Source organism: Microtus oregoni, unplaced genomic scaffold, assembly GCF_018167655.1.
Source record: "Microtus oregoni isolate MIOR12 unplaced genomic scaffold, Mior012 000015F_ref0000493, whole genome shotgun sequence".
NCBI lineage: Eukaryota > Metazoa > Chordata > Mammalia > Rodentia > Cricetidae > Microtus > Microtus oregoni.
In genome coordinates this window covers 43,094,708-43,379,135 of record NW_024543074.1, presented here as the reverse complement: position 1 = coordinate 43,379,135, position 284,428 = coordinate 43,094,708, and the positions used below count along the sequence as shown (strand labels likewise).

Sequence of the window (284,428 nt, the reverse complement as noted above, 5' to 3'; positions counted from 1 at the left end):
AAACAAACAATCGTCAATGAAAGAAAGAAAGGAGGAAGGGAGGGAGGAAGAGAGAAAGAGAGAGGGAGAGGGGGGAAAGAAAGAAGGAAGGAAAGAAAGAAATAAGGAAAAAAAGAACACAAAACACTAATCTAAGCCAAGTACGGTGGCTCATTATCTGTAAATCCAGCACTCAGGAGGGGGAGGCAGGAGAATTAACTCTTCCAAAAGACCTGGGTTCAATCCCCAGCACCCACATGACATCATACAATTCCAGGTGATCTGACACCCTCACACAGACATACATGCAGGCAAAACATCAATGCACATTAAGATAAAAAACATTAAAAACAAAATAAAATAGAAAATCTGCCTTAGATATAGGGCTGGGGAGATGGCTCAGGGATTAAAATCGTGGTTCAGCAAGGGTCAGGACCTGAATTTGGATCCCCAGAACCCCCCAAAATACAGGGTAGATGCACACTTCCAGCCTCGAAAGGCAGAGACAGAGGATACCCAAAGCAACTGGCTCTCAAGGCTACATACTCATACTGGAGAACTCTGGGGTCTGTTGAGAGACCCTGCCTCAATAAAGAAGGTAGAAGGGCAATAGAAGTATCCATACATGCACGCATGCACTCACAAGTACACACATGAAATGGAAAAAATATTTAAGATTTACTTATGAGCATTTTAGATTTAGGATTTTTATTTTTTTATGCTTCGTCTGTACTTTAAGACAATCACAGGAAAGGAACAGACTTGCTATAGGAGAACAGGGACGAAACAACATTGTGGGGATGGCTTTGAAATTGAGAAATGTGCACAGAAAGGATTTTTCTTTCCTTTTTTCTTTCTTTCTCCCTTTTTGTGTGTTTTTTTCTAGTCAGGGCTTTTCTGTGTAACAGTCTTGGCTGTCCTGGAACTCACTCTGTAGACCAGGCTGGGTCTTGAACTCACAGAGATCCATCTGTCTCTGCCTCCTGAGTGCTGGGATTAAAGGTGTGCACCACCACCTAGCCAGAAAGAATTTTTCTAAAGTGCTTGACAGTAAGAGCTGATTGCCTTGCAGAGACTGTTGAAAGGAATATGTTGTTTGTTTTTTTGATTTTTTTCAAGACAGGGTTTCTCTGTAGCTTTGGAGCTTGTCCTGGAACTAGCTATTGTAGACCAGGCTGGCCTCAAACTCACAGAGATCCGCCTGCCTCTGCCTCCCCAGTGCTGGGATTAAATGCGCCACCCACCACCTGGCCAGGAATATGGCTCTTAAAGGTACCACAGTAGACTGTGTTTAGCACATAGTGGGTCCTGGGCTCATTTCTCAGCACTACAAAATAAAAAAATAAATTAAGTGAAAAGAGACAGACAGGCAGGCAGACAGGCGCACACACACACACACACACACACACACACACACACGACTAGGTGTCTAGGTACACACCTGTAGTCCCAGCATCTTAGGAAGTAGAGCAAGGAAATCACTTGATCCCAAAGATCATATTAAGACCACAGTCTCAAACCAAACAGTAATCTCAGTAATTATATGTCGTCCCTAAGGGACTGGGGGTATCCATTAACACAAAAACAACACCACTAGTTTAAGACCATTATCCTCATAAAAAGAAAATGGGAGCTGGAGAGATGGCTCTGAGGTTAAAATCATAGGCTGCTCTTTCAGAGGACCCAGGTTCTTCCCATCACCCACATGGCAGCTGACAACCACCTTTAGCTTCAGTTCCAGGGACTCTAACGCCCTCTTCTGGCCTCTGTGGGTACCAGGTATGCACATGATACACGGACATTCAGAAACACCACCCATTCAAAGAAAATACTTTTAAAAAGAAAATGCTATCTTTATTATTACAAAGCTATTGAGACCAATATTACATTGGAGCTAATAAAATAATTACATTTTTATTTATTATTTATGCAGTATTGGGCATGGAACCCAGGACCTTGACCATGCTAAGGGTTCTACTACTGAATACAGCCACATCCCTACTAAAAAACTTTTCAGATGAAAAAGTAGCTGAGTGTAGTGGCTCACACCTGTAATCCCAGCACTTGGCAAGCAGACTGCTGAGTTGGAAGCCAGCTGGGGGCTACACAGAAAGTCTGAGGCCAGACCCTCCTAATTCCCAATTAAACTTCAGGTCTCTGCCTATGGTTTCTTGTGATTTCATTTCTTTCCTTTTTAAATTTTGAGACAAGACATACATTGTCTGGGATAGCCATGAACAAGAGGTTCAGCAATGCAGCCACTCCCTCTCTAGAGATTTCTGAATTCCTCTAGGTAAGTTAAATCCTAGTTTCAGCCTCACAAAACAAGCTGTGTTTTTAGTCTGAAGAACTTCCTTCGATTTTATTGTGTATAATTTTCTTACTACTGGTTTCTTTATGAAGGCAAGGGCGGTCAGTTTACGATCATCACCCTCCTCCACTCACCATCTCTCACCCCCCTCACTCACTGTCCCTCCTGGCTGTCACTCTCCACTCAGCGCCCCTCGGGGTCCCCCTCCTCCGCTCAGAGCCGATCGGGGTGGTCACCCTCCTCACTCACTCTCCCTCGGGGCCGTCTCCCTTCCCTCCCACTGCTCTCATGGTCGTCACCCTCTTCCACTGACTCCTCCACTCTGCGTCCCTTCGGGTCGCCTCCCTCCCCTGCCGAGGGTCCTGATCTTCAGCCTCCCTGTCCCTCCTCCCCAGCCCTGTCACCTTGGCGGGCTGACCCATGGCTCCCCACGCCGCTGCCACCGCCTCTCAAGCCGCCCCCTCTCGGTAGCCAATCAGGGCTGGGGCGTGGCCAGAAACGCTCCGACATAGCAACCAATCAGAGCGTAGCTCCTCCTCCCTAGCCCGCCTTCTCCACAGGAAGAAGGTCAGGCGCTTGCTAAATAGATCCAATTATAAAATCGCGAGAAGTCGCAGAGCCAAATTACGAAAAGGAGAACGGAAGTAACCGGAAGCCATGTTTGTTAGAGTCAGAGTTCCTTCCACTTTGCTGCACGCTTGGTTATTAGTTAATGGGTGATCTTGGCACCTGCTCGTTTTTACCTTCCGTTTTAGGGCGTGGATCGTTTCTTAAAGTTCCTATAGTTTAACGTTTCCCAGCTGTGACTGTCTCCTTGGAAACGTGTGCAAACAAAAGCCAAGCCCTCACAAACACAGCCGCTACAAATCAGAACGCTGCCTCCTGAAAGTCCTGTTTATTTATACATTTGCTTAATTCCTCCCCCAGAAGGTGCCGCTGAGTTGCCTGCTCAAGTTCACACGCTTGATCCCAGAGACTTCTCGCCCTCTGCATTACCATTAGCCTCCTTATCTTACCCTGCTCTTTGGTTTTGCTGAGGTAGAAAATCATCTATTAAAAGCTTCACAGTCGTAACCATAAAACATTTATATACATTTTAACTTAGAATTTACAGGCATGCTTCCTTGTTTCTATTTCACAATCGTTTGCCTTCAACACTCCTGTAGCATTTGAGGTTACTTTTAGGTAAAATTGACAGGTGATTAAAAGATTTGGAAGCTGGGTGTGGTGGTACATCTTGTAAGCCCAGCGTTTGGGAGATAAAGTCAGGAGTATCAGCCTAGACTATAAGAAACTCTGTCTCAATCAAAAAGCTAAAGAGGGCCAGGCGGTGGTGGTGCATGTCTTTAATCCCAGCACTTGGGAGGCCAGCCTGATCTACAGATTGAGTTCCAGGACCGCCAGGACTAAACAGAGAAAAATCTGTCTTGAAAAACAAAACAAAATAAGAAAGTGTGGGTGAGTTTGGTTTGGCTTTGACACAGGGTCTCACTATAGAGCCCTGCCCTGTTTGAAGCTTGCTCTATAAATCAGGCTGGTCTCGAACTCACAGAGATCTGCCTGCCTCTGTCTCGGAGTTCTGGGATTAAAGCCATACACCATCACATTTGTAATTTTCCTCAGAAATGCCTTCTACTTTGTTTGAGACCTAGAAGCCACCAGTTAAGCTAGACTGATTGGCCTAGCCTTAAGGATCTTCTGTCTGTCAAGTTGGGAGCGTAGGCCCCAGCCCCTTACATCTATCCCAGCCCCCAGGCCTGGTCTGGACTCCAAATCCCAGCAGGCCCACTGGTCAGGACCACTCCCCAGGGTACTTAAGTGATCTCTCGAAAGAGGAACATGTGGTCTCCCTTTCTTCCTGTTTCCTGGTTCCCCCCTCTGGGCTACCAGAGAGCAAGAGCGCAGATCTCCTGTTAAACCTGGATATTTTTTAATTTGGCTTGTTTTGATTTGGCTTGATTGGGAATTTTGTGTTGACAGGGAGCTCACATTAATATTCCTAACACTGTCTCTGCCTGCCTGGTGCTAGGATCACAAATGTGTAACAGCTTGCCTAGCAAGTCATAATGAGAACAGCAAGATCATTGTCAACTTTTAAAAACTGTTATTGATGGCTAGAGAGCTGGCATAGAAGTTAAGAATGCAGGCTGCAAGGGCCTGAGAGATGGCTAAGCAGTTAAGAGTACTTAGTTCTCTTCCAGAGGACCCAGGGTTCAATTTCCAGTACCTGCAATGGCAGCTCACAACTGTTCCAGAGGATCTAACATGACACCCTTGCACAGACATATATGCAGGTCAGGCACCAATGTACATAATATAAGTTAAATTAAAAAAAAAAGTGTTGGCTGCTCTTCCAAAGAACCTGAGATCAATTCCCAACATCCATATGGCAGCTAACAATGATCTGTAACTCCAGTCCCAGGGGATCCAACACCCTCTTCTGGCCTCCAAGGACACCACATGCAAATAATGTAGATATATACATTCAGGCAAACACTTATACACATAAAAATAAATAAAAATCTCAAAAAACTGTTATGGAGGTACTAAAATTGCAGAAGAACATTTAATATAACCAATTATTAAATCAAGTGTAGTGGCTATTGACTTTTATTCAAGAAATAGTAAATTAGGTCATCTGTGACATTCAATTGTAGTGCCTTCTGGAGTAATCTTTTTTTTTTTTTTAATTACACTTCAGTACTGTCTTTGTTAGGATTTCTATTGCTGAGATGAAACACCATGACCAAAAAGTAAGTTGGGGAGGAAAGGGTGTATTTGGTTTACACTTCCTCATCACTGTTCATCACTGAGGGAAGTCAGGACAGGAACTCTTAACAGGGCAGGATCCTGGAGGCGGGAGCTGATGCAGATACAATGGAGGGGTGCTGCTTACTGGCTTGCTTCCCATGGCTTGTTCAGCCCACCTTCTTATAGAACCCAGGCCCAGCCCAGCAGCCCAGGGATGGCACCACCCACCATAGGCTGAAGCCTCCCCCCTGATCATGAGAAAATGCCTGCACTGGATCTCAAGGAGGCATCTACCTCCTCAGCTGAGGCTCCTTCCTCTAGCTTGTGTCAAGTTGACACACAAAACCACCCAGTACAAGTACTGTAGCACAGTTTCCTTTAAAAATATAGTTTTTGTAATAATTATTTCTGGCTAGAAAGTTAACCAAAAGCCCTCCTATGTTATTTGAAATAGCATGGTTCCTGTGGCTGGAGAGAAGGCTCAGTGCTTAATGGCACTTACTGATCATGCAGAGGACTGGGGCTGAGTGCCCAACATCTACACAGTGGCTCACAACCATCTGTAACTTCAGTTCTGGGAGATCCAGTGCCCTCTTGTGGTCTCCTACATACATGTGGTGCCCATAAAGTCATGTAAGCATACACACATAAATATAAATGGATAAAATTTTAAAAGAAAATATAGTTCTACAGTGCCCAACCAGACTGAGCTTTCTCCTGAACAAACATATTACAGTTCCTTCAGCTATTCCACAGAAGTGAAACGAGATGGCTCAGCACTCTTTACTGCTCTGGTTAACTGAACTGAAGAAACACCAGAATGTGAGTTCACGGAACCCTATGGCTGGCAGGATAATGTCACCCCCCACCCCCACGCTCCCCCCAAAAGGATGTGTGCACTCAGATGCCCAAAATTTCACATTGTCTTTGTTATGCCCAAATCCACAAAGTCCCCCAAAAGCCAACAAGGAGATCGAGTCCCATATGTAAAAGCAAAGAGCCTTTATTTTATGCAAGTTTGCAAACTCAGTCTCTCTGCATGTCCAACTTATTGGAATAAAAGAACCCCAAGCTCAGTTAGAGTTGGGTTTTTATAGTAGGAAAGGTGAAGGTGAGGGGTTTCTGAGGTTCAGGACCCTTGATTGGCTGACATTTGTCTAAGGGTGTCCTGGTGAGTGTGCTGGCAGGTGATCCTATCTACAGCGGTTGGAATGCTAGGCATTTCCTTTGGATGGTCTGTTCTTGGGTAGTGGTCGGGTAATCTCAGTTTGTGATTCTTCCTGCAACCAGGTATTGCTTCAGGGTAAACTACTAAGACTCTGGCCTCCATTATGGCTGAGTCCTACTCTGGCAGGTGATAATGGTTGAAAGTAAGAACTTCCTTTGGGTGGATCTGTTCATATTTAGCTTATTATGGCTGGCTCCTACAGTCTTACCTTGGAGAAATAAGGGTTTTTGGTAGAAGAACTAAATTAATATTCTGAGATGGGGATCTTTTGGATATGTGTGGTGTGTCTAATGGGTCATATTAAAAGTGGAAGAAGGAAACAGGGAGAGTTTGAAGATCCTCATCTGCTGTTTTGGAGAGGAATAAAGAGGCCACAAACGAAGGGAAGCGCATGGTCTCTGGAAGCTGGAAAAGACAAGGGAGTGGACTGCCCTCTAGAGCCTCCAGGAAGAATGCAGCCCAGCTGACTGGGACTTCTGCTCAGTGGAAACCAATTTGACTTAGGACACCCAGAGCGCTCCCATTCACCATCTAAGCCAGTATCTCTTACCTTGGCTTAGCCACCACATCTCCTCTCTCCTCACTTTCAAGGCCCTGTGCTTACACTGGGTTCACCCAGCTAAATCCAAGAGCCTACCCATTTCCGGGTCCTTAATTTATTTATTTATTTTGCTTTTCGAGACAGGGTTTCTCTGTAGCTTTGGAGCCTGTCCCGGCACTAACTCTTGTAGACCAGGCTGGCCTCGAACTCACAGAGATCCGCCTGCCTCTGCCTCCCGAGTGCTGGGATTAAAGGCGTGCGCCACCACCGCCCGGCCCGGGTCCTTAATTTAATCGCAGCTGCAAAATACCCTTTACCTATTGCCATAACACATTCATGGGATCCCTCTGGATCCCTGCTGGGACGTGGGCATATTCTGCTTACGTCATCCAGTTTGTGTGAAGTCAGTCAATAAGTTCAAAATGGAAGTAAACGGAGGAGGAGAAAGAGCCAGGACGTGCTCACACCGGTTCCTATTAGTCAAGATAAATAATTTGGATTGCATTCTTGGATAGAATGTTCTGGAATAACATCAGTAAGAGAGCGACATCACTGTTTACATTTTACAAACATCAGTGTGGTTGGGTGTGGAGGCAGGAAGGTCAAGAGTTCAAGGTCTTCCTCAGTTAAATGGCAACTTCAAGTTCCCCCTGGGTTACGTGAGACCCTGTCTCAACAAAACTACAACATAACTCAGCAGATGGCTCGGCTGGTAAAGTGCCTGCTACATAACATGAGGATTGAGTTCCAGGGCCCCAGAAGCAAACCCATTTACCTACACACTGGTCTTTCCTGGCTCTAACTGTCCATCTCTGTCAGTGACGGTTGGTGGCAGGTCGTCTTGCACTCATCCAGGCTCTGCAGCTGGCAGCTGTGAGTGTAAATTAAGTTGTGGTTACTTTATTTGCAAAGGGCTGGTTAGATATTTTCAGCTGTGAATCCTGTGGTCTCTGTCATCATTGATTTGGTTTGGTTTGGTTTGGTTTTTCGTGGCAGAGTTTCTCACTCTGTAGACCAGTCTGGCCTCGAACTCACAGAGATCTACCTGCCTCTGCCTCCTGAGTTCTGGGATTAAAGGTTTGCGCCACCACCACCCAGCCTCTGTCACTGTTGAACTGCACTGCCATAGTTAGGTAGCAGCCACAGAAGATGAATGATGAACACGCATGTCCTAATAATGAGTTTAAGCAGCATTTACAAACTATCACATATCTATAGTCTAATGTTTTTTTTTAAGTTCTAGAGTCCTATAGCAAAGTTTGGTGAATGTAGCTTACAAGAACCTATTTTCTGTCTAATGAAAGACGACAAGAAAAGAGTTCATAACCGCCAAGGCGATGTAAAGATAAAAGAATGTGGACTAATCTCTTTATAATCCGTATATACTATGTACACAATGTGAAAGATCAATTACTTCATAAATATGTACAACTTGTATATGTTAATTAAATTTTTAAAATGGTTTATTTTGTGTATATGGGTGTTTTACCTGCATGTATGCCTGTGTACCATATGTAGGAGGAGGCCAGACAAAGGGCATCAGATCCTCTGGAACTAGAGTTACAGATGGTTGTGAGCCGCCTTGTGGGTGCTGAAACTGATCTGGGTCCCCTTGAAGAGCAGTGTTTTGGGTTTTTTTTTTTTCTTTGCTTTTTTCTTTTTCTTTTTTTGTTTTTGTTTTTCGAGACAGGGTTTCTATGTAGCTATGGAGCCTTGTCCTGGAATTAGCTCTTGTAGACCAGGCTGGCCTCGAACTCACAGAGATCCGCCTGCCTCTTCCTCCCAAGTGCTGGGATTAAAGGCATGCACCACCACCACACCCAGCCCAGACAGTGTTCTTCACCCTTGAGCTATCTCTCCCATCCTAATGAATTTTATATTTAGGAAGTCAGCTTAAGGCATTGCACATATTTTGCCACTGTTCACTGTACATGAATCAACACTGTATTTAATAAATATGTAACATTAATGATTCAGGGGCTGGAGAGATGGCTGAGTGATTCTGAGTTGCACTTCTAAAGGACCTGAGTTCTGCTCCCAGCACCCACACTGGATGGCATCAAGTATACAGGCATCTGAGCCTTTGGCCTGTGATATGGGATTCCCCTCTGTATGCTGTGAATACCATTGGTTAATAAAGGAATGTCTTGGGCCTATGCAGGGAATAGAGGTAGAGGGGAGAGGGGAGGAAGCTAGGCTGAATGCTGGGAGAAAGGAGGCGGAGTCAGAGAGAAGCCATGGAGCCCCACCAGAGCCAGATGGAACTTTAGGCAGTAACCCACAGACACATGGAGGTACACAGATGAATAGAAATGGGTTAAATTAATATGTAAGAGTTAGCCAATAAGAAGATAGAGCTAATGGGCCAAGCAGTGATTTAATTAATACAGTTTCTGTGTGATTATTTTGGGGCTAAGCAGCCAGGAACCAACAAGGAGCCCCCTCCTTACAACAGGCCTGTATAGGCACCTGTATTCAATTACACATTCTCCCTTTCTCTCTCATATACCTTTCTCTCTCATAATTAAAAATAATAATAATAAAAAAAGATGGGCCTAGTGGTGCTTTTAATCCCAGCACTTGGAAGGTAGAGTCAGGCTGATCTCTGAGTTTGAGGCCAGCCTAGTCTTACAAAGTGAGTTCCAGAACAGTCAGGATTACACAGAGAAATCCTGTCTTGAAAAAAAAAATACAGGGCTGGAGAGATGGCTCAGAGGTTTAAGAGCACTGGCTGCTCTTCCAGAGGTCTTGAGTTCAATTCCCAACAACCACATGGTGGCTCCCAACCATCTGTAATGAGATCTGGTGCCCTTTTCTGGTGTGCGGCCATACATGGAGGCAGAATATTGTATACATAATAAATAAATCTTTTTTTTTTAAAAACTAATGCTTATGCATAGATATGATTTACCAGTGATTGTAAAGTACAAATAATGACTTTGATAGCAAAGAATGGGATACTCTGAGATTATCAGGAACCACTATCAATAATTTTGTCAAGCCAGGCATGCATTGCTGGCCTGCAATCCCAGCACTCTGAGGTGGATGCAGAAGGATCAGAAGTTTAAGGACATCCTTAGTTATATAGCAAGTTGGAGGCCAGTCTAGGCTATATAAGACACTGTCTCAATAATGGTGATAATAATTTTGACAAGACAGAGTAGTCAAATGTTATACATAGCAATTCGGGGGAAGAGTTACATTTTTCTTTTTAAATATATTTTATGTTTAATTATGTGTATAAATATGTATGTCTGTATGTGCATATATGCACATGTGATTGAAGATATCCTGCTAGGCCAGAGACTTCAGATTCCCCTGGAATTATAGGCAGTCATGATGCTTATGCTAGCCTCTGAGAGAACAATATGTGTTCTTAACTGCTGAGCCACCTCTTTAAGCCCCTAAAGATTTTTTCTTTTAATTTATAATTTTATTAATTTTTCTAATTTTTTTTGCATCAATTGACCTTTAATGTCCAAAAGAGGCATGGATACAGAGCATAGATGTGGCAGGGTCTCAGTCCCTGCACCAAAAATGTGAGATGAACAAAAACTAGACACTTCCAACTGACCAGTCTCGGAGGGTAGGGAGAACCACAGATCTGGACATTTGTAAGAAAAATAAAACCTAAAATAAAACATTCAATCTTGTACCCAATGAAAGGTCTGAACAGGGAACTTGGTCACCCTCCCCTGCCAGAATTAAAGAAAAAACAGCTCAATACACACTAAGGCATCAGGAGGAAGGGGCATTCTTCTGCCTTCCCTCACCCCCAAGAATGGGCTGGGGGGAGCTAGATTTTCCCCACCCTTACAGTGTCACCCCACTCAATGTTCTGAATGTGACTCATTAGCACCAGCAGTTCAATCGGCAATGACGACCCCCACCCACCCCAATCATGTCAACAGCAAGGTTTCCTTTGCACCCTCTCTGGAGGGTCCTCCCACTCAGTCCTTCACCTCCTGACTCCCAGAGCTTCATTACTGTACTTCAGACCTGTTCCAAGGAAGCCCCTAAAGATTCTTAGTTTTGTTTTTTCGAGACAGGGTTTCTCTGTGGCTTTGGAGCCTGTCCTGGAACTAGCTCTGTAGACCAGGCTGGTCTCGAACTCACAGAGATCCGCCTGCCTCTGCCTCCCGAGTGCTGGGATTAAGGCGTGCGTCACCACCGCCCGGCGACCCCTAAAGATTCTTAATATGGCCACTTGGAGATGGTCAGATAAGAGAACCAAGAACATGCCAGGCAGTGGTGGCACAGGCCTTTAATCCCAGCACTCAAGAGGCAGAGGCAGGCAGATCTCTGTGAGTTCGAGGCCAGCCTGGTCTACAAGAGCTAGTTCCAGGGCAAGCTCCAAAACTACAGAGGAACCCTGTCTCAAAAAACCAAAAGAGCCAAGAACCAAGGAGAGAATCTAGTGAGGTGTGGAAATTGAGAGTAATTGTGCAGAAGAAAACACCATCCAGAGGGGCAGTGGAGGGAAGATGTTGAAACAAGATAATGGTAGCAACGGTGGCAACCCGCGCCAAAAGATCTATATGACAACTGGTAGTGTCTACAAAATTTTGGGAATGGAGGTCCCGACAGGAAGGAAATGGACTCAACAAACCAAAGATGACAGAGTAAACACAATATGTAGAAAACACTTTTGAAGAGGAGCAAAGGGATAGAGGGGAAGAGGGTTGGAGGTGGGACCAAGGGCGGTTGGAGCATCTTTCCTGAAGCTAATTACTGCTAGGAAGACAGCCCCAGAGGCTCACAAACAACTGCCACCCAGGTAGGTCTCATCTCTGTAGATTTGGACTTAATTGATCTGGAGTGTGGCCAGAGATGTTGAAAGGGCCCCCAAGTGATTTTTAGTATGTAGTTAAGATTGAGAACCAGAGCCATATACAGCAACAAAACAAAACACCTGATGCAAGACTTTATACCTCTAGCCAAGACCTCAGCTAACGGAGGATTTAAATGACCAGGGGTAAGAGCATTTGCTGCTCTTGGAGAGAACCAGGTTTCAGTTCCTTTCACCCACATGACTCCCAACCACCTTAACTCCAGTTCCAGAGAATCCCAGACACCGGACGTGGAGACACTCTCATACATACTGGCAAAATACTCATATACATAAAATAAAATAAATCTTAAAAAAAAATCAAACGCTAAGGTATCTCAGACAGCAACCGTGACGAGCACCATTTTAGTTAGAAACAAGCTGTTCTGAGACAGGGTCTCAGGTAACCCAGGCTGGCCTCAAACCCACTCAGTATGTTGCACAGAATAAACTGAACTAACATCCTGCGGCTTCCATCTCTCTCTCGAACTCTGGGATTACGGATGTGCAGCAGCAGGCCCGGTTTTTAGGCACTGGGGATCAAACCTAGAACTCTGAGCGCGCTTGGCAAGCACTCCACCATACCGAGCCTCCTCCCGGTGCTGGCAAATCAGACTCTCCTGCAGAGGCGCAAAGAAGGGCGTCCGCCCATTTCACGCCCCTGCTCGCCGCAGTCGGGCGCGGGCGCCAGTGCGCATGCGCAAGACAGCCGGGCGCGAGCCGGCGGTCCCCGCGCGCTCCCGCGGTTCCTTTCCCCACCGTGGCCGCGGCGCGGGAAGGACAGCGAGCGGCTGCGATGGCTGACGAGATTGCCAAGGCTCAAGTGGCCCAGCCCGGCGGCGACACGATCTTCGGCAAAATCATCCGCAAAGAAATCCCCGCCAAGATCATCTTCGAGGACGACCGGGTAGGCTTGCGGCCGGGAGACACGCCGGCGTTCCCTGAGGAGCCGCGGGCCGGAGGCGACGCGCGGCCCGGCTGGCCTGGCCCTGCGCCCGCGTGGCCCTGCGGCGCGTGCCTGCGCTCGGGTTACGCGTTATCGGCCGCTCGGCCCGCCGCGTGTCGCGGCCCGGGGGAGGTGCGGCCGGTGGCCCCGGGTGGTAACGACCCGTAGGGTGACGCCCACCGGGGCCCGCGGCCGCCACCCACCTCGCCGGTGTCAATCTGGTCCGCGAGAAACCCGATCGTGCCCCCGGCGCAATCTCCGCGGTCTCCCGCGCGCCGCGGTCCCCGCACTGCCAGGTGACCGGGGATTCGCGGGCCTTCCGCTCCCCGTTCCCGCCGCAGACTTTGCCCCTGGAGAGCGGAATCAGCCCCTCAACCTTTTAAAAATACTGCTTTAGTTTTGTTGTTGTGCCTTTTTGTTTTGTTTTTAATAAATCGGCTTCAAGTACCCCAGGCTGACTCCGAACTCGCGAGTAACCAACTGGGGCTAACCTCTAACCGTTGAGCCTCCCCCCTTCCCCTCCACCTCCCAGTGCTGGGATTGTAGGCGGCCCACCACGCCCTCCTGAACGGGAAAACATTTATGGTGGGGCTCAAAGGGTTGGTTTTTTTTTCCCCCTCTAAGAAATATAAAATACGAGGACGCATTAACGCTACTGGTAATGTTCACATAAACTCGAAACATTTACCCCAAATTTAATTCGGTTCCTTGAGGTGAGTTTTATGTAAATTGCATTTGTTGTAGACTCTAGTGTAATCCCAGCATCCAGAAGGCTGAGCCAGGACTTCCAGGCCAGCCTGTCTTACAGAGTAACTCCCTGCCTCAAAAACAAAGCAAAACACTTAAAGAAAAAGCTGTAAACTCTAATTCCCGCAGTTGGGGATGTAGAGGCAAGAGAATCAGTTCAAACCCAACGTCGACTACATGGGGACACCATCTTTTAAAAACAAACCCAAACCAAACAAGCATAGTTTGCAGTTGTTTTGATACACTGATCTTTGAAATAATGACTGAACTTCAGTCTAACTGGCTGAAGCATTCTAAATGATACAGCATTTTTTAGCATAGATCAAGTAAAAGTACTCCCTAGCCAAATAAGTATGGCTGGGTTCTGTTAGGAAGGGAGCAAGAGATTTAAAAAAAAAAAAAAAACACAAAAAACAAAAAAAAACCCAATACCTGCAGAGTGAAAAAACAAAACAGGAAATTACACAATCATGACTCTGGAAAAGGTAGGAGGAGGAGGGGAATCAGGTTTGTTTCCCAAATACTAGATATGGAGGCAGAGGAGATAGTTCACTGGATAAGAGTGCTTGCTCTGAAGATAAGAGAACCCGAGTTCAAATCCCCAGCAGCCATGTAAAAAGCTGGGCATAGCCGCATGCATGTACCTGTGACTCCACAGTTCGGAGGCAGAGACTGGCAAAGTTCTGGAGCTGCCTGGCATCTGGCCAGCCAGCTTAGTCACAAACAAAGTTCAATAAGGGACCCTGTCTCTGCTCAGTAAGATGGAAAGCAATACAGGAGGGATGTGTGTAGGTTACACAGGCACATACACAAAAAAATGAAAGACATTACTAACATGCTAGGGAGGGGGTATTTGTAGGTTTTCAGGTTGAGGAATGTATAGCATTTTGTTGTTGTTGGTTTGTTTTTGTTTTTTGAGACAGGGTTTCTCTGTATAACAGTCCTGGCTGTCCTGGAACTAGCTCTTGTAGACCAGGCTGGCCTCAAACTCACTGAGATCCAGCTGCCTCTACCTCCCAAGTGCTGGGATTAAAGGCGTGCGCCACCACTGCCTGGTAATGTATAGCATTTTTAATTCAACGGTTAAGATTGGTTTGATTCCCAGTACCCACATCAGGTGGCTCAGAATTGTCCTACTCCAGTTCCAGGGGATCCAGCATCCTCTTCTGGCCTCCATGGGCAAGGCATGTACATGGTGCACTTCCACACAGGCAGGCAGGCAGAATCCTTATCTACATGAAAATAAATACATTTTTTCCCTTGTTTTTTGGTTGTTGTTGTTGTTGGTTTTTGTTTTGTTTTGAGATAGGGTTTCTCTGTGTAACGGCCCTAGCTGGCCTCGGAATCTTTTTTAAAAAGAGAGTACAGAGAGGATCATTGCAGGGGGAATAGCAGGCCCTGAAGATGAAGATAAAGAACTATGAACAGTGTGACTTGAACCATAGGACTTGAATGAGATCGGCCTGGCAAGGTTGATGGACTAAATTTTGTTCATTCATTGCCTTAATACTGTTCTATTACTGTGAAAAGACACCATGACCAAGGCAACTCTTACAAGAGAAAACATTCAATTGGGAGCTTGCTTACAGTTTCAGTGGTTTAGTCCATTATCACCCTGGTGGGAAGCATGGAGAGAGTTACCTGGGATCACTCCCAGATGGCTAAGCATTTGCATATATGAGCCTATGGGGGCTGCTAACTCAAACCACCACGTTCATCAAGTCACAGACTTGGTGCCACTGCCCCAGCATCACTGGTTGTCCTTGATCACTCAGTCTGAGTCCTATTTTCTTGTGGTCATCATCCCGCTCACCCTTTACTTTTTCATAACTTGTCTGACCTTTAATAGTTACATCTCTGCTTAGAGTTTGTCTTCTCTTAAAATTCTAAAATGTCATGAAAAGGATATGAACCCCCGTGCATTACGTTTACTTCTGTTTTCTTAGCATCTAATTCAGTGCCTCCCATTTGGTTAGTCCTTCATACTTGTCAGAGAGTATGTTTTAGTCTAGTGGAAGATATACTACAGCTTCTGTTTCTTTCCCGTAGTGTCTTGCATTTCATGACATTTCCCCTCAAGCGCCAACACATTTCCTGGTGATACCCAAGAAGCATATAGCCCAGATTTCTGTAGCTGAAGATGACGACGAAAGTGTAAGTAATTTCTAACACATTTTATATCACTGATTGTTGTTGTTGTTGTTGGGGGGGGGGTTGGTTTGGGTTTTTGTGTGTATGTTTTGTTGGGTTTTGTGTGTGTGTGGTTTTGTTTGTTTGTTTGTTTGTTTTGAGACAGGGTTTCTCTGTAGCTTTGATTGGTGCCTGTCCTGTAACTTACTCTGTAGACCAGGCTGGCCTAGAACTCAAAAAGATTCGCCTGCCTCTGTCTCCTGAGTGTTGGGATCAAAGGTGTGCCCAGCTTGACTGTTATTTAATGGAGAGAAGTGTACATTTCCTGTGTTTAAGAAACTTTTTGTTCTTTTCTAGCTTCTAGGACATTTAATGATTGTTGGCAAGAAATGTGCTGCGGACCTGGGCCTGAACCGGGGCTTTCGGATGGTGGTGAATGAAGGTGCAGACGGGGGACAGTCTGTCTACCATATTCATCTCCATGTTCTTGGGGGTCGGCAGATGAATTGGCCTCCTGGCTAAGCAGGTTGGGGCTAATTTTCCCTTCTCTAGGTAGTGAGTCAGTTGGCAAGCTCCAGTATGTTAAATGGCACACATAGTTTTGCCTGTGTATGGAGAAATTGAAGAGATCATTTAAAATCCTGTGTCTAATAAAAGACAATTGTTGCATGTCTCTGAGTGGATTTGTTATTCTGGAACTGCGTGTGGTGGAATGAGGAGCGTGGGTTTGTGATAGAGGATTTCATTGGTGTGTTGTTGGAGATCAGACTTGGGGCCTCAACAAGCAGAGCAAAGGACCTGCCAGATAGGCCTACAGCTTTAATCCCAGCACTCAGGAGACAGGCAGGCAGATCTCTGGAAGTTCTAGGCCAGCCTGGTCTACATAGTAAAGCCCTGTCTTCACTATAAAATTTCTTGGCCCATAACCCGAGTTTCTTGGTGTTTTCTTCCCAAAGAGGCCCTAGCATTTGAACACTGGTAGAGTACTTAACTCCTCCTTCTGCCTTCAGTTGTCCTGGGACAGACACCCACATTTCATGTAGCAGCCAGTCTGTAGGATAGCCCATGAGAATCATCTTCTGGTTTGGCCCATGAGACTAGCAGTTTGGCAGAAGGAAGGTCTGAGAACTGAGGTTAGGTCTTAAAGGGTAATCTGGCTTACACTGTAGTCTCTGGAATGGCTTTCTGCCCTAGGTACGCTTATGTCCAACAAACTCCTTACCTCTGCTATGATGCTGTAGGCAGGAGCGGCCTTCGTTAGGTGATTGAGAGATGACTGGATTCCGCCCTCAGGAAAGGCTTTGCATAGTTCCTTGCCAAGTGAGGATGAATAAGAAGACAGCATCTGTGAGCCAAGGAGTGGGCCCTATTGCCATTAGAAGCCACCCAGTTAATGGCATTTTACAGTATCTGGAACAGGCTGTGGCACTGGCTTTTTGGAGAAGCCAGTATCTATGGCTGAGGGACTTCAAGCAGCCTGCTAGAGAGGCCTGTGCTGAGAACAGACCTGCCAACAGCTAGTGGTAATGTCCCAGTGAGCAAACCACACTGGCGTTGGATCCCTCTAGTGCTGGAGTTACACGTGGGTGCTGGGAACCCAACTCTTACCCTCTGCAAGAGCAGCAAGCGCTCTTTCCCACTGAGCCATCTCTATCTTTGGCAGAGTGTTTTACTGCAGTAATAGGGAAGAATTTAACAGTTCTGTCACAAAAACAAGCTTGTACCTGAGTGTACCTCATGGAGCATCTGCCTAGAGCAGCATAAACGTAAGGGGCCCATGCAGGCTCTGAACACCCCTCCTGTTTGAGAGGCCTTGCCCTGCAAACCTGAACTGAAGAGACCAGCGAGAGTTGCTGCTCTCCGAGCTGGGATACAAGCCCTTGATTTAGGCTTTGCCAATCAGATGCACTTATCTGGGATTTTGAATCTGAAACTAATGACAGAAGAACAAGGACAGTGGACATTTCATTCTGGTGTCCGTGGCAGCGGCTTCAAGTTGGCAGGCACAATGATGTCTGTGTTGCCAACCCTTGGATCCAGTGTTGAATGCCAGGGAAGACAACAGTGCAAGCTGGTTCCTGTGTCCAGTGGCAGCAGGGTGTCCTGCACACTGGCTCCCTGACTCTGCTTTGCTGGTGGTTTTTCTGTATAACTTGTCTTTATTCCTGCTTATTCCCTGAGTCAACCTGTGGGCCATCCATTAAGCATTGTTTCAGGGAGGTCCTGTTCTGATCCTCACCGAACGGTGGGATGGACTGGTAAAGAGTGGAGACTGGCTAACTGGACTGGTTTGGGGTGAGGCAAGGAGAGGCCAGTGAACAGTGAGGGAGTGGAGTTTTCAGAGCCTGTGAAAAATACCAAAGAACTGGACTAACTCATTAGTCATGTGTACTGATGTGCCAATTAAAGGCATGGCGTAGGGCTTCCAAATGCGGTTATTATAGGAACATATGAAGGGTACAGCAAGATAAAGAACTGGGCAAGTCTTCTGACTGCTACTTCGTTTAATACAGAGTTTCGGGCTGGAGAGATGGCTCAGTGGTTAAGAGCACTGACTGCTTTGAAGGAGGACCCAGGTTCAATTCCCAGCACCCACCTGGTAGCTCACAACTGACTGTAACTCCAGTCCTAGGGGATCTGACACCCTCACACAGAATATATATAGGCAAAACGTGTAAATAAATCAATCTTTAAAAACAGCATCTCACTATGTAGCCTCTGTAGCAGTAAGCTTTGTTACTGGTCACCAGTTCACAAATAACAACACAAGATTGTTTATTAATTATGAAAGCTCAGCCTTGGGGATGGGAAGGATGGCTCAGAGGTTAAGAGCACTGGCTGCTCTTCTAGAGGTCCTGGGGTCAATTCCCAGGAACCAAAGGGTGGCTCACAGCCATCTGTGATGAGATCTGGTGCCCTCTTCTGGCCTGAAGGGATGCATGCAGGCAGAACACTATACATAATAAATAAATCTTAAAAAAAAAAAAAGGTCAGCCTTAGATTAGGCTGTCCCACTAACTCTTATAACTTAACACATTTTTATTAATCTGCGTTTTGCCTCATGGCTTTTACCTTTCATTCTGTATGTCTGACTCCCTCCATATCTTGTTGGCATCTCTGAAAACCTAGATTCATCTCCTGTTTCCTTTCTCTACCCGGAAGTCCCAACTAAACTTCCTGCCTAGCTATCCATTCAGCTCTTTATTAAACCAACCATAATACATATACATAATACATATTCACACAGTGTCAAATATCCCACAACAAGCCTAGGCTGCCCTGTGTAGGTAGACCAGGCTGGCCTCAAACTGGGCAATAATGACTGTGGATGCATGTTGAGTGCTGGGATTAAAGGCATACACAAGTGTGCCTGGCCTGACTGCTTTTTTGCTATTCGGGTTGTGTGTGCATATGTAGTTTATGTGTATGGGTGGGGGGCGGGTCAGGCACCTGTGCACATGCATGGAGGCCTGAGGAGGACAGGGTCTCTCTCTTTCTACTTAGAGCTATCTTAAGACAGAAAACTCCAGAGATCCTTGTGTCTCCCCATTCACTGCTCTGGTTGCAGACAAGCAGGAGAGGCCACAGCTGGTCTCCCGTGAATCCCAGGGATTTAAACCCAGTTGTCACGCTTATGTAACACGTGCTTTAATGCACCGAGCCATCTTGCCAGCCTCTTCATGTTTTCCCACGTTGTAACCCAGGCTAGCCTTGAACTCTAGATCCTGCCTGACTACAGAAAGTTGGGATTACTGGCATGCACCACCGTTCTCAGCCTTTATTATTGCTCCTAATGTTGCTGAAAGTGGGTTTTGTGACAGGGTCTCATGCAGTCCAGGCTGGTCACAAACTTGCTATGTACAAGGATGACTTTGAACTTCTGATCCTTCTGCCTCCACTTTCTAACTGCAGGGATTAGAAGCATGCACCATCACACCTAGGTTTTTTTTTGTTTTTGTTTTTTTTTTTTTTTGAGACAGCGTTTCTCTGTAGCTTTGGAGGCTGTCCTGGAACTTGCTCTTGTAGACCAGGCTGGCCTCGAACTCACAAAGATCCGCCTGCCTCTGCCTCCCGAGTGCTGGGATTAAAGGTGTGTGCCACCACTGCCCAGCCTTTTTTTTTTTTTTTTTTTTTTTTTTTTTGAGAGAGAAGATCTCATGTGGGATTGGCCTTCAACTCACTACACAACCGAGGATGACCTTAAACCTCTGGTCCTTCTGCCTTCACTGGGCTGGGATTACAGATGTGTGCCACCAAATCAAATTCATATTACTGAAATCTTCACAGTGACAAGATCAGAACTCTAAATAATTAGCTTAATTTATCAATGTAAAACCCAGGGACTCTGCTGTAAAACTCTGTAAGAAATTCTGCAAAACACACACTAGCAGTGGGAGAACTGAAATGGAGGTAAAAGTCAAACAATGCTTGACTCTCAGCACCCCCTTCTCAAAACTGCACTTTTCCACTGTACCCGTTCCCTAAACAGAGAAGAGCCTGGCTGGTGCCATCTTGCGCCATCTTCCTACCTGTGTCTCTTGCATCTCTCTTCTCCCCACTCACCATTATGTAACAGGGGGCCCCAGCCAGCCATTGTGTCCCATGCCTGTACATCTCTCAGCACTTTAGAGGCTGAGGCAGGAAGATTAAGAGTTCAAGGTCAGCCTGGACTCCACATGGAGATGCCCTCTCAGAGAAGAAGGGGAGAGGAGGGAAAGAATAAAAAGCACAGGGTGTGAAGAAGCAGTTCAGCTGTTAAGAGCCCTGGCTGCTCTTACAAGGACCCAGGTTCAGTTTCTAGCACCCACATGGCAGCCCACAACTGAAAGTAACTCCAGTTCCAGGGGACGGTGCCTTCTGGCCTCCATAGCACCAGGCATTCACAAGGTACACAGACACACATGCAAACAAAACGTACATGTACATATAGTAGACTAACAATTCAGAAATGTTTAAGAGACAACACAATTTTTAAAATGGTCAAATGGGGGTGCTGGAGAGATGACTCAGAGGTTAAGAGCACTCACTGGCTGCTCTTCCAGAAGTCCTGAGTTCAATTCCCAGCATCCACATAGTGGTTCACAACCATCTATAATGAGATCTGGTGCCCTCTTCTGGTGTGCATGCATACATGCAGGCAGAGCACTGTATACATAATTAATAAAAAAAATAAAAATAGACAAATGGCCAAAGTCTTTTAGAGCATTGAAAATACTCTGAAAATATTATGATGGATTCATTTAAGTACACATATATCACAATCCATGAAATGTACATGGGCTACTTTGAGACCCTGTCTCAAAACAATAGTAAGATTAAACATACAGTAACCATATGGCCAACTGACTAAACACATAAGCACATCCCTTTGTAAGCATACAATTAAGAGAAATGAAACAGGAGGGAAGCCTGACTGTGAAAATTGGGGGTGGAATGCTGTGTAGGGTGTTCGCTAGGGAAGTCTGTTCAGACATGGGTTTAAGTCAAGAGAAAGTCTTCATTAGCCGGCTGGCAACTACTAGGTATTCAGGATCCCAGTGCAGCACTGAGCCTTTTTCAGGTGAGCTTTTAAGCACAAAAACATGTTCCGGATTGACACACTTCAGTTAACATTGACAGTCAGCCAGAAGTGGAACAACAGAAGCTAACAAGCAAGGTTAGTGCACTTAGAGACTTGCCCAGGACTATGGACTTTAATGAATTAGGTTTTGGTTTTCATTTTGGCAGGTCGTGCTGTCTATGTGCTGAGTTTTACAGCCTGAATGGACTTCCATCATGGAGTAGTTGTGTCTGGGACCCTGTTGCATTCCCTGCTGGTCTTAATGAATGAGTCAAATCACGGACTCATCCTGTTTTAGTTTAAGATGCAGGGCCTCCTCCAATGCCACAGAGAAACAAAACAAAACAAAGAAAGATGCAGGGCGTCACTGTTAATCCAACAGAATGAGAATTAAAGGCCCAGCCATTACTGATAGCAAAGTAGTTAGCCAGGGGAACCAAGAGAACAGAGATTGGTATTTCCCACCCATGGCAAGATTTTCCCTATTTGCTCCTGGTCAGTTATCACAGAAACAATATATTTCTCCCAAAGCCATACATAGTTTCCTTTATCTGATTAGAAGTTTAAAACTCTCAAATCTTATAGGACCATTTCTGCAAGGGAATCTGTTGTTTTAATTCAGAATTGGAAACTTTCAATACCTCTAGGTTCTGGTCAACCTAACTACTTAGTTTAAAGCATCAGAAGAAGCATGTTTAGTCAAACCATTAATGCATGCCCACCAAGTAGTCTCAGAGGCCCAGTAATATTGTCATTAGCTATTAGCCCATTAGACAGAATAGCAGAATAAGGGGAAGTGCCTAGGTTAAAGGGTTTTTTTGTTGTTGTTTTTTTGTTGTTTTTTTGTTTTTCAAGACAGGGTTTCTCTGTAGCTTTGGGGCCTGTCCTGGAACTAGCTCTTGTAGACTAGGCTGGCCTTAAACTTCTAGAGATCCGCCTGTCTCTGTCCCCTGAGTGCTGGGGTTAAAGGTGTGTGCTACTACCATCCAGCCTTTTAAGTCCTCTTAACGTTAATTTGGGCGGCTCCCAGTCACAGTGAGTTTTGTCAGTCAATGAACTGACAGTCTGGTTAGTTTCTGTCCTTATGTATACAGGGACTGATTCACCAGGTTTTTTTCTGTTTTCCAAAGGCAGAATCTTTCAAAGAAGTTTTTGTTTTTTGTTTTTTGTTTTTTTTTTTTAGAAAGCCTCAGTTTTACAACCCTAATATTTATACAGAATTGTAAATTTTATGTCTATCTCAAAAGATAAATTCCTGTATCTTTCCTTTCTTTCTTTTTCTTTTCCATACAACCAGACATTTAAAGTAGGCATCAGCAGGGAAATGCCAAGATGGACTATGAGTTGCTGGTCTGTAGTCACACTAGTTAATATCTTCCCTGAGCTGTCTTCCTCAGTTTCCAGACCAGTCCTGAGGGTAGTGATAGTTGGACCATAACCCTGTATTTATACCAAAGACAAGTTTCAGGAGGGGGTAGAGGGGCAGAGAGTGGAAGGGCCCGGAGAGCCAATGAAACCTTAATTTCAATGGCTCCACAGTTCAGTAACGGTCTATTTGGCACAACTGTGATTTCCACTTTCTTGACCTGGGTGTGGTGGATCCAGGGTGTAATGTTAGCCACCTGTCACACCTATGGGAGTGGAGAGACTCACCATGCAGAGTCCTTTCCAAGTTGACTTTGGTTCCCCTGCCTTTTGGTTACCTGCCTGACCCAGACAGTGTTACTAGACTGGAACAAAGTGAAATGGTAGTGGACCCGGAAGTCGGCTAGATCTTGGATTGTCTGATGAACAGGACTGGAGCACCTGTAGTGATGAGTAAGAAACAAGTTATGTCAACTGCTGGACTCTGAGCCTGGGAAGCAGTGGGGGAGCTCTTGCAAATATAATTTCATAGGGAGATAAATTCCTCCCTATATGGAGTGCAGTGGCCCAAAACAAAGCAAAGGAAGGGGCCTAGCCATCCTTTGGTAGATTCTAATGAGAGTTTTGTTAAATATTTTTTTTAATATCCTGTTTATTCTTTTTACCTAGCCAGAACTCTGAGGTCTGTGTCCACAATAAAGTTTTTAATCTATGTCTAAAGCTTTAACTATTAATTGAGAGGTGTTAGCTATGGAAGCCAGACAATTGTTGGTCCCCCATTGCTACAGGGAAGCTAAATTAGGGGATCAGTTCGTGGAGGAGCTTTTTAGCTACTATTTGAGCAATCTCAATGCAGCTGGGGAACACTTCTACCCACCTGGAAAAGGTATCTATAAAAACTAGCAAGTACTTTTATCTCCCCAAACAGGCCTGATCTTGGTGAAGTCAGTTTGCCCAGAGTTTGTGGGGTGTTGTTCTCTCTTGTGGGCTCCTTACTGGATAAGCGCTCTCTGTTTTGGATTCACTTGAGCAGAAACCTGGCATCTGGCAAGACATCCCACGTATCTCAAAACACAAAAGCCCAGAATCACACAACTGATTAAATAACCATAGGAACAGGTCCACCCTGAACCATATACTTAAGAGGAGTGGGGACGTTATTATAACTTGATTGTGAGAGGATCTCACGACCTGGGGACTTGGTTGCAGACTGACGGACCTTTAAGAAGTGACAGGATGTCAATGGCCCTGACTTAGTAGATGGACTCACAATGGCACCATTGGGAAGTGCTGGAAAACAGGAGACCTAACTGGAGGAAGTGTCCATGGGGGCTCTTTCCTTGGTCTCCATTCCTGGCTGCCATCAGGTGTCCACGGCCACACTCTCCTGATGCCCTGATTCTCTGCCTCACCTTAAGCAACAAACCAAGAGAACCTTGCATCAAAGCCCTGAAATGGCAAGCAAAAACAGTCTTTCTTCCTTGAACTTGATTTTATGAAGTATTTATCACATGGCAAAAATCTAACTAGCACACACATGTCCCACAAAAACAACCTTTCCTGCAGTGTCCAGACCAACACTGGCCAGAAAAGCCAAGTGCACAAACAACTCACAAGTGCATTTAAACATTTTTAAAGATTTATCCTATTCGTGTGTGTGTGTGTGTGTACTCACATGGGTAGAGGAGTCTGCAGAGGCCAGAATAGGGTACTGGATATTCTGGAGCTGGAGTTACAAATGGTTGTGAGTTGCCAGATGTGGGTAATAAGAACTGAACTCAGGTCCCCTGGGAAAGCAGCAAGTGCTCTGAACCACTTAGCCATCTCTCCAGCCCCTCACAGTCTCACAAGTGCATTTAAGTGGTCGGTAAACCAAAGCTGGCACATCCCAACAATGGAATACTATTCAGCAATAAAAAGAACAAAGTTGCTATGACATTTGGATGCTAAACAGAGGAAGTCAGTCATAAAAGGTTGGATACATATTGTTTTATTACCTTAAATGTAAACACGCTTTACACGAACTGTCCAGAACATAAAGACATCCATAGATTTGTAGTTTCTGAGGGTTGAGTTTGGGGGAAGAGGGAATGACACTAATGGCTCCCATCTCACCTGACCCTAAGTACTTTAGCATGTGCCCCAAAGGAAAGGGCATTCTCCTGCTAGCCCACAACAGTTCCTCTTCTTTAAAGAGTTCTTTATATTGTTACATATTCTTTAAACCTTTAAAACAGTTTTTAGACTTATTTTAGTTTATGTGGATGATGTTTGCCTATGTGCATGTAAATGTACTACATGTATGCCCGGTGCCCACAGGGGCCAGAAGAGGCTTCAGATCCCCCGGGAACTAAAGTGCAGACGGTTGTGAGCAGCTGTGTGAGTGCTGAAAACCAAACTTAGGTCCTCTACAGTAGCAAACGTTCTTTAGAACCAAGCTAGCTCTCCAGTCCCTACATTGTTGCACATTTTAAAAAGATATTCTAGAGTCAGGCGGTGGTGGCGCACACCTTTAATCCCAGCACTTTAGAGGCAGAGGCAGGTGGATCTCTATGAGTTTGAGGCCAGCCTGGTCTACAAGAGCTTGTTCCAGAACAGGTACCAAAGCTACAAAGAGAAATCCTGTCTCAAAAAAAAAAAAAAAAAAAAGGTTTTAGGGGACTGGAGAGATGGATCAGCGGTTAAGAGCACTGGCTGCTTTTCAAGAAGTCCTGAGTTCAATTCCCAGCAACCACATGGTGCCTTACAACCATCTGTAATGAGATCTGGTGCCCTCGTTTTCCCTGCAGGCAGGGATACATGCATACAGAACACTGTATACATAATAAATAATAAATACATAAAAAAAGATATTTTAGCCAGGTGGTGGTGTCATATGCCTTTAATCCCAGCACTTGGGAGGCAGAGGCAGGCAGATCTCTGTGAGTTCAAGGCTGACCTGGTCTACAGAGTGAGTTTCAGGACAGCCAGAGATATACAGAGGAACCCTGTCTCAAAAACAAACAAACAAACAAACAAAAGATATTTTATTGGACTGGAGAGATGGCTCAGAGGTTAAGATCACTGACTGCTCTTCCAAAGGTCCTGAGTTCAATTCCCAGCAACCACATCATGGCTCACAACCATCTGTAATGAAATTTAGTGCTCTCTTCTGGCCTGCAGACATGCAGGCAAAAACACTTTACATAATAAATGAATCTTTAAAAAAGATATTTTATTACATTTATTTATTTAATTTATTTATATATATTACATACTATACTATACATGCTACATGGAGTCAGTTATCTTCCTCCACCATGTGTGTCCTGAGAATTGAACTCAGGTTATCAGGTTTAGCGGCAAGTGTCCTTCCCCACTAAGCTATCCAGCACAGTTTTCTATGCAGGCAAATTAACAGTTCGATGATATCACCTAATATATAGCTTACATCCTAAGGAACTGCTTGTGATGACTATTCTTGGTTGCCAACTTCACTTCATCTGGAATTAACTTAAATTCAATCAGTCGGAAACCCCTGTGAGGGATTTCTTCTTAATTAAATCATTTGAAGTGGGAAGACCCAGTTTTAATCCAGATCTTTTGAAGTGGGAACACCCACCTTTAATCTGGGCCACAGCTTCTGCGAGCAGCCTATGTGAAAGACATGGGAGAGGGAAGCTCGCTCTATTTGTCTGCTTGCTCTCGCTCTCACCAGAAAGTCTACTCCTTCACTGGCATTGGAGCCTACTTCTTTGGGATTCTGGTATACACTGAAGACCAACTGAGACATCCAGCCTCATGGGCTGAAAAACTGCTGGATTATTAAACCTTCTGTTGGTAGAGAGCCATTGTTGAACTAGCTGGACCATAGCCTATAAGCCATATTACATCATATATTATATATGGTATATATACTATATATAGTGTATATATATACATAGTGTATATGTGTGTGTGTGTAATCTGTAAATTCTCCTCTAGAGAACCCTGACTAATACACCAGCTAGATAGCTATAAAAAGGGAGTGAGGCAGAAATGCTGCAGCTTAAGACCAACCTAGGCTACATAGCAAGGTCAAGGTCAGCCAGGGTGTGACCCTTTCTCAAAAATGAAAACAACAACAAAAAAAACTAGAAAAAGAGCAAGAGGCAAAAAGTGAAAATCAACTGAATTTCATCAGCCAACATCAATATTTAGTCCACCACTTTTCATAGTTAGGAAATGTGGTGCCATCCGTAAGTAGTTTCTTCTTGGCATTATGCTGTAGACATCTATTCCACTGTAGTCCAATCTATTTGGCCAAATTCTCATTTGAGGCCTGGTTTGTTTTCAGTGCTGAGCAATATGACTGCTGGGTCATCACACAGATTTCATAAAGGTTTTTATCTTTATCCACAAGGAGGCAGCAAGCAACCATGCGAAGATTTTTTTAAAAAATTAATGGAAGTCCATGCATGTACCCAGCTTTACCCTAACCTTGCAGACGGGCATTAATAGGGTCATTGTTATTGGACATGGTGGTGCATGCTTTTAATCTCAGCAACTGAGAGGCAAAGGCAGGCTGATTTCTGTGAGTTTTGAGGTCAGCCTGGTCTGTACAGCGAGTTCCTGCCAGTCAGAGCTACACAGTGAGATGATGTCTCTCTCTCTCTCTCTCTCTCTCTCTCTCTCTCTCTCTCTCTCCCTCTCTCTCTCTAAATTAACATTATCTGCTTTATATGGGGAAGAAAACTGGAGGTGGCCAGAGTAAGCACTGGGTGTGGATTCCAGGACAGGATGTAATGCTGTCTGTCTTCTGACTCCTTCTCAGTGGCAAGTGCACAGCATTCTACCTACATTTAATGCAGTCCTAGGCACAGAACCAGAGATGTTATGGAGCATACAGAAATAAATAAGAGGATTCCTGTTCCCCCAGCAGTCGCTATCGGGTGTGAGGACAGATTATTTCATAAATAGACTAGTGGTTACACACCAGAATAAACAGAAGGACCTAGGAAGGCAGGAAATTCACACTGATAGTGACACTGGGCGTGGCTTTATCGGGAGGTCAGATAACAGAGTGAAGGGCTGGTGAGAGTCCCTCCTGCCTCTCCTGAAAACTCCCGTGGACAACAAGTATTACACTGTTTTATAGGGAAGAAAGCTGGTAGTCAGTATGGTTAAGAAACTGTTCCAAGGCTAGGGAGTGCGTGGCTAAAATGCTTCCTCCTCTTCCAGAGGTCCTGAGTTCAATTACCAGCATCCACATCCCATGGCTCAGCCTCCTAGAACCCCAGCTCTTGGAGATTCAACACCCATTTTTGCAGGCACCCACAGATATCACACACGCACAAATGCATGAGTAAAAATTAAAATATCAAGGGTCTGGAGAGGTGGTTCAGTGGTTAGAGCACTGGCTATCCTCCCCAAGGTCCTGAGTTCAATTCCCAGCACCCACATTGTGGCTCACAACCATCTATAATGAGATCTTGATGTGGGATTCCTCTCTGTATGCTGTGAATATGTGTATTACCATTGGTTATTAATAAACAAGCTACTTTGGCCTATGGCAGGGCAGAATAGAGATGGGGTGGGGTTGGGGAGAAGGCAGAGTCAGGGAGATGCCATGTAGCTGCCAAAGGAGAAAGACTCTGGAAACTTACTGGTAGGCTACAGCCTTGTGATGATACACAGATTAATAGAAATGGGTTAATTTAAGATGTAAGAACTAGCTAAGAATATGCCTAAGCTATTGGCCAAACAGTGTTATAATTAATATAGTTTCTGTGTGATTATTTGGGTCTGGGTAGCTGGAAATGAACGAGCAGTCTTCAATTACAAGATCTGATACCTTCTTTTGTCATGCAGACATACATGCAGAGAAAGCACTCACTGTATACATAAGAAATAAAACTTAAACCGGGCGATGCCTTTAATCCCAGTACTTGAATCTCTGTGAATTCAAGGCCAATCTGGTCTACAAGAGCTAGTTCCAGGACAGGTTCCAAAGCTACAGAGGAACCGGGTCTAAAAAAAAAAAAAAAAAAGAAAAAGAAAAAGAAAAAAGAAATAAAACTTAAAAAAAAAACAAATGAAAAAATTAAAATATTAAAAGAAAGAAACTTGCACTGCAAGGCCTATAACCCCAGCTAAGAGGCAAGCTAGGGCAAGAGGATTGAGGCAAAAGGAAGAAAATGATGATATTGTTGGGTGGTGAAGGGCTTACCTAGCATTCATGAGGCCTGAAGGAACAAAAGGAAGGGAGAAGGAAGAAGGAAGGGAGGGAGAGAAGTAGGGAAAGAGGGAGGGAAGCAGGGAGGGAAGAATAGAGGAAGGGAAAAAAGAGACAAAAGGAGAGGGCTGATGACTGACTAGGTGCTTGTGACAGAACACTAGAACCATTTTTTTTTCTTGAGATAGAAATTTTTCATGTATCCCAGGTTCGTTTTGAACTCACTGTATAGCCAAGGATGACCTTAAACTTCCAATCCTCTTGCCTCCACTTCCCAAGGAGGATTGCAGATGTGTGCTACCTCACTTGGATCATGTGCTGGGCTCCAACTTAGTGCATGCTGGGCAAGCATGGAACTGACTGTCCAGAGCTCACATTTTATCATGGATTTCCCAGGCCCATAAAGAGTGTGGCTGTGGACAGACAGAGCAAGGAGAGACTTCTAAGATGGAAAACGTGGGTAGAAAGCCTGGTAGACAGGTATACTGGGCCTGGGAAGGGGGTCTGTGTGCCTAGACAGGAGAGGCATCTGAAGGGACTGGGCACTGCTAGGCCTGGCCCAGGCAGAGCCTGGCAGGAGAAGAGCCGGGTGAACAAGAGGATTCTGCTGTATTTTGTTTGCAGCTAAAGCAAAGGATCTCACGGGTGCTGTAAAAGATTAATCTGGTGCATTGTGTAATGGAACAAGGACACTAGTTAGGGGGATGTTAAAATAATCCTAGCCAAAGATGACTTCAAAGGAATGAAAGCCAAAAGACGTTTCTGAGATAAAATTCCCCAGGGTCCCAATCTCATAAGACGGCAGGGAACACAGAAGAGATGGCTGTAACTAAGGTCTCTCTGCTAGGCAGCCAGGAGGATGCGAGATCCAGGGGCAGTGAACGGGTATGTGTGGGGAGAGCTACACAGAGGCAAGAGGGACACAAGCAGCTGGTAGTTTAGGCATGGTACCTGAACCACAGAAGAAATGACCCAGGGAGCTGGCCACGTAAAAATCTTAAGATTCAGCAGGGGAGCCAGGCAATGGTGGTGCACCCCTTTAGTCCCTGCAGAGGATGGCAGATCTCTGTGAGTTCAAGGCCAGCCTGGTCTACAAAGGGAGTTCCAGGACAGCCAGTATTGTTACACAGAGAAAACCTGTCTCAAAAAAAAACAAAATAAATGATTAAGATTCAGAAAGGATAACCAGGCACATACCTGTAATCCCAGCTCTTCAGACACAGGCATGCAGATCAAGAATTCAAGATCATCCTTGTTGGCTGGTGGTGGCGCACGCCTTTAACCCCAGCACTCAGGAGGCAGAGGCAGATGGATCTCTGTGAGTTTGAGGCCAGCCTGGTCTACAATAGCTAGTTCCAGGACAGCTAGGACTGTTACACAGAGAAACCCTGTCTTGATCTTGAAAAACAAAACAAAACAAAAATCATCCTCGCCAACACCACGAGTCCAAGGCTAGCTGTTTCATTTTGCATTTTGGTGGCATACATCTTTGGTTCCAGCACTCAGTAGGTAGAAGCAGGTAGACTTCCTTGAGTTCAAGGCCAGTCTGGTCTACTGACTTCCAAATTAGCCAAGAGCTATATGGTAAGACCCTGCCTCAAAAACAAAACAAAATAAAAGCAAAGCAGAACCACAAGGAAACAAACAAGTAGGTTCAGCAAAGAAAACCAGGCATGGTGGTACAGGCTTGGAATCCCAGCACTTGGGAGGCAGAGGCAGGAGGATGGCAAATTCACAGCCACCCTGTGCTTTATAGATCTCCTTTCAAACAAACCAATAAACAAAAAAACAAAAGAAACCAAAACAAGAAAAATAAAGTTATGTGCAGACCCTTGTGTTATTTGGCCATTGGGTTTCTAGCTTCAAGATACAAAATTTGTGGGCAGGCAAGATGGACAGGTCACCAGGTAAGGAGCCTCCAGCTAAGCCTGAGGATCTGAGTTCAATATGTGGTACCCACTTGGTGGAAGGTAAGAACTGACTTCTGCAAGTGGTTCTCTGCCCTCTACACAGATATGGCAAATGTGCACACACACACACACACACACACACACACACACACACACACCCCAAAAGGTAGTTTACCAAAAAAAAAAAAAATAAAAATAAAAAAAAGATGAGGTTTGATAGAAGGAAGAAAGAATGGAAGAGACAAAGAGACAGAAGCATATTCCAAGGCTCAAGATGGGCCAGTGTACATACATCACCAGAAGTTTCTGGAAGTGGGGGGAGGAGCTGGGAACCACAGCGCTTAGCATTGCTGCAGACACTGGCCAGCAGGACAGGACCCGGGAGAGGCTGGCTTTCAGCACCTTTTAATCATGGCCCAAAGTCCTATGTCCTTGGGAGGTTGCGTCTCACCACTCGCCCTGGAACTGGAGATGCTGTTTGTTCTGCTCTTTTCTGCAGTGGTAAATATCCTGATTTTCCATCCAGTTCTTGTGTTTGGACATGCCCTCCCTTTCCCAGAAACTCACTCCGCAGAATTTTCCTCTGTGGTTTCCCACTTCCTCCCATCCCACCATTTCAGCTCCAGTGAATCTGGCTGCCACTCCTTCCTGTATTCGGATCCTAGGTCCCCTTCTTTTCTTTTCCTTTTCTTCTTTGAAATAGGGTTTTACTATGCAACTCAAGTGATGCTCGCATTTACCTTCACCCTGCCTCAGCCTCCCGAGTCTCAGATTACAGGCCTGTGCCACCATGCCCGGCTCCAATTACTTTTTAAAGTCAATTGATTTTAAAAAGACTTTTTTTTTTCCTGTTTCCTGCTTTTTGGTTTGGTTTTGTTAGCTTGTCTTTCATGATAGCGGTGTCAACCCTGTGCCTTTAAGTTGGTGGGTACCTTGGGAGCCCTTTGCGATTTCTCAAAGGATGCCTAGGGTCGATCTGGCTAATTCTGACTGCTCAAGCAGAGGTACCAGGTCTGACATCAATCACAGTATCTCAGGGAACCCTCCAAGGACAGGAGCACAAGCATGGCAGTACTTGCATAGTGGTCTTCAAGACGCTGAGACGGTGGTTGAATGACCTAAGGTCACACAAAGGGTAAGGATATGCTGGGTGGCAATGCACTTTGTCCCCTGAGTGAGTTTGCTCTGAGTGATTAGCTATGGGGAGGAGTAAAGTGATGGGCTGGACCAGACAGGACTCAGGTGTGTAGGGCAGATGTTCAGCAAATGCTGTGTGTGTGTGTGTGTGTGTGTGTGTGTGTGTGCGCGCGCACGTCTGTATGCCTGTGTGCATGAACACACATTTGTGTCAGGTGTTTGAAGTTAGAGACAACCTCAGTGTTATTCTTCAGATGTTGCTTACCTTTTTCTTTTAAACATTTATGTTTTTTTTTTTTTTGGTGGGGGGTTGCCATGATACTGTGCAGAGATCAGAAGACCACTTTCAGGAATCAGTTCTCTCCTTTAACTGTGCAAGTCTCGGGACTGAAACTCAGGTCCTCAGATCAGGTCATAGCCCATTTTGCTTTTGAGGCACAGTCTGTCACGGGCTGGATGGAACTCTCTAAGTAGGTTAGGCATGGTCAGTGAGCCCTAGGGATCTGTCTGTCTCTGCCTCCCCAGTGCTGGGATTAGGGATCTGTCTGTCTCTGCCTCCCCAGTGCTGGGATTAGGGATCTGTCTGTCTCTACCTTCCCAGTGCTGGCATGTGGGCTACACAACCATCTTTTTAAAGATGTATTTATTTTTGTTATCTTGTGTGTATGCATGTGCACTCTGTAAGGAACCACCAACCACAGAAGAGGGTATTGGAACTTCTGGAACTGGAATTAGAGACAGCTGTGAGTTGCCCTGTGTGATCTGGGAACTGAACCTGGGTCCTCTGCAAGAACAGCAAGTGTCCTTAACTGCTGAGACATCTCTTCAAGCCCCCACACAGCCAGCTTTTTAAAACAAATAAACAGCCATCAGCTCTGGGGATTGAACTCAGGTCTTCAGGCTTGCAAGGCAAGCCTATCTCCTATCTCCCTGCCTGTCCCCATGTGCCTTATCATCATTTCAGCTGATGTCATCACAGGGCTCTAATGATGGGACTATTAGACTAAATAACCCTCAAGCGGCCACCCCTGACTCTCGAAGCCCTCCAGTCTTCTGAGAGGCCCTGAACCTGCTCCAAAGCCCCTATGGCCCAGGTCTTTGAGCGCCACAAGCTCCTAGCTGCTGGCCTTCCTAGTTTAGAAATTCTTGACTGGGAACCTCCTGTTCTCTCAGATTGCTCACACTGGGAGATAAAGTAAGTGGTGAAGGGGCCAATTTCCTGTGGTTTAACAAACAGGCTGTTAGGAGCCAGGAGCAGTCACGGGGCAGGAACCAGCAGGGGCAGGCCAGGAGGTCATGCTGCTTCTGGAGGTGGAAGCTCCTCATAAACACCCTCCTGCCTCTAGTGAGCCTCCTGGGATGGGACAGCTCTGGACACCAGGCCCTTGCTAGGGCAGAGCACCAAGAACCACACTTTCCCCTTCTTTTCTTTTCTTTTTTTTTTCTTTTTCTTTTTCTTTTTTTTTTTTTTTAAATTTTTCGAGACAGGGTTTCTCCGTAGCTTTTTGGTTCCTGTCCTGGAACTAGCTCTTGTAGAACAGGCTGGCCTCGAACTCACAGAGATCCTCCGGCCTCTGCCTCCCGAGTGCTGGGATTAAAGGCGTGTGTCACCACCGCCCGGCTTCCCCTTCTTTTCTTGGTGCTTACCTCTCCCGCCTCTCTCTGCTCTCCTATCCCACCCCCCTAAGCCCAACCCCATCTTCTCTAATGGACAAGGATACTTTTTCAGAGTAGCTGCACCTGGTAACTTTTAGTGGGCGATGGATCTTTCTGAGCTTTTCTTATTAGGAAAATGGGGGTAGTGATGGAGCTCCCCCATGTAGGCGAAATGCCTCATCTTGTACCAGCGTGCAGGGGATCATTGGGACATGTTTGTTCTCCTCTTAGCCTCTACCCCAACCCTCTCTCTAAGCAGATATCCTTTCCCACTCTCTCTGCCTGCTTCAACCCCACAACCCTGTCCTCATTGCCACTGTCATGTCAGCTGCTCTTGCTGCCTTGGGGAGGGACCAAGAAGCTAGGCTCCAGGACTTGATCATGATGGAGTCAGGCTGGCCTTGGCACTTTCCCACAAGGCATACCCTAGGCCTATTTGTTTTGTTTTTCAAGACAGGGTTTCTCTGTGTAGCTTTGGAGCCTGTCCTGGAACTTGCTTAGTAGACCAGGCTGGCCTTGAACTCATAGAGATCCACCTGCCTCTGCCTCTTGAGTGCTGGGATTAAAGGTATGCACCACCACTGCATGTCTGACTTTTATTTTGTGTGCCTCTCTGCTTTTAATAAATTGCCCCATAACATTTGGAGGGTAAGGTGGATGGAGGAAGGGTGTTGAACTGAAGAGCTCTGAGTACCGTACCTGTTGATATCTTCTGGTCTTTGCTCTTCCACTGCCTTAATGCCACGCAAATGGCAGGCAAGTCCCCTCCATTGTCCAAACTAGAAGCGGATAGGAAAAGCAGGCTAGAGGGGCAGGAGCCAGCTCCCCAGGATAGGACCCCATTCTACTTTCTCTTCTGTGGCTATGATGTAGCAGCTGAGGACTCCATCTTAGAGGTCTGAGACCAATCCTGTAAGCAATCTGTGGCTGTTAAGATAAACCAGAAAAAAAAAATTGACTTGGGATGTTCTCTGAGACCTGCCGAAGTACACGTCTGCAGGAACAGACTGTGGCCTTTGCCTTTAAAAGGCTGCAGTCCCAAGTGCAACCACGGAGACTATGGTCAGTTGCAGCGTAAATAAAATTCGACTACTTAAAACTCAACAGAGCTTGGGTGATCTTTCTCGGTGGTCTCAAACTCTGCAACAAAGACAAAGCACTCTAATCAAAAGCAAATTAAGGGAAGGAGCGGTTTATTTGGCTTATACTTCAGTTTATAATCCGAAACAGAGTGAAATCAGAGCAGGAACTCAAGCAGCAGCAATCAAGGAAGAATGCTGTTTGACCCCGAGACTCACGCTTAACTAGTTTTCTTATACAGCCCAGGACCAGCAGCCTAAGGATGGTGCTGCCCACAGTGGGCTGGGCTCTCCTGTATCAGTTGAAGATTAAGATGGTCCCCCACAGATGTGGCCACAGGCCAATCTGATCTGAAAAGCCCTTCAGTTGGGACTCTCTTCTCAGATCAATTGTCTCAGGCTGTGTCAACTTGACAGTAAAAGCTAACACTTCATTACTTAGCAGCCTCTCTGTGCCTCAGTTTCCTTAATTGTAAACCAGCACCCAGTATTTAGGAAGCAGAGGCAGGCAGAGCTCTGTGAGTTCCAGACCAGCACAGTCTACATAGTAAGCTCCAGGCTAGGTCACAAACAAACCCTGTCCCAAACAAACAAATGCTTCCAAACTCCCCAAAAACCCAGGGCTAGGGGGCTGGAGAGATAGCTCAGTGGTTAAGAGCATTGCCTGCTCTTCCAAAGGTCCTGAGTTCAATTTCCAGCAACCACATGGTGGCTCGCAACCATCTATAATGAGGTCTGGTGCCCTCTTCTGGCCTGCAGACATACACGCAGACAGAACACTGTATACATAATAAGTAAATAAATAAATATTAAAAAAAAAAACCCAGGGCTAGAGAGATGGCTCAGAAGTTAATATATTGGCTACTTTTTCAAAGGACCAGCACCCACATGGCATGGCTCAAAACTGTCTATTATTCCAGTTCCAGAGGGTCAGGTACCCACCGTTGGCCACTCTGCCCAGACATACACAAAGGCAAAACACACATGTTGAAAACAACAACCTAACAACAGCCTTGGGGGGAATACCTTAAATGTATATTCTTAGCACATCACTGGTTTCCATTAATCCAAGATAAGCATGATATCAAACAGCACCTGCAGCCTCTGGCAGAGATTCCCCTCCTCTTGGTAGCCTGCCTCCCTGCAGTCCTCTCTAGGGTGTTGGATAAAGCCTTGACTTATGACTTTCTTTGTTCTGTGACTAATGAACTCTAAGCCACTACTAAGGAAGAACATGCTCCTAAGGCAACTTGAATCCTGGCCATAGCCGTTTATACCGGCACAAGAATAAATTCTTGTTCTTTTCTGAGGTGTGAGTTGTTTTGTATCTCTTCATGGAAACCGTCATTGGCTTTATTTAGAGACAGGGTAATATGTAGCTCTGGCTAACGCCTCCAACTTGTTAAGTAGCAGGAATCACGGGCTTTGTGCATGTCAGGCAAGCATCCCACCAACTGAGCTACATTCCCAGCCCCACCCATGCACCATGACCAGTCATAACCACGGAATAAGGAGGGACTGGACTCCATGTCCAGAGTCAAATCCGTCCTTATATTAGTTCTCTCTCACTTGGACAAAATACCTGACAAACAGCTGTTTTAGTCTCTGTTCTACTGCTGTAAAGAGACACCATGACCAAGGCATCTCTTATGAAAGGAAGCATTTAATTGTAGGCTTGCTTTCTGTTTCAGAGAGCGAGTCCATTATCATCATGGCAGGAAGCATGGCAGCAGGCATGGTGCTGGAAAAGTAGCTGAGAGCTACATCCTGATCCGCAGGCAGAGAGAGAGAAAGACAGACAGACAGACAGACAGACAGATTGGGCCTATCATGGATTTTTGAAACTTCAAAGCCCACCTTCAAAGCCCACCCCCAGTGGCACACCTCCTCCTTCCCAACAGTCCACCAATATTATTCAAAAGCATGAGCCATGGGGGCCTTCAAACCACCCCAACAGCTCAAGGGAAGGAAGAAGGCACTATCTTAGCACCCTGTTTCAGAGGGTCAGTCCATGGTCACTGTGCTCTTGTGTACTTGGGCAGAGCATCATGGAGGTGGGACTGGGTTGCAGAGGGCAGGTGCTCACTTTGTGGCTGACCAGGAAGCAGAGAGTGAGACAGGAAGGAGCTCGGGGGAATAGACTCCAAGGCCACATCCACTTCACCCACTTTCCAGCACCGCGAGCTAGGGACCAAGTGCTCTGCTTGAGACCTTTGAGGATATTCCAAATTTGAACCATGGCAGTCCTTATGTATCATCTTGACCACTATAACCCCCCACCCCTTTTTACAGACAAGGGATGATGCTTTGCCCATGGGGAAACCACTAGACAGGAGAACCATGATTCTCAGAAGCCAGGGCCAGGGTTCCCATGCCCCACCTTGAGGCTTGAGTCATGCATGTCTAGCATAGATTTTGTATTTATATAATATATACAAGGGAAAGCTGATCCAGCAGGGAATAGCAATGGGTCATCCTGAACTCCCAGGTGTCTTCCCAACCTTGATTCACAAGCCACCATGAGAAAGACATGACCCTATGGAAAGGAGGTCCCAGGGTCTGGGGATTCTGCCTCTGGGCCATTTGCCCCCACTGTCTAGGCAGGAAGTAGCAACTTATCCAGGAGGCAGACAAGGAGGGCCAAAATCTCAGTGGTGAAGCTGTTGGCCCATGACTCTGACATGCCCAGACAGACCTTGATTTGTTTCTTTTCTTTTGACACAAGGGCTATCCTGGAACTAAGTTCTTGGCCTAGACTGGCCTTGAGATTGGTGGTCTTCCTCTCTCAGCCTCTAGAGTGCTGGGATTACAGGTACGTGCACTGTGCACTTGCATAGCAGAGGACCTTGATTTGGACAGAGGAACATGAAAAAGCAGAAAGGTGGTGGAAGGCACAGGGAAGGAGGCACCAAAAATAAATGATATAAGGTCATTGTTTTAGATGAGGTTCCTGCCCTGGGCCACAACAGAATGATATCTCAAACTGAAAAGAACTAAGAAGCCAAAATACAGGGGCTGGAGAGGAGGTTGAGAGCACTAGCTGCTCTCACACGAGACCAGGGTTCAGTTCCCAGCACCCACCTGGCAGCTCACAACCATCTGTCACTTCAGTTCCATGGGATCTGATACCCTCTTCCGGCCTCCATGGTCACACACAGCCCACTGACACACACACGTAGGCAAAACACTCATACACATAAAATAGTGTAAATTTTAAAAATATTTATTAGCTGGGTGATGGTGGTACGTGCCTTTGATCCCAGTACTTGGGAGGCAGAGGCAGGTGGACCCCCGTGTGAGACCAGCTTGGTCTTCAGAGTGAATTCTAGGCAGCCAGGGCTACACAGAGAAACCCTATCTTGAAAACCAAGACAAAACAATTGGTTTAGCCACATGGTGAGACCCTGTCTCAGAGAGAGAGAGAGAGAGAGAGAGAGAGAGAGAGAGAGAGAGAGAGAGAGATGAAAGATAGATAGATTGATAGACAGAACGAAATCTAGACAACTAGGTGCAGTGGCTCATGCCTGTGAGCCTAGCACTGGGTGAAGGAGCTGAGGCAGGAAGTTTGCTGGGGGTTTACCACTGGTCTGGGCTACATAGAGATTTCCTGGGTTCAGTTCAGCCTGGGCTATAGAGTGAGGCCCTATCTTCAAAAACTCAGAACTTTCCAATCAGGGGAGTTTCCGTCTGTGTGATAATGAAGATCCTTGCCTAATCCTCACAAACAGAACCAGCGCTAACCTGTCAACCCCTTACCAGCTCTGTCTCCACACAAGGAGAATCTCTTAACTTAAATCAGCCCACTTCTGGCCTCTGTTTCTGCTTTCTCAGCCTTTTCCTGGTTTGTAAAAACCAGCCCCTGCTGAGCTCATCGGAACACTTTATTTCATGGAATGAAATGTTGACTGATCCTAGAGTAGAAAATAAAACCAATTAAGATTGTGAGGCTAAATCATTATAATTTTGTCCTTTGACAAAATTTTCATTTGGATGAGTAAACTACTTTTATGGCTGATATGCATTTCTTTCCCCCTTTGGTTTTTCAAGACAGGGTTTCTCTGTGTAGCCCTGTCTGTTCTGGAACTCACTTGGTAGACCAGGCTGGCCTCGAACTCACTGAGATCTGCCTGCCAGGTGCTGGAATTAAAGGCATGCACCATCACCATCTGGCTACATTTATCTTTTTAAAAAAATATGAGCAGCAAAGACTGGGGAAGTAGAGGCAGAAGAGTGAGTAGTCCGAGACCAGCTTTGGCTGTACAGTCTGAGATACATGAAATCCCGTAGCCAGCAAACGTTCTAGAAGCACAGCAGGACACTGGTGCATACCTGTAACCAGATTGCCTCTAGCAAGAGAGTTAGGAGTTTGAGGTCAAGCCTGGGCTAGATAATCAGACCCTGTCACAAAATAGTTTTTTAAAGGGCTAGGAGCCAGGCATGGTGGCACATACTTTTTTAATCCCAGTACTCGAGATGCAGAAGCAGATGCAAGCAGATCTCTGTGAGCTGGAGCCAGTCTGGTCTACAGAGTGAGTTCTGAGTTCCAAGGACATCCAGAGATATAGAGAAAGACCCTGCCTCAAAACAAACAAGCAAACAACAACAACAACAACAAAACAAATAAATAAAAACGGCTGGGAGCCAAGTGCAGTGGTGCAGACTTGAAACCCTAGCATTTGAGAAGTGTAGGCAGGAGTTTAGGGTCATCCTTGGCTATAGAATGAGTTGGAGGCCAGCCTAGGCTTGTTTCAAACACACACACACACACACACACACACACACACACACACACACACGCATTGTGGGGGAGGGGTGCAGTATGATCCAGTGCCCAGTGGTAGATGTGTCTCAGTGCTAGAGCACCTGCCCTAGCACACGGGAGACCCTGGGACCAGTATTTAATCCTGAAAAAAAAAAATCACGGCATTTACTTAGCATAGTCTTCTTCAAGTGAGGGTGGGTACCATATTTGTCCTGTTCACTACCACATCCTCACTGCCCAGCCCAGGTCTTACAACAGCCGGTGCCCAGTAAATCTATGGAAAGTAAATGGAGACTGGAGGGGCCAGAGGCGCAGCATCACAGCCTAGGTCATCTGCATCATTAGCTCAGAGGCTCCTTAGCACACTAGGTCAGTTCACTGTGGCTCCCCAGCTTCGGTTCCCACAACTGTAAAATAAAACCTTGCTTAGCTTCTACTTCACAGGGCTTTAAAAGTATTTTGATTTGCGTGTGGTGGTATGACTTGTAAGCCCAGCATTTGGGAAGTGCAGACAGGAAGATCAGGAGTTCAAATTTATAGCCAGGTGGTGATGGCACACGCCTTTAATCCCAGCACTCGGGAGGCAGAGGCAGGTGGATCTCTGTGAGTTCAGAGTTCAAGGCCAGCTTGGTCTACAAAGTGAGTTCCAGGACAGGCTCCAAAGCTACAGGGAGACCCTGTCTTGAAAAACAAAAAACAATAAACAAAAAAAAAAACAAAAAACCAACCAAATTTATCTGTGACTGCATAGTGAATTCAAGGCAGTTTGGTCTATATGAGACCCTAACTCAAACAAAAAGAAGGAAGGAAGGAAGAAAAGATGATACATCATTTAATTAAGCATGGAATGTCAGCATGAGGATTGTATGTCTTGCTTTGGAGTGAGGCTGTGTTGAGCAATCTACTCCAGGAGCCTTGCTGAACCAGGGCCAGAGAAAGGCCAAAGATCAGAGGTGCGGCTCCAGAGTGAGACTAAACCTGAGACAGGGTAAGGCTTGGGATTCTGTCCAGAACTTTCTTAAGTAGACTTGCCCAGACCCGGAATCTAAGTTGGTGAGAGCATAAGAGGCATGTGATGTGGGCCTGGCCTGGTCATTTGTTGGCGGTGACCATGCTGAGAGGAAGGCAGGGGTATGTGGTGGCTCACCCACCGGGTAGTTCTCCCTCCGTCCTCACCGTGTGTGTATGCAGGTGCCCCAGAGGTCTTGGCTGTTTGTAAAGGCAGAACCCTAACCTAGAAAAGATACAGGGAAGGTGGAGGGTAGCTACTAGAGACGTGGGTTCTGGTGACATGGACAATCGGACATGAACAATCAGAAGACAGGAAGGGACATTTTGGCAGAAAGCTTGGAGCCTTATCCATCCTAGTTGTACAGTCCACAGATGACTGTATTTTCAGTAAGAACTGAAAAAATACTACCCAGATGAGAAGGATGAACAAGATTGTCATGAGGGACGCCTCCCTTGCCTCTTTATTGCGTATTACGTATTATTATTACATGTGTGGGTGTGTGTGGGTGTTTTTTGGTATGTGGGGGTGTATGTGTGCCACAGCATGTGTCGCGGAGGTCAGAGGACAACTTTTGGTAGTAGGTTCTCTCCCTCCATCTTTCTATGGGTTCTGAGGGTCGAACTTGCGTTGTTAGGCTTCGAGACAACTGCTTTCACCCCCTGAGCCATGTCTCCAGCCCCTCTTCCTTTCCCATCCCCTTCAAGCCCTGTGAGCTTTAGAGGGAGTGACCTCACTCCTACCATAGTCTGTTGAAATCTGAACTGCTCATAGGATGGTATTAGGAAGTGTGACTTTGGGAAGGTGCTTCAGTCATGAGGGTGGGGCCACCATGAAGGAGATCAGTGCCCCTATAAAACGGGCTTCACTCATCATCATTGGAGTTACCCCGAGAAGTCAGCCACCTCCGAGAGAGCAGGCCTCCCAGACACTGAGCCTTTGTCACCTTGACTTCAGCATCCAACCTCCAGGAGTCAGGGACAAAGGCTTCTGCTGACTCCGTGCCGCTTAGCTCATGTGGGATGCTTTGTTAGAGAAGTCTACAGTCTAATTAGACAAAGCCCTATTCGCTGGGCCAGTGCCTGGGAGAGCTAACACAGCAGGACGCAGTCTACTCTCCCTGGAAAAACACCTGCCTTGCATCTCCCTTTAGCTTGGGGAAACTTCTATCTGGAAAATCCTTCATCCTCAGAACGAATTAGCGTGGCGCAAATGCACAAACTACTGAGCTTATGCAGTCTATAGCATTGATATGTGTTTAGTGGAGGGTGCTTTCATATGAGCCCCTCCAAAAATCCTGGGGCACGGGGTCTCTAATGAGTTTCCCTGTGAAACAGCAGCTCAAGAGGTTGCTACATTTCTTCCCCAGAGGAACTGAACGGGTGACTCAGCTAGAAGAGATTTCCAGGGGCTTATTCTGTCTGGCTTCCTCTGGACCTTGTCCCAGGAGCGCTCTCTGGGAGCTGATTTTGCAAGTTTCCAATGGGATAAATCATGTCATATGCTAGGTTCTGCGGCTCCTTGGAGTAAAATCGGTGAACCAAGACACGGCCTTGGCCCCTATCAGGAGGTAAGGCTAGTCTTCCCAGAAGCCACCAGAACCCGAGGCCAATCTTTAACGAGTAAATAAGCCAGCTCTGGCCAATGTGAGTCACAATTTTAAAATTTGCTATAACCACTGGGAAATGCTTTCTTTCTGAAACATGGTCCTGCTACATAGCTCTGAGTGTTGGTACTCACTATGTAACTAACCCTGGCCGACCTGAAACTCATGGCAATCCTCCTGCTTCAGCCGCCCAAGCTCTGGGTTAGAGATGCATACCACTCCCCTGGGCAGCAGCTGTGTAGTGAAAAGGTCATTTTCTTTTCAGGACTTTGTGCTTACTCGCCAGATATCATCCTACTCCCAAATTACATCCCTACGTCTTTTTTTTTTTTTTGTTTTTTTGTTTTTGTTTTTTGAGACTGGGTTTCTCTGTGATTTTGGAGCCTGTCCTGGAACTAGCTCTTGTAGACCAGGCTGGTCTCGAACTCACAGAGATCCGCCTGCCTCTGCCTCCCGAGTGCTGGGATTAAAGGCGTGCGCCACCACCGCCCGGCCATCCCTACGTCTTTTATTGTTATTATTTATTATTATTATTATTATTATCTTAAGACAGGGCCGTGGTGGGCTGCCCAGGCTAACCCCAAACTTTGGGAAAATGGGATTATATAGATTGACATAATACTTGCAGGTGAAACTAAATTGTTTATTTAATTAAAAAAAATTTAAATTGATTAGTGTGTGTGTGTGAAGTGTAGGTGTGGATTAGTGCTTCACAGCACCCACGTGGAGGTCTGAGGACAACTCTATGGAGTCTGTGCTCAGCTTCCTTTTTTTTTTTTTTTTTTGGAGACAGGGTTTCTCTGCGTAGCCCTGGCTGTTCTGGAACTCACTCTGTAGACCAGACTGGCCTCAAACTCACAGAGATCTGCCTGCCTCTGCCTTTGGGATCTAACTAGGTTATCAAGTTTGTGCAGCGAGCACCTTTACCCGCTGAGCCCTCTCACTGGCCTGCTGTTGTTTTAAAATTAAAGATAATATTTATGTTTTATCGTGTGACTGATTATATGATGTATGTGCACACATGTGCTCATTCTCATAGATCAGAAGAGGGGCCAGATCCCCTGGAAATAGAGTTACAGACTATGTTGAGCCTCCATGTGGGTGTTGGGACTCGAACACATCCTCTGTAAGAGCAGCCAGTGCTCTTAACCCCTGAATGATCTCTTTAGCACAGGGCATAGCCCACTAACTTTCTGAGACATGTTGGGTCGTAATTCTAATTACAGGGGACTTGATGCCTCCTCTGTAGCCCTCTGTTGTTGTTTTGAGACAGGGTCTCATTCATGGCCTAGACCGTTTCAAATGTGGCAGTCCTCTTGTCTTAGCCTCAGAAGTGCCAGAATTAAAAGCATTGAGTCTCCATGCTTTGCAAAATTTGAAACGTATATTTATTCTTCAACTTGGCACATTAAAATGTTATTTCCACTCAGAAGGAAGAGGCAAGTAGTTCTCTGAGCTGGATGTCAGCCTGGTCTACAGAGTGAGTGCCAGGGCAGCTAGGTCTACACAGAGAAACCCTGTGTCAAAAACCAAAAAAGAAAATATTATTTCAACTTGTGATAATACAATTTTTGAGACAAGGGATTTATGTAGCCCAGGCTGACCTCAAACCAGATATATAGCCCAGGATGACCATGAACTCCTAACCCTCCTGCCTCTACCTCCCAAGAGCTGGGATTACCAGTGTGAGCAACCATGCTTGGTTTATACTGAACATTGAACATTTTGCTTTTTTTTTTTTCCTGTACTGGGGATTGAATCTAGGGCTTCATACATACTAAGTAAGCACTCCACCACCAAGCTATGACTAGCCATTTGCCTTTTTTTTTTTAGAACAATTCTTCAAAAACAGTGTGTACTTTATACTCTTGGCACTTATCAGTTTGGACTGGGTACATTCCAAGGTGCCCAGTGAGTTCACATGGTCAGTAGTCACTTTGTTGGGTGGCACAGGCCCAGAGGTTATTGGCAAGAACTTTGAAGACAATGTCTCTGGTTCAGATCCAGATCTGCCTCCTACCAAGTATGTGACTGTAAACAGTTACTTAATCTCCCTGCACATCTGTGTCATGTAGGGAATGGCAATGACGACACCACCTTTCTCATGAGGTACCAAGGCCTTTTCAAAAAGTTAGACTGGGGATGAGGGCGAAGCTCTCGGTTTGGTAGAGTGCTTGTCTAAGATACACAAACTCCCACGTTTTGTTCACAGCACCGCAGAAGCCAAGTCTAGTGATTCCAATACTAGACAGAAGAAGGCTGGAGAAGCAAAGTTCAAGGGTACCCTTAGCTACCTATCAAGTTCAAGGCCAGCCTGGGCTACAAAAAAAAGTGATAAATCAAAGTCAGCATCTGTATATATGTCACTATGTGACTGATGGTTGCTCGCTTAATCCTCACTTCTAGAGAGACATTGGCACACCCAGCTCCTTGTTCCACAGATGGCAAAAGGAAGGCTCAGGTTCCAGAAGGTGTTTATTCAGAAGCAGGCTCCAGCTCTTATTTCTGTGTGTGTGTGCATGCATACACGTGTGCAAGTGCCCACTTAAAGACTCAGATCCCCTCAAATTGGAGTTAGGGGTGGTTGTGAGCTGCCCAACATAGGTGCTGGGAACTGAAGTTGGGTCTTCTGCAAGGACAGTAAATGCTCTTAACCACTGAACAGCTCTCTGACCCTCACTCTTTATTTATTTATTTGTTTGTTTGTTTATTTATGCATTTATGTATTGATTGATTGATTATTTTTTGAGACAGAGTTTCTCTGTATAGCCCTGGCTGTCCTGGGACTCTCTCTGTAGACTAGGCTGGTCTCAAACTCACAGAGATCCGCCTGCCTCTACCTCCCAAGTGCTGGGATTAAAGTTGTGTGTCACCTCACTTGCTCTTGATTGATTGGCCCCCTGCCTGTGAGCTGACTCTGAGATTCCATCTGCCAATTATTCTGGAAACCAGAAACTCCAGGGCCCCACCTGAGTTTTGCAAACTCTTCTTGATTGTAAAACAGATTGCTGTTTGGCTCTAGCAGTGAACAATCGGGGTGCTCCCTTCTGCCACCCCTATCTAGGTTCATAAATTGGACTGGCTGACCCCTCACTGGCCTCCAGACCACTTACTCAGCAATGGGTGTCTTTCAGTGTTCTGGCTGTCATAGTCCTTTTTGTTCATTAACTCGTGGTCCTGTTTTCCTTGAGGACACAATGCATCAGCACTTAACAAAATCTCTTGTCACATCCTCTCTAGTCCTTGTTTACCAACCGAGCAGTGAGGCAGGGCCAATAAGATGTTTCAGCAAGTAGAAGCTCGGCTTGCCACCAAGCCTGGCAAGAGGAGTTTCATGTGGTAGCAGGAGAGAAGAAATAAATGTAATTCCCTGTGTTGCTCTGGCTATCCCGGAACTTACCATGTAGACCATGGTGGCCTTGAACTCCTGTAGAGATCTACCTGCCTCTGCCTCTGTAGTGCTGGGATGAAAGTGCGCACTATAATTCTTGGCAAGAAGATATTTTAAGTTCTGTTTTAATTTCCTGTATTTATTTGTGTGGATGGTATTTTGCCTGCATCTCTCTGTTCTGTGCACCACTTGGATGCCTGGTGCCTGCAGAAACCAGAAGAGGGCATCGGATTCCCTGGACCTGGAGTTATAAATGGTAACGAGCTGCCCTGTGGGTGCTGGGAACTAACCCCAATCCTGGAAGAACAGCCAGTACTCTTAACCAATGAGCCATCTCTCCAGACCCCTTAAATTGTTTTTTTTAAGGAGCCAACGGTACTGAGCACCCAGTTCTCTGGGACGAGATGAAGGAGATCATGTTCTCAGACAGGAAGTAAAACCTCTGAACACTTTCTCTAAGGCTCTGAAATGTCTGTTTCCTCTTCCCACACCCCACTGCAAGTCATCTCTCCCGAACAAGCCTCCTCAGGACAGCCCACATGCCTCCAGTCTCACATAGCATCAGATTAGTCTTGTGGGCTCAAATGGTTAACAAAGGCTGGCCTGCCATTCTGCTTGTTCTGGGTGCCAAAGTCTGCTTCATTTGGTAGTGTGTGACAGGTATTTACCGAGCTACTATGTATCAAGCCTCATCTGAACTGCTGCAAACGAAGACTTTGTAGACTTTATAATTCAGTGTATAAAATAAGCAGGACATGATGATGGGCTGGGTAGTTTAATCCCAGTACTAGGGAGGCAGAGGCAGGAAGATCTGTGAGTTGAAGGCCAGCCTGGTCTATAGTGAGTTCCAAGTCAGCCAGGGCTGACACCCTGTCTCAAAAACAAACAAACCAGACAGCAACAACAGCAAAAACAAACAGAGTGGATCTGAGCAGCTCTCAAGAAATGAGAGTCCTGAACTGGTAGAAGAAAACTAGCTAAAGTGGGGAGGTGGGGCGGGGCGGGACGGGCTGGGGGAGCAGATACTGCACGAAGAAACTCTGCATGTGAGGCTGAACTCCAGGCTGAGAACAGAGACTGTTCTATCCAGCTGAGGAAGGCAGAATCAGAAGAGCGCTTTGAAGACCAAATGGGTAAGTTCCAAGTCCCTAAAGGAATTTGAACTTTAGCCTGAGGGCAAATGGAAGCTGCTTGGTGGAGAACACCTCTCAGGAACAAACCTACCAGGTCTGCTTCAAAGGTCTTCCTCCCTCCCCTTCCCATCTCTCTTTCATTGGGGATCAAATCCAAGGCTTTGGCACTTACTAAGCAGGCACTCTATGACATGTTTTTCTTTCTGACAAGCTCTCCCTGTATACGAACGGGACTGTCCTGGATCTCCCTCTGCTTCAGCATCCCTGGTGCTGGAATTACAGAATGAGCCATCATATCTAATCCAGATGTTTACGCCTCTTCCTTCTCCTTCTCCTTTAGAGAGAGAGTCTTCCATGGCTCAGGCTGGTCTCAAGCACCCATTTATGTGGTGCTGAGGCTGGAACCCAGGGCTTCACATGGTGCAAACACTCTGCAAACTTTGTTATATCCCCCATTCCTTTTTTTTTTTTTATTTTTTTTTAAAACTTAAGACAGATGTTCACTAAGTTGCCCAAGCTGACTTTGAACTTGTGATCCCCCTCTTCTGGTACCCCAAGGAACAGGACCATGGGTTGTGCCACCAGCCTTCATGCTCATCTCTCTGTCGGTTGGTTTAGGGGAAGGCTTTTTTTGAGATAGCCTTTCACTTTGTAGCTCAGGCTATTAATTATTTGTGTGTGTGTGTTTGTGTGTGTGTGTGTGTGTGTGTATAATTTTTTTCTTTTTGTTTCTGAAACAGGGTCTCGTTGCATAGTGCAACCTGTCCTGGAACGTGCAACTCAGACTGGATTTGAACTTGCTATCCACCACCTCATCCTCCTTAGTTTCCTTAGCCACCCCAGAATCCCTGGGATTCATGCCTCCTCCGTGTAGACTGTAGAAAGCAGTTGCTTCCTGATACATGCAAGGACCACCTGCCCAGGGGTCGAACCACCCACAGTTGGTTGGGCCTATCAATCATCAGTCAAGAAAATGCCCTACAGACTTGCCCACAAGCCAGTCTGATGGAGGCAATCCTCAGCTGAGGCTCCCTTTTCCTTGACTCCAATTTAGGACAAGTTGACAAGAACGAAACAAAAACAAAGACAACAACCCAACCCAAGCAGCACGCTTAGTAAATGCCGTCACTGAAAACCCGAAGTGCGAGCATTGTAGTTCACTCCCAGACCATACAGAACAAAAGACAACAGAGCAACACCGACGAGAGACCGGTTTCCGGTACCTTCTTTGCCATGGATTTGCTGTGGGGATTTTCATAAAAGACTCCAGTGTTACTAGGCCTCAGGGACTTAAGGTTTTAGAACAGTGGCACTAATTGAGACCCTACTGTGTTAGCCACAGTCACATGCCTCCATGTGCTATAAGGTTTTTCTAGCTTCCAAGTTCTTTATACTTCAACACGATGAATTTATGACCTATATATTTGTTTGTTTGTTTATTATTGTGCTAGACGTCAGAGGGCAACTTTCAGAAATGGGTTCCTTCCTTCCACCCTCGGTTCTGTAGCTTAAACTCAAGTCATCAGGTTTGTAGAGCGAGGGCTTCTACCTCCTGAGACTTGTCACTGGCCCCACCGTGAGGTGTGAGGAAAGCTTTGTGAATGCAGAAAACACCCTCCAAATTCCATGTGTCACAGTCACTTCCGAATCACGGTAAAAGCATGGTACCGAGAGGTGTTTCTGGGCCAGAAAATTTCCAGAAGGCACCCAGTCCTAGGACTCACATGACCAAAACCGAGATCAGGTGTCTTAGAATCCCATCTGCACCTTGTCTGAAGGCAGAGGCTCAGCAGGCCTTGGAGACTCCAGCACAGTAGTTCTGATGTGCAGTCCTCGGGCTCTCTTCCCGACTGCAGGAATCTGTCAAGCTAACAGCTTCCCCCGCCCACTGTGGTAGCAAGGCAGGAAGCACCGATTCCCTCTTGTAGCCTGATGAAACCTGAAAGCTCCTATCTAGAGCTGCCTGGCCTGACCTTATATGAAAGCACAAATTTAATGATTGATTCAACAAATATTATACACCTGTTGTGTACCCTAAGGGTTAGGAACCAATTCCATCACGACAGTTAGGGAAACAGAGGCTCAGAGAGGGAAAATAATGAGTTTAGGACCACAGAGATGAACACATAGTTTTCAATGTGTAATTAAAAGGAGGGGGATAGGTTCCCATCCACCTGAATGGCTATCCATAACTTAACCAAAGAGAAGGCTGCATTCAAAATCCATCACACATTCCTCTCGTTTGCTAGGGATTGATGGACCCATGACCTCATACATGTCCTCCTTGATGTGTGTGGTCAAGTACTAAACCACTGAGCTACATCCTCCAGTTGCTCCCGGGTCCCACTCTGTAGCTAGGGTTGGTCTGGAACCTGTGCAATCCTCCTGCTTCAGCTTTTTGGATTCTGGGATTACAGGCACGTGCCTCTACACCTGGCTCACACATTGCTTTTTCTGCACTAAATGGGTCTGATGTTCTTTTAAGTTCTCCGTGCCCAGGGCAGGGTCCCTGATTTTTAGAGGCTGGGGAGAGAGCTGCATCCCGGGTGTTGTCTGGAGTCGTGGCCGCGCCCATCTCTAGTTCTTCCCTGGCAACCGACTCCCTTCTCTTCACTGTCACCCGGGCCTGGAGAGAGGGAGGAAAACGGGGCGGGAATGTCTCGTTCTTGAAATACCAGCCGCATTGCCATTGGCTAGGAAGACCCCGGCGTAGCTGCGGATTGGCTACCGATGAGGGCTTGAAAGGTGGCTGAGCGCCTCGGACACCTCAGACGGACGGTGGTCCTCCCGAGAGGCGTCCCAGCCCGCCATGGCTCTACTCCTTCGGGCATCGTGCCTTCTGTCCCTGCTCCTGGCCGGGTTCGTTCCGCCGGGCTGGGGACAAGAGAAGTCCAAGGTGAGTGAACCTCCAGGGCGCAAGACGAGTGCACTGCGCCCAGGTGTCCACCGCGCCGCAGAGACCACCGCTTCCCCAGAGGCACCAGGTGCCTCCACCTTGCCCTGCCGCGGCGACCCCGCTCTGTGACCCTCACTCTCTGCACCTTTCCATCAAACCCAGACCAGCGTGCTTCAGTGGGCAGAACGAACCCGGGAGGACAGTCTTGCCTGAGTTCATATGTTCTCCACTGTCATCTCCGTGTCGCCTCGCGCCACATTCAGTGGGTTTTGAAGAGGGTGTGGATTCCTGCCCCTCTCCCATACCCCGCAGGCAGGAAGAGAGTGCAATTGACGGCCATTCTGAAAAATTGCTGGGGGTAGAGAGGTGGGCTGAGAGCCTCTTCACTCATGCCAGGGCACTGGAGACAGATCTGCCACAGGAAGAGTTTTGGCTTGGAGGCACATCCCTTTCTGGGCCTCAGTTTCTCCATCAGCAGGGTATAGCTGGAGAGGAGAGACGATGATTGGGAGGCTATGGAACCTTCTAGTTGCCCTCCCTATTCACAGCTCACGGGTCAGTCACATAGCAAACACATTTGCTAGAAAAGCCAAGCCAGGCCAGGCAGTGTCTTCTGGAGCTCCAACTACGCTGGTCGAGGTGTGGCACCCTGAGTGGAAGTGGGGATGGGGAGGCTGAAGGCACACGACGTGGCATGTTTATTTTCTTGGTCAGGCCTGGGTGGGCTCTGCAGACCTCTCTCCTTCCCTAGGGTGAGGAGGCAGAAAGCAGTAGAGCCAGACCCAAGGAAAGAGAGAGATGTCTTCAATCTTTGTCTGTCTGTCTGTCTGTCTCGCTTCTGGATTTCTAAAATCCCCTGGGTCTTCATTCTAAGATCTTGTAAAGTCTACAATGCTGTTTCCAGATTCTGTCCACCTCGTTGGTTTGTTGTTTGTTTATTTATTTATTTATTTTTGGTTTTTCGAGACAGGGTTTCTCTGTAGCTTTGGAGCCTGTCCTGGAACTAGCTCTTGTAGACCAGGCTGGCCTCAAACTCACAGAGATCTGCCTTCCTCTGCCTCCCGAGTGCTGGGATTAAAGGTCTATGCCACCACTACCCAGCATCTGTCCACCCTTAGACAGTCCCAAGAGTGGTTCCTGTTTTTAAAGCCCTTTCTGACCTCAGCTCCTTAGTCTAAACAGAAGGGGTACTTGTAGAGCCTAAGTTTTTCTCTCCAGCCCCATTCCTGGGCACCAGCTCAGTAGTCATTTTCTAGGACAGAGACGGGACGGAGTTCAAGATTAGGGTATGGAGTACGGGTCGGGTGGACTGGGCCACAGCCCTGTGCCTCAGTGTGGGAATAGCTTGGGGTGGGTTGAAACCTGTCCTAAGGAGGCTGCAGGTAAGTACATGGGCCATGATACTCATCACAGCCTTTTGTTGTCTGTCCATGGAATCAGGGCGAGATGGGTGAGTTCAAATAGAAGAGAGAGAATGGTCTAGAAAAGTCTTAGGGTGAGGTGTGATCTTATCTCACAACTAGCTGAGCTTGTGGCTCATGACAGCCCAGGCATGCCTATCTGGCCTCCTAGGTCCTTAGAGTTAACATGCCACCGCTCTGGCTTCTGGGATGCAACCGCTTGCCTCGGCCCAACTTCAGGGAGGGACATGTGCGGACTCAAGGTGACGCAGCCATAGGAAGATGTCCTCTTGACTCAGGAGGGAGCGACAAGAGGGGATGCCCTCTGTCTGGTCCAGCTCACAGCTGCAAAAGGCTTTGCAGAGCTGTAGACCAACAGCTGCTGACGTGGGAGCCTAGTAACCGCTGGTTTCTAGGTGACTGCACGAGGCAGAGAGCATCATGGGACCATAGGCTGACGTCAAGGCTGAAGGGCCTTAAGTGGCCCTGAATCCCACTTCATCTATAGCGGACAGGCTGGAATCCTGAGAGGGGAGGGGCGTGGGCACACACCGCCAGGGGCACGCACAGCTGAGCCCAGAGCAGGTCTCCTGTGTCTCGGACCTGTCATATCCACAGCATCACACAGAGGGGTGTGAGAAGATGGAGGAGGGGAAGGCATGGAGCAGCAGTCCTGGGAAGCCAGGTGCCTGGCTCAGTGTCACCCTTCTGGTGTCCTCAGTACTCTTTTCTGGTCCCCCTGCTGGAGGAACAGGCTTTGGTGGGGACTGAGCTGGTGAGTGCTGTCTATGGCTCACTCACCACAGGCCATTCTCCAAGCCTGGGCTCCCTGCACTGAGCCCCATTCTCCCCCCCCCCCCCCCCCGCCATAGAGAGCACAGCAGTTGTCGCTCTTCATTTCTTAGGGCAGCTAGCAAACATCTAAGGCAGCTCATTACTATGACGGAGGAGCCTCACAGGCTCTTGGTCCTTGCTGCGGGCACCGCACCGTAAGCTCCATGCCCTGCTGACCCAAGCCTGTTCTGATCTGCTAACAGTTTTCTGAAAATCATTTCAAGTGTTGGGGGGATGGCTCAGTGAGTAAAATCATTGTCATGAAAGCAAGGACCTGAGTTCAAATCTCCAGCTCCCGTGTAAAGCCAGTCATGGCCATATGTGCCAACAATGGGGGGGCTGGTTGGGGGCAGGGACAGGCAGATGCAGGAGCTCACTGGCCAGCCTAGCCAAACAGTGAGCCAAGTTGGACAGGGCCAGCGACATAGCTTAGTGAGTGAGGAAGTCAAACTTGATGAGCTGAGTTTGATTCCTGGGAGTCACATGGTAGGAATGAACTGACTCTTGCAAGCTGGCCTTTGACCTCCACATGGATGCTATGGCTTCCTCCCCCAAAGAAGTGAATAGATGGAATGATATAATTTAACGGAGAAAGTCTCACAGTTCTCTCATTTGGCTTCTACATGCACCTGCACAGCCAAACAAAACAAAACAACAAAAACACACCTCGGGAGGCAGCTGGGATTATCCTCTTACACTGATGCCCAAAGAATTAAAGTAAATAAGTAAAAATAAATAAGTTAATTAAAAAAAATCAAGTGGCTTGCTCAGTGCCACACAAGCAGCGAAGACAACATCTAATTCAAGAGGATCCCCGTGTTCCTTCCACCCAAAGCTATCGGAGAAGCTGGACCACCTATCGTTTCAAAGCTCCATTATTCAGTCATCTCCTGGGATTTTCTCCTCACCACTGAGATGCAGCATTGGGGTGATGTGAGGGAAGAGGGACAACAGGCAGGGAGGCAGCAGGGGTCGTATTCTGCTCTGCTTGTATTGTGTTGTTCTTGCTGAGACAGGATGTCCCTGCGTAGTTCGGGTTGATCCTGAACTACCCGCATCCTGCTTCTGCTCCCGTGCTGGCACTACTGATGGCATCCCCAAGCCTGGGGCTGTTTGCCTCTTAGGGTGGAAGTGATCCCAGCTGGGGCTTCAGAAGCCTGGAGCAGGGCTCTCCAGATGAGCACTCGGTCCAAGACTCAGTCACGGGACTTGGAATATTAGACTCACGGAGAGCAGGGACGTCGAACCACAGCCCGGAGAGCTGTAGGCTGTCTGGGACCATCCGCAAAGGCAGCCAGATTCACCCAGTCAGTCAGGCCTGCAGTGACTTCATGACAGAGGCACTCGGTGGCATCCCATGAGCAACCGGTTCCCCACCCTGCTGCCTGGATAGCTCCTTCACCCATTCAGGCTGACGACCTTGCTTTTGCAGCAAGGGGAAGAGGGGGATGATCTTCCTTTCCTATGTGGCCCTCCCAGCTACTGAACCAATGACCTGTCCCACAACAAACCCTGTTGTCTGTGTTGGGGGTGAGGTGGGGTCAGGGTAACATCTTGTTGATCTGGGTTGAAAAGGGCTAGTTGAGGGCGAAGTGACGGTTGGGGATAGCACTGATCTGGTGGCAGGGCTCCTCCCCTCGTTTTCCTGGATGGGGCAGACTGGAGGGGCAGCTGCACAGACAGGAGGATGTATGGCTATCCATCATACCGCTCATCTCTGCAGACCGTTCTCCCTCACACTGTGGCCCTCGTGACAAACCTTTCCCTACCCCTGGATCCTGGTCTCAGGGCTCTGCTTTCTCACCTCATCCTTCCAGTCCTCCAGACTGGGAGCCTCTGACTCACTCCACCCTGACACATCCTTTCTGTCCAGCATCTCCTTCCCAGTTACCTAGCACAGGCCTCCTCCTATTTGCCTGGACTATTCCAGAAGCCACCCGACTCTGCCTCTTGTTCCAGCCCAACTGCCTGTGAAATATGGATGTTAAGTATTGCTAACCTCAGGGTTCCACAGCAGTCAAGAAGTGCCTAAGGCAAATACTGAGTGTTTATTAGTGAACAGGAGGCCTCAGTTTTAATCCAGGTCCAGGTTTTTATGGTCCTGGGTAAGTCATTCTCTTCCTGGTGCATATCATCTGTTTCTGGAAGGTGGAGAAATATCTGTTTCCTAACTGTCTGCACTCTAATTGTTCCCTGGTGTCCATCTTTTTCTCTTCCAGACAGACTGCCATAGAGGTGTGAGTGGTACCATCTACGAGTATGGGGCCCTCACCATCGACGGGGAAGAATACATCCCTTTTAAGCAATACGCAGGAAAATACGTCCTCTTTGTCAACGTTGCCAGTTACTGAGGTCTAACAGACCAGTACCTTGGTAAGAGCTCCCTCATGCCTTCACTCACTGCTTAATAGGGGGCTGATTCTGTCACTTAGGTACATTTATTTTTTAACGATTTATTTATTTTGTGTATGAGTGCCCTATCTGCATGTACAACTTTATGCCAGAAGAGGGCATCAGATCTCACTAGAGATGGTTGTGAGCCACCCTGTGGTTGCTGGGAATTTAACTCAGAACCTCTAGAATAGTAGCCAATGCTCTTAACTGCTGAGTCATCTATCCAGCCCCTTGGGTATACTTTAATCCCATGAGGTGGAAGGGGAAAGGGGTGATGGAGACTGAGAGGCCAAAGTCTATATCCCAACTCCACTACATTTCATATTTTCTGCAGATAATTATATAAGGCTGAGGCCTGATGGAGTATTCTAGAAAGCTTCCAGCTACCCGGGCTATGTACTTTCTTGCTTTCCTTGACTGGAGTAAGAAATGGTGGCTGCAGCTCATGCTGGTTGAGAATGCTTCTCTCCCTACAGTCTCATCCGTGTGGGCCCTTCTTTTAGCTCCGCTCTGGAGAATGGGCCCCATTAGTTTAGAGTTCTAGAAGTTGATAAGGAAGAGGTGTGCTGGCGGCAACCAATAGTCCATTTTTTGTTTTTTTGGTTTTTTTTTTTTTTGGTTTTTGGCTTGGTTTTTTTTTTTAAATATTTATTTATTTATTATGTATACAATATTCTGTCTGTGTGTATGCCTGCAGGCCAGAAGAGGGCACCATACCCCATTACAGATGGTTGTGAGCCACCATGTGGTTGCTGGGAATTGAACTCAGGACCTTTGGAAGAGCAGGCAATGCTCTCAACCTCTGAGCCATCTCTCCAGCCCTTGGCTTAATTTTTGAGACAGGATTTCTCTGGTTCTTTTGGAATTCAATCCGTAGACTAGACTGGTCTCCAACTGCTGGGAAAAAAGGCATGCACCACCACACCCGGTTCAACAGTTCATTCTTAAGCAAACCTTCAAAAAGTCTAGCTCAGCCCTTCTCTGAACTCAGTACACAGGAAAGGGCATCTAGGCTCAGCCTGTGTAAACAACTAGGGCCATAAGGCTGGCGATGGCTGAACTCAGTGTCTGACTGCAGGTCAGTCTCCTTAGGTCAGTTTCCTCTGTCCTTTCTTCTCAGTGAGGACAGGCAGAACCAAGGGAACAATCAGGCCAAAGCGCGATGGTTCTCGGGGCAATGTTTTGGAGTCAAGCAGAGCCTGGCTACCGGGCTTACACTTGCAGGAGAGTTCCTGGGTCTGCAGGCAGGGTGTGTGGTCCCACGGCTCTGTGCCCCATGCTTTTGTCCAGTCCTTGGACAGTGCAATGCTTCTCTGAAGAGATGGGCTAGGGCCTCTCTGGGCTCCTGAATTTCCCGATGGGAGGGATGTGAATCCTGACAGCACCGCCACCCTGAGCCAGCCCTCAGCCGAGTGGCTACTGATGTGAGGAAGCACATTCCTGACTCTCCCCCTAAACCTCACTGTCCCATCACTGGAGTCAGGACAGGACTCACTGGGTCCCCCTGGGGAAATCCTCCCTCCTTGGGTCTCAGAGGCTCCAGGGTCTGAAGGGTGGGTGGCAAGTGGGCGGTGAGGCGGGTTCTTCACCTGTTCTTGCTCTCTCCCTGGCCAAGAACTGAATGCACTACAAGAAGAACTTGGCCCGTTCGGTCTGGTCATTCTGGGCTTCCCCAGCAATCAATTTGGCAAACAGGAACCGGGCGAGAACTCAGAGATCCTACCCAGTCTCAAGTGAGTTCTTGTGGTTGGAGATGGTGGCCTCTATGGGCAGAGGAGTGGGAGGCTGCAGGGGTTGTTGACTGTCTCCATGCCAGCCACTCAGTCACTTGCTCCCCTATGCCCATCCCAGGATGGGGCTTAATGGCCTGAGGGTGAGGGGACAGGAAACAGAACTGCTTGGGAGTCCTAAGGTATGCTGGGTGGTGCAGAGAAGGGACTGAGATGGCAAATACACACTGGGCCTGTGGGTGTCCAAGTAAAGAGCTGCCACTGGATAAAAGGGACTCCCAGCTCTCCGTCCCCTCAGTCCCTTCGCCATGTGTGGCTCCTTTGGACCCACCAAAAACATTCCTCGCAGGTATGTCCGACCAGGTGGGGGCTTTGTCCCTAACTTCCAGCTCTTTGAGAAAGGAGATGTGAACGGGGAGAAAGAACAGAAGGTCTACACTTTCCTGAAGGTGAGCGTGGGTAATCTGGGGGGAACTCCCTCCAGCTATTCAGGCCGCACCCCATGCATCTCAGCCCCCAGGGATGTCCTGGCCCTGGTCTAGTACTCCCATAAGAGGGCTTGGCAGACTCTGTGGTCCCTCAGCCTACTGTGCAGCAAAGGCCCGCGGGGGGCATCTGAGGGGCCTTCAACCTTCCAGTCACTGCAGAGATGGGCAGTTGAGCATTCTTGCTCTCAAACTGGGGCCCTTCCTTAAGTTTTCTCCCAGGAAGGTTGAGGGGCAATCAGGAGGGGCCTCAATATAGGCTGACACCCCTCTCACCCTGCACTAGAACTCCTGCCCTCCTACTGCGGAGCTCCTGGGCTCACCTAGTCGCCTCTTTTGGGAACCCATGAAGATCCATGACATCCGCTGGAACTTTGAGAAGTTTCTGGTGGGGCCAGACGGCAAACCTATTATGCGCTGGTACCACCGGACTACAGTCAGCAACGTCAAGATGGATATCCTGTCCTACATGAGGCAGCAGGCAGCCCTGGGGGCCAGATGGAAGTAATTGATGCCCCCCCCCCCCGCCAACCTCTATCCCCTGTCCATCATGCAAGGGCTGGAGAGGGGCTCTTCAGGAAGGAACCCACTTTCCCAATCATTCTACACCTGCCCCAGGCCCCCTTTCTTATTACATAAAAGACAAACCTGGCACGACTATGTGTCTGTACTACTGTGCACACATGTGACAATTGTGCCCATGTGTGCATGGCTACACAGCCACCTGTCTGCCTGCCTGATACCCAGGCATGGACCAGCTGTGCTCACAGCTTGGTACTGGGGAACTATACCTTCATATTTTTTCCAGCTTTCTGTTCCAAATGAACCCAATGGAAACACCAGTTCTAGGTCCAACAGTCCTTCTCAAACCTGGACATCACCTTTGGGGCCAGCGTCTCCCACATGCCCACACTTAATTCCCCGTACACATCTGGGTTCACTACACTGCCAGCCTCTTTCATCTTTCCTGAAGGGCCCTCCCAAGTCCCCACCCCCACCCTATAGTGTTCCTGAGAACAGCAAAGGCAACTGTGAGTGTGATGGCCATGTACCCCAAGTCAGAGGTGGTATCTCCATGAAGGAGGGGCCCGAAGCCCTTCTGGGCGGGCCTCCCCTGAACCTGTTTGTGGGGCCAGCCCTTAGTGCATTCAGGCTTAGGCTCCCAGGCAGGGATCCTACCCCTGCTCCTCTGGAAGACATGCTGTTCTCTCACTTTGTCCACTGTTCTCTCACACTCCATCTGCCCAGTAAAGGCCTTTCTGCAGCAGCTCAGCTTACCTGTGGTGGCTTCCTGGCATGGGAGGTGGGGACTGGGGATGGAAACGGGGAGGGGGAGGAAGGAGAAAGAGAAATGAGGTGTGAAGAGCGTGCACTGGAGCCCGTGACTTGGCGTCTAGGCCCACACTGCAGCCCTTGTCCAACTACTGGAGTCTATAACCGAGTTCACATCAGCTCAGTCTCACCCACCTTCCTCAGGACATGGAGGGCTCAGAGGGTATCATTTCTGAAGGGCAGGAACTAAGGCTTGTCCCAGCCCCAAGTCCTCTGATCCCCTGCCCAGGATCTCCCCTCCCTCCACCCTTGGGTGCTCCTAAGATGTTAGCAACACTCTCAGGGGTATGTAGGAAAAGAATTCTGAAGGAGGAACCAGAACCAGCATTCCTGTTGGCCGTGAGGGCATGGAAAAACTACCAGTCACAAAATGTTGATCCTCAAGTTGGATTTATGTCCAAGATTTGTGCAAACAGCCGCCTAGCAACAGACAGCTACCTAAATACAGACCTCTGGCACCATGAACATCTAACTGGGGGGCTGAGGGCAGCTTCAGGCAGACATGATGGTGTGGCCTTCATCCCAGATGATGGTGGCTCTCAAGAGGCTGCCATGGCTGCAGTGGAGAGCATGCTGACACCAGAACATCCCATGGTTCTCTTCTGCAACAGAGCCCCCTTCCCACAATTCCTCTCGGAGGGGTATGGAGAGGGCATGGGGCAGGTCCAGCTACTGAGCTTGAAGCAAAAAGTACACACGCACATGAACTGGGCGTGGTCTCCGAAGAGCCTGGAACCAGTTCTTCGAGGTTCTGAGAGGAAGGGGTCTTCATTGCACCCCACTTGTAGGATGGATAGCCAGTAGCCTCAGCAAAAGAGGGCAGGTCAAAGCCAGGTGAGGCCCCCTCGTCTTGGCAAGAGGCAGGGTGTGTTGAGCTTTTCCTAGTTCCATCCAGACACACCTGGTAGAGGCCTTGCAAGTAGCCTCCCTGGTCTTGTAAACAGTTCAAGGTGGGGCTGGGGGTGTGGGTCACCTGTTCATCCCAGTCTCTGGCCACACAGAATATGACAAGGCCTCTAGTTTCTCGGCAATCTGAGGTCAGCTGGCTCTGCAAGATGAAGGTGGAGCCAAATGACCCAATGCAGTCTCAATGAGGCCCCTCACAGTCATGTTTTGCAGACTCTAAATAAACAAAAGTTTGGAAGCTTTAAGATCACGTGGCCTGCTCAGCCTCAGTCACACACAGATGCCAACTCAGGCTTCCTCACTAGGGTAAACAAGAGCTAGTTATTGGATGCTCCTGAATGTCAGGATGTCTCTAGGCGCTAATCACGCAATCTGCACCCAGCCCTGAGGTGCAGGTCATTTGTCACCCCTTCATGAGAGGAGGGAACTAGGACAAAGAGTTACAAAAGCTTGGCCCAAGACCTAGGTTTATAATGTGCTGGAGCTGGGATTTGAACTCAGTCCCTCCATCTCCAAATCCCAAAATTAAGTACTGGAAGAAGGGTCAGGCCTGCCTACCATGTCACCCTTTGCCGTTCATGAAGGCAGCCCCAAATGACTTCAAAGACCCTCTGGGGAAATAATCAGCCAGTCCAATCCCTTCTTTCAAGCACCAAGTTCTCCAGCCCTGCCTGAGTCATCTGTCTGTGACCTCTGCTTGCACTACCTCCTGACTTCTGCACAACAGTGACTTATTCTAGGAAGTACCTCTCCATGGACACGGCCTCCCTGTTGCATGCACCCACTTCTCAAATGGCCTTGCCGGAGCCCCACAGGTTCAGTGCTTCCTAAACTACACGCATGTCCCCTGACTAGCTTGTAGCTCCAGGCCCTTCAGCCTCTTTAATGACTTTAATAACTCTGTGGTCAGACGGAGCTTTCCAAAGTTCCAGTCTGGTCAGGTCACTATGCTATGCGATATCCAGGGACTCCACACTACACTCGGGATTCAGACCAGCCCTCCAGCCACACTCTGCAAAGTCCCTACACCTGGAGACCTCTGACATCGCTCACCCCACCTTGCCCGAGCTCTCACACCTCCTTATTCTTGGCTCCCTCAGATGCTGAAATCAACCACTTTCCTTCACTCCTATTAAAATGCCATGACTAGGATCTTAAATGTTTTCCAAAAGACATTTAAGAGTTTAGTCACCAGCTAGCCCATGATGCTATCAGGAAAGAACAGTTAGGAGGTAGGGCCCCATGGGGGAAATGAAAGTCACCAGACAAGCATCCTTGAAGGGGATACTGGGACTCCAGCACTTTCTTGTTTCCAGGTGAACATGCCTACTCTGCTATATACTCCTACTATGAGAGGCCAGCCACCAGAGGCCCAAAGTGACAGGGCCAAGTAACCATGGGATGAAACCTCAGAAATTCTAAATCAAAACTACATCTTTCCTTTGTGTAAGTAGATTATCTTGGGTGTTTGGGCCCAGGGATGGAAAGCTGAGTAACACTGAAAATTGCTGACCAAGCAAGCTGCCAACCAAGAAAATTGCTGACCAAGAGAGGGATCAATCACCAGGGAGTCTGATGCAGTTCAGAGCCCCAGAAAGTGCCTAGACAGCTGTAAGCAAAACTAAATGGGCAACTGTAGTGAGGATTCAGAAGAGCTCAATTCTGACTGGTGTGTGGGCAGTGAGGCCAGGCTCATTACATTTTGGGTAGACATGAAGATCCTACTGGAAATTGGGCCACTTGTATTATGCTCTATCAAGAACCCGTCTGTTTTGTCCATGCCTTGACACTTTTGTGAGGCGGAGCAAATGTCAAGGTCACACGGCCTCTGCTGACTACCCTCAGTCAGACTTACTGTAAGTACAGGAGCAAAGGCAGGGCAGACAGACTAAAAAATACTGGAGCTTGGCTAGAAAAGAAGCATCGAGTGTATGCCAAGGAGGACCCTTCAAAAGAAGCAATTTGGGGTGGAGAGATGGCTCTGTGGTTAAAAGCGTGTACTGAGAACCCACATCGAGTGGTTCATAGTCACCTACAGCCCCAGTTTGAGGGGGACCTGACACCTGACTTCCATAGGTGCCAGCACTCACACATACACACACCTACAATTAAAAATAATAAACCTTAACAAAAAAAAGCAGCAAAGGACTTTGCCAAGAAATAGTAAGAAAGATGTGTTGAGGGTATCTCCATAACAGGAAGACCCCAAGTGAAGTATGGTGACTTCCATCCATAATCCCAGCACTTGGGAAGCAAAGGCAGAAGGATCACTGCAGGTCTGAGTTCAACTGGTTTATTACAGAGTCCCAGGCCAGAGGATCTAGACATGTAAAGCCTCTGATTTGAGATGAGAGCACCATGTGTCTTCAGGGAGGCTTCCTAGAGAACTACTTCCAGAGGATTTCTCTGCCATGTTCAGCTCCAACATACTCACAGGCCCTTGACCACTGTAACTGTGACTCAAGCAGGCTCTGGCACAGTTCTAGTTCACAGTTATGCTGGCATTTGTCCACATGATGGTACTTGAGCAGGTATGCATGATGCCAAGTGTTATGGGGTCATGGCTTCCACCCAGATTTCAAAGGAAGGCCTGGGGGTGGGGTCAGGCAGTGTGTGGCAGGATCCACGTTCCGGTGGACAACCCAGACAGGGTAGCAGGTAAACTGTGATGACAGCTAAGCTGTACTTGAGACCCCAGGAATTTAAAGATGCCAGGAGTGTAGAATGTGGATCAGTGGGGAGCCATGGCAGCAAGCACAGCCAGCCACAGTGACAGCCCAGAGCTAGGAGCTCTTGTCTGCTTTTCTGGGTTTTAGTATAACTTTAGTTTGATTTTGTCTATGACACCCTCTCCCGTCTGAACAGGGTCAGTCACTCTATGATTTGCTCAACACTGTCTACTGTACTGGAAGCATGAAACTTTCTCTTTGGATTTTTGTTTTGAGATAGTCATAGCCCGGGTTAGCTTCAAACTTGCTACGAAATCAAGCATGACCTTCAACTCCTGCTCCTTTAGCCTCCACCTCCCAAGTGATGAGAACAGTGTATGTGTGCCACCATGCCTGTCTCTTTTTGTTTCTGTTAACTTCTCTGAGATAAGTCTGCATTGAGCCTTAGAGACTGGGCTTTTAAGCAATGCCATAAGAGTCAAGATCATGGGGACTCTGGGAGATCACCTGCATGCATTGTGAGATGGACGTAAGCCTCAGAGCTAGAGACAATTGGCCCCAAATGCCTCCGTCACCAGCCTTTGGGAGGGGTAGACCTTTAGGAAGTGGGGGGGAAGTTGGGTCATTACAAGCATGCCCCTGCACAATACAGGTTTCCTAGCTCCCCCCGCCCCCTCTCTGCCATCAGGAGATGAGGAGACCTCTGCTGTGTTCTCCTGCCATGATGCGTTAGACAGTCATTGGCTCAAACTGTTAGGGCCGAGCACCCAACGACTCAAATCTTTGAAACCTTGAGCCAAAACCCCAGTCTTTCCTTCTCAAAAGTTGATTGTCTCAGCCATTTTGTCTAGCTAGGATGTCACCGTCTCCACAAAACTTCCCTGACCCTGCTCCAGGTCAGGCCCTTTGACCTCTCTCACAAAACTTGCTCTCTGGGCACTCGAGTGGCACCCATCTGACTATGTGAGTACTAAAATCCACTTCTGCCCCCTCAGTAGGATAGGAACATGCCTGCTCCTAGCACAGTACTAGAAAGTGAATGTATGTTCCTACCAATCATTTCTAGTTCCAGTCAGCATCTTTCCTCTCTCAACACTACTTCAGGAAGCTGAGCCTCCATGTCACCAAGCTCACAAAACAACAGCATCTGTAAACTGGGTCAATGTTGGTTGGTGAAAGTCCTTTCCACCAGAGCACCCACACTCACCTGGTTCTGCAGGCCTGTCCGGGGGCGGGTCCATCACTTGGGAGGTCGGATTCTGAATCCCTGCACAGGGTGGACGCCAGGTGTACTCTGACTGCAACAAGATGGGTGCTTAAGAATTCACAACTGAGTCAGGGGTAGTGCACTCACCTTTAATCCCAGCACTGCAGAGGCAGGTGGAATTCTGAGTTCAAGGCTAGCCTGATCTACAAAGCGAGTTCCAGGACAGTGAAGGCTATAGAAAAAAACCCTGTCTCTCAGAAAACCAAAACCAAACTAAACCAAACCAAAAGACCAACACCCTCCCCCCAAACCCAGAAAGAATCCACAACCACATTCCAGAGCCAGAGCAGCAGTTACAGTCAGAACAGTCCTAAATGCACAGGAGCAAAGTACCAAACCCTAAGGGTCACATCACTCAGCTGAGAAAATGGCCAAGTGTAGCTTTTAGTTCATGCCTCTTTCCTTCTCTTGTTTTTTGAGGTAGAGTCTTACTCTGTAGCCCAGGGTGACCTATATCTCTCTATGTTGCCCAGGCTGGCCTCAAACTTGTGGGCAAGTTTCTTCCTTTAGGTGTGCTGGGATTACATGAGCCAATCTAGCTTGATCAGCCTTTTTTCTTTTTCCTTTTTTTTTTGTTTGTCTTTTGGTTTTTTTGAGACAGAGTTTCTCTGTGTAGTCCTGACTGTCCTGGAACTCACTCTAGACCAGGCAGGCCTCGAACTCAGAGAGATCTCCCTGCCTCTGCCTCTGAGTGCTGGGATTAAAGGCGCGCGCCACCACCACCTGGCTTTGACCAACCTCTTAAGCACAGCATTGTCACCAGTGTTTTAAATGTGCATAAGGGGAGAAGCACTGTACCTACCGAGGGGAGCTGGGCACACCTGAAGTAGGGCTGCTATAGAGACTGCAAAAGGAGGGGCAGGTGACAACAACTCTAGGGGGCAAGAGAAAGATGAGGGAAAAGGAGAGGAGCCAAAATATGAGGAGGAAAGGGAAGGAGGGAAAGGAGAGAGTAGAGAGAGGGAAAGAGGCAGAAGAAGGGGAGAAGCATGGTCAAGGTCAGACCTGACTCAACTGAAGGGATCTGATGGTGGTCCCTCCTACTCTGCATTCCTACTGGGCCTCCTCCCTTTGACACCACTGGTGCTGAGCAGCTAGGGCTGCAGAGTCTTAATTCCAAGGAAAGAAGCCCGGGGCCAGGCCTGGACACCTGCCTACAGCCATGCTGTCTCTGAGAAACCGCCTGGACAGCAGGTTCCCACCCCCTCACTTGACCTTCCTTTCTAGATGGAATCTGCAGGAAGGAGGGACACAGACTCACCAGATGGTAGAGGCGAGAGTTGGGGAGTGGGGGTGGGTGCTCCATGGGCATGGGGGGTGGAGGGTAGCGGATCTGGGACCAGTCCTTGTAGGTATGGTGAGGCACCATGGCTGGCATGGGTGGGTAGGCATAGGGATAGGCTCCGCAGAGGTGCTCTGGGTGGGGTTCCACGTGGTAGCGCTCTCCTGAGGCCTGCAAGAAAGGCTCATATCTGCTTCTGACCCGCCACCAGCCAGCGGCACCAACCTTGTTACCCTGTAGCTGGAATCTTAGCTCTTGGGACGTCAGGGAGGCTGGGACATAGGCAGAACTGGGGACCTGGTCACTGGTCACAGATGACTGGTAATGACAGTTACTGAGGACTGTTCTGTTGGCACTGAACTGGCAGAACGCCAGCCATCTTTCCCTTGAGACCCCACTCCCTGAAGGTGGGCAGACACTGCATGCTGCCCATTCCCTCCAGCTGCTCACCTTCGCTTTCCTCTTCTGCTGTTTGAGGGCTTCTCTGGCCTTCTCCTCATCTTTGAGTGCTTTGAGCTGGAGGAGGGAGAGAGGCCCGATAGTACAGATGGCTCATAGGCAGGTGTAGGCCCAAGGCCTCACACCCTGAGGGCAGATGGCTGAGGTCCAGGATGCTACTCAAGCTTGGGACGTTCCAGGAAGGGCACTAATGGGCACAGCAGAAGCTGGGCTGTTGGCTGTGGGGCCCCTGCTCTTCCTGGTGGCTGACACAGGTCAGGAGGGCACTCAAGTGCTTTCTTGCTAGCGTCTTTCATTCTGTCCTGTTCATTCTGCTCTCCTAGGCATCAACACTGACTTAGAGTCAGAGTCAGAGGACAAGGGACTGGCAGGTCATAGAGAGGAGTGGGAGTAGAGATGGAGTCTAGTAAGTCCCCAGGGCCCTCTAACCCCTTAAGGCCAGGGTGGTGCTCTTACCTGGACATTTGTCAGGGTGACCTGGGCCTGCAGCTTCTCCACCTGCTTCTTCAACTCTTCCTTCTCTTCATTCATTCGTTCACGGTCACTCCGTTCCCTCTGGAAGTCCTCCTCGAAGATCTTTACCTGGAGGGGACCGGTATGTGAGGGGTCAGGGCACCCTTCTGGAAGCCGCACTGCTCCGGCTCAGGGCCCATGCTTCTCACTGGGGGCACTGGAGATTGGAGTAGAGCACCGTGAGCCCCAGATCCAACTTCGCCAGAGTAATTCTGTGTTCTTCTGTCTTATACTGTGGACCTGAGACAGGACTTTATTTGAACAAAGAGATCGTTGGCTTAATATTAAGGAGTAGAAACATGATGGCCAGGCCCACAGAGATGGACAGCAGAGCTAGCATGGGGGAGGGTCGGCTGGCTCCCAGGGATGCACCAGCTCTCTGAGCCTCACCTGCTGTTTCAGTAGCTCATTCTGTGTCACTAGCTCCTGCTTCCTCAGGTGGCTCCCAGACCCTTCTGGGCTCCCATAACCTGGTGGTGGAGATGAAGAGGCCTGGATGCTGAGAGCCTCCTCCAGAGCCTGGGGTCAGGAGAGAAGAGACAGGATCAGTAGCAGGCCTCCCTGAAGTCAGATCACTCCTGGAGAGCCTCTTTCTGACAGGACAGTGACTATAACTATCACCCCCACAACAGTGGTCCTTAACCAGCTCTACCCATCAATGCTGTACCTGGGCCACTGTACTGAAGCCTCATCATCATCCCATGGCTAGGGCCTTACTCCCATTTTCCACATATGAAAGTTGAGACCCAGAGACCCACTGTGACTCGGTTGAGTGTCCTGTGTTGGTTTTTTGTCAATTTGAAACAAGCCAGAATCATCTGAGGACAGGAAACCTCAACTGTGAAAATGCCCCCATCAAACCAACCTATAGGCAAGCCTTTGAGGCATTGTCTTGATTAGCGATTGATACAGGAAGGTCCATCTCACTGTGGGTGGTGCCACCCCTGGGCTGGTTAGTCCTGGAGTATATACTAAAGCAGGCTAAGCAAGCCAGGAGGAGCAAGTCTGTAAGTGGTGTTCCTCTGTGGTCTCTGCCTCAGCTCCTGCATCCAAATTCCTGCCCTGCCCTAGCTCAATAACAGATTGGGATCTGAAATTTATAGATAAAACAAGCCCTTCCCTCCCAAGCTGCTCTGGGTCATGGTGGTTTATCAGAGCGACAGAAACCCTAAGGGAGACAGCTAAGGAGTGAGCACAAGGCTGTCCACCCAACCTGTGTGCCTTTAACCTGCAGGCTAACCTGAGGACTTCAGTACAAAGACCTCTGAACAGGCCTGGCTCAACTTTTCATACCCAAGACCTAGAAAGAAGCCTAGCTTTTCAAGAGAAGCTGCATTGTCTGATGGCATTTTCAGGATTCTTACTTAGCCCCAGCAACCTATCTTGTCTCAATTATATGAGCCTGGACTGCAATTTCTACTTGAGTTTCTATTTTACCAACCAACCGTGAAGACCAGACAAAGTTGGGGTAGGGAGTGGGTGGTGGGGGAAACTGGGTATGAGGGTGCACACCTTCACTCCCAGCACCTGGAAGTCAGAGGCAGGAGATCTCTGAGTTCAAAGCCAGCCTGGTCTACAGAATGAGTTCCAGGACAGTCAGGGATGCAGAGAGTAGCCCTGACTCGAAAAATGAAACCAACAAAGAAGGCAAAGTGCCCTTAGTCACCCACACCCTCTCACTACTTTCTTTCTTGTCCACAGAATGCTCCTTGGACGTTAGCCTCTAGGCAGCAGGAACTCTCAGTGACAGGTCTCTTACCCTGGCTTCAAGAAGTATGTGTGTGTGTATGCATTAACAGGACAATCATCAGTTGGGTGAGGAAACAGCTGTTGCTACCCTAGGACCATAAGATGGGGCCACCAAAAAGAAACCAGGGACAGTTTTGCTGAACAAGTGATGCTTATGCTTGGGTAGGCCAGACACTGTCAGGAGATAGTGGGCTCCTGAGAGGAAGCCACCATGTACAAAGGCCATATGGGAGAGAGGAGTGGGTCACCCAGGGTGTGTGGGGGCAGGGATGACAGGAATTGTGCCTTTAACCCACTGAAAAGGGTTCGCCTCTCCTGATTTATGGGTGCCAGCAGAAGAGTGGGTGGGCCTTGCAGCTGAGCTCACAGAAGCCTTCCCCCAAGGGGACGTGTCTTAGTGCCCACCTTATTGAGCCGCTGGATCTCCTTTTCCTGGTATTCGCGATGCCGGGTGAGTGGGCTCAGCTGATCCTGCAGGTACTTGACCTTCTGGCGCAACTCCTTGGCCTCTGCTGTCAGCTGTTCCTTGTCGGTCTGCAGGAGAGAAGGGTTGGTAAACAGGGACTCTCCAGGAGGCCTGGACTGCCTGACCCATGCCCTGGCTCTCCCTCCTTCAGGAAGCATCTCAGTGCTTTCTGCAGTAACCTGGGGAGAGGTTGGTGTCTTTGAGAGCCCATTTGTCCTGCTTTCAAGGAAGAGAAGCCTGGCAGAGTGAAAAAGGCCCCCAAGTCTGATGCTAGCTCCTTCACCATCTGGCAGAGACCCTGCCCCACACAGGCCCTCTTAAGTAAGCTAAGTCCTAGGGCTAATAGATCTTTAGCCAAAGCCACAGAGGGACCTCATGAGAGCTGTGAGTTCCAAAATGGAGTGTAAAATGTTGTTTGTGAAACTCTCTCAGGAGTAAAGCCCCTGTCTCCACCAGATTCACAAAGAATGAAGACAACCACAGCCCCTTAAGGACCTCGGGTTTCTAAGAATAGAAGAGACTCAAAGACATAAGCGGGACAGGAGGAGGCCCTCCAGAGAAGTGTACAGAATAAAAGGTCACCACAGCTGAGGGGTGGAAGCTTCCAGGCTTCTGCATCACACAGCCACAGCTGAAATGGTGTGTGTGTAGACACAGCTGGAATGGTGGCAGGGAATCAGGCCCCTTTGCTCAACGAGAAACTGTGTGTGTGTGTGTGTGTGTGTGTGTGTGTGTGTGTAGACACAGCTGGAATGGTGGCAGGGAATCAGGCCCCTTTGCTCAACGAGAAACTGTGTGTGTGTGTGTGTGTGTGTGTGTGTGTGTGTGTAGACACAGCTGGAATGGTGGCTGGGTATAAGGCTCCTTTGCTCAATGAGAAACTGTGTGTGTGTGTGTGTGTGTGTGTGTGTGTGTGTAGACACAGCTGGAATGGTGGCTGGGTATAAGGCTCCTTTGCTCAATGAGAAACTGTGTGTGTGTGTGTGTGTGTGTGTGTGTGTGTGTGTGTGTGTGTAGACACAGCTGGAACGGTGGCAGGGAATCAGGCCCCTTTGCTCAACGAGAAACTGTGTATATGTGTGTGTGTGTGTGTGTATGTGTGTGTGTAGACACAGCTGGAATGGTGGCTGGGTATAAGGCCCCTTTGCTTAATGAGAAACTCTGTGTGTGTTGACTGTCTGCAGACCACACAGGGAGTTGGGGCAGAATTCAAGGCCCTCATTTCTAGTCCACTCATATCAAAGGAAGAGTTTCTTTACTTTTTACATTTTTTATTGTCTGTATGTGTGGGTATGCCCGTGTGGAGGTCAGATGACAACTTGTGAGAGTCGGCAAGTACTTCACTCACTCACCCATCTCCCTGACCTAGATATACTGCCCTGACTGGGAATCAAACCGGCCGTAGTGGTGAAAGCACCGAATGCTATTCACCAGGCCAAGAAACGGATTATTTACTCTTCTAGGGGCTGAGTTTCATGCTTGCTAAGCAACTGTGAGCTATGGTTCCAACTCCCCAGCTCCTGACTTTTGTGATTTTTATATTCAAGACATGGCCTTACTAATTTGCTTAGGCAAGCTTTAACTCAGCCCAGGGAGGCTCTGAGCTTTGGTGATCCTCCTGCCTCAGCCTTCCGAGAAACTGGCATTGTAGGCCTGCACCAGAGTTTAAAACAGTGGTTGGGCTCAAAGTAGTGGCGGACACCTTTAATCCACACAATCTGGAGGCTGGGGCAGATGGATCTCTTAAGTACAAGTACAGTCTGAGGTACATAGCGAGTTTCAGACCTAGGCTACACAGCAAGAAGCCTGTTTCAAAAATAGATAAAAATTAAAACAGTGGATGGCAGTGCAGCATAAAGAGCAGTACGGCTAAAGCAAACTGTATTGTCAGCAGACATATCTGAAAAAAGGTCTGGGAGCTGGAGAGATGGCTTAGTGATTACAAGCACTCGTTCTTGCAGAGGACCTCAGTTCAATTCTTAGCACTCACATGGTGACTTCCAAACATCCGAAACTAATCCTTCTTCTACCCACATGAGATCAGGCACATAGGGGGTGCACATACATACATAAAGGCAAAATAACCTTATACATAAAATAAATAAATCTAAAAAAAATGTAACTATGGTTACCTCTCAGAGGACCAGGGTCTAGGGAGGGGGAGAGGGAAGTCTTCCGGGAAAGTGTTTAGCTCATCTGTATTGTGTCATGTGGATCAAGGGACAGACTGAGGTGGGTCAGTGCTCATTCCTTTCTGTGTGACTTTTAGTCAATATTTCACATATCGGTGGGTGAGTGGTTTCTAGTCAGAGGTGGCTCAGGGCAGCCTGGCCCGAGACACATGGGTGATGGCCTGGCTCCTGCTGAAGGCTCTAGGACAAAGCATGTCCTCAACCAGAGTTCTTGTCTTCAAGGCCAGGCTTACCCTGGAAAGGCCCTGCCCTCCTTCAGAAGACAGGATAGAAGGTCAGATTCCAGGGATCTGTTTCCCTTGTAGACATGAGTGAGGAAAAGAGACCACAGAGCCAGGACATCTGGCTTGGGTGCCATGCTGGTGCACTCAGAAGAAAGGCACAGTGTCTCTATCACCAATTCTCAAGGGAAAGAAGTAGTCACAGACACAGGCTGCGCTCAGATAAGGCCCGCGTGCCACGTGCTGCTGGAGGGCCTCTGAAATGCAATCTGTGTTGAAAGTATCCCTTTAAAGCTAGGCAAAGCGGCCCACGTGCAGCTCCCATAGAGAGAAAGAAGTGGCACTGTCACTAACCCTCCCGAGGGTCCGGGAGTCAGGTGGCTGGCACCAGTCACACATGGCAGAGCAGAGGCCATTTCTTCAGAATGCCGCTTCACAGCATAGCCCGAATCAGGCCCCTTCTGTCCAGCCACTGATCTCTGCCCTTTCTTTGTTGTAGAACTCAACACACTTTTAGTTATTAGCCTTTATCTGGTGACTCAGCATCTCTTCTCCAGCCAGGGCAGAGCTGACTACTTCCTCCGAGTCTATCTGGGACAGTGCCTGGGCAGGCTAACAAGATGACCGGATAAACAAATTCCTTCTTTCTTAGGCCCTGCTCTACTCTCAACAGCACCTCACCCCACCAAGACCTGCTTTTATCTGTTTCAGGAGACAGTATTTAATTTGATTTTGACAATCTCATGTAGCCCAGGCTGGCCTCACACTCACTATGCAGCCAAGGATGGCCCTGAACTTCTGTACTTCCTTCTGCACACTCCCATGCCTGGTTTATGTAGAAGTAAGGATTGAATTCAGGGCATCATGCCTACTAGGCAAGTGCTTTACCAACTGAGAGCCAGCTCCATCCCAAGACAGGCCCGTGGTATACAGCTTAGGCGGGCCTGTAACTCTTTACTCTCTTGCCTCAGCCTCCCGAGTGCTGGGATCACAGGTGTGAGCCTATCAGTCCCATTTTCATGTTTTCATATTATGTACTTCTTTGTATAATTCCTTGGGATCTTAAGATTTATGGAGAGATGGCTTAGTGGTTAAGGGGACTAGCTATTCTTTCAGAGGACCTGGGTTTGATTCCTAGCACCCGTATGGTGAGCTCATAATTGTAATCCCAGTTCCAAGAGATTTGGTGCCCTCTTCCGGCCTCTGCAGGCACAGGGCACACATATGGTACATGGACATAAATGTAGGCAAAACATCTATACACATAAAATAAAAGTAAATAATCCTAAAAAAAATTTCAATAGATCAAAAAACCTTTGCAAAATGCAAGCAGAAAAAACTGAAAAGAAATAGTTATCCCGACTTCTCAATTTTAGAAAGAAGACAGGCCCACCAGAGGTCTCAGAGCACCTGACTCTATCCCTGACTCACTGATCCCAGGGACTCTGGGAGGGGCCTGGAACCTCAGAGCCTGCAGGCCTGGTCACACTTGCCTCTTCTACCTCGATCTTTGACTTGGCCAGGAGGAGTTTCCGATCAAAGTCCCGCTGCTTCTGCTCACGCTCAGTCTCCAGCTCAGTCACCTGTTTCTGCAGGTCCACCAGCTTCTGGCGGAGCTCTGTGATCTGGAGGAGTGGCAGAGAGGGAGTGTGAGGGTGGGTGGGGGGAGCATGCACCAGCTGTCCCTCCACATCCCCGTTTCAGTCTGGATAAAAGCCCCTCATCCCTCCTCCTTGAGCCATCCTTGGCTCAGCTCCCAGGAACTCCATCACCTTCTGCTCATACTGCTGCTTCATGGACCGGAAGTGCTGGTCCCACTGCTTGTTCACTTCCAGCAGCTGTGGGCAAGCAGGTGCTGGGTTAAAAACACACAGGAGTGCCAGAAACCCACCCCAGGCGCCCAGAGCATACAGAGGGGAGGAGGGCCTCCTCTATCCCCCACTAAGCAAAAGCTCCCTGCTGCTCCACCTTTATCCCCCCTCTCCCCCCCAGCTCCATTTCAGCCTTACTAGGAAAGCCACAGGGAACACTGAGACTAGGAAACAGTTACTATGAGGCACAAACAGGACTCTTCAGAGGGCAATTTGAAAAGGATGTGACAATCTCAGGTTTTCACTGTCCTTAACACCAATTATTCCACTCTAACAAATTTAACTAATGGAAATACTAAAACCAAGGGCTGAGGTGAGACTCTAGGAGAGTGCTTGCTACAAGCACAAGGCCCGGAGTTCAATCCCTGGTACAGGAAGGAAAAAAGAAGGAAAGTAAAACACTTCAGCCATGTGTGCAAACATACTGAAAGACTAATTAGCCGGACACGGTAGCCACACCTTTGACCCCAGCACTCAAGCAGAGGTAAGAGGTCTCTGTGAGTTTGAGGCTAGCCTGATCTACATAGCCAAGGCTGCATAGAAAGATGTTATCTTAAAACAAAACCAAAACTAAAATGACACTCTCCTCTGTGTGTGTATGTGCACGCGCACCCACCCAGAGGTCACTTAGTGTAGGACACTGGTTAAATCACACATAAGCAGGTACTGCACGGCCATTGAGAAAATAAAGACACTTAATACATTCTCTCGGCTTTAAGATAATGCTAATGATAACATAGACTCTTGACAGAGCAAGTTCTTGGGAAAGAAAAACAACTCTGCAGCACTAAGAAAATAAAATGACAGACATGAGAAAGGATATTCCGATTTCAGATGTAATGCCAAAGACAAAAGTACCAAAAAATGAAGCAATTGGCTTATGCTGTAGAGCTGAACAAATATTCTGAGATAATTTTAAAAGAAAAAAAAATTAACCTGAAAAGTAATATGTGTCACTTCATTTTTTTTGCATTAAAAAAAACTGAACAAAGGGTGTGCACCTCTGTGTCCTTGGCTACTTAGGAGGACTATGAGTTCAAGGTTTGCCTAGGCAACTAGGTGGAGCCATAGGTCCAGTTCCTAGTACCATAAAAAAGTAAAACAAAACAACCCCAAGGGAATGCAGTGAGCTGAAATTAGCTGTAGTTATCTCTAGGGAGAGTTCTGATTCATTTTATAATGAGTGTTCTTTTAGTTCTGAGATCTGAGTAAAATAAGTCAGAGTATATTTGCAAGCAGGCTTTCGGGTGTATGTGAGGGCAAAAGGGGCAGGAGGGAGGAGGCTAGGAAAGGACCCAGCTATAAGGAGAGACCTAGAGAAAGAGGGACAGGCTACCGCCCTGGGCTGGAGGTGGGGAGGGGCTTGTGAGACAGAATGCTGAGGCCAAGAGCAGGGGAGCTTCCTTCACTGCTGGCCACTCCCACACTGCAGCGTGTGTCTCCCACGCTGATACTGGCCTGACTTACCGTGACCTGCCGGACCACTCAGTTTACTTTAGCCATCCTTCGCGCCCCCCTTTAACTTATATGTATACATGCACACGCTTGTATGTGGGTTTGTACACGTGAGTGTGGGTGAGACCAGAACAGGGGGTCAGACTCTCTGGAGGCAGTTACAGGCAGTTGTGAGCTGCCCTATGAGGGTCCTGGGAACTGAACCGCAGGTCCTCTGCAAGAGCAGTATGCACTCCTACTAAAGAGCCATCTCTCCAGCCCCCTAAGCTCCCCAAACAAGTTCAGGCTGCACCACAAGTACAGTATCCTCAGTGATCGCTGTGGTAGATCAAGAGAGACCTTTCCCATGGACAGACAGTCCAATGGTTTCCATTATAACTCTCTAAGATGACCTGGGACCAGTGGGAATCAGAGAGCCAAGCGGAGCCTTCATCCCTCTGGTCCCAAGAGGGCAGAAGGGTGCTCACTGACCACCCTGTCCAGCCACCTACCTCCATGCGTTGCTGTTCCAGTATCTTCACCTTCTTCTCGGCTGTACCCAAGACCCCCACCTCAGGGACTTTACCTGCCATCACACCGGCCTGAGGAGAACAGAGAAAGCCTTCTAATAGACCACAATCTAATAGAAACCCAAACCTATTCTGCAAAACAACTGGCAAGCAGAACTCAAAAGTGTCAAGGTCATGAAAACAAGGAACAGCTGAGCAATGTCACAGGCATGAAAAGACTATGGAGCTGTGACAACTGAAGGCCATGTGTGATCTGGATTCTGTTCTAGAACAAAGGAAGGACAAGGGTGAAGGATGTGTGGCATCTGAAGTGTTGGAAGGACAATGTAATTCCTGCTTTGGTAACTGAGCCATAGTTATGTAAGATTGTTGGTAAGGTGGTTCTGTGGTAACATAAGCTGGCCAGGGAAGCCAGAGGGAGTATGGGACCAGAACCCATTTCTGTATAAGTTTAAATTAGCGCAAAATAAAATATTTTGAAGTTAAACAACTAGTAAGTTTTGAGGTGACAAGCACAGACCAGGTGGAGTGCAGATGCAGCGACTGTGACCATGGCCCTCAGTGTGAGAGCAGACTACGGGGTCTGCACGAGCCCCATTGACTAGAGCCCGCCCAGTGAGGCCGATCTGCCCTGCAGTCATGCTGTCCCTACTCTCACATTCTGTTTCCTATCTATCACAGGCTGGGCAGAGTGGAAGCAGATTTTATGGGCCTCTAGTGCCCCCTACAGGCTATGCCCTGTAAGCATACCACAACACCTGGAAAGGAAAAGGTGTATTTGGTATGGCGGTCCCTGAGAAAGGGCAGAGATGCCTGCCCCCAGGAAGCCCACTGTCTCCTGGAGGGTGCTGGGCTCCCTTACCTTTGCAGATAGAGGCACTCCTGTTTCCAAATCTACTGTTAAAAGCAACAGCTAAAGGCTAGGTGATGTGGCATATATCTTTAATCCCAGCAGAGGCAAGAGGAGCTCTGTGAGCTGGTGGCCAGGCTAGTCTACAGGGTGAGTTCCAGACCAACCATGGCTACATAGTGTGATCATACTTTAAAAAATGAAAATGGGGGCACAGTGCTAGTAAGAGATGGGGGTGGAGAGGCTTTGCTGTTTAGCTGGCCAAACCCATGTTTGCTTGAGAGATGATGGAAGAATCTTTATTACATGATGGCACATGACCTTTCCAAGACTCCTGCCAGAGATGAGGCATCCTTTCAGGCAGAAGCGCCTGAATGAGCTTATGGCTTTGCAAGTCCTGGGGAAAGTACATCTCCATCCAGTGACGAGCAGTGAGTGACCGAGATAATTACTACCTTACACAGTATAAAGTTAGCATTAGGGCATATGCTGCAAGAGGGGGAGATGTTCTGTTAGAGAATGGGTGAGAGGAGATTGGGGGACTGGTGAAAGTGGAGCAAGGGACACTTGGGACTTTGCTGTGTGGCAAGACTGGGTCTGGAGGTGGGAGGTCAGTGCTGTGGCATCCTCAGACCATAACGATACTACCAGCATCTTCCTTTCCATGCAGAGGCTCAAAGGTACAATCTCACAAGCTTAACAAGAACTCCATAGGACCCTGCTCAGTCTGACATCTCAGTTCTCCTTGGAATGTCTGATATGCTACATTGACTTTTGGGAGGAGAGAGACAGGGAGACAGACAGAAAGAGAGAGACAGACAGACACACACACAGACCTTGACAAAATGCATTAAGGTGCTAGTACCCAGAATGAGCAAAACACTGAACCCCAACTCCCATGAGCAGCAGTTGGATAATCCGAGCTAGCAAGCAAGAGAAGCAGCCAGTGGAAGGGTCACAGAGCCACATGACGGCCAATAATTCTGAGCATGTGTCTTAGGGAATGGGACATTCCACAGGGAATGAAAGCAGAACAAAAGGCCAAGAAGTGGTCATACCACAGAGGCGGATGTTGAGCTAGGAAACATGGTTTATCAACTAGAACCTTCTGCCGCTGGAACTGTGTGTAGGAAGAGGAGAGCTCACTCTGACTGAGGAGGTAAGCAGATCCTGGGTCTGAGAAGCCTGGGATACAAGAACTTCCTGCCACGTACCTGCTGCTGTCCAGCTATGCCCTTCTTGCCAGCACCCTCTGTCTTTGGGGAGCTGGGCTGCATACAGAGGCCCTCTTTGCAGCTGCTGTTCATCAACAGCTTCTTAAGCTCCATGTTTTCCTCCCTGGATAAGAGAGAAGTGGAGAAGTCACAATGTCAGCTCTGGGTTAGGGGGCCTTCACAGCCAAGGACCTACTGTCACAGGCACCGCAGCAGTGTTCTGGGAAGTGTGATGAGACAAAAAGGGCACCCGTGAGCCCCCTGAGAGCGTGCAGTTTCCCTGCATGGACACACTCCCTCATCTTCTACTTAACTACAGGGATACATGGCGTCAAATGGCTTTTCTCCAGGTTATTCAACAAGGACTTGAATTCCTGCCTTCTTACCCATAAGCCCTTGGGAGAAGGCTTTTGCCTTCTCACTCACTCATCTGTCCTTCACCCTGGGCATCCTTGTCCTTGACATTATCCACGTCCTCCATGAGTAATGGAGTATGGCTCTAAAGCCCCAACCACTGGGCCATCCAAATGTAAACCAAGACTCAATGATGCAAAATGGCCCTGTGGCCACAGTGACCAAGAGGAAACACAGAGTAGCAAGTACTGGTTCTAATACAGAGTCACTCGTCCAGCAGTTACCCAGCACCGTTACCCAGAGCCACAGAGAGCAGGAACTGCTGCTAGTGAATGGTTAAGTCCTTGTAGTGAGACCCTTAGGAAGCCCGCCTCTCTCCAGGCCTGCTTCGCCTCACACAATGTGGGCTAGTCTGTACGATCTAAGGGCAAAGGCCCTTTGAAATCCAGCATTCACAAATTCCTGTTTCCCCAGGCCTCTTACATTGTGGTCACAGCAATCCTTGGTGATGGGCAGACCCTATGGTTCACCTAAGACATACCAACTCAGTCTTGTCAAAGCCAGAGAGGCTGGACACCCATGCTTTCCCACAGGCCTGAGTGCAGTGAGGGACTTCCAAAGATTCCAGAAAAATGGGAGCAGGGAATAATGACCACCAGGGGGCAGGACAGTCCTGAGCCAGATCCTACACTAATCTAAGCAGTTTTCCCCAGGGGAGGACAGCTCTCAAAGCTGTTTACATCCCCTCCCAAGGTAAACAAAACACAAGGGAAAAATCCCAGACCGCCAAGGAGAAGGGCCAAGAGATCTGCTGTCAGAACAGAGCTCTAAGAAGTGGCCTCGTTCCAGGAACCAGTGAGTCACATTATCTATTCCTCCTGCTCTATTCCTCCTGTTCCAGTCTCAAGGTGGCCTGCACTTACAGCAGTCTCTCAGCAGCCTGATCCCGCTGTTCCAACCCCTTGTCCAGCTTGGCCTTCAGGGCCTCATTCTCCTGGCGCAGCTGCTCACACAAGGTCTGTGGGACAGATTGGGAGACAGGGGGGGGGGGTTAAGAGGGTGCATATCCTGAGGCAGGCTCACACAAGGATCTGGAGCTGCAGCCAGCCCAGGCAGGACCAGATACTATATCCCTTTGATTGGCAGGATAGCTGGGAGCCAGGCCACTGGGCTTCTCTTTCACTGGAGCCAGCAGTGAGGATGCATTGGGGTCCTGGTCCTCATAGTGAAATTCCCTCTCTTCCCTGCATAGATCTCCCTGTCTAGACTGCTCGTCTTTGGCAACAGTCCCTGGCTCACTTCTCTGGTCTCTTTTTCGAACTAGGGTGGACATGGTATATCCACTAGAGCAGTGGTATGGAAAGAATGAATTCCTACTACAGAACACAAGAGAAGTTGTGCCACGTCACCCGTGTCACCAGGGAGACTTCAGAACTGCTGGCCCCTTTCTGACCAGCGTAAGACAGTCCTGGATGGGTGGAAGGGCAGCCTTGCACTGCAGGTGTTGGACACTGTGGGCTGAAGGTTGAGAAAACAGAAAGCTTGTTATTGGTTTCTTCAGTGCCGAACGGAGGGCCCTATGCCATATTTGATCTCAAAAAATATGTATGTCTTTTTCTTTTTTAGGCAAGGCCTCATCCTGTAATACGGCCGGGCCTGAAACTCACTACAACTTGGCACTGAACTCCCAGCAATCTTCTTGCCTCGGCCTCCTAAGTGCTGAGATTACAGGTGCAAGCCTGCAATGTTCGTTGAGTGAGCCAAGAAACAAATCAGAGAGAGAATGAGGAGGAACTGGATTCAGCTTCCTCCACCCAGAGTCCGAGAAACAGGGAGTTGCTATGTCCCTGGGTGGGGACTCCAGGGAACAGAATGTACTGCTCCTGTCTCTGAGGGAAGGCCACAATGACACCTCATTTGTTACACTGCCATTCCAGGACAGAGGGCTGTTTTTGGGGCCTCTAGGTAAATGCCCTGGGTACAAAGTCACCACCCTCCATCAGAGAGTCTACGAGCACACCTGTGAGCTTGTCCATTATTTGTTTTAAAGATTGATTTGCTTTTTAAAAAAATTATGTATATAGGTATTTTGCCTGCATGTATGCTGTGCACCATATGTGCACAGTGCCCACAGAGGCCAGAAGAGGGCGTCAGATCCCCTGAAACTGGAGCTAGAGATGTGAGATGGATGCAGCGTGGGTGCTGGTTACCAAACCAGGTCCTCTGCAAGAGCAGCCATTGCTCTAAACTGCTAAGTATCTCTCCAACTTTGTTTTTCGGTTTTTGTTTTTGAGACAGGATCTAGCTAAGTAGCCCAGAATGACCTTGAACTTGAGATTCTCCTGCCTCGGCCCCTAGAGCTGGCATTATGGGTGTGAGCTTCCACACCTGGCTTGCTCATTCTTTCACCAACTGTGGATGAAGTGCCAGGCACCAGGGTACCATGGTGAATATGCTGCCTTTGTGAAGACAACACTCAGCTGTGAGTACAGACTAAGCAAATCAACTATCTAAAAAGATAGAACTGTTGGTACTGTTAGAGCCAAGAAGAGAATAAGCAGGAGACCAATGTAAGAGGCTGGTGGGTATCAGGGGCCAGCACACATCCCCCATCTGAGTGCCAAAAGTTGATGCTCAGAATGATCTCAGCCCCCGTACTGTGTTAGGTTTTCTTTCACAGAGCTCAGCTTGGAAACTCCAAAGCCTTGGTGGCCTCTCAAAGAGGTTTCCTCGTGCCAGCCCAAACCCCAGGCCCTCCACCACACATTTCCATTGCTTCTCCAGTCTCCAATAAGAGGATATCCCTTGTCATAGAGCCAGCCGAGACCTCAGCTGCTCAAATACAGAGGGTAGATCCCCTCCTTTCATCGATGCCAACTGGCACAGAAGGTGGTGGTTTTACCCAGGAGAGGGGAGCCTTCAGGTGAGGGCTCTGCCCACAGGAAGGGGTGCTCAATCCCTGAGCAGGGCCTCCAGCAGCCTTATTTTTACCATCTTTGCAATGGTCACCAATTAATTGTTAAGTGGACCACAGTTACCTGAAAAGCCCTCCAAGTTAAGATGGCCTGTCCAGTGTGGGTAAGCGGACAGTGACCTCTCCTAGTACTGGGTTCTAGACCGCACAAGGGCCTCCTTTGATGTAATTGTCCCAGGAGGGGACACTGCTTAGCTCTTTCCTGGTAGGACAGAGATTAGGGACTTGTCCAAGACCATTCAGTAATGAAGAACCAAGGGCAACATAACTCCAGAGCCTGACCTGGCCGAGCAAAGCAATCTGACCACCCCTCACACACACACACACACACACACAGGAAGCCTTTTGAGAGCGATTTGAGAAAGAAGGTGAGGAGGGAGGGTGGGCTAAGGGTATGAGATTTAAAATATGACAGATTAAAGCTGGGTGGGGTGGCTCACATCTGGAATTCCCACACTTAAGTGGCAGAGGTAGGAGGATGCTGTGAGTCTGAGACCAGCCTGGGTTAGAGTGAGGTCCAGGCCAGCCTGGGCTAAGAGTGAGACTGCCAAAAAACAAAACAAAACAAAAAAACAACAACAAAAAAAAAACAACCAAAAGGCAAGAAAACAAAATAGAATATAAGAATTGAGGTTTTGAGGTTCTAAGATCACTCCATCATTTACCAGCTGGGTGACCTTGGGGTTTAAAAAAAAAACAAACATTTTTTGAGTGCTGTTTGCCTATCTGGGAAGGGGTTCTATGAACGGCTCTCACTGCAGGGGACAGAACATACAAAGAGTTTCAGTGACAGTAAAACAAGCCACAGTGTGAGTTCAGGTGGCAGAGGCAAGCAGATCTCTCAATTTAAGGCCAGACTGGTCTATACAGTAAATTCTAGGCCAGCTGGGGATATACAGTAAGACCCTGTCTCAAAACAAAAACCAAACCAAAACAACAACAAAAAAACCCAAAAGAAACAAGAACAAACCAGGCCATACCCAGCTGGCCAGGCCACACCTCTCAGGGCTCCCATTGTGAATCTGCAAGGCCCACCTCCTATTTCCTCATTTCCTTCTTTTTTCACACACTTTCCCACAACTTCCTTACTGCAGTCACCAGTGTGAATAAGGGGCCCAAGGAGGCCTAGAATCCAGCCCTCCAATGTCCCCATAGTTAATCTCCTACCCCCAAAGGGTGGGGGAGGGGCGCTGGCCTGCCTCACCTGCAGGATGGCCGTGCGCTGCTCATTCTTATGCACCTTGGAGGCCAATCTGTTGAACTCAAGGGCCATGCGGCCCAGGTGGGTGAAAAGCTGGCTGTGGTCAGGTTCCTCAGCACACACGCTCAGGGTGGTCTCCAGGCGCTGCAGGTGGAGCATGAGGTTGCTGTCTTCTGGGGGTGGGGGCCCCAGCTCCTGTGGGAGCAAGGGGATGATCTTTACCAGGTCAATTCTCCCACTGCTTCCCCATTCCTCATGACTCAGTTTCCCCTGTGGCCTCTGCTTAGCCCAGGGAAATTTTCCAGTTGCACAGGTTCCTTATCTGGAGCTGACTCACAGGGCAGGACCTAGAACTTCCAGGCCACTTACTGGCCTAACAGCACCAGAGCCATCTTCCTCCTACGCTTTGAGTCTTACTGAGTGAGTGCCTGAGGGTAGTTGGTTTACCCTCCCCCAGGCTGGGCATTGTCTCAGCAGTGTGTGGATATCACTTCCCTCCTTCATTGCACAGAGGGAGTCCCTCGCTGTACACACCCCATTTCCATGTGGTGGTGGTGGGGGGGTGAGGGTCTCCCTGGGAGTGGATGAAATACCATCTGACCCTAAGAATCACAGTTACAATATGCCAAAGAACCCCAACATAGTGCAGTATTTTAGGAGAGAGCAGCCCAGGCAGAACAGTTGAGTACGGCTCTCTCCACTCTCTCGAGAACATTCCTACTGAAATCACTACTCTGATTATGCCCAATCAGGCATAACCATTTCCTTCTTGCTGTATCAGTCCTGGCCTCCCAACCTTTTCCTGCCCAAGCCCCTGTGCCAGACCCCAGGGTTTTATAGGCCTCATTTCTATATATCCTGATCATCTATCTACCCCAAATGCTCTCACACTTCAGCTCCTCCAGACCCCCTCCCCACACATACTTCAGAGACTCACACAACAGACCTCCTGCAACACTTCAGGGAATCAGAGAGCAGAGCCACAGGGACCTTGGGGTTCAGGCTGGGAGAGTGAAGAACAGTGACAGAGAACTTGCTCACAACTACCCAGTCAGTCTGTGGCAGGGCCAGCCCTACAAACGGGGTTTTCTGACTGCAATGCAGGGCTCTGTGACTTGCTACTGAGCTCTGTGGCAACTGGATTGGATGCTCAGCCCACTCCTTGTCACCTTGTCAGCACCATGTTCTAAGAAAGGTGGTACCTCTCTCTAATTCTTCATCCCTTCCCCACCACGTCTTACCACAAAGGACCAAGGCTGTTCTCTGAAGGCTCAAAGTGCTCTTAAATTTCTCCAACTAGCCCACAAGCTACCAGCAGGAGCTGGTGTATTTCTGACGTGGCACAGGCAAGACAGACTGACTTACACAGGGACTTTTACCTCAAGAGATAAGTTACTGGCCCATGGTCACATGGTGAAACCTTTCTGAACAAGGGAATCTTGCCTCCTCAGTGTGTCTGAGTCCTCAGGGACAGAACAGGATGAGAGACATAAGGTCCCAGGAGATGAAACACGGAGGTCCTGCCTCACATTCAGCACTGGCTGACAGAATGATTCTTTCAGCATTAAAGGCTCAATGCCCATCTCTGTTTGTGGGTGAGCAGAAGCACACCGGTCATTCAAGCCCTCCGGACTCGAGGTGGTAGAGACCGCAGCATCGGTGAAGCTGAGGTCATGGAGCACTGGCAGAGCAGCGATTTAAGACTACAGTCTACAGTGGGCATGTCTGTCAGCACAAGGACTTAGGGATGAGGCAAGAGGCTGGCACTGAGTTCTGGGCTACAGAGGGAGACCTCTCTCTCACACACAAACAAAACAGAATAAAGCAAACATTATATAAGAAGGAAGGGAGGGATGAGGAGGAAGAAGGAATGTAAGGTCTCTGACAAATCTTCCAGATCCGTCACAATAGCTCTCCAAGAAGTCTGGCATTTTAATAAAGAACAGAAGGACTGCACGGTTGGGACCAAGGTGGTAAGCACTGCACGGCAGGACTGGGGATATGAGCAGCCCCTGTGAAGCTGGAGGAGTGTGTGCACCCCACACATGAACAGAAAGTTTAACCTCCAACCCACCAGCTCCTGGGAGGAGTCAAGGACCTGCACAAAAGGGTAAATTACTCCCACCACCACCACAAGCACCAGTCAGACCCTTTCCACACCCCCAGGCTTCGAGCGTACAGACCCAAATGGCTGAGTCATCATAACTGATAGAAAGGTGATTGGCCCAGAGGCCAGCAGGGCTGGCAAATGGCCCAGGCTTTCACAACAGTGGGGTACTGTGTGCCCCAAGTCGGGGAAGTTACCAGCAGGGGATTTGCATATGAGAACGAGAAGCATCCCATGCTCTAGCCCCTCTGTGTCCCCCATGTAACTCCAGGGGACCCAAGGGATCTGAGTGGCCCCAGCGCCTGTCATGCAGGGGGCAGGTGACAGAAAGGAAAGCGGAGGACGTGCTCAGGGGGCTTGCCTGTGCTCACCATCATGTTCCTAGGAGGGCTGCCAGTTTGGGGTGGAGAATTCTGCTCCTCAGTGGGGACCACTTCAAAGTCAGAAGAGGTGCCCTGTGCAAAAAGGGAGTTAGGGGCCTCCCAAAAGAAATAACCTGCCCCCAATGAAGAACAGTGAGGGGACAGAAGGGCAAACATTTAGAGTTCCCAGAGATGACCAGTCACACACCATTCACATGAAATCACCCAGGACTCCACACAACTGTCATCACCCACCTTGTGATCTGAGGTCATATCCCTCCCCTCCATGGCCATTACTTTATCTGTGAAAGGGGTGTGGGGAGAGCTGACCTTGAACCACTATTATTTATTTATTTGTTCACTGGTGTGAGCTTGTGTGGGCAGAGGGGGAGGGCGTGTGTGTACACGAGTGTGTGTGTGTGTGTGTGTGTGTGTGTGTGTGCGCGCGAGCACACGTGCTGATGCCACAGCACATGTGTGGAGGTCAGAGAACAAGTTTGGGGAGTTGCTTCTTTCTTCCCTGTGGGTTCTGAAGATAGAACCGAGGTTTCTGAGCTCAGACTTGATAGGCAACCACTGCACTGGCTCAAGGATTCTACATTTTAAAATGTTTCATGAGCTTATTCTTCAGAGCCACTCATGGAGCGGCCGGGAGGCTCACATTCTCTTTGGACAGATGAGAAGACCAAGTGCATAGAGTCAGTTAACACACATGGCGTGACTCTGCACAAGATGGCAGATTCTGCCAAAGCAACCAATCCATCTCCTAGGCTAAGTGTCTCTAGCTCACTCCTGGGTGACAGCAGCCATTACAGCCACCACTAAGGAAGGTCCAACACTGCCAGTGTGAACCCAGCCCCAGAGGTCTCCAGGAGAGAACCGACCTGAGAACCCCCAGGATGGGTCGACAATGCAGAAAGCGTCTCAAGGATGCACCCCAAACTGAGGTGGCGGCTAGCCAAATCTTTCATTTTTTCATACCACTATCCATTCTAAGCAGACTTTACTGGTTGTTCAATCACAATAGGCCGGTAGTCCACCCGAGCCTGCATTTGGTTCCCTTAACCCTGACCCGGGCTGCGGAGATAGCTCAGTGGGTGGAGTCTTTGCTACACCAGCAGGAGACCTGTGCTTAGATGCCCCAGAACCACGTAAAAACATGTCTGGGCATCCGTATACTGCAACCTCAGCACTGGACTGGACAGAGACAGGAGGATTACTGGAGCTTGCTGGCCAGCCGGCTATCTGAAAATGTTCACTGAAGAGACTTACGGGGGTAAGGAAGAGAGTAGTAAAACAGGACACCTGATGTCCTCCTCCTCTGTCCTCACTGCACACACTGGTATACACTCCCCTCGTGCATACAGTACTTACGTATACACACACACACACACACACACCAAAACCCCCACAAAACAAAATAAAAACCCCCAAACCCTCTTGACCGGCAGAGATTATCCAGCTTCTCCTGTCCTGAGATGGTGTAAGACAGATGGGAGAAGCCAGCCCACGTGGTCACTAGTCACAGCCACCATGACCCCATGTGGTCTCAGCCCTGCTAGAGAAGACCTCCCCAGACGTGACCTTGGAAAAGGCTCTTTTCTCTTCATCATCTGAAGGCTCCTCAAGGAACTGCCCTAGGACAACAAGCTAAACTTCTCCACTGAGCCTGCAGGCCATGGTTCCCGAGCCTCTTGGCAGTGTGTGTGTCCCATTGGTGAGAACATTACATAGATCAGTAAATGAGAGAACTTCCTTGTCAGATCAGGGCCTTACGGTCATATTAACTGTAATTTTCATCTCAAAATGGTAAGCTGCTCCCTCCCAGAGCTCTGGACTAACGTGAGGTGGGAAGAGCTTCAGGCAGCCAGTCACAACTCCAAACGTAACTTACATTTGATGGAGTCTTAGAGGCTGGTGCTGACTTCTCCATGGAGTTTTCGGTGGTGTTGGTGGTGGTGGTCGTGGTGGCGGTAGCATGTACCTGGACCCGTGCATCCTGTCCTGGAAAATCAAGACTATGACTAAAGAAATCCAGACGGGAAGAAAACTGAACCCAGCCCACAGTAATGGAAGATCTCTCACTGAGTTCTCTCTTGATCTGGAGAAAAGGGAGGCTGTCCCTTTTAGACAAAAAGTCCGGTGAAATGACGGGCCTGAGTAATGTGGACAGAGTCTGAGCAGAGACCCTCTTCCCAGCCTTCTTAGGAAAACTCCAAGGTGCCCATGGTTTTCTGTTACCCTAGATGTACCTCTGGGATACGGACAGAATTTTCAGTTAACCAAGTGTTTTCTTTTGGGTTTTGAGAGAGACTCATATAACTTAGGCTTGACTTCAAACTTGGTTTCGTTTAACTCAGGCTGGCCCCAAACACAGTATGCAGCTGAGGAGGACCACCAAACCCAGACTCCAGGATTACAGGTGTGCCAGCTGAAGATGGAGCGAATGCAGGGCTAGGTGAACGCTCTATCCATTGAACTACAGCCCCCCTCTGTGGTGTTCTCATGGCAGCCCTCTATTACTCCTGTTTTAAAGAAAGGAAGTCAGTGCCTCTGTTAGCAACTGTAAAACCTGGACTCAAATGCAGTTCAACTTCCTTACTATTGGGGGCCCCTGCTGCAGAAGCCTTGTGAACATCTCCCCATTGCACTGGGAATGGACCTGGCACCAATCAGACACTGAGAATTAACAACTGACTGGGCCAGTGAGGACTAGAATGCCCCTCTGACAACAGTGCCACAGGCTCTGGCACCCCCAGGTTAACATGCTGGGCCTCAGGCTTCCTTATTATGAAACAGAAGTCGTGGGGGGGGGGGGGGGTGCAGAGAATGTCTAGCTCCTATGCCTGGGGGCTGGGCCTGCGCACAGCAGCTGTGGACTCAATAATCAATGCTGATATCACCCTAAGGCCGTTTCTTTGGTGCCAGGGACCACTGTGATGGATAACAAACAACAGGCATTAGGAGTGTTGAGCCACTAGGGTCATCTGAGGTCCCTTATAGGGCTGACCTTCTATGGGTGCTGTGGCCAAAAGATGTGCACGGGAAGATGGTATGTATGAGGAGGGGTAGGCCTTCTGGGGTTCAGGGCCTCGTCAGTCTAGGTTCCGAGAAGGCAGGGGTTCTGAATTTTTTTGGTACCTGTGAGCTCAGTCAGGGGATCAAAAGAGCCCAAGGAAGGCACAGGTGGCGGTGGCGGCAGTTCACTGTCCTTGACCAGCTCCTCCGCCTTCTGTCGGAGCCTGGACGCTTCCATCTGTGACTCTTCCAGAAGTCCCCCTAGAGTAACAAGGTGGAGAAGCATACAGATTTACCCAGCCCAGTGCATGGCTCTCCCCATTCCCATGCTAGACCTGGCCATGGACTGACTTCATTACCACCATGGCTATATGGGCTATAAGTCCACACTTATGCTGCCTCCCTCCCCAAAACAGGCCATCATAAGAATAGTCTGGCTGTGGGGCCTAAAGAAACCTCCTACCTCTGGCCTCCTCTTCCTGTCTACCTCTCCCTCCACATCTGCCCACCCCCAGGCAGAAAGTGAGAGGTTCTTGAGGGACTGCCTACATTCTAGGCCTCAGTCTCCCTTCTGCAGGTGGAGAAAGGAAAACCCTCCCTACCCCCAACCACCGCTATCCCAAGTGGTTTCTGCCAAGCAGGGAAAAAGCACTTGGAAAGCCAGGGTGCTAGATCCTCCACAGCAAGCTTGAACACAAAGAAAGTGACTTCCAGACACAGTGCGAGGAGAGTGGGAGGAAGTGAGTGATGGCTCTGCTCCAAGGAGAAGCATGCTGTGCAGTGGTCAGGAGTGGGCAAGGATGGAGGGATGGGCTGGACAGTGGGGGTAGCTTGAGCACAAGCTGGAGGAATAGAGCCAAGGGCCCTGCTGCACTGAGCTCTGGGCCAGCTCTGCTCCTGGCCGGGCATCCAAGCCCAGGGTTCTGGGGGTGCCCTGGCACACTGGCTCTCCTCATCTCTCATACTTCACTTCTCCAACAGGTCGAGACCGTTCTGGCTCCAGGTCCACAAACTGAGCCTTGTGCTCTGCTCCTCATGCATGCTTCCCTCTTGGTCTCTCAAGGACACCCTTTGGGGTGGGAGAAGTCAGGGCTGGGAATGCTATCACCAGGCTACAGAGTGCACAAAGATGCCAGGGGCTAACACTGGGTCACAGGGACAGCAACGTGATGGGCAGAGGCACCTGCCAGCCTTTGTGAAGGGGCTAGCATTGCAGGCTGCAGGAAGAGGGACAACAGGGGGAGGGCACGGTCTGCTTTACCTAACGTCTTTATCCCTTGTATTTGTCCCTTCAGCCGGGTATTCTCCAACACTAGGCGTTCAAAAGCTGCTGATGCCTCTCCCAGAGGCGTGCTGCCCCCTGGGTCGTAGATCCGGTAGGGTCCTCTCCCTTCCATGAGGGTAAGTCAACCCCTGCTGTGACGGCCACCTGGCTGTAGGGACAATGGCAGACATCAGAGGGCTGGCCAGGCCCTTAGGTCATCTTTTCTGGGGATGATGTTCTAGTCTGCCACAGCTCCAAAAAGGAGTCCCCATGATCCAGAACAGAACACTCAAGTCAGCAGTCCCTTCTGAGTATAACTGGAGCAGCATCCGCTCCTTTCAGCAGGTGCTCCACACTGTGGCTCATTTGCAATGGTAGTAAAATTAAGTGTTGGGTGAGATAGAGAATCTGGCAAGGAGTCAGGAGAGGCCTGAGTGTCTGTCCGCTTGGCCCCTCCCAATATCTACCACATACCAGCAAAATATACAGCACTCAAGTAAATGGCTTGGTCACAAACTCACTATGGGGATGGGAGAGCCCCTCTTCCTCTCCTAGAGGGGAAACTTAAGTCCTAAACAATGATCTCTAAGTTAAGGAAAAGACCCTGGCTAGGTTCTAACACACTGTTAACTTTCTTCTTGGTCTTCAGTCCTTACTACTCTGTCCCATTCAGTTCCAAGCAGAAGAATTTCCCATCAGACCACTGGGTAGCACACTTCCTGCTGTAAGCTGTTGTTGTATATCTGCTTTATTTTATTTAAAATCACTCTGTAATTACTGTAGACTCCTGTGGCTTAGCAAAGCAACCTTCATTCATTCATGCTCACATTCATTCAAACGACTTCTGGGGTTCAGGTGCCAGGTAGTAGTCTGGGTGTTGGGTACTGGGCAATAATTCCAAAAGACTTCCATGGGGAATGGGAAACTCAGGATTTAGGGGTACTGAACCACTCTTTTGACCTCCACAGTGTTCACTAAAGACAAGCATGCAGCAGGGTTAGTGACAGTGACTTCATCATCCTTTGCTAGCTGAATGTTTGTCTCTGATGTATTCTGCCAGGGGCCCAGCAATCCTCATTTTATAAAGCGACAACGGAGACCACTGAGCCTAACTCTTCAGGCAGAGAGCAAGGCCAGTGTGTGGGCATCAGATGCAGAGCTTTGCCTAGAAGGGCCATAGTTCCTACTCCGTCTAGGTACACAAGGTGGGGAGTCATAGCTCCCTTAACACAAGCCACCAAATAGTCTCTAGCTCAGTGGTTCTCAACCTTCCTAATGCTATGACCCTTTAATACAGTTCCTCATGCGTTAGTGAGCCCCAACCATAAAATTATTTGTGTTGGTACTTCGTAACTGTAATTTTGCTACTGTTATGAATCATAATGTAAATATCTGTGTCTTCAGATGGTCTTAGGCGACCCCTGTGAAAGGGTCATTCAACCCCACCCCTCCAGGGTCATGACCCACAGAGAACCCTGCTCTAGCTATTTCCTTCAGTATAAGAACCATCAGCTGTCTTATGCTGGGGATGGAGCAGGGCCTTATACACCGGACTCCACTAACACAGCCACACCCACAGCCCCATAAGCATCAGCCCCGTTTACCAGGTGTAGCTGTAGAACAACTGGGCCAGAAGGAAAAAAGGAAGCTGGACAAGCACCCCACCCCCACCCCAAGGTTGACAAACACCAGCTGAACACCCACTGCAGAGGTACCCACTCCCTGCTGGGCCCTGTGAGGCAAAGGACAGCTGCCTACACACCCGCACTGCTAGCTAGGAGGGACTTTTTTTAACCTAAAAGGTCAGCACACACTGCAGAATGGCAAACACTGATGTGCTCTTGAGCAAAAGGAGACGATGTGGGTGAAGCACTAGGTAGAAGCTGGGCACTCAGACCACCAGCCCTCATGAGGGTCCTCCTTTGCTCGCCCATGCTTGTCACCACGTGACTGTGCCCGGCTGGAGCCAGCACCTGTCCACTAGCCTAACACCTTCCTGGGCAGAAACAGGCTTAACCTATCTCTGTATTCCCGTCACAGCACAGGAAGTGGCGGTGGGGGGAGGGGGGGTAGGAACAGAGTTCACAAAAAATGGGGAAATTGAGGCTGGGGCCACCCTGAATGGCAAGTAGCTCCAGGTGGCCTGGGTTCCCAGTCTCATTTCCCAGGGTTCACAGTAGACTCGGAGTCACTGTTATGGGGCAGTCTGGTCACTTTCTTCTCTGGGTGGCTTTCTCAGTAGATAAAGCTGCACACAGGCAGGAGCTTTATCTGAAGAGCCCAAGGCCAGGGCTTCAGAAAGCAGCGAATGCACAGGTCCAACACATACCACCTATTCCAAGGCTTAGAGTCTGAAGTTGGGAATTTACCCCACCTCCCATGGGCCCATGTTTAAAACAGCCAGCCAACCCAGCCACCATCACTGGGCACGGTGGCGAGGTGCCAGCCCAACACTTCTAGAATCAAAACTGGAATCACTGCCACTGTCTCCCAGAGATGCCCAGACAAGGCCAGGTGGCAGGCTATTATGTAGGAGCTGACAAGTGAGGGGTTCATAGGAAATACAACCATAGTGGACAGGGAATGACCCCACCATGGCCTTTGGGGAAGACAGAGCTGGAGCAGGGGTCAGGCTCCCTGCAAGGTAGCAGACTAAGGAGAAACCCCAGAAAGGAGTGGCCTGAGAGATGCCAGGAGAAAAGTTGTGAGGGTTGAATGGCTTCCAGCCAAGCTCTGGCCCAGTGGCTAGGGCACAGCATGGCCACTGATGGTGTACAAGGATCAAGGAAAAAAAAAGAAAAAGAAAAAAAAAAAGGATCAAGGGACTTCCAAGGACTCTCCACGAGGGCTCTTCCAATACAACAAAGCCAGTCTCACCCCCAGGCAGAAGACACTCATAGGGAACTGTCAGAGACTAGGAAGCTGATCAAGAGAGGAGGTATGGTCCCCAGAGACCAGAGCAGGGGACAAACAGGAAGATCAGAGCCTGACTTCATGAGATTCTGCCTCCGGGTCCATTCAGGGCCTGGTGCAAGGGGGCCAAGGCCACACAAAGGCCAATTTCCTTGTGGGTCTGGCTACAGACTATTAACCAGGGCCCAGGATGAGGCTGTACGTTGACCACCTATACAGATGCCACTATTCAGCAAGGGACCTTCCTGCAGCAGGGACACCAACATCTTGCCCAAATCAGAGACAGACCCTGATAAAGAGGCAGCCAACTCAGACCTTCTTAGGTAAGCCCTGGGCTGGTGAGTGGCTCCCCATGACACCCCCTGAAATAGATCTGGGGCTTCATGACAGAACTAGAGAGGCCTGGTTTTAGGACAGAAAAGAGCATGGCAGTGAAGCGAAGCTGTAACATGGGACGCTCTGTGGCTGAGGAGCAGCTAAGGGTGTACATGGGGCAGTAGAGTGGGCCCCCATTCCTGACCTACTTCTGGAAGAGATGGTTGGGAGGAGAGAGTCCCACTAAATTCACATTCAGCTCCTGACTGGCTCAGAGTGCCTGGCCACTGCCATGTTCTCACGACTGAGGAAGTGGGAGTAGGCACCAGGAAGGATGGGGTACTGAACCACACGGAAGGGCTCCATGACCCCCAAAGTCATGCTAATTTGCATAGCCACTGACATTTATAAAGTTCTAAGTCTCAGGCATTCTTCTTTCACTTGTCTGTCCCAACAGTCCTGGGAAGAAGGCAAGATCTTGAGAGACAAGATCACTAAGCTCAGCTTGGGGACTTAAGTCCCACTAATGTCTCTGGTTTCTGACTGTATTGGGGACAGCTATGCCCTACAGCCTTGGAGGCAGTGAAGGGAATGGCTCCAGCACATCAAATCATAGTGGCAAAGGTCTATGTCCTCAGCAGAGGCATAGCTGTGAGATATGCCAGCAGATGTGGCCAGAACACAGGGACAAGGGAAACTCAGAAAAACAACAACAAACCCTGCCTGTCCCCTCCTCTGTTGTTCTATGACCTTGGCCTCCTAACCCCTTATGCAAGGGGGGGGGGGACGTGCATGAGACAGACAGAAGCTGCCTGACTAGAAAGCTGAGTGCCGTTCTAATGGCCAAAGGATGAGAGGGACCCAAGCCTGCAGAGCAATAGCAGGGCAGAGAGCAGAGGATATGGAATACTGGATGCATAGATGTACAGCTGTAGAAGCAGGAAGAAGGTTCCACCGAGGACCAGGGAACGTGAGAGAAACAGGCCATGCACTAGCATGGTCTTGTATTATCACACTGCACTCTGGGGCCTCACCTGTCCCGGGCCCTGCTCTGTCCACCCTGCAGCTGTGGAATGTTGGGTCAGTCACTTATCCATTCTGGCCCCAACTGCTCTTCCGTAAATCAGGATTATGAAAATCTACCAGGCTAAGGTGAAGACATTTAATAGCGTGTCTGTACATAGTGGTAGCGGTTCTCACTTCTGACTTTATTTCCCAACCATGATTTACTCAACAAGAAAACATGTTTCAGAATGAAATAACCAATATAACGAGTAGGTGGTTCCCAGCTCAGTATGTAGCACACTGTAGGTATTCAGCAAAGGGGATCCCACCACTATGCCCAGCTGACCTAAGAACTGTCCCGACACTCCATCCTTGGCTGCTTTTTATTTTTATTTTGTTTGTGTGTGTGTGCGCTTGTGTGTACAGGCATGTATAAGTGTGGTGTGAGTGTGGGTACTGTTGTGCGTGCATGCACCAAAGGGTCAACCTTCTGTGTCATTCCTCAGGAGCTGTCTACTTTTCATTTTTTGAGGCAGGGTCTCACACGGGGACCTGTAGGTTCAATGACTAGGCTAGGCTGGGATCTGCCTGTTTCCTCCTCTGCAGCACTGGAAATACAGGTAAGAGCCGCCAAGCCCATTTTTTGTTATTGTTGTTGTGTTTTGTTTGTTTTCAAGACAGGGATTCAAGTGTAGTTTTGGAGCTTGTCTGGAACTCACTCTATAGACTAGGCTTGTCTCGAACTCACAGAGATCCACCTGCCTCTGCCTCTTGTGTGCTGGGATTAAAGGCATGGGCCACCATTGTGGGCTCTAGGAATTAAACTCAGTCCTTTTTATGTTTGTGAAGCAAGCACTTTACTTCCCCAAGCCCTGCTACTTGTTTATGTACTGTGGTGCTGAGGATGGAACCCACATGCTAAGCAAGCACTCTGTCACTCAACTACATCCTCGGTTGTTCTTACTATGAGCCTTACTATGTAGCTAGCCTCAAACTCACAGACCTCCCTGTGCCTTCTGAGTCTTGGGATACAGCCATGTGCCACCATACCTAGTGCTCTCTCTCTCTTTCTTTCATGCCAGCCTTAAACTCCCCATGTAGCCAAGGACAACACTGGATTCCTGATTCTCCTGCCTCCACTTCTCTAGTACTGGATCACAGGCATGTGCCAAAATGCTTGGCTGAACTGGATATTCCCTAAGGTTTGTCCTAATTCTAACAGTTCAGGATTTACTACTTCCACAGCCCACCCCTTTCTGACCTTAACAGGACTATCATCTGTCCCCAGCTCTAGCCTCTACAGCCTGAGGGATTCTAGACTCACCAGTGAGTGAGCTCATTCAGGGACATACACTTACACACACACACACACACGCACGCACGCACGCACGCACACAGAGGGGAAGCAAAGGCCTTGGGCTGATGGCTGTTTGCAGGTACAGCTACGACAAGACACGCAGGGCTCCAGCCAAACCTGGGGACTGTGCCCCTCTAGCACAGCACACATTCCTCCCTGGGCTCTCTTCCCTCTCCTGTGCTGAATCACTACAGGAGTCCCTACTGTCCTCTTGATACTTGGTTCACAGCATTTGCCTGGAATGTCAGCTGGGTTTAAAATGACACACACAAGGAGTGCTCAGAAGGGTGAGGTAAGGAAATGAAGTGGCTGGTTCAGCACCACCACGCGCCAGGTGCTGGCTGAACCATTACACACCACCTCATCCAGAGTAACACGTTTACCCCTGCTTTCCAGCAAGGAGATCAAGCCACCTGCCTAGACAGCAAGCAGGAGCAGACTCAGAGGGGTTAAGCTATCTGCCTGAGGATACACAGCTTGTTGTGTGTCAACAAACAATCTAGCTTCCAGTGCCCAGGGAGGAAGAGGCAGAATCCCAAAAGGAAGAACCCAGGCTCTGGCTTCCATCTCTGTCTACCCTGACCTGGAGTCACCTGGGCTCAGCATCTCAGGCTGGAAGGCAGCAGAGGAGATGGGGTTCTGCAAGATTGAATTTGGCACTTGGCACAATGGTGCCTGCACAACCGCTCCCAATTCTACTTCTGATGGCTTTTACATCCTGGGTGCCAATGGAAGAAGAAGTCACTTCTCTCAAGTCAGTCTAAAAGGTCTGGAACCTCAGGGCTTTGTCCCATCACCTGCCAATCCAGTATCCTGCAGCAGGCCCTGGAACTGGACACAACGCTTAGGTATTGCCTCACAATCAGACACACAGGGACTTTTGCTTCCACAAAAGTACAGACAGAGACCTGGCAGTTACGTTTTTTACAGTTGAGACATATACATTAAAAAAGTATCTGCTATAGTCGGACAGTGAACGTCCCCCAAAGCCCCACGTTATTAAGTCTGATCCTAGGGTGCCTCACTCCCTTTTCTGTTTCATGACTGAGGTGAGTGACCTTGCTGTCCATCCCTCCCCATGTACTCCCACTGTGCTATGCTGCCTTACTGCAGGCCCAAGGCAATCACAACTGTCCAGAAGCAGTGCCCAAACCACCCAAACTGTGCGGTAAAACAGGCCTGTCCTTAAAGGACAGCTGTGTCCTTTACCAATGCTGTCACCAGCCTGTGCGTCACAGGCCGAGCTGAGAATCAAGCCCTGCTGTAGAGAAGCAAGCTGGGGGCCACTTCCCTTGTCCAGTGTGCTGGAGCTAACCCACCCAGTGAACCTCTATCACCACTTCTAGAGATTTCTGCATCGGACCACACAGGGGCTGGATGGAAAGTGGACTGTTGTTTGCTTCATAACAGCAAAAATATCCTGAATGGCCATCGAAAGGGCATTGGCTTAATAAACCAAGGTGTAGCTGATGTGTGGAATGCTACATAGGAAATAAATCCATGGGGTTCACTGCTTTGTGAAGATACAGAAAAATGCCCATAAAATAAAAAGTCAAGTGCCGATTATGTGTGAACAAGATTTCCAGGGCACATACCCTAAGTGTGCACTCAAAAAAGAAGGAAAAGAAAAAAAAGGTTGCAAGGATACATGCCAAGCACTGCTGACTGGCTGACAACCATAGAAAAGGCCCCGACGGAGGGCTGCTGTCTTCTGAAGCCTTTCCTTAATTCCTTGTAGGGGAAATCTAGACTCGTATGCAATTGGTGGGGAGGGGAGAAGACAATTTTTACCATAGGCAGGGGTTGTCCATCTTTCCTTTCTCAGCTCTTTGAGACAGGGTCTATATAGCCCAGCCTAGCCTCTTTATTTGTTATAACCAATGATGACCTTGAGCCCGATCCTTCAGCCTCCATCTCTAAACTGCAAGTACCCACAGAGGTCAAAAAGGGGAAGAGAAAATACTGACTGCAGGTATGTACCCAAGGCCAGGAACAAGCGCAAGAAAGGGCAGCACAATCCCTGCTCTGCTCTCAGAGAGCCAAGTCCAGAGGGCAGGGCCTAACCCAAGGCCAGATCTCAAGGATGAAAGTGGAGCCTAAATCACAGCATCGCATCACAGGCCTGGTCTGAGCTTCTGTTACCAATAAGCCAAGTCAGCAGCCCCGCTACCAGGCCCACTGCCCTTCATACCCTCCCCTCAGCTAGGGCCCAGAATTGACAAGGGGTGCCACTGAGCCAGGAGGCCTCAACCATCAGCTGAGAGGCCAACCTTAGGACAAGAGGGATGGCATCTGGAGTAGCCTGTCTCTCGGCGCCCAAATACCACAGCTGACTTATGCAACCCTGTAACTCCCCTTTCAGAGGAAGATGCCAGTTTTTGTGAACTCTCCTTATACCAAATATGGTGGGAAGAGAATTTAGACTCCGGCCTCTCTCTGCTGCCTCCCCAGGGCCTGTTGTTCTGTTTTCCCTATGGGAAATGCTGTGTGAACCAAGTGGGAAGCACAGAGCTGTCTGCAAACCTCAATGTGAAACCCAAACAAGAGTCACTGTGGCTATGAAAGGGCCAGAGAAAGGAAAGCTAAATCAGATGCTCATCTCAAAGGGCAGCAAAGGGCCCACGAAAGGAAGAAAACAGATCAATACACTGTGGCTGTGGCGAAGCCTCGAGGAATATAGCACAGCAGTGAAAATGAATGGTGGCGGCTGGGAGGGTACAAACTTGGACGACTCTTTCACATGCAGATTGTGTTGGAATGGGACCGTGAGAAGGCTTGCACACATTCATATATAAGTTGAAAGAAACACGAAAGAGAACTGGGAAGAGGGCTCAGACATTCAAGTGCATACCACACGAGCATGAGAACCTCTGGTTTATCCCAGAACACACATTTGGGGAGGAGGGCGCCAGTGACATGGCCAAGAGGTTAAAGGTGCTTACTCCCTAAACTGGAAACCTGACTTTGATCTCACCACATGACAGAGGAGAGAGCCAAGCCCTTTATAAGTTGTCCTCTGGCCTTCACACAGACTATATAATAATAAATAAATGTCATCATACATTTACAAAGTCAGAAGGCAAACATGATGGGCATGATGGCTCACACTAGCAATCCCAGCATGAGTGCAAGGCCAGCCTGGGGGCATTGCCTGTAATCTCAAATTGAGGAGCTGGACACAGATAAATCCCCAGAACAGTCTAGCCTAATGGGTAAGTCCTAGGCCAGGGGGAGAGAGCCTGTCTCAGAAAAACACAGTGCCCAGTGGTGAGCCAAGGTTAGCCAAGTGAAGATCAGGGTTGGGGAACCTAGAACAGCGCAGTTAGTTATGGAAGGAGTGGAGACCAAACTGAGGGCCCTGACTTAGGGGCTCCTCCACACTACAAAGGCCAACTCTGGCTTCAGTGACTCCTCATCTCCACCCCCCAAGGCTGAGGCCTTGGTCTATCCACCCTTGTGCTCTGCAGGGAAAATGTTCGTTCATGACTCCAGGCTCAGGGAACAGCCTGGGGACAAGGCCAGTGAGGAAAGGCAGTCCTGCAGGGACAACAATCAGAAAGGAGCCAGCGAGGCCTCAGCAGTTGCTCTTTCCAGTCACTGGGGTGACCGTCCAGTGCAGGTCACAGGAAGAACACAGAGAACTAATTTCCTGCAGCAGCCTGGTGGCTGCCAAGTTCTGCTGTGGCTGGAAACATGACACCTCTCGTGAGGGTCAAGGTGGACAGGGTCCAGCAGAGGGGCATGCAGTGGACATCAGCAGGAGACACAAAAAGACCTGGCCCAGCTGGAGCCAACGAGGACCGTCCAGTGAATGGACAATGAGGGTCCAATGGCTTAGTTGTCACCATTTGGACCATTCATTTCATTTGGATTTTTGAGACAGGGTCTGGCCTTGAACTTGAAACATTAGCAAAGAATGACCTTGAACTTCTGGCTCTCTTACCACTACTTCTGAATGGTGGAATTACAGGTGTTCACTAACACACCTGGTTTATGCAGTACAGAGAACGGAACCAAAGAATTCACTCATGGTAGGTAAGCACCCCACTAACTGAGCCACATCCCAGGCCCAACATTTGGGACAGAGCAAAGGACAAGTCATTCAGAAAGCACAGAACACAGGCTAGTAGATGGCTAGAGGTGGGTTATTCAGAAGCCTGGGAAGTGAGGTCACTTGCCACCTGTGACTGAGATTCTAACAGCCTCAACAATAACCTCAGCCAGTATGCAGAGAGATCTGCAGGGTGATACTGCCATCCCTTGGAGCTAGGTGAGGAAGCAAGGGGGGTGCAGCATCCTTGACTACACCAGGAGCCATCACAGTGGGGTAACATGGACACTCCCATGCCTGGAATCTTGGGGGGTCTTGCCCAGCCCAGCAGACAACTCTCCACTAAACACAACCTCACTCCATGTCTGTCACATCCATTCAAACCCTAAAAGGTCCAGGCCCTACTCTGTATGTCACCATCTTTCCATGACCTACCCTTAACATCACCTCCCTCTGGAGGTGCCCCTGAATGACTTCAGATCCTAGGTATATTCATAATGGCTAGCCTTATTCACTGTCCACTGGTCCATGATGCTGTCAGGAAGAGCTCTGAACCAGAAAGGCGAAGCCAGACCCTCACACACAGGTGCGGACTAAACAGCCCCCAGCTGAAAGCTCAGAGGAACATCAGAAAACATAGCCTCCAGTAATCCACCCCAGAACTCACTCAGCAGACCAGGCTGGCCTTGAACTCAGAGATCTGCCTTCCGTGGCCTCCAGAGCATGGGAGCAAAAGCCTGCAACATCATACCACACACCACTCACAAATACGCTTATTTTAGATCATGATAAATGAATGAAAAAAAGTAGTAATATGACAGAAAGTGAAAGGGGGGCTATTTTGCATAGGAAGAACAGGGAAGGCCCCTCTGAGAAGGTGACATTTGAGCTGAGACTAAACAGATAAGGAAAAACCACCCATGGGAAGGGCTGGGAACTGTGTTCTGGGCACTGGGATGGCAGGGGTTGAGGACTTAACATGAGAACAAGCTGAGTGCACACACAGCTTGGAAAAAGCAGGTAGCCTGGCCTACCAAATCACAGTAGGCACAGAAGCGAGCCAGTAACCAGTGGAGGGAGGCAGACAAACAACCTCTCAAAGCACCATCATACTCAAACCAGGTCGGTCTGACCCAGCCAGGACATCCGGGCCAGAGACACAGCAGCATGGGGGTGAAGGAATGAGTCAGACCCATGGCTTCCTGGGGCCCCAAGAGAGCTGCTATGGGCATCCAGGGACAGGCACCCACCCCTAGCTATACTGTACCCACACTCACAGCATGCCCACGTGGAGGGGACAACACGATCATATATAAGCATGCAGAACACTCCCACCTGCCGCTCTCAGAGGGACAAGATTAAATGTGTCCACCAAGGGCTGGCCCTAAATATTTTCCAAGGACACAGCAATGGCAACAGTCTAAGCCACTGGACAAAGAACAAGGCCCCTGGAGATAGGGTGTAGTTCAGCTGATAGAGTGCTTGTCTAGCAGGGATGAAACCCTGGGTTCAATCTCCAGTACCACATAAACCAGGATTAGTGCACGCCTCTAATCCCAGCCCTCAAAGGGATGCAGAAGGATCAGAAGCTCAAGATTATTCTCTGCTACAAGTGAATTCAAGGCCAGCCTGGGCTAGAAAGACCCTGTTACAAAATAAAACAACAGAGTTTAGAACTGGCGAGATGGCTCAGTGAGAAAAAGTGTGTGCCGCCCAGCCCAATATCCTGAGTTAAAGTCCCAAAACCCACATGGGAGAAGGAAACAGCCAACTCCTCAAAGTTGTTCTTGGACCCCCACAAGGGCATGGGCACCTTGGCATGCACTTACCCTCATCTAAGCACAAACAAATGTGAAATTAAAAACCAACAACAGAGGGCCTCACTGAAAACAGATGGCTACTAAACCTGAAAACTACTATCAGGTTGGTCAGAAAGAATAAACGAGAGCCAGGCATGGTGGAACACCCCTGTAAGCCCAGCGGATGGAGGACCAGGTCAGCTTTAGCTACAGAGTTCAAGGTCAGCCTGGACTACAAGACTGTCTCCCAAAAAGGGTGAAAAAAGATTAAAAAGTTTTAAAAATTCATCTCACCAGCGTAAGGTTACTAGAATTATCATTATGGGTTAGTTTCACAGGCCATTTGCTAGGGACAAAGGGACACTGAGCCTGCTTGGTTAGTGTGAGCATTCCACTCTCTGAACAAAATGTTCTCCGTCAAGGACCGAAAAAACCATTCTGAGAGTCCCCTGACTGTCCACTCATGAGTCTGAATTCCCCTCTACCACACCCCTCATTGTTGGTCGCATGAGTAAGAGCTGATCAAATCCCACTTTGACTGACTGTGAAATCAAAATGATGCATCAGGAATCCACACGTTTCCCACACTGTCATTCAGCAAGGGGGTGGGGACCGCTACTGCTGAGACCTTTGCTTCATCCATGAAAGTCCCTCCCTCCCTTTTACCAAAACAGTTCCTCACTGACAGCCCCAAATTCCCACCCACTGCCGGACACAAGATGAATACATGCACAGCAAACCACTTCCATGCACATGATCTCACACAGAGGCGCAGGAACTTCCCACGGGCCAAACACAACCCAAAGCATAAAAGCCATCTCTCCTAAATCATTCCCAGAAACTCACTGGATCTACCCAGCACCTGTGTACACAAATGCCTCCCGGGCTGTGCAAAATGAGCTCAATAAGGATGGAACAGAGGGCTTTGCAGTCAAACATTCATATCCCGACTTTGCAGCACACTAGTTATGTGATTACAATCTGCAAGTTGCCTGTGTTCCTCGCTGGTGAGGTGAAGATATAAAGTAACATTCATGGAGAAGGGGTGGCCACGGAGCCTGAGCACATGAGTTCAATCCCGGGTGGGAACCCACGAGGTTTGGAAAGAGAGAAATGAGTCAGGCAAGTTGTCTGTCCACAACCTTACATGCAAACAATAAATAAATGTATGAAGTAATAGTCACCGGGCGGTCGTGGTGCACGCTTTTAATCCCAGCACTCGGGAGGCAGAGGCAGGTGGATTTCTGTGAATTCAAGGCCTGCCTGGTCTACAAAGCGAGTTCCAGGACAGGCTCCAAAGCTACAAGAGAAACCCTGTCTTGAAAAAAAAAAAAAAAAACATTGAGTTAGAATGAATGTAACAGTTGGATGAGTTTCACACTAAAAATTTAGATCAACACTTGGTTGCACGCCTTTTATCCTCGCACTCCGGAAAAAAGCAGGAGGGTCTCTGTGAGTTCGAGGCCAGCCTGTTCTATGTAGCGAATTCCAGACCAGACAGTAGCACACAGTGAGACCTTGTCTCAAAACAAACAAGAAAAGACTATCTGGAAATCGACCAATAAGCGTGGTTATGATGCTGATTTTCGTCATTACGACGTCTACACACCGCAACCCAAACTTTGCTCGCAGGGGTCCGCGGGCCGGTCCCAGGCGCGCTCCGCAGGCGGTACGCATGCGCGCCCGGCCGGCAGTGCGGGCCGGGAGTCTCCAAAGCCTGACGAGACGCCAACACCTCACGACGCCGGGACTCCCGCCACTAGCCCTCGCTCCCGGCGCGGGCCCCGGTCTCCTCCCGCCTGCCCATCCCCCCAGCGGCCCCGCTCACCCTACGACGAGAACTTCGGGGCACCGAGCCAGACTCTACAGCCCTAGGCTCCGGTCGGTACCAGGAAATGCTGGGGCCACGCCACGCCCCTGGGAAAGTCCCCGGAGACCGACGCGCCGTCCATCCAATAGCGCCGCGCGCTGGGCGCGCTGGGGGTGGGGCCTGCGATGTAAACAGCCGCAGCGGTTTGGCTGGGTGGAGCAGTTCGCGGCTCAAACCTAGGGAGCCTTAGGACACTGTGCCAACTACCCAGGTCCAACTCGGTCCATACCTCCTGTGTCCCGGGAGGGCACTAAGCACCGGATGCCAAGTACCGGGTCTTTTCTAGTTCCCAGATGCAGGACCTGCTTTCTCGGCACTTCGGAGGCTGAGGCAGGAGGATCCTGAGTTTGAGGCCAGCCTGGGATATACGAGATCACATTTCACCCCACCACCAGCAGAAATATATATATAATTCTGGCCCAAAAGTAAGGCAATTTAGAAAGACACCTGACGTTGACCTCTGAGCTCCATAGACATGAACATAGCAGAAAGCCTTGACTTTGTAATAAAAGTTTTTAAAACAAGGAGGACAGTAGGGTTTTCAGGAGGAAGATTGAAACATTCTCTGTCACTGGAATTGTTGAAAACGTTGACAGGTCTTCATCTTCTGGACTGGGGATGAGGATCTAGGGGGCTATTTCATACACGCCCTCATTTTACATAAAGAGAGATCTATCAATGGGAACTGTGAGCAGGCACCTACTTAAGCATATGTCTTCTCCAAGGACCCTCCTTTTAGGCTTTCTGTCACCTATGTCCCAGTTACCTCACAGGAGCTGGCAGGTTGGCAAAACGACATTCTAGGTCACATTTCTTATGGAAAGAAGCATGCATGTGTCTTGATTCTGAAGGGAGAGAGGTCAGATTTCCCCAAGAGAGGATGCACAATCACCCTCAGGAGAGGCTGCAGGGGGAACTGGGTCCTTTGTCCTATGTATCAATTCTCCAAAGGTCTGTGTCTCTCTGCCTCTTTTCCCTGTGCTTCTCAATTTGCCTCTTCCTGGAATGTTCACTCCCTAAATCTTGTCCCAGCTCTTCACTCCTACCTACTACCCAGTACTGAGATTTCCTTTAAAATGAAGTCTCCAATAATTTCCAGTCTGACTGCATACTGCTTCCACTGTTTTAGTAAGATATTTGACCTCAGAAAGTTGAGTGGTTTCATTCCCACAAATGTCCATGATTCCTACGTAGCCTTTAAAGATTTGAGATTTGGGATTTGAGGCCAGCCTGGTCTAAGTACTAAGTTCAGAGCCAGCCACAGCTTCACAGTAAGACCAGGTCTCAAAACAAACAAAAAACCCTACTACCAATAAAACCACCTAGGGGCCAGTGAAATGGGTCAGAGTTGGGTAAAAGTGCTTGCTGACCAGCTTGAGGACCTGAGTTCAATCCCTGGAACCCACAAGGTGGAAGGAGACTGACTCCTGCAAGTGGAGGAATCTCTAGAGTGGGTGGATGGGGGTCTCACCGTGTGGTCGCAAACTGGTCTAGACCTCTCCATCCTCCTGCCTGACCTTTAAGTGAAGAGATAACTTTGCATGGCCACACCCAAAACTTTCTTTTCTGTTCTGCTCAACCACTGAAGGTCATCTTCTTATCCTTGTCCGTCTGAGGTTTCACTCCAGAGCTGAGCGCTGCACCACCAGAGCTGCTTTGAACCTCAGCTTTGCTCAAGGCCACACCCATTGACACAATCAAAACCAGAACCCAGGGCCTTAGTTCCACAGAGCTGTGTTGTCTCCACAGTGTCAGAATGACGGTCTCTCTCTCTCTCTTTCTCTCTCTCTCTCTCTCTCTTTCTCTTTCTCTCTCTCTCCTTCCCTGGCCTCAAACTTGCAAGGTAGATTGATCCCTTGAACTCCTGATCTCCCGCCCCCACCTCCCCTCTCCTGGGTTGCAGACTTGCACCATCACTGCCCAGTTTATGTAGCACAGGAGACAGAACACAGGGCTTCCATGCAGGGCAAGCTCTCTACTGAGCTTCACCCCCACACCTTTTTCGCTTTCTTACAGAAGCACAGGCCCCAACCCCAACCCAGGGTGTACCTCCCCCTCAGGTGTTTGTGAGAATGAGTGTTGTAGAGACAGGCTCGGCACACACTAGCGTCGGAGAAATGATGATGTCCAGATGTGGGTTACACGCATTGATAGATTTCACTGTTAAACCCACCAATATAATCTTTGGTTCCATCCCCCTAGATTTGGGACATGGAGCTGGCGAGAGGCAGATGCCCCTAGCCTGGCATCCTCTGCCACCCCCTTAGCCTGGAAGGGAGTTTCCAAGTTGGGAGGTGAGTGACTCAGGCAGGTGGCAACCTCTTACTATTCTAGAGTGTCAACAAGCACCTCAAAAAGCCCCACCTGGGAGGAGAACCACACTGCCTGTGTTTTGTTTTGCTTTGTGCTGAAGAAGACGATGTCTCGTCCTTTCTGCCACTCCCTCCTCTACCAGGGAGGCTCCAAAGTAGCCAAGTGCATACTTCTAAAAACATACCTAGAAAAGACTATGCACAATCAAGTGACAGAAGCAGGAAGTGGGGGCTGTGACATAAAAGGGTTAGAAGATAACATGAAGGGGCTGGGGAAATGGCTAGGGAGCAAGAAGCCTGGCTGCCCAAGCATGCGGACCTGATATGAACATACAGCACTCAGTTCAAAAGTCAGGCATGGCTGTGTGTATGTCTAAAACCCCGTTGCTGTCGGGCTAGGAGGTGGAGACAGGAGGATTGCTGCAGCTTAGCTGACTACTGGCCTAGCTCCAGGTTCGGTAAGAGACTTTGCCTCAACGGAACAAGGAACAACATGATAAAGCAGGGTACATGATGTTCTCTTTTGGTCTCTATGTATGTGTGTACCCTCCCCCTCCACACGCGTATACAACACACACACACAGAGTGAGAGAGAGAAGATGGAGTACGTGCTAGTTCTACACTTTTACACAATTCATCTCCCATCCAGTCTGTGACAATCAGGTGGATGGATGCTCACTGGAGTTCATACAGAGCTTCATGCCAGGCTCTTAAGCATCATGTCACAATATCTCACCAGCTAGCAGGACACAGAACTCAGAATGCCAGCCTCAAAAGGATCTGTAGAAATGACCAAACCCCCAACCCTACTCAAGTGATGATATTTGCAATGAAATACGAACAAGAGGACAGAGACATGACCACCCTTTGTGGGTGGAGCTGCATTGAGGCCAGAGCAAGGCTAGTACTTGCAGCAGGTGTGACCCTGAGTTTTAGATGAATGCTGTCGCAAGCACCTGGGCTCCCCCATGGGAGCACCTGCTTTCCTCCTACATGCTCCAACTGATGGGAGGCACAGCTGCTTGCCTGTGTGTTTGTGTATGTGTGTGAGCCTCAGTATGAGTGTGTATACATATTTGTGTGTGGTTGAGTGTGTGTGTGTGTGTGTGTATGTGTACTGAGCATAGGTATGTGGATGTCAGAGGTCAGCCTGGGTGTCGTTACTCAGTAACCCTCCACTAGGTCTCTTACTGGGACCTGGGACCTAAGCTTCCTGGCCAACAAGCCCTAGGGATTCACTTATCTCTCTCCTCCGGTGCTGGGACTATAAGTGGTATCACTATATTCATCTTTTTCTACATAGGCTCTGGAGATTTAACTCAAACCCTCAACTGCCAAGCTATCTTATTACCCCTTCTTTGCTTTTTTGAGACAGGGGTATCACGTAGCCCAGGTTGGCCTCAAAATCATTGCGTAGTGAGGAAGACATTTTATTTCTGGTTCTCATGACCCCAGCCAGGTCCTGGGTGCTGGGATGCCTCACCACATCTGATGTCTACTCTTCTGAGACCTCAGCAGAGCTGGTTGTCTCGCCTCCCGAACTAAGCTTCATTCCCAAGCTGGAAACAGACTCAAACCAAGATAAACCTTATTCTATTAGAATGAGAACTGGGAGCCTCGGCTGTGAGAGGGTGGGACTGAAGGACCTGGGTAGGAGTAGGAGTGGTTAAGCAGTCCTGGATCCCTTCCTGGATCCTTAGCCCGAGGCGATCTTGGAATACAAAACCCTTCAGTGGATTCTAGGTACTTTCTGCTCTTGGGTGTGTGCTTATCAAAAAGAGAGATTTGGGTGATAGTTAATTGAGATAAGGAATGTCAAACACGTGACATTGACTAAAATGGTACTTGAGGGTGCTGGTGGTGATTGCTGAGAAGTGGTGCGGGTATGCAAGAGAGCGCTGGAGTCAGTCCCTGGTGCCTCAGAGAATCAAATGTGATGGCACACATCTGTAATCCTGAACATCTGTAATCCTGAACCTAAGGGGTGGAGGCAAGAGGACCAGAAGCTCAATTTCCTCCTCAGCTCCATAGGAAAGTTTGGGCTAGCTTGGGAAAGAAAGGAAGGGAGGAAGAAAAGAAGGAAGGAAGGAAAAAAAGGAAGAAAGGAAGAAAAATAAGAAGAAAGATGGCGGGGACTGTAGAGATGGCTCAGTGATTCAGAGCCCTGGCTGCTCTTCTAGAGGACCCGGGTTCAATAGCACCCACATGGCATCTTGCAACTGTCTGTAACTCTAGTTCCAGGGGCTCTGATGCCAGTACACATAAAAAAAAAACTTTTAAAAGTGTCTTGTATTTTAAAAAATAACAAAAAGAAAGGAAGGAAGGAAAGATGGCATGCCAGCTGGAAGTAGTACTGAATGCTCCAATCTCCAGCTCTATGGAGACAGAGGTAGGAGGACCAAAAATCCAAGGCCCGCCTGGGCTATTTGAGACTCTGACTCAAAACAGCAACAACAACAAGCTTTCCCCCCGCCAATCACACACAACCAAAAACTGTTCCTAAATGAACTATATCTGTAGTCCCAGCTCCCCTCAGCCTAAGGCATTTTTAAACTCTATCTGCCTTCATAGGGTATGAAGGCTGCAATATTTTTGTGTTCATTTAGCATCTTTTACATATATTTATCTATTGCAAGTGTGTGCGTGCATGCATATGTGTGTGTGTGTGTGTGTGTACTGTTGCATGCACACATTCCACAGCACATGTATGGAGGTCAGAGGACAGTTTGTAGTTCTTTCTCTCCTACTAGATGAGTCCCAGGGACTAAACTCAGGTTGTCAAACTCAACAGCAAGCACTCTACCCACTGAACTATCTTTCCAGTCCTCATTCATCATCGCAAGGCGAATAAAACCATTTACATTCACAGCTTGCCCTGTTCCCAAGATACAGGCCATATAGTAATTAAGGTGCCAGCCCTGCCACTCACGTCTGCACCCTCGTTTCCTAAGCAAGCCTATGTAGGCAGTGTCAGTTTGTGGCACACACAGAGAAATGGCCCTAGTGACACGAAGCATGATAGTTATAGTTTGGGACAGCAGGGAGTACGAATCTTCCTTTCCTGAAGGGGATCCCAGGCCCACAGCTGGGGATCTCTTTGCCTGGATCTCACTGAGAACTCTGAGGAGCTGGCCTCTGGCCATGACTGCTGAGTTTTTCTCCAGCCTCTTTCCCTTCTCTTTCTCCTTCCCAGCTCTTTCCCCCTCTGTCCCTAACCTGCCTGTTATTCTCTGGTTTCTAGGGCACCACTAGAAGAGAAGAAAGGACAGTGACACCCGGGAAATTCCCAGCTCGTCACACTGGCCCTGCCAGGCCCCTCCCACAGTCTCTAGGAGTCCTGGGTCTGCTTCTCTCTGCCTGGCCCTCCTAACTCCAGGTCTGAGTATCAAGCTGGCTTAAGGCTGGGATCCCAACTTGCTCCTGGTCATCTTCCTGGAAGTGGAAATAGTTCAGCCCCGAGGGGAGGCAGACCCAGAGGACCAGAACATTTCCCAATCCTGGGAAGCCCTACCAGGCTCTGAGAGCGGTTCTCTCTCAACCTACCCCCACCTTCTCATGTCTTCTAGGACCTCTCCACATTCCTCCCTCATTCTGCAGCCCAGAGGTCACTGTCAAATGTCTGACACAGCCCCTGACCCTTACCCTCCTTAGCCAGGGACTTCCCTGGGCTGGGCCTCTGACCAGTTTTGGAAAAACTGGACTGTTTGTAATCAAAGAAGTCAGTCACCACCATCTGCCAGCCCTTGGCCCACTCCCAGGGCCTCAAGTTCTCGGTGAAAGGTTCACCCTCAGAAGGAGCCAGTGGGCCTGAGAGCAAAGATGTCTGGAGACAAGAGCGGGGTCCCTCTACTCCAGTGTCAAGAAAGGGCTCAATCACTGTTGTGTCCCCCAAGGAGTATTATGGGCTCCCCCTGCCCTCTTTGTTAGTCTTCCAAATGGCCCAGCTCACCCCACGCCCCACACCCCCAAAATTCACATTCACACAAAGACACCCAGACCATCCACAAATCCTCCATGGACCAACACGGACCTGCTCCTGTGAGTCTGACACAGATGCAAACGCATCCTTTCACACACAGAAAACATACATGAGAGAAAGAGCTTCCCCTTTGCCCCCAGATAGAAATAAAACAGAAATAAGTCTCTCTTTTCTGCCCTTTGGAAAAGTTAGAGACATTTGAAGAGAAAATTGGTTACGGTAGAACAAGCATAAGGGACCAGAGATAGAGGTCAGAGGGCAAAGGAGGCTGAGAAAAGAGTAGAGGCCAGAAATTCAAGGCCCTAGGTGGGCCCACCAAAGTAGGCTGGGGAGCAAAGGACCCCAGCTAGCAGAGAAGGGGAGGCCAGGCAGCTATTGACACACAGCTGGGAAGGTCTGATGGCCTCTGCATCACCATGTGGTGAGGCCTGTCACCTCTGCTGTCACACCTACCCCTAGCCCAGGTCACTCACCTGAGGAATCACGAGGCAATGTCACAGTGTGTGCGGCCATGCGTCCCTGTGTCCCTGTGAAGGCTGTTGGGCTTTCTGAGCTTCTGCAGGAAGGAGGGCTGGGCGGAGCTGACTCTGAGGCAGGAGGGGAATTCCCCCTTGATGGAGAAGCCAGCCACCAGGCAGTCCTGCAAGGCCCAGCTGAGGCCCCATCCCGCCCTCTGGCAGAGCAGAGGGCCCTTTGCCAGCCTCCACCTGTTGCTCCCCAGGCTGCCTATCACTTGCCGTAGATTCCAGGAAGGGGAGGGGGCTCTGGAGAAGAGCTGAGAGCCTAGTGGTTCCTGAGCTAGGCCGGGAATAAGGCAAGGGCAGGTATGAGGGCAGAGGCCACCTGGCCTGCCCTCCTGGGTTCTCCTGGACGTCTGTATTTCCTCCTTTGTCCAAAGGGAGATTCCAGTGCTCACGGCCTTGAGGAAATCTCCAGACGTGCTGCTAACATCCTCCTGCCTTGTTCCTGCCTCATCTGTTCCCATGTAGGACTTTCTGTGAGTCTTTCCCAGAAAAGAAAAGCAGTCTCCTTCCTTCCCGAACTCTGAGTCTCATTTGGATGTCAAGTCACACCTGATGACCCTCGGGCCCATTCTGAACTTGGCCAGCTGTAGTCTGGGCAAGCCACCCCCTCCTGACCCTTGTGTGCTGGCTTTAGGCTCTATCATCAGCTTCACTGGATTTTGAAGTCCCTAGGAGAGACACCTCTGGGTGTACCTCTGAGGCCTTTTCCAGAGAGGTTTCCCTGAAGAGGGAAGACCCACCCTGAATGTGGACAGCTGTCCTGGGGGCTGGGGTTCCAGACTAAATAAAAAAACGGAAACAGGAAGAAGTTGGGCAAGCACCATTTTCCACTTTCTTTGCTTCCCGATCCACTGGACGTGAGCAAGCAGCCAAATGCCCCCTGCCACCAGCCCAGGGTCACTCCCACGATGCCAGGCCTTCCTTACCATGGTGGACTGTGTCTCCTCAAACTGGGAGCCAAAGTGACCCCCTCTCAAGATGCTACTTGTCAGTAGTTTATCATAGCCATGAGTAACGTGGGTAACACTCACATATTACCTGTCCAGTCCCACCTTATCCACCCTCACCCCCACTGGGGGGAGACGAGTCCTGCTCTGTCTGATTTCTGCTGCTCTACAGAAGCCAAAACATGCTTTGCGATCATCCCTTGTAAGTCACTGGCTACAGACATAGAGTCTCTACCATTCAGTGCCTGCCGCAAAGATGTTGGGAGGGAATTGGTAAGAGAGACTTTTTTCTCTTTCTTTCTTCTTTTGAGACAGGGTTTCTCTGTGTAACAGTACTGGCTGTCCTGGAATTCACTTTGTAGACCATGCTAGCTTCAACCTCACAAGAGATCCGCCTGCCTCTGTCTCCTGAGTGCTGGAATTAAAGGCATACGTACACCATCACCACCCAGCTAGAAAGAACTTTCGTTGTTGTTGTTTAGTTTTTTGTTTTTTTGAGACAGGGTTTCTCTGTGTAGCTTTGGAGCCTGCCCTGGAACTCACTCTGTAGACCAGGCTGGCCTCAAACTTACAGAGATCCACTAGCCTCTGCCTCCTGAGTGCTGGGATGAAAGGTGTGCACCACCACCACCCGGCTAGAGAGGCTTTCTTGGTCATTCCTAGTTCTGATATGACAGCATCTAAGGACAAAGAAATAGACAAATCTAATCAGACCTCTCTCCCCGGAAGATCATAGATAGAGAAATCCAATCAGATCTCTGTCCCCCGAAGCTCAAGCTTGTAGATACCAGAGCTATCCTGTCCAACTGAGTGACCATTATCCACATGTGGTGGATCAGTTGTTGTTAATGGAGGTTACTCGTTCTTTCTCGGGCTACCTAGGCCTAAAATAACTACATATAAAGGAGCTGCAGCACCCCTGCTTGCCACAAGCAAACAGAGCCCATCCCCCCAAAAATGCCAGCTACCAAGAAGCTGCACTAAACTCTGTTTTGTGTGTGTGTGTGTGTTGTTTTTAGAACTACTTTTTAAGCTCTCTCAGGTTTTATGTGGGTGTAGTTGCCCCACTTTGGGTGCCAATTTGTTGACAGGGGCTGCTCATTCATTCCTGGCCACCAGACCTGAAATAACTACACAGAAATTGTTTTAATTAAAACACTGCTTGGCCAATCACTTAAGCGTATTGCTAGTTAGCTCTTATATCTTAACTCATTTTTATTCTTTAATATTTTACCACAAGACTCATGGTTTACCATCAAAGTTCCTGGGTGTCTGACTCCTTTGCCAGCTATATGGTTTTTTATTGACTCTGCTTTTTTCCCTCCTCTATCTGTTTAAAATTGCTACCTTTCTCTATTCTGCTAAACCACTAGCTGAAACAGCTTTATTCTTTAACCAATAAAAGCAACACATATATGGAAGAACTTACCACCAAATTGTAATTTAATTAAACTTAAATAAAAGCAGTAATTTAGGAGCTGAGGCGATAGTTCAGTTGGTAATGTGCTCACTGCCCAAGCACAATGACTTGTATTTAAGCCCCAGGACCTGAGTGGAAAAGCCTGGCGTGGTGCACATTCAATCCCAATGCTGTAAAGGCACAGGAGGCAGGAGGATTACTGGGACTTGCTGATTGGCAGTCTAACTAAATTAGTAAACTTTTTTTTTTTTTTTTTTTTTTTTGGTTTTTTGAGACAGGGTTTCTCTGTGGTTTTGAAGCCTGTCCTGGAACTAGCTCTTGTAGACCAGGCTGGTCTCGAACTCACAGAGATCTGCCTGCCTCTGCCTCCCGAGTGCTGGGATTAAAGGCGTGCGCCACCACCGCCCGGCCTTAAATTAGTAAACTTAAGGCTGGTGGGAGAACCTGGCTCAAAAAGCAAGATGAATGGCTGTTGGGAACTGCTGACTACCAGACCCTGAATTTCTTGTAAACAACTTATTTTCTCTGTTCTGAGCAGCCTGCAGCTGCTATGAGCATGAGACCCTGATGGCAGGGGAGTGGGTTCTGATGAGTCTGCAGCTGAAAGATCCCAAGGGCTGGGGCGGCATGCCAGAGCCCTATATAAGAGCTGCCCTGAGCACAATAAAGTGGGCATTCTTGTATCAAGGATGACCTGTGTCCCTGTGTCTCTGTCTGACTGTGTGTGTGTGTTTCTAAGTCTCCAGCTTAGCTCCCTGCTTGTGTACCGTCCAGTAGTGCAGGTGCTGCAGATGGCATCTGAGGAGCAATACCTGAGGTTAACTGCTGGGCTCCATACATATGTGTACACTCATGCATATGGCCTACACACACACACACACACACACACACACACACACGGTAACTCAGTTCCTCGGTAGCATTAGGCATGTTACAGGATAGTAGTTGCTCCTACATAGGACTTGAGGTTACAGGTGTGCACTACCGTGCCCTGCTCTACTTGTGGCTTTTGAGCCCTTGAAGAGTGGCCAATGCCATGAGGAAGGGGATGTGGTGTAGAAAAGAGTACTAGACTAGGACTCAAGAAACCCCCAACTTAATTCACTCAGAAATCATTTCTCCTCTCTGGCCTTGGTAGTTCTTGGGTACCACATGAGATTGGAGGTCTGTCCATCACCCCTGTCATCCTTGAGGGTGCTGATGGATAGCCCTGCTCTGGAGGATGGGCATATGATCAGATGGTTACAGTGAAAGGTGAGAAAGACATGTTTTGGCAGGAAAAAAAAATGCAGGGAGCTGTAGGTACCAGAACAAATGTCTAGATGGGATTGGGGGCCTGGCAAGTCATACCACAGGAAGTGACTTCTCTAAGCTGAGAGCTAAAAGTAGCCAAGTAAGAGAACAAGGAAGGGTGTTTGCCACAAAGGGAATCAAATGTGCACAGAGAAGTACCTGTTCAGAGTACTGGCAATTGCTCACCCCAAATGTGGCATGGAGTTCGAAGAAGGGTGAACTGGAGTTCACACAAAACCCATGTGGAAGGCTGTACCAGAAAGGGAGATCTGGGACAGAGTTTGCAGAATTCACTCCTCAACTGCTCCTGTGCCCTTGAGGCTGGGGCTGCACAGGGAACGATGGAGAAACCTCTTGGATCATTGTATCACTCATCCCCTTGCATCAGGAAGTGAAGGCCAGACAGGGGAAGTGACTTCTCCCTGAGTAAGTTGGGGCCTTCCTGACTCCTAATCCAGGGCTCTACCCCACACCATGTTCTCTTCCTCATGGTACTGGCCACTTGTCAAGAGCTCTGAAGTCACTTGCCAAGAGCAGGATGGTGCACATCTTTAATCTCAGCGCCAGGGAGGCTGAGGCAGGAGGAAGTTTGAGTCTGGCTACATAGTAAGATCCTGTCTCAAAAAAATAATCACGGGGCTGGAGAGAAGGCTCAGCAGTTAAGAGTGCCCACTGCTCTTGTAGAAGACCAGAATTCAGTTCTCAGTATCCATGTTGGGGACAACTCTCATAATTGCCTGTAATTCCAGTCCCAGGGAGATTCAACAGACACATTCACATTTGTCCTCCCAAACACATTCAAACATATGTGTGTGTAAGTATGTACATACATATGCATGCACACACACACACTTAAAAATAAAGTAAAAATCTTAAAAAAAAATCGAACAGCAACAAGAAATCTCATGTAAAAGCAGCTACCATATTGGGCTGTACAGATATTTTTAACATCGCGAGAAGTTCTGCTGGACCAGAGGCAAAGAGCACTATACAAGTTCCTGAGCATAGACCTTTCCATCAACTGGGAGTAAAAACATGTCACTTGGTCCAGATGTTCTCGTAATTCTCTATAAACATGGCCACAATAATTGCAGAACCCCTGTAAGTTCACAGAACCCGGCTTGCACCAGTGCCTGCCCCTCAAGTGACCGGGGTCCTACAAAGGACAGGGAAGTTCAAGGAGCTGGGTCAGCATGGGCCTTTGGCATGGTCTATGCATGTTGACATGCTGGTCAGCTTCCCCAGCCTCTACCCACACCTCTTCCCTCTTTCCAGTCTGAAAGTCTCCATCTCTTTCGGGCTATGGCATGGCACCTTTAAATTCTTTTTAAAACGAATTATCTCGCCGGGCGATGGTGGCGCACGCCTTTAATCCCAGCACTCGGGAGGCAGAGGCAGGTGGATCTCTGTGAGTTCGAGACCAGCCTGGTCTACAGAGCTAGTTCCAGGACAGGCTCCAAAGCCACAGAGAAACCCTGTCTCAAAAAAACAAAAAACAAAACAAAAAAAAATGAATTATCTCATGTGCTTCTGTAAGAAATAATTCATTTCCATTTCTAGTAAGAGGTGCTTTGAAAGTTCAATAACGAATCACAAATCACTAAATAGCGTTAGGCCCCCGTCTTCCTAGCTGGCCACCGTGCCTGTGTATCTAGGCACTCTCAGTTCACTCTAGGTTTGAAAAGTTCCAGGAAGTCTGCTACGAGACTCAGCCCACATAGCAGAAAGGGAGAGACTCTGGAAATCCAGGCTCTACATGAGGTTTTGTGTCCTGAACCAATAGGATGGGCATTCAGAGAGGGAGCAATACTAGACACAGGGAAGACTGTCTTCTTGAACATCTCACTGTTTTGCACCGTATTGTCTTGCCAGTTCCTGGCTTTGGATTTTTCAAGTTAAAAAACGAAAAGCCTAAACGGTCCCACTTTCACTACTCTGAGGACTTGTACTATGAAGCACCGATCCTTGTTTCTCAAGCCCCTAGTAAGTACCTTAGGAGACCAGTGTCAATGTTTTACACACGAGGAAACACAGGCTTGGAGAGGGTTAAGAGGGACAGCTAGGGTTCCGGCTCCATTGTAGTTAGTATCCGTGGGTTCTGCAGCTGTGGATTCAACCAAATGCGAATGGAAAATACGCCGGGGAAAAAATTTGCCTCTCTGCTGCGCACGGGTAGAGCTTGTGCGTCATCACTCCCACCAGGGTACCGTGTGGCAGCCGTTTATATAACATTGGCATTGTATTAGGTATAATGAGTCACCCAGGGCTGGTTTGGCATCCAAGAGGATGTGTGTACAAACACTGTGTTTTCCTGGATTTTAATAGCTGAGCAGGTAACCCCATCCTCCGTGGACACCAAGGACTGGCTATACTGTCTCCTATCCTCCCATGGAGATATGACATGCTAGAACTCAAAAGACAGATGAAGGCCTGGAGAAATGCTCCCCAGGCAAGAGCTTTTTGCTGCTCTTACAAATGCCTGACATTCAGTCCCCAGGATACGAATTGTATCTCACAATCACCTGTAACTCCAACTCCTAGGGATTCAACAACACCTTCTTCTGGCTCCCTGGGCACCTGCACTCATGTGCACCTACCACATAGACACACATGTACGCACATAATTAAAAACAAAACTATTCAGGTATGCCTTTAATCTCTTCACTCACAAGGCAGATAGGTGGATCTCCGTGAGTTTAAGGCCAGCCTAATCTACATAGTGAGTTCCAGGCCAGCCGGGTCTACACAGTGAGGCCCTGCCTCAAAATACATACATACATATATACATACATACACAAGCAAGCAAACAGGTTATATTTAATAAATCCAGGATGTTCCAGTTTGAATATGAAAGATACTCTCACAGGTTCATGTGTTGACTGTTTGGTACCCAGTGGCACTATTTTAGATGGTTCTGGAAGTCTGAGGAGGTAGAGCCTAGTTGGAAAAAGCAGGTCACTTTTGGGTGTGACTTTGAAGGTCAAACCTGGTCACAACCCATCCCACCTGCTTCCTCTCGTGACCATCTTCAGGTCTGCTGGTCTGCTGTGAAGTAAACAGTCTCCTCTGCACTCTCTTTCCTCCATGATGTTCTGCCTCATCACAGGCCCAGAGTCAACAGAGCCAAGGACTATGAATAAAAAAAAATCTCTGAAATCACCTTCAAAACTAAATTCTTCCTCCCTTAAGTTGTTCATGACAGGTCTGAGGGAGAAAAATGAGTAACACAGAAAAATTCCAAGGAAGTAGATTTGTTGCTATAAGTTTAAGTCTGGTTCCTAAGCCTTGGAACTGATTTGCAGGAAGAATTCGGGAAAGCTGAGAATGCAAATGAAAGAAAGCTCGGTAGCTACTGGCAGAACTTAATGGGCCATCCTAGAGAAGCTCAGGGAGCCAGCCGGAATGCTGATGGGAATGCAGAGCAAAGACCAGGCTCACGAGGTGTCAGATCGAAATGAGGTCACTATTGTGAACTAGATTAGAAGCCGTGCATGGTACATCTGAAACAGAACTTGTCTATGTTTTATCTATGCAAGTCCTGAGACTTTGAGTGAGCCTGAGCGTGATGAGGGGTTAATTCCATTCATGTGGTGGACTTGAGCATTTCAGGCTGGGGCACAATTATTGCTAGCTGCTTTTAGCCAAGTTTATGGTGACAGTTCAGGCAGAAAGACTTTTAAAACTTGTAGTTTAGTGAGAAAAGCCTACCTAAAGTTGGGACTGAGGAAGCTGTTATCTCTGAAGAGATCAACACCATTTAAAAGAGTTAGATACTCTGTACTGGGAGACTAGGAAAGAAGCCATGAAGATATCGCAGCTGTGGGCCAGACTCTTCTCATCCCAGACAAGGGTTATTAATGAGTACACACATTGAAAGATTTCTTTTTCCTTCAGAAGAGAGCAAGTACCACCTTGCACCTGGCTAACACAGGGCAACGTGGGAAATGCCTGCTCTTGGTTATTGTATATTGGAAGCGTGTAATATTCTCTTTGATTTGCTAGGGACTCACAGTTAAGGGTCTGCCTTGAGTCTTGCAGATAATGCTCAGATTACTAATATTCAGGGACATTTGGAGACAGATTGAATGCAGTTTGTATTAAGAGTTGACATAGGTTTTGAGGGCCAGGTATGGAACCGATTCTGTTGAAAGTTTCTAGAAGACACAGAGAAACCCTGTCTCGAAAAACCAAAAAAAAAAAAAAAAAAGAAAGTTTCTAGAAGACACAGCCACGCCTGCTGTTAGAGCTGAGCCTGGATTAGGGCAGGTTTCTGGGCCCTTGCAGAAACCCACAGCTTCAGACCCTGCAAGGTAGAATCCTAGAAGCAGAATTTTATTTTATTTTTTTTCACCTTTATTTATTTATTTATTTATTTATTTATTTATTTTTAAAAATTTATTTATTTATTATGGATACAATATTCTGTTTGCATATATGCCTACAGGCTAGAAGAGGGCACCAGACCCCATTACAGATGGTTGTGAGCCACCTGTGGTTGCTGGGAATCGAACTCAGGTCCTTTGGAAGAGCATGCAATGCTCTTAACCGCTGAGCCATCTCTCCAGCCCCCTAGAAGCAGAATTTTAAATATGATCCCAGGGGTCACCTGGGGCTTAGAAGAGTTTGAGAGGCCCAAGCTCTCAGAGATGAGTTTACAAAGCTCAAAGAGAGAATTGTCTGAGCACAGGTTGTTAACTTGACACAAACTAGAGACTTGGAAGATTTCCTAGGGGAGGAGAACTTCAGTTGAGGATTTGTCTCCTTTGGACTGGTCTGTGGGCGTGGCTGTGGGCTATTTTCTTTACTGTGGGTAGCACCACCCTTGGGCAGGTTGCTGCCCTGACTTCCCTTAAGGGCAGACTGTGATCCATCGGAGTATGCAAGCCAAACAAACCCTTTCCTTTCTGAGTTGCTTCTGGTTCGTGCTTTATCCTAACAACAAAGAACCAAACCAGGCCAAGCAGCCCTAGAGAAAGAGTGTGCTTATGCTTGGTGGAGTTGGTCAAGCACCAAATCCTCAACTCTGTAAAGGTCCTGTAGCAGCTGGCACTATTACCTCCCACCACCCCAACTTGAGACAGGGTCTCACTGTGCAGCTCTGGCTGTCTTGGAATTCACTATATACATTAGGCTGGTCTCGAACTCACAGAGATCCACCTGCCTCTGCCTCTCTTGTGCCGGCATTAAAGGTGTGCGCCACCATGCCCAGCTGTCATTCTTATCTGACATGGGAGCACAGTATCTAGAAGTAATAGAATCATATACCGTCTGATATTCACCGGTCCAGGGCCCACCTGGGGTGAGTGTGTCTGCCTCTTGGTGGGGAGGGGAGTGCCATCCATCTCCAAGTCCCACCTATATTTAACGGTGATGGGGAACAAACTGCCCGACATGGGACTTGATATCTTGATGGGTTGGCTCTCATTTACATAGAGCACAGGTCTGTCTCCCAAGATAAGATCTTAAGTAGCTTAGGCTGGCCCAAAACTCACTGTGTAGTGAGAGATGATCTTGACCTTGTGATCCTCGTGCCTCTGCATCCCAAGTGCTGCTATTACAGGCATGCACCACCATGCCCAGTTTTATTTTTTTCCCCACACTCAGATTTATGCAGTGCTGGGCATGGGACCCAGGGCCTCCAAGCACTCTATCAACTGAGCTACATCTCTGTCCTGAATGAAAAGCTGTTGAGGATGAAGGTGACCCAATTCAATAGGTGCCTTAGAGACAGGAAGATGGTGACAGGTGTGTCTTGAGGAGGAAGACTGGCTAGGGACATAGGAACCATTTGAATGCACAGGATATTCCTCCCTAGGCTATGGGCACACACTGAGCAACTCGGTAGCACTGGAGAGCTGCAAGCAAAAATCTCCAGACTCTGAACAGATGGACAGATATCCAAAAGCAAGTAGAGTCTACCTGTACCTGTGTACCTGCTACGTGCCAGACCTACAGCTGTGTCTGACTCACCCTGTGACTGAACCAGTCTCTGTCTCTCCCCCTTCCTCCACTATGAGAGGTGGCTTTCCTGGTCCTTTTAGAAATCTAGAGGCGGTTGTGTGCATACACAGAACACAGTGGGGGTGAGTTCATGAAGGAGTTGATTGGCCAGGGGGCTCTCAGCTTCAGCGTTCTTCCAGAATATGGGGATTTGTGGATTTGGCTAGAGTTTAAATCAGCAACTCGCTTTCATTCATTGCCTTCTCTGTGTCTCTCTGTCTCTCTACCTCTCTGTCTCTTTCTCTGAGACAGAGACTCGTGTATCCCAGGCTGACTTGGGATTCTTGTACAGCCAAAGATGACTGTCTATTCCTGATCCTCCTGTCTCCACCTCTCAAGTGCTGGGATTACAGTTGTGTGTTACCTGGTTTATGTAGTGCTGGGGACCAAACCAAAGGCTTCATGAGTGCAGAGCAAGTCCCCTATTAACTGCGCTGTATCCCCAGCTCTGGAAGCTGCTCTTTTAATCGTTGTTTCTGATGAAGGAGTCCTAGGACCTCAGGGTTGAAGCACCCCAATCTTCATCTTAGCCCACTTTTTGGACCAGGGAGGTGCTTTCTCAGAGCCAGGTCACAGACTGACAGCATCGGATAGTGGGATCTGAGAGAAAAGAGTTCAGTTGCTCTGGAGGAAACTTCACTCCTCCCTTCTGGGCCACACAGCATCACACACGAGGGATAGAAAAGGAAAAACTAAAACTCAAAGTCACTTCAGGGAAATGGGTATGTGTAATCCTGTCAGGACCTGGAAACTGGGATTCAGGGATGAGTTTTGCAAAATGGTGCTTTCCGAGGAAACAGATACGAAGGGTGTGTTGAAAGATGTTTTATTAAAGGAGAGGATCCAAGGACGGATGTTGCAAGGCCGTTGTCAAAGGAAGTGGCTTCTTAGCCCTCAGGTCTGGAACAAAGATTCAAAATGAGCCGGTTGGTGGTGGCACACTCCTTTCATTAGAGCACCCAGAAGGCAGAAGCAGGTGAATCTGAGTTCCAGGCCAACCTGGTCTATAGAGTGAGTTCCAGGACAGGCAGGACTACACAGAGAAACCCTGTCTCGAAAAACAAAAGCAAAACAAAAGGAAAGCTTCAAAATGATCCTTACCAATGTTCTCACTGGGCAGAAGGGGAAACTGAGGCTCATGAAGGGGAAGGTGAGGACCAGGGTGAGGCAGGGAGCTGTTAAGTTAACCCGGGGCCCCTCCATCCTTACTGTCCCATCATTTGCTCCTCAAATGTGTAGTACCTTGATATTTTTGCTCTAGGCTCTTGGGGGCATGTTCCAAGGTCAAAGACTGAGACTCACTCTGTGTGCCTGGGACCCACACCTGCCAGATGACAAGGGCTGCAGCCTGCGGGTGGCTGGGGTACATCAGAGAGGAAGGAGCAGTGTGATGATGTGGCTTAGCCTCAGCAAGGAAGCCTGGTCACTGGGGAAATTCCCCAGTGAAGTCGCATGTCTATGTAAATAACTAGCTCCCATTAGCCTGGATTTCAGGATGGGTGAGAGAGAGAGAGAGAGAAGAGGAGAGGGTCTGAGAAGAACGGAGAGGGCATGGGGCCTTGCTCTACCTAGGGGTCCAGCAGCCTTGTTGGCTTCTTGATGGCTTCATCTCACTGTCCTTGTAGCATCTTCCCGGGTCAAAGACTGGGAGCCTTTGGCTTAGTGAGACAGTCCTTGCCTAAGAGAAAGTGTATCCTAGCTCTAGGGAGTCCGGGTCTGGGGAAGGCGTGATGATGTGCTCAGGGTGATACATCTGCCGTGGCTGCTGACAAAGGTGACAGAGAAGAAGCTCGAGTCCGAGAAGTCTTAGCAGTTTCATTTTGGGTTTTCATCTCACTCACTGGGGAATTTTGTTTTGGGAATGGCCCAAAGGCATGAGGCAGGTAGTGACCTTGACTCACCTTGGGCAAATCCCAGCTTGTTGCATTTTCTAGGCCCCAGGGTGGTTGTCAAAGACTGGTGTTGTGAACCCTCCTGGAACACTCCTGGCAAGGTGTCTAGAATGGGGGCATCTCCCTGGCCTCTGTATACCCCTCTCTCATTGGGCCTCATACCTCTTTGGGAAGGGGAAACCTACCCAGGACTCTACTCCTTTCTTAGGCTTGAGACCACACACACCCTGGCTCACCAGGGGCTGGCCTGGTAGGACAGAGAGCAGTCCCTGGCTGTTGGGCACTACTTGGGGCCTCTGTGTCTCTTCTGCAGAACTTGCACAAGACCAGGAAGGTGTCCAGACCAGGCTGTCTGTCCACAGTACAGAGGGCAGCAAGGAGAGGGTAAATGAATGCCAGTGTGTGCGTGAAAAGCACCTTTGGGTAGCTGGGCCAGGTGTTTCCCATGTGGCCATGGCTGATGTACTTCTGGTGTGCTTGTGGGTCTAATCAAGTTGGTTTTATGTGGTTAACAGTGTGCTTCTGAGCGTTCCGGCAGGTTGTGTCTTCTCGTGGCTAGCAGCGTGTGTCTGACTTTGGCCCTCTTTGGTCTGTCCCTGGGGGCATGGCTGGCAGTGATCTGGCTTTCTGTATGACCTGTGGGGAATGGGAGTGGGTATATATGTTCATATATGGGGAGTGTCCCTTTCCTTCCTCTATGCTTTATTGGGCTCTCCCAGGTCAAAGTCCAGGGCTCTTTCACTGGGTGCCAGGGAGGGGTTTTTGGCTGGCAGTATTGCAGACAGATGGTGGTAGCTGAGAGGAAGGGGGTGGGACCATCCACGGGAGGAAATGCATGTGCTGGAAGCTTCTGAGAACAGCTGGGCCTGGGGGAGGGGCCCACTCCCAGTTGGCGGGGATTCGTCCTCACACAGGCTGTGTGGCTTCTATACGGCTCTAGCCTCACATTCTGCCTTCAAAAGCCCCTCCTAGAAGTGCCCCAACCCTCTACCTCTAGGTTCCAGGTAATGACACCTGGCTTCCTGTCTGTCTCCATCTCCTCCTGAATTCATAACAGAATCGGGGAGGGGGGGGAGCTGTCCTCTCTTCTTGTCACCCCTCCCTCTTATTTTCCTTCTCCTTACACCTCAACCTCCCTCTTTGAGACAGGATTAACAGCTTCAATCACTTTTCACCTTACAGGGACTCTTGCTGAGTCTGGAACTCACTGATTCAGCTACGTTATCCAGCTAGCAAGTCCCAGGGATACCCTTGTCTTCACTCCTAAACTTCACATTTCCACACCAAGCCTCCTTCCTTCTCCCTCCCTCCCTCCCTCCCTCCCTCCCTCCCTCCCTCCCTTCCTTTCTTTCCTTTCTCCCCCTCCCCCTTTCTTTCTTTTTTCTTTTTTTTTAAGCGTGAGTACTGGGGATGGGTATGCACACAGGTCCTCACGCTAGTGTGGCAAGTGCTTCACCAACTGAAGCATCTTCCCAGTCTTGACTTTGAACCCCGTTCTGCTTCCAACTTCCTGAAGACTGAAGCCAGGACTTTTTTTGTATTCCAAGCCAACACTACCATCTGAGCTACATCCTCAGTCTCTAATAATCCTTTTTGTTCCCTTAAGCCTCCGAGGGTGGGGGCACAGTGTAGAATCTCAGTGAACATGGCCGGGGCGGGGAGGGGGGCGTTGAGGTTCTCTTTGGGCGCGTCAATTATTAACAATGAAGAACTGATGTCGTGGAGTTGGTCTTCTGGTATGGACAGTACTCTCAGATGTACACGCATTGGTTTAGCTTCACAACTCTGAGGTAGACACCCCCTTGCTGCCCCCCCTCTCAGAGAAGGAATAGGAATAAGGCATAGGAAGGCCAATGGGTTCCCTACTGCTAGTTGTTGACTGGAACTCCGACCCATGCCTGTGGCCCAAGATGGAAGCTGTGGTATAGTTAGAATTTCCCTCTAGCCTCCCTCCAAGTGTGAAATGAGGAAGTTTTCTCTGCCAGTCCTGCTGTGACATTGTCTACAGGCAAGTCATCCACCAATAGGAACCTCGCCTTGGTTGCCTTGTAGTCCTGCGAAAGAAACAATGGCTACTAGGTGAAGCTTCTCTGGTGGGGGTTACGAAGGCTCAGCAGCTCGGCTCTGGCTTCCTCTGAGCTGGGGAGAGACAGCGTCAGGAATTTCACAGCAGCCAACTGCTGTCCGTGTGAGCAGGTACAGGACCCGCTCCAGTCAGGGCCAGCCCCCTCCCAAGCCCCACTTCCTTCAGGTGTGGTCCCCAAAGACCGAGGCTTCTGAAAAGGACTTTCCTGAAGAGAAAATGCACGGTCTAAGGAAAGTGACTAGGGAACCAGAGATGTGTAGGCATATAGCTTAGGTGGCAGAGGGCTTGCCTGGCAGGCACAAAGCCCTGGGTTCCAGCCCCAGCGTGACATATACTATGTATAGTGGTACCCACCTGCACTTTCCGCACTTGGGAGGCAGAGGCAGGAAGGTTGGAAGTTCAAGGTCCTAGGCAATTTGAGGTTAGCCTGTGGTACCTGAGAATCTGTTTTAAAAACAAATGGGCTGGAGAGATGGCACTTGTGACTCTGGCAGAGGACCTGGATTTGGTTCACAGCTTCTGCATGGTAACTACAGCTCCAGGGGCTCTAGTGTCCTCTTCTGGTGTCTGAGGGGACAAGCATGTATGTATGATTCACATACATACATGTAAGTACTCCCCAAATTCAACACGTAAAATAAAAACAAACGGCAAAAAAGCACAACGAGGACCCGGAGGGAAGGAGACTCCAGCCTTGAAGCTCATCTCAGAGGGTGACTTAGATGCTAGAAGGCATGGGGTGTTTATTAGAACCCCAGACCGTGGAGGTTCAAACTCCTGTGTTGGACAAGCGCTTCCTCTCCGTAGTCACCGAGGGAGGTGAGAATTTCTGAGGCACCATCTGCACCTAGAAACTCAAAGCATCCTCCCCATCTCCTACTCTGAGACAGTGGTGGTTTGAACTGCTGTGGCTTCCCTTTTAATTTAACCCCCATCACTTTTGTGCCTTGAGCCCGGGCCAGGAGAGCAGTCTCCAATGCTGTTATGGAGAGACTCACACAGAAGAGGCACCCACTGAAGCCCTGTAAGAATTGGAACCATCACCGTTCATAGCTCTAGCTCCCAGCGTTCATAGCTCTAGCTCCCAGCACTCAGCATGGTACACAGCAGGTATTAGGAAGTTTAAGCTCATGGATGAATGAATAATTATTAATGAACAAGCTGTTTAAGATTTCAGAATGGCTGACTTCTATGTAAGTACAGCTTGTCGGAGTTGGTGATCTATGCCTGTAATCCAGCACTCTGGGGCAGAGGCAGGAGGATCGCCATCTCCATGCAAGTTTGAGGCCAGCCTGGGCTACATCAGGAGACCCAGCTTCAAGAAAAAAAGAAAGGGGGGAGGGAGGGGAGAAGGAAGGGAGTAAGGAAGAAAGAAAGAAAAAGAAAGAAAGAAAAAGGAAAGAAGAAAGAGAAAGACAGAAAGACAGAAAGAAAGAAAGAAAGAAAGGTATGCTTTTCACGCACAAGGATACCTCACCACCCTCATGCCCACAACTCTTACACACTTTCCTGGAATCCAGGAAAACCCTGACATTTCAGGCTCTCTGGAACTGGATGCAAACTTCCATTTCTGTCACAACCACTTCATCCTATAAACACTGAAATCCTCTCTCTTATGAGCAATCCTTGAAAGGCGACACTCTCCGCTGGAGACAGAGGAGGATGAATGCAGAGGCACAGAAACATGCCTTCCTCGATATAAGCACTGGGCTCAGCAGTTTTCATTCCTAGTTCCCACAGCATTTTTTGTGATTGCCTTGTGGGGTTCTCCTCTCTCCTAGCCCTCACGTTCCTTTGCTTTTTTTCCCTAGCTCATCTCTCTTTGAAATACTTAACATATGGATGCACATATACGCAATTAAAAAATTTTAATTGGTCAGAGGAGTATTCCAGGCCCCTGTTCTCTCCCCTAGGGCAGGGTCTCTTAGGGAACCTGGGGCCCAGTCATCATTCTTTCCTCACATTCTCTTTCCTCCTACCTGGGGTTACAGGAATTCACAGCCAGAAACTGCTTTGTAAAACATTATTTTTATTTCATGTGTAGGAGGGTTTTGCCTGTGTGCGTTTGCGTACCACTTCATGCTTGGGGTCTGAAGACAGAAGAGGGCATTGGCTCTGCTGGAATTGAAATTCCAGCTGGTTGTGAGCAGCAGCCAGTGTTCCTAACCACTGAGCCATCTCTCCCAGCCCCCATACATAGCTTTTTTTACCATACGTTGGAGATTTGGATTTAGGTTTTCACAAATACACACACACACACACACACACACACACACACACACACACACACCATTACCTGCTGAACCATCCCTTCGGCCCCATTTTTATTTTAAGATGGGGGTCTTGATATGTAACCTAGGCTCACCTCCTGCCTCTGCTTCCTAAGTTCTGAGATCAGAGCTGGCCATAGTAAGCAGCTTTACACATGTCTATTAGGGTGTCATTCTTCCTCGGCTTGGGTGTCTCTATGATCCAAGGCTGCCCCACTTCTTGAGGTCCAAGTTCAGAGACATCATGGAATCAGCTCTTAGCTACCGCCACTAAGCCTGGCTCAAGGCAGAGGGTGACAACCGCTGCCTTCAAGCCATGTAGATGCTCGGTGAAGTACTTCGGGGACTGTCTCACTGGCTTCCCACAAAGGCTGAGAAGAACTGTGTGTGGGGCCTATGTGACAGGCAAGCAAACGGAGGTTCAAAGAGGCTACAGTTCATAACATTGATAAAAAGTCTGACTCCAAAAACCATTAGCCATTTTGCTAATTGTTAAATTTGGCAAATACCTCAAAACACTCTTAGCTGACTCTCCAGGGCACCTGGACTCCTGCCTGTTGGAAGAAGGGAAGAAATCTGACAAGTAAGTGGGTTTTTGTTGTTGTTGTTTCAGACTCATGTATCCAACCCTTCACTATACAAATGGGAAAACTGAGGCCCAGTGAGGTCAATGGATAATGGCTGCAAGGTCACCCAGTAAGGGAATGACAAAGGACCAGACTCAGAATCTCCCAACTGTCCATGTGGACAGCTTCTACCATCAACACCCTGAGTGCAATAACCTCCATGGGCCAGCCAAATAGACAGCTTCCCATCACAGTCCCTGAAAACTCTCAGATCCAAGTGCAGAACAGAAGGTGGCTTGGGGAAGATGGACAGAGAAGCTGCTGCTGAGCCCCGTGGCTTATCTCTGCCCGCCTGCAGCTCTAGAAGATCTACTAATGGCATGTGTCCTTGAGGATGTCAGAGAGGAAGTACGGCTTGGTTGTGAGGGGAGGGCATTCAGGGAGCAAGGACGGAGACCAGAAGCCCAGGGAGGCTGGGACTTGCCAGGTTTACAGCAGGCTCCCACGCTGTATCTCCCCAAGAAGCAGGAGGAGGTGAAGGTCCATGGTCCTCCAGTCTCCATCTTCCGGCACTGGGGTTATAAATACACAGTGTGCCTGGTTTTTTTTTGTTTTTGTTTTTTTTTGTTGTTGTTTATATATACTTGTTTTCACATAGGGTCTTTCTGCAGATCCCTGGCTGGCCTGACCTTGCTGTGTAGACCAGGCTGGCCTTGAACCCACAGAGCTCCACCTGCCTCTGCCTCCTTAGTGCTGGCTTTAAAGGCGCGCACCACTGTGCTTTGCGGGTACCCAGCTTTTTTACATAGGTTCTGGAGAGTGAATTCAGGTCCTCACGCTTGCACAGAACTTGCTTACATGAATGATTTCCTTCGCCCTGTTTCTTCCCTTTGTAAAACAAAGAATAAGATTCAAGCTGCAGGCTCAGCCCAGAAGGTCGGGGTTAGAAGGGAAGCCAAGATATTTTGGTCTCTCATTTTGTAAATAACAAAACCGAGGCCAGAGAAGGGAAGGGATGGGCCCAAGGTCTGAAGCCCAGGGTGTCGTAGACACAAAGTGAAACCTGGGCATGGAAGTTCCTACCTCAGTGCTTTAGCAGTGGGGGAAGACTAATCTATCTCCTTTATCCCAGAATGCTTGCCCGGCAACAGCCACCATAGCCCCCCTCCCCCAAAGTATACACATCACTCATTTTATAGACAGAGGCTTGGTATGTTTTGAGATGTGACAAAGCTTGAATCAGGGCAGGGATTATGTCAAGGGACAGAAGCTAGGGAGGGCTGAGGAGGAGGTAGAGGGGAACAGGGGTGAGCGTGATATAGGGCTGTGATTCTCCAGCCACGAGCAGGAGGGATAACAGAAGGGACCGCCAGGGACCCTCCATGGCTAGAGAGAGCCCCAGCTGAATGGTAGTCCAGCTCCACCCCTCACCCCTCCTTCCTTAGTCTCTGCAGCTGGAACGATGGCTTGGTCAGGTCACGGTGGCTGGTGCTGCTACTTGGCAGAGGGGCCGCTAAGACTGGTAGCTCTCTCTAGTCCTCCCCACCACAGAGAGCAAGTAAAGCCTTCAGGAAGTCTCCAGAGGTGTCACCCTGGCAAGGCAGAGAAAGCAGATTTGTAAGAAAAGAATAATTCTGGTCTAAATACCCCAGCCTCCTAGTAGCCATCAGCCTAGAATCTGTCACCAACACAGTTGCTGTGCCAAGGCCAGAGAGACCTCTCCAGACACAGGCCCGGTACCCCTAGGAATTGGCCATTTAGAATCTGACCCTGAAGAGCTACAGAGCATCGGCACTTCCTCTCCTTTGGAGAGCAGATTGGATCCCATCTGCCATCCCAGGTCTCCTGTCCATTCAGCCCTGCAGCTTCCCACTGAAGAGCCCGAGGCCTCCATCTTGTCTCTCACAAAGTCAGGCAAATTCCTCAGCCCTTGATGCCTATTGTTATATGGCCATTATCTGAGAGCGAGCCACACTGCACCAAGGCTCAGGCCAGCAACACACTGGTAAGCACCGCTTACTCTGATACACCACAGAGGTGTGTCTGTAGTCAGGAAGTCAGTCTCTCCCCACTGGCACCGATCCTCATTGAGAAGGGGCTCCTCTTACTTATAAAGCTTTTGTTTTTGGAGACAAGGGCTCACGTAGCACAGGTTGGTGTCAAAATCACTAGTCAAGAAGGACCTTGATCTATCACTACTTTGAGATTACAGGATGCTTGGCTATATTCTGAGCTGGGAATACAGCTCATTGGTAGTGTGCGTGCTTAGGATGCATGAAGCCCTAGCCTCAATTCAGAGCACGACATCAAATAAACAAATAAGAGCCTTCAAAGAGGGCCTAGGGATGTGGCTCAGTTAGACCTCTTGTTTGCCAAGCATAAAGTCCTGGATTTGATTCCTAGTCCTATAGGAACCAGGTATGGTGGCACACCCCTGTAATCCCAGCCAATAGGGGGTGGAGGCAAGAGGAAGGCAGGTTCAACATCAGCTTGGGCTACAGAGAGACCTTAAGGCTAGCCTGGGCAACACAGTGTCCCTGTCTCAAAATAAGAATTTTTTTTTTCCCTTTCTTGTTTTTGGCTTTCTGAGAAAGGGTTTCTCTATGTTGCTCTGGCTATCCTGGAAGTCACTTCTGTAGATCAGAGTGAGTTGAGGCTAGCCTCAGACTCAGGGATCTGCCTTCCCTTGCCTCCTGAGTGCTGGGATTAAGGCATGTGCCACCATGCCTGGCTTAATGAGAGATTTCTTTTTTCTTTTTTTTTTTTCTTTTGGTTTTTCAAGACAGGGTTTCTCTGTGGTTTTGGAGCCTGTCCTGGAACTAGCTCTTGTAGACCAGGCTGGTCTCGAACTCACAGAGATCCGCCTGCCTCTGCTTCCCAAGTGCTGGGATTAAAGGTGTGCGCCACCACCGCCTGGCAATGAGAGATTTCTTAAGCTCAGTGGTTCAGTGTTTTTTGAGACAGTGTTTCTTTGTGGCTTTGGAGCCTATCCTGGAACTCCCTTTGTACACCAGGCTGGCCTTGAACTCACAGAGATCCTCCTGCCTCTGCCTCCCAAGTGCTGGGATTAAAGGCATGAGCCACCATAGCCCGGCTGAGTTATATTCTTTAAAAAAGGTCAATTTTGTGGTATATAAGCTAAACTTTAGTATGGTTGGCAACACAGTTAGCGTTGGTAACCTGTTACCACCTGACCAGCCTGTAAACTATACTTTAATAAAACTACAAGAAGCAAAGACCCAGGGGCTGGAGAGATGGTTTAGTTGTTAAAAGCACTTGTTGCTCTTACACAGGACCCACGTTTAGTTCCCAGCACCCATGGCAACTCACAACTCTCTGCAATTCCAGTGGCAGGGAACCTGTCACCTTCTTCTGAATTTTATGGACACCAGGCATGCCTCAGACATGTCTGTAGGCATGTAGGCAACCATGCACACATAAAATAAAAGAAATATTTTCATAGTGAAAACATGAGGCAGGTCTCCATTTAGCAGTTCCCCAGATCACACGGTAATCCAAGAACCCACTGAGCAGCCCTTCTCTTACCTCAATGGTCTGGTGTAGAGACTTGTCATATTTCTCAATGAATTCCCTCCGAATGTTTAACAGATCTATCTCACTCCGGGAGACCATCACCCTGGTGAGGGTTTTCTCATCCGTGCCAGCACCCTGGGGGAGCCAAGAAGGAGAGATACACGGGGCATGAGGGAGAGGGAAAGCTAGGTCAACAGATGTCTGCCTGCCTGTTGCTTCTGCCCTCCCAAACTAGGGGGGGTTATTCCATCACTATCTTCCACAGACAACTCAAACTCCCTTGGCCAGACAGAGAGGTGTGGAGGGTCTGTGTGGGCTGAGCGGGCCCTGCTAAAGCCCACATTCTGCTGGAGCCTCAGGATGTAACCTTGGGAACAGAGTCTTTGTGTCATTGTGGTTTGGAGGCTGTATCCTTCCCCAAATTCATGCACTGCAGGCCTAGTTGCCAGTGCAGTGTTCAGAGCTAGAGATTTGGGGAAGTGGGTCTTAAGGTTTCCGACTTCCTCGACAGGTCAGTGCACTGATGCACATACAATCTGATGGTATTGCTGGGAAGTGGCGAGGGTGAAGTAAGTCCTGGGGTGTCAGAGGCTATCCTTTGTCCCTAGTCCCTTCCTCCCTCTCTGCTCCAGGCTACCAGGAAGTGAGAAGCTCTGCTCTGCCATGTCCTCCTCCTTGACACCACATTCTACATCACCACAGGCTCAAAAGCAATGGACTAGAAAACTATGGATTGAAGCCTCGGAAACTGTGAGCCCAAATCCTTTTTTTTTCTATCCTTTAATTTGATTTTCCTCCCAAATATTGTAGCATGGAGATGGAAAACTAATTACCATACCATTGTAATGGCTTAAAATGATGTCATGTTGGATTAGGGCCCTAAACTCTCTGGGTGGCATCTAAGGGACACAGGCATACACATGAAGATGAAGGCAGAGGCTGGAGTGATGCAGCCAAACCCAAGACACACAAGGGGTTTCTGGCAGCCCCCAGGAGGCAGGGGAAGAATGGGAAGGGTAAGATAGGAAAGAACTGACCTTGCCGTTGCCTTGATTTTAGAACTATCAGAGATTGCATTCATTCAGTTTGTGAAAATGTGTTACAGAAGTCTTAGAAACTGGCACAGGACCTGGAATATCCTCTCCTTCCAGCTCTGCCATTCATCAGGTATACAGACATGGGGCCAACTTTAACTGTCCTGTACTGCTCTTTGTTCTTCTAGGAAATAAGGGGGTTACCATGGGCCCATAGAACTCCCATGGTGTCAACTGTGGTTAGAGGTAGACACAAGGCTCCGGCCTTGGCATGTAGTGAGTTCTCAAGCATTTGGGATGAATCATTCTTTGATCTAGGGATCTATTTTGTATACAACAGGGTATATTAACATCCCTGGTCACTCCCACCAGATGCCAACAGCAAAACTCTTTTAAGATTTGGCAACCAGAAATTTGTCTGGATATCACAAATATCCCTAGGGGAGGGGCACAAAAATCACCCTTGACTAAGAAAGGCTATCTTTGGACCAAAGGTAGATGTTGATAAACAGCAAAGCGGGGAAACAGCAGCCTGAAGTCCTCATCTGGGGGATGGCGCACATCTGTGCCTGTAGGTTTGGGAAAGACAGTGCTCATAAACAGGTCAGATGCCATACCTTCATGGACTTGTACAGTTTGTCAGCAAAGAAGAGAGGCTTGTTCTTGACACTCTGAACTGTAGGGGAAGAGAGGAGAGAAGCAGGGAGTCTGGTCAGAGGCTGTGTGTTGCTCAGACCCTGGGCAGGGCTTGCCTCTGTCTACTGCAACCAACCTTCTGGGTCTGCAGATCATTGCTAACCTTCCAAGCTCGAAGGTGTTTTATGTTTCCTACAGTGAAGATGCTTGAAGCTGACTGAGGTCAGCAGAATATGCAAATGGGATTTAAGCTCTCAAGGATACTGAATGCAGGGCCACCAATTTTAAGTACATTAAAAACATGTGAAAAGATGGTTAAAAACTGAAGTTCTGGGTCTGGAGAGAGAGCTTAGTGGATAAGGGCACTTTTTGCTCTTCCAAAGGACTCAAGTTTTGTTCCTGTTATGTCCTTTGGGTCACTTACAACTGCCTATTAACTTCAGTCCCATGAGGATATGACAACTTTTGGATTTCACAAGTTATCACACATATGTGGTACACACATGCACATACACACACACACACACACACACACACACACACGTCACAAAAAATTACCTAAAACAAAACCAAAACCAAAACCCCTAAACACATGAGTTCTGGACTCTACTCTAGATCCTAGAGACATTCTGAGCGGGGGTGGAGTGTGTGTCTGGGGTTAACAACTTCCATGCCACTTGAGAACTGGGTAGAAAGACCAGTTTTCATATCCTGTCACAGAGTGCAGAAACTGAGGCAGGTCCTGTGTTCTTCCCGGGGACACACAACAATCAAGGGACAGTTCTTACTTAGCTCTCCAGCTTCCAGTCACTGTGCTGTCCTGCCTGTCTGGTGTCACTCTCGGTGATAAAGAGCCATTGTAAGCAACACCTCCATTTATCTAATCTATAATACTTCTCCTCCACATTTCAGAATTCCTGAAATTCAAGATGCATTTTGTAGTTGACAGAATCTGAAAGCCTTCTATCGCCACCTGTTGGTACAATAAGGAATACACGGAAAGCAATATCATGCTTAGCTTTGTATGCACACATAGTCACACAGCAAGAAATGAGATATGAAAGGGAAAGAGACCCTTTCCAAGTTAAGATCTTTGGGCTGTGAGCTGGATCAGCAGGCTAATGTGCTTGAAGCCAAGCCTAAGGACCTGAGTTCAATCCCCAGAACCCACATAGTAGAGAGAACCAAATCCCTAAAGTTTTCCTCTGACGTCCACATGCATGCTATGGTACGCACATACCTGTATACATGTATTTATGTGTACACACACAAAATAAATAATAACATGTAACAAAAAACTAAAAATCCCAGAGAAAGGAGGTAGCTCAGTGGCAGAATGTGGTATGAGAGAACATGTTTAACATGTGCCCAGTGCATACATGCACTGTGGACCCTGAGAATGAAAACATTTTACAAGCTATGCATTTATATCCTGTGAATCTCATGGACGTATATATGGTGTCTTTTTTTTTTTTTTTTTTTTTTTTTTTTTTTTTTTTTTTTTTTTTGGTTTTTCGAGACAGGGTTTCTCTGTGGTTTTGGAGCCTGTCCTGGAACTAGCTCTTGTAGACCAGGCTTATATATGGTGTCTTGTGAGTGGTATCTCTCTCTCTTTCTCTCTCTCTCTCTATATATATAGATATAAATATATACATTGATATAAATATATACACCACACACACCACACACACACACATACAAACACACACACACACTTCAATCCTGCAGAGCACTACCCTTCTCTGCTCTCCTGGTCCTTTCCCAGGAAAGCCCCTTTTCTCACCCTGTCCCCAAAGCCTTGAAGATGTCCTCAGGCTGCCCCCCACAATCATACCTTGGCAGGGAGGAGATCTGAGACAGTGTTGAGTCCCAGGTAACATCAGCACAGGATGATGCTAAAGCTACATTCCTCTTGGGAATCTGCCTACCTTCCCAGGAATGCCCCAGCCCCTTCCCCTGGTGCCTGCCAATTACCGATGGCCACAAATGCGTCCTTGACATCCCCAGACATCTCCTTCTTGATGACATGTTCTATGTCATAGTTGGTCATCTTGATGAACTCCTGGAAGACTGGCCAAGAGGAAAGAGGGGGAGGTGAACGCCAGCTGGGGGGGTCACCTGACCTGTCTCATACATTGTTCATTGAGTAAGGCTGGGGTGACAGGTAGGTTCTGGTCTCAGGGCTGTCCTAAAGCTTGGAGCCAACTAGGCTATATCAGCGCCTCCAGGTCTGGCCAATAGTCCCAGGTCTTGGGAGTTAGTTCTGTTATCCCAGCCTGATGTCTAAAAGGAACTATGCCCGGACCACCCCAGGTGGCCTTCCTCTCTGGGTTCCCTCTTATTCCTTGACAGGCTGGGATGGCGCTTACTATATAATAATCAAAATGACAGGAGGCTCTGTGTGCCCTGCATAGGCTGACTACTTTATGTTTATTGTAGGTTTGGTATCCTAGCAACCGTGGGAGGTACAACTAAAACCCCAATTCTTAGATAAGGGGATTAAGGCACAGAGACCCAATCATCTGCTCAGCCACATAGCTAGTAAGTGGGGGACTGGAGTCAGGGCAACCGAACATCAAGCAACAAGTAAATGAGTACTGAAAGATACTGAGCAGATACATGCGAGACAGCAAAAGTCTCTGTGACAGGGGACTTTGGGATTGCCACCGCACACATCTGTGGTTCTGTTCTGTGCCACCCTCACCCCTCTCTGCTTTGTCCCTGGCATCACCAATGGACCACGACAGCACACCTCAGCATCCTTAATACTGCACGTTTCTGAGGTGAAACTGGCTGGTCTTTCCTTATCCTAGGTATTCTACCTGCTTTGGTATGGCGGGGAAGGGAGCTGGCTGAGGACAGGCGGCTCTGGAGTCCCCTACCATTCTACCATTGGAGTGAGAAGAAAGAATTAGGCACTTAGCTGCTCTGCTCTTCACAGAGGGCTGGGAGGTTCAGGTCAGATTTGGGGCTCCCACTACCACACTGGAAGGGGTGGGGTTCCTGCAGGCTCACCTCTGCGGAGGTGGGGATAGCTACGGGTGCACAGGACCGTCATGAAGCGAGTCTCCAAGGACGTTTTGTCTCCGCTGGGAGTGTCTGCTATTTCCTGCAGAGCCCAGTTAGGGCAAGGATTGAGGGGCAGAATGAGAAGCCATGGTTAGTACCGACTGTCTCTGCTGAGGCTCAGAGCAGGAGGGGGCGGGGGAGGAGATTGAGGTTGGTCCCCTCTCCCCTCAACTCAAGCATAATGGTCATTCCATCCCTCTTTGAAGTCCTCAGGACCCAAAATGGGGCTGGAGGCGGGTACAGGGACTTGGTCCTCCTACCCAGTCACCAGACAATCCCTCTGGGGAGCATGGACATGTGTGTGAGCAAGCAAAAAATGTCCTAGCCAGTTTCCCCCAGTTGGGGTCAAGGGCAAACAAATTTGTATTCTACCACGTAAGTTTCCACAAAGATGCCCTAGCCAGCTATGACCCTATTTGCATTCTCTTTTAAAAACTCACTTTTTAAACAGTTTACAGGCAGCAATCATCGCTGGTGATTATACAGCACAGAGCGGGCCCGAGAGGCATGGATGAATGGCCAAAGCTTGGGGAACACTAGCTTTGCAACAACTCCCATTTTTTTGAGACAGGGTCTCGTGTAGCCCAGGCTGGCCTCAAACTCTCTAGGAAGCTGAGGATGGCCTTGAACTCCTGATCTTCCTACCTCCACTAGCCAAGTGCTGGGATTATGATCATGCACCATCACACCTGGCCCTTTTTAAACTACCAGGGTCCTTAAAAGGCCCGGAAGGGGAGAGAGAGAAGCCATGAGGGAGGGTCCCAGACATTGCCCAGTCCTGCCCCACTCAGCCCAGCACCAGCACAGCAGGGCTGACTCAGAAGCTGGCACATCCCCGTGAAGAACAGAACACTCACCAAGATCTCAGCAGCAACCTGAGAGTGGGGAGGAGAGAGAGGAGGGAGAGAGGGGAGGCAAGAGTCAGAGGCCGGGGTGACTGGCCAGAGGACCCTGGAGCCCCAAGGCCTAGCTCAGAGTGGCAGAGGTCCCGAGAGACCCCAGGGTCACAGTGAAGGACTGGAAGGGATATCGCCTTCCTCTATCCTCTGGGCTAGAACTCAGAGCAGAAGACAGGCCTGGGAATTTGTTTGTTTAGTTTTGGTTTTTGTGTGTGTGTTGTGTTTGGTTTTTCTGAGACAGGTTTCTCTGTGTAACCCTGGCTGTCCTGGAACTCACTCAGTAGACCAGGCTGTGCTCAGACTCACAGATCTGCCTGCCCCGTCTCCCAGGTGCTGGGATTAAAGGTGTGCGCCGCCACCACCACCCATTGAGAATAGTTAAAGTGTAGCTCCCCAGAAGGAGAATGACACCCTTTATACCCAGTACCCGAGAATAGCCTGCAGGCCCCAGCTTGTCTGGCATCTAGAGGAAGGAAAGCCCCTGTCACTAGCCTACAGAGCCACTGGGCAGGGGACGGGACAGGCACAGATTCTCGGAAGTGAATCAGTATCTGGCTCTGTCACCTTAGCTCCCCAGGTCACAGACAGAAAGGTAGGACAGCTGAGGTCTGGGAGTCACGGGCACGCAGCATAGGTGGGCACTACGAGCATTCTCCTTAAGAACAGCTTGTGGAGCAGACATTGTGGCCAGGACTTTTGTGAGCCAAGATGCTCTAACCCAGAATGTCTGGGAATAAATCCAGCTAGTCTCCATGAGCCTGAACTGTCACCTTAGTCCTTTCCCCAGCATCCTGCCAACCATCGTATTCTCCTGCACAGACCAAGATTCTAGTCTTTATTTAGTTTTGAGACAAGGTTTCACTATGTAGCCCTGACTGGCCAGGAACCCACTATGTAGACCAGGCTGGACCGGAACTCACAGAGATCTGCCTGTCTCTGCTTCTGAGTGCTGGGATTACAGGTTTGCACCACCACACCTGGCTTCTTTCCTCTTCTCTTTGAAGACAAAGTCTCACTCTATAGCAGCCCAGGTAGGCCTTAAATGCCCAGCAATCCTGCTTCCGCCTTCTGAGTTATGGGATTACAGAAGATGCCACCGTGTTCAAGGTCTCACGGAGCTTTAAAAAAGACTAAGGGGGTTGGAAAGAAAGTTCTGTGGATAAGAGCAGGTACTGCTCTATCAGAGGACTTGAGTTTGGTGTTCAGCACCCACGCCAGGTGGCTTACAAATGCCCATAACCTCAGCTCCAAGGGAGAAGCTGCCCTCTTCTGGCCTCTGCAGGCACTGCACTTATGTACTTAAGGAAACACATAAACACATTAAAAAGAAAAAATTATGACTGAGATAGTGGAGAAGCTCTAAGACCCTGGGTTTGAACCACAGCATCATGAAAACAAGACTTCTCTATATGATTTACATAAGTCCATATGTGCATATGTATTGTATATACTGGTGCTTCTTTTATCTAGATGAAAACGATACTCATAGTCACCAGGAGGTAACTACACGGACAATGTGGCTCTCAAGTGTCTACCGCATGAGGCCAGAGTCAGGCAGCTCCTTTACCCACCCTGAAATTTTACGATCATATTCCCCATTGCAGAAATACTTAATTTCATTTTGCTTTAAATGTCAAACAATGATGACCCTCGTTTAAGGCTTATGGGCTACTCGGGGCTTTCAATACTTTCAATCACCTCGTTGAGTCATGGGGGGCATTGTGTGGAGTGAAGTAAGCCAGCTACGAGCACACAAGTCCCTAAGGTGATGTTTGCAGAGGGGTCAAATCCAGAGACAGAAGGTAGGCTGTTCTGGGGTAGAGGGAGAGGAAACGAGGAACCACTAGCTCATGGGCTCAGAGTTTCAGTTTTGTTAAAAGAAGAGCGGTTGGAGGTGGGGTAGCAGTGATGGCTGTGCAGTGTGAATGCATTGGATGCCACGGAAGAATGACTGACTGAGCCGGGAGAGGACTCAGTCAAAGCACTTGCCAGGAGCACCTGCTGAGTTTGATTCCCGGAGCTCATGCGGTGTGTGTGTGTGTGTGTGTGTGTGTGTGTGTGTGTGTGTGCGCGCGCGCGCGCGCGTGCATATCTGTAGTCCCAACACTCCAGTGACAGCTGGAGAAAGCTTGCAAGGCCAGTAGCGGTGGAACAGGAGAGACCCTGCCTTTGTAAAGTGGGAGGAGAGAACTGGCTTTGAACGCCGCTATAGGCCACTTCCCTCCCACTTCTTTCTTTCAATAGTGCTTTTGATAGAGTCCTGAAACTCACTATGCAAAACAGGTTGGGCTTGAACTTGCAGGGAGCCTCTGCTGGACTTACAGGAGAGGTTTATTCTGCCCATCTTATTTTAACTGCTATAAGCAGGAAACTATTTATATATACAAAAAGAAAGCCCGATTTGAATAACTATATTAAGTGATGACTATGGGGGGGGGTAGGTTTTTTCCTTTAGCTCTATTTTCTAAAGTTTTATGAAAGAGATAAAACTTTGCTAGTTGTTAGAAACTGAGCTGACGCTGTATCAGGATCTGTGCCTTATTTACGGAGAAGGTGCTGAGCCTCTGTCAATGCAGGGCTCTGGTTCAAAGGATCCCTCCACTGCCTCTACCTTGGTTCTCTCTCTCTCCTTCTCTTGCAAAGCAGTTGCTGGGCCAGGACCACCACTGCCCCACCAGGACCCAAGGCAGACCAGGTACCAGGCAGCCGCATTCCCTAGAGAACGGATGTTGGTGAAATCTAAGATCAAAAGCCCCCCTGCTACACCATGAAGATGCTCACAAATACTAAATAAATACCTGCTGGGTGTGTGTGTGTGTGTGTGTGTGAAATGTGGGCTCAGTAAACGATGGTGGGGTTACCCATGGTTAGCGCCTATGAATGTACTTGTATATAATTGAAAACATCTTTTGACTGGGATCCTGGAGCTTCTGACACTGTAATTCCAGAACAGGACTGGGCAACTAGGCCATGGTTTCTTGAGCAAGGAGCTGTATGGGAGATTATGGTGCTGGGTCCTAGAGGGTATTGTATAAGCCAGATTGGAGTTGGGTGGACCTGAGTGTCAATCAAACTGAAGCCACTCAGAAATTGTGGGCCTGTTAAGGCTTCTTTTCTCCGCAGGAAAAACAAGATGGTACACAGAGGAGCATTAATGCCTGCTCACACAGGGCGCCCCTTCTAAACTCTGTAACAAGGGCTTGGGGGTTGTTGGGATTTTGTGTTGTTCTTTTGGAGACAGGGCCTCCTGGAGCTGAGGCTAGGCTCCTGCTCTTCCAGCCTCAGTTCCTCCCACTGCTGGGGTGTGCCTAATTTTGCAATTTCAGTTTTGTCAGGCTACCCTAGGGATTGCTGAGTTGACACTGGTGTCTCAGCTCCTGTCTGTTGGTGAAGCTGGGGCTCAGCTGGGACTCTGGGTTGGTCAATGCTCTTTCTAGGGACCAACTGCAATCCCTGGATGCTAGTGTTACCATTGGTGGCATCTGTGCCCATCTCCAGCATGGGGCAGCTCTTGCAGCAGGTGGGGATGGGGCAGTCAGAATAGACAGAGACCTGACTCAGGTCCATGGGGACAACAGTGAGGACCTCAGTGGGGGCTCAGGAAAATGACTTGGGGCTGCCCAGCCTCTAAGTGCAGCTTCAGAGAAGCCTAAGAAGCAGAGAGGCCAGGAGCTCTGGTGACCCCTCCCCTGCCACTATTTGGTGGTATCTAGGCATCACTGGACACGGGGTACCTGGGATACATCATCAGTGAGGGACAGCGGCACCAGCCTTTAGGAGTTTGCTAAACTTTGCCAAGTCACCCCTTTGATTTTTGCCTCATTTTTTCAGACAGGAAATCCAGACATTTGGTTCTCAGGCCTTTTTCCCAGCAAGATTCCAAACCCACTCTCTCTGGGTCAGCTCTCCTTGCGCCAGATTTGCTGTGTGATTTGAGAAACCAGTCATCCTCTTGGACTTCCATTTCCTACTGCAGGCTTAGAAGTTTGACCCGGGTGATCTATGATTGCCACATAGTGCTGAAGGTCCCAGAGTCCACAAGGGAAGGGCCAGGGAGGCAAGCTCCACCCTCCTACCCTCCAGCAAGCAAGCTCCACCCTGCCACCCTATGCTATAAATCCTCGAGCATTCGCTTTGTAGAGTAGACCTAAACATGTCAGTCAAACCAGCCATGTCCCAGCCAGGAGCTTGCCCCACCTGAGAGTCATTCCTGGCAGGGACCCGCCAGCTGTCCAGTAGAGATGGGCGGGAATCTCACCTGAGCATCTTCCCGGGCTTGGTCTCGGTTTTCTCCTCCTTCCTCGCGATTTCCCTGTCACAGGACCATCGAGAAGTCAGGCCTAGACATCCCCCACAGGCACCCTACAGTCACCGTAGGTCTTGCTCAGTCACCTCTCTGCACCCCCTTTCATCTTTTACAACATGAAACAATTCCAGGGTAGGCCACGTGGCCCCCGGGTTACAGGACAGAGCCACTTGTGTGGTTCTGGTCTATATGAAAGAGACCAAAAAAGTCACAACACCAGCCATCAAAATGCATTCTCACAGGGCGGTGGTGGAGCACGGCTTTAATCCCAACACTTGGGAGGCAGAGGCAGGGGCATCTCTGTGAGTTTGAGGCCAGCCAGGGTTACACAGAGAAATCCTGTCATAAAACAAAACAAAACAAAACCAACAACAGAAAAGGGGAACAATAGAGATTTTTGAGGTGGAACCCCAGGAGGAGGCAAGGGGGTGGGAGTGGGGGGGTGGGGGCATTCTCTCTTCTAGTCCATGGATGAATGGGCCTCAGCGCCATAACTCCACTCACCGTGGCCAGAGAAATGAGGATCCTCCTGAAGTGGCCAGATGTGTCTGAGCTCAGGGCATCCTCCAGGGACTTGTGATAATCTGAGATGGGAAGAAAGGTGTGAGCAGCTGCCGGCCAGGAGGCCTGGAGAGTGAGAGTCACACCTGAGCTAGGGCTGTGTCAGCAGGAGAGGTGGGACTGAACAGAGTCAGACCTTGAGGGCATCCAGCTATCTTCCTACTGATGGGAGGGCGGCTGGCACTGATACCTGCCCCTCCACACACCTGCATCAGCTCCCAAACGCTCCCATTATCTTCTCTCCCATTCGCTGGCCATTCATTTGGCTGTATTGTTAGGAAGTGATCCCAGGACCTTGTGCATGCTAGGCAGGGCTCTAGAGCTATAACCCCCCCAACACACCTGCTCTCGACACCTTCCAGTGGAACCTCCCCGCCTTCCCTCACTCTTTACCATCCCTCTTACACAGCACTCACTGAACCCCAAATTTTATCTGGGACCTTAGTGCCTCTCCTCCCCCACTTAAAACGACTGTGGTCTCAAAGCTCTGCAAGAGGAAAGTTGTTCCTAGAACAGAAGTCATAGTGTTTCAGAATGAAAATATAGGGCCACTTGACTAAAGCTTAACACTTTCAAGACAATGTAGTGTCGTGGGAACTCCTTCAACTGCAATAGTATCACAGTGTGGCGTAGGGTATAACATGGCAGGGAAGACTGTTCTGAGGGTGGGTCTTTGTGTAACTTACTCAGGCCCCATTCCCATGAAGCTGCCCTCCCTCTCATTAGCAGGCTAAATGCTCTCTCTGCTCCCCAAATTCTATCTAAATTGTCTTCTACAACCAGGACTCTCTTGGGGCAGGTGACTTTCCCTAAATGGGGAGCTAGGTACACTAAGAGGTTTGTTGAAGTCCCATAGAAGGGCTGCGGAGACAGCACAGTCAGTAAAGGGCGTGTCACATGAGCATGAGGACCTGAGTTGGAGCCTCAGACCCACGTTCCCAAAGCCAAACAAAACAGGCACAGTAGTGCACACTTGTCATCCTACAGCCAGGGATGGGAAGAATGGAAGCTGGGCTTCCTTAGCCATCAGCCTTGCCAAACTGGCCAGCCCTAGGCCAGTAAGAGACCCTGTCTCAAAAAGCAAGGTCAACAGGAAAGGGTGCTTGCTGCCAAGCCTGATGACCAATCAAGCCTGAGTTCAATTCTTGGAACCCACACAGTAGGAGAGAATGGACTTCAGAGTTGACCTTTGACCTACACATGCATGTATGCATGCGTGCGCATGCACACACAACTTATAAAAAAATAAAATAAGGTGGATGGTACCTGAAGACACACCTGAGACCGAAACCTGGTCTCCATCAATACATGTATCCCTGCATGCACACACACACAGAGTCACGGAGGTGGTAAGTCAGAGCTGTGCGCTAGTACCGTCAGCTGGGGACTCCCTGTTTCCCAGCAGCACTGGGCCCCACCCTCTCACACTTACCCTCCTTGTAGGCCTCGTTGATGGCCCGGATTTCAGCATTGGTCCGAGTAGCCAGGATTTCAATAAGAGTCTTTTCATCTGTGCCAGCTCCCTGGAAAGTCCACGCAAAGGACATGTCCACTGTGGTGCTGACCCTGAGTACCAGTACCCACCCCATCCCATCCTCTAGTGTGTGCACTGTACCTCCATAGCTTTCTTCAGCTGCTTAGCATCATAATGGGCTGGGGGCATCATGAGACCCAGGATCAGCCTTGCCAGGTCTCCCGAGATCTCAGACTTCAGGTCAGCCATTAAATCCTGCAAGGACAAAGCCAAGGTCACACCAGTCTCTGATCCACATAGAAATTGCCCCCATCTTTGATTGTGCCCCCACTAAGCCATCCCATACACCCATCGCTCGCTGATCACAAGGAACTAGGGGAACAGAGTGACCGGAGGCTAGACCATTCCGAGACCAGGTGGAGGTCTCATTACCATGAACCCCCCTGGAGTCTAACTACACAGAGCTGGCACCGACAGGCTGAGGTTCACTAGGGAGGTGTAAAGATCTGAGGCCCAGACTAGGGAGGGAGGACCCTTACCCGGCCAAAGTGAGATTTGAAGGTCTGTCGGATCTGCTGCCGCTGGGCATTGCTACGGTGTGTGATGATGTCGATGATGGTGGCTTCATCAGTTCCTGGATCACCAAAGCCCACATGCCTCAGAGGAGGTTCTGTGGCTCAGCTTTCCCAACATCCCCCCAATGAGAGTTCCCACCAGTCTCTGTCAGGGTAAAGGCCTGGGTTGGTGGCCATGTGCTCCTGGCCCTTCTGGGATCCCTGCCCCAGGCTCCTTGCTTTCTCCTGTCATGCCACTGGATGAGATAAAATGACATCCAGGAAGGTGGGAGGCACTGGGTGATGAGCATCTGGTTGGCAGGTGGGATGACAAGTGATGTGTTGGGTGTCAGAGCCTCTGAGTTCTAATCTTGGCTCTGGCAATGGCTGCCGACCTTGGGAAGGTCCTTTTCTCTTTCTGGGACTCAGTTTCCACACCTCTAACATGAACAGGACCAAGTAACCACCAACAGATCCTTCTAACCCTGTGATCTCAGCAGTTAGTGACTGTGTTTGATGGTGGCTCCCAGGTCCCTCTACGTACAGCAGGTTGGCTGAAGGCATTGCGGCACTACCTCCTGCCTGTCAGGTGAGTGCCACCAACCTCAGGTCTGGTCTGACACAGGGATCTAATTTTCAGAGCATTTGCCCCCATAGTCTCACAGTCATAGAGACGCTATGTAGGCATTACTCTTCCTGAGAAGAATTCACTGAGACCCAGGAGGTGCAGGATCCCTTGGGAGTAGCTGCTGGGTATATGGAAGGAGGAAAGACACTAGAAACCAACCCCCCATTCCCTTTCCCAGCAAGGGCTTTCCAGGCCCAGCTGGGTGCAGGCAGCTGACCATCCACTTGTACAGTGGCTTTTTCCCCCCACTGTCAGCAAACGCAGCCTGGAGGAGCCAACAGTTGTGGTACTTTGAGTTCTCAGGTCAATGGACTTCATTTTACACACTGGACCCAGAACTGTTTAAGGACTTATCCAGAGTCACACCGAGTCAACACCTAAAGTTTCATGGCCAGTACTTTCTTCCACACCAGGCTCCTGCTCAGAAACTGGAGGAGAGACACTTAGGTGTCCATAAAATACTCCGGTCAAATTCATTCCAAACCCTCTCCTATCCTTCCCTCCTACCTGAGGTGGAGGAAGCTCCCACACACCCCTCCTCATCCTGCAGAGCCTAGCTAGGCTTCAACCCTCCCTTTGCCTAGCCCCTTGCTGCCAAACCTTCCAGGCTGCTGCCTATGGGCCTTCTCTGGTCCTTGTCATCCTTACCAATTCCCTTCATGGCTTTCCGCAGGGCCTTGGCATCAGCATCCGGGTTGAAGTCATTGGCTGCATACACAGTACCCCTCAGCTGTAAGAAGGAGAATGAGGCTCAGCAGGTGTCTGGAGGCCCCTGGGGAGTCAGATCTAGAGAGGGACATGCAGAGTGGCAGGGGCTTTCCAGGCTGAGTCCCAAGCCAAGCAGCCTGGGGAAGAAGGCACAGCAGACAAAGCCCATTCAGGGCTGAGAGAGCAGAGAGTCTCAGGCCCGGAAACAGGTGAGTGCTGGACAGGAAAGGGGGTAACTCCTGCAATTGGACTTGGCTCAGTCCCAGCTCCAGAGACTGACCATTCCACTGGGGCCCCTCAGCATCCCACCCACCCTGCCCCGGTGCCCTGATGCTGATGTAGACATGGCTCCTCCGTAAGGAGGCCAAAGAACTCAGAAGCAGAATAGTTTCCAAATTTTAGTCATTACCCAATGACGTTCATGCTGCTTCCTGTATTTGCTATTTCTTAATTTCTTTTTTATTTAATTTCGCTTCAGTGGTTTTTGGGTTTTACTGTTGTTTTATTTTGTATAGAGACAGGGTTTCACTATGTAGTAGCTCTGCCTGGTCTGGAACTCCCTAAAGAGACCAGCATGGTCTCAAACTCAGAGATCTGCTTGCCTCTGACTCCCTGGATGTTGGTAATAAAGTGGGCACCATCACACCTGATCTTTGCTTAAACAGTTTTATTTAGAATAATTTGAGGAAGGGGTGCTTAACATACTAAGCAACATCTCAGCCCCGACAGATCTATCTTGAAGTACACTTAGTTAGATCAGGCTGCTCTTGAACTTATAGAGATCTGTCTCTGCCTTCTGAGCCCCGGGTTTAAAGGCATGCACCACCATGCTTAAACTTTTATATATACTTTTTTATATCCTTTGTGCTAACAAGTGCCTGCCACATAACGGACATTTAAAAAAATACTTAACACATTAATAAATCGGTGAAAAGATATTCTTCTGGGGGCTGGAGAGATGGCTCAGTGGTTAAGAGCATTGCCTGCTCTTCCAAAGGTCCTGAGTTCAATTCCCAGCAACCACATGGTGGCTCACAACCATCTGTAAAGATGTCTGGCGCCCTCATCTGGCCTTCAGGCATACAGACAGAATATTGTATACATAATAAATAAATAAATAAATAAATAGAAAAGATATTCTTTCATGATGGCAATTAAGCTGAAAGCCTCCTGCTTGCTAGGCAAACACTCTACTACTGAGCTATATCCCCAGCTTTGAGATAAAAATAACTTTATACTTTATGTACTATCGCAATCTAGAAAGAATGTATCCTATGTCATTAACAGGTGATCACCCACAACAAAAAATGTAGTGCCTGGCCCCACGCAGATTAAAGGTCACCAAATTTAAGACAGTATTGCTTGCCAAGACCACAGAACTTGAGTCCAGCTCCCTTGGCTCTCTATGGAAAAGGGCAGCCAGCTTGTACAACACAGTTGCAGCATCAGGTCTTGCCAAAAGCACTGAACTTAAGGCCTCTGTGACTAAGGGCAGCCACCTCGGACAGCACCAAGCTGATTTTACTTGTCAGAAAGGCTGGTGGAACTGAAAAGGGGCAGCTCTTTGTGAGGGTGGTTGTTACTTAATGCTGTGGGAAGCATATATATAACCAGAGGTCTCCTGCAGTGCTAGTGTTCTCCTTCAAATTTAAGGAAGAGTAGAGCATCAGACTTCAAGAGCCTTTGGGCCACCAGGACCGCCATGTATAACCCCCTTTCTTGAAAGGTTCAGGCACAGAGGCCATGAGGAGGGTGAGGACCCAACAGTGTCTAGATTGGTTTTCCAGGAGCCTCTGTGAAACCTTTCATCCTGTCCTTTGCACCCGCCCGTATGAGGGTGCTTAGGAGTACACCCCTGAATCCTAGGGGTACCCTCTGCTCTACCGAGGGCAGCTCAGTATGCGAAGCCCAGCTGCCAGGCCCAGGATGCAGAGGCTCCCACGGAACCAGCCCAGTCTCACTGGAGGAAGCCCTGTTAGTAGAGAGCAGGCAGAACAAACACTTCCCAAGACTGTTAGAACCAAGACAGGAATCTGGAAGCTTCAGGTGGAAGACGTCTCAGCGCGGGTTGGCCACCAGGGGGCAGCTGGGGGTCAACCAGCTCAGCGAGAAAGGTGCAAGCAGAAGTGTGGAAGGCAGTGATCAAAGAGGTCAAGCAGGGAATGGGGAGGGTCTGACCTCGACTCGGGACACTGCACTAAGTTCCCACATCTGATAGGCCACCTGTGCTGCCTCCGGGAAGAACTGGCCAGCCGCACTGGAATGGAGGGGTTTGGGGAGAGGATGGGAGGGAATGTCATCATGGGCAACACCCCACATGTCCAGCACACTCTTATGCCCAATACTCACATACAATCAACACACACACACACACACACACACACACACACACACACCCTAACACAACACAGACCTATCTGGCTTTACTTCTCTAGTCTGAGTTCATCAGAAAACCCTCTAGTCCAGAGATTCTTCTATCCTCCCTTGAGCTCCTATGCAGTGGGGCTTTCCCCAGCAGCCTTGTTGGTCCCAGGCCCAAGCAGGACAGTCCCTCAATCTCTTCTTTCTTCCTTATAGCACGGGTGCCTCCTGTCTCAAATCCCCTCTCAAATAAGCCAAGAGTGGGGTATGGTTGAATCATTCCCATACCTCTTTTTTCAAGGCACCTGGACATGTGAGGGGCCAGTGTGTGTGGCACGGGATTTGTGGCCTCTGTGGCCCAAGCATAGTCAATGGGAAGCTCTCATATCCCTTCTTTAACTTGCCATTGAACCCTGGAGAAGGAAGTCACAGCACCCACAATTTTCTGTGTATAAATAGGTCATGTCCTGACATAGTCACCTAGTTTAATAGTCCAGGAAGGGCTCCTGTAGCCCTTCTGCCGCCTCATCTCTTTCCCCAGCTCTCCACAGAAAGCGTTGGTGGTCACAGGAAGAAGCCAAGTCAATCCTCATCACCAGACCTTCTTCTCCAGCTCTTTTGAGTCAAGGTCTCACTATGCAGTTCTGGTTGGCCAGGGATTTGCTATGTAGACCAGGCTGGACTCACAGAGATCTGCCTGCCTCTGTTGTGTGCCACCATGCCCAGCTTATGTCTTCTGAGTTCTAATTCCTGGTCCAGACAGCAGACTGACTTCTAGATTCACACAACAGAGAGTTCCACATATAGTAGACTACACCTGTTCAGCGCGCGCGCGCGCACACACACACACACACACACACACACACACACACACACACACCATGACAGCAGAGACTGGAATGCCAAAGGCCACTTTTCCCTCGTCTGGCACTCCAGCCTCAGAAGAGCCCCAGAGTCATGTAATCTCCCATCTACTGGGGACGGTCACCAGAAGAGTCAGGCCACCCTTCCACCCTGAGGCCCTGAACCCCCTTACTCATCATCTCCTCCACACAGCTTCAACAGAGCCTTCTTGTATTCGCCCGAGGTATCATTCTGGGGAGAGAAGAGGAAAGGTGACCTCAGACATAGCCCCGGCTCTTCTGGGACAAGTAGGGGTGGGCAGAGCACTCACTCACACCAGCCCTGCCTCTCCTCCTGCCTGCAGTGGCTGAGGCCACCAAACAGTACAGTGCGGGTCACTATCCAGCGATCAGCGCTCTGGGAAAGACGGGAAGGAACAAGTCTCTAGAGTAGGTCGTCTGTCACATTTCCTGAGGCATAAATACTTCCAGTAATAGCCATCCGCTGCCATGCCGATGTCATTAAAACATGGAATTCCCAGATGCTTGCTATTCTCCGTGACCCTGGCATTCCCCTGTCCCAGGTGCAGCACATCCAGGGGAAACATTCCATGGGAGGGAAGTTCCATGAACAAACCCATGGGAAACCGCTCAAAGTCAAACAACTATTTGATCAAGCCACATGACGATATAGTTGTCTTATTCCTTGAGACTTTGGAATGGGCCTCAAAATGTTTATGGTTATAAGAAGTTCCCAGGAAAAGACCCTGTGCAACAGCATCGTAGCTTATTCTAGATTTTTCCAAACTTATTTCCCCATGGAATGTCCAGGGCATGATACCCATAAAAATCCTCTCTGGATACCATTTATGAGTACAAATTGGATCATTTCCCCTGTGGGCTTATAAAAACTACTATGTCTGATGATCTCTTGGCAAGGCCTCATGGGACGGCCACCCCTGAGATAGCACTAATTACCCAGCAGACTCCAGCGTTTCCTAATTAATGCTCACTTGGATGCTTCCATAAATTCTGCACAGACTGTGGACACCCACTGCTCTTGGGACAGCACCCTGGCCCTTAAAGACTATTTGCAAGCCCTGCAGCATCAGTCATGCCTTGCTTTTTTTAAAAAAAAAATATTTATTTATTTATTTATTATGTATACAGTATTGTGTCTGTGTGTATGCCTGCAGGCCAGAAGAGGGCACCAGACCCCATTACAGATGGTTGTGAGCCACCATGTGATTGCTGGGAATTGAACTCAGAACCTTTGGAAGAGCAGACAATGCTCTTAACCTCTGAGTCATTTCTCCAGCCCTCATGCCTTACTTTTTAAAGTTTTCTTTACTTTTACTTCAAAGTATGAGTGTTTGCCTGCAAGTATGCACGTGCACCATATGAGTGTAGTGCCTGAGGAAGCCGGAAGTGGGCATTTGATCCCTTAGAACTAAAATTATAGATAGCTGTGAGCCCTCATGTGGGTGCTGGGAACTGAACCTGGCTGCAGGAACAGCCAGTGCTCTTGATAGCTGAGCCATTGCTCCAGCCTCCATGCTTTCTCTGCTCCCCTGCCCACCTCGTCCCCGGTCCTGCTCACCTTAATCATGCTGTACAGAGATTTCTCATACTTGGTTCGGAAGATCTCACGAATGTCAAGCATGTCCAGCTCGCTCCTGGATACCATGATGCGGATCAGGGTGTTGTCTCGAGTCCCCAGGCCCTGGAGGACACGAGGGCATGAGGGACAGCACTCATGGCGAATGTCTGACCATCTGCTCTACACTTTTGGAGTAGCCAAGAAGGGCTGGGACAGCCCACGCTTGGGGATCTCCCGAGCAAACATTCATTTGCTCTACTGTGCCGTGGAAATGTCATAGGTGTCTGTGTTATATGAGAGAAAGTCTGGGAAATGCTGTCCTTTGGAACACGCCTAGAGGGACAGCATTATGAATGTGAAGAGGTAACTGTGCTGAAGTGTTTTTTTTTTTTTTTTGATTTTTTTGAGACAGGGTTTCTCCATAGCTTTTGGTTCCTGTCCTGGAACTAGCTCTTGTAGACCAGGCTGGCCTCGAACTCACAGAGATCCACCTGCCTCTGCCTCCCGAGTGCTGGGATTAAAGGCGTGAGCCACCACCGCCCGGCTGCTGAAGTGTTTTCTAAAGTGGTCTGATATACATACATAGGAATATTCTGGTCTGTTACTTATTTTTATGGTTTAAAACTTTTTAAAGATTTATTTTTATTTTCATTCATGTATCTACTTGTATGTATGCCATATGTGTGCAGGTGACTGCAGAGGACAGAAAGGCTATGAGATCCCTTGGGTTAGTGTTACAGGCAGTTGTGAGCTGTTTGATACAGGTTCTGGGAACCTAACTCAGGTCCTCTGGGAAAGCAGTAAGTGCTCCTAGCCACTGTGCCATTTCTCCAACTCATAAAACCTTTCAAAATTACACTTATTTATTTGTGTGGGTACACACCTGGCTTGGAATGTGTATGGAAGTCAGAGGCAAGCTTTGGCAATCTGTTCTTGCCTCCCATCATGATGGTCCAAGGACTGAACAAAAGTGTTGGGCTTGGCAGCAAGCACCTTTACCTGTCAGCCTGATTTTGTGCTTTTGTGACAAGGTTCAGGAAGACCTTGAACTACAGATCCTCCTGTCCCACCAAGCCAAGCTGTGGGAACGCAAGGACACACTACTTAGCTCTGCTTGCTTTCTTTCTTTCTTTCTTTCTTTCTTTCTTTCTCCACCCATTTATTTATTTACTTATTAATTAATTCATGAATTAACTGGATTTTTGGACAGGGTTTCTCTGTGTATCCTTGGCTGTCCTGGAACTCGCTCTGTAGACCAGGTTGGCCTCGAACTCACGGATATCTGCCTGCCTCTGCCTCTTGAGCGCTGGGCCCACATCCTGTGGTCCTCCTGAAAGCTAGCTGAACACAAACCTGTGTGAGTCAGCAAGCAGATCCCCTATGATTTCTACCTCAGTTCTGTCCTAACTTCCTGACTTTCCTTAGTGATGGACAGTGTCTTAGAAGTATAAGGCAATAAATCCTTTCATCCCCTAAGTTGCTTTTGAACAGAATTTATTTATTTATTTATTTTGGTCTTTTTTGTTATTTTGCCCCATATCCCTTACTCCAATCCTGGTCACAATACTCTATTACAGCAACAAAAATCAAGGCTCTTTCTGGCCACTGGAAACCAAGGATTTGGTAAAATCCCCGCAGTCTTGAGGGCGTGGGCAGAGGCTACCCTCCCCCAATCTCATTCTTACTATCCCGACTACTTACCTTCATGGCCTTGAATAGCCTTTCAGCAAAGTATTCTGGAGTACTGCGGATGCACTTCACTGGAGAAGGGGAGAGAAAAGGGAGAGGAGGAAAGGGTAGTTATCCCCATGCCTCAGAAAAGGGAAGGCACCCATAGGGCTCGCTCACTAGGTCCCTCCCTTTTCCCTTCCCCTTCATTTCCAGACCTGGGTGTGCTGGGAAGTGCTTTACAGCTGAGATCTAGCCTACACCCTTTCGTTTTTACTTTGAAATAGTTATTTGCTAAATTGCCTGGGCAAATTTACTCTTGTAGCCCAGGCAGGCCTTAAACTTGCAGTCGTCCCTAGTGATGGGAATTGCACACATGTTACCAGTTGTTCTTAACCCTTGGGGGCCACCACGTTCAAAGGCAGGAAGAATCCTGGTTTCTGATGGCCCTCAGCCCCAGAGTACCTCTAGCTTTAAACACAAGTGAAGCCTATATGCGCGCATGTGTGTGTGTGCGTGCGTGTGCACGCGCGCACGTGCACATGCATGCGTGTGTACATGTGTGCATTGGTTGGGAGTGATGCACACATAATCCCAGCACTCCAGAGACGGAGGCAAGAGGATCGGTGAGTTGAGGCCAGCATGGGATATAGGAGATTCTGCCTAAAAAAATAAAAATAAATAGATAAATAAAAGTAAGTAAGAAAGAAGGGGGCTGGAGACACGGCTCAGCGGTTAAGAGCACTGGCTGCTCTTCCAGAGGACCTGGGGGTTCAATTCCCAGCACCCACATGGCAGCTCACAGCTGTCTAACTCCAGTTTCAGTGGACCTGACATCTTCATACAGCCATACATGCAGTGTACATAAATAAATAAAGAAGGGAAACAAGGCTGGGCATGTAGCTCAATGGCAAAGACCCCAGCACCAACTAAGTCAGGCATGGTGGTGCGTGTGCTCACGCACATGCAGAGACAGAGGTAGGTAGGTGGTCAAGGGCCAGCCTCAGCTGACTCATAATTCAAGGTCAACCTGGGCTAAATGAGATCACGTCTCAAAAACAAAACAAAAACAAACCAACTCATGGCCTGGCTATGCTAACTCTTAAAATATCAGACTGGCAAAGAACTCAGTAAGTCCGGTCATCCCTCTGCCTTCATTTAACAGATGAGAAAACCAGGGCCCTTCTAGGCAAGGTGACTTGCCCCAGCTGAGCGGGATATTAGGGAGAGGTCCTGGGTTTGAATCTGGACTCATCAGCTTCTGGCTTCCCTTACAATCAAGGTAACCCTGATCTATTACAAGCAATTCCTTGACAAGGGACTCAGTCTCCATGTACTCAGGTTTGTCACCTGCTAAGTGGCAATATGGCGGTGGTGGCCCCTGCCCTCTAAAGACTCAATACCGTGTGGTGCCTGGCACGCAGACCCTCCAAGGTCTTTGACGGCTATTATCTCAACCTAAAGTGAGTGTTTTCTACCCTCATCACACAGGACATCACTATCTATGGCTGAGTTCCTCCCCATCCCCAGCCTTAGCCATGCTGCTCAACCAAACCTCTACCACCTGCTTTTCTCTACTCTAACTCCACCCCATGGGAATCCCTTTCATTCCAATCCCCTTACTTCTGGGATGACATCCCCGACTCCATTGTGGCCTTCAGTACATACCCACAGCCAACATCAGCTTCTCAAAGTCTCCAGACAGCTCCCCTCGGATACTGGCTTCGATGGGCTTCCCCGTGGTCTTCAGATACTCATCAAACACTGAGGGAGGCAGACAGACAGACATGCCATGCCATCTAACAGGGCTGCCACAGCAATAACAAAAGACCACAGACTTTTGAAGGGGATGGAGAAATGGCCAAGAATCAAACATTAGCAGGAGGCTGGGGCTGGCACTTCGGTATGGTGGCTGGGAGGTGACAGAGTTGTGTCGTGTCTGCTATACAGGTTGAGACAGGGTTACTAGTACTGTCCTGGTAATAACTCAGGTAAGGAACCTCACAACCCACAACGGGGCTAGTATTTGGTTTGGAGATCAAGTGGCTCTTGTGTACCATCAGTAGAAAAGGAAAAGAGGAAGGGGTTTTCAGGGCCACCCAAGGAGGTGCTGCAGTTTTTGGGAACTCACCCAATCGGAGGTGCTGTTTGCTACGGTTTCCCAAGATATAGATGAACTGGGCCTCATCTGTTCCCCATTTCAGTTCCCCCGCCTCGTACAGGTCCTGAGAAGGAAGAAGAGAGGGAGACATAACAGAAAGAACAAACCCAGGAAGACAGGACAGGCGCAGAATAACTGCCTGATCCTGGACAGGGCAGCTACTGGTGACCTCTTAACCTTTCTTCCCATCTTCCTGTCTGAGGAAGCTCCCATTCCACCTTCACTGATGAATCAGACATCCCCCCTGCTTCTTCCAAAACTACCCCTGTGGTCTGTCAGATGGCTCTTTCCTTCTCTCCCTTTCCAAAGCTCCCATAATTTCCTCTTTCTGCATGTTTGTTTGGGTGTGTCAGAGGATCAATCCTGGGTTTTGCTTCTTAGAAATGGTCCACCTTGTTTGTTTGTGTTTTGAGGCAGTGTCTTCAACTTTTTACATAGGTGCTGGGGTTCAAATACAAGTTACTATTTTACTTCAACACACTCTCTGACTTCATTCATACATGCTACCTCTAAAATAAACCTGCATCTCTTTTTCTGATGAAATCCTTTTCTGATGAAAAACAAGCTGTGATTCAGGGATTCCTGGTGCTTGATATAAAAGACTTCACCTTTACCCGACCCCAAAGCCCCTGGCCGCTCCCCTTCCATAAGGCTCCTGACTGAGACGTAGAGACCTCCATCAACATGGCTTACCTGGACATCCTGCTGGACCAAGTCCTCGCTCACAACATCGTCATTCTCCCGGGTTCCCTGCATGGAGAGACAAGGCAGTGTGTATTCCCAATGTATGGAGCCAGGGGTTGGCCCAGGAGAGCGACTGAACAGGAGAAAAGCCCAGTGTTCAATTTGTAGAGAATTGTAGGGAGCCTCTCCCTGACCAAACAGGAGTCCTGGGAATGACTGAGGTCCTTCTGATACCTCCATCCCAGGGCGGCAGACAAAAGTCCTGTACTTTGTAGACAGAGCTTTAGATGGCAAGGCCACAGGTCCTGGCATTCTCTAGGCCACTTCATGACAATGCCCAAGGGGTAAAGGATGATACAGGATCTCACTATATATAGTCTTGGCTGACCCAGAACTTACTACGTAGACCAGGTTGCCTAGAACGTACACTGAACCTTCTGTCTCTACCTCTCAAGTGCTGGAATTCTAGGCATACAATCAAGTCCCGCCTAGAGCTACACATTCATGTGCTAATACCAGGGTCTCCCACCCCCCTTACCCAAGAATTTACCCCTGAGGATTTGTGACTTGCATTCTAAGGTCTGAATGCTCAAACTGTGAAATACCAGTTTTCCTGATTCTTTTATCGCACTGCCCAGGTCCTGGACCCCACCCAATAGAGTAGCTTAGCAATGGGAAGGTACTTGACGGGAACTGGGCTAGCCATGCTGGGCTTTACTCCCAGCAATGCCACAGTCTGAAGCTGGCCTCTTCCTCTGGTGCTGTGTGTTTTAGTGTTTCACAGCCCTCAACTCTCTCAGGGACTGTGGCAGAGTCAGCAAGCCTACAATCAGTGACTTACTTTTGAGATGTGGAAGCAACATCCCTGACTCTAGGATGTGGGGCAGGAATCTCCTCTCCAGAACACGTGGCTTTGAAAAGGGGGCAAAGGTCACACTTGCCCAATCCTGATAACTACCTGGCTGGTTAACATGGAGTATAGGCTGCTATGGTAAGGTGGGGGTGGACTGGAGAAAACGCTATATAACGGGGAAGGGACTGACAAGAAGGAACAGAGGCGGTCTGATTCGTGTGCAAAGCTTCAGACAGTTTGCACCTTGGGACTGCATTTCAGTCACAACAATGCAATGCTTGTCCCTTGGGTGTCTGTGGTCACAGATTCTCATAGGGCCAAGCAGCGAGAAGACAGAGCAGGGTAGGCTCTCCAGCCACTACATATATGCATAGTTTCTACGAATCAAAAGAATACAGAAATCTGGCTTTTGGGTAGGATCTTTCCATTTCTGGGTATTATTAATAAACATAAAGCTGCTCTTTAAGATTGTAATTATGTATATATGATTTTGACTGTTTAAGTGGGTGTGCGCACATGAGTGCAGGCGTGTGCAGAGATCAGAAAAGGGTATCCTGTCAGATCCCCTGGAGCTGGAGTTCCATGCAGTGAGACGCCCCGTGTGGGGGCTGGGAACTGAATCCAGGTCCTCTGGAAGAACAGTTAGTGCTCTTAACCACTGAGCCATCTCTCCGGCCGCCATTGTTTTGTGTTTTGAGGTCACACGTAGCTCTTCTTGAGTTCATCTTCTTTTTTTTATTTTTTATTTTTTATTTTTATTTATTTATTTTTTTGAGTTCATCTTCTTGTCTCCACCCACCCAACGCCAGTATTATAGGCACACACAATCATGTCTGGCTGTTTTCATGTAAAAAAATGAAAAAAAAGGCAACCCAACATGGCAGGCTGGATTTGGTCATGGCAACATAGTTTATAGCCTCCTTAGAGGCCCTCGGGTGAGCTGGAGGATTAGAGCTTGGCAGAGGGGAGGCAGTGCAGGCAGGTCTCTCCCTTTGCGGGTACTTGAGGAGGGAAAGGAGTATGTGAATGAGGCATCTGTCTCCATAGGGCACAGCCTGTGTAACGCAAGGCACTGGGACAAGGGTAGACCAGCAGACAAAGCCTAGGCTTCAGAGTGGCCTCTCAGGCTCCAAAGGATGAAAGAAATGGGGATGGGCAGTGATGGAGGCACAGCTAGAGGAGGCCCTTACACCCTGTAGTCCTCCTAGGCCGCTTGTTTGAGAATCAGTGAAAGGAGCCTGTGACTCCCATGGGGCGAGCTGTAGGGAGGGGCACATGTCTGCACATAGACCCACCTGAAGCAGCACTACCAGCATCTTCTGGAAGTGGCCGGAAGTGTCTCCAATGATGTCAGACTCCAGATCTCGCTCATAGGCTGTGGAAGGAACACAAGGGTTCTAGTCTCATCCCCCCAAAACTTCCAAGATCCAGAACTGAGGTTTTTTGTCCCCCCGCCCCCATATGATTAGCTATTGTTATACACCCCAATCCAGTCTGCATGGCTACTATGGCCAAATGCCTCTTCCCAGCCACTAGTACTAGGATACTAGGAAGTGGATTCTTTCTCCTTCCGTCCCCTTGTACCATCTTACTGCATAATCATCCTCACCTGGGCAGAGGGGTCTTCTACCCCCAGCAACAAAACAACTGTCATAGAGTTCATATCTGATTGCAACATGGCTGACTTGCTGCTGAACTCTGAGCAAAACATCAGTGCTTTGTTGGCTACAAAGTCCTCTCCAGCCTCATCTGGGCGACCTAACTTACTGCTGCACAGGACTCTACACACCGCTGTTCCTTCCGCCAGAAGGACCATCTGTCACCCCATTCTCCATACAACAAGTTCCTCACTGCCTCCTGAGACAGGTTTTCTGACATAGGTTCTCTCTTGGGAATGTCTGGTTCCTGTTCATTTCCTTCATAAAATCTGACCACCGTGTCATTGTTATTTTTCTCTGAGACTCACTGTTATTTCATAAGGCTACAAGTTCCAGATATAGAGACTACACTGCTTCTATCTATCACCATCTCCTGAGAACCTGTACACTGTCCAGCACAGAACAGGTACTTACCGCATGGACAGACAGAAGGACAGTGGATAGATATAGAGATATATATGGATGGGAAGATGGATATGGATGAGTAAATGGGTAGATGGATGGGTGGATAGATGAGTATATGAACAGGAAGTTAGATGGGTGTTGGATGGATGGATAAATGGTATATAGATGGGTGGGTAGTTGATGGATGGAAGGATGGGTAGGTGGTAAATGGATGGTCAGACAGACGGATGGGTCAGAAGGCAGATGGACAGTGGGTAGACAGACGTTGGATGAATAGATGAATGGTAATGGATGGGTTGATAGATGATGGATGGTGGGTAGACAGTGAATGGGTGGGGAATGAGGGAATGGATGATGGGTAGATGGATGGGTTGATGGATGACAGATGAGTGAGTGGGTGGATGAGGGGTGGATGGACGTATGAGAGAATAGATGGACAGATGCTGGATGGATGGGCAGTGTGATGAAGGATGGGTGGATAGATGGGTGAGTGGGTGGATAACTGATGGTCAGGGGGAGGGGGGATGGGTAGTCTCAGTGTCCCCATCCTTGCAGTCTGAGTGTCATTCCCGCCCATCTCACCATCTTTGTATGCGGCCACTAGCTGGTGCATCTGCTCATTGGTCCGGGAAGCCAAAATCTCAATGAGGCACTTCTCATCTGTGCCGACGCCCTGCAGGAGAGAAGGAACATGTAGGGTAGAGCAGAATGGGAAGCCTTAGCCACAAGGGACCCTGGAGCAGCCTGCGCTGTGACACCTCCTGCAGCCATGGTGTCTTTGGTTCAGTTTCTAGGCATCATTTGGGAGATGCCAACCTAAGACTCAAGACATGGGTTCTAGTCCCACCTATACAGCAGCTGTGATGATTTCTCATTAAGAAATGCAATCTTGGCTCGGGAGGCAGAGGCAGGCGGATCTCTGTGAGTTCCAGACCAGCCTGGTCTACAAGAGGTAGTTCCAGGACAGGCTCCAAAACCACAGAGAAACCCTGTCTCGAAAAACCAAAAAAAAAAAAAAAAAAAAAAAAAAAAAGAATGCAATCTTGGGATTAAGGATGTGGCTCACTTGGTATAGTTCTTACCTGCCATGCAATAAGACCCCATGTTTGACCCAGAGCTGCATAAAGCCAGGCATGGTAGGCATAAAGATCTAGTCCTAGTACTTGGGAGATAGAGGCAGAAAGAAGGTTTAGGAGTTTAAGGCCAGCCTGGGCTACATGATACCCTGACTCAATAAACAAATAAAAATTCAAAAACCAGCACAATCCTGCGTTCTTTTCTCCCTAGAATCACGACTGGAAGCAAGATGGTCCATTGGCAACTTTACTGGCACAGTAAAGTTTACTGCAGAGATTACACCTTTGCTGGCATTCCTGCACAAGCCTCAGAGCCTCCAAGTGTACTGCCAGAGTTCCGCCCATAGAGTACACGGTGTTCATTAAGTTGGACTGAATGATCTTTGAATGAATTCTCCAAGTCACCCACCCAATGGAGCACTTTGTACATAAAATGGACATTTATAAAACCTTCAACAACAATGACTTCATCTTTCTGGCCACAATTTTCTCATCTATACAACAAGGAAGCTCTTCATTACACTGCCAAATTCTAAGGCTGACCTCCTGGAAGGCAATACATTCCCACATGGCCAATTGTACCCACTCATGAACTGAATCTATGTGTGGGAACTCAATGACGGCAGAGGTCATAGACTTTATACACTGCAAAATGCCAGGTACAACCAAGGGCTGTTGTGTGTATTTTTTAGGGTGCTAGGGATGAAACCCAGAGCTTCCAAATAGGCATTCTATCTCTGAGTCACACACCTTAAACTGGGGGCTTTGTGTGTGTTTACACACATACACAAGTATATGCATGCAGAGGTCAGAGGTCAGCTTCAGATGTCTTCTTTATCTCTCTCCACTTTAGCTTTCCAAACAGGGTCTCTTACTAAACCTAGAACTTGCTGTTCTGTCTAGATGGACTAACCAATCGGCCCTGGTGATCACCTGTTCCCACTCCCTACAACACGGGGGTTACAGAGGCTTTGATAGAAGATTTGAAGTCAGGTCTTCACGTTTGCCATAGCAAGCACTTACCCACTGGGCCATCTTCCCAGTGCCCCACTCCCCACACTTTTTAGGTCTTTTCTGTAACCTAGGCTACAGTCTCGAACTTACCATCCTCTTGCCTTCACTCCCCACTGCTATGATCGCCAGCAGGCACTACCACACCTAACCAAGGGCTTTTTGCCCTCTTCCTAGAGGGCATCCCTCTGTCTCAAGCACGTTAAGTCTTGCTCATAGCTGAATACACAGCCCCAGCCTGGAATCTCCTCTGCACTCCTATCCACCAGAGCCTCTGCAGGCTTTTCGGTTCAACTTGGTTCTCTTAGACCCAGTGTCTTCAATAATTAGTTTTTACTGTGCCCTCAGCTTCAAGTGTGTTGGACAGCATTTGTCTACATGTCTCCACTTTCTCAGGACTATGACTCCTGGCATGGGGATCAGAACAAAGGCCTCATTTTACAGGGTCTACTTTTCCCTAACCTCTGTTCACATCTATCAGATTGGCGAAGACTAGGAAATCCATCTGCGACAGGCTGGCTCTCAGAGCAGGCCACATGTGCTGGGTGGGCAGGGACTGACCACAAGCTTATGGCAAAGCCCAGAACTTACTGCCCACATCTGCAGTGCACACTTTGACCCACGCTTCTTACCGAGATGGCGTCTTTGATTTCTTTGGCATCACAATAGGCAAGCGGCCTCATGAGGTTCACGATCAGCCGCTCAAACTTCCCTGTCAACTCATACTTCAAGTCTGCGATGAGGTCCTGGGGTTGGAGGAGCACCACGGTAGAGATGAGTGAGAAGTCAATGCTTTCTCTGCCTGGCCCAAGGCTGAGTCGCCTTGCTGGATCCAGCTCTTGGGAAGAGACACTACCAGTGCCCCTTAAAGAAGATTCAAGAGCATCCAAACTGCCTAGGCTCCCCCAAAGCCAGTATGTGCAGTAGGATCAAAAACCCATTGCCATTGTTCTTGAGTTCTCAGTATTCCTCATTGTCTACTATGTTCAGCAAGTCCGGTTTTATCCCATGCTTTTTCAGACCCAGGCCAGCTGTCCTTGGTGGGTTCCCGATAGAACTAGACCTGGATGGAGGTGGGTGGTCTTTGGACTTCCCACAGGTCAGGGAACCCTGATTGCTCTTCGGGCTGATGAGGGAGGGGGACTTGATCGGGGGAGGGGGAGGGAAATGGGAGGCGGTGGCGGGGAGGAGGCAGAAATCTTTAATAAATAAATAAATAAATAAATAAATAAATAAACTGTGCCCAAATTCCCCCCCCCCCAAAAAAAAAGATTCAAGAGACTTCAGGCCACTGCCCCAAGCCATGCAGCTGGCAGCAGGCCATGCAGGTTCTAGCTCTCGGCACTGCCCTCCCCCACCACTGTGAGATCCACTATCTGTGTCTCCTCGGATCTAGGTGTGTAAGAGAGTGGCTATGGCACAGGTCTGGTACTCAGATGACACGTGACACCGAAGGACAAGAAAGAGCAGAGGAAGAAGAGCCAGTGCACAAGCAGAGCTGGAGAAGAATTACCTTGCCATAGAGGGACTTGTAACTCTGGCAGATCTCCTGCCTCTGCTTGTTGCTACGGGAGGTGATCAGCTCCAGTATGGACTCCTTGTCACTGCCTAGAAAGAAGAGTTGAGGGCACCTGTGGTTAGTGACGAAGCAAGACAGGGCCTTCAGGTTCAGAGGCCCATGTTAATTCACTTGCAAAATATCCTTCCCATTATTTCAACTAAAGCTTCATGGCGCGTGTGGAGCATGCTCAGAGGCGTTTATGGTACTCTAAAGCGAGCATGCCGCTCACTCAGGAATGGGACCGTGGCTGTGTGAATCTGTACGGGCCTGCATTAAAATGTTCATGCTTGACGTGTTCAGTGAGAGCGCTGGCTGGGAAATGGCTGTGGGCCTTCTCCTCTGCCGCAGGTAATGAATCGTCCACCACTCAAGTCTCCACTCTGTTTATCTCGACTTGCTCAACAAGGTGCAAGTCTACTATAGTCAGTTAAGCTGTCACCCCACCCAGCCTGCCTCCAGGAAGCCCTCCAGGCTGTTCCTTTATCAGGTAGAGGCCTTGCAGCTTCTACAGGTTACAGAAGAAACTTTCTGCTCTCAACAAGGAAATGGAAACAGTGGATCTCAATCTGTGGGTCGCAACCCCTCACATCAGCTCTCCTGAATATAAGATATTTATATTACCATTCATAACAGTTGCCAGGTGGTGGTGGTGCACACCTTTAATCCCAGCACTTGGGAGGCAGAGGCAGGCAGATCTCTGTGAGTTCGAGGCCAGCCTGGTCTACAAGAGCTAGTTCCAGGATAGGCTCCAAAGTTACAGAAAACCCCCTGTCTCAAAAAGTCAAAAACCAAACAAACAAAAAGCCCAACTCATAAAAGTAGCAAAATTACAGTTATAAAGCAGCAACGAAACGACTGAATATATTAAAGTGTCGCAGCATTAAGGTCACAGCAGGAAGTTGAAAACCACTGGTCTAAAGGGACCTCTAAGTCCCCATAGAGAGGGATCATTGCATTCATAACACCTGGGCTCAAAGGGTCGCTGAACGAGCTCTCTGTGGCACAAATACAGAAACTGAGGCACAGAGACAGGTAAGGATTTCCACAAGGCCTCACAATGTACTTGACTTAGAAAGACCCAGATGTCCTAACAGCATGTGTTCTGCCAACTGCAGACAAGCAAAGGTGGGAATAAGCACAAATTCAGGTCAGTGGACACCCTGAAGAAAGGCAGGGGAGTCGCCAGGAGGGTACCAATTCACCAAGGTTCTCAGTTATACTAACCAGGTCTGTTCCATAAGCTCAGGTCTATGGGTAAGGCTTCAGTATTTTTTCAAACCTCTCTTTAGTGGTTTGACATAAATATATACATGATCGAGCTCTCTGCGGGACAAATACAGTGGTTTGACATAAATATATACATGATCGAGCTCTCTGCAGCACAAATACAGAAAAAAAGTATATACATATATGTGGGTGTGTATACTTTTTTGGTTTGACATATTTTATTGTGAATTTATAAAATATGAAAAAGACAAAAAATTAATTAAATAAGCTAGTCACACCGCTACAAAGCAGAACACTTCTCTAGCGTGCATGAGATTCTGGGTCCAACCCCTAGCAACAGGAACAAAACAAAACAAAACAAAACCACATTCCAGGCTCCTCCCCCACCAACAGTTACTGTGTAGCCATTTCTAGGGGCTGGGACATTCTCTCAAGGATGGAAGAGGGAGGCTTTTAAGGCATAGATGCTCATGAAATTTACAGGGCTCAGAAGTTCTGGGATCTTAGTGGATTCAGAAAGCACAGACTGCTACATTTACCATGGGGCTCTTTCCCAGGATCATAAAAACAGTAACAATGGCAGAGAAAGGGAAGCCTCCCTGATGGAGCTGCCTGCAAGCTGGGCAGGGAGCACTAAAGTTGCAGCTTTCCAGGAAAGTGGGCTTGTCAGTCATGCATAGGGGTCACCTATGCTCCTGTAAGTAACCCCAATAAACTCACTGATTCATCAAACTAAATGAATTTGGAACGGTGTTTTTGGTTTGTTGGGGTGCCCTAACTGGATAGACTATGGTCTGTTCATGTTTCTCTAGGAAAAGCCACAGAATACTAACAGATGGCTCGAGGACAGGCCACATGCAGAGTGGACTGGTCACCTTCCATGTACCCTCCTCCCCATGGGACCCACTCTTGGGTGGCCGACACCCACCGAAGCCTTTCATGGCTGTATACAAAGCCTCAGCATCCTGATTTGGATCAAAGTCTGGGAAGTCATGGATGGAGCCTCGGTACATCGTGCCCTGTGGAGAGAAAAGCAGAGGGTGAGTTCCGACCTTGGACCTGCACCCAGGTCTGACCCTAGCTCTGGTTCAGGCTGAGCTCCCCAGAGGTCACCTGAGGTCACCTGGGAAGGGAGTGGCTGCTCAAAAGACAGTGCCATCCTCAAAGGGAGGGCGGCTTGGCCACGGGTGACGGCTCATCACACTTCATCACCTGGCACCAGCAGGAGAGGTTAAAAAGCCTGGCTGAGTGGCAGGGCTGGAAATGATCCCTGTGAGTGACAAGAGTCCTGTGTGTGTGTGTGTGTGTGTGTGTGTGTGTGTGTGTGTGTGTGTAGCTGGAGGGCAGCCATAGGTATTGTTTCTCAAGTGTCATCTTTGATGTTTTTGTTTGTTTCTTTTGAGATAGGGTCTCACTGTGTAGGCTAGAACTGCACTGTAGACTATGCTGACCTTGACTCACAGAGCTCCCCCCCCCTCCCCATGCTGCGGATTAAAAGCCTGCACCACCACACCCTGTCCTACCTTATTTATTTATTTTTGTTAAGAATGGCTAAAAGTTCATCATGAGGGTGGGTATGTGTAGGCCATGCTGCACATATGAAGGACAGCTTGGTGGAGCCGGTTCTCTCTTTCCGCCTTAGGTGGATGCTCTCTCTTTCCACCCTTTCCATGGCAGGCTTGTGTAGCAAGTCTCTTTACCCACTGAGACATCTTGGCAGGCCATACATCTTGTTTTGGGTTCTTTGTTTTTCAAGACAAGGCTCTTTCTACAGAGCCCCAGCTGTCCTGGAGCTTACTATGAAGACTAAGTTTATCTCCAACTCCCAGAGATCCACCTGCCTCTGCTAGGATTGAAGGCATGAACTACCATGCCTGGCTTACCTTATTTTTTGAGAGAGGGGCTCACCTATCATAGGTGGCTTGGCCACTGGGCCCCAGGGATTCACTTGTTTCTGTCTCCTCGACACTGCTATTACAAGGACATACCACCACGCTGCTTTTTGTTGTTGTTGTTTTTGCAGAGGGGGTGGGGTCTGGGTTCTCAGGCTTGAATGCAGGTCCTCATGTTTTACCTAGCAAGTACTTTGAGGAGGTCTAAGCCACCTTCCCAGTACTCCTAACCATTTTTCACAGCATTTTGAAGTTTACAAAGCCTCTTATCTCCATGAACACAATTATATTAGCCACTGTGGCCGTGTTTAAGGTGGCATCTACAAACAAACCCCAAGAAGGAGTCCCACAGACCGCGGCCCTCTTCCCTCTTCCCCTCAGTTGCACAAACCTAACAGCTGCCAAGTACTCAGGGGACCCAGAGCTACTCTCAGATTCAATGCCAAGATGAGCACAGGTCCTGGGGGCCCAGTAAACTGAGCTGTGAACTGGCATCTAAGGATAAGCTGGCAGGGTCCTTGCAGGCCAGAAGAGGAAGGCGGAGAGCCAGCGGACCTCAGACATCAGATCAAAGCTGAATGCACAATGGGCTGCTTCATGGAGGAGTCAGATGTGGGTCAGCTTTACAGTACGGAGAAGCATGGGGTCTGGGAGAACCACCTGGTCAATCCAGTACACACGGCCTGTCGCTGGGCAGGCACACAGACCACAGTCTGTGCCAGGCCCTGGGCCAAGGGCTGAAGATTCAGGAAAACCGAAGATCGAATTTTGCTGAGCCCCTCGCCCAGTCACAGAGATGAATCATAAATGGTTATGTAGCCGGGCGGTGGTGGCGCACGCCTTTAATCCCAGCACTCGGGAGGCAGAGGCAGGTGGATCTCTGTGAGTTCGAGACCAGCCTGGTCTACAAGAGCTAGTTCCAGGACAGGCTCCAAAGCTACAGAGAAACCCTGTCTCGAAAAAAAAAAAAATAAATAAATAAAAAAAATGGTTATGTAAACACCTAAAGAGAGAGAGGCATGGTACAGAGGAAACAGCTAAGCCCAACACCAGCTCCAGAAAGAGATTATAAAAGGTTCTGTAGATGGAGGAGCAGAGGGAGGCTGAGGAGCCCACAGATTGTGTCTTAACAAGTGAGACAAGGACAGGCAAAGCCGGAATCCTCCCATGGTCCTGTGTCCCCTGGTGGCTCCTCCCACAGAGTCCAGCCAGACGTCTGTCTGCCCTCTGCCATCGGTCACCGAAGCTGACTCTTCAGAGGTATGCGTGTATGGGGGCAGGGCGACTATTTAAAGTGCTCCAAGGGACACACCTTCTTCCCGCCATTCCCTATTCGGGAATCCCCTGCAATCTGATCTCAGGCCTGGGCAAAGCTAGAGACAAGGCAAAGGATGGCACATGCTGGCCCCACCTCCTGCCTAGATTCCCTCCGCCCTCTTCAGCCCTTCTGAGGCCTGCCTGCTACATTTGCATTTGCACAGTGCCACCCTGGATAGCCTGATCCAGGGACCTGAGGTCCAGTGTCGGGCCTGGTCTGTGCATGGCTCAGAGACTGACCAGAAGAGACCCTCAAGTCCCTGCTGTCAGAAAAAAAAAAGACAGTGTCTAGCTGGAATTTTACCTTCTAACTATCTCGTGTTTCTCTCTGTCTATCCTGGTTTAGCAATGTCAAAAAATAATTACCATTAGCTTCTAGGGTGGAGAAAAAGGGAGCAGAGGGAAGCAGAATGTCTGCTTTGCAAAGGGCCTTAAAGACTTTTAGTCTAACCTTCCTTCCTCTTGATCCTTTTGGGAGTTTTGTTTGTTTGCTTGACATAAGGTCTCATGTAGCCAAGGCTGGTCTTGAACTCACAACGTAGCCAAGGCTCACCTTGAACTCTTGATGCACCTGCCTCTGCCACCTGAGTGCTGGGATTACAGGTGAGTGACACCACATCTGGCCCTTAGACTTTTTTTTTTTTTTTTTAAAATATTTATTTATTATGTATACAATATTCTGTCTGTGTGTATGTCTGCAGGCCAGAAGAGGGCACCAGACCTCATTACAGATGGTTGTGAGCCACCATGTGGTTGCTGGGAATTGAACTCAGGACCTTTGGAAGAGCAGGCAGTGCTCTTAACCACTGAGCCATCTCTCCAGCCCCTGGCCCTTAGACTCTTGACTCCAGAGGACAGGAGCTGTCATAAACAGGACATAACCACACAGGACAGAGTGGATCCCTGCACCCAGCACAGGCTTAGCAATGGAGACCAGAGAGGGCTTGCTAAATGTAACTGAGTTGAACGAAGGACTGAGGTGAAGAATGCTGAAGAGGGAGGCCGGTAGGGGGAGGGCAGTTTGACTTCTTAGCATGGATTCCTAGCACCATTGCTCAGCATTGGAGATGCTGGGACCAGCAACGGAGCGTCCAGCTTTGAAATAGCTTTCTGGGAGTCAGGTCCTCTGGGGTCTATCTGAGGCAGCCAGCTGCTGCCATGACTCATGATGTTTTTCTTTCCACCTGCCTGAGTCCACACGTCCTTCATCTCTCTAGCTCCAACCTCCTTGCCATCAATTCTCGGGCTCACTTGGAGAAAAAAGGTAACGGATCTTAAAATTTCAAAGACCCAAAATAGAGAGGACAAGTGACATGTGACCAGCCAGCATGTCAGAGGTCTGACTGAGAAGGTCAAGATGGCTGTTTCTAGCAAACCAAGCTTTCTCCCTTCCTGCCAGATGCCAGAATGGTGTGGTCAATCATAAGGGAAGGCGTGACCATCATATAGCTTAGGGTTTCTTCCTCAGCTAATGATGCCCACTTATCTCTTCTTGAAGACTAAACAGGGAACGATTGTCCTGCACTGTCTGACTCCCCTGCTGGGATGGCAGCTTTTGGAGACCTGTTTCCTCTCCGTGTCAGGGTGACCCACATTCAAGCTATAAACAGGCATCAGTGCCTCACCACGCCTAGACCCCAAAGGCTTCTCACATGGAGATTCTTGTTTCCAGGGAAACTAGAGCCACCTACTCATCCATCTGTTATTCAGCTGCCTATCTACCTACCAATGCACACATTGCCAATTTATGCTCAATCTATCCTCCCATCCATTTATCTGTTTGTCTGTTCATGTATCTGTCAATCTGTCTATCTGCCATTCCATCTACCTACCAAGCTATCCATCCATCCATCCATCCATCCATCTCTCACTGAGACTCTACTAGGTGCTTAGCCCAGGGACCACAGTCGGGTAGGGAACTACATGGTAAGTGCACCCACAATCCAATCAGCTAAGTACATCACAGGGGCTGGAGAAGAAACCTTGTGAAGGCTGGGACTGCATCTGTCTTGCTCACTGATGTATTTCCAGCCCCAGCATAGGACCTAGGGTATCTAGGCACACCTGGTATTTGCTTCTGAAGTAGATGTGAATTACTGAGAATACATGCTGAGCAGATTAGAGCTGACTTCCTGGAGATGATGTCTGAGTCCCGGTGAGTTCTGCAGGATGAGTAATGGTGGTCCTCTACCCTCGGGAGAGAGGCTGTGGAAATTACCACACAGAGGAGATATGGCAGAGGGCTGGGAGACAGTGAGAACATTGCAGGAAGGAACCCCAGGATACAGTGCTTAGGAGCTGATGCCCAGAGTCTTTCAACTCATGTGGTGTGCAATGAGAATGAAGAAGAAGGATGGGTTTGCAATGTTATCAAGAGCTTGCAGTCCTGTTGGCTACCCTAAGCATGCCCTCTAAGTCAGGGCCTGGTTCTTGCACCTGGCATTGCTGTCTCTGCCCATTAAACAGAGATGCTCCTCATGATACTGTCTCCAGGATTTTGTATTTTTTTCCCCCAGGAAGTCTAACCATGTAACTAACCCATCTTCTGTGTAGGTTAAAAGCTGTCAAACAGCAGCAGTTTCAAACTGATGCCTTTCTCAAGGCCAATAGTAGGGATGCCTTAGGTTCTTTTCGATCTCTGAGATAAAATACCTTGAACAAAAGCAACTTAAGGGAGAGGGGGCTTATTCTGGCTCATGGTTCAAGAGCACAGTATATCATGGCGGAGAAGTTGGGGTGGCAGCTGGTTATATTCCTTCTATTGTCAAGAAGCAGAGAACAATAAAGGCTCATGCCTACCTCACTTTCTCCTCTTCATACAGTCTAGGATCCCAGCCTAGGGAATGGTGTTACCCATAGTGGATAAGTCTTCCTATCTCAATTAACCTAATTAAGGTAATCCTCCAGAGCTGGGCATGGTGGCATACCCCCTTAATCCCAGGCCTCAGGAGGCAGAGGCAGGCAGACTGGTCTAAACAGTGAGTTCCAGGCCAGCCAGAGCTACATAAAGTGTGTGTAGGGGTGGACGGGGAAGAGAATCCTTCCGTAGGCATGCCAAGAAGACCATTTCCTAGGTGCATCTAGATCTTATTAAACTGACAACTGAGATTAATCACTACAAGGCTCATGTTAGAGGCAACAAGTGCCAAGACAGATTCTAAAATGGTACTCAAAAGCTCATAGTCAGATGCCAAAGTCAATGACCATAAGACTAGAAATTGCCTACAGGGGCTGTGAAGTACAATTAATAAAAACTTGGAGAGAGAAATTGGGGTTCAACCTGAAGGTCAGAAAAGCAAAATAGCTAGCCACTGGCTCTTACCTTGTCCTCAGTCTGAAAATGGCTATCCTGCCTCCAGGAATCTCAGAACGAGACTGAGACTAAGATGTCTCCTCCTGTTTTATAATCCTCTCTAGTTCTGGGATCAAAGGCACGCACTGCCTGGTTTCTATGGCAACTAGTGTGGCTACTAGGATTAAACATGTGTGTTACCACTGCCTGGTCTGTAAGGCTGACCAAAGATCAGATTACTCTCTGATCTTCAAGCAAGTTTTATTTATTAAAATAAAAATGAAATGTCACTACAGGGCTTGGAGGAGACAAGAGGCACCTGCCAGGCTGTGGGGCAGAAGACAGAGCACCAGGCATGCTGCCCTCCCTGTTGTGGCTACTTCGTCTCTGCCCTTCTCCCTCTGTGGATGGTGTGGCTGGGTTCTTGTGCTGTTTGGGCTGAAGAAAAACAATCAAGGTGACACCAGGGAAGGGTGGCTAATGGACCACATAGGCTTGGCCAAAGCGTTCCCAGAGAGAAACTAAGTGGGGATCTAGTTCAGTCCCCCATGCGGCTCTGCACAAGGATAGAGAAGTCTTTTCATTGCCTGCCCGCTAGCTCCACAATCCAAGATATCACACAGTCATGGGCACTGCAAGCAAAATGGGACTTAGCTCTAGCTGCTAACATAAAGCTACAGAAACATTCCCTCAAACTGTCTAGGCCTAGCTCCCACAGGCCATGGCTCACCCCATTATGGAAGTTTATATTCCTAAATGCCACCTGTACAGCTGCCTCGGCCACCTGTAACCAGCCTGTCCCACCCCATGCAGATAGGATTCTGGAAGCAGATACCCAGGACGGAGGGAGTGGGGGAGAAAGCTTTCCACCCTGAAATATTTAGCAGACCCCGCTGCCAGGTGGTGAGCAGCGTGGGCCCTGGGGCTCCAGCCTGTGAGGCCCCACCCCTGCTACTGCAGGTGTCCTGGGCCTCCTAGAACGCAGATACACATTACCTAGATGGATGATTGCCTATACAGGAACTCTAGCAGACAGCAACCATAGCCAGCTCTGGTACCCACCTCATCCTGCAGCTGCTGGGATCCCAGGACACCCACCCCTCTCTCCCTGTCTGCAAAGTGTTTTTGTATTTGTTATTGCATTTCAATACCAAATCTCACTACTAAACAGGCCACAGAGCCACATCTCCTGGGGCCTTCCTTCCAAGTTCAGTTCTTTGGAAGGTGACAGGAAGGACCCATCATCATAATGGAAGGAGCTAAGGTGACTGGACCCAAGGAGTGTGAACAATGTGCTGTGTGTTTGCGAGGGTGTGTGTGTGGGGGGGGGGGGGGTGAGGCACACTGCAGACGGTGCTAAGAGCAAGCAATAGACAAACTTCCTTCTTCGCACAGCCCTGTCTTCAGCAACCTTCTCCCTCTTGAGGTTGCTGCCTGCCAGGCACCCAGAATTACCCTTTGCCCTGACTACACTGTATTCTTTCTCAGTTCTGGCCTTCTGATCCAGCCAGCCTGCCCCAGACCCCTCTTGTTTTCCAAAGCCTCTTAACTCAAAGGGGGTGCCCTTCTGCTGGCCCCAGACCTTTTTCATGTCCCACCAAAGCATGACTTGCATTCACACCCAACCCCCCTGAAACTTGCTTGGTCTATTCAACTTGGTCTATTCAAAGTGGGGTCACTTCAACTCCCCACTCTAAAAAACATGTTACCCAGGCCCGGCCAATGCGGATAAAACCCAAAACCACTGAAAATAAGTTGCACTATTGTATCCGGGTCTCTGAAGACCAGATAATGGAAGCCTGGAGGTGCACGATGCCCATGGCAGGCAAGAAAGAACCTCTCAGGAATGAAGCAATCTAGAAAGAGCTGCCCACCAAAGCCGAATCCTCACTCTGCCATCTAAGAGTTGGATCCAGACAGTCCCGAAGCCCTGCACTTCCCAGTGCTTGAGTCAATTCGCATCCTTTTGTACCTGGGATATTGTGCACCATCTCTGGCGACTTGCATAGGAAGAGCTGTGAATTTACAGCCACTTCTAGTCCTTTAGGGCTGAAAGTACCAGGGCTTACCTGAAGGTACCAGGGGTTAGCTGAGGGCCCCAAGGGTTAACTGAAGGTACCTACCTAGCTTAGCTGAGGGTACCTGGGACTCCGGCCTACTGATGCTAGGGTTCCCAGACAGAAGGGTAGGGCGTCGAGGAGGAGAGACCCTTACCTGTTTGGCCATGGTCTCAGGTTCTGTAGCAGAAACCACTGTGGAAAGACAATAAAATTTGAGAGACCACTCCAGGACTCTGTAACTCTCTGTTTTGTTTTTGTCCCCACCCCTTCATTTCCCCTCTTGTTCTCATACCCAGAGACCTGGTGGAACCAGGAACTTTGTTTTTCAGGGGACGGTGGCTGGATTAGATGCTGTGCAGCCAGTCTTAGCAGGGTGGGAAAGAAATCTGGAGGAGAAGGGAGGCTGGGAATGACCACTGACCTAGCACTGACCCAGGCCCTGCTGTGTGCCTGGTATCTCCCCTAATCCTTTTAGAAATCCTTACAGGCAGCAGGTGCTCTTTATAAGAGACAGGAAACCAGGGTCGGGTACCACATTTGGTCCAAAGTCAAACCATTTAGACACTCCGGAATCCAGAGTCCCTGTGTGCTACATGCAATTTGTGCGCCCTCGTTCCAAGCCACTGAGAATGTCTTCCCAGCCAGGCCTTCTCACATACAAATGGGAAGAAGCAGGAGTCCTTTCTGAGGACATCATCTTAGATCATCTACCCCAGCCAGCAATGCCCTGAACCCCGAGAACACAGCAGGACATAAGACTGAACGGTCCCATTTTCACAGTCCCAGTGATAAATGCACCCACATGGATTACAAGAAGCACCTGGTGACAAAAGGCGATGGGATGTAACCCTGGGCAGCCAGCCAGAGATCTCATACAGATGCCTGGGTAAGAGGCAACACAGAGGTCAATGTGACTGAGGTGGCAGCAGACAGAAGGATGGTGAGAGGATGACCTGAGGTCACTGTGAGGGCTTGGCTCTACTCTGGTGGAACATGACCATCGCCACTGTGGGAAACTTGAACAAACAGGGTGAAATATCTTACTGAAACCGGGGAAGGACTATGGGTTGGAGGTGTCAGGGACAAGAGCTACAACGAAGTTGGGACACAGGTGTATAAATAAATAAATTTATAAATAAATGAAAAGGGGAAGCGAAGTAGGCGCAGGGCTGAACTGAGCTCACGAGCACTCAGCAGAAGGGCAGGAGATGCAAGTTAAGCAATCAGGAACCATGGAGGGCCACTGACCACCACTAGGAGCAGCAAGCATACGCGGACCGCCTTAAAACAGCTCCAAACTGCTTTGTAAGAGCAAAAAAATAACTTACTTGCAAGGAATGAACTAGAAAGGAGGGTGGAACCATAGGGACCTGCAACTCAGCATTCTCCAGCCCTACACATCCCCTAACTTAGGAGACGGCTCCCTTGACACATAAGGTCTGTGACTGGGGCTTAGTGCCCATTTCTGAGTTCAAGGTTATGCTAAGCACAAACTGCTGGGGGATGGGACCTGAATCACTCCCAGCATAGAGCAGACACGTCAGGGGTGGTGGTTTATTGTACTGGTGAGGCCTTAGGTACAGGGACTTTATCAGTTTGCCCCCATGTTGCCTCTGCTGGAGTCCGGCAGTCAGCAAGGAGCAGTGACCTGGTAATGCTGGCGTTGGGGGGCACAGACAGAGATCTGCCTGCGATTGAAGCTCAGCTACAGGAAACCCTGCTGTTGCCTGGGCAACCGGGGGCCCCTTGCTATAAAAGGGCAGCTCTCACCAGGAAATGGAAACCTCACATGAGAAGGGGTGACTTCCAGGACTGAGCCCAGAACCAGCTCTGGGGTTTCCTCAAGCCTGGAGACCCAAGGGGCAGCTGGTGAAGGAACCAGCCCCCAAACTGCCAGAGACCGGGGAGTGAAAGAGGCCCAGGAAGTGAGCTGACATGAGGGTGGGAGGGCTGGGACCTGCCACTTGAAGGCGGAGGCACTTTCTTTTGGCGTGGTTGCTGGAAACTTCAGCAGCTGGCTGGCGCCCAGGCCCATCTGGACGACAGCCCCTTTCCACAGAGAGCCAACTCCAAGGAGAGGCCACCATGCCTTTGGGGGAAAACTCCAAGGGCAGTTTCTGTGGGCCCGTTGGGGGCCTGCTTCCTGCGTGTGTGGAAAGTGAGTTTCCTTGATAATTTAACATTTAGATTGCAGTCCAGAGGTTCAATCCGGTCCATTCCAACAGGGAAGCTAAAGGCTGAAGCACCGTGGTGGCTGTCTGAGCACTGGGGGCCCCTCCCATGACAGCCTACACCACACGCTTCAGACTGGCTAAGCAGCCATTGGCCCAGGATCCTAGCTGAGGCCTGAACCATCCGACCTCCAAGCCTTTTCCAAGATGGCCAGGAATCAGCTAGCAGCCCGGCCTACAGTCCCATGTCACACAGCTGGAGACAGGCCCACGGTATGTGATTCCTGCTGAGTTCCCTCTCTGGGACTTAATGAAACGAGGTCAACGCACAGCTCTCCTCTTTGGGAAACCCCATAGTCAATACGAACGACTTCTCTATATTTCAGTGAGCCCTTTCCACGGTGACAGAACACTGGGAAGGTTCTCCCAGATCCCAGGACTCCTCAGCCCTCCCTCAATCTGTAAGTTTTACCAATTTACCTGAAAAAGATGCTCAAGACTGGTTAAAACTGGCTTCTCTCTCCTCAGAGCCCTAAGTCTCTTTCATCTGACCACCCAAGCAACTGGACCATTCCTGAAAACCCCTCCCTCTGGACAGCGACCTGGATGGCTTCTTCCTGGGTGGCTATCTCCATTGCCCTGCCTGGTAGCTGGTGACCACTGTGGTCTTTGGTGGGGGTGGGGGCAGGGTCAGGGTCCTATTGCCCAACCTAGAGAATGGACAGGGGTCACTGTGTCTCCTGAGCTCTGATTTACGTAATACGTTGTTTAAACTGAATCTCAGTTTGCGCATCTGCAAAGACATTGGAATTCCAATGTGAACTGTGACACAGCAGATGAGAAATGCTTAGTCTGGCACACAGAAAAAAAAAAAGCAATAAATGATCATTTTTATTGGGCTAAGTTTAACATGGCAAGTAATGAAGACTTTGAAGTCAAGATCCCCAAGTTCAAATCCTGACACTGCAAACACCTTGATCAGGACTTTGAACCACTTGAGTTGCTTCTCTCTCTGCCTCAGTTTAGAAATTTTCCTACTTAGAAATGGGAACTCTGTAAGGTTTTCTTTGCAAGATAATGTGCAAAACCCACCCTTTCTGAGGGAGACCAAAAGAGCCCGCCTGAAAGTAATTGAAACGCTTTTTTACAATTTATTTATGTGTATGACTGTTTTGCCTGCACGTATGGAAGTGTACCCCATGTGTATCTGGTTCTTACAGAGGTCAGAAGAGGGCATAGGAACCCTGAGACTGGAGTTAGAGATGGTTGTGAGCCACTCTGTGGATGCTGTGTTCCCCTGTGAGAGCCACAAGTGCTCTTGACCACTGAGCCACTTCTCCAGGCCTGCACAAGTAACTTCTTAAATATTTCTTTTTATTTATGTTTAGGTGTGTACGTCTGTCTGGGTGAACGTGTGCCACACATGAGTGTATGAAGATCAGAAGAGGGGGTCAGATTCCAAGGGGCTGGAGCCATAACAGCTATGAGCCAAAGGACCTGGGTGCTGGGAACCAAACTTGGGTCCTCTGGAAGAGTCGCAAATGCTCTGAACCACTGAGCCATCTCTCTGGCCTCAGACTGTTTCTTTATAGCGCAGTTTTGCTTTTTTTTTTCTTGAGAAGAAGTCTCTTGTATGCCAGCCTAGCCTTGTCCCAGATGATACATAAGGTGACCCTCAAGCTTCCATCTCCCAAGTGCTAGGATTGCATGCGCGCATCACTGCACCCAGTTTATACAGTGCCGGAGACTGAACGCAGGGCTGGCTTCCAGAGTGCTAGCAAGCACTCTATCAACTGAGCCACACCCACAGTAAACCAAATGTATTTCCGTGCCATATGTCAAGTTGGCCATTCAGAGAACTGCAGACCTTTGCAAATAGAACATGGGCTTTTTTGCAGGAAGCTGTTCACTTCTGCCCAGTCAGTAGACAGTGAGTGCAGGCATTGTTCTGCACAGGAGAGATCTTATCTATAGTGGAAGTCTGATTGGCCCAGATGAAAATGACCACAGGTGACCCTGACCTGAGAGACTTCATATGCATTATAGGCCTGGGCCACTTCTTAGCCCCTAGAAGCCCAACCTCATCCCTTTGCTTACCTGACTGCAGGGCTCCATCATCCCGGGAGCCCCATGTTTTGATTTTGTTGTTTTGAGAAAGAACCTTATTATATAGTCCAGGCTGGTCTGGAAAAGGTTAACCCCCTCCCTCAGCCTTTTGTGTCCTGGAATTACAGATGTGCACCCCCAGGCAGCGTCCCTTGCCTCTTTTGGAGTACCTGGCAATAGCACTTATGCATATTAATGCAATACAGAGGTCATCATTATGGTTTCCCCCTCCTGTATAATTTCAGTTCATTTCAAAGATGAAAATAAAACTGGCAGGTAGAGCCAGGAGTGACAGCACACATGTGTAGTCCCAGAACTGGCAGAGACAGAGACAGGTGGATCTCTGTAAGTTCAAGGCCAGTCTGGTCTAAAAAATTAGTTCCAGTGTAGCCAGGGTTTCAGAGTGTGATTCTGCCTCAAAACAAAACTTGGTCAGTAAGACAGTTTCACAGGTAAAAGCGCTTGCCATGCAAGCCTGATGACCTGAGTTTGATTCCCAGAACCGTGAAAGGTGGAAGGGGAAAACAGACTCCACAAAGCTGTCCTCTGGCCTCCACACGCATCTCTCTCTCTCTCTCTCTCTCTCTCTCTCTCTCTCTCTCTCTCTCCACCACGCACATCCACAGGGCACCAATAATAAATTATCTTTTTAAATGATCAAAACTTTGGATCAGCCCTACTTCAAACTGTATGTGTGAAGAGGAGGGCTTGAAGGGTTGTAAGCAGTCTCCCTCCTACAGCGCCTTCCAAAGCCAGGTCTCTAGGCCCAGCATTCAAGGTTCTTGGCTATCCTATCCTTCATGGCTTCTGTTCCCTCCTCTCCCTACGCCAAGAATGGCCACCACTATCATTTTTCTACCCAATTTTCTAGTACCTAAACCAGTGTTCTAGCTTTATTAACACAACCTAAAGATTTTTTCCCCAAATGACCAAAGGCCAACCTTAGAGATTAACTGAACCTTTCAGGGCCATAGCAGCCACCAAAAGTTGAGAACCAACTGACTGGTCTCAGCTGTTATCTCAACTGGGGAGCCTGGGAGATTTCCTCTCCTTGGAATCCCCACGGGCTCCACACCACCCTCCCTTGACTGGCTTGTGGTCAACCATTGAGGATTTGCCATTCCTGTGTAGCTGGAGGTCACTGACCCTGAATGCACCATGGGGAAGAAAAAAAAAATTCTCTTCAAAGAAAACTTTTCTGGGTTATCTGATTCCAGTTTTTTGTCTTCAAGCTCTTTACAGCTCAGTGAGTTGTAGGTGACTAATATTCATACACAGCATTCTAATAACTTGCACATACCACTGTCTCTCCCTTCCCCCTTGGGTGGAAAAACCAGTTTTGCCTCTAAGTGCATAGTCTTTTCAATATGACAGTGGCTGTCGGTTCCGTTTTGAGCTGGTTACTAATAACTGCTTGGACTAGTCCATTGATTGTAGGTAGAATAAAACCTTGAGCGAAAGATCATTTTTATTTTATTGCATGTGGCTCACGGTTTGGCCCTTTCTGGGGGACACGACGGCACAGCTATTGTGTCTGCTGTGAGCTACGACGGCACAGCTATTGTGTCTGCTGTGAGCCTCTGGTCAGGGATAGTGGTTCCTAAAGGTTCTTGCACTGAGAGGCTAAGAAACCAATCTTTCCAGGATGCTTTTCCTCAAAAGCACTGACCCCTCATTCCGCTCACAAGGAAACCAAATCCAAGGTATCTTCTGGCATCTCTTCATCTGGAGTCTGTCTGTCTGTCTGTCTCTCTCCTTTACTTTGGCTGGAAGTACAGAGCTAAGTACCATCCTGAACCTCTCCTCTGGAGTCACCCTAGATTCCCAAAGAATAACACTGTACCAAACAGATCACCCTGTAAAAGAGGACAGTCATTCCGTGAGGGCAAACTCTACCCTGGGGCAGAAGTGTTTGGTCAGTAGGAACCAGGATGAGCTCCTAAAGCAATGGTATTGATAAGGACAGAGATAATGGCGTCTATGAACCATCTAGAAGAACCAGAATGGAGACGCTGAACTCTAAACCAGGACTACTTGACTGTGCACAGCTCCTGCCCCAATTCTTCCTCTCTTCAGACCTAAGACTCATGTCAGTATCCTAAAAATGGGCTTGTGTTGCAGCCTCCCTCAGCTTGTTCTTCCTCCCAACTTGGTCACATTGAATAAACTTCCTTTATTCATATATATTTACTATGACTGGTCTCTAACTGGTTTATTGGGACCAGGTGGCTGAGCCTTGCCAGCTAGGGCTGCAGAAGTCCAGGTTTACATGATAAAAACTCCAGTTATAGCCACGAGAGGTTTCTTTAGGGACACCATTGAGAAGTCACAGGGGAAGAAAAAAAAATGAAACCATTGAACCAAATTGCTTTGCTCCCCATGTTGTGACCAGAGGGGAAATGACCTGAGAAGTTGAGTAACTTGTCCAAGTCCATAGAGAAAATTACTGATTAACTGGGGACTCATGAGAAAACAAAACAAAGCAACAAACCTACTAGCAACTTAGGGTCACTGGTGGGAGCTGGGGCTAGGACAGAAAGTGGGATAGCCAAGGCTCCTGCACCTGTGACACTGGCACCCTAGGACAGAAACTGGGACAGCCAAGGCTCCTGTGCCCACACACTGGCTGCCTAATACTGAAGTCTCCCCATCAATAGCTACAGAGGAAAAGAAATGAACACTGGCCGGGCGGTGGTGGCGCACACTTTTAATCCCAGCACGCGGGAGGCAGAGGCAGGTGGACTTCTGTGGGTTTGAGATCAGCCTGGTCTACAAGAGCTAGTTCCAGGACAGACTCCAAAGCTAGAGAGAAACCCTGTCTCGAGAAACAAACAAACAAACAAACAACAACAACAACAAAAAGAAACAAGCACTGGTTAGATAGACTTTTTTTGAGGGGCACATATTGCGATGGAACAGCTTGTGAGAGTTGGTTTCCTTTCTTCTACCATGTGGGTCCTGGGGCTTGAGCTCAGGTCATCAGGCTTAGTGGCAAGAGCCTTTACCCACTAAGCCATTTCACTGCTCATGTCCCTACCCTTCAGTCCACTTTTAAAATAACATAGAAAAAGTCCATGTTGTAGGTTGGGATGTAGCTCAGCTGGCAGAGTACCTGTCCAGAATGCAGAAGGCCCTGGGTTTGATCCCTAGCACTGAATAAATCAGGCATGATAGCACACACAAGCAACCCTAGCATGTGGGAGGTGGAGGCTGGAGGATTAGAAATTCACCATCAGTTATAAAGCATGTTCAAGGCCAGCCTGGGCTACTGTTCGGCTGGGACTTCCAGCTCGCTCCTTTGAAAGCCTCCATTTCTCTCTCTCCAAACCCCGCTCTCTTGGTGAATCTCCAAGACCGCCAAAAGCCCAGTTCTACATTCTTGGAGGCAGGGGTGTCGGGCCAATCCCTGCCTAAGGTGTTATAATTGGATGCAAACCCAGCTGTGGTCATCACCACCCACACCCACCCCCTCATCCTCCCCACAGGGTATTTAAGCTCCCTCCCTAGATTGGCCATGTGATTTTTCCTGCCCCTTCTCCCGCCTCCATCTCTGGGGGCTGGAGGAATCACCCAGGAGTTATTTTGCTCAGAATAAACCTAGTCTTTGACTTTTTAATTCGGCTTGATCTGGCTTACTGTGCCGGCGGAGAAACCTATTATCGGGGTACAGAAAACCTATTAGCTTCATGAGACCCTGTCTCAAAAACAACCATTTATTTTAATAACAGAGTCTGAGAACTTTCTGTGTACCAGAAAGGTTTGGTGCCTCCTGGGGTAAGTCTATTGTACTTTGAAGGCTTTGGTTTTCAAAACTCCTCTCAGGCTGGGTATGCAGTTTGGTGTAGATTATTCAACCAGCCTGTGTAAGTCCTTGGGTTCTATTCCTACCTCCAAGAAAAGGGAAATCTAGAAAATGATTTCTCTTTTTCTTATGGGCTTCCCCCAGCCAGAAGGAGCAGCTCCCAATCCCAGCTGACACAGTAGGATAGAGCATCCCTCTCTTGCCCTTCCCCCCAATCCAGACACTCAGGTTTCTTCGAGAGCAGTGTCTTTCCAACTCCTGACCAACAGTCATTGATCCCCAGTTGGGCAAGGCCCCAGGCATTCGTCGTTGTCTGACTGCCCCAGGATCAGAAACTGCCTGATGTGGGTTTGAATCCTAGGTGAGGTCACTCCCTGAATGATAAAGTCTCACAGATGTCAGGAGTCCTGAAGTCAAAGCTCCAAGGTGCTGTTTAGAAGCTGTGTGGCGGGAAGGACCTGAGTTCAAACCCCCAGAACCCAAATCTACCATCCTACTGCAGGATAGGAGGCAGAGACAAGAGAACCCTCAATAGTTCTGTTTGGCTAGTGGCAAACAAAAAGAGAGACCTTGTCTCATATGGAAAATGGGGGTAAAAACAGAAGCCAGATGACTCAGCATGTGAGAAGCCTTTTGACCTGAGTTCCATCCAGGACCCACAACATGGGAGGAGATAATCAACTTCCGGAAAGATGGCCTGACTTCCACATGCATACCCTGGCACATATGTACATATTCAAATAAATAAATGCATGTAAATAAAAATATTTAAAACCTAACTCTTATAAAGATTATGGTTAAGGTGTAAAGAATAAAGACATTTGAGACTTTTTGTTTGTTTGAAGACAGGTCTGTCTCTCTCTCTCTCTCTCTCTCTCTCTCTCTCTCTCTCTCGCAGCCTAGGCTGGTCTTAAACTGCCTCTGCTGGAATTAAAACAAAGCCACTGGCTACCACACCTGGCAAGAATGAAGACAAGATGAGTGTGCACACAAGGACCTTGCACAGAAAGTTCATGCACAGAAAGTGTTGTGCAAGGGCTTACAACTATGCTTCATCTTTTTTTTTTTTTTTTTTTGAGATGGGGCCTCCTGTACCCAACTTACTAGGTAGCTCAGAGTGATCTTGAACTTTGACCTTCCAGATCCTGCATCTTTCACCTCCCAAGTGTTGGGATTGCGGATACACACAGTTTATGCCACCCTGGGGGAAGGAACCAAGGCATCCCCTAGGTAGGGGACCACATTTCTAGCCACTTCTTTACATTTGAGGACTAGGGTATCTCTATCTCTGTAATGGTCTGATACCAGCATCCAACAAAGCCAGGGTTCCCTGAGTCTGCTCAGCTGGAAGGGTTCCATCAGTGACAATGACTTTAAGGAGCATGTGGACAACAGAAAGAGGAACCTGAGGCTCAGGTAGCTTCCCTCCTGAGTACCACAACTGGCTGAGGTTACCATGGCAGCACTGGCTTCTCTACACAGAACACTCTACAGTTTGCGAGGCACTTGCATATCTGCTGGCTAGATACCACATGAAGGTCCTCCTTTTACTGATGGTGGAACCCGGAAGCTGACACAGCTCTCTGCAGGGCCAGCCTCAGTGGGGGCTTCTCAGTCCGCCAGGAGAGGGCATTCCGAATGCAAATGGATGCAGAATATAAACAGATTCCAAGCCAAGAAGCAGCAAACCAGGATACAACCCTCACCTCCCCCACACCCAGGAATCTGTGGAGACCACATCCTCAGCTCTGACCCCACCCAGGAAGTCTCTTGAAGAAGTTGACTAGGGATGCCCTGGGGCCACCACTGAGCCAGAATGGTACTTTAAAGAGCCAACACATCTTACCAGCTGGGGACTTGGGTACAGGTCTCTTTCTCCAGGGAGGAAGGAATCAAGGTGGGGAGGTGCCCAGCTGGTGTGTGGAGGGGCAGAGATGGGGCGGGGCTGGGGCTGGTGTCCAGGACTCCTCTGGGAGCTGCAGTGCAGATGTCTGTATGGTCTCTGGCAGCTCTCCAGTGCTGCAGTCCCCCACTCCCAGCCCAATCCCCAACCCCAGCATCTCCATTCTCAGGGCAAGTCCATGTTCTGTCCATCAACAGCTGCATTCCCCTGCCCAGACACAGCAAACTGGTTCAGTATCCCAGCAGAGGGAGGCTCATGAACAAAAGGACAGGAAGTAAAGGGACATGGTGAGCGACAGTCACAGCTGCAAGGGGATGAAGACCTTCCCTCCATGCCCAGCCACACCCAACTCCCAAATCTGAGAGCAGTTGAATTGGGCGGTGGTGGTGGGGAAGCACCGGAAGTAGCAGCCACCTCAGCAGACTGCTATGGGCCACAAGGGTCCAGAGAGAAAAGAGACCCATCCAAGGGCCCCAGGCAAGCTGCAGCCCATGGACATGAGGGAGAGTTGCCCAGGGTCTTCTGCAAAGCTCCGAGCCGAAATGGTTGCAGACGGGGCAAGAAAGGCTTCGAAGTCAAGCTATCTTGTTTGGGGGTGGGGACAGCAGCTCAAGATGTGATCTGGGCAGGAGAGGAGGAGGAAAGGAGGGCAGATTCTCGGGGGACACCCGGAGCTCTTATAAACCCAGGAGCCATATGCCCAAATTTGGAAGTGTCTGGGAAGACCCACCAGAGTTTAGATAAAAGGACAGGGAGGGAAGGAGGAAGCAGAGGCCAGATTCACTCTCCTAAAGGAGCTTTTCACCGCCCACACCTGTACTGGCAGCCAGAGCAACCCACTTTCACAGTGACTGTTTACCCAGAAAGAGGGGAGAGGGAGGCTCAGAGAGGGAAAGAGCCCGGCTCAAGGTCACACTATAAATTTGTGGCGGGGTCAGGATTCGAGGTCATTAGAACGCATCTAAGGTCCTGGAGCTTTGGGAAGGTGCGGGGTTGGCTTAGGAGAAGCAGAAGAAAGAGTGGGGCCTCTGCATCCGGCTAAGCGCCTCTGTGGCTCCCCGACAGGTGAGCAGCTGCGCAATGTAGGCCAGACCATCAGAACCCTCGGGATGGACAGCTGGTCCTTCCTAGGTGGGCATCATGGAGTCTCTGGGATGGCGCGCAGGAGAGGATTCCTCAAACTCTCAAAGTTGGGCAACTCACAGTCTTCCCAGAGGGTCCCTAGATCTGCGTCTCCAGTCTTCCCAAGTTTTTCCACCCGTGAAATTAAAACGATCAGGCGTCCCCAGCCTTGGACCACACCCTCGGCGGGGCCGGGGTTTCACCATCTCCCCTCCCCCACAGGGGCAGGGGCGCTGTCACCCCACGCCTGCATCTCAGGTTCCCTCCAGGGACACACCCAACCGCGACACTCCGGGGTGGCCATACCCCAGCAGGGACCCAGCAAGCAAGATGCCGGTCCCCGGTCCCTGCAGCCATGGACTCCGTGCCCTGCAGCGACTCTGCACACTCACCGTGCGGGGGAGGCCTTAGGTCAGGGCGGACAGACGACGCAGCTCGAAGCCCGTTAGCCTAGCAGCAGCTGCAGCGCAGACTGGGCTCACCGTGGCAGGGGACACGTGGCATGTAGGGACCAATCGGGTTCGCTCGCTGTTCGCCCCGCCCTGCCCCGCCCCACCCCGGGTGCTTCACTTTTGGAGTCTGGGTGTCACCAGCTGCAGGGAAAGGGCGTGCGGGGGAGGGTGCTCTCCCGGGGTACCTGTCACCTCCTACCTGGGTCGGTTCAGTCTCAGACCTGATGCCTCCAGACGGAAGGAGACTCGGAAAATTAGAATTAAAGTCAAGCTAAAGTCCTGTTCCGTACACTTTGCTCCACATTCTTGCTACTTACTGAAGGTTTGTTGAGAAACCGAAAATTGAGGTTTCTCAGCAACCAAGACGAGACCTTCCCGGACTGATCAGATTTCATGCCTTTCCGCTCTATCGGGTCACAGGTATAGTCACTTACTTTGCAGGGCAGAAAAGCCCGGAGGAGACAGTGCTTCGCCCAGGGTCATACAGTTTGCAGATTGTGGAGCTGGGAACCCAACCCTGGGCAGGTGGCTCCCTTGGTCTTGGGGAGTGCGCTCTGGTCAAAGAGGGTCAGCCAAGGAGACCACGTTGCCACCCAGGTCTGTGTGGAAAAGCGGCCATCTCTGGGAGTCCCTAGGAAACAGGTGGCCCGGCTTTAACAAGAGATGGCTCCCTGCTTGGTAGCCACAGAGCAGACAGCAAACTGTCCATGGGTTCTTCTCTGAGCTTCTTTAATGCTCATCCTCAGGGGCCAGTGAGCTGGCTCAACAGACAAAGGTGCTTGCTGCCAAACTTGAGTTTGATCCCTGAGACCCACGTGAGGCACATGCTTCACGGCTCTGATTAAAAAGATAAAATGTAATTTTTAAAGTTCTTTTTTAAAAAATCCTCAGAATCTGTCACTAGTTCAGAGACTTACAAGCCTCTTGAGAGGTCTGACTGGAAAACGTGTCCTCTGGCTTTCTATTTCACCCAGTGAGCATTGAATGAGTGCCTGCTGCAGCTAGAGCCAATAGAACAGGTGGGTGCCGCAGCCCTGCCCCACCCTTGGGGACCTTCCAGTAGACAGGAGGTTTTGATGGTTTTTCCAGGAAGCCTGGGGCCTAAGGTAGAGGAAACACAAGAGGTGAAGCAGGTTGGGCAGTCTAACCTTTGGAATGGGAATGACAGAACTTTGGATAAGAGCGAGCTCATGTGAGAAACCAGCGGAGCCTGTGTCCCCACTGTGAGGAGCCTGTGTCCCCACTGTGAGGAGCCTGTGTCCCCACTGTGAGGCTGAAGCAGGAGAAGCCAGAGGATCAGGGGTTCAAGGTTATCGTTGGCTTCACACCAATTTCAAGGCCAGCCTCGGCTACCTGAGACTCTGTCTCAAAAATATGCAAAACCGGGCTGGGGGTTTTGACTCAGTCTGCAGAGTGTTTGACAGGCATGGATTCCTGGTTGGATGGCCGGCACCACATAAGACTGGATTTAGTGATGCACACTTGAGAGCCCAGTGCTCAAAAGATTAGAAGTTCAAGGCTATCCTCAACCACTTAGCAGGTAAAGAACAGTCTGGGCTATTTGAGACTCTCAGACAACTAAATAAATTAAATGTAAAGAAGAAAATGGGAGAAGTGGTGGGGGAAGAAGATAGAAGAGGGCTGGCCCTGCCAAGATGGAGGTCAGTGGTCTCCTTGCACACAGTCATAGCTGCTGACTTTTACTGAGCATTTTCCTTGAGTCACACGGTTATGAATTTGTGTGTACAGGTGTGTGCATGCACTTACCTTGGAGCACGAGTGCCGCAGCATCCAGGTAGAGGTCAGAGGACAACTTGCAGGACTTGGTTCTCTCGGGTTCATGCAGGTCCTAAGAAGAGAACTCAGGTTGTCAAGTTTGGGGACAAGTTTCTTTACCTGCCAAGTCATCCTGCCATCCCTGTATACCTTTTAATTATAATGTCATATCTAGTCCTAAAATCCATCGATTGGATATTTATATTTATTCAGCACCTACTATGTGCCGAGCCCTAATTTCAGAAGCTTTATCGCAAAAATAAGATCTCTGTTCTCATAGTCTGCATCCTGTATCCCAGCCCAGGGGAGATGGATACAGCATAGTAATGACAACATGTGAGCCGGAACAAAAACTGTGGACAGGGGACATGTGCTAGGTGACAGATGTGAGCACTTAGTGGGGTGTTTATCAAAGGCCAAATCTGAGAGATTTGAGGAGGACGCAGAGGAGGTAAAGTCAGTATAGGACTGAGCGGACACATGTAGGAAACAGTGGTGGGAATGGGGCTTTAGTGCCTGGAGACCAGAGGGGTCCAGGGTGTGGAGGCAGCAAGAGGCAGAGACAGAGGAGGGATCAACTCCTGCAGGGCCTGGAGTCCTTAGGAGGTTGCTGCAGGATGTTGGGTAAGGGAGGGGCAAGGGTTGAGTGCACAGCTGTGTAAATGCTGCGTCTAACTCCACGCCGTTTTCTTGACCTCGAAAAGCCAGTACCTTCTCAGCAGTCAGTCCCCACCTCTCCTGAACCCGTCCGAGGATGAGATGGGATCAATTTGCTTTTCCTCCTCAGTCCTACCTTGTCTTTTTTTTCCTCCCCCTCTCCCTTCACTTCCTCTCTCCTCTCCCATTTTTGGTCTTTTGAGACAAGGTCTTATGTGTTTGAGGCTGGCTGTGAACTAACTCCTGGTGTAGTTGAGAATGACCTTGAACTTGTCACCCCCAACTTCTCCCTCCCAAGTGCTCCTATTTACAGTTGTGAACTCCCACCCTCACGGATTGGATTTCTGTCTCTATGGATTCTTTTATCCACTTTTACCCTTTGGGGTCCGATCTCATTTGGCATGTCTTACTTCATCTCCCTTGTAGCACGTGTCAGTAGTTCCTTTTCATGGCTGATCATATTCTGTGTGGAAGTCTGCTGAATTTTGCATTCAGTTCATTGGCTGGTGGGAGTTAACGCATCTCAACTCTCTGGCTATTGTGACTGAGCCACTATTACAACTGGGGACACGTACTTGAATGCCAGTGTGCGGATTCCCTCATGTGTTTACCTGGAAGTGAAACCAGGATGGCTGTGTGATAATATGACTCTCCTCTCCTTGTGGCACTGGGCAATAAAGGCAGGACCTTATGTGTGCCAGGCAACTCTTTCTCTCCCACTGAACTTCATTCGTCCATGCCGAGCTTGCTGAGGAACCACAGGTCTGATTTTCACAGTGACTGCACCATCTTTACCATAGCAACACACAGTGTTCAGATTTCTCCACATCTTTGCCAACGTGTGTATGTGCAGACGCACGTGTGCACACACGCACGCGCGCGCACACACACACACTCTTTGCTAGGAATAGAACCATGGGCCTGGTATGCTAGCCAATTACTCTAGTTACAACTCCAGCCCAAGATTTGATTTATCTAGGTGTTTTTTGTTGTTTGACAGAGTCTCCTGTAGCCCAGGTTGACCTTTGGTTGGCAATGTAGTTGAGGATGACTAGAACCCCAGATCTGCCTCCACTCCTGGGTGCTGGGATTACTGGTCCTCATCTGCACCGTCAAACTTCCTTTGTGTGGACCAGGGATCTAGCCCAGGTCTTTGCGCATACTAGGCAAGCACTCTACCAGCCCAGTCCAGATTTTCCCCTGTCTCTGATCATCACCATCAGTATACATACAGGCTCTTAGGTCTTCAAGGTGGGGCAAGGCAACACAATCTACACCTGTAGTTCCAGCATTCAGGAAGTAGAAGTAGGATAGTCAGGAGTTCAAGGTCATCCTCTGCTAAGTAGTGAGTTCAAGGTCCACCAGGGGTGCTGAAACCTTAGAGAGAGTGGTCAATTGATGACCACTAGAAGACTAGAAGAGGCAGGGAGGGGTAATGACCCGAGAGATTTTGTAGAGAATGGTATAGAGTGTGCGAGTTTACAAGGTCTCCCTGCTCAGCCTGGGCTGCCACTGTATTGGCCTCCCAGACTCTGGGATTACAGGTGTGCGTCGCCACACCCCGGCAGTACTGATTATATTCTATTATAACTGACGGATTTGATTTTGTCTTTTGAGACAAAGTTTCCCGTATCTGAGGATGGCTTCAAACTCTCTGTAGCTAAGAATAACCTTAAATGCCTGATCCTCCTGCCCCCACCTCCCCAGTGCTAGACTATAGGCCTGCACGGCCGTCGGCTTCATTTACTTTTCCTAACTTGCTGTACATGTAATCAAAATAATCACTTTTACCTGAAGTCAGCTGAAGAGGCTGAGGCAGGATTAAGAGCCGGTTCCTTTGGCTGCATAGCTGAGGCCTTAATTCAGAGGCGGAAGCAACCAGCAAGACTGATGGCTAATTAACGGTTACCATTCCTTGGCGGAGGTCATTGTCTTTGCTTCTTGGAGTCAGTCCGGAGAAAACAATCTGACATATGAGGAAAGCTTTGAGTGCAACACTGTGCTTTTTTAAGTGTGAAGAGGAAACCCCCTCAGCTGTGGGACTGTAAGTAAGCAGGTGTCCGGGCCTCCTCGCAGCCTGATGGAAACAAACCCTGGAAGGAAGCAAGCATCCAGATGACATCACGCTTTTGGAATGCTCCAGAGCCCCTTTCTCCACGGACTGGCCCGTCCAAAGGGGTCTGTATGGGAGAGGGTGAGATGCCGTGACTCAGACCAGAACAATGCACCAGGATTGGGGATTTTCTTTAACTCTCTTCTCTGGGCTTTAGTTTACTGTTTGTTTATAGGAGTATCTTTGGGCACGGCCTGGAGAAGCTGAAAGTGGATAGATACTGCCACCTGCTGGCCAGCTGCTGGATGATGGCCAGGCAATGTGGTGCCTTCTTGCAGGCTCCCAGGAATCCTGTCTGAAATGCTCTCTCCTCAAGACCTCTCTCAGAGGCTGCATAAGAGTTAAGAACTTTAAAAAACAAAAAAAGGGGCATGAAAGCCTAGATGCCCTTCAATGGAAGAATGGATGAAGAAAGTATGGAACATATACATATTAGAGTACTACTCAGTAGTTAAAAACAAGGACTGCTTGAATTTTGCATGCATAAGGATGGAAATAGAAAACACTATCCTGAGTGAGGTAAGCCAGACCCAAAAAGAGGAACATGGGATGTACTCACTCATATTTGGTTTCTAGCCATAAATAAAGGACATTGAGCCTATAATTAGTGATCCTAGAGAAGCTAAATAAGAAGGAGAACCCAAAGAAAAACATATAGGCATCCTCCTGAATATTAACTTTCATCAGGCGATGAAAGGAGACAGAGACAGAGACCCACATTGGAGCACCGGACAGAAATCTCAAAGTCCAAATCAGGAGCAGAAGGAGAGAGAGCACGAGCAAGGAACTCAGGACCGTGAGGGGTGCACCCACACACTGAGACAATGGGGATGTTCTATCGGGAACTCACCAAGGCCAGCTGGCCTGGGTCTGAAAAAGCCTGGGATAAAACCGGACTCACTGAACATAGCGGACAATGAGGACTACTGAGAACTCAAGAACAATGGCAATGGGTTTTGATCCTACTACACATACTGGCTTTGTGGGAGCCTAGGCAGTTTGGATGCTCACCTTACTAGACCTGGATGGAGGTGGGTGGTCCTTGGACTTCCCACAGGGCAGGGAACCCTGATTGCTCTTTGGGCTGAGGAGGGATGGGGCCTTGATTGGGGGAGGGGGAGGGAAATGGGAGGCAGTGGTGGGGAAGAGACAGAAATCTTTAATAAATAAATAAATAAATAAATAAATAAATAAATAAATAATTTTAGGGCTGGAGAGATGGCTCAGAGGTTAAGAGCACTGACTGCTCTTCCAAAGGTCCTGAGTTCAATTCCCAGAAACCACATGGGGACTCCAAACCATTTGTAGTGAGATTTGGGACCCTCTTCTGGTGCTGTAAGCAGAATACTGTACACATAATAAATAAAGAAATATTTGAATAAATAAATAAATAAATAATTTTAAAAAAGGGGGGCATGAAACTGGAGGTGGGAAGGTGGGGAGACGGGGGTGGATCTGGAGCAGTGGGGGTCAATATGATTAACATGCATTATATGAAATTCTCAAAGAATAAATAAAACATAATAATAATGATGATTGATTCTCTTTATAGTTCCTGACCGTTTGGCATGAAGATTATTTCCTGCTGTGGAATTTCACAATATGAATGTGAATATGATGTGGCTCAGTTGGTAGAGGGCTCGCCTAGCACACATGCAGCCCTGGGTTCTGTTCTCGGCACTGAAGGAACTGAGCTGGGCGTGGTGACTCATGCTGCAGTCTCAGGACTTGGGCCTCCTATGAAAGAGGCCTGTAGAGGGCTGGAGTGATGGCTCAGTGGTTAAGAGCATTGCCTGCTCTTCCAAAGGTCCTGAGTTCAATTCCCAGCAACCACATGGTGGCTCACAACCATCTGTAAAGAGGTCTGGCGCCCTCTTCTGGCCTTCAGGCTTACACACAGACAGAATATTGTATACATAATAAATGAATAAATATTAAAAAAAAAAAAAGAAAGAGGCCTGCTCTGCTCGGGTGTCAGGAAGCAGATGTGAGTGTGCGGGCCCAGAGTATAACAGTGCTATGGACTTTGTAAACCTTCCTGGGCTACACTGTTAAAATACATTTTTCTAGGTGTGATGACGACACACACTGTAATACCAGTACTCCGGAGGTGGAGGCAGAAGGGGCAGAAGTTTAAGACCAGCCTGGAGGTTCTTCAGGACAGTCGGGGGCTGTCACCTCCTATGACACTATCTTCTGGAACAATCCTGAACAACTTGAGGGTCCTCCTAAGGAAGAGCCATTGCTGACATTTGCACCTGGTGAGCTGTGGAGACGGCTCTTTTTGTGCACATTTGATGACCCGAGCCTCCATCCTGGAATTCCACAGTGGAATGAGAGAAGGGACTCCCTAAGTTGTTCTCCATCCTCCACATACTTGCTGTGGTATGTGTGAAATGAAATTAAAGTTTATGCCCTGGCAGTGCTGAAGCAAGCATGCATGGGTAGCCTGTATATGGCGGATCTGTTCAATTGTCCATATTGGGTTTCATGGTTTAAACTGATGTGTGAAATGCCCCCTAAAAATAATAAATGCATACTAGATTTATGGTAAGCAGCTACCTACCGCTTTGTGACCATCTCTCTCTTAAAGGGAGTTGATGGGATTTCGGGGTCCAGCTCTCTGAATTCCACCCCCACCCTCCCCTCCCAAACAGGGGTCCTCTGTGTAGTGGACCTGGTTGCTGGCTGTCCTGGAAAGGGCTTTCTTTGTAGACCAGGCTGGTCTTGAACTCACGGAGCTCCACCTGTCTCTGCCTTCTGAGTGTTGGAATTAAAGGCGTGCGCCACCACTCCTGGCTCCCAGGTTTATTCTTAATTTATGTGTATCTATGCTTTGCCTGAAAGAGTTTCTGTTTACTGTTCGCATGCAGTGTCCATGGAGGCCAGAAGAGGGCAGTGGATAGTCCGGAACTGGAACTACTTACCAGCTGCCCTATGAGTTCTGGGACTATTTACCTGGGTCCTCCGGTAGACCAGCCAGTGCTCTTAATTGCCGAGTCATCTCTCCAGCCCTGGAAAGGGTTGGGTTTGTTTGTTTTCTAGGCAGGGTGTCATCTATGCTGCCTAGGCCGATCTTAACTCTCCATCAGTAACACATCACCATGTCGTCTGAGTGCCGTCAGGTTCCCACACTCTTGAAATCCGGCTGAGGTCTGCAGGTCGGCTGCACCCTTCCTTGTGAATTTCTTTCTCTGTTATTTCTCTTGAGACAGACTCTTATTCTTGCCACATAGCTCAGGCTAGCCTGGTACTCAACATGATTTTCTTGCTTCAGCCTCCCGAAATGGTGAGATTGCAAGCACGGGGCCCCCATGTCTGGGCTGGCGATTTTCTTTTTGGTTCTACAGTTTCCTTCCCTTCGCATCGCCTTCAGTTCTGTGCTCCTGCTCTGGCGTTATCCAGTTCTTACACTTAGTTCCCCAGGAACCACGTTCAGGAGCCACGTTCAGGAGCTCGGCAGTGCCAGCCCCAGTCCCACTCAGGGTGAAGTCACTTGCCAGCTCAGCCACAGGGACTTGATTTCTTCAGTCTCTTTCCCCTTGGCAAGCCTTCTGAGGACACTTCTTCCAGATGCCACGCATGCCCTGCTTGGTGGCATGATAGGAACCTAAGCAAGGCTCTGGATGCAATCACTGGTTTTGGAATCTCTCCAGAGATGTGGCAATGTTCCTGCTCCTCGATTACAGCAACAGCCTAGCAGAGGTCCTCTAAAAATAGTGGCCTTCAGAGCTGCAATCGGTGCCCCATCCGTGGGTTGACTCGAAATGGTGGCAGTAAAGAGAGAAATGCCAGGATGATCAGGGACTAGGGATACAGCTCAGTTTGTAGAGGGCTCCTCTATCTTGCATGAAACCCTGGGCTCAATCCCCAGCACTGCCATAAACAGGGTGTGATTCTACCCACCTCTAATCCCAGCACTTGGGAGGTGGAGGCAGGAGGATCAAGAGTTCAAGGCTATCTCTAGCAAAGATGAAAAGATAAGGCCAGTCTTGGGATGCAGGAAGTTTTGCATCAAAATATAAACCACAAAACCATCCACATAGGGAGGATGTGTTGGAGAGCTGTTAATAAAAAGGACATCTGGAAACATCTGTATGTCATTCAATGCTATAGAAATCCAGAAATGTATCCTGGAAGAGGAGCTGGATGAAGCCAGAGTCTTATTGCCCCTGTAGTAGGCTGGCGATGTGTTGTGTTGGCTGATAGCCGTAAAGGCTCTGGCTTCTCCCTGCACCAGAGCACAAAAGACTTGGACCAGTGGTTTGCAGCACTCTTCCCAAGACTTATGCTAGAGCAGAGATGTAGTTCTGTTGGTTTAATGCTTGCCTAGCATACAAGAGGTCCTGGGTTTGATCCCCAGCATAAATCAGACATGGTGACACAGGCTCCTATTGCTATCACTGGAGAGGTGGAGGCAGGAGGTCATCCTCAGCTATGCAGTAAGTTTGAGTTATAGTGTATGTGAGACCCTGTCAAAAGTAAGGGGATGTTGGCAGGGTAGAAGCCTTTGAAATAATAAGCAAATCAATAGAAAAACTCTGGGTTTCTGGTTCTACCATAGTCTAGCCAAGTGTGGTGTTCTGAATGGAATGCACCACTCCCATAGGCTCATAGGCTTAAATGTTTGCTCCCCAGTTAGTGGAATTGTTCAGAAAGGATTAGGAGTTGTGGCCTCATTGGAGGAGGTGTATCACTAGGGGTGGGCTTTGGGGTTTCAAAAGCCCATGCCAGTCCCAGTCTCTGTCTGTCTGTATGTATGTATGTATGTATGTATGTCTTTTTCTCTCTCTGTCTCTTCCTGTTGCATGTGGATCAGTATGTAAAGCTCTCAGCTACTGCCCACCGTGATAACATGGGCTAACTTTCTAGAACTGTAAACAAGCTCCCAGTTAAATGCTTTCTTTCATAAGAGTTACCTTGGTCATGGTGTCTCGTCATAGAACAGTAACTAATCACCCATAGGGCATTTGTTGACTCTTTTCTGAGGGATTCAGCAGCACCAGCATCTAGCACCAACCAGCTCTTGGCAACGAGACTAAACATAAGCACTGAACTCCTAATCCTCCCCCTCCTAGTGCTGGGATTGCAGGCGGCCCCCAGCATGCGGCTGCATGTTGCTGTTCTTGTTCACTGAATGAGTCTGATCTCTTCATAATGGGAGGTGAATGAGAGTTCGGCTGGGCTTTTTGACTTTACATCTTTGTCTACGTAGTGGGAGCATGGGATGAGTTCTGTCTTAGGTTCCTCTTGTTTTCCTGTGTTAAGGCTGGAGTTTTAAACATTATAAGGTTTCAGTTTACTCCTTTAAGAATCTCCTAAGATTCTATGACTCTGAGATCCCCTCTTTGGGATTCCTAGATACCACAGTACCCTCGAAGGTCTAGTGAAGGATTACATCTCCCTAAAATGTCCTGTGCATGGGGTAAAAGTTCTTCTAGGCTGGGAGACAGCCTGGTGGGTAATGTGCCTGCCTTACAAGCATGAGAACTTCAGCTTAATCCTCAGAACCCACAATAAAATCCAGATGTGATCCCAGTGCGGAGGAGGCAGAGATGGGAGGATCCCTAGGACTGGATGGCCAGCCAGGCTAGCCTAACCGTGAGCTTCAGACCAACAAGAGACCCTGTCTCAATGGCACTGGATGCCATTCCTGAGGATGACATTCAAGGTTGTTCTCTGGCCCGCACACACACACACACACACAAATATACATGAGCACACAAAGTACATTACAAAAAGTAAAAGTGCTCCTAAGCCTGTGTGCAGCATTCCTGACTAGCTACTATCATTAATGTCTGCTTTCTTCATGATCTGTAGCGCCTGCACTATGGGATGGGATGGTACGTGAGCCGGGAACTAAGCCAGAGACTCAAAAACACACCCACACAGACAGACAGAGACATGGGGACACGGGTCATCCTTGATACAAGAGTGCCAAGTTCATTGTGCTCCAGGGAAGCTTATATAGGGATCCTTAACTGATAGCCACACCCCAGCTCTCGGGATCTTTCAGCTGCAGGCTTTAACAGAACCCACTCCCCTGCCATCAAGGTCTTGTGCTCAGAGCAGCTGCAGGCACAGGTGTTTGCTCAGTTCACTCCAGCAGGCAAAGGGTCTGAGGTAAGCAAAGAAAGTCAAGAGGCAGGAGTCTTCAGCCCCCAACCATGATCCCTTCATTGTTATTGGTTTTGTCTGCTTTAGGGACAAGGTTTCTCTCTGTAGCCCTGGCTTGCCTGTAAATATCTACATAGACCAGGCTGGCCTCTAACGTATGGAAATCTACCTGCCTTTCTTCCTGATGCTGGGAATAAAGGTGTGTGCTGCCACACCCACCATGATTTCATTCTTGGCATACACTCAGTAAACACATGACAGATGAAAAACAACTGACATACAGTTTCTAGAACTTGGACTTTCCAAGATGGTTTATTTCCAAGGCTCTCTATTCCAGACACATATTCCCCACCCCTTGACTTACCCCAGACACTAGGAAGGGAGTGACTTTTCCAGTTTCATAATGTAGCCTGGACCACTGTGTCCAGTCCTTTTGTCCTCATCTACCCTTGGTCCCTTTGGGGATCCTGGGATTAGAAAAGAAGGTGAAGCTGTGTCCCTCATCTATCCATCCATCCATGCACTCATCCCCCCATTAATCTATCTAGCCATTCTCTAATTCTATCAATTCATCTACATATCCGCCTATCTATCCATTGATCCATCCATGGATCAACTTACCATCTATCCACTCATCCATCTAACACCCAATCCAGCCATTCGCCATCCATCCATCCATCCATCCATCCATCCATACATCCATCCACTCACTCATCTACCTGTCCATCTACCCACCCACGTATCCATCCATCCATTCACCAATATGTATTTAAGGTCGCAGAGTGCCAGGTGCCTTTCTTGCCTTTCTAAGGCTCTGGGTATCAAGCATGGGTAATCCAGGCCAGGCCCAGCCTGGAGGGTCACATGCTCACCCCGGAAGGACCAGAGGCAATTGGTCCTGGAGTAATCACATAGGTTCTTCTACAGTTGTACACCGTGAAGAGTTCGGTGGGATAGAGAGGAACAGGTGCTCTGAAAACCTTCAGCCGTCCACAGGCTAGACTACAGCACACTCGAGGACATAAAGGCTCACTCCTCAGGGCCTTGAGCAGATCCTGTGTGCTGGATATCTGGGAGACGTGGCACTATCTGTGTGAGGCTCATCCCCTGGAAACTCTCAGCTAGAGCGTGTGGTCTGGACAAATCTTAGGACCTCCTTTGAGGTGTGGGATCAGCATCTCCTTTCAACCCTGTGGGATCAGCCACTGAAGAACCAGAGAGCCTGGGGAGGCTAAAACCTTCCTTAAACAGGGAACCTGGGGCTGGCCTAGGCAAGGTCAGCCAGCAGGGGGCAGAGCAAGCAGTGAGCTCAGTTTGCTAAGGCTGCTCTTTACCAGGCTGGTTGCCATGTTTCTACAGAGGGAACTTTGTCTCCCCAGATAGAACCCCAGAGGGATTCTCCAGGGACAGGCCATCCTTACGTGCAGAGAAACAAAAATCTAAATCTAAGAACAAAGAGCCCAAACCCAACCATCAAAATATGCAAAGTGTAAAAGCTGAAGAAAAATGAACTCTTTGAACCATGTCATATGTCCTTCCTTTTGTGTGAGATGAAGCTTCAGGTAGCCCAGGCTGGCTTTAAACTCCTTACATAATCCAGGATGACCTTGAACTTCTGATCCTCCTGCTGCCACCTCCTAAATGCTTGATATTATAGTTTTGTGCTATCTCACTGGGTTTATATGATGCTGGAATTAAACTCGGGGATTTGTGTATGCCAGGTAAGTCCTACATCCCGATCTTAGTACTTAAGGTTTTTCTTTTTTCTTTTATTTTTTTTTTCAGTGGTCTTTCAAGACAGGGTTTCTCTGTGTAGCTCTGGCTGTCCTGGAACTCACTCTGTAGACCAGGCTGGCCTTGAACTCACAGAGATTTGACTGCCTCTGCCTCCTGAGTGCTGAGATTAAAGGTGTGCGCCAGTGTGCCACCATGCCCAGCTTAAAGATTTTTGCACTTTTTTTTTCTGTGTGGTTTGCTCTTAGAGAAGGTTCTTTCTATGTCATTTAAGAAAAAAAGCTTTGATGGACATCAACTTTGAGAGCAAAGGTCAGTGTCAACCTGCTCTTTCCGTATGAGGAAGACAGCCACTGTCTTAAGTTGGATGAGCCAAGCTTCTGCTGCAGCGCAAACGCAACCACAGACAGCACATGTGGCCATGTTCCAAGACGTCGTTTATGGACACCCAATCACCTGTTTCAGATCACTTGTCCTCAAACACTGTTTTTCCTTCATTTAAAAACATTACTTTGGGGTGGTCATGACTTTAATTATGTCTGAGGCCAGCCTGGTCTACAGAATGAGTTTCTAGACTAGCCAAGGCTACATAGTGAAACTCTGTTTCAAAAAAAGAAAGAAAGAGAAAACGAGAGAAAAAAAGGAAGAAAGAAAGAAGAAAGGAAGGAAGGAAGGAAAAGTCAGGAGGATTGAAGAGATGGCTCTGCCCTTCACAGCACTTCCAGCTGTATCCTAAGGACTGAAATTTTCTCCCAGCAGCCATGTTGACAGACTCAGGAGACTTCAGGAGATCCAGTGCCCTCTTCTGACCTCTAAGGGCACCTGCAAGTACACCTGTTCAAGTGCATGAACATGCACACACTCAGGCGCATGCACACATTTTAAAGTTAGTCAGGTGTAGTAGCACACACTTGTCATGCTTGCCCTCGGGAGACTAAGGCAGGAGCATCGGAAGGGGAAGGCTGCTCTGGGCTACACAGTTGAGTTTGAGGCCAGCTAGGACTGAATAAGATCCTGTCTCAAGAAAACAAACAACAAAGTTAAAGTCTTTCTTCCCTCAAAAAAGTATGCAGAGGGCCTGGAGAGATGGCTCAGCAGTTGAGTGCACACTGGGGGCTCTTCCATAGGACCCAAGTTTGATTCCCAGCACCCACATGTTGGCTCTCAACCATCAAGGGTACCAGAGCCCCCCCCCCAAAATTTATGTAGAGGCAGTAATGGTCAGCATAAGTCTCACCTCCTCCCACAGCCACACTCACTTATTTTTGTCCTAGCCCCCTCCCCATGACCTTTCTGTGACCCCAATGCTCCCTCCCAGTTCCTTCTTTTGGGCCTAAATCCCTGTTTCTTTTCTGTGCAGGGCTCTGAATGGCTCTGTTCTTAATGGCAGGGGACTCTAAGAAGGAACTTGACTTGCTGTCCTGGAGAAGTCAGAACTGGAGATTTTGGTTGGCCTTTTCCACAGGGCCTCTTCCCTCCCATGCCGCCATGGCTCCACGGCTGTTTCTCTGCTCATCCCCTGCTGTCCCAGCAATAGTCTCCACAGGCATGCATAAATCTGTACCAGCACACACACACACACACACACACACACACACACACACACACACACACGTTGTTCTTTTCTAAAGAGACTTGGGTGATGGCTCAGCAATTAAGAGCACCTGTTGCTCTTCTGAAGGCCCTGAGTTCAGTTCCCAGCACCCATGTCAAGTGACTCACACTTCTGGCTCCAACTTCACGGGATCTGGCCCCCAGTTGTGGCCCGTTACGATTAGTTGTGATTATCTTGTGAATTGGGACCTTAGTGGGCGAGGGCCAAGGGTGAGAGATAGATATGCCATGCAGACAGAGCTTGAGTGTAGAGTTTATTAAGAGAAGGGTAAAGGGGAGGGGAGAGAGAGAGAGAGAGAGAGAGAGAGAGAGAGAGAGAGAGAAGGTGGGACTTGCATCTTAAAGTGACCTTTGCGCTTACAGTCAGGGAACTGCTTGTCACCCACAGAGGGCTGATGCACTGTGCCAGGTTCCCAAGGGGCAGGGCCAAGGTGTACCTGGATGCTAACAGCCCCTGCAGGCACCTGTACACAGAGGCATGAGCACAGACACAGAAAAGAAAACAAGCATCTTTTAAAAAGTTCATAAGACCCTTACTGCAGCCCACCAGAGGTGATCCTTCTGACAAATTCAGTATAAGAAAATGATCTGTTCAAAGACGGCTACACAAGGTATTTCAATTAGAATTGTAGGGTGGCTTAGGATGTGAAACTGTCTAAATATGCCACACCAGTGCTTCTCAACCCTCCTAATGCTGAGATGCAGGATATCTGATATATGACCCCAAGGCCCACAGGTTGAGAATCACTGCCCTACACTGAAGAAACTATGAGACACACTTTCCAAGAACATAGCATGTAAGAGGATTAGCATGTCCTGACAAACATAGTTTGAATATGACATGTCCCCCATAGGTTCACATGATTGGAACACATGGTCCCCAGGTGGTGGCCCTGTTTGGGACTGTTTTAGAACCCAGGTCACGTCCTTGCTGGAGGAAGTATGTTGCTGAGGATGGGCCTTCAGGCTTAATAGCCTTGCTCTCCTTCCTGACTGATGACATCACGTGACAGGCAGACCTCATGCTCCTGCCACTATGATGATGAACGCTATCCCCCTGGGACCCTGGGTCGCAATCAGCCCTTCCTCCCTTCGGTTGCTTTTGTCAGCGAATTTCACCACCACAGCGGACAATGCAGAATGAAATACATCCTTACTGAGAAGAATGTGAAAACAAAGTTTTATTTTTAACAAAAAGATTTAATTTTCACATTAAGACCTCAGCTACACATGCTTAAAAACATTCACAATGCTGAGCACGGCAGCAAATTCAGCTCTTCATCCTGCTGGGTGTGGCGGCGTATGCCCCGTGTGTTCCCAGCGCGCAGGAGGCTGAGGCGTGGCGGTTTTGAGTTCAAAGTTAGGCTATGTGGCGAGACCCCATCTCAACAAAAACAATACTGTATTCCTTTTCCTTGGATGGTGTCTTTCACAGTTTTTCTCCGAGTGAGCATTACTGGTGTGGTTAGAAGAACTTGGATGGGTCCGTGAGTTGTCTGGGAAGGGGGACTGTCCCCTTTGTCAGATGGTCAAAGTGGCGCCAGCTGCCATGGGAGAAGTCTTGGATGCCCTCATAAGTACCGGATGGGGGCTGTAACTGTACTTGCATGTTCTCTGGGCCAACTAAGGGAAGGCACTTCTTGGGTGATGCTGGTGGCCCAACCTCCGCCACCAGTGTTGTTACCTATACACATCTCCCCCTGCCCACCTAGTCCGCCCTGGGAGAAGAATGGAGTCTTGCCCTCTTCTCCACAGACCTTAGAGGGAGTGGTGAGTCTGGGAGGCACGGTGGGTCCAGGGCCTGTGTCTATATGATGAGGACAGAGGCCTCTGAGGTGCAGCAGGGGGCAGGGTAAGATGGAGGAGGCACAGGCCTCAAGGACTCAGACGGTTCAGTGGCTCCTCCGTCTGCTGCAGCAGTGGCCATTTTGCGACTCCTTCTCCAGGTCCTGAAGTAGATCTTTCTGGAACTGCCTGTGGTACCGACAGAGCAGGGAGCGTGAACCAACCATTCCCTCGGGGATCATTCCTGAGGCACGCATGTGGGGAGGGGGTGCGACACTAACTCTCCCAAGGTATCCCCCCCCACATCACTCCCCTCCTTACTGCCTGTATGTGAGGGGTGTTCTAGTTGTTGATCAAGTGCCAAATCCCCACAGGTGGAGCTCTGGGTGGCCCCAGGCCGAGCCTCACACCTCACTGGGTCACCTTAGGTGACACGGAGTTTGTGTTTCAGTTTCCTCATAAGCAAACGGGGATAACAGGGCCTAGCTCTTAGGATCCAGAGCAGGATCCCACCAGAGACTAGGTCACGCAACTGCCCATGTCATGGGACATCAGCGCTCACTTACAAAGCTTCAGGACCGATTCATTCCATGCATGCCTGCTCAGGTGGACTGTTTCCTGTTTCCTCTTTCTTTTGTTGAGAAACTGGACTTCCTGACTCCCAAGGAAAGAGGAGTCATGTTCCCAAGACAGGACCTGGGCCCACTTGTCCATCCAGTCCCCAGGCTCTTCCGGGTCCCGCCCGGCTGGAAGTTCTGGCAGAAGGTTGGGAGTGGGAGAAAGGGGATGGTGGCTACCTTGACATGGTCAGCCTGTTCCCAGCTTGGAACTGAAGGTCCTCAACCTCCTGCCGCAGGGTGGTGTTTTTCAGGGCTAATATTAGATTTTTTTCTTTCTGAAACAAACCGAGAAGGAGTGTGGAAAGCTGTTTCACTCACTCGGCACAGTGGGTGCCCTCGCCTCTCCCCCGACACTGCTTCTTCCTAGTTAGCCCTTCACTTTATGGAGCAAGCCGCTAATTGGAAACAAGGCCTGAGCTAAGGTGAAACTGTTGACTCAACCTTTGCTATTGGAGAGTGTGAAAAACAAAACCAGTGCTGGTAAGGCTGGCTCAGCCAGGCCTGGGGAGATGCTCAGTGGTTAAGAGCACTGGCTGCTCATGCCAAGGACCCAGGTTTGATTCCCAGTGCCACCTCAAGACTTCTTATAACTGTCTGTAACTCTTGCAGGGAATCCGACACCCTCTCTGGGCCCCTGTGGGTACTGCATACATGTGGTGCACATGTATGCATGTAGGCAAAACACTCACACACATAAATCTTAAACAAACAAAAAAAGGTTGAAAAATGGCTCAGGGTGTAAAAGGCGTTTTCTGCCATGCTGGACAACCTGCGTTCAATCCCAGCAACCCGCATGGTGAAAGGAGAGAACTTACTCTTGCAAACTGTCATCTGCCCTCTTCCGCATGCGTGCCATGCACGCGCCCACCCATATGTACACAAAATCAATCAATCTAATAAAATCCCAAAGAAACCAATTCTGCATTGTTCCAGGGTTCTGAGGCCCTGGGTCTTTGAAAGATCTCAATTCCCCAGCTCTACCGTTGCTGAGGCTAGCCTCCTCTGCCTGCCTGACCTATGGGCCTCACCTCCTTCCTCAGCCCCTGCCTGTAGTGTGACAGCTGCCACCCCTTCTGAGGAGCAGGGGCTGCTGGGGCCCCAGTGCTGCCCTAGTTACAGCAACCCGGGGGCCCAAGAAAAGACAGGAGTCAGGTGACAAGGAGCCGCTGCCTGACCCAGACCAGACTCCTGGCAGGAACAGCAGAGACAAGCTGTCAGGAGTGGGTTGAGGGGTGAAGGGCGGGGTGTGGGATAAGCCGGAACTGGAAATGTCCAGAAAGTGGCGGCCTGCTGCCTGCCCAGCACTGACCAGCATCTCTAGCAGAAGGAGCTGCTTCTCCAGCTCATGGATTCGCTCATTCTTCATCTCAATAACATGGTGCAAACTCTCGAGCTCTTGCTCCCAGAACGGGCCGGGGCTCCCATAGTCCTTGAGAAGAACACAGAGGGACTCCATCAATCAGCAGGTAGTGAGGGACGTGGGTCTCCCCTGCTCCCCTCCCTATCCTGCCAGCGGCTCACTGCACTGGTCTGGTGTGATCTCCCTTTCACAGCCAAGGCTGCATTTCTCTCATCCTCCCAGAGGCCCTTTAGGAGGCCTGTGTCTGCTGGGCACACAGCTGTGGTTCAGTAGGCTGACACACCATCTTGCGTCAGGTTTGCTGGTTGCCCCAAATTCCCTCTGAACCCATAGAGCTGTGTGCTCCACCATCTGTCTGCCTCTCTTGGTGTGAATTGAGGCCCCTCTTGCTGCTGGGCTCCTGTGAGGGGTGTGGTTCAGGATTGGGGCTTGTCCTCTATGTTTGTCTGCCCATGACCTCCCCACAGCACCAAGGATAAAGGCCGGCCAGGGTTCTGCACCCACCTGGATGTGGTTCTTATAGAGCTGGCTAAGTATGGACCCTTCCACCTTGTTCATCTGGGCTTGGATGACCTCCTGTGATGAGGCCAGCATTGCACAGGAGTTCTGGAGGAGGGAGCAGGAAGCAAAGAGCTTGACTTGTCAAGGTGATTCTCTTTACATCAGTTAAAAGGGAAGGACTGGGGCCCTTCAGTGTGCTTCTGGCCTGTATCATACACCGCCCAGCAGAGCAGGTTGAACCCACAGCTACTGGGATTTGAAACATCCCAGCCCCACCTCTCACTGTATAGCCTTTCATGGCTCTTGAGATGATTAATTGATAACTTGACAGGATCTAGAATCATCCAGGAGATGGATGCCTGTGAGAATGTTTCTAGATCAGGTTCACTGAGGTCTGGGTGGCACCATGCCATAGGCTGGGGTCCTGGACTGATAAAAAGAACAGAGCGAGCTGAGCATCATGGCTCATCGCTTCTCTGCTTCCTGACCGTGGGTGCAACGTGACCGGCTGCCACACCTTCCCACCACGATGAAATGACTCAAACCACGACCCAATGTGAACTCTTCCTTCCCTAAGTTGTTTCTTGTCACATATTTGACCACAGTAGTGAGAAGAGTTACTACTGTCCCTACACTCTTGGGATGACGTCATGGTTATCTCAGAACAAAGTCAACCTACATTCAAAGCTCAGCCATGCTGTGCTCTATGCGGTTCTCATCCTCCACTTCTGTCTGTGCAGGGGCTCAGCATCACACCATACCCCCAGTCTCAGGGAACGTTCTCTGTACTTTTCCCCTGACAGAGATCTTCTCAGCCATTCCCTTTGTGACAGAGGCCAACCTCTTCCTATACTCCTAGGCTGGGTCCCTCCCTATGGCCCTTGCTCACCCCTGGCCTTCCTACAACTCTGGAATTCTGGACTTCCTTAGACACCTTCTTTTCTTCCCTTCCTCTATGCTTTTGAGCAGGTAGCTTGATGCTGCTGAGGGCTTCCCGTTACTGAAGGATCCTAAGCATCTTCCGGGCTTAGTCCCCATCCCTCTGAGAAGTCTTTCTGAACATCTGCTTTCAGGACACTGCCATTCCTGAACCCTCATGATGCCATCCCCAAGATCCTTCTGACAGTCTTTCATTTCTGCTGCTATGTGATAAAACATCCCAACACAGCCGGGCGGCGGTGGCACATACCTTTAATCCCAGCACTTGGGAGGCAGAGGCAGGCAGATCTCTGTGAGTTCAAGGCCAGCCTGGTCTACAAGAGCTAGTTCCAGGACAAGCACCAAAGCTACAGAGAAACCTTGTTTCGAAAAACCAAAAAAAAAAAAAAAAAAAAAAAAGACACACATATAGGCAAAAACTTACACATAAAATAATAATGAAATAAATTACCGTCCAAACCCCACAAAACAGGTGATGCCATACAAAAGGAGGGCAACCCTGATAGCATGCCAAGTCCCCTCAACCAACCATCTGGTTAGGATATATAAAAAACAAGCACCCTAGTCCCCCTTAACCTACTGGCATCATTTTGGCCGCTTTGGAGCTCCATGTGGCTCCCCCTTGCCATTGTCCCACTAACCCAACCCAAATGACCAGGTCCTTCTCACCTGCAATGAGGCTTTGGCCTCTTGGACGGAGACACTAGAAGAGTCTTTCTCCCGTGCACTTGACGTCTGCAGGGCTGTGAAGACAGGAGATCCCTATAAACTCAAAAACTTTCTACAAAACCTCTGCCAAACTCCTTAAGGTCTACAAGGTGCTGATGATCACCCCAGGGCCCACTGGACCCAGGAGCTGTGGAATGGTCTTCATCTGTCTCTTTCAGGAGCTTCATCTTCTCTCAGGAGCCGTGCTGGTTGTATTATCAACTAAATACAACCTAGAGTCACTTAAGAAGAGAGAACCTTGCCAGATGGTGGTGGTGCTCGCCTTTAATCCCAGCTCTTGGGAGGTAGAAGCAGGTGGATCTTTGTGTTCGAGGCCAACCTGGTCTACAGAGTGAGTTCCAGGACAGTCAGGGCTACACAGAGAAACCCTGTCTTGAAAAACTAAAAAGGAAAAGAAAAGAAAAAGAAAATGGAACCTCAATTGAGGAACTGCTTAGGTCAGATTGACCTGTGGTATATCCTGTGGACCATTGCCCTGACTACTAATTGATATGGGAGGCTCAGCCCACTATGGTCTGGCAGGAGGCCTGGGCTATTGTAAGAGGCTGAGCATGGTCAGATGAGAGCCAGGAAGCAGGCTGGCAATCAGTATTCTCCCGTGGGTCCTGTCTCCAGGTTTCTGTCTGATTTCCCTCAGTGATGGAGTGTGACCTGGAAGTGTAAGTCAAATAAACCCAAACTGCTCCTGGTCAGTCTGCATCACAGCCACAGAAAGGAAGCAGGACCAGAGTCAAAGACTTTCGAGGGGCTTCACAAATCCCTGGGGAACAGAAAGGTCTTATCCTAGGGGAGCAGTGGGCACTCAGGTGTCCCTGAGGCTCAGCCACAAGGACCCTGCAGCAGGGATGCTGCAGGAGGACCTGCGGTGCCCTGGATCCTGCAGCAGGCCTGATGATGTCCTGCTGCAGCAGGCCAGGGGAAAGAAAGGCATGCAGCCGAAGCTGTGCCGTAAAGTCACAAAAAGAACAGGGCATCTGTGGCAGGAATCCCTGCAGTCCTCCTGCCTCCCCTTCTTCAAGACTGAGAGATGGTGAGGCATGATGACACGTGATTAAAGTTTATCGCGTCAGCTGTGAAGTGGGGCCAAGAAGTTCTATCAGGTTGTCTCTACCGGCAGGGTCCAGGGGAAAGAGCCCTGCCAGGTCTTCCCAGATGGGCAGTGCAGGGCGCTGGAGATCCATCCACCCCACTATGAGTCTGGTGAGAGATACCACTCCACCTTCCCAGAAACCCTCTTGGGAAAATCCCCAGGACCGTCTAATTGGTCACTCAGAAATGGCCAATGACCAGGCAGAGAAATGCCACAGGGGTGACTGGGAAGGAAGTTAACTACAACCAAAGCACCAGAGTCACAGAAAAGAGAGCTTACAGCTAGATACAGGTAATTCTCACCTGTAGTAGTTGGAAGGCTGAGACAGGGGATTACCAGGAGTTCAAAGCCATCCTAGGTTATACAGTGAGACCTTCTCTCTCTCTCTCTCTCTCTCTCTCTCTCTCTCTCTCTCTCACACACACACACACACACACACACACACACACACAAACAAACAAAACAAATAAAACCAGGTGTTTAAACACACGTCTTTAATCCCAGTGCTTGGGAGGCTGAGGCAGGTGGTTCTCAGTGAGTTCCAGGCCAGCCTGCTCTACATGGTAAGTTTCAGGACAGCTAGGGTTACACAGTGAGACCCTGTGTAGCCCAAACAATGACAACCACTGATGTAGTATTGTCATACCACCACTATCAGAAAAAATTCCAAATAAATCTTTGTTTGCTTGAGTTAGGGTCTCACTATGATGATCTGAGTTTGATCCCCAAGACCCATGTAGCAGGAGGAGAGAACTGACTCCTGCGGTTTGTCTTCTGACCCCCCACATGTTGTGGTATGTGTGCACACACCCACACCCGTATACACACACATATACACAAATACCATATAAATAAATGCAATAAACTTTATAAAAAAAACAAAAAGAAAAATAGAATTCTGACTACTGGGAGGATCCCCTTTAGGCAATCCCCCTGAGCCCCATAGGGGGTCACTTTATATCTGTATGTTTATTTTACTAAGTATTATTAAGCCAGTGCCCACAGGGCGAGCTTTTCCCACGTAGCCATGTAGGCAGAGAAGGTAGATTTTAGACAGAAATCTGCAGGATGGACAGAGGCTGAGCAGCGGTTTAGGCTGGGGGGGGGGGGGGGCGTGCTTCAAGGGGTTCTATAATTCTACTGCCAAACATTCTGTGCCAATGTCAATGTTTCAAAAGTTTGAAATTTGTTCAGACCTCTGTCCTAGTTACTATGTTACTGGGAGTGGAAGAAGGCTGGAATGCCAGAGGAGAAGCAAATCTTCATGAAAAGGATCACTTTTAAGAACCAAATCTAGATGCCTAGACTCTCAAGAAGCAAGCAAACCCTTGGGTGTTATGGTCTAGACTTGCTTCATTTTTTATGAGACAGGGTCTCACCTTGTAGCCCAGGCTGGCCTCCAATTCCATCACCCTCCTGCTTCAGCTTTCCGAATGTTGGATTATAGTATGAGCCAAGAAATTCAGCCTGAACCAGCCTTCCTTTTTGTAGCTGGACTTGGTAACGTGCTTGATAGAGTATTAAATGAGAAGAACAAGGGCTGGAGAGGGGCTCAGGGTCAGGAGTGCATGCTGCTCTCACAGAGGACCAGAGTTCAGTGCCCAGCACCCACTTAACACAGCTCATAATCACCTGTAACTCCAGCTGCAGGGAATCTGATGCCTCTTCCAGGCTCTGAGGGTATTACACACAGAAGACTATATATATATATACACAGACAACTTTTTTCTTTGAAAAAAAAAAAAACCAAAAAACAAGTATTTAATAAAAAGCAAAAATGAAAGCAAAACTCTCTCTCTCTCTAAAGAATAGGATATAGAATTTTCCTATGAATTCCATATGTTCATAAGAGCTTATGAAAGTAGTAATTCCGAAGCCAGGTATGATGGCACACTCCTTTAACCTCAGCACCTGGGAGGTAGTTACAGGCAGATTTCTGTGAATTCAAGGCCAGCCTGGTCTACATACTGAGTTTTAGGACAGGCAGAGCTACATAGTGAGACCCCATCTCAAAAAGAACAAAACAGAACAACAACAAAAACCAAACAAACAACCAAAACAAAACAAAACAAGTAAAAATTCTGGATAAGGGTCAGGAGCCTGTAGGTTCATTTTCAAAGTCAATTTCAATGTTGTTAAAACTTGCACAACTTTTTCAAAGTAGATATCACAAATTCCAACAGTACACAAAACAATATCAACCAGTCAGGGAAACGTAGATCAAAAGTCCAATTGCTGGGCAGTAGTGGCATATGCCTTTAACCCCAGCATTCGGGAGGCAGATTTCTGTGAGTTCGAGGCCAGCCTGGTCAACAAGAGTGAGTTCCAGGGACAGGCTCCAGAGCTACTGAGAAACACTGTCTCAAAAAACCAACCAACCAAAACAAACAAACAAACAAACAAAAGCCCAATAAACTGGGAACGGTGTCATTCCTCTGTGGTGTTATTCATCCACTAAGGAGGCTGAGGCCAGGCTGGTTGGTTTACTGACACCCAGACTCAAAAGTAAACCGGCTGGGTGTGGTGGCACATATCTTTAATTCCAACACTCAGGAGGCTGAGGCAGGAGAATCATTGCAAGCTGGAAGCCAGGTTGGGCTACTCATAAGTTCCAGGCTGGCCTATGTAACACAGTGAGCTTATGTCTCAAACAATAACAATAAAACAAACAAAACCCCAAATACCCTCAATGAGATGCCACCTCATGGTCACCACAATGATGACAGCAATGGACAAAGCCCACATAGTGACAAGGCTGTGGAGCCACCGGGACCCTCAGACCTCGCTGGGAAGAGCATGAAGTGGGACAACTGCTATGGAAAAGAGTCTCGAAAGGGTAAGAATAGAAATACCATCGTCTCCCTCTTACATGTAAGGTGAGGCAAAGTACGTTGGGCCAGTGGTACCATTCATGGTCGCTGGAGACAGGACAGCTTAGATATCCATGATGAATAAGTCAACAAAGCATGGTATGTCTATTCAGTGGCTTGTTACTCAGCCATAAAAAAGAAGTGGAGCCCGGATGTATGTTGTAACATGGAAGCATCTTGCTGGGTGAAGTAAGCCAGGCTATCTGATACTATGAAATTAGGAAGCAGGTTAGCAGTTGCCAGAGGCTGGTGGGAAGATGCGGAGTGACGACTGCTGGGTGTTTCTTTTTGGGGTGAGGAGAAGAATGTCCTGGAACTGAATGGTAGTCATGATTGCATGCATGGTAGATGCACTAAACGCCACCAGTGTCACACATACCGATGTTATAGGTGTGATTTGCTAATCTGAAAAAATAAGTACGCGTGCACTTAGTCATTTCAATTCTAAATTATTTAAAAGCTAAGAATGTGACAAAACTGATTTATTTAAAAATATTTAATTGTGTGTGTATGTGTGTGTATTTGTGTGTCTGTCTGATTGTGTTGGGTATATGACATGACCATATACTCGTGGAAGCTTGCAGAGAGGATTTGTTTCCTCGGGACTGGAGTTCAAGTGGCTGTAAACTTCTGGATGTGGATGCTGGGAGTCAGACTCAGGTCCTCCAGAAGAGCAGCACACATTCTCAGTGGCTGAGCTGTCCCTCCAGTCTTGGCTTAATTCTTTTGAGACAGGTTTTTGCTGTGTATCTCAGTTGGCTTAATAACTCACTTTGTTGCCCGGAATGTCCTCAAACATACAGTTGGTCCTCTTACCTTTAGCTTTGTGTGCGATGGGATTACAAGCCATGAGCCATGTCTGACTATCCTAGCCAAAATTTCTTCTATGTCTGTGTGCGTATATGGTGTGTGTTGAGCACAGACACAGCAGAGGTCAGAGGGTAACCCCAGATGTTGATCTTGTTTGCCCTACAGATGTTAGGTTAGTTGGACTGTGAGATCCTGGGAGTTCAACTGTCTCCACTTCCTATCTCATATGAGAGCAGGGATTATAGACGCACACAGTGGTCCACCTTTACGTGAGTTCTGGGGATCTCAACTCAGGTCCTCACACGTGCCACAAGCACTCTTGTCCACAGAGCCTTCTCCTTAGCCCCATCCTAGCTGTAATTTTTAGGAGTCATCGCTGTAGGGACGGAAGATGGTTATAAAAAGAGTGATTTCGTTTGTCTGGGTTTTCTAGACTCTGACTCCTCCCCTTCTGAGATATAGTTTGGCATAGCCCAAACTGACCTCCACTTTGTGTGTAGCAGAGGCTTGCCTTGAATTCCTGATTCTTGCGTGGCCTCACCTCCCAACTCCTGGGATTATAGGCGTGTGCAGCTACGCCCACCTAAGGTGGGTAGACTTCCTGTAGATGCTTTGAAAACCAAAGAGAAACAGGCGTGGTGGGGGAGATGCTCGAATAAAAGAAAGCAGAGAACAAAAGAGAGCCTGGTGACAGAATGTTAAAGGCCCACCCCAGGAGGAAAGTCCCGTCACCCCTCTGAGGCCAAGGGCCCCCTGAGGAGCTCCCTGGGCCCTCTCGGTCCTCACCCTGCCCAGCCTCTTCAAGCCGGCCTTCCAGGATCCTTCCCTCTTTGTCCAGTGTCTCCAGGAGTTCTGTCTGTGTCTTCTCCACCTAGAGTGAAGAGTGGGGTCAGGAGCGAGGCGGGATGGGCTAAAGCAGTCTCTCAACTGCTCACAGCAGACAACCTGCATGCTCAGCGCCCCACCTTCTCTATGACTGACGGGAGAGATGATGGGGACAGGACAGAGCCCTCTGAGACATAGCAGGCTCCAGAGGGCCTGTTGTCCCTAGGCTCAGATAATTTACCAGAGGATTGCCTGGGTAGAAAGGGTCTCGGGAGTCTTTTATTGCTGATGTTCCAAGGGGCAGGACAGGCCTCTGTTGGGGACATGGAGCATGCCGCCCCCCCCCCCCCACACACACACCTGACGCTACTTCAAGTTCTAAAGGCTACAGCTCAGCTCTGCCTTATGCTGCCAGGTTCCTGATCTGCCCTCTGGGGTCCCCCCTCCCCTTGCCCCAGACAGGCTCACAGAGACCAGAGAACAGCAGCAGCAGGAGTCCGGATCACTTTCTTCTGGCTGACTGCTCCCAGCCAGTCTCACTGTCCCACACCTGAGATGTGTGGCAGTCCCACTGAACTTTGGGGGCCAGGATCAGACAACAGCATTCAATCAGGAGCCTGTGTGCCCTGGGGACAGCTCCCCCCTCCCCCACCCCCAGGCATTCCTCATTCAAATAAGTCTCACAGTTAAGGATGCTGCAGGTCAGGGGTTGGGTCAGCAACAACAGGACAGTTGTATTATCAAAACCCACGATGGCCCCACAGACACGCACATCTGACTCACCCTTCCAGAAAAGGCAGGCTTTGGAAAGGTCATCTAAGCAACCAATGTTCCAGTGTATTCAGGGGGCTCCCAGAAGACACTGGTGCTGAGGCAGCACCCTCAAGTCTGTCTGTAAACTAATAGAGCCCAACAGAAATTCTTTTAAACGAATCTTTGTGGGGCTGGAGAGATGGCTCAGAGGCTAAGTGTCTTTCCCTGCTCTTCCAGAGGTCCTGACTTCTGTTTCCAGCACCCACACCTGGTGGCTCATAACCAACCGTGTCTCCAGCTCCAGTGGATCTGACACCCTCCTTCTGGCCTCCACAGACAGTTACACACACACACACACACACACACACACACACACGCATGAATTCACATAAAAATAAATATTAAAAAATCTCGCTGTGCACTGGGTATGTAGAGGTCAGTAGAGCAGGAGGTCCAGGAGTTCAAGGTCAAATTTGGTTGCATAGTAAACTTGAGGCTAGCCTAGGTACCTGAGACTCTCTCAAAGAAACAACAAACAGAAGGTTACACAATGTAACGAAGCAATTGGTTTCAAACTATGCAGGTTCATTTGCAAAGATTCAAATTTCAGAATTTTGAAGACTGAGTTTGTTTCCTATGTACGGTTAAAGACAGCCAGTTTGATGATAGTGAGAAAATACTCATACATCTGCCTAAGGTTTTACCCACTGCTTCAAGAGCAAGAGAGGAAACTGAGGCAGATAGATGGAAGGGCTCATGACTGAGCTAAGGAGGAGGAACAGGAAACCCTGGGCCATGGCTGCTCGAGCTGGTTTTAAGCTGAATTTTCTATATCACTTTCCTCATGTCCCCATGCCCTTTGACTTCTGACTAACACAATCTGATCATTACATAAAACCTCCTGCATGTTTTTTTTTTCTAAATAATTTTTCAAGCCTCTGTGTCAGGGAGGTACCACAGAAATGCCATAGACGCCTCTAATCTCACGCTTGTTATCTATCCTGGACTTTCAACCTTCTAAATATCTCCCAGCTTGCCAAGCATTTAACCAGAGAGCTACACCCCAAAAATGCTTCATAAAATTGCTTTATGCTTTATTTAGCAAGCGTGAGTATGTGTGTGTCTCACACATGTGTGGAGGCCAGAGGTCAACCTGTGGGAGCCAGTTCTCTGCCTTCACTATGTGGGTCTTAGGGACAGAATTCAGGACATCGGCCTTGACAGCAAGGGCCCTTATCTCTTGAGTCATCTACCCAGCCTGTTTGCTTTATTTTTATTTATGCATATGTGGATCAAGATGTGTGTGTGTGTGTGTGTGTGTGTGTGTGTGTGTGTGTACCACATCCATATGGGTGCTTCTGGGGCTAGAAGAGGGTATTTTGTCTCCTGGACCTGGGTGACTGACAGTTGTCAGTCATGGATGCTTGGGTCCTCTGGTAAAGCAGCAAGTTCCCTTAGCTGGTAAATCATCTTTGAAGCACTGTGCTTGGGTTTTTCGTTTGCTTTGCTTTGTTTGTTTGTTTGTTTTATTTGTCAGGCTGGCCTCAAACTCATGATCCTCCTGTTTCCACCTCCCAAATCCTTGGATTATGGGAGAATACCACAATACTCATCTGTAGTTGTATTTAACATCTGATCTTTTGTCTCAGTCAGGAGAGACGAAATGATGTGGCCACGTTCACATGGCAAAGGAGCTTAAGACCAAAGCTTTCTCATTCGCTTTATGTTCCCTTCAACTGTGCAGTCGCCCTTGTGGATGACACAGTGAGGAGGAAGATGGAGCGGCTGTGGCTTCAACAATGCCAGGCCTCTGCTTAGACTGACAGACCTTAAGCATCTTGAGCCAAGTACTAAATGCAGGAAGTCGGCAGGCCAGAGGTGATGTGTCTGGAACTGATTTTGGTCTCTCTGTCTCCGTCCACTCTCTAGGATTAGTTCAACAACCCAATCCAACCATGCCAATGGCATACAAAGGCCATTGACTCCATCAGCACCAAGGACTGGCTTTTGTCATGCCTACTCTGGGTGAGAGTGGCTTCTTGCTCTATGGGTGGCAGCCAATGCACCCTGAAGCAAATGCCCCGAGATCATGGCTTCCATTTTTATTCTTCTATTTTTATAAATATGTGTGTGTGCGCGTGTGCATGCCACAGTGCATGGATAGAGAAGAGAGGACAAGCGTGGGGAGTCAGTTCTCTCTACCGTGAGTCCTTGGGGTCAAACTGAGGTCATCAGCCTTGGAGGCAAATACCTTTACCTCCTAAACCATCTCGCCAGTCCCAAAGGTTCCCTTCTTTTTTAAAAATTAAATTTTATTTTTTAATTAAAAAGTTTATTTATTTGCTTATTTATCTATTTAATATGTATGAGCGTTTTGTCTGGATGTGTATTTGTGCACCCCGTGTGCGCCTGGTGTCTGATGAGGCCAGAAGAGGGCATCAGATCCATTGGGACTGGCATTATAGACAGTTGCGAGCTGCCCTGTTGGTTCTAGAAATCGAACCTGGCTCCTCTGGAAGAGTTGTGGGTACTTTTAACTGCTGAGCTATCTGTCTCCCTGGCCCCAAAGGTTTTCTTCCTGGCAAAAGGATTATGAGATGTTTATAAAAATAGCCAAAGTAGGGCAGGTGAGATAGGTCAGTGGGTAAAGGAGTTTGCCACTAAATCTAACAACCTGAATTCAATCCTCAGGAGCCACACGGTGGAAGGGAGAGAACTGATTGCTAATATTATTAGCTGTCCTCTGTCCTCTACTTGTGTGTCACTGTATGTGAGTATATGCTACACACACACACACACACACACACACACCACGCATGCACACATACACAGAGGAAATAAAAAATAGCATTATGAAGCTCTGGTTACGACAAACAAGGAAATTAAGGTCTCATGGGGGGTATTTCAAATTAGATTTCACCTTGACAGGGTGGAGATGCACACCTATAATCCCAGCACTCAGGAGGCTAAAGCAGGAGGATTGCAGGTTCGAGGCCAACCAGAGTTACATGGAGAGTTCAAAACAAAAAGTAGGACCAACCCAGGGCTGGAGAGAACATTTGTTGCTCTTCCAGAGGACCAGAGTGCAGTTCCCAACACCCACATCAGGCAGCTCATGATTGCCTATAACTCCGGCACCAGGAGAACTGACACCCTCTACTGGTCTCCATGGGAATCTGCATTCACGTGGCATTCACTAGCATAAAAATACACTGACATATAAATACAAATAACTCTTAAAAACGACACCAGACAACAAGCAGTCAGTGCAGAACCACACAGACAAATACTAGTTAAAGTAATTGTCAAGAAGGCTGGGGTTCTGGAAACATCTTAAACTCAGATTGTGTTGCGGCATGAGCTTCCAGACCTCAGCTCCCTCAGAGTGGTAGAAACACCTGCAGATCTAGCACAACACAGAGTTCAGATGCTGGAGGCTTTGGCGGCGTGTCTGAGAAACAGCAGGAACCGGCCCTGCAGAGCGTGGCAGAGCTCCCAGGCTGCCTCTGGTCTCACAGTATATCATCTGAAACAAAGTCACAAACTCAGGAAACACTGTGTTCTTCCACGTAACAATCACTACAGAGAGGAGGACCTTGTCTCCAGGAGCATCTGCCAGCAGCAAGAAGGTCATAGCCTTCCCAGGGCCTGACAAAAGCCTCTCCAGGCTAGCACTTGCACAGTGACACCTGGGACTCCCTCCAGGCAGTTCCTAGTCTCCGCTCCCCATCCTCTGCATTCCTGATACAGCAGGAATCGAACCCAGGGCCTTGTGTGTGGTAAGCAGGCACTTTGCCACTGAACTACATCACCCTTGAGGCCCCTGGCACTTTCTTCAACATTAATACATAATGCGATTTTTTTTCCAGTTACACAGGAGTCAGCATTTGCTTTAGACATTAGGGAGAACACAGAAAAATGTAAAAGTAAAATCCTGGGATACATAAGCCTGGACTACAGCAGAGTATATTATATACCTGCATATCCATATTTGGAGCTGTGGTGTTATGTATGGTTTCTAGTACCTTAATTTCTCAGACATTATGAATATTTATCATGGCACATTAATTGGTCTGCAAATATATTAATTATAATGAGCTAAGTGAAATATTCTGGGAATACACCTAGTTTTTAAATCTTTTTAAAAAAGATTTATTTATTTATTGTGAATAGTGTTCCGCCTGCATGTATGCCTGCATGCCAGAAGAGGGCGCCAGATCTCATTACAGATGGCTGTGAGCCACCATGTGGTTGTTGGAAATTGAACTCAGGATGACTGGAAGAGCAGTCAGTGCTCTTAACCTCTGAGCCACCTCTCCAGTTCTAGTTTTTTAATCTTACTGTGAGGTGTTTAGGCTATTTCTTTCTTTAAAAATTATTTTCTATGAAACTACTTCACTGAAACAAATCTCATTTGGCTAGAGCATATAACTCAGACTTTACTAGGAAGCTGGGTCAGGTGGTATATGCCTGTAATTATATAGTCAGGAAGGCTGAGGCAGAGTGATGTGAGTTTGAGATCAGCCCAGCCTGAGCTCATATAGAAGCAGCAGGCTAGTCTGAGTTAAACAGCAAGACCTCATCTCAATAAAACACTGAGTCTGAGATAAAGAGGAATCTCATGATGCCTCAGGGTTTCTTTAAATTTTATATGAATATAGCAACATGCTCCCAAATACACCTGGAATGAAACTGACACATTAAAAGGACAAATGAATAATTTTTTAGACCTAGTGAGAAAATCCAACTACTTGTCATTGTGTAAGCAGACTCAAAATCAAGTGTAAATAAAGACAAATCAGGAAAAACATGTGTTCCTGCCCCCTGATGCCTGCAGAATATACAAAAAAAAATTTATTTTCTAGCCGGGCAGTGGTGGCACACACCTTTAATCCCAGCACTTGGAAGGCAGAGGCAGGCGGACCTCTGTGAGTTCGAGGCCAGCCTGGTCTACAAGAGCTAGTTCCAGGACAGGTTCCAAAGCTACAGAGAAACCCTGTCTCAAAAAACAAAAAAATAAAACAAAAATTTTTTTCTAGGGGCTAAAGAGATGGCTCGGTGCTTTAAAGCACTTGCTGTTCTTCCAGAGGACCAGGATTTGGTTCTAAGCACAAAGTGGCTTATAATCATTGGTAACTCCAGCTCCTGGGGAAGCCAACATCCTCTTCTGACCTCTGTGGGCACCAGGTACACGTGGTACATATATGTACATGCCGGCAAAGCCTCCATACCCCTAAAACAAATAATGTAAAAAAATTTTAACTATATGTATATTAGTGTTTTGTCTGCATGTCTGTCTATGCACTATATGAGTCTGTGACCTAGAGAGGACAGCACAGCACTGTGAATCCTCTGGAAATGGAGTCACAGATGGTTGTGAGTCACACACAAGTGCCTAGATTCACACCTAGGTTCTCTGGAAGAGCAGCCAGTGCTCTTCAATGAGCCATCACTCCAGCCCCTTATTTCTATTTTTGATTTTTTGTTTTTGTTAAGACAGAGTCTCATGTAGCCCAGGCTAGCCTTGAACTTGCTGTGCAGCTGAAGATGAACTTGAATTCATGATCCTCCTGCCTCTACCTCCCAAGTGCTGGGATTACAGATGTGAACTGCCATGACCAATTTTCTTTTAAGGCAGGTCCTGGCTGGTGTGGAACTCACTTTGGTTCACCAGGCTGGCCTCAAACTCAGAGATCCACCTACCTCTGCCTCCTAAGTGCTGGGGGTAAAGGTGTATGCACCATATCTGACATTATTTCTACTTTTTAAAAAGATGTATTTTATTTTTAATCACGTGTATATGCATGTGTTTGTGTTAGGATGTGGGTGTGAGCACAGGTGCCCATGGAGCCGGAAGAGGGTGGAGGATCTCCTGGATTACAGGCAGTTGAGGGCCACTTAACCTTGGAGCTGGGAACAGAACTCAGGTCCCCTAGAAGAGCAGTACTTGCTACCAATCGCCAAGACATCATTCCAGCCCCTTTATTCCTATTTTTAATGATCCAATTATATTTTATGAGCACACTGGTTTACAAAAGCTTGAGCAAGGATGGGGCATAGCTCATTGGCAGGGCTTGTACAAGGCCCTGGTGCAACCCTCTCTTAGTGACTTTTCTCATTGTTGTAACTAAATGCCTGACAAGAAGCAATACAAAGGAGGAAAGATCTATTCTGGCTTAAGAGTTCGAGGGGGCATAGTCCATCATGGCAGAGAAGGCACGGCAGCAGGAGCCTGGGATGAGTGGTTCCACTGCTCTGACATTAGGAAACAGGCACTGGACCATAGGAAACCAAAGAGCCCTTCTGGCTTTGCTATGCTGTAGATGGGAATTGGGGATAAGGTGATGTCATCTTGCCATCTCATCCATCATCAATCCCAGCCTGTGTTTGCTCTGAGCAGGGAGGGGACTGGAGGTTTGACACACTCGGCTGCTTGAGCATCATGGAAGAGATATCTCTGGAGTAGAGGAAGAGAGGGTCCTTGCTTATGGGGATGAGGGCAAACCTGGAGTCTTTCACATCATCATGCTTCCCAGCAGCCCAGGCCAGAACCATACAAGAGTCAGTCAAACGCCTAGGATGGTGGTCCTCAACCTGAATGCTGTGACCTTTTAATACAGTTCCTTGTTGTGTGTGGTGACCCTCCCCAACCATAACATTATTTTTGTTGCTACTTAATAACTATAATTTTGTTACTGTTATAAATCATAATGTAAACATAATGTAAATATCTATGCTTTCTCTCTCTCTGTTTTTTTTTTTTTATTTTTATTTTTTGAGATAGGATTTTCTTTGTGGAGCCCTGGCTGTCCTGGAAAGAACTCTCTGGATCTGGCTGGCCTTGAACTCAGAGCCCTGCCTGTCTCTGCCTCCCAAGTGCTAGGATCAAAAGCATGCGTCACCACTGCCTGGCCCAATATCTTTGTTTTCTGATGGTCTTAGGTGACCCCTGAGAAAGGACCGTCTGATTTTCAAAGGGGTCTCGATCCACAGGTTGAGAACCACTGGCCCAGGAGGGCAGGATGCCAGCCCAACTGCTACCTCTCATCAATATGCCCTGGTCACATAGTTTCACTGCAAGCAGGGAGAGGCCCCTTTATCAAGAACAGAGACTATAGGCTGCCCAGAGCAGGACATTTGCAATCAGAAAGTGCAGAAGCCAGCTTCCTGGCCAGTATCACTTAAAGCCATTCGCTCATCTAGAAGAGTCAGGTGTGGCAGCGCACCTGTCATTCAAGGCAGGAGAAACTCACGTTCTAGACCAACCTGGACTACATAGTGAGGCTCTGTGCCAAACAGAAGCAAGCTCTCTTGGAGCTTAACAGTGGCCCAGGCAGTCAGTGAACAGAGAGAAGCCCAAGGACCCAGAAGGGAAGAGTTGAAGAGTGGACCATCTCCCCGTTCCCAGGAGGTGCTCCACCCATCCTGGGAAGACCACTCACAGTGCTGAGGGTGGGACACACCGAGAGGATAATGCAGGCCTTGGGGATGAAAAGCTAAGTCCTCGTGAAGTGTCAGCCTGAATGGTGCTCACTCAGCCTTGCAGCACAGGCCCACTCTTCCCAAGGCAGGCTTTGGTTAGGCACTTATCTATTTATTTATTTATTTATTTATTTATTTATTTATTTATTTATTTGAGACAGGGTCTCACGTAGCCCAGACTGGCCACCAACTTGCTATACAGTAAGGATGCCATTGAACTCTTGATCCTCTGGCCCCTACCTCCCCAGTGCTATGACCATTGCTTGTTTCCAGGCAGATTACAGACTTCTCATCGTATGATCTATGAACACCCATATCAGGCGTAGTCCCTGTCACCCAATGATGCACATGCTGGACTCAAACAGCTCTCCTGGGCAATGAACTTGAACTTTCACCATTTTAAGCTATTGCTATAGAAACCCCAAGCCGACAGAAGTGCAGGCTCAAGCGTGACACCAATGGAAACAAACATGGGTGTGTTTCCAGGAGGCTGGAGCATGCCAGGCTCTTAGGGAAAGATTCTAGCCTCCTGGAAGTACAACCACGAATTTAGAAAGCATAATTAAGAACACGCATGAACTCAGAAGGCATGTCACCAAAGGTTGTGTCTCAAAGGCAATGATTCCTAGGAATTTTTGTTTTGAGTCAGGTTGTTATACAGTGTAGCTCAGGCTACCCTCAAATTCACTATATAGCTTAAGATAACTTTGAATTCTTTTTTTTTAACTTTGAATTCTTTTTGTTTTGTTGGTTTAATTTTTATGTGTAGCCCTGGCTGTCCTGGAACTCATTCTATAGTCGAGGCTGGCCTCAAACTCAGAGATCCACCTGCCTCTGCTCCCAAGAGATGAGATTAAAGGGGTGTCATCACGGCCTGGCAACTTGAACTCTTGATCCTCACGCCTCCACCTCCCTAGTGCTGGGATTATAGGCATGTACCACCACCCAGCTTTATGGAGTGGTGGGAACGGAATCCAGGAATCTGACTATGCTAGGTCAGTGTCCTCCCAGAATAGGTTGCATTTCCAGGACCTAATGCTTAGGAATTTTTCTGGTGCATTTTAGGTTGAAAGGTCTAGCTATCTAACACAGTCTAACATGTAGCTAAACCTCATGAGTCTTTGAGAGGGCTCTGTGCATGGAAGTTTGCATTGGATTCATCCAGCATGATTGATTTATAGGACATATTTTCTGGCTAAAATCGTTGGCTCAGAGGCCATGTGAGGGCCAGTGCTGTTGTGACAGACAGAACAGAGGCCATGTGCGTGCCGGTGTGATGTGTCAGTAGTGGCTAGGGCAGAAGGTGCCGAGACAGCTGCTGCCTGATCAGGCCGCGGCAGCTTGGTCTCACGCTCCCTGACCAGCATGCCTTTGGCAACCCCAGAGAAAAGGTCAAATGCGCCCTGTATTTCTTCTGCCTGGGACCCTCACCTGCATATCATGGTTAGCCAGTGATATAGTCTCATCCTTACCCACCTTCAAGTCCCAGCCAAGACATCATTGTTTATGAGACTTTTGCTGATCTAGGGACAAAGTCACTGTGCCCCAGGTTAAGGAGAGAACACAGGAAGTTCCTTGCTAGCAAAGGCAGAGGGCTGTAAAGAATCAATGCACGCACACAAACCGGCTAAACAAGAAGGACCGTGGCTAGGACCATTAAAAAGAGGTTCTGCAGACTAATTCACACGGAAAAAAGGCTCCGGGAGAGCACTAGCCATATGCAATGCAACGTAGTCCCAGATTCAGGGCTGGAGAGATGGCTAGGTGGTTGAGAGCTCTTGCTGGCCTAACAGAGGGCAGGAGTCCAGTTCCCAGCTCACAACATTCTGTAACTGCAGCTCCCAGGGATCTGAGAGATGTATGTGTTCAGGGTGCTGGCATGTGTGTGCATGCATCCCCCTCTCTCTCACACACAACAAAGATCTTAAAAGTTGCTAGATTTATAAAAATAGTCACCCTCATCTATATAGCATATGTGGGAAAATCAGGCTATTTCTTTTTAGTTTTTTTTTAAATCGTACTAATTCTTTGAGAATTTCACCCAATGTATTTTATAGAGGCTATTTCTTAATGGTGAACTTAAAAGCAATTTCCAAACTTTTTCCTACCCTTCTAAATTTTTGAAACTTATTCTTTTTTTTCTTTCTTTCTTTCTTTCTTTTCTTTTTTTTTCAAGACAGGGTTTCTCTGTAGCTTTGGAGCCTGTCCTGGAACTAGCTCTTGTAGCCTAGGCTAGCATTGAACTCACAGAGATCCCCTGCCTCCCGAATGCTGGGATTAAAGGCGTGTGCCACCACCACCCTTAAATTGCAATGATAAGAAATATTAGGCTTGCACAGCGGATTAGTAAATATTTGCCATCCGGGGCTTGTATTACCTCTACTATTCTTACCCAAAGGACATCTGGTCTTTGCTTGAAGCCCTCTAATGATGATGAACTCACCTCTCTCTCTCTCTCTCTCTCTCTCTCTCTCCAATTACTTCTGCACAAGAAATGGAAATCTGGCTCCCTTTAGCTTCTCCCAGTAGCCAGGGTCCTGAGTCCTAGCTCAGCAAAGAGCAGATGCTTTCGCTCCTTGAGAACAGAGGCTCCAAGGCCAGACCTGGGCTGCAGGCCCCCGCACCTGCCCACCTCAGCCAGCACGAGTGTCTGTTGCCCTCACAAACTCCTTTGCTTCTTTAGGTGAGCCACAGGCAGTGGCATCCTTAGATGGCAACTTTAATTCTATGCCTCACCACCGCCAGTCAGGCCTCTGGGGTCTGGTACACTTAACCTCTCATCAGCTTTGTAGACCAAATCTAGACACAGGAACCAAGGTTGTGACTCTTTTACCCTGAGCCAGGGAAGCCAGGTCTCTGGCAAGGTCACTCAAGTAGATCTGTGACCTCAGGCAAGGCCATGGGGGCTCAGAACTCAGTGGAGTGGGCACACAAATGGTTGCCACGTTCTTTAAAAAGACATTTTATGTATTTATTACATACAAACATGTTTTGTTGTGTGTGTTTGAGATGGCTCAGTGGGTAAGGTTACCTTCTGACAACACTGACCACCTGAGTTTGATCCCCAGGAAGGAAAGAAGCAACTCCTGAACGTTGTTATCGGACCTCCACATACAAAGTGGCATGTGTGTGCACAGAGACATAGAGACACACACACACAAACACACAATACATGAAAAAATATATACACAGGACATGAAAAAAGGAAGCCTATATGGGGGGGGATGAAGTCTTTCTCGTTGCTGTGTTTTGTTTGTTGTTTGAGACTAGCTTTCGCTGTATAGCTCTGACTGGTCTGAAACGTGCTATGTAGACCAGGCTGGCCCTGAATTCACTGTAGCTGAGGATGACCCTGAGTTTCTGACCTTCCTACCACACCTTCCAAGCTCTGGGGTAGAGGCCTCTGCCATCATGCCCAGTTTGTGTGGTGCTGTGAATGGAAGCCAGGTCTCTAGCCACTGAATTATATCCCAGCTCCTAATCCCAGGATATCAGCATGTCCTGAGCCAAAGAAACAGTCCCAGGCTGGGCTTCTCGGTAAGGCCTAGAGCGCCTGGTCAGCAGAGCCATGGGGCACAGCCCTCTATGTGCTGGGGGTACTAGGGAGGTCCCAACCATCAGGATCCTGTCCCAGTTACATAGCTAAGCGGGAGTGGATTTCCCAGGCTGGAAGCTTGGGTGTAAGCTTGCGTCTAGGGCTTCAATTTCAATCACAAGTAACAGTTCTTATCTGTGCCCGTAGCTGTGAAAATTGCTTTGACAAAAACTGAGTCTCCCTTATCCTGGCGAGTTCTCATCAAGGCCAGCACCGCTGCCAGCCACCCCACCCTGCACAAGCCCGGCATCCTGGGTTTTCTGTAGCTCGGACTTCCCTTAAGCCCTCAGCTTTGATTGGGGGAACTCCTGCCAAACTTCCCCACCCAAGAAGCCTTCCTCTCCGTCCAGGACACTCTCCTGCTGCATGCCAGGCTAAGCCTTGGCCTGACTCCCAGTTGGCCCTCTTTGCACTCCTCGGCACCTGCTCCATGCTCTCTCTGTACAAGGCAGTGGAGGGTGGGGGAATGTGTGTGTGTGTGTGTATGTGTGTGTGTGTGTGTATATGTGTGTGTGTGTGTGTGTGTAGGCTAGATGGCATTTAAAGAAAGCTAGTCATTCATATTCATATGTACACATTTATGTATACACACACATCTCTCTATGTACTTCTGATTGTACTGGAACTCTCTATGTACACCAGGTTGGACTCAAACTCACAAAGATTCACCTGCCTCTATCTCCGAAGTGCCGGGATTAAAGTTAACACCACATCCAGCAGGTCTTTTATATTTTTTTTAATTAGGAAAAACTTTTTTTTTTAATTATGACTATGGGTGTTTTGCCAGCGTGTATGTTTGTGTGCCACAGGCATGTCAAATGCCCACAGAAGCCTGAAGAGGGTGGTCAGATCCCATGGTACTGAAATTTAAAATAGTTATGAGCTGTCATGTGTGTACTGGGATTTGAACCTGGATCCTCTGGAGAAGGAGCCAGTGCTCTTAACCACTGAGCTATCTCTGCAGCCCCCTCACCCTAGCATCCGACTGCCATCACTCCTCTCTGAGCCTCAGTGTTTGTCTACACATGTAAATGGGAAGCTTCTTTCCATAACTCAACCTGGTTCTCAGGGCCTTCATGAGGCTGAGCAGGAAGTGAAATTCTCAGGGTGAGTCATTATTGTGGTCTGACCCTGTGGCCCCTGAGTCTCCATTCTGGTGTCCCATCCCCCAGGGGTATTGGCAGCCTGCTGGGATGGATTGGGTGCTCAGGACTTGACACCTGCCTTAGAAATTAAGCAAAAGCACCATCCAGGAGAGGTAGGAACGGGTAGAAACTTAGCCAAGAAGCAGCACGCTGTCCTGCTAACAGGCGGTGTGATTGACAGAACCCAGCAAAGGCACACGGGCGCAGGGCAGACATGCCAGGTTGTTTGAGGCTTTGTAGTCACTGGAAGCCAGGAATAGTAGCCCATACCTATAATTTCAACACTGGGGCAGCTAAGGAAAATTGAAAAATTGGGACCAACCTGTGCCACATATTGAGACCTTTTCTCTAAAACTAAACAAAAACATACAGCCTGGCATGATGGGGCATGCCCGTGATCCCAGCACTGGGGAGAGAGAGGCAGGTGGATTGGTAGTTCAAGGCCAGCCTTGGCTACATACCCAATTTGAGGGCAACCTTGGCTACATAAAACCCTGTCTCAAAAAAAAAAAAAAAAAGGACAGGAAAACAAAAAAATGAAAGAAAGAAAGAAAGAAAGAAAGAAAGAAAAGAAGTCATTGGAAGTGCAGGGTAGAGACTGACAAAGCTAAAGACAGAAACAGATGACAGGAACACAGAAGGGCTGACGTTCATTACAAAATTAGTCATTTTCACAGTGGGGGCTGATCAAGTCAGGAGCTATCCATCCCCACCTGGCTGGGATGGAGGGACTGGCAGTGAGCAATAGGAAACAGCACCAGGACTCCAGGGTCCCAATTCCCTTCCCTGGGCCTCCTGCTATTATCTCTGTAGACACGGTCCTGTTTCTGGGCTCCAACCTCCTGGGGCTTCTCAGACCTCAAGGGGCAGAAACCTGAGTCAGTCTCTTGGGCCCTAACCCAGCTTCAGGTCCCTGGGGGAGGGACAGGAAGGGAGGAGAGAGCTGCAGAAGCCTACAGATCCCCTCCCTCTTTAGCCCCTCCCAGCTACCCTAAGGGCAGCCCACGCACACTGCTCCGGGCTTGCAGGAGGCCCTAACTCGCTTCCCAGGCTCTAAAGAGCTTAGTGATCCGAGGCAAAGCTCCGTTAAGGGGCAGACTGTGTCTAGTAACCCTTAGGCGGACCTGGGAGTTTAGGTTTCCAACAGGTCTCAAGAGATGCAGGCACTGCAAGACAGTGGACCTCTCCGATTGCGGGCCTTTAGACCTTAGCTCAAGACTCAGAGAGGCCAAGCGTCCGGTCCTCGCCCGCACAGTGACAGCCCCACACTTAAGACCATCGGCCACAGACACAGCAGTCATCTCCCTGCTGGGACAGCAGAGGTCAGCTTCAGTTTGCCTGGGGCTGAGTGTGTCAACTCAGCTGCCGGCTGCCGGGTTGGCTCAGCACGGGGCGGGAACAGATCATCCCCGTCCCTGCACCCCCGTCTCCGTGCCAGCCCCGACTGTTGTCCATTCGGTGTCCTCTGCCGTCCCTCTGAGTGCACCCCAAGGCAGACCTCCGTGTCCCGGTGCCCAGTACCTTTTCCGCACGCTTGCAGCGGCTGGGTCGGCTGTGCCTGCAGCCCATCCTGCTTCGTGCGTCCGGCCCGCTGTGACTCTCTACTACTCGGAGCTGCAGCCGCGCCGGCTACGCGCCTTAAATGCCGGAAGAGCAGGGCCTGCGCGGGGCCGGGGCCGGGCCAGGGCAGGTGCCAGAGGCGCTCCTCATTAGAAGCACCGCGGTATCTCGAGGAGCAAAAGGTGGTTCTCAAGACCCCCTGATGAGAAAGAGCTGAGAGGGAAAAGAATGAAAACAATTAAATCAGGCGCGGTGGTGCATGCCTGTAATCCCAATTCTGGGGAGGTGGAGGCAGAAGGATCACAAGTTCGAGAACAGTCTGGGGGCTTATGGGGAGGGGTTCAAGGTCAGGCGGGGCTATAGACACCCTATCACTGAGAGCTACAGCCAGGTTGTTTGTGCAAAACAGTTCAACTTCCAGCACCCACATCCTGTGGCTCACAACTGCGCCTACATCTAGCTAGAAGGCTCGGTGGGTAAAGGCAGCTGCCTCCGAACCTGGATTGTGCTCCATTACCAAGACCCATGTGTGGAAGAAGAAAATCAACATACATGCCATGGCACATACCCTGACCGCCCCCCCCCCCATATACAAATCTAATACTTTTTTTTTAAGCTGAAAAAGTCGATCAAGATGGCTCACCGCACCTGGAAGGCTGAGGCAAGATAGCCACAAGTTGGAGGTCAGTTTGGACTTCAGAGTGAGACCTTGCCTCAAAATAAAATTAATTAAAATTTAAAAATGGACTGACAAGATGGCTCAGTGAGTAAAATTGTTTGTTACTAAGCTGATGACCTGAGTTCAGTTCCCAGGACCCACATCATGCAAAGAGAGAACCGACTCCTGAAATTTGTACTCTGACCTCCATAGGTGGGCCATTTCTCTCTCTTTGTCCCCCCTTCCTTTTTCCCTCCCTCCCCCCTCCCTTCCTCCTTCTCTCTCTCTCAGGCACACAAACTCAATAAATAAGTGGAATAAAAATATACTTCAAAGAGTGACAATGTTAGTGGTAAGACCCAGAGCCCAGGTAGAATGTCCTCCCAAACCCCGCTTTATAACAAATAAATGACACCCACTTTCATTGCAAGGTGTCCAGGAGGCTGGGTCAGTAGCTTTCCCCAGCTCACAAGATCTGTGACATGCTCTTCTCTCCTCAGGACAGACACAACAACCTTGGCAGCAGACAAGTCGGATGCAGCAGGAATAGGGACAACAAAGTCAGAATCTGGGACAAGGAACTCTTATCTGACTTCTCTGAGCTACTGGCTGAGGTTGCAGAGAGCAACATGTGGGAAGACAATAACAGCTTTGGAAATCAGCGTGGCTGAAGAGTGCTAGGTGCTGGTTGGAAAATTAGTGTCAGGGCCACAAACTCTTTGGAAGCGTATTGACAGAATAGACTCAGAGTAATGAATAACACAAGACCTCCCAAGGCAAGGCCCCTCCACAGAGCATAAAACAATAGTGAGCTGGGCATGGTGGCTCATGCCTGGAGTCCAAACACCAGGAAGGCTAAAGCAGGTGGATCTCTGTGAGTTCAAGGCCAGCTTGGTCTACAAAGAGCTCCAGAACAGCCAGAACTGTTATACAGAGTAACCCTGTCTTGAAAGTACCCCCAGAAGCATATTTATCGTCATAATAAGTATTATTATATAATATTATTATATTAGTATATATAATTATTATTATAATGACAAATACAATACTTTTAATAAATGTAATTATTACTATAATTGTGTGTGTATGTGGGTTTGTGTGTAGGTCCTGGAACAACTTGAGGGAGTGAGCCAGTTCTCTCCTTCTGTCTTGTGGGTACTGGGGATTGAACTCAGGACGTCAGGCTTGGTGACAAGTTCCATTACCCAGAGAGTCATTTCACTGGCCCAGTTGTTCAGTTTCTTTGGGATGTGTTCTGGACTGGCCTCAAAATCACTAGGCAGCCAAAGAGGACCTGAACTTCTGATCCTTCTGCCTCTACCGCCTGAGTGCTGGGATGACAGGCGTGCACCATCCCATTTGACTCTCAAGTCGGCTAAGTTTCAACAAAAGCTGGAAATCATTCACGTAAAATGTAAAATAATGGCCTCCGTCTCTGTCTGTCTGTCTGTCTTTCGCGTGCACCCCCCATCTCTACCTCCATCTCCACCATGCAAGTTGAACAAAATACTTGGAGGAAGCGCCATTGCATCTGGTCCAGGTGGACAGATGATGGAAAAATACCACAGGAGCAGAAAGAATGACTAAGTCTGTCTGGGAGCAGGAAGGCTGGGCACTGCCTCAGCCTGTGATGGCTGCGCTGGGCTCTGCAGTCTGAGCATGGCTGTGATGTGATATTTTATTCTTTTGGGCTCTTTAGGGGAGCCCACCACCCAGCTCCCAGCTCTCAAATAAGCCACACATGGAGTTTTATTCTTAATTCTGAATGCCTAGCCTTAGCTTGGCTTGTTTCTCGCCAGTTCTTAACTTAAACTTAATTATCCTGACTACCTTTTGCTTCTGGACTTATCTTTTTTCTGTTTCTGTATACCTTTTTTTTTTTTTTTTTTTTTTTAGTTTTTCAAGACAGGGTTTCTCTGTAGCTTTGGAGCCTGTCCTGGCACTAGCTCTTGCTCTTGTAGACCAGGCTTTACTTCTTTATCCGTGGCTTGCTGTATAGCTGGGTGCCTGGCCATGAAGTCTTCCTCTCCTTGTTCTTTTGCTCCTCTTCTTCCTTGGGCCTCCTTCTATTTATACTCTCTGCCTGGCAGCCCCGCCTCTCCTTGCTCCTGCCTTGCCATTGGCCGTTCAGCTCTTTTTAGACCATCAGGCATTTTTTAGACAGGCAAAAAAAAAAAAAAAAAAAAAAAAAAAAACCCAGCTTCACAGAGTTAAGCAAATGCAGCATAAACAACACACTTTAAAATAATATTTTCCAACACATAGGCTCTTCTCATCCATATGGGAAAGGGCATTTTCAGAGGTCTCAGTGCCTTGGTGTGGCCAGAGGTGCAAACTCCCAGTGGCCTTGGTCATCTGGGCAAGGTGTTTTGACTTATCTTGTTGACCAGGGCAAGAAGCGTCAGGCGGGTTATGTGCAAGGTCACTGGGGAGGAGCGGGTGGAAAGCACTGGCCCTGAGTGTGGTTACTTGAATGGTTCTAGAGGGAGTTGGTGAGGGAGCAGGACTGCCTCCCCCAGGTCCTCTTAGGCCATGTCCTGGCTGTTGGGCTCCCAGAATGCAAGGTGCCAGAGAGTTTCTCTTGGCTCTCAGCCTACGAGGCATAGTCAGCCAGGATACTGTGGTTACTGGGGCCTCTGGTTACAACACGTTTATTTTTAAAAAAACATTGCAGTATCTCTTTAATCAGGGCCTGGACAGAATCTAAGGACAGTAGCCGGGGACCAGCCCTCTGGGGACAATTCTTACTGAAGTAACTGCACAGAGAGGGAGAGCCTTGGCATCCTGGGTAGCTGGGGGACCCCAAGTTCAGTCACAGTTTGAAAACTGGGCAGGATTACAAGAAGAAGCCTCAACCCTACCTCTTCAAGGCACTTTGTGTGTGTGTGTGCCCATGTGTGCCCATCCGTGGAAACCAGAGGATGACCTTGGCTGGCATTCCTCAAGCACTTTCCATCTTGCTTTTTGAGACAGGGTCTCTTACTGGCTGGAACTAGCCCAGGAGGCTGAGCTGTCTAGGATTATAGTGTAACACACCACACCCAGCTTTTTTTTTTGTAAAATTAATTACTTTTTTTTAAAAAAGGTTTATTTATTTGTTATGCATGTATGCCTGCAGGCCAGAAGAAGGCACCAGATCTCATTGTAGACAGTTGTGAGCTACCATGTGGTTTCTGGGAATTGAACTCAGGTCCTCTGAAAGAGCAGCCTATGCTCTTAACCCCCGAGCCATCTCTCCAGCCCCATACCCAGCTTTTTTAAAATGCAGGTACTCGAGATAAAATTCAGGTTCTCATTCTTGCATGGAAAACCTTACTGCCTGAGCTTTTCCCCTGCATGCACTTTTTTTTTTTTTTAATAGATAGGGTCTTGCAATGCAAGTTTGGATGGCCAAGAATGCGCTAAATTGGATGGGGTTTTCTCTGCCACTTGGGGGCTGTGATAACAGTCCCTTTGAATCAGGGACATTTGATGGCGTCTTCCAAGCTGTCTGGAAGATCTAGGAGCGGAGAGTAGTGTGGATGCATGCTCCTACTTGTGCATACCAGTGCAGGAGCATGTGGTGCCCCAACCCACTACCCAATCAGGACTGTCCAACCTGTTATTGATTCAGGAGTGTGGTTTTACAGAGAGTGAGTACCCCTGAGATGTACAAGCAGAGGCTACACAGGTCAGCATTGTTCATAAAACTATGCAAGAACTGCTTGGGGACAGGTCCCAAGAGACTGGATAATCAGGACTGTTTAATTGGGATCTGACAGGATTTGTGTTTGGTCCCTTTTCAGAGGCAGATATTCCTCCTTAAATGAGTCGGAACTGGTTTCCAGAGAAGTTAATTCTTAGGGCTAGGGAGAAGACTTAGTGTGGAGAACACTTGGCATGCAAGCATGAGGATCCGAGTTCAGATTCCCCGGCACGCACATAGTCCTAGCTCGCTTTTATTGCCCTTACGGGAACACTGTGACCAAAAGAGCCTGGGGAGGAAAGGGTTTGTTTGGCTCTCACTTCCAGGTAATTGTCATAACGGGAAGTCAGGGCAGGAGCCTAGAGGCAGGAAATGAAGCAGAGGTCACCGAGGAAGCTGCTTACAGGACTTCCTAGTTTGCTTTCTTGTACAAACCAGGACCACCCACATTGGGTTGGGCCCTCCCACACTCATCAGTAACCGGGAAAATATTCCCATCCACTTGCTTACTAACCAATCTGATGGAGGCATTTTCTCAATTGAGGTTCCCTCCTCCCAGATGACTATAGTTTGTGTTAAGCTGATAAAAACTAACCAGCACACACGTAAACGCCTGGTGAGCGGAGCAGCTGACTGTAATTTCAGCACTTAGAGGCTGGAGACAGGGGATCCCCAGGGCCACACCCGCTGAATTGGTGTGCTCTGGGTTTGACTGAGAGACACTGCTTCAATATAAGGTGGCGAGTGACCAAGATCTGATGAGTACCTTTGACCCCACATACCCGTGCACTGATAAGCACAAGTAGGAGCATGCATCAACACTATACATGTGCACACACATGCATGAGCATCTCTCTCTCTCTCTCTCTCTCTCTCTCTCTCTCTCACACACACACACACACACACACACCCCTTACCTACTGCATTAGAAATCTGCTGTGCAGTACAGAAGACTTAAAACACTTTATTGTGCACTTAAGTTGGACCATCTTGCGTGTTAAGCATCCCTCCTGTAAAACAAAGCGGAGAAAGCGAAGTGAAAGGGCGCAGGGAGACTTGGCAGTCTCGGTCTTGACTGTGATTTGACGTGGGGGGTCTGAGTGCGGGTTGTGTGCAGAATCTGTCAAGTCATGCAGCCTTTTGTGCACCCATTATTCCTCAATAAAACTGTTTTTTTTTTTTTCTGCCAGGCAGTGGTACTGCACACCTTTGATCCCAGCACCCAGAGGCAGGTGGATCTCTGAGTTTGAGGCCAGCCTGGTCTCCAGAGCAAGTTCCAGGACAGCCAAGACAACACAGAGAAACCTTGTCCCGAAAAAAATAAACAACAAAAAGTTTTAATTTTTTCCTTCTTTCTTTTTTAATTTTAAGAGTTATTTAACTTATTTCATGTGTGTGGGTGTTTTGCCTGCATGTATGTCTGTGCACCGTGAGTATTCCTGGTGCCCTCAGAGGCTAGAAGAAGGTGTCAGATCCCCTCAAATTGGAGTTACATCATTTGGGTACTGGGAACCAATCATCCCTGGTCCACTGAAAGAGCAACTAATGCTCTTAACCACGGAGCCATCTCTCCAGTCCCCTCCTTTTCATTTTAGAGAATGGTGGTGATGGAATTCAGCATGGCAAGGAAGGCGCAGCAGAGATCGTGGCACAGAGTTCCTGGTGGCCACAACCCTCACATGGTGACTGACCAGGAAGCCACGAAGGCTCCTGCAGGAAGTGCAGTCAGGCCATAGCCCTCAAGCCTGTCACCTAGCTAGCTACTTCCTCCAGGCCTCACATTCTGAAAGATCAACAACAGCCCCAAACAGGGCCACCTGCTGGTTCAAACATTTGACCCAGTTGGGGGCATTTCATATTCAAATCATAGCAGCCTCCCAGGGCCACTCCCTTCAGTTAGGTCCCAATTCCCTTGCCCACTGCTTCCCAATAGGCAGATTAAGATCCCTTCAGTAAATTTTATCACTGATGAGGTCAGAGCCTCATGTTCTAATCACCTCCCCAAATCCCCTTCTCTGAACATTGCTTCATGAATTCATACTCCTGATGCTCCCTGTAACAAGGCCCATGACTTCAATCTCCATCACCAACTGAGGACCGACCTTGATCGGCTAGATTCTATGTCTACTCAGTGACTTTCAATCTTCAGCACCAACGAGGGAGGTGGGATGGTGAAGCAGCAGTTTAGGCCCTGGGACTAAGTGCTTGCCTAGCGTGTGGGAGGCTCTACTGTGTTGAGAAACTGTCGGAGAAGCCAGCTTGGGTTTCAAGAGGGTAGGTCATCCAGGGGATTTGAACCTAGATCTGTAGAATTCCATGAGTTGAACTCTAACCACCAGAATAAGAAGGGACAGCACCCAGTCCTGGGTGTGTGTGGGGGGGGGGATAGAGGAGCGCCAAGTGTTGGTGAAGAAGCAAGGCAGGTTGCAGAGCATCGTGGCACTAGGGACAGCCAGCAAGGGCTGCTGTTTCTAGCCTCCCAGGAAGGATTGTAAGCCGGGGTGGGCAGGGCAGAGCAATGGTAAGAGGAGCTGGAGACCTCTCCGTCCTGCAGCCTCCAGCTCACCCTGTCACCCGCTTGCCCGCCCACCCGTCCCATGTCTAAATAAGGTTGAGGCTCACTGTAGCAGCTAAAAATAAACTCTACTCCCGGTCCTGCCTGGCGACCTCCCCAGCCCACAGAGCTCCCGGTGCTGGTAGTGTTAATTCCAAATATGCGAGGAGAAAGACCAATCCCACGATGATTAACCAAGTAAAGCAGGCCTTATTTTAGAGGTGCATCCCAAGTCGGGATTTGAGAGAGCAGTTGTGGGGCTAGCTTTTTGAGGTCCCCTTTATAGGAAAGAGCTACAAGGTTAGTAGAAAACAGCTGTAAGTGTGTTTACAGGGGCTGTGAGAAAAACACAATGAAAAAGAATAAAAGCAAAATTATACATCGTGGGGTAGGTGGTCAAGGGTTTAGATCAAGGTACCCTGAAACCATTTTGTAAGGCAAAGCATAGCCATGCATCAAGGGGTCACGAGTTCAGTGTAGGTTTAAAACTATGTTTGCTTGGTTTTGTTTTTTTGAGACTGAATTTCTTAGTGTAGTGCTGCTTGTCCTGGAACTTGCCTCTGTAGACCTGGCTGGCCTCCAACTCACCTGCCCGTGCCTCCTGAGCGCAGGGATTCAAGGCGTGCACCATCACCGCCCGGTTTAAAAACATGTTTTGTGTGGTACACCAGGTTTAGGGAACAGAAACTTATTCTTAACTAGAACTAGAAACCTATTCGTGTAGGGCATGGGGACTCCTTAACAACAATGTGGTTCCTGCTCGGGTTTCACAGTGGGACTGGCTTTCTGAAGCCCGCCCTTGCGGGAGCTGTAGAGCCAAGCAGGCCTTCTTGGGGACTGCAGACACCAGAGGATCAGGACCCAAAGTCAGGAGCTGAGGATCATTTCCCAAACCTGAGTAAGCATCTGTTTCCCTCACTGAGATTTTTAGGGTCCATCTGTCCTACGGATCTTTTTCAGTTCATGAAGTCTTTCATAAAGATTGCAATTAGCTGCTCACCCTGAAGTTCGAGAGTCTGGATTTCCTCCTTAGTCTTGAAGAATCACCACCTTAGGCTAGTGTGCGTCTGCAGAGAAGGCACGAATTGGGCCGCGGCCGCCCCCTGCTGGAAAATAGCGTGCACTTCAGGTGACTGTGAGCGGACTGAATCCCCGCAGCTCTGAGGTCGACAGTGGATGCTGCTGCTGCTGCTTCTGGGGCACTGTCTGTTGTGCAATCTCAGATTGGATGCCCTGGTACTGTCCTACCCGAGAAATGCATGCGGAATGAATGGATGAGATGGGCGGTATAGTGCTCTGGAAATTGTAGAGGGCTTTCAAAGGGTTTGTGACTACAAATTGGTAAATTAATATAGTATTTGAACCCAGCCCTCAAGGCTTAAGGGACTTTTAACGCTCAGTCCAGCTTTTCGTAAAAACAGCAGGGCATGGGTCTGGAAAGACTTCTCGGTAGGTAAGAATGAGAGCTGAAAAATGGGCAAAATGGTAGCTGCTGCCCAGAGGCATGTGTACCTGCTACTATAGGATCCATAAAAGTCACAGCCTATACTCCCATATCGAAAGATGATGATAGTCATGGAGTTCAGTGGGTAGAGGGTCAGCACAGCATGCCTGGGGGCCCGGGCTTGATCCCAAACCATGCCTAAAACAAGGTGCAGGAGGCTGGGTGGTGGTGGCGTGTGCCTTTAATCTCAGCACTTGGGAGGCAGAGATAGGTGGATCTCTGTGAGTTCAAGGCTAGCCTGGTCTGCACAGAGGAAGTTCCAGGACAGGCTCCAAAGCTACAGAGAAACCCTGTCTCAAAAAAACAAAAACAAAAAAAAAAAAAAAGAAAAGAAAAGGAAAAAAGTACCCCCCTAAATGGACTTGGGCCACCGGATCCTCTATCTTTTCCTCTTCGTGGTGTGACCACATTGACGGAATCTGCTTTTCACTGTTACTCTTAATTGGTGAGGCAGGTGGCAGAGCCTAGGGAGTCGGGATGGCTAAAGTTGGGTTTTTGTGCTAAAAACACCAGCTGCAAGACTCTCTCTCAGGGTTGATGAGGCAGTGACCACGAGCAGCAGTGTGCCTAGAGGACCAGACTCCAGTTCTCAGCACCTACACTGTGAGGCTCACAGCCTGTAACTCCAGTTCCAGGGGACTAGACAACCTCTTCTGCCTATAGATGGCGCTCCCCACCCATCTGCGGAGATTAAAAATAAGTCCTAAGTCTTAAATCAAAAATCACTGAAAAGGGCCAGGTGTGGGATGTAGCTCAGCTAGCAAGTGAGGCCTGTGTTCAATCTCTGGTACCAAAACCCCTCATCCTCTATAAAATGGTCCCAGGACAACTGTCCTTTGCTTTGGCTGGGGTAAAGAGTGGAGAGCAGTACAGCCAGAAAGAGTTGTGACTGAAGAAAGAACGGAGCCACCTAACTGGAATGTCAGCAGGACCTTGCTCTGGCCTCTCTTCGGTCTACAGAAAGATCCAGATGAAACCCATGGCACAGAGTAGTGTGGAAGACTCATAGTTTATTACGGCAGAGCAAAGCACCCTCGAGAGCTGAGAGTGGACAGTGGATGGCGCCAAGACAGCACCACGAGACCACTGTCCTGGAAGTTTTGGGGACAGGTACTCTGAGGGATGTTTTTCTCTTTCGGTGATTGACAGGCCCATTTGAATTAATCCTCAAGGGAGGGGACAACGGTGTGTCCTTTTTGTTTGTTTGTTTTTAAAAACAGGTTTTTTTTTTTTTTTTGTAATAGCCCTTGCTGTCCTGAAACTCACTCTATAGACCAGGCTAGCCTTGAACCCACAGAGATCTGCCTGCCTCTGCCTCCTAAGTGCTAGGATTAAAGGTGTGCACCACCACCTGGCACTATATTCTTATTCTTTACCAGAGAGGCTTGATTAGATAGTAATCTTTGGAGGCAGTTTAGAACATGCCTCTACCAAGAGCCAGAGATAGGACCTAAATCCCACTATTTTGGCCAGCAATCCAAATTTTGTAGTTTGTCTCTTGGCTTTATATACCCCTACTTATGAGGGGAGGGCTACAGCCTCATGATCTTCAAGCCAGACTTACCTGCCTAGCTACTTATCAGTGATTATAACCAGATGCTAGGCTTTCTTTTCCTGGCCACTCAGTCCCGAGAAATCACACAGAAACATATTAATTACAAATTGTTTGACCAGTTAGCTCAGGCTTATTATTAACTACCTCTTACAACTTAAATTAACACATTTCTAATACTCTGATTTTACCACAAAGCTCGTGGCTTGTTACTTCATATCCTGCTTCCCCTCTGGCTGCTGGCATCTCTTCAACTCTGCCTTCTTTTTCCCTTTATCTTTTTTTGGACTTCTCCTCAGCTATACTCTGCCCTGCCAAAGCAGCTTCTTTATTAACCAATGCTAATAAAACATATTTACAGCATACAGAAGGGCATCCCACACCATCTCCCCTTTCTGTCTAATTGAAAAGGAAGGATTTAACTTTGACATTTTAAAATTACATATAAAAATGGTTATCAAGCAAAGATTAAGTTACAATATTTAATCTATTGATATTTGACAAATTAAATACTCCATAACCTATCCTATCTTTGTGAGTCTAAAGTGTCATATCTAATTTATCTTTTATTATAACTATGGAAAGTTATAATTATAACTATTTAGTATTTAACTCCATCAAAGACTCCAGAAGGATATAATATTACCTTAGTAAACAGGAAGTGCATTGTAAGCAACTTCCAAAATTCTAGAAATGACAGAGACATCTGGCTGCCTGGATAGTCACCCAAAGTTTTTTTGTAACATTGGGGCATCCATCTTTGGCAGATTTCTCAGTGAAGCAGGAACCCTGAAGGACTGCCCTCCTACCCCAAGACAGAGTTTCACTATAGCTATCTAGCCTGTCCTAGAACTAGCTCTTGTAGACCAGGCTGGCCTTGAACTCACAGAGATCCACCTGCCTCTGCCTCCCGAGTGCTGGGATTAAAATTTAGACATGTGCCGTCACCACCTGGCTATGACTATTAATTTGTATTTCTTTCCGCTCCCCCCTATGGAACGTGTTACTAATTTGTGTGTCATCCTTGTGCGGGGGCCATGCTAATCTCTGTATCATTCCAGTTTTAGTATATGTGCTGCCGAAGCGAGCACTAATTTGTATTTCTTTACTATACATTGCAGTTTTGGAATGAGCTGTATAAACATAATACCTTATACAAAAGCAGAAATATACATATAATATAACAAAATTGACCTTAAATTTGTATCAGTTAACCAACATTCATACCAATGTAAAGTTTTTACTTCCATGTCAAGTGATAGACTGAGATGGGGAGACTCTGAAAGGCCTACTCAGATATCAGTGCGCGCTCTCTCTCTCTCTCTCTCTCTCTCTTTCTCTCTCTCTCTCTCTTTCTTTCTCTCTCTCTCTCTCTCTCTCTCTCTGTGTGTGTGTGTGTGTGTATGCGTGTGTCATTCTGTCCTCCCCATGTGGGGAAAGACCTATTCCAGGATGAGGATCTTATGATCCACTTTCAGATAAGGTAGGTTGGAGACCTGTGTGTGCTGAGCTGCTCTGTCGGAAGGCAGAGGAAAGGGACAGTTGCATTCCTAGGTTTTATGGTTGGTTTTGGGGAAGATGGGTCCTGGCTTCTAGGGTTTGCCTTGGGTAGGAGACTATTTTAGGTTCGTAGCTTGGATTTGAGCAAGGTGCTGAGCAGAAGAAGGGCAGGAGAAGAGTCAGGCAGATCTGAAGGTCTTCCAGTGTCCTTCAGCTGAAAGTGCCCAGCACACAATGTGCCCCATACCTTGGGTAATATTTCCTGAGCCTCGATACTACTGAAACTGTGGTGTTGAGTACTGGCTGGTGACACTGGCTCATGGTGGGGGTATTTATATATTATTTGTTGGGTTTTTTTTTTTTTGAGATAAGATCTTACATAGCCCAGGTTGGCCTCAATCTCAATGTAGTCAAGGATGTCCTGAACTTACTCCCATCTTCCTGCTTCCACCTCCTACTTGCTGGAATTACAGGTGTGAGCCACAGGGCTGGGCCTAGGGAAGCTATGTGATTTTTTTTTAAATGCAAATTATTGGGCTCCATCCAGATTGCTAAATGGCTTGCTGCATTTTTTTCCTCATTGCATCTTAGATCAGGTTTTGAATCAAACAGGCTGAAACAGATTTTTAATAGTTTATATACAGCATTTTTTCCTTCTGTTATAGGCTTCTTCTCTGCTGGTTTCTTCTCAGTTGCTGGTTTCTTGACAGTGGTAGCCTTTTCTCTGCAGTCTTTTTCAGTGTCTTAACTTTTCTTTCTTAGTTTCTGCAGGCCCCTTCTCTGCCCGATTCAGCTGCCAGCACTGCTGCTGCAGCTGTTGCTGCTGCAGCTGTTGCTGCTGCTTCCAGTTTCTTCATGTAGTGTTTGCGCGTCCTGGTCTGGCGAAGAATGGCATTCCTGCATGTAGTCTTTGCATAAGGGTTCAGCTTCAACAGGATTCTCAGATTCTTCAGTGGATTCTACTTCCTCCCCCTATGATGAATCTTCTTGTGTGGTGCTTGGATGGGCCAAGGTCTGTGCTCATCATCTTGTACGGGGGAATGTTTGTTTAATTTTTTTTTTTTGAGACAGGGTTTCTCTGTAGCTTTTGAGCCTGTCCTGGAACTCCCTCTGTAGACCAGGTTGGCCTCGAACTCACAGGGATCCGCCTGCCTCTGCCTCTGCCTGGGATTAAAGGCGTGCGCCACCACCTACTGGCTTATAGTTACGTTTGAGGGAAGCAGATTTATGCCAAGCGCCAGTGCCGTGGGACTCACCTAACATTCAGGAAGCGCTTTCAGTTCAGATGTAGTATCATCCCACATGCCCACTAGGAGCAAGTTTCAAATGTTTAGTTTCTTACAGTTAGCAGAGTAATACCAGGGATGTTTCTGGCCTTGAGGGTACCATTATCTTCCTGAGATGCTGCAGAGCCCTCTGCGCTGGCTGCGGCATTGGTTTCTCATTTTACCCTTGCCAGCTCTTGTTCTCTGAGGTATAGACTTTTTTTTTTTTTTTGACTTCATTCCACGCTTTAAGTTGCTGCTGAACGTGTTATCTTATCTTCAACCTTCAATCTTATCTTCCACCACCAAGGACGTTTAGAACTGTCAAACCTGGTAAGGCTGTCAAAATCATTTTTGGTTCCATTTCTTTTCTGTGGTGCCAACAAACATACAGCCTCCCCTCCCTGACACATACTTCCAAAGGCACCACGGCTACGACTGTGGGTCCCACCACCTGCAACTCTGGGAACTTGAGTCACAGTTCCACCAGCCTCCTGGGATTCAGCACTGCTCTGACGACCACATAGGGCTGCCTGTTGTTTTTCCTCAAGTTGGTGTGAACAAAGTTCACAGTATCCAGTCCAATAGTCTGGGAGCTTTTTGTTTTTGTTTTTTTTTTTTTTTTTTTTCAAAACAGGGTTTCTCTGTTTTACAATTCTGGAACTAGCTCTTGTAGACCAGGTCTGCCTCAAACTCACAGAGATCTGCCTGTCTCTGCCTCCCGAGTGCTGGGATTAAAAGCATGCGCTACCACCACCACCACCACCCGGCCTAGACTGGGAGTTTAGAACAAAGTGACATTTTTTCCAGATGACTCTGCACTGATGTGAGGGCGTGGGCATAAGACGTGGTGGGGAGAGGAGAAGGCCATGATCCTGCTTTTTGGTTTTGGTTTTCTTCTATATTTTCCGAGACAGGATTTCTTTGTGTAGCCCTGTCTATCCTGGAACTCACTCTGCAGACCAAACAAACCGTCCTTTGAACTCACAGAGATCCACCTGCTTCTGCCTCCGGAGTTTCGGGATTAAAGGTGAGCCACCACCAGGCTGGCTCACTGCGTATTTTAATGAGTCCGTGGGTCCTCTGCATACACTTTAGTTCTATAGAACAGTGGGTTGTAAGGATAGGAAGCTACTGGAACCTTCTAGGGAATTAGAAAAGGTGTCAAGAGGTGGTTGCCACCCCAGGGTACTGGGGCTCCCCAGGTGATGCTAGGGTATAACCCAAAGTGAGTACGACAGTGTCAGAGAAGGCGCTAGTGGGCTAAGACTCGGAATCAAAGCCACGTCCCATGACACAGTAACCTCCTACCTGGCTGCTGAGACTGAGGGGCACTGTTTCCAAGATACCTTCCCTACCCTGTCTGGCCTGCCCAATCTGTCCCAACACTCCCCAGAGGCACTGTCAGGCCTCCAGTCGCTCTCAGGGTACAGGCTATTCTTTGAGATGAAGAAGGTCTTGTTCTCCTTTTTTGCTTTGTGGTTTCTCCCCCCCCCCCCCCCCCCCCCCCCCCCCCGTGTGGCTGAGCTGTGAGGCCAGAATTTCGGGCCCTGCTGCTGAGAGACCCTGGGGAAGCCTACCCTGTTTCAGAGTCTCTGTTTCTTTTTCTCTAAAACCAGGTAATTAACAGATATCCTACTGAGATAAATCCTAGTAGTCACTCCCTAAAACCCAGGGCTTACTCACACCCCGTAAGCCCTCTGTCACTGAGATACATTTCACCTCTCTTCTAGTGTTAAACACACACTCACATACACAGGTGTATACACACAAATAAATAAATGAGTGGATAAATGTAACGGGAACTTTGGAAACAAATTAACAAAAAATGATTAGGTGGCTGAGTGTGGTAACTTGGGTCTGGAATCCAGTGCTTGGGAGGCTGAGACAGGAAGATTGCTCCCTGTTCTAGGTCAGCTTGGGCTATGTTTTGAATTCTAGGCTAGCTTGAATTATATAGTGAGACCATGCCTTTCATGGTGGTGGCGCATGCCTTTAATCCCAGTACTTGGGAGACAGGTGGATCTCTGTGAGTTCAAGGCCAGCCTGGTCTAAGTGGTGAGTTCCAGGACAGCCAGAATTACAGGGTAAGACCCTGTCTTAAAAATACAGAAGAAGAAGAAAAAGGAGGAGGAGGAGGAGGAGAAGGAGGAGGAGGAGGAGGAGGGGCGGGGGGCGGGGCAACAAGATGGTTCAATGGTTAGAAGCGCTTGCTGCTAATCTGACAAGAGTTTGCTTCCCAAGCCCCACCTGGTCTCTCACAAGTTCTTCTCAGACCTCCATATGTGTGCACGCAAGAGCCCTGACCCCCTGCCAATAAATAAAAGAGAGGTGGGAGGAGAGTTGGGGAAACATCCTTTAGATTTTCACAGTTGTAAGAAGGTAAGTAATAATCAACATTGTTCAAAAAGAAAATAAAATCCTAAAACAACAACAAAAGACGAGGCGGGAGAGATGTCTTAATGGTTAAGGCACTGACTGTTCTTGCGGAGGACCAGAGGACCTGAGTTTGGTTTTCAGCATCCGTATGGTGGCTTGCAGGCATCTGTAATGCCAGTTTCAAGGGATCCAGTGTCATCTCCTGAACGGGCACCTTGTGTACATATAGACACATAGGCAAACACTTGTATACATAAATAAAAAAGAAAACAGATAACAGTAACACTTTATTTCTTTGACTTTGCTTAAAGTCGAGACCCCCATCATCACAGACAAAACAATTGTGTCTTGGAAAAGTACCCATTATTTCATTCCTGTAACTCACTGTGTAGCCCAGGCTGGCTTCACATTCCTGGCAATCTACCTCAGCCTCTGGAGTGCTGGGATTATAAAAGTACACCAACACATGACTTAGAGATAAGGTCTGTTATCTGACCTTAAAAGATTAGGTATGAATGGTGAGTGAAAATAAGAGAAGCTGGGCAGCAAGGTGGTGCAGGTTCTTAATCCCAACACTTGAGAAGACAGAGGTAGGTGGATTTTTGTGAGTTCGAGGCCTGCCAGGTCCTCCTAGCAAGTTTGAGGCCAGCTAGAGTTACATAGTGAGATTCTGTTTCAAAAAAGCAAAAGACCAGACCAAGACAAAAAACCCAAAATGAAGTAAGGTTTTGGGGAACTGGAGGCAGGAGGCTCAAGAGTGCTGGGGTTATGGGAATGCCATTAATCACATGGATGGAGGCCACTACCACAGTTTAAAGCCAAATTTGAGGCAAGTTTTACTTAAATACTGGCCAGGTGGATGGGCTCTGGCCAGGTCCATACCCAGGTTCCCTGGAAATGGCTCGAATCAAGCTTTGCAAGGGCTTAAGGAGGAAAACCCATAATTCACTTCATTTCCCATCAGGTCCTTCAGGGGAAGGCATACATCCTGCTACACCTCCAGCCTACATCCAGTCTGGGGCAAATGCATATCCTGACATATTTTCTGCGAACCTCCTGCCAACATGTGATCAAGCACTTCTGGTGTCGAAGGGTCAAATAAACTTGTTTAGGGAAGAGAAAAACAACACATGACTTTCTGTCTCCCATAAACAATGGCCTGCAGCATTGCAGGTCACTCTTTGTTTAGGGATCTCTAAGGCATAGTAATTAAAACTTTCTCGGCAATCTTACCAAAAAACAATCTACAGATTCAATGCAATGCCATCAAGATCCCAGCAAAATTCTTCAAAGACCTCGAAAGAACAACACTCAACTTCAGATGGAAAAGCAAAAAACCCAGGATAGCCAAAACAATCCTGTACAAAAAAACAAAAAACAAAAACAAACAAACAAACAGAAAAAAAACTTCTGGAGGCATCACAATCTCTGACTTCAAACTCTACTACAGAGCTACAGTACTGAAAACAGACTGGTATTGGCATAAGAGCAGACGGGAGAGCCAATGGAACTGAGTAGAAGACCCGGATATCAATCCACACATTTTCGAACATCTGATATTTGATAAAGAAGCAAAAAAATATCAAATGGAGAAAAGAAAGCATATTTAACAAGTGGTGCTGGCATAACTGGATATCAACATGCAGAAAAATGAAAATAGACCCATATCTATCACCATGCACAAAACTCAAGACCAAATGGATCAAAGACCTCAACATAAAGCCAGCCACACTGAACCTTATAGAAGAGAAAGTGGGAAGTACACTTGAACACATTGGCACAGGGAACCACTTCCTAAATATAACCCCAGCAGCACAGACACTGAGAGAAACAATTAATGAATGGGACCTCCTGAAACTGAAAAGCTTCTGTAAAGCAAAGGACACGGTCAACAAGACAAAACAACAGCTTACAGAATGGGAAAAGATCTTCACTAACCCCACATCAGACAGAGGTCTGATTTCCAAAATATACAAAGAACTCAAGAAATTGGACACCAAAAGATCACATAATCCAATAAAAATAAAAGGAGTACAGATCTAAACAGAGAACTCTCAACAGAGGAATCTAAAATGGCTGAAAGACACTTAAGGAAATGTTCAACATCCTTATTCATCAGAGAAATGCAAATCAAAACAACTCTGAGATTCCATTTTATTCCTGTAAGAATGGCCAAGATCAAAAACACTGATGACAACTTATGCTGGAGAGATTGTGGGGAAAAGGGAACACATCTGCATTGCTGGTAGGAATGCAAGCTGGTACAACCCCTTTGGATGTCAGTGTGGCAATTTCTCAGAAAATTAGAAAACAACCTTCCTCAAGACCCAGTAATACCACTTTGGGGTATATATCCAAAGGATGCTCAATCATGCTGCAAGGACATGTGCTCACCTATGTTCATAGCAGCATTTTTTTGTCATAGCCAGAACCTGGAAACAACCTAAATGCCCCTCAACCCAAGAATGAATGAGAAAAACATGGTACATTTCCACAATGGAGTACTACACAGCAGAAAAAAATGACATCTTGAATTTTGCAGGAAAATGGAGCTAGAAAACATTATTGAGTGAGGCAACCCAGACACAAGAAGACAATTATCACATGTACTCACTCATAGGTGGTTTTTAAACATAAAGCAAAGAAAGCCAGCCTACAAACCACAATCCCAGAGAATTTAGACAACAATGTGGACACTAAGAGAGACTTACATAGATATAATCTGCATGGGGAGTAGAAAGTAGAAAAAGACAAGATCTCCTGAGCAAATTGGGAGCATGGGGACCTTGGGGGAGGATTGAAGGGGAAAGGGGAGAGACAGGGAGGGGAGCAGAGAAAAATGTAAAGCTCAATAAATATCAATAAAAAGTAATAAAAAGCCGGGCGGTGGTGGCACACGCCTTTAAGCCTTTAATCCCAGCACTCAGGAGGCAGAGGCAGGCGGATCTCTGAGTTTGAGACCAGCCTGGTCTACAAGAGCTAGTTCCAGGACAGGCTCAAAAAAAAAAAAAGTAATAAAAAAGAAAGATAGGGAAAAATAGGGGAAGATAAGGAAAAAGGAGCCCCTTCACCTGGAATCTGGTTGGAGCAGAAAAGCAAGAACGCCAGCAGAATTACCTATGGCCTAAGGCGCCAACCCCCACTCCTAGATATAAGTCTACAATTTTCTAGCAATTTTACTAGAAAATCCATTTACCGAGAAGCACATGCACTCAGCCCCTTGTGCAAGTTCAGGGGCTTCTGATTTTAGCCGACCAGCTTGGAACCCTGCCCAAGACACTTCTGGATCCCACCTACAACCTTAGTTATCAAATAAAGAAACGAGGATCGGGTTCCCAGAAATAGAATTCCAAAAAGCTTCCTAAATCTGTTGAACCCTAGCGTCCAATCACCGAGGAGGAGGAGTCGCCCCAAGAGACCATCTCTCATATCACAGCTGATGTAAAAGCATGAGGATTTTATTAATTCTGTCATGACAGGGTCTTCCAGCAGTTGGGAGGCTAGAAGACCCTGAATGTCTGGTACAGGCTATTTTTAAAGGGAAAAACCCCAGAAGGAAGGGGTGTCTGGGGGTTGTTCTTTAACTATTATGATTGGCTTATTCAAAAGGGCTATTACCAATAATTGGCTGGAGAGTGGTTACCAGATCAGATGAGGTAAAGGGAAACTTCTGAGGGTCACTTTGCCTCTTCCCAGGGACTAAGTCAAAACATTAGTAACTAGCCGGGCAGTGGTGGTGCACGCCTTTAATCCCAGCACTCGGGAGGCAGAGGCAGGCGGATCTCTGTGAGTTCGAGACCAGCCTGGTCTACAAGAGCTAGTTCCAGGACAGAGGACAGGCTCCAAAACCACAGAGAAACCCTGTCTCAAAAAAACCAAAAAAAAAAAAAAAAACAACAACAACAACAACAAAACCCAACACATTAGTAACTGAGTCAACACTTAAGGGTTATCATGCCCCTATTCAGGGAGATGGAAAGTTCCCAACATCTCATTACGTGGGTGCATAACTGTACTGTCCTTGGTTCCCAGGGAAGGAGGGGAAGTACTGAGAGTTGTCAGAAATGGCTTTAGAATTGTCTTAAAGTTCTACAAACCTTTGTGAGAAGACTCTTGAAACGCGAGTCTTTGAGAAGGCCAATCAACCCTCCAGTGTGTCTTAACTTTCTTCCGAGCACCATTTTTGTCTCATAAACCACATGCTTAAATCTACATTCAAATATTTTTAATAAAACCACCAACTCTGCTTCACCATGCAGCTAGTCCTGAAATTCCTTTCAGCGACGAAGTCCATGGGGTTTGGTCCTAGTGGAGATCTCGAACGCCTCAGGCTGCTGCGGTGGCAATGTGCACTATCTCTGTCCTCTCAACATTGACATTTCTGGTATTTTGTTTGTGCTTTGGATATTAAACTTTGGTAATGTTTTAGCAAAAGATCGCGGATCTCGGTAAACCCCACTGTACTCTCAGTTCAACCCCAAGCGCAGATGTTTCCTCCGGACTAATGAGGCCAATCTCTGACCCTCAAAAAGCCTCAGGGGCTTAGCAAAAGTTGTTAAAAGTCAGACGCCAGGAGTCACGGGTACGGTGGAAGCGGGAAACTGGCAGGGGCCTTTGTATTTGTACAGATAAAAATCTGGGAGGGAAAAAAATCAGAACCTCAAGGAGATAGAAGCCTTCTCAAGGCTACGGACCCACCCCAGCGCTTCGCCCCGCCCCCATAAGGCCCCGCCCATCTTCCCCACGCCCCGGCACTCAGCCCCGCCCCATCCACGGGTTGATAACTGCTTCTCTAATTCAGCCCCGCCCCCTCCCAACCCCGCCCTCCTCTTAGCCACACCCCTCACTCAGTCCCGCCCCTTGTGCTCGACCCTTCCCCGACCTTTTAGCCTCGCCCCTTCCCTCAGCTCCGCCCTCAATCGGCCCCGCCTCTCGTAGAGCCTGTTTTGTCCTGGGCACTCAGCTCCGCCCCTTGCTCCGCTGGCTCTGCCCCTGTGGTAGGCCGTTGAGGGTGGGGCTGAAGCGGGCGGTTCTGGGGGCGTGGCTGGAGAAGTCCCTCCTGGGGCCTGCAATCTGGGCAGCGCGGGGCGGAGCGCTGAGCGCGGGCCCGGCTTTGCAGTGAGACCTGCGGGCTTTAAAGGCACCTGTGAGCGGCAGTTTCTAGCTCGACCGTGAGGGCCTTCGTCGTCATGCATCGTGTACCGCTGCTGCTCGTGCTGGGCTTGCTGCTCGCGGGCCCCGCCGCCCCTGCGCGCCTCGGCCCGAAGCGCGTGAGTGTCCCAAACCCTGGAGTTGCGTTCCTGAAACAGACCCCCTGCTGCAGCCAAGGGCTGTTTGCTTCCGATTGTTCGGAGGGACTCGTTTCCTCCGATCGCTTCTGTACCATCCTTTTTGGGTGCAAAGCAGCAGTGCAATCGCACCGGCCTCAGGCCCAGGTTCTCAGTCTGTGACTCGCTGCATTATCCACTGGTCTTTTTCCCTGTTTTCTGCTTGACTCGGAGGTCTTCCTGCGGGTGGGACGGCTGAATCAGACCCCGAGATCCAAATTTGGCCACCAAGGGACTGAGAATCAGCCGTGGGATCCCGCTGTTCCTGGTTGTGAGCTACTGAGGCTCCCTCCACCCCCAAATCTTTCACTTCCCAAGTCTCTCTTCTACTCCTGTGCTGCATACCCCTGGGAAAGGGAAGTTTGGTCATTCTGAGTAAAAAGCCCAGTTCCATTGCCGTTTGCTGTGGCCAAAAGGGGTAAATCCTAGTCCTCCAGATCCTCTTCCTCCTGCCCCTTCAGGGAGATTTGTCTAAGCCTGGAGCGGTAAAGAGAGAGACTGAAAGTGGTGGTGGGGGCGGTGACTTCTGATTCCTCTTCTGTTGTTGATTGTGGATTACCTGAGCCTTGGTCTGCTGTCTGTAAAATGGGTGTGATGCCAGTACAGGGTGGGGGCTTTCATGAAGGAGATAATTTTGTGGAATGCCAAAAGAGTAGCATGGTTGAGGCCAGCGCGGCTTTAGTCTTGTTTAGTCTGGAGGCAGGAAGTCGGAGGAAGGGCCTTTTGACTTCATTTGCCCAGAGGCTAGGCAGCTTGTCTCTTAGAGTCCTCGGCAGCTGCCTTGTGAGGTAGAGCCCAGTTAGAGACTGGGCCCCGAGGATATCTCTCCTATGTGCTTTGCCTGAGGGTACCGTTTAACTTCTGGAGCTCAGAAAGCCAATTTGGAGGCTTTGTAGGCACCAACTTCCTTCTGTCCATTAGGGACTTACTCAAGATGTGTCGATGAATGTTCCTTTTGAACCTTACCTTCTGCCATCTATGTCTTCTCTGTAGGCTTATGTGCTCAGAACCTGACTTTGCAGTCATGGGCTGGTGGAGGCTGTGCAGTGACCAGTGAGTGAGGAGTGAGCCTCCCGGAGCCCTGGCTTCCTCTTGTATTGTTGACTGATCTTGTGACCCTGGGATGTGGAGACAGTAGCTGTGCCAGGCAGAGAGGAGGCAATTACTAGACTCTGTGTTATATAGTGGGTATCACTTATTGTATACCTACTGTGTGCTATTGGGTTGAGCTTTATACTTTTCCCCTTTAAACATTTCTTTTCAGCCAGGCGGTGGTGGTGCACATGGAAGGCAGAGGCAGGCAGATCTTTCCAGTTTGAGGTCAGCCTGGTCTACAAAGTGAGTTCCAGGACAGCTAGGACTGTTACACAGAGAAACCCTGTCTCAGAAAAAAAAATTTTTTTTGAGACAGGGTTTCTGTAGCCCCAGCCAGCGTAAAACTCTGTCTGTCACTAAGGATGTCCTTGATCTCTGACCTTCCTGCCTCTATCTCCCAATTGCTGGGGTTACAGGGAACTTTTCTAATGATCTTAATTTTGGAATAATTTATAAGGATAGGATCGAATTTCATGTATTTACCTAATTGCCCTTGTTAGTGTCCCAGATTATCAGTGTATGCTCGTTAAAACCACGGAGCCAGTGTGAACTGAACCAGCCTTTATTTGGGTCTCATTAGTTTCCCATGAATGTCGTCTTTCTGTTCCAGCACCTGCTCGGGGTACCATATTGTCAGCCCTGTCACATCGTCCCACTCTTCTTACGCCGAACACAGGAAATTTAAATGAGCTTGGCCCTCTGTAGGAGCTGAGTCCTGTTGCTTTTTGTGTACAGACTTTTTAATTCTGGCCATCGTCCTGGCAGAAGATATAGTTGTGCCCATTTGCACAATGCGGAAGGTGACCCTCCAGGGCTTAGTTACCGTGCCAGGGGCACCTGCTAGGGAGAGCGGCAGCAGCAGGTATGTGACTTTAACCTATGCCCATAGCAGGCCCTATTTTCTGCTTATGTAGCCACATCTTTCTGTTGTCACGTTCTGGCTTGTTCTTCCTGTGTCTTGGTCTAGGCTGGGGATGACATCTCCCAGGTAGGCACCGTTGATCTCCATCCTCCCTTTCCCCGTGAGCCTGGACTCAGGTGCTGGAATGCGTTATAGCTGCTGCTGCTGCCCAGGCCCTCCCTGCCAGTAGGCAAACACCTTGTGAGAAACTCCTAGGGCCGGGTGAAGAGGTGCTCAGGAGAGGGTGGAGAATTCTAAAAGGGCACTCTGGGAACTTCCCTATGCCCAAAATCAATCTTCAGTGCGAATCAGGCTGCTGATTTGGGGGAAGCAGACCCTCCTCCCGCTATTTTAGCCCAGGTTACTACTCAGCCATTTTTTTTTTTTCACTTGGTCTTATGACCATCCCCTCCACCCTTCTCTTCCAAGCGTAATACTTTCTTCTGAAGGTGTTCTATTGCACCACGGCTAGTTGGTTCTCTTGAATGTGAGCCGTGAGGGCCTATCGTAAATGAGCCTACTACCCCTCCAGTATCAGCCAGGTCCCTCATCCAACATGGCTAGTCTGTTGGTCTTTCTGCAGTGCCTCAACTAGCTGAATTTCTTCCCCGGGATCTTGGCTTGTGCTTCGTCTGTAGCAATGGCTGACTTCTCATCCTGAAAGAGCATCTTAAGTGTCCCCTCTTAACCACCCTCAGTAATACCTGAGTTACTCCCCACACCTTCCGGATCCTCCCATCATCCCTGCCTTTCTCTCTTCCTTTTTCTAACCTTTGGTACTCGGGTTTTAACCCAGAGCCTCAGGCATGCTAGGCAAGCTCTCTACCTCTGAGTTACACCGCCAACCTGGGTAATGTTTATTTACATTAGACAATCAGCCACACAAGGCTGGGCAGGACTGACTGCTTCTATTGTTTACATAGCCCTTAGTTCAGGACCTGAAATAGTTGCTCCATAAATACTTACGGAATGAAGTTTGAGTAAAATATCTGCTGGTACCTACCCTGGCCCTGCCTTTCTTAGTCACAGTGTGGCCTTTCATTCCAGGGAACAGAAGCCCATGCCAGGAAGCTTGAGCATGGAGTTTAACAGGCTCCCAGGGATCTTAAGGAGTTGTTGGCAGGAAACAGAGGCCAGGAGGGCACATGGCTGTCATTCAGTGAGCCAGCTCATGCTCGGTGCCTGACACCATGACATGAGTTCTTATATATGTGTTCTCACCTTTTTGCAACAGCCCTGAGAGGAAGCTATAAGGGCCTCCACTTAGAAGGTGTGGAAGTCAGGATTCCAAGGCAGTATGTGTGCCAGGCTGTGATTTCAACCCAGGTCTGTCTGACTGGAGCCTAGTTTTTCTGAATAGCACTCCAGGCTGTCACCGAACTCACTGTGTACTTGAGGATGACTTTAAACTACTGAGCTTGTTTCCCCCTCACGAGTGCTGCTGGGATTATAGGCCCCATGCCTGATTTTATATTGCTTTTTGTTCTGTTTTAAGGACAGGGTCTCACTGTGTAGCCCAAACTGGCTTCAAACTTGAAATCCCCTGCCTCAGACCCCCAAGTGCGGGAGTTATGTCACCATGCCTGTCTCCTTCAGTGCTGTAGTAGATCATACGGTGTCTGACTCTGTGTCCCTTTTCCATAGGACAGAAGAGGTCTTAACCTCGCGTCTTCAACTTGAGTTTGGTGTTGAGTCACAGGTGTACATGTTTGGAACCCAAATTACAACTTTGGACCCAAGATAGTGCCAAGCCTCATGTCATAGGGTCTCAGTTTCTTGTGTCTTAATTCCAAAATCGGGCAGAGAGAAGCTGTGGCTTAGCTTGGATCAGGTGTTCCTTGGGTTCTGATGGCTTATGGGTGTGTTAAGATGGAGACCAGGCTGGGGTGCAGGATTTCCAAAGCCCGTGCGTGGATGATGGCAGTGCTGAGGATCCTTGTGGGTGGCCTGAGGCCTGTGAGTGTGCATGAAAGGAGAGACGGAGAGGGGAAGGGAGGCGTGGGATGAATTCTAGATCCTGAGGTCCTGGGGTGAGGATGGTCACATGAGGTGGACCTGGGGCACATGGAGGAAGGTCAGGAGAGGGCTTCTGTAGAGGAGTCGTGGGTGACTCAGGTTAGGGATCTGGTGTGGTTCATGATAGAGGAGTAAGAATGTGCTTGCAAGATGGGAAAGTCACTTCCTGGGATTGCTCATCGTTGAGGGACCCCTGTAGGTCTCGTCCTGTGGGCCCTGTTTGTTCCCCAAAGGTTGAGACTTGGGTTACTGTTGTTCTCCACCCCCAGGTTAGTGTGTTCCCCATTGTTGCTAGCCTTGGATTGGACATGGGGTGGGACATGACCAGGCTCAATACAAGGGTGACTCTTCCAGGAGCTTGTCCTGTGCTGACCTAAAACTGGCTGGAAAGAAATGGGTGGCAGGAGAGTGGGGAATCAGAGGAAGAACCCCCAAAGCTAGGTGCGGTTAATTCCATTTTTAAAAGAATATTTAATTTATTCATTGGTAGCTTATGTACAATGTATTTATTTAGATCATCTCCAGTACAATCCCACACCTTCCCCTCCAACTGCCCAGTACATCTGCTACCAGCTTCATCTCCTTCCTTTTAATATAATAACCCACTGGATCCAATTAGTGCTGCTCATGTGTGCATGACTTAGGGCGAGGGCTACTATGAGTAACTCCCCTCCACACACAAATAAGGAATTCCCCTCAACTGCCAGTACTTCTTTAGCCAGAGGTAGGATCTTTCTCCTTCCCCTCTCCCTCCCACCTTTCCTTCCTCCTTCCTTCAATCCATCCTTCCTCCTTCCTTCTTTCCTTGTAGCCTAGGCTGATCTAGAGGGACCACAAACATTCCATCATCTTGCCTCAACCCGAGTGCTTACATTCGGGCTTACACCACCACACTCAGCTAAGTTTCCCCTCCTTTGCCCCAGACAGGGTCTTATGCATTCAGACTGGCCTGTGATGGGCTATCTAGTTGAAGATTATCTTAATTCCGAATGCTTTGCCTCCACCTCCCAAGCGCTGCCTCTGCCACCACACTGGGTTTGTGCAGTGCTGGGGATGGAGCCTAAGGTTTCCAATAGGCCACACAAGCAGTCTACCAACAGAGCTACATCCCAGCCCCTTTCATTTTGAAGTTCAAGGTCTGTTTTAATGGACCTTCATCTCACACTTTGGGAGGCTGTCCTTGGAGTCCTGCCTGAAGAATGGGTCAGAGGAGTGTAACTGTTACCATGGGGCTCAGAAGGGTGCGTGCAGGCCTAAAAGCTTCTTTTCCTTCACTTCCGCCTTTGTGTCTGGTTTCCCTAGCCTCCCCGACTCAGCAGCTTCTCCTGGGATAACTGTGATGAAGGAAAGGACCCTGCAGTGCTCAAAAGCCTGACACTCCAACCTGACCCCATCGTCGTTCCTGGAGATGTGATTGTCAGTGCTGAGGGCAAGACTACCGTCCCCCTCGTTTCTCCTCAGAAGGTGAGCCCTGGGCTATGGGGAAGAGGTGCAGGGAGTGGGCAGCCGGCAGGCACTGAAGGAGGTGCACACCCAAGGGGTTGTGAAGGATTTCAGAATTCACAGACTTGCCAGGTTCATCTCTATGAACCTGCCACCATGCCTAGCTTCTTATAGATGTCTTTCTTTCTATCTATCTTTTTCTTTTTCTTTTTTTTTTTTTTTTGAGACAGGGTTTCTCTGTGGCTTTGGAGCCTGTCCTGGCACTAGCTCTTGTAGACCAGGCTGGTCTCGAACTCACAGAGATCCGCCTGCCTCTGCCTCCCGAGTGCTGGGATTAAAGGCGTGCGCCACCACTGCCCGGCTCTTTTTCTTTCTTTTTGTAACTGAAGATGGCCTTGAACTTCTAAATCTTCTGCCATCACCCCCTGTGGACTGGCATTACAGGCATGTGCCACCATGCCTAACTTCTTATAGATGTCTTTTTTTGTTTGTTTTGTTTTTGTTTTTTTTCAAGACAGAGTTTCTCCGTGTAATAGTCCTAACTGCCGTGGAACTAGCTCTTGTAGACCAGACTCACAGAGATCCACCTGCCTCTGCCTCCCGAGTGCTGGGATTAAAGGCGTGTGCCACCACTGCCTGGTTTATAGATCTTGTAGTCTAACTCCTCAATTGCTAGTTATTGTTGGCTGTTATGGACCCTGTCAGAATCGTTACACACTTGTACTAATGTGACAACGTGATCAATTTGGAGACACTGTACAAGGCTAGGATTTGTCCTTATAATGTTCTATTTATGCTTTCATGATCATGTAGCTTCACATTAATTTTATTTATTTATTATTATTGTGTATGCAATAATAATAATAACTCAGGGCCTCATGCTTGCCTGCCAGGCACTTTATCTTTCCCTAGCCTCACTTATTTTTAATTAATTAATTTTTTTGAGATGAGATTTCTCTGTAACCATGGCAGTCCTGAACCTCATTCTGTAGACCAAACTGGCCTCAAACTCAGAGATCCACCTGCCTCTGCCTCCCAAGTGCTGGGACTAAAGATGTGCACCACCACGGCCCTGCTGACTCTTAGATTCGTGACCCTAGTGGATTGGTTTCCTTATGATATGAAATCCAGAAACAACCCTGTCCAAGTGGAGGAATAATGACCCATGTTAGGAGAGGGTAGCTAAGGGCCTCAGGAAGTGCCTGCCAACCCAAGACAGAGGCCGGGCTCCTGCTGGCAGTGCCTGTCTCCCTGGTCTAAAACTGAGACTAGTGAGTGGCACACACCTTTAATCCCCAGCACTTGGCACAGAGGCAAGTGGATCACTGTGAGTTGAGGCCAACCTGTATGTTTATAGTGAGTTCCAGGACAGCTAGAGCTATATAGTGAGACCCTATCTCAGAAAACAAAACAAAAATTGGGGAGAACCTCTGTGCAGGGCAGACCCCATGAAGGGGGTCTCAAGCAAGAGGTAGATACTGTATAAAACACCCCACTCTGGGAGCTGAGGAAGTAGAGACTGAAGGAAGTTGACCGACTCCCTCAGGGGCAGAATTAACCTTCTAACCAGGCCCTCTGGCTCTTCCTGATCTGAGGAGGAATAGGCTTGCCTGGAGGAGAAGGCAGGCTGGGGAAAAGGGTGCTGTGCAATCAGGGTGGATTCATGTTAGTTAATAGAGCGGGTCAGTGAGGCAAGCAGGAGTCAGGCCATGCTGACATCACCCTCTCTCAGCCAGTACTCTTGACACGAGGGCATTTGAAGATGCAGGCAGGAGCCTGGGTCTAGTGGAGTCTGGAGGAATAAGGACCAAACCAAGATTTATTTCTCAGAAGTGGAACCTCGGCCAGGGTGATGGCCCACAACTGTAATTAATCCCAGCATCTGGGAGGTGGAGGTGGGAGGATTGGGAAGTCGTGGTCATTTTCTGTTATACAGCAAGTTTCAGACCAGCTTTGGCCACATAAAATCCTGCCTCAAAAACACCAAAATCCAAACAACACAAAGTGAAACCCCAAAATAAAGTGAAGCTGAGACTGGAAGTTGCTAGCATCTTGAAGGGGATTTGAAGACTGTGGCTTCCGGGTTTGGGAGATGGCCTAGCTGATAACATGCTTCCTGTGCAAGCATTAGGACTTGTATTCAATCCCCAGTACCTGTGTAAAAAACCAGGCGTGATGTAGTGTGCACTTGGACCTGAGGAGGTAGAGATGGGGGGATCCCTGGCAAATCAGTCTGGGTGAATCAGTGAGAGACCCTGAATTAAAAACCAAAGTGGAGGGTGCCTGAGAACACACACACACACACACACACACACACACACACACACACACACACGTGTACACACACACACACGTGTACACACAAGTGTACACACACACGTGTACACACACGTGCACACACGTGTACACACACATACACACGTGTACACACACATACACACACACGTGTACACACACACATACACACACACACACCATCCTGGCTCTGAGAGACAACTGGCATATATGACAACTTATAGAGATAATCTTCTGCATGTGCCTAGTGCAACTGGGCTGTTTGCCTGGGAGTCCTGGCTGCTCTCCGCAGTCAGGTAGGCAGTCATTAGAACAGGAGTGGGATCAGGGTAGCTTGGCAGTGGGAAGATCATTCTAGCTTTCTCATCCAGGTGAGTCTGGGGAGGTCATTCAGCACCTGTAACCGGCCACAATGAGGCTCATAGACAGCCTCAGAGTAACTCCCCATACATTTCCATTGGTTTGTTTGTTTGAGACAGGGGCTAGATGTGTAGTCCAGGCTGGCCTTGAACTTGCAGTTCCTCCAGGGTACCAGGAGCTGTGCACTGCTGTGCCTAGCTGTGTTTCCATGTATTACCCTGCCATCTGTGCTGCAACAGAGAAAATGTGAACCAGAAGCAGCCAACAGAGAGAAAGACCCTATAACTGAGACTGGATGGCGGGCCCACCCAGGACATGTGCCGCATTCAGCCAGCCAGTGGACAGTGGCATTGGATAGTGACAACTGGAAGTTGGTTTGTGGGTCAGAGAGAAGGGACATTTGATGATCCATGCCCACCACACTCTCAGGAAGGGTGAATACTGGGACTCAGTGTGAACATCCCCCCAGCCAAATCCTACCCTGGAGGAAGAGACAGAGGGGAACTGTAAATTCAAGGCCATCCTGGTCTAGACCCTGTCTCCAAAAAACCAATGGAAATGTCTAGATTACTCTGAGATTGGTCTATGAGCCTATTGTAGCTGGTTGTGAGATGAAACTTCAAGAAGCAGGAACAGGAATGTGTGCTCTGGAGCTCACACTGTCACCTTGGTCAAATCCTGTGACAGGTGGAGCTTGTGTTGGAGAAGGAAGTAGCTGGCTTCTGGGTCAAGATCCCTTGTGTGGAGCAGATAGGCAGCTGTACCTATGAGGACTTCTGTCAACTCTTGGACCTATACATCCCCCCTGGAGAGTCCTGTCCGGAGCCCCTGCACAGCTATGGGCTGCCTTGCCACTGTCCCTTCAAGGAAGTGAGTACTGGGGTATCAAGGTACTAACTACTCCTCTGCAGTAGAGAGAGAAAGAGAGAGAGGGTGTGGCCTTCTCATGCTGCATATTGCTTCTGTGGGTATATGAGAACTGTTATGTTGGAGGCCAGGGGCCTTGGTTTATCCATTGGTGGAATGGGACAGCTTTGTGCGTAGATGTGACCACTGGTGCCCTTTATACTTACCCAGCCTGGAAGAGCGCTATGGCAACACTCCTGGCTCTTAGCAGAATGGAGAGAGGGGCAGATCATAGCTGTAGGTGGGTAGGCTACCCTGACCTGGGCTCACTTCTTCCCCTTAGGGCACTTACTCACTGCCCACGAGCAACTTCACAGTGCCTGACCTGGAGCTGCCGAGCTGGCTGAGCACCGGCAACTACCGCATCCAGAGTATCCTGAGCAGCGGTGGGAAGCGCCTGGGCTGCCTCAAGATGGCTGTCTCTCTCAAGGGCAGATAGCCTGGCAGCAGCCACCACAGAATGAAGGGGCACCAGGAAGGCCTGCCTCCTCTTCTGTGTTCCAGGGCCCAGACCTGCACGCCCCTAGCTGCATTCTCCTACTGTTCTCTCTCTGCAAATCATTGTGCAACCTGACCCGAGGGAGGATGGACCAGGCTGGCCGCCATCTGCTGGGCTGTGAGCTGCGCTGTTCCTCATCCCTACGACTTTCTAAGAGTTTCTTTCCTATCCAAAACAGTCAAGGAATGGGAACCAACATGTTTGAGGAATCTTAAGTTCAAACTGACCCAACCTTGGCCTCCTGAAGTTATCCCCACCCCGACCCGTTCTTTTGAGTCACCAACTTAAAACAAGAATAACAGTATTAACCTTTCTCATTGCACCCTAAACTTCTCCTACGAAGAGGCTTAGGTAATCCATCTTAGTCTGCCCCCCATTAACTGCCGCGATTAATTATATTCTCTTCCCAGTTTGCCTAGCCACCACAGGGGCTGGATGGATCCAGGAGAGGCAGGGCGGTATGCGTCAGAAACCCCGTGGGAGTCATGATGGGCATGTTCCATTAAGCTCCGTAAAAGCCCAGGTGCCTGCAGGGCTAAGCAGAAGGCCTAGGGAGCCAAGGCAATCGCTTCCGGGCATAGCTTTCACTTTTCCTTCTTTGGCATGACACACACACAAGGAGTGGGCTGACATTCCTTCTACTAGACAAGGAATCAAACCCCAAACCCAATAGCACATGTGCTCTGGTGCCAGGTGGCCAGGGTCTGGAATGGCAGGCATATCTAGTCCTGTGGGGGAGGAGTCCAATGTGAGCAGTAAGTGCCATGTAAGAATATTGCCAGATAGTCACAATATTTTTTCTCCCTTAGGCTCCAAACCCAGATTTTTATATGAAATCTTAGAATTTTTAACTGTTGGTAACAAATGTTTTTTATATACTGTACAGGCCAGAGGGCCACAAGGACTTGTCTGGGGGCTCTCGGGCTCACAGGTGACTGCTTTCTCACACCTGTTCATCTTCTCAGTCTCAAGTTACCTGGCATCATCTCTTCCCTCTTCAGGGTCAAGTCCATGGTGCCTGACCTCAAAGAGGGCTCAGCCTGCACTAGAGGAGGTCCAGGTGGTCTCTGAGAGCTGGGCACTGTGCCAACCTCAGAGTTCATCACCATCAGGGTACAGGGGTTCACACTGGAGGGGGGCCCCAGAAACCACCATGTGGAACAGGGATCCCATGAAGAAAGTGGATCCTACATCAGGTTGTACCATGACAACTTCCTGGGCCTCAGACAGCCCGAGTTCTGGACTGGAAGCCTAGGCTGGCAATAAATCTTTTTAACTTGCCGAGTGCCCTCCTTTTCTTGGTTGCATTCTTCACTGGGCATGACTGAGTGTTTTGGAAGTTTGTTTGTGATGGGCTGTTGCTGTGGAAGGACTTGGTGGGTGGTACAGGGGACTCCGGGCATCACCAAACATGGGTGCTTGTGTTTATCTTAGTAGTAGCTGGGATTTCTGCTTTGCTCTGAGGGTGAGCCTGAGCTCTCAGGGTACGATTTTACTTTCTTTACCTACAGTTTCCCACCGTTCTGTCTTGTCTTCTTTTCATTTCTTCATTTTCTTTTCTTTTTTCTTTTCGTGTGTGTGTGTGTGTGTGTGTGTGTGTGTGTGTGTGTAGGCTAGAAGACACCCTTGGGTGGTTTCTGCTTTTTGTTTGAAACAGGGTCTCATTACCCTGGAACTCGCTGTGCAAGCCAGGCTGTCCGGTTAGCGAGTCCTAGGTATCTGCCTGCCTCCACCTCACATCTCACCATTGCTGGGATGGCACAGGTAGCCCATCATGCCCACCCAGGGTTTTACATGGCTCAGGGGATCTGAACTCGGGGCCTCACACTTGTAAGTACTTGATTGAGCCCCTCCCTACTCTTTAATTTTGAGATGGGGTCTTGCTCTAGCCTAGAGTGCCTCAAACCCCTTATATAGCAAACACCTATGTCTCTAGACTTGATTTCCTTCTGCCTTCAGGATTACAGGCCTACTCCACCATGTCTAGCTCTCTTTTGATTTCTAGTTTGCATTCTGCTTTTGTGCTTTGGTTTCTCACTGGGTGGTAGAGATTAGCCTGGAACTCAGTCCTTCTGTACCAGCCTCCTGCACACTGGGATTATACGCATGTACCACTAAATCGGTGCCCACATTCAGAACAGAACCTTACTAGCTCAGGAGATCTTTTTATGTTTGTCATACTTATTAAAATGTGCCTTGATGTCTCTTGAGGGGTGGAGTAAGATTGAAGGATGACATCTTAGATCATGGGACAAAGCAGGATGGTGTGTTTTGAGGCCCAGAAAGAAGGAAACGAGGTCTTTGGGAGCAGGCACTTGAAGAGGATGTTGACCTACCAGCTCTTGTTTCTCCATTTGCTTCCTGCCCACATGAAATGAGCACGCCTGCATACATCCCACCATGATACCCTTCTTCCCAATCCTGCATTTATCATTCCCTCATGGTACCCCCATTTCCCAACCCTGCTTACATCATCCTGTTGTACTACTCTGCTCTGCCATGCACCCTCCTGAGTCCCGGGATTAAAGGCGTGTGTCACCAGCCCAATCTGGAAGGTGGGTTTTTATTTTTCAGTGTGGGGTTTCATTTTTCTCTTTGTTTTGAGACAGGGTCTCAACATAGTCCTCGATAGTCTCAAAGCTTCTGTGAAGCTGAGAATATTGAGATGTGTGTGTATGTGTGTGTATGAAATTTTTATTTTTGTTTTTTGAGGCAGGGTCTCCCTGTATAGCCCTGATTGGCCTTGAACTCTGGCCCCTGAGTGCTGGGATCAAAGGCATGGACTCCACATTAAGAGAATGCAGGAGTCAACTTGGAGCCAACTGGATGACTAAGTCTTGGTCAATTTGAGCAATAGAAAATGACAGTAACTCATTTGAACCTTTTAAATAAGAACACAGGATAGAGCCCTGTACACAGTGAATCTCCAGGAAAAACAAGTAGAAAAAGAGCAGCAGCCTCAGGAGTGAATGCCACAGGCAAGACTCCCATGAGGATGCTAAGCCTGGGATGAGCCGGCACAGAGCAAGTGTCTGCATGCTTTAAACATCTTAACCTGGCAGGGTGTGATGGCTCACACTTGCAATCCAGCCCTTAGAGGATTTTAAATTCGCGGCTAGCCTGGGATGCAGTTGAGACTCTGTGTCAAAAACAAAACAAAACCCTATAAAATGAACAATTATTGAAGGACATAGGTCATTTCCCTGAGATTCTCTTTCGAAGTATGTCATTTCAATATAACCCTGATCAGATAGCCTGGAACAGGTCTCCAAGGTCAAGACCAGGAATAATAAGGAAAGATCGAGAGACAGTCATATACCAGGAAAGAATAAAGTATAGAGATGAGCTGTGAGATCCCCATCTTGCTGGCTCAGAATGGCCTTTTAGCCGTGTTAATGAAACCGTTCTGGCTGTGGTTGTGGAGGGTGGGTAGCATTAGTGACAGGCAGGAGAAGCACATGCAAACTATTCTGTCTTGCTTTAGAGGTTTTTTTTTAAAATAAAAAGGTTGTGAGACTGCTTTGTGGAAGTTTCTATTAATTCGTTTACACGTATTTAGTGTGTATGTGCGGGAAAGCATCAGTATTAGGGCATTTGTGCCATGGTATAAATGTGGAGGTCAGAGGATAACTTGGGAGTCAGTCTCTCTCCTACTGTGGATTGGGGATTAAATTGGTGTTGTCAGTTTGAGTGGTAAGTACCTTTACCCGCTGAGCCATCCCAATACCCAAATAATTAAAAATTATTTTTAATTAGCAAACACTATTCCATTTCATTATTGCATTTTCAAATAAAAATTGCTGATTCTCCCCACCATGACCACTGTGTCCCCCTCCTGTGGGTCCTTCCCCTTCTAGTCAGTGCTGTGTCTACATCACCCAGGGTGCTTTATTGCCCTCCTCCATACCCTCCCCCACAACAACGATTTCTCTGTCTCACGGTCCCCTTTCCGGTTTTATTATCTGCACCCACGCACGATGCACACAGATCCCTCTAAAGAGGAAGAAGACCCACAGATCTGAGCCTGCTCATATGTTACTTCACCCTGGGAAGGAGCTGATACATAGCTGTGTCGCAACACACAGGCTCTGGGGAAGGCAGCAGCTGTCACAAGACCTGAGGATGAGAAGGGGTTAAGTCTGTGGAGAGAAAGGAAAAAAGGCCCCAAAGGAGAGGGAGCATGGTGCTTTGGGGATGGGACAGGCTGGTGTGGCTGCAAGGAGAAGGTGCTATTGGTGTCAGAAGAGGCTGGGAAGATGGGAGAGGTTCTTAGTTCCCAAGACCATCAAGATCTAACTTCTAGAGATATCAGTTACTTCCAAATGGAGTGGCATTCATGCCGCAGAGAGGTTTTACATGGGATTGGGTACCAACTTATGGGACCTTTGTGAGGTTTGAGTCAGATACACCCTGGAGAATACCAACAGAACTATTATTACTCTAAGAGGGTTACCTGCTAGCTTTGTTCATTCATACAGCTTAGAAACCCATTGTTGCCTTTGGCTGTGTATGTTCAGTTGGTAGCTAATTTGTTTTTGTTTTTGAAATTATGACTTATTATGTTGCCCAGACTGGACTCCAACTCACGATCCTCCTGCCTCAGCTTCCTGAGTGCTGGAAGAATAGCCATGTGCCACTATGTTTTTGCTTGGTAGCTAATTTAAAAGTTTTTTTTCTGTGTTGTGTATGATGTGTGGGTGGGTGAGTGTGTATTTGTGGAGTTCAGAGGACAACCTCAGGTTTGATGTCCTTGTTTTCCACCTGTAGACAGGGTCTCTGTTTCAGCTCGGTATGTGCCAGGCTCCTTGCTTTTGGGCTTCTGGGATTCTCCCGTTTCTCCCTCCCATCTCTCCGTAGGAGAACTGGTATTTCTGACTCATGCAACCATACTGTTTTATGCAGTGCTAGGGATTCAAACTCGGGTCATTAGGTTTGTGTGGCAAATGCTTTATCCACTGAAACTTCTTCCCAACCCTGCCAAATATTAAAAAAAATAAATAAAAAATGTAGTGTTTGTGTGCATGTGCAAACACTCCTGAGTGTGCATTCCTGTGTCATAGTGCTTGTGTGAACCACAGGACAACTTGTAGACATTGATTCTCTCCTTCCATCACGTGAGCACAGAAGACTGTCTTGAGTTGTCAGGTTTGGCAGCAGCTCCTTTACCCACTGAACTATCTGGCTGCTCCCTCCCAACTAGAACCTTAAAACATTTTAATTTTGAGATAGGCTCTTGCTAAGTTACCTAGGCTGACTTTGAACTCACACTGTAGGACACACACACACACACACACACACACACACACACACACACAGAGACTCCATGAATTTTTTGTTTGTTTTTTAAACACAGGGTCTTACTATGTAGCCCTGGCTGGTTTGGAAACTCTCTATGTAGATCAGGCTGTCTTCAGACTAACAGAGATCCCCCTGCCTCTGCCTCCTGAGTGCTGGGATTAAAGTCATGCTCCTCCATGCCCTTTTTAGACACATATTTTTTTGAGACAGGATTTCCCTGTATAGCTTTGGATGTTCTGGAGCTCACTTTGTAGATCAGGCTGGCCTCAAACTCACAGAGATCCGCTTGCCTCTGCCTCCCGAGTGCTGGGATTAAAGGTGTGCACCACCACTGCTGGCCTCCACTGTAAATTTTTAAACCTTAATCCCTGAGTAGCTGGAACTTTGGGCCAAAGACCAGGCCCAGCTGGGAAGATTATGTACGTAAAATATTTCAGTCAGAGAGCTGGGTGTGTGGTTCACACTTGAACTACCACCATTGGTGCGTTAGTTTCTCTTCTCTTAGCTTTGAACAAATACTTGGCAGAAAAACAACTCAAGGGGAGAGGGAGTTATTCTGAGTTAGTTCAGAGGAATGCAGTCCCTCACAGCCAGGCAGACATGATGGCAGGCATGGCTGGGTTCATAATGTTGGCACTCCAAAAATCATAAGACATGTTTCATTAGTTTGTATTCCTTGTATAGAGTTCTGGCTTAGTAATAACAACCTGCCATTCAAGATCCCGTGTACTGGCCTTATTCACTTATTATCTGCTCCTGGCTCCTCTTCTCCCTCTGTTTCCCCTTCATCTCCCAAATGCTCCTTCTGCTTTTCTTGGTGTGCATGTATGTGCGTATTAAATCCAGATTCCATGGATGAGAGAAAGCATTTGACATTCGTCCTTCTAAGTCTGGCTGCTTTTGCTCAGCAGCCTGCTCTCAGTCCCCGCCACTGTCTGTCCACCAGTTCCTGCTGTTCCGCAACAGTCATCCTCACGTGGACAGCATCCCCAGCCTCCCACTCACGGGATCACATTATTCAGCCATTTCAACTACCTGTTCCTTTTTCTTTCGGTAACCTTGGTGAAGATCCAGATCCAGCCAGATGGGACATCATTCCTCTCTGTGACTTAAACATAGTGCAGCTCAGAACCAACGATGCCACATTTGCACAGAAAAAAAATGCAATGGGAATGATATTTGAAAGTCTTGGGGATCGTGACTGACCCCCGCTTCTGTATCCCAGATAGTTTGCTTTCAGTATCAGGTCCCAGTTTTTCCCAGAGACATTATTAAACAGAGGCTGCTTACTTGCTTGCAGAAGTTGAGGTCTTGATGGTGTGCTCCCAGGGTACATAGCATTAGCTCATCCTCCCAAGGGCAGGAGGGCAGGGGACTGGTCCAATCTCATCTTCACTTAGTCTGTCAATCCAGATAACCTTGGGCTCATCACAATCTCATAATAATAACAGAGCCATGCTCCCAGTGAAATCCCAGAACATCCAAACATTTAGGGGCGAGAAGAGGTGACATCCTGATTCCTGGAAGTCTCCCCTTCCCATGACATGCTCTGAGGACAGTAAGCATGTCACATCTTCTCATAGCCCAGTCCTGGTAAAACCCCAAGCTCCTGGGGATATGGTGTTTTAGAGCGGGGGTGACACTTTTTCTTCTTAAATTGTCAGAGATTTTCCCCTATTTCTTTCATTCATTCATTCATTCATTCATTCATTCTGAGAAAAGATCTCAGTCTGTAGCTCCAACTGTCCTGGAGCTCACAGGGATCAAGATGGCCTTGAATTTATAGAGATCCACCTGTCTCTGCCTCCTAAATGCTGGGATTAAAGGCATGCACCACCACCACCACCACGGAACATTGGCTTTTGATCAAGATCTTTGATCTCTAATCTAGTCAAAGATGGTATTTACCAGCATTTGAGAGGTAACTAGGATGTTAACCATTTATATACTGGGATGTACTTAACCAGAAACATCCATACTTTTGATCTGTAGCTCTCAGATGCATTTTAGTGCAATAGCTCATCTATATTCTACTTTTAATAACAAAAAACATTGATCATTTCATTTCCTCAATTTTATGCTCATCAACAATTTGGAAAGTTAAGGTTTCTTCAAGTTCACGGGAAGTGAAATAATTTGTTGAAGGTTAAAAAACACGTACACGGAAGAGATAAATGGACACCAGCCAGTCTCAAACCTCAGTTCCCCATCCTCTGTGGGACCAGGCCTGGATACCTTCTGTCGGGCTTTGTCTTGGGCTAGTTACCTTTGACTCTTACGACTCACCGTGTGCTGTGGGTGCTTCATCTTGACTGGGTGTTAAAGGTGCTCTAGGCTTTGGAGTCACACTGCTTAGGGAGACTATGGGTGGGTTGAGAGAGCTTCCAGAGGGTGTCGGGTGAGCTCCCTTCCCTTCTTCTCTGTAAGTACCCCAGCCTCCTATACTAGACCCCTCCTTTGAAGGCTTCTCTCCCCGATAAAAACCTGCACACTTGCCTGTCACTCACCCTTTGTCTGTCTTCCCTTTTGGCCAGCCCACAAGGGCTCTCCCAATGGAGAGTTCTTTATTTCTCTGGGGATTTTGACCCACTCTGTCACTGGGAGGGTGACCTTGAACATGTGATCTCTGCCTCCACCTCTCCAGTGCTGGGTTGACATGCCAAGGTCACTGAGGTCACTGTGCCTGCTGTCAGCGATCCTGTGTTACTATTGTCGTTGTTTGGAGGCTCCTTGCTACTCAGTGATGAGTACATCATTCTTTCATCACTCCGCCCCCGCTTTCTGTTCTTTGATAGACGAAGGTGCTATAATTAGTCCATTAGGGGTGTGGTAAACCACTTGCTGAGCAGTTGTGAGCACCTGAGTTTGAATTTCCAGAGTCTACATAAAGCTGTATGCTGTAGTATATCTGTAACCCCACTATTCCAACAGTGAGGAGAGCGAAAAAGACACCAAACTCTCGGGAAGCTCATGGACTACACACACACCTCACACACACACCACACACACATCACACACATCACACACCATACACACATCCCCCACATACACCACACACATACACACACACCTCACACACACCACACACCATACACATATCACACCATACACACACCACACACATACACACACACACACACCTCACACACATCACACACCATACACATATCACACACCATACACACATCCCCCACATACACCACACACACACATCACACCTTACACCACACCACACACATACACACATCACACCATACACACATCCCCCACATACACCACACACCTTACACCACACCACACACCATACACACATCACACACATACACACACACACACATACACACACACACACCTCACACACATCACACACCATACACACATCCCCCACATACACCACACACATCACACCACACCACACACCACACACACATCCCCCACATACACCACACACACACATCACACACCACACACACATCCCCCACATACACCACACACACATCACACCACACGCCACACCACACCATACACACACACACACCTCACACACACATCACACCACACACCACACCACACACCACACACACATCACACCTTAAACACACCACACACATACACACACACACACCTCACATACCACACACACACACTTAAAAAAATAGTCTACTTGCCAGGTGGTGGTAGCACATGCCTTTAATCCCAGCACCCGGGAGGCAGAGGCCCGTGAATCTCTTTGAGTTTGAGACCATCCTGGTCTACAGAGTGAGTTCCAGGACAGTCAAGGCTACACAGAGAAACTCTGACTTGAAAAACAAACAAACAAACACACAAAAAAACCCAACAACAACAAAAAATAGCCAGCTGTCTTAGGTGCTGTTCTATTGCTGTGAAGAGACACCATGACCAAGGCTACTCTTATAAAAGAAGACATTCAATTGGGGGCTTGCTTATCGTTTTTTGGAGACTTAGACCATTACCATCACAGCAGGAAGTGTGGTGGCGAGTAGGCAGACAGCGCTGGAGAAATGGCTGAGAGCCCTACATCCTGATCCTCAGGCAGTAGACAGAAAGAGAACTTGGTCTGGTTTGGGCTTTCGATGACATGTCAAGGTCCTCTTCCAGTGATACCCTCCTACAAGACAGCACCTTTTCCAACACAGGCCCATCTCCTAATCCTCCTAATTCTTCTCAGACAGTTCCACTCCCTGGTGATCACGCATTCAAATTTATGAGCCTCTGGGGGCCATTCTCATCCAAACCACTACACAGCTCATAACCATGCAATGATTTTAAGTATGTAAGCAAAAGCAAAGAGTCACGTTTCTCACTTTAAATCTAGTCAGGAGTGGTTGTGGTCAGCGAGGAGGCAAGTCACAAGCAGAGACAGGCCAGACAACAGGCCTCTTGCAACACACACTTAGCTAGGTTAGGAATGCAAGGGAAAAGCTCTACAAAGAACTTAAGAGCCACCGTAAGCCTGGGCAGTGGCTCCGTTAGGACAGTGTTCGCCTAGTCTGCACAAGGCTCTGGGCGCCAGTCCCAGTTACTTATTTTCCCATAATGCTTTTATCCAGCTGTGGCTCACATCATTCCGTTAGTTTGCTTTTTGCTCTGCTGGGGATTTAACCTTAGGTCTTCCACATGCCAGCCAACAGCTTTGCCCCTGAGTCACATCCCACGCTCTTTGTGTTCACTTTTTATTTTGGCAACAGGCTCTCACTAAGTTGTTGCTCAAGCTGACCTCGAACCCCCTCTATAAACAGCACAGGTAGATGTTGAACTTGTCATTCTCTTGCCTCAGCCTCCTGTGTCACTGGGATTATAGGCCTGCACCTCCGGGCCTGGATGGCTCGTCCGTTTGTTTGTTTTTTCAAGCAGCTTTTGCTCATTGGTAAGTCAGAGTTACCTAGCAGTGTGCTCTAAGTCAGGTGGCATGCTGGTTTTTTGATGCATCATTTTAATTACACGAGATGTGTATTTCTAACTTTCTCCTATGTTATGTTAATCTTTTCAAGCACAAAAGATGCTTGGGACAAATGCCCAGGAGGGCTACACGTGTCAAGACTTCCACACTACAAAATTGTCCTTGGACATGGAACACAACAGCAGCGTGCCTGCGGAGAGCACTGTCTTTTTAAAACCCTCCCCCAGCCAAATGTTATTTAAAAAGTAGGTCAATAATCCTTGCTGAGGATGAAATCTCTTTCTCCACTGGAGGGAGAGGAGGGGAGAGGGAAAAGGGGAGGAAAAGGGGTAGACAGGCAGGGGGAGAGGAAGGGAGGGAAGGAGAGATGAGGGAGGGGTGAGATGAGAGGGAAGGGAAGGGAAGGAGGAGGAAAAGAAGGAAACAGTATAGATGGGAAAGCCGTTCCTTTCGGGTAGCAATGAGAACGTGTCTTCTCTGAAAGATGGACATATAATGAAAACCTCAAAGAAGTGAGCTTTTATCTCTGGCTCCTCAGATTGCCAGAGCAGCAGAGTAACTAACTTATGGGAAATTATTTTTTAAACATTTGGGGGATAAGTTTTGACTCTGTGGCTGGACAAAGTTAAGGCCACTTTCTTCCTGAGACTACCTTCAGGGCACACTTTCTAAGCCTGACGCTGCAGAAATCCTTTCTGGGCATAAGGAAATCAACCACTCTTTCATTTGTGGGATTTCCAGGGCATCAGGGGGTGTGAGATGCACCATCCATTTCCTTTAAAAAAATATTTATTTACTATTAATTTATAGAAGTGTGTGTTTGTCCACAGGGCCAGAGGAGGGTGTCAGACCGCCTGGAGCTAGAGTCAGCCATGGTGAGCTGCCCGACATGGGAACTGGGAACTGAATTATGCAAGGGCAGCAAGTGCTGCTAACTGATGAGTCACCTCTACACCCATTCCCACCCATTCTGTTTCTTGTTTCCCCCACTTTGGCTGTGTGGTACGTGTACTTATCAGTGTGTGTGTGTGTGTGTGTGTGTGTGTGTGTGTGTGTACATCTGTGTACGTGTACATGAATGTGGAGACTGAGGTTGATATCAGGTATCTTTCTTCAATTGCATTCTATCTTATTTTCGGGAGACAGGGTGTCTCAATGAACCTGAACTCACTGATTTGGCTAGGCTGACTGGCCAATGATCTTTAGGCCTCCATCTGTCTCCACCTGCCTCCCCTTCTCTCTGGCACTGGAACCACAGACATGCACTGCCTTGCCCGGCTTTTTTTTTTTTTTCGAGACAGGTTTTCTCTGTGGTTTTGGAGCCTGTCCTGGAACTAGCTCTCGTAGACCAGGCTGGTCTCGAACTCACAGAGATCTGCCTGCCTCTGCCTTCCAAGTGCTGGGATTAAAGGCGTGCGCCACCAGCACCTGGCCTTGCCCAGCTTTTTAAGGCTGATGGTATCAAAGATTTGGCCTGATTTGGGCTTCAAGGCACAAAAGAACTGCCCAAGAAACCCAAAGCCCATAACAGGGCACCTTTCAGGGATCAGTCCCAACCCACACACCAGTACCATGTTCCTCTTGGAAGATAAAGAAGCCACTAATTAGCATAGAGATGCTGGGTTTTGAAACGTGTATAATGGGAATCCAACAGAGGATGGGAGGAAGGAAGAGCTATGCAAATAAAAATAGGCAATTATGTGTAGCCCTTTGTAGAGTTAGCCATGGAAAGGTGGGCCTGCTGAGTCATCTCGTAGAGCGCCTGGTATGTCCCAAATACACACCCTAAGAGGCCCAGGATGCTGATCATGACGTCTTTAGCAATGGTCACACAGCTCATGTTCTCAGAGTAAAAGGTGGCGATCTCCAGCAGGGGCGGGATGATGAGGGCCAGGGCGCTGCTGCTCACAGAACCCACCAGGGAGATGACCAGGTCCAGGCGAGGGATGAGAACGGCCGAGAAACCTGCAGAAAGAGAGGGGAATGTAGACTCACTGGGTGTGCTTCAAAGAGGGGAGTCCCCAACAAGCTTGGCTTTGGAGTTTAAGGATTAGATCAGGCACCATGGCTCCAGACCCTGTCTCCCTGTCTGTCCCCCAATCCTTTTTTAAAATTACTGTTTTTGTAGAGAAAAAAATGGGGTGTGTGTAGGTGTGTGTGTATATGTATGTTATGTGTGTGTGAGTGTGTGTATGTGTGTTTATGTGTGTATGTTATGTGTGTATGTGTGTTTATGTGTGTATGTTATGTGTGTATGTGTGTATATGTGTGTGTGTGAGTGTGTGTGTGTTTATGTGTGTTTATGTGTGTATGTGTGTATGTTATGTGTGTGTGTGAGTGTGTGTATGTGTGTGTATGTGTGTATGTTATGTGTGTATATGTGTGTATGTGTGTATATGTGTGTGTGAGTGTGTGTGTGTTTATGTGTGTTTACGTGTGTATGTGTGTATGTTATGTGTGTGAGTATGTGTATGTGTGTGTATGTGTGTATGTTATGTGTGTATATGTGTGTATGTGTGTATATGTGTGTGTGTTTGTTATGTGTGTGTATATGTGTGTATGTGTGTATATGTGTGTGTATGTTATGTGTGTGTATATGTGTGTTTATTTGTGTATATGTGTGTGTATGTTATGTGTGTGTATATGTGTGTGTATGTGTGTATGTTATGTGTGTGTATATGTGTGTATATGTGTGTGTGTTTATGTGTGTATGTTATGTGTGTGTATATGTGTGTATGTGTGTGTATGTGTGTATGTTATGTGTGTGTATATGTGTGTATGTGTGTATATGTGTGTGTGTGTGTGTGTATATGTGTGTATGTGTGTATATGTGTGTGTGTGAACAAGTGTGTAGGCCAGCAGAGGGAACAAGTGTCCTGCTCTGTCATCTAGCACTCTTTGTCTCGTCCCTTGGGACAGGGTCTCTCACTGGATCTGGAGCTAGTCTGGCAGCCAGCAAATCTCCCTCTCACACACACTGAGGGTCTCTTCTGCCTCGTACTCTATCAAACACTAGAAGTCCAGTAACCTCACTTCTCTAGGTCAAACATCCCCAGTTCCTTTGCTCTTTCCTCCTGGCACCTCTTCTGATCCTCTCTTCCTAGAATGTTCCAGAAAAAGGATGGGCCAGCCCTTCTTCCAATGCTTCCTAAGCTATGTTTGCCATGAACAAAAGGGGTGGGTGAAGGAAGAAAGAGGGTGGGGGAAGTCCTAAAATAACCCCCAAATCTTTAACAAATCAGCCCAACTAATTGTCCCTTTTGGGGACAATTAAATATATAAATTTCTTCATAATTAAATAATTGATGACACAGAGACTTGATCACACCTAAAATGGGAAAGAGAGAGGCTCTAGGGACCAGATCCCCCATCTGTCATGGAGCTGTGTGATGTGGGGATGTGATGATTTCCCTGGACCATTGCTCCCTCAGGTGGTAGCAATGCTAGGTTGGTATGAGTGGCAGACACTTCAGTAAGTACAGTGGCCAGCAGGTAGGCAAGTGGCTGTACAAGAAAAATCTTGCCTTCTCCCATGATTTGGTCAGTGCCCACTTCCTAGGCAAGAGGACTGGGGGTGGCTTTCTTTCTGTGTTTTCTAAGCCCGTCTTCAGGTGGAAAGAAGAGAAGCAAGGAGACAAACATCTTGTAGATCACAGACAGGTGGCGGAGCCAAGGCTGTTGGGATAGGCACTATACTGGGGTAGGACACACGTCATAGGTTTGGGTGAATAAGCGTCACCTCCCCCACTCACAGGTCAGGCAGACCAAGGCTGTGCGAACGGTCAGGTCTACGAACAGAACCCAGTTCTCAGACACTCTCGAGATGACGTAGGGGATGATTATCTCAGCTGGGACGTGGAACTGGAGGGCATAGGTGAAGAAGATGCCAACAGAGTACATCAGCTTGACTGACTGGTACAACCTGCAGACGGAACATTGAAAGGATGCGTGATGCCATCAGGCTTCCAGGAAGGTGGCTGGGGACTCACTGGAAGCTTCACAGGTCAAGGGCCAGTGACTCAGGTCAGACTGGCTTAGAGGGGACACGGAACCATGCATTCCTGTAAGTTCTGGAGCTATAGGAACCTCCAAGTATTTCATTTAAATATTTTATTTGAAAAATTATGTCAAAAAAATTATGTCATATGTATGTGTAATGCAATTCACAGTGTAGCAGCCGTACAGGCTCAACCATTTCCCTACCCCTTATTCTCACCGCAGTTCCCTCTGAGTTTGCCATGGCTCACATGTGGAGGTCAAATGACCACCTCAGGTGTCCATCCTGGCCTTCTACCATATCTGAGCAGCGTCCGTCCCGTTTGTTACTACTGCATGTGCAGGCTAGCTGCACCACATGGATTCTCCTGTCTCTGTCTCCTTCTCACTTAGAAACATTGGGATTACAGACGTGCACCATTGTGCCCAGCTCTTATACGGGGTTTCAGGGTTCTAAGTTGGGTCTTCATGTTTGGGGTGGCAAACACTTTATCCACTGAGTCATCCTCCCAGCCCTGTGCCTACATTTTAAAACAGAAAGAGGGGAGCCACACATACACCCACAGAGGCACAGTGGCACGTCTCTATGAATTGTTTGTTGACCTTTGTTATTTCATCAAATATAAAACCGGATGTGGTAGGACATGCCTGTGATCGCAGAACTTGGGAGGCAGAGGAAGGAGGATTGACACAAGTTTGAGGCCAACTTGGTATGCATAGTGAGTTCCAAGTCAACAAGGCTTATACAGTGAGATCCCATCTCAAAACAATAAAGTATTTCTTGTAAAAGTTGTTCCCTGTAAGCACATGTCTGGTACTTCTATTTAACAGCACAGAGATTTTTTTTTTCCAGTTTTTCAACTAGTTGACAGTTAATGGGAAACTGATTATTCTGTCTTTTGCCAAGGAAACAAACAATGCAGCAAAGACTATCTCCACATATATCTGCTTATCATAGCACACATGATGTGCTCACATATCTCACATCTGCATATCTCAGCATATATGACAAACACCCACATGTCCCACATCTGTTTACCTCAGCATCTATAGCTCACACACCCCATATTCTTTATCTACACATCAACTCCAAAAATAAAAATGATTTTTTAAATTAATTTTTTTCTTGACACTGAATCTCACCCCGTATCCCAGCCTGTATCGAGGCTGGTTTTCAGGTGGATATGCAGTCAAGAACGACCTTCAGATTCCATTTTGAAATTGTTGGGATTAGTGGCACGAGCCACCACTGTGGTTTATGTAGTCCTGAGGACTGAACCCAGAGCCTCGTGTGTGCTATGTAAGCACTCAACCACTGAGCTATGTATCAGACCCCAGCTATGATTTTTAAATGTTGATACCACCCTTTTGTTCTAGTCTACAGCATCTCTAAGTGCCAAAATAATATGTGGGCCATGTCAGTCTCTGACACTGCAGTGTGTGTGTGTGTGTTCCTATATGCACATGTGTGTGCAAGCATGGAGAGGTGTTGTTCTTCAGGAGCTGGCACCTTGTTTTTGATGAGGGGTCTTTCCGTGGGCCCTGGGTCGCTCACTGGTTTGGCACACTCCAGGGATCTGCTTGTCTCCACTCCCCAGTGCTAGGATGGCAAACGTACACCTCCAAACCCAGATTTTTTTATGTTGGGGGGAAGTGTTTGAGACAGGGTTTCTCTGTTTAGCCTTGGCTGCTGTGGAACTCTCTTTATAGAACAGGCTGACCTCGAATTCACAGAGATCCACCTGCCTCTGCCTCGTGAGTGCTGGGATTAAAGGTGTGCGTCACCACCGCCCAGCTCCAAACCCAGATTTTTATGTGAGTTTTGAAGGCCTAAAGGTCTCTTGCTTCTGTGAGAAGTATGCTTAGCTAAGTTATCCCCCAGCCTCAATACTGTAATTTTTTAAACCGGTATTTCTTATGTATATTTTGAGGACCTTTTTGTATATAAAATTGTTATTTTGTGTACTTATCACCCCCCTTTTTTTGGACTGGAATTGTTGCTATTTTTACTGAGAAGGGTTGTTTGTTCAAGACTTCCCTCAAGAGTGGATTCCTCTCCCTCCACTCACCAGCTGGCTTATACCAGCCTGTGTAAAAAGCCTGATGGAGCTTGCTGCCCATGTATTTAGCTGCCACCTTCCGCATGAAAAAGCTCTGCCCATGATAGCCAGAGGAAGTACAGTCAGCCAAGAAGAATAAGACCCACGTATTAAGATAATATCTCACTTTCATAAAATAGGGCATAACTTCAAAGCTTCCACACTCATGATCTCATCTGGTCATTAGCAGGGCACAGTGAGGAGGGTGGGTCTGGTGACATTTTCCTTATTTTACTGCTCTGGCTTTGGGGAAGATGGATGGCACCATTGCCCCGCCCACCTGAGAGCCCAAGCCTGTAAGGACCCATCACAGTGGTAACAGTTGATAATCCACAGAGTTTGCTGCATGCCAAACACTTTTCTAGCATTTTCTGTATATTAAAGCAATCGCTGCCAGCACACACTCTGCCAGGGAGTGCAGTAGAGGGCTGTTCGCCCAAGGTTTCCAGGCCCTTTCCTGCCAGGGTGGAAGGAAAGCTTATCTTTCTCCCATCTAGCTTAAGGTAGTTGAAGTTGTTGCACTAGCTGCTTGGGAAGGGCAGGTGGTGTTCGGTGGCTCTTAGTCATGACAACCAGCAACACCCTGGAGTGTGGCTGATCCACTAGAGAGCCTGGGCCATCCCATAATGAGTTGGTGTGAACAAAGAGTTAAGCAGTTGTGTGATAGCCATGGTGATGGTTCATGATCGGAGCATCATGACGCTGTCCTGACCAACACAAAGAGGCCCGTGAGTAAGCCTTACTGTACAGAAGGGTGGGAGGCTCACCCATGGCCATGGAGGAACCAGAATGCAGATCCTATTAGTTAGCTTTAGAACATGTACTTAGTCACTAGGATCTAAAGATCCCACCTCTGGGTGTTTCCTGGATAATGGATGAAAGAACAAATGACTGAGAGTAAGGATTCCAAGTTGAGTTCCAGCTGGGGATACTCAAGAGTCTAAGTAGCAGTCCCAGGTAATGGTAGCGCATGCCTGTAATCCCAGCACTTGGGAAGAAGAGGCAGGTTGGGTCAGGTATTCAAGGCTATCTTTGGCTACAAAGGAAGTTTGAGGTTATCCTGGGCTACATGAGACCCTATCTCAAAAATTTAAAAAATATTACTGTTATTCTTATTCAAACTGGGGCCTCAGACAATCTGCACAAATGCTCTACCATGGAGTTTTCGCTTTCTTTCATCAACAGCTCCAAACTGACCCTCTTAGGGCCGTTGCATTTTAGGGTCGAACTTGGAACTCAAGTCTCCACTCCCACTAGATAGTGTTAGCTGGGAAGGTCTGTTCTATGGAGTTTTCAGTGATGATGCTTAAGGCTGCCGAGAGGAACTGAGAGGGAGCCCAGTGTCTGGTCACCACATCCATCCATTATCGTAATTAACGCCAATGTCAACAGTTCACAGCAGGGCATGTCTTCTGCTAAAGGTAACCAAGCATGAGGCAGGCAGGTTCCTACCAGCAATTCGGCAAGTTGAGGGTGATGCTAGGCTGAGTGTCTGAGCCAAACTTCATGTAGCCAAGAGTCCCCAGGCAGATGTAGAGGAAGATGACAAAGGACATGCTCAGATACAGCACGGCAGGGAACTGCTGTGGACTCTTCATCTGGCTTTTGAGAGGAAGAACCTGGAAGCAGACAGTTTGGGAAAGACAGGGTCAAAAGCAGAGCCATTATGTGGGTGTAGCTCCCTTACAGGCACAGGTGTTCTTCTCCTGGTCGATGGAATCATCAGGAACCTCTCCACAAGACCACACCCTCCACACAGCCACACCCCCTCCAGATGCTGGCTCCCCCTTCATCTTGTCTCCTGCTTGCTATTGCCCCAACACCCTGCGCAGTGTGGGATAATCAGTAAATTTTCCATCTTTATCTTCATCTTGGGAGCTTGAGGTGTGGTCTGGGTTGGGAGGGGCCCTTACTAGTTCAGACTTTCCCGTCACCAGGAAGTCATCGTGCTTCACGGGCTCAACACTGCTAGGGTGACATGGGGACTAACAGCTGGCCACCCTGTGGGGCACCTCATCTTTCTTACCATCCCCACACCTTCAAAGGTGAAGATGGCTGTGCCGAAGAACAACAGGAAAGTCTTCCAGCTTGCCACCAGAGGCAAGCTGCTGTGCCGTGGGATCTCCTGAAAAGAGAGGCAGGGTAGTGTTGGCTGGCTTTGCTGTGGGGAGGGCATCTCGGGTCACGTCTGATGGCCACAGAAAGAGCACTGTTACTGTCTTATCTTTAAGAAAGTGTTCTAGCTGGGTGGTGGCAGGCGGATTTCTGGGAGTTCAAGGCCAGTCTGGTCTAGTTCCTGGATTAGTTCTGGGACAGGCTCCAAAGCCACACAGAGAAACCCTGTCTCGAAAAACAAAAACAAAAATGCTCTAATTAATTAGCTAATTTATTATGAGACCGAGTCTTCTGCAGTCCAGGCTGACTTGAACTCTGTATGTCCCTGAGAATGATTTTGAAATCCTGACCCTCCTGTCTCTGTCTCCATCTGGAATTACAGGTGTGCACCACGAGGTTATTTCATCTGGGATTACAGGTATACACCACGAGGTTATTTCACCCAGTTTAATGTCTCTTAAGATTTATGAATGTTGGCTGGGCGGTGGTGGCGCATGCCTTTAATCCCAGCACTCGGGAGGCAGAGGCAGGTGGATCTCTGTGAGTTCGAGGCCAGCCTGGTCTACAAGAGCTAGTTCCGGGACAGGCTCCAAAGCTACAGAGAAACCCTGTCTCGGAAAACCAAAAAAAAAAAAAAAAAAAAAAAAAAAAGATTTACGAATGTTGCAGCATTTATTAGAATTTCATTCCTTGGCCTGGAGAGAGATGGCCCAGCGGTTAAGAGTGTCTGCTGCTCTTCCAGAGGACTGGAGTTCAGTTACCAGCACCCACATCAGACAGCTCACAACCACCTGTAACTCTAGTTCCAGGCGTCATTCTGACACCCTCTTCTGGCCTTTTAGATACACACATACACACACAGAGAGAGAGAGAGAGAGAGAGAGAGAGAGAGAGAGAGAGAAGCATTAAAACCTTTTATTTTCTTTAGTGCTCAGTAATATTCCTTTTTGAGACAGGGTTTCTTTTTTTAATATTTATTTATTATATATACAGTGTTTTGTCTGAATGTAGGCCAGAAGAGAGCGCCAGATCTCATTACAGGTGGTTATCATTACAGGTGGTGGTGAGTAACCATGTGGTTGCTGGAATTAAACTCAGGACCTCTGGAAGAGCAGTCAGTGCACTTAACGCTGAGCCATCTCTCTAGCCCGACAAGGTTTTTTTGTGTAGCTTTGGAGCCTGTCCTGGTACTCGCTTTTAACCGAGGCTGGCCTTGAACTCAGAGATCTGCTTGCCTCTGCCTCCCTAGTGCTGGGATTAAAGGTGTGCGCCACCACCACCCAGCTGCTCAGTAATATTCTATTCTCTCCCCTCACCCCATACAGTTTGTCTTCCCATCTTAAATATGGAGCAGTGGGGACTGGGGAAGAAGGAAATTGCCCAAGGCCACTCGGCAAACTACTCATGGAGTCCAGGTAACAATGCTCGTCCCCTGCTCCTGCCCTTAACATCTCTTTCCCATCTTTCCACTTGGGGCTGTGCAGTGGGTGCCAAGCACTGGGAAATGGAGACAGGAGAATCAGAAGCTCAAGGTCACCCTTAGCTACAAAGCCAACCTGGGCTACTAAGACTCTGGGCTTTCGTTTTGTTTTGTCTTATTGATTTATTCTTTTATCTTTCCAGATTTGTGGTTATTTGTTATAGCGGCAACAGGACACCAATATAATTCCAGAGACTTCCATGATCAAAGACATGAAGCAACAATGGTGGAATGATAGGCCAATGATGGGCGGGAAACCAGCTGACCCAACTGGAAAGATCTGCTTTCTCACATACTGCTCCTGCTCCTTACTGTCTTTTTCTGGAAACTGGGATAGAGATAGCATTTTGAAGTTGTTTTATTTTGAAGATTGGGGAAGTTGTGTAAAGTCCTTGGTATCAAGTAGATCAAATTTCTTATCTATCTATCTATCTATCTATCTATCTATCTATCTTTCTATCTATCTCTTTTAAATGTTTCTAATACATTTATATTACTGGGGTTGGGGGCACATGTGCCCCAGTATGCATACAGAAGTAAAAGGATAACTTGTGGGAGTCCGTTCCCTCCTTCCACTCTGTAGGTTCCGTGGACAGAACTCAGGTCCTCAAGTTTGGAGGCAAGTATCTGAGCCATCCAGCCAGCCCTACCTATTCCTGTCCACTGACCGGTTATTTATTTTCTATGTGTGCTTTGCGTGCACACGCACGTGCATGTGTGTGTGTGTGTGTGTGTGCGTGTGTGTGCAGTTGTGTGCTCACCCGTGGTGTATATGCATTTGCATGCATGTACCCATGCCAGTGCATGCGGAGGTCAGAGGTGTTCTGCTGTCTTCCTCTATTGTTGTTATTTTTAAGAGTCTCCCACCGAACTTAGAGTTTGTCATTTTAGCTAGACTGTCTGGCCAGCGAACTTTCACTCTCTTAGTTCTGTGGTACCATGTGTGCCCCACTGTCATGTGGACACTGGGCATGGCAACTCAGGTCCGTATGCTAGGACAGCAAGCACTTCACCTTCTGCCCTCTCTCAATCTCTACACTGTGATATCTCTTGTTATTTCATTGAAGTGATGGAGAATATGACATCCTTCTTGATCTCTTGTTATCGAGACCCAAATCCCCATCTGTTCAAACAACACCTGATCACAGAATCGCCAAATTCCTTAGTGATTCAATTTTTGGATATGACCCTGATGCTAAATATGAGGGTGTTGATAATCATGCCTAATTCACAGCTTGTGGGACAGAAGTATTTCTAGAAATCATCTAGGTCCAGGGCAGGGGGACTGACCACTTCCCCACCAGGCTCACAACGCTGCCATGCCTTGGAAGCCTTGGACCTTGACCCCCTTCTGTGTGGCTTCAGACACAGACCTGAATGAGATACTCGAAGATCACAGCCAGGCTGCCCAGGGTGGTGATGGTAGCCAAGGTGGAGAAGACAGACAACACCTGTGGGTTCTGGACAAGCACCAAGAGGATGAGGAAGGGCAGGATGGTGAACATGTAGAAACGAGCATCCAGCACGGGGATCATCACCAGGCTCTCCCTGGGCTGGCAGATGTTGGAGGTGAAGTGCGCTTCTTCCACAATCTGCCAAAGAGGCACAGTGAAAGGTGGGACATCAACCCTGAGTCACGAAGAACGGCTTCAATTAGGATTTCAGTCAATCAGCTGACGACCCACTGCCCCAGCAGAATGATATTATTCACGACTTGTGTGAAATTTCAATATAACCTGATGCCTTTGAAAACATATATTTGAGAGGCAAAAGAGGTGGTTCAGGGGTTAAGAACACTGGTTGCTCTTAAAAAGGACCTGAGTTCAACTCCCAGTACCCATGCGATGGCTCACAGTTTCAGGGAAGCCAGCACCTTTCTCTGACATCCATGGGCATATAGTGCACACACATACATGTAGGCAAAACATTCATACACGTGAAAATAATAAATAATTTTAGGTTTTTATCTAAAAGTAATTTCAGATAAAAAAATTTAAATTTATTTAATTTTATTGTGTGAGTGTTTTGTCTGTATATATGTAAGTGGATCGTGTACATGCCGCACGTTGGAAAAAGTCTAAAGAGGGAGTCAGATCTCCCGAAACCGGAGTTACAGACTGTGAACCACTACGTGGTGATGGGAACTGAACCCAGGTCTGGGTCCTCTGAAAGGGCAACAGATGCTCTTAACTGCTGAGGCATCTCTCCAGCTCCATAGCTGAGTGTCTTCTGGGAGTCTGTGCACTTACGTATATGTGTTCCTGGGGACTGGGGGCTCCAGAGGACAAACTTGGGATCGTTTCTCAGGTTTTCCCACCTTGTTTTTGGGCACAGGGTCTCTCGTTAACCTGGTACTGGGTATGCTGGGCTAGGCTGGCCATCCAGGGCTCAGCAGACACCCATCTGTCTGTCTCCTCAGCACTGGAATTGTAGCTGCGTGCCTCCAAGCCCAGCTTTATTATATGTGGGTTCTGGGGGATGGTACCTACGGCCTGTGCTCGCAAAGACAAGCAGTTTACTGACTGAGCTATAGTCTTACATATCTGATGCCAGCTTCAGACTTGAACTTTTGACCACTCTGCTTTTACCTTCCAGGTGTTGGCATTACAGATGTGAGCCACCGTGTCTGCTTTTAGGTGTCCTGTGTTTTTATTTGGTAACTCTAGCCACCTTACCAGTAGTGTATGTGATTCTGACAACCGGAAACCCTGGGCATCCTAAAGCCCAAAGACTCAACGGTCTTTTTATCTGCCAGACAATCTTTAATTCCCCCTTGAAGTGGCAATTTTTGTTTCCCCTCACATGACTAGAGAAGAGGGTTCAGTTACATCCTCTTTAGACTAGCGGTTGAAGCTGGGCAGGGCTGGGAGCTGAGTCGCTCCTCCACCAGGCCCTCTGTTAGTTACACAGCTCACTCTTCTTCCGGGATGGCTGGGTGCACCCCTCTGTCCCGCAAAGCCATAAAGGAATGCTCTCACTGACTTGTCTCATGTTAGGAACATGATGAGGGGAAGGCGACTGCTTGCTAGACCTAAGGTAGATTTCATCTATGCTTTCCAGACAGAAGGAGGAGGGGCTTTGGTTCTGCTTTGGTCCCAACCGTGGTCTAATATGGGGCAGATGGGCTCAGATGTTATGATCCCACCAACAGCCCCAGCACTGGGAGGTCTCCTCTCCTCCCACTCTACCCAGAAGAGCCCTCCTTACCTGCTGTAGATTGTCTGCCATAAACATGAAATACGCGCTGCAGAAGCCCAGCTGAGTGACGATCAGCAGGAAGCTCACAATGTACCTGGGAAGGAAGAGGACAGCGAGGGAAAGGAGTTATTGTTTAGAATGGGTTTCATTTCCAAAGCCATCATTTCTGATGATTGTATTTTGAAAGATTTCAGTCCCTCAGAAGAAGCTGATAGTATAGTAGGATTAATACCCATAAACTCTGGCTTTAGGCTCTGTTCTGTTTTTTGAGGCAGGGCCTTGTGTAGCCCAGGCTGGCCTCTCATTAGCCAGGTAGCTAACTGTGACCTTGAACTCCTGATTTTCTAGCTTCTACCCCAACAGTGCTGACATCACCACCACCATCTACATCCATACACTCTAGTGAATGTCTGAGTAGTTACCTTTGACCTGATTTACATTCTGGGCATATATATTCAACACATGCACAAGCATGCGCGCGCACACACACACACCACCACCACCAACAACAACAAAACACACACACTCCTTTAGAATCATTTCAATGATAATTTTGAAAGTCATGAAACTTCTCCTTGGAATACCTCAGGCAGATTTTTCTTAATCCTAGATAGACAGAAATCAACTTCAGCACCAAATATATAGTCTAAATTTTAGATATATTAGTTACCTCACAAATACTGTTTTCTTTTTGGGGGGCATGGTCTCATTTAGCCAAGGCTCCCTATGTAGGTCAGGCTGCCTCTGAATTCCTAATTCTCCTGCCTCTACCTCCCAAGTGCTAGGGTTGCAGGTGCACCACTATACCTGACTTAACTTTTACTTTTGTTAAAAGACTTCCAAGGCTGTATGTTGTACTTAGCTGTACCTCTTTAGCCTTTTTCCCTGCCCCCCCCCCCGGCAACATGGAGAATTTTGCGTGCATGTGGTGTACTTGTTAGTTTTTTGTTTTGTTTTGTTTTTCTGAGACCATGTTTCTCTTCATAGTCCTGGCTGTCCTGGAACTAGCTCTGTAGACCAGAGCTCACAGAGATCTGCCTGCCTCTGCCTCCTTGAGTGCTGGGATTAAAGGCAGTGTGCGAAGCTGATTTACACTAGGTTATTTTGGAAAGTCCAGGCTGGCATTATTATTATTATTATTATTTTATTTGAGCTCTACATTCTTCTCTGCTTCCCTCCCTACATCTCCCCTCCCCTTCAACCCTCTCCCATGGTCCCCATGCTCCCAATTTACTCAGGAGATCTTGTTTGTTTCTACTTCCCGTGTAGATTAGATCCATGTATGTCTCTCTCTCTCATAGGGTCCTCATTATTGTCTAGATTCTCTGGAATGGTGATTTGTAGACTGGTTTCTTTGCTTTATGTTTAAAAACCACCTATAAGTGAGTACATATGATAATTGTCTTTCTGGGTCTGGATTACCTCACTCAAAATGATGTTTTCTAGCTCCATCCATTTCGGGCTGGCCTTGTTATGAACTGCCTACATGCTCTTTGTGTGGCCATCTCCTCCATATTAGACTTCTGAGAGTTCCCCAAGCAGCATCATGAAACAGCAGCACTGTTCCTCTTTTAACTCACTGGAGGCCAACTCCCTGTTGGCCTGTGGTTTCGGGTCTCTCTTCATACATGTACCCTTCACACCCACGACTTTAGGATTTAGTGACACCCCTTCATGAAGTTGGTTCCAGGCAAGGCTCTACATTACACTTTATTGCAATGCTTAAATTTGAAAAATTGCCATATTCTTCCTACTTTGTGTGTGTGTGGGGGGTTCGTTCGTTGTTTGTTTAGTTGGTTCCTGTTTTCTGGTACTGGGTATTGAACTCAGGGCCCCCTGCATACTTGGCAGGTGCTCCACCCCTAAGCTACAGCCCAATTCTGTTTTTCTTTTTGTCTTGCAACTTTTACTTTTTTGGTGGTACCCCGAGTGGACAGACTGTCTGTTTTCCAGGTCCGGCTGACCATGGGCGTCGTTTATCTTGGTCTTATCCTTGGAGGTTTCTCGTGAACTGATCTCAGGTCAGGAGGTTTGATTAGATGAGGCTTCTTCACTGATTTTTTTTCCACTGGCAAGAGGATTTCAGATTGGATCTTCATAGACCCTATTCTATCACAGGACACTAGATTGGATCTTTATACACCCTATTTGATCCCAAGACACCTGTGACATGGGCCGGTGTGATTGGGGCATCGCTGTACCCTCCTTTATGAAGTTCCCCACTGACTGTCCATTTAAAGGCTGAGCATCCATCCATGATTGCTAACTATTTGGGGCAGGCAGGTCTTGCTCAAGCCGCTGAGTTCCTCTTCACACCCTGAAAATGAAGAATCCCTTGTTGAAGTGAGACTTCCCTCCAAGTGTTTCTAACTTTCCTCAGTTACTGAACTCTAAAGAAATGGGATAAGGGAATCCTGATGGCTGGAGAGGAGAGAGATCTTGAGTTCTAGTCTTTGCTCCGACACTAGATTCCTGTGTAGTTTCAGCGACTTGCTCGTCTTCTCTGAACTGTATGATTTTCCATCTCAACAGGCATGGGTCCAGTGAAATCCAAGGGCTGTTTCTGCCCTACATGGCTACTTAAGATGTCATCAGACATGGATGCTGACCTCATCTGGCTGATGACTAGAACAATTCCTGACTGGGAGATTAATGTCCATCTGAAGAGCCTGAGGTAGGGGTAGGTGGTATGGACGGGGCACTCACTTGAGGGCTCCCTTAGTGTTGGCTCACTGCCTGGAGAAGGATTGTCAGAGAAGGCCTCATTGAGGGGTCTTGGGATGTCTCTGTTCCTCCACTACTGGGGTCTTCTGTACCTTTGGGGTATTATTTTATTGTGAAAGCCCTGGCAACCCCATTTTTCTAGGGCAGTGAAGTCTCCCTCTGAGTCCTATTCAAGATTGGTTGGAAGGCCCACAACGATCAAACAGAAAAATATTTTGAACATACCACCAATGTGTGTGTGTGTGTGCGTGCGCGCGCGCGCACGTGCGTGCCGAAGTATGTGGTGATGAGGATCTAAGCCAGGGCCTCCAATTCTGCTGAGCTACATGCCTAGCTCTTTTCTGTTTGTTTTTGTTTTTTGAGACAGGGTTTCTCTGTGTAGTTGTCCTGGAACTCACAAACAAACAAACAAACAAACAAAAATAAGTTAACTGAGATAGGAAGACCCACATTGGATGTGGGCAACACTATCCTATGTGCTGAATCCCAGACTGAATGCAAGGGAGAATATGAGCTGAGAACCAGCATCCTTATCGCTTTGCCTCCTGACCCTGGACACAATGTGTGGACCAGCTGTTTCCTGTCCCAGCTGCCATGCTGTCCCTGACACTAGATAGAATCGTCTGGAACTGTGAGCAGAAATAACTCCTGCCTTCCTCAGGTTGTTTTCCTCAGATACTCTGTTGTAGCACAGGACAGGTAACTGTTACACAGTTAGATAAAAATAATCTAGTTTCCGGCTAGTTGTGGAAGTGCGCAGCTAGCACTTGGGAAGGAGGAGAAGGGTCAGGAGTTCAGGGTCATCTTGAGGTTACAAAGCATGTTTGAGGCCAGCTTAATAAGCAGAAGACCCTGTCTCAAAAGAACAAATAGGCAAGCCAGCAAGCAAAATTAATTCCAAGTTTACACACATGATTCCAAGCAACATACAAGAAAACATAAAATGAACTAGGCCTGGGGCTGTAGCTCGGCTGGTAGAGTTCTAGCCTAGTGTTTATAAAGCTTCACTTCTCAGTCCTCTATTAACCCAGCTTGGTGGTGTATGAGAAGTTCAAAGTCATCCTTGGCTTCTTAGCAAGCTCAAGGTCTCCCTGGCTATATGTGTTCTTGCCTTCCTTCCTTCCTTCCTTCCTTCCTTCCTTTATTTCATTCAAAAAGAAAAACACAACTAACACATACCTTTTCACACTCAAACACTTCTTGACATGCACAGAAAAAGATAGCCTTGGAGGACTATTTATTTATTTTTAAAATCTTACTTAAATTTATTTTTTGTGTGCATTTGTGTGAAGGTGTCAGATTCCCTGAAACTGGTGTTACAGAAAGTTATGGGCTGCTGTATGGGTGCTGAGAATTGAACCCAAGTCCTCTGGAAGAGCAACCAGTGCTCTTAACTGCTGAGGCATCTCTCCAGCCCCAGAAGGGATATTTATGAACCATGATGAAGGAGGTAGGGCTGAGGCCATGGGGAGATCCTCTGTCTTGCCCAATAGTTTCCAAAGACGGCATATCTACGTAAAAACTTGTGGCTGGAGAGAGGGCTCAGTAAGAGCAGGTGCTCTTGCAGAGAACCCAGGTTCAGTTCCCAGCACCCACATCAGGTGGTTTATAACTACCCATAATTCCAGCTCCAGAGGATCTGATACCTTTGAGAACTTGCACTCATGTGCACATGCTCACATATAAACACATGGACAGATATAATTGAACATAAAGTAAAAAAGCACGTGGGAGCAGACATAAAGGCAGGGCAGGCAGGGGATGCGATCACTGTTTCATCACTGTTTTGTGACCAGTACCTGCCCCACGCTGAGTGCGTCCTTAGCCAAGGATTTGGACATGTTTCCAGGCTGTACATCGTGGTCTCTTCATAGTTCACAAAACTCCTCTGCAGCCTAGGGTGAAAGGCAAAGGATACGTAAGTTAAGACACTTTTGCTGAAGGTATAGTATGTGCCTGAGTTGGTGGCTGTTGTGTATGTGTGTGATAGCGTGGAGTGCTCTGTGAAGTTTCTCACAGTAGTGCCATTGGTGCAACTTTCAGAGGTTAATTATTAGCGTATACAATTTTTATACACTTATGCTTTTTTTTTAATGTTGAGATAGGGTCTCATGTAGACTAGGGTGGATTTGTACATCTGGGTACGACTTTGAACTCTTGGTTCTTCTTCTCCCACCTCCCTTCAGGCATGCACTCAGCAGCATGCTTTAAAGACTTTATTTGGGGGCTGGAGAGATAGATGGCTCAGTGGTTAAGAGCACTTGGCTGTTTGTTCTTCCAGAGATACCTAATTCAATTCCCAGCAACCACGGGTGGCTCACAACCATCTGTAATGAGATCTGGTGCCCTCTTCTGGTCTTACGCATTCATGCAGACAGAACACTGTATTCATGATAAATAAATACTTTTTTTTTTTTTAAAAAAAAAAAACACATTATTTGGGTAGATCTCTTTGGTTTTGTCCTTTGGATTAAGCAGTATCTGTGCACTGGTTTAAAGAAACAGAGCAGAAGAGGTGGAAGAAAAGGCAGAGTGGGCGTGCCCAGCCTGTGACTGTTTCGGTTTACAATGTAAACTTTACACTGAGGTTTGGGAGCCCCTGAGAAGGTGATCTCTTCCTTTCTGAGGGGGAATGGGTGACTCAGCAGTAGGAGCCTTCTGGTCCTGGGTGGGAGTGGAGAGGAACAGCTGCTGCTGGCTAGATGCCACGTGCACAGTGCTAACTACAGGGCCGGGGGACAGAGAGGAGGCTCAGGACTTTTATGGAGCCTTCTAAACCAGCATCCCCTGGACCTGGTGTGTGTCTGTCATCTCAAGAATGTGAGGGTAGGCAGGAGATCTGGAGATCAGGTTCATTCTGGACCACACAGAGTTAAAGGCAATCTGGGGAATAACTAACACAAAATGGCAAAAGGCCCTAGTTAGATAAAAGACCATTGTCCTAAAATGTTGATGTCAGAGAGAAAGGAAAGACACCACCAGCCAAAGGACAAAGCCAGACTGATGCAGCTGTGGGTGAGTTGGTACCTGCAGGAGGTATGGAGGCCCAGAGGGCTTGGGGGTGAGTTGGTGCCTGCAGGAGGTATGGAGGCCAGAGGGCTTGGGGGTGAGTTGGTGCCTGCAGGAGGTATGGAGGCCAGAGGGCTTGGGGGTGAGTTGGTGCCTGCAGGAGGTATGGAGGCCAGAGGGCTTGGGGGTGAGTTGGTGCCTGCAGGAGGTATGGAGGCCAGAGGGCTTGGGAGTGAGTTGGTGCCTGCAGGAGGTGTGGAGGCCCAGAGGGCTTGGGGGGGGGGCATTCAGAGATCCACTGGTGGTTAAGAATGGGTTTAATAATAAAACGAAAGGAAGGAAGGAAGGAAGGAAGGAAGGAAGGAAAAAATAAAAGCAAAAAGAAATGAAAAGAAAAGAAACAAAAAGGGGTCTATAGAGTGGGAGGGAAGTAAAGCGTATAGAACGGGGAAGGAAGTGGATCCAGAAGGAACCAGGGAAGGAGGGTGAATATGATCAAATTACTTTGTATGAAAATTTCAGAGAAATATATATATATATATATATATTTTTTTTTTTTTTTTTTTAAAGAATGAAGTCAGACAGGTCTTCAAAGACCAGCTCTGCCATTTCCCAACCGTGTGATCCAGGGCAAGGTATTTTAGCCTAAATGTATTCACCTCTAAAATGGGAATAAAAACAGGCTCTATCCCAGGGGGCTGCCGGGAGGAGCACAGAAATCTTGCAAAGCTCTTGGCTCGAGAGAATCACACCATTTACATGACTGCTGAAGGAGCAGAAACCCTGATGTAGGACCTGTTTTATGAGCTAAAAGGGCTCTCCGGGATGAGTGTGGCCGCACACACTCCTGCAAGTCCACTCTTTCGGTTCTGTTTATTTGGCTTTATGATCAGTTTTGGAGACTGAGCTTGTGTGCCATTGAGCTACATCCACATCCTATGGAAAGTTTTACTTACTATCCTTGCTTCAGAAATGCTCATGCTATAGCCCTGGCAGGCCTGGGACTGACAGTCTTCCTGCCTCCGCCTCTGAGTTGCCCCTGCTCTGACTTCCATTTCAGGCATTTCCTCACTTCCAAGGACATACATCCGAGGACATAGTTGGGTTCCGAGGAGCTCAGTATTCTGTATTTTCTTGGTACTTTTATTTTTCTTTCAGAGAAAGAAACCACTGAGCCATCTCTCCGGTTCTCAGAGGTTTTTGTTTTAGGATTTCAGATGGATACACCTGTGTCTCTGTGTGAGCATGTGCACATGAGTTCAGGTACCAATGGAGGTGGCCAGAAGAGGGCATTGGATCCCCTGAAGCTGGAGTTACAGCGGTTGTGAGCTACATAATGTGGGTGCTGGAACTGAACTTAGGTCCTCTGGAAGAGCAGTAGGCTTTCCTGTCTGCTGAGCCAGCGCTTCAGTCCCCTAGATGTGCATTTAATGACGGAAGCCATTGCAGACTGCTCACGGCATTGCTAACTGTGTTCTTCGCTTTTATTAACTTGCCTTGAAAGGGTTTTCCTGGAATAAGTGGCCCTGACAACATACTGTACTGGGGTAGGGAGAGGAAAAGGAAACAAGAGGATGGGACTGTAGTTCATTCGAGAGTGTTTGCCTAGCATATGTAAGGCCCTGGGTTCGATTCCCAGCACTGCATTACGGGGCATGGACTCAAATGACTTGCCTACTAGAACTTGGGAGGTGGAGGCAGGGGGGTCAGGAATTCAAAGACATCTTCAGCTCCATAGTGACTTGGAGGCAAACCTGGGCTACATGAGACCCTGATTTCCTACTTCTTCTGCATCTGGTTGCTCCCCCAGTACTGGCTGGCTTCCAGTCATCTTACCCCCAGTTGACTGGCTGGCTCCCCTTTTCTCTCTGCCTGCCAACCCCACCTATCCCTTCTCTGCTTAGCTATTGGCCGTCAGCTTTTTATTACACCAATCAGGTGCCTTAGGCAGGCAAGGTGAAACAGCAACGCATCTTTACACAGTTAAACAAATGCAGCATCAGCAAATGCAACACATCTTTACATAAACAGATTCTATTCCTCATCACTCGTCTGCAATCCCCTTGCCACCTCTGGAGGATTCAGAGCAGCAGAAGCGATAGACCAGAGAAGGAGCCCTGGAATGGAGCCCATGTGGTGAGAGATGTGGACTCTGACCTCTGAGTGAGGTGACTGGCACACTTCAGCAGGATATCCATACAGTGCACGGTGAGGACCCCGATGGCCAAGAGGCTGACAGGCCCCACCTAGAGGGACAGGACAGGAAGACAGTGAGATGACATCTGGCTCCATCCACAGCCTAGCCCTCGTGCAGTAGAATGAAAGTCTCTAGCTGGGCTTGTTTAGCGTGTGTGACACTCTGGAGTCCGTCCCAGCACTGCCCCCAAGCAGACAGAAAACTTGCTGTATATGGAGGCACATGTCAGTAATGCTGGCGCTTAGACTGAGGCAGGAGGATCACTGTGAGTTTGAGGCAAGCTTGAGCTATGTCTAAGACCCTGTGACCAACCAACCAACCAGCCAGCCAGCCAGCCAGCCAGCCAGCCAACCAACCAACTAGCCAACCAACCAACCAACTAGCCAACCAACCAACCAACAACTGGGTAACTAACCAACCGGAAGTTGCCCATGATGAGCAGTTAGCTCAATGTTCTCTGCCCTTGGATGCTGTGTTCAAACATCCTATTTAGTGTCATTGCTGAGGGGTTTGCCCCACACTGGCTAGGGTTCTTCTAGGGACAATGAGCCTACCCCCTCACATAGCCCAGGCCCTTTTCATCGGCCTCCAGGTATACTTTTCCAAAGCCCCCATGCTAACTTAATTCCTTTACATACCTTAGCCCTGGCTTTTAAGAGTCTTAAAGACCAAGGTTCTTTTTGTGATGTAGTGCTCTTCACTCAGGATCATTAATCAGCAGGCCCCAGGGACACTATGGCAGGTGGGTCTGTTGTGAAGAGCCACCTTGTCCAATGCAGGGTGTGGGGGCTGCACCCTTGGACAGCGACCATCCCCCCAATATGTGACCACTGAAGCTGTTCCTGGACATTGCAGACTATTGTGGGGAGTGGAGCTGGCGCAGAACTCTCTCCGGTTGAGGATTGCTTCTTCTGCAAGTCTGCTTGTCGGACCCCATTTAAGAAGCAAGGTTGACTGATTGTGCATCAATCTTCCGGATGTGACCGAAGGGCACACTGTGAGACTATAGACAGGTCCTGTGTGACATCATTGTCACAAAGGAACAAATGAGGGGTCAAGAGTGTTGTTAGCCCCACTAGGAGGCAGCCTTCACATGGCAGGACCTCTACCTTGTTTGCAACCTTTAACCCCGGGGCCAGGCATGTTCTTAGAATGACTCTCTGTACAGGTCACCATCAGAGGCGGATGGAGGGTCTTCACATCACCCGACAACTCTCGGGGGCACAGAGGGCAGTCTAAAGAGCTAGCAGGGCACCACGGAGCATGCTGGCCAAGGCAGTCAGGCTGAGGCCACACGGGTTTAATGCTCTTCTGCAGACATCTAGAACCTGGAGGGCTCTGAAGAAGAGGCTCCACCCTCTGGCTGGGGTGGGAGGAAACAAGGGGCCACTTCTCAGGCCTGGAGAAGACAAGCGGGCTAAAGAGAAATTCTACACGTGGCACCAACCTGTCCTCATGGGCACCATTGGGGCTTTCTGTGTGCAGGTCTCCAGAGAGGGACTGTGGGGAGGATGAGGTGGAAGGGCATGTGGTTCTTTTTTTTTTTTTTGCTTTTTTTTTGTTTTTGTTTTCCCCCAAAACAGGGTTTCTCTGTGAAACAGTCCTGGCTATCTTGGAACTTGCTCTATAGATTCCCCCTCCCTCTGCATCCTGAGTGCTGGGATTAAAGGCGTCTGCTACCACCTGGTGGCCATGTGGTTTTTTTTTTCAATCACAAATTCAGAGCGAGTATGCTAGACTTCTGCAAGCCCCCTAAGGACTCCAGGGGAGACACGTGTAAGGTACAGCTTTCGCATGTGTAGGATGCAGTACATTTTTAAGAGGGGACATAAGCCAGGAGATGTGTCAGCTAGGTGTAGGGGACATGGGGACTCTAGGGACATGCTTATTCCCACGCCTAGATCCTAGCTCATGCACCATCAGGTGGTTTTATCCTTATTTTTATTTCTCAGTGCTTTGGATTGAACCCAGACTTTCATGCCACTGCTCTTGAAACTAAGCTACATCCTCCACCCTTGTGGGTGTTTTGTTTTGTTTTCTTCTTGAGACAGTCTTGCTATGTAGCCCAGGCTGCCTCGAAACTCACTACAGAGTCTAGGTTGGCCTTGACCTGGAGAGCCTCTTGCCGCAGCTTTCCGGAATAACTTGGCACTTCATCAGGCAGTAGGAAACAGGGGTCACACACACATGCAAGTGTACAGGGACAAGGTCAGTGCAGTGTAAAAGGGAGGTGTGCGACCCGACACCCCAGGGGCTGGAGTGGAGGGGGTGAATGGGGATCCTGCGTGTGCCGCTGGACTCGGGAGTAATGGCTGCCCTCTCCAGGAGCGACCCAGTGTGTTTCCTGGTTGGTTACTGGTTGGAAATGGATGGGCACAGCTGCTGTTGCAGAGCGCAGTCCCTCAGGGTCACCCATCACAGAGGTCTAGAGACTGTTCTACCCCTACCGCAGTTAAGGGTGAGTCTGGTTTCTAGTCTCTTACCAACAAGCCGGCATTTTTCACAGCCAGGGGAAGCCCCAGGAACCCTGTGCCAATGTTGCTTTTCAGCAGGTGGATAAAGATTTGCATAAACCTGTGGTGGAGAAAGTGAGAGAAGAGGATATTGTGGGGGAGGGTTGGGAGGCAAGGGCAGGAGGAAGGAGGGGAGGGGAGGAAAATGAAGAGGAGAGGAAATAGAAGGGAAAGGCGAGGCAGGGCTGGCTCCCCGCCCCCGGCCCAGCATCTCTCTCTCTCTCTCTCTCTCTCTCTCTCTCTCTCTCTCTCTGTGTGTGTGTGTGTGTGTGTGTTGGGAGAGGACAGAACCAGGTGTGTGCACTCTAGCATGACTCTCAGTCCCAGGTGATCCAGGGCTGTGCCAGTTCAGGAGGCTCAACAAGCAGGAAACCCTGAAGGGGAAGCAAATAGAAATTGCCACCACTTGGGAGACTCCTTGGGGTTTATTCTCCCAAATTACAATCATTGAGGCCTATACCCTGCTAACATTAGACAGACAGTGAAGACATCAGTAGCCACTGCTCCAATCTGTAGACTATTTGTTGGCAGATCTTTTTAATTTAATTTAAAATTTTAAAGATTTTTGTCATTTGAGGCAGAGTCTTATGTAACCAACCCAGGATAGTCTCAAATTTGCTATCCAGGGTGATACTGGACTCCTGATCTTCCTGCTTCCACCTCTGAAAGCTGGAATGCCGCCATGCCTGCTTATCAGATGATTAACTTACTAGAGAAAGTACAGTGATTGTGTAGAATATATAAAGAATTTACTGATTCCATCCAGCCCTATTTCATTGAATAAATACACACAGATCTCTACAAACAGCTACATAATATAGACTCATGCTATGTACCAATGTGGATAAAAGGCAAAGTTTAACAGCCATTGCCACTGTGCACAGTACTATGAGTACTGAGGATTACGTGCCCAGGGAATGCTAGGCCTGAGGGTTCCACGTGCTCTTCACTCCTGTGCCGGCAGCTGCTAGCCAGACTGGGAAGAATGGCTGTCACAGAGCGTGAGAACAGAGTTAAGGGTTACCACTGGACCTCCTTGGAAGAGCAAGCGGGGGCCTGGTTTAAACTGGCAGTGGCACCCCTTCTAACTGGGATGACTGGAGGAGGCCATAAAGAGGCACGAGCCACACAGTAAATCTGACAGTGTTCCTAACTCAGGGTGAAGGCCGCAGGAAGGCCCACACCTGCTTTCCATCTCTCTAGTAATGTGGGAGAGACGTAGGCATGTTCATTCACCTGCATCACTTTTAGCATCTCAGTTACTGAAAGCACGACTAATTAAAAACTCAGAGAGAGAAATTGGGGTTCAACCTGGAGATCCAAAAAGCAAAACAGCCAGCCACTGACTCTTTTACATCAACCTCAGACTGAAAATGGCGATCCTGAATCCAGGAATCTCAGAATGAGACTGAGACCGAGAGCTGTCTCCGCCTGTTTTATAATCCTCTCCAGTTCTGGAATTAGAGGCGTGCACTGCTGGGATTAAAGGCATGCACTACCCAGTTTCTATGGCAACTAGTGTGGCTACTGGAATTAAAAGTATGTGTTACCACTACCTAGTCTGTAAGTTTGACCAGTGGGGCTGTTTTACTCTCTGATCTTCAGGCAAGCTTTATTTATTAAAATATAAATGAAATATCACTACACAGTATATTCAGAAGAATTCTGGGACACCAGTCTTTCTATAGAGTAATTTCTTATCAACTACAATTATTGGAAAATATCTCCTGCCACTTACTCTTTTCCATGTGAATAAAGCTGCTCACATCTCTTCTTCAGAAACCATGGTTGCTATCGTGCGTGTGTGCATGTGTGGGTGTGTGTGCGTGTGTGTGTGTGTGTGTGTGTGTGTATATGTTTAAACTGCTCACTCTCCTATCTGTCTCCTGGCCTACCACATCTCTTCTTCAGAAACCATGGTTGCTACCGTGCGTGCATGCGTGCGTGTGTGCGTGCGTGTGTGTGTGTGCATGTGTGTGTGTGTGTGTGTAAACTGCTCATTCTCCTGTCTGTCTCCTAACCTACCACATCTCTTCCTCAGAAACCTTGGTTGCCACCATGCATGTGTGTGTGTGTGTGTGTGTGTGTGTGTGTGTGTGTGTATTTTTCACTTTTCTTTCTCTGTTTCTCTCCCCATCTCTAGAACCCAAGTCCTTGTGCATAGTGGGCAAGGGCTGTAGCCCTGAGCTCTATCTATATCTGTCTATAGTATATACTGTCTATATACTTTCAAAGACACACCAAATAAGTAGTTTTAGGTTTTACATAAATGGCATTTTAGGATTGGATACAAAATATCACTATTGCATGTCAGGGCTGAGGCATTATAGTAATCCTAGCACCCAGGAAGCTGAAGCAGGAGGATTGCAAATTTGAGGCCAGTCTGGGTTACAGAGTGAGACTCTGTCTAGAGAGAATCTTTTATATGTCCGAGTCTGGGGCAGTACAAATAGAACATGGGGTAATTGAGTGATCCTTTGTTTACAGGAAGATCTATGTCTGTGGGAGTGATGGACTAGGATAGACCAGAAACAGAGAATACCCTCCTAGTGTCAGGGATGCGCTCTCTGGCCTGCAGCTCAGGTTGCGGACAGCTGCTTTATCTGGGTTCTTTGCAAGAATTGGGAAGTGTGGCGTTCCCAGACAGCTCTCCAGAGCTACAGTCAACATTCCTAGGTTCTGGAGCTTTGCTGTGTCACCAGGGAGCATGAGGAGGGCCTTTGGAGCTGGGGTCCGGCTGTACTTGCCCTGGAAGGGTGATGGGATCACTCACAGTAGTCCATCGACTTCCCCTTGAGGGTCCTTCCGGGGGGAGACGGTTCTCTGGCTGCCGCTGCTACTGCTGCTGCTTTGTGAGGAGTTCTTAGACACGCTGAAAAAATTCCACTCACAGTTGCCGTCTTTTCTAAGCAGAGACGCCTTTACCATGGTGAACAGGTACCAGAGGTACAGCACTCAGCTACAGTAGGCTGGAGCCAGCCCTCAGTGGGCTCTCATCAGGAGAAGCCATCCAGCAGGTCTTAGATGCTGGCTCCCGGTGCCTGGGTGTTCCTGGCCCTGAGTGAAACCCAGGATGTGGGAGTCAGAGGACAGTGACTGGAGAACCTGGGCCTGAGGGTGCCTCTCCAGGCTCCTGAGGCACGTAGGGCAGGGTCACAGGTCCCCTTCAGGACTGCCTTGACATCTGCCAGGACTTGTAGACTTCCAGCCTGTCTCCCAGCTCAGCCCTTGATGCCGTGGCCTCCAGGAAACACTGACTGGGAGAACGAAGGGATCTTTAGACTGGAAGTTCTTGCGTCTGGCTGTGGGCTCAGGCTCAAGGTTTGTTGCCTCTGGCAGGGAACAAGCCACAGCTACCTCACAATGGAGGCTGTCCAGGCAATAAGCGGCTGCCCAGGATGC

At 48.3% G+C, this 284,428-nt stretch overlaps 8 protein-coding genes, 1 long non-coding RNA gene, 1 other non-coding gene and 1 pseudogene across 14 annotated transcripts in view; 3 read left to right on the top strand and 8 right to left on the bottom strand.

Annotated features, from left to right (window-relative positions):
• The window catches only part of Lyrm7 (LYR motif containing 7), a 16,650-nt gene extending 13,893 nt beyond the window's left edge, over nucleotides 1-2,757 (bottom strand). The window contains exon 1 of the mRNA XM_041665152.1: nucleotides 2,695-2,757. Coding sequence (XP_041521086.1) covers nucleotides 2,695-2,712 — 18 coding nt within the window. The 5' untranslated portion in view covers nucleotides 2,713-2,757. The remainder of the gene's footprint in view (nucleotides 1-2,694) is intronic.
• A 9,570-nt stretch (nucleotides 2,758-12,327) lies between these two features.
• On the top strand, nucleotides 12,328-16,130 carry Hint1 (histidine triad nucleotide binding protein 1). The gene is made up of 3 exons (XM_041664883.1): nucleotides 12,328-12,545; nucleotides 15,381-15,485; nucleotides 15,819-16,130. The coding sequence occupies exons 1-3, from the start codon at nucleotides 12,435-12,437 to the stop codon at nucleotides 15,981-15,983; spliced, it is 381 nt and encodes a 126-aa protein (XP_041520817.1). The 5' UTR covers nucleotides 12,328-12,434; the 3' UTR covers nucleotides 15,984-16,130.
• Nucleotides 16,131-48,915: 32,785 nt separating this feature from the next.
• Nucleotides 48,916-57,001, top strand: Gpx3 (glutathione peroxidase 3). The gene is made up of 5 exons (XM_041664557.1): nucleotides 48,916-49,158; nucleotides 53,612-53,765; nucleotides 55,402-55,519; nucleotides 55,866-55,965; nucleotides 56,288-57,001. The coding sequence occupies exons 1-5, from the start codon at nucleotides 49,072-49,074 to the stop codon at nucleotides 56,507-56,509; spliced, it is 681 nt and encodes a 226-aa protein (XP_041520491.1). The 5' UTR covers nucleotides 48,916-49,071; the 3' UTR covers nucleotides 56,510-57,001.
• A 705-nt stretch (nucleotides 57,002-57,706) lies between these two features.
• Tnip1 (TNFAIP3 interacting protein 1) lies at nucleotides 57,707-99,592 on the bottom strand. Of its 4 annotated transcripts, none has more exons than XM_041664556.1 (18): nucleotides 99,505-99,592; nucleotides 86,234-86,405; nucleotides 85,096-85,233; nucleotides 83,849-83,958; nucleotides 81,964-82,047; nucleotides 79,489-79,680; nucleotides 76,234-76,328; nucleotides 74,957-75,080; nucleotides 72,875-72,964; nucleotides 70,830-70,895; nucleotides 70,551-70,682; nucleotides 66,584-66,712; nucleotides 64,820-64,948; nucleotides 64,373-64,498; nucleotides 63,908-63,973; nucleotides 63,437-63,628; nucleotides 62,116-62,223; nucleotides 57,707-58,455 (listed from the first exon to the last, which is right to left on the bottom strand). In XM_041664556.1, the coding sequence occupies exons 2-17, from the start codon at nucleotides 86,367-86,369 to the stop codon at nucleotides 62,149-62,151; spliced, it is 1,884 nt and encodes a 627-aa protein (XP_041520490.1). In that variant the 5' UTR covers nucleotides 86,370-86,405; nucleotides 99,505-99,592; the 3' UTR covers nucleotides 57,707-58,455; nucleotides 62,116-62,148. The 4 variants fall into 4 exon arrangements, with proteins under 4 accessions (XP_041520490.1, XP_041520489.1, XP_041520487.1 ...); XM_041664555.1 differs by having other exon boundaries at nucleotides 57,707-58,381; XM_041664553.1 differs by having other exon boundaries at nucleotides 62,116-62,206.
• Nucleotides 99,593-124,026: 24,434 nt separating this feature from the next.
• On the bottom strand, nucleotides 124,027-177,516 carry Anxa6 (annexin A6). Of its 2 annotated transcripts, XM_041664808.1 has the most exons (26): nucleotides 177,403-177,516; nucleotides 166,061-166,098; nucleotides 158,274-158,364; nucleotides 156,071-156,165; nucleotides 155,190-155,303; nucleotides 153,053-153,143; nucleotides 151,703-151,782; nucleotides 149,564-149,620; nucleotides 148,841-148,934; nucleotides 148,378-148,473; nucleotides 146,743-146,801; nucleotides 145,042-145,164; nucleotides 143,636-143,694; nucleotides 142,417-142,495; nucleotides 140,179-140,260; nucleotides 138,888-138,982; nucleotides 138,490-138,603; nucleotides 138,307-138,397; nucleotides 136,818-136,897; nucleotides 136,266-136,319; nucleotides 131,966-131,983; nucleotides 131,055-131,148; nucleotides 130,014-130,109; nucleotides 128,021-128,079; nucleotides 126,382-126,504; nucleotides 124,027-124,427 (listed from the first exon to the last, which is right to left on the bottom strand). In XM_041664808.1, exons 2-26 carry the CDS (start codon nucleotides 166,070-166,072, stop codon nucleotides 124,368-124,370), a joined length of 2,016 nt encoding a protein of 671 aa, XP_041520742.1. In that variant the 5' UTR covers nucleotides 166,073-166,098; nucleotides 177,403-177,516; the 3' UTR covers nucleotides 124,027-124,367. The 2 variants fall into 2 exon arrangements, with proteins under 2 accessions (XP_041520742.1, XP_041520744.1); XM_041664810.1 differs by lacking the exon at nucleotides 131,966-131,983.
• A 728-nt stretch (nucleotides 177,517-178,244) lies between these two features.
• LOC121456227 lies at nucleotides 178,245-181,908 on the bottom strand. The gene is made up of 3 exons (XR_005975620.1): nucleotides 181,687-181,908; nucleotides 179,230-179,311; nucleotides 178,245-178,299 (listed from the first exon to the last, which is right to left on the bottom strand). It is a non-coding gene; the product is annotated as an uncharacterized LOC121456227 (long non-coding RNA).
• Nucleotides 181,909-192,636: 10,728 nt separating this feature from the next.
• Ccdc69 (coiled-coil domain containing 69) lies at nucleotides 192,637-217,563 on the bottom strand. Its single transcript, XM_041665494.1, has 7 exons — nucleotides 217,499-217,563; nucleotides 202,964-203,048; nucleotides 197,348-197,421; nucleotides 195,743-195,844; nucleotides 195,188-195,307; nucleotides 194,056-194,153; nucleotides 192,637-193,447 (listed from the first exon to the last, which is right to left on the bottom strand). The coding sequence occupies exons 1-7, from the start codon at nucleotides 217,544-217,546 to the stop codon at nucleotides 193,366-193,368; spliced, it is 609 nt and encodes a 202-aa protein (XP_041521428.1). The 5' UTR covers nucleotides 217,547-217,563; the 3' UTR covers nucleotides 192,637-193,365.
• A 10,914-nt stretch (nucleotides 217,564-228,477) lies between these two features.
• LOC121457253 lies at nucleotides 228,478-228,581 on the bottom strand. The gene has a single exon (XR_005975746.1). It is a non-coding gene; the product is annotated as a U6 spliceosomal RNA (small nuclear RNA).
• A 1,167-nt stretch (nucleotides 228,582-229,748) lies between these two features.
• On the bottom strand, nucleotides 229,749-237,825 carry LOC121456361 (annotated as a pseudogene).
• Gm2a (GM2 ganglioside activator) lies at nucleotides 237,687-248,757 on the top strand. Its single transcript, XM_041663886.1, has 4 exons — nucleotides 237,687-237,904; nucleotides 243,276-243,437; nucleotides 246,759-246,941; nucleotides 247,261-248,757. The coding sequence occupies exons 1-4, from the start codon at nucleotides 237,824-237,826 to the stop codon at nucleotides 247,414-247,416; spliced, it is 582 nt and encodes a 193-aa protein (XP_041519820.1). The 5' UTR covers nucleotides 237,687-237,823; the 3' UTR covers nucleotides 247,417-248,757.
• Nucleotides 248,758-259,391: 10,634 nt separating this feature from the next.
• LOC121456896 (proton-coupled amino acid transporter 3) lies at nucleotides 259,392-283,954 on the bottom strand. Its single transcript, XM_041665421.1, has 10 exons — nucleotides 283,800-283,954; nucleotides 280,997-281,087; nucleotides 278,474-278,562; nucleotides 275,107-275,202; nucleotides 270,593-270,677; nucleotides 268,759-268,977; nucleotides 265,817-265,912; nucleotides 265,243-265,409; nucleotides 261,448-261,617; nucleotides 259,392-259,660 (listed from the first exon to the last, which is right to left on the bottom strand). The coding sequence occupies exons 1-10, from the start codon at nucleotides 283,952-283,954 to the stop codon at nucleotides 259,392-259,394; spliced, it is 1,437 nt and encodes a 478-aa protein (XP_041521355.1).
• Nucleotides 283,955-284,428: the final 474 nt, after the last annotated feature.

Excerpts from the sequence above, each read along its gene's own strand:
- Ccdc69 (XM_041665494.1), bottom strand. The coding sequence starts at position 217,546 with ATGGGCTGCAGGCACAGCCGACCCAGCCGCTGCAAGCGTGCGGAAAAG. Across the intron at positions 195,845-197,347 it reads AGGCCAAAGCCTCATTGCAG|AACTCCTGTGCAATGCTGGC; the intron begins GTGAGAAGGACC and ends TCCCTCCTCCAG. Across the intron at positions 194,154-195,187 it reads TCCTTCTGCTAGAGATGCTG|AAAGAAAAAAATCTAATATT; the intron begins GTCAGTGCTGGG and ends GGTTTGTTTCAG.
- Tnip1 (XM_041664553.1), bottom strand. The coding sequence starts at position 86,369 with ATGGAAGGGAGAGGACCCTACCGGATCTACGACCCAGGGGGCAGCACG. Across the intron at positions 83,959-85,095 it reads TCCCCTGACTGAGCTCACAG|GACAGGATGCACGGGTCCAG; the intron begins GTACCAAAAAAA and ends TTGATTTTCCAG. Across the intron at positions 72,965-74,956 it reads GCATAGCTGGACAGCAGCAG|GCCGGTGTGATGGCAGGTAA; the intron begins GTACGTGGCAGG and ends TGTTCTCCTCAG.
- Hint1 (XM_041664883.1), top strand. The coding sequence starts at position 12,435 with ATGGCTGACGAGATTGCCAAGGCTCAAGTGGCCCAGCCCGGCGGCGAC. Across the intron at positions 12,546-15,380 it reads TCATCTTCGAGGACGACCGG|TGTCTTGCATTTCATGACAT; the intron begins GTAGGCTTGCGG and ends TCTTTCCCGTAG. Across the intron at positions 15,486-15,818 it reads CTGAAGATGACGACGAAAGT|CTTCTAGGACATTTAATGAT; the intron begins GTAAGTAATTTC and ends GTTCTTTTCTAG.
- LOC121456896 (XM_041665421.1), bottom strand. The coding sequence starts at position 283,954 with ATGGTAAAGGCGTCTCTGCTTAGAAAAGACGGCAACTGTGAGTGGAAT. Across the intron at positions 278,563-280,996 it reads TGAAAAATGCCGGCTTGTTG|GTGGGGCCTGTCAGCCTCTT; the intron begins GTAAGAGACTAG and ends CTGTCCCTCTAG. Across the intron at positions 275,203-278,473 it reads GCCAGTCACCTCACTCAGAG|GCTGCAGAGGAGTTTTGTGA; the intron begins GTCAGAGTCCAC and ends CTTTCACCCTAG.
- Gm2a (XM_041663886.1), top strand. The coding sequence starts at position 237,824 with ATGCATCGTGTACCGCTGCTGCTCGTGCTGGGCTTGCTGCTCGCGGGC. Across the intron at positions 237,905-243,275 it reads CGCGCCTCGGCCCGAAGCGC|CCTCCCCGACTCAGCAGCTT; the intron begins GTGAGTGTCCCA and ends TGGTTTCCCTAG. Across the intron at positions 246,942-247,260 it reads GCCACTGTCCCTTCAAGGAA|GGCACTTACTCACTGCCCAC; the intron begins GTGAGTACTGGG and ends TCTTCCCCTTAG.
- Anxa6 (XM_041664808.1), bottom strand. Across the intron at positions 148,935-149,563 it reads TGGTCCAGCAGGATGTCCAG|GACCTGTACGAGGCGGGGGA; the intron begins GTAAGCCATGTT and ends CTTCCTTCTCAG. Across the intron at positions 145,165-146,742 it reads GGCTATTCAAGGCCATGAAG|GGCCTGGGGACTCGAGACAA; the intron begins GTAAGTAGTCGG and ends CGTGTCCTCCAG.